The sequence below is a fragment of the Rhinopithecus roxellana genome, chromosome 22 (genome assembly GCF_007565055.1).
Source record: "Rhinopithecus roxellana isolate Shanxi Qingling chromosome 22, ASM756505v1, whole genome shotgun sequence".
Taxonomy (NCBI): domain Eukaryota; kingdom Metazoa; phylum Chordata; class Mammalia; order Primates; family Cercopithecidae; genus Rhinopithecus; species Rhinopithecus roxellana.
In genome coordinates, this window is record NC_044570.1 from 11,578,310 (window position 1) to 11,866,667 (window position 288,358).

Genomic DNA, 288,358 nt, shown 5'->3' on the forward strand with positions numbered 1-288,358 from the left:
CAGTAAACTCTTTCATACTTACTTTTAGTGAATAGCTATTGATGCTATTTGAAGAAATAGTGACATTTTATACTTTGTAGGTTGTCATAGATTCTGTGCCTCATAGAAATACTTATTAGCTTATTGTTCATCATCCCACCACCACCTCTGGGGAGACTATTTACACATATTTTTAAAATTTGCCCCCACTATGTGATTTTCACACTGCAGATAGATCTGTTTTTGCTTGTATACACTACGTAAACCTTTATACATAAAAGACTAGCTTTTTGGCTCCTCAAGGACCATTTATTACTCCATAAAGGGTGACATCACCCTGTCAAGAAGGAAAGTCTAATAGTTTAACAACACTATTTGCTGTTGTTATTACTCATTCCTTGTTAGCTAAGCCATAACCCGTGAAACTCTTCTTCAGTATTTTGCTCATGTCTTTTGCTGTATCTGCTTCTGGATAGAAAAAACAAAATCCTTGGCCAGGCACAGTGGTTCACACCTGTAAACTAAGCACTTTGGAAGGCCGAGGCAGGAGGATCACCTGAGGCCAGGAGTTTGAGACCAGCCTGGCCAACATGGTGAAAACCAAAAAATACAAAAAGTTAGCCAGGCATGGTGGTGCTCACCTGTAGTCCCAGCTGCTTGGGAGGCTGAAGCAGGGGAATGACTTGAACTTGGGAGGGAGAGATTGCAGTGAGCTGAGATCACACCATTGCACTCCAACCTGGGTGACAGGGTGAGACTTCCTCTCAAAAAAAATTCTTTACAGTCCTACCCACAGCATTGTGTCCAGAATTTATTCCTTCTGGTGGGTTCTTGGTCTCACTGACTTCAGGAATGAAACTGCGGACCATCTTGGTGAGTGTTACAGTTCTTAAAGACAGTGTGTCAGGAGTTTTTTCCTTCAGATGTTCAGATGTGTCCGGAGTTTCTTCGTGTCCTGTGAGTTCGTGATCTCGTTGACCTTATGAATGAAGCCAGAGACTCTCACAGAGAGTGTTACAGCTCATAAAGCTAGTGTGGACCATAGAGTAAGCAGCACCAAGACTTATTGTGAAGAAGGATATAAATCTACCACACAGTGGGAGCTGACCCCAGTGGGTTGCTGCCATGCTGCAGGTGGCCAGCTTTTATTCCTTTATTTGGCCCCACCCAAATCCTGCTGATTGGCCCATTTACAGAGTGCTGATAGGTGTGTTTTTACAGAGTGCTGATTGGTGTGTTTACAATTCTTTAGCTAGACACAGAGCGCTGATTAGTGCATTTACAATCCTTTAGTCCCCGTGGAACCCAGAAGGTCAGAGGGCTTCACCTCTCAGCATTGTTATCTACATAATTCAAGACATGCTAAACAGACTCTCTGAGCCTCACTTTTCTTAAATGTGTTATGGAGAGATCAAAGACCATCTTCCCCCACTTATTGAAAATATGCCCAATGGCTCAAGCCAGTAATCCCAGCACTTTGGGAGGCCGAGAAGGGCTGATTACGAGGTCAGGAGATCAAGACCATCCTGGCCAACACGGTGAAACCCCATCCCTACTAAAAAATACAAAAAACTAGCCGGGCGAGGTAGCGGGCGCCTATAGTCCCAGTTACTCAGGAGGCTGAGGCAGGAGCATGGCGGGAACCTGGGAGGCGGAGCTTGCAGTGAGCTGAGATCCAGCCACTGCACCCCAGCCTGGGCGACAGAGCAGGACTCTGTCTCAATAAATAAATAAATAAATAAATAAATAAATAAATAAATAAATATAAATAAATAAATAAAAAATCAGGAAGAGGTTGCATGTGTAATACTCAACCCCATTCTCTGATTATAAACATTAAATATTTTCCACATTCTGGTTTAATCAGTTTCATTTTAGTAGATGAGAGAATCTTAAATACTGTTTATAAACTCAATCCTGTGTAGACCAGATAAAAATATCTATCTTTGTATCAATAGTTTGCTCTCTCTGAGTGTGTGTGTGTGTGTATGTCTGTGTGTGCATATGTCTCTCCATGAATCTGCCTGTCTCTTTTTACTTTGTCTTTTTTCTGCTTCCTTTCTCACCTCATTTCCTTCCCTTTAGTAAAATAGTAAGTGGGCTTAAAATACCTGGACTACTGGATCAGTAGGTGGTTCACACCTATTATCACAGCACATTCAAAGGCCAAGTGGATAGATTGCTTGAGCCTAGGAGTTTGAGACCACCCTGGCCAACATGGTGAAACCCTGTCTCTACAAAGAATACCAAAAGAATTAGCTGGGCTTTGTGGCATAAGACTGGATTCTCAGCTACTGGGGAGGTTAAGGCAGGAGAATCACTTGAGCCTGGTGGGGGTGGCAGTTGCAGTGAGTCCAGACCATGCCACTGCACCCAGCCTGTCTGAGAGAGGGATACTCTGTCTCAAACAAAACAAAACAATATAACAACAATAAAAATACCTAGAGTACCAGAAAAAAAAAAAAAAAAAGCCAAAAATTGGAAACAGTGAAAGAAAAGCCCTGTGGATAACAGGCTGCTTCAAGACAGGCTGAAGGAAACATTTGTTGCTCTAGGAGTCCTCTACCAGGGTAATTTAGCTTCCAAACCAATGCAGTGTGTTTGACCTCCACAGTAAATGAAAAGTGCATGTATTTAATTAAGAAAATGGTGGCTTGAAGGAAGCTAGATCATGGAGGAATGAGGCATTGGACAGAAGATATCTTTGCTTCTCTGACAAGGCAGGTGTGGTGCAAAGCAATTGATCTCCAGAAAGGCCCAGCGTCTACAGCCCAGGGAACTTTGCAATGAAGTATTTCCCCATCTTATTTGGTGATTTAAAGGGCCAGCAAAGGGAAGATCAGAAGTATTGTGAGTTGCCAGTCATTGCCTAGATTTTGCGTTGGTTTTCTGTTCGTATAGAACAGACAAATTAAAGTGGAAAATTCCTCCAGGGGCAAGCTCTCTAAAGTGTCAGAATCACTCTCCCTAAGCTGTGGAGAACTAGCCAGATGGGGACGATTAGGGGAAATTCAAACTCAGGACGTGTGTGTGTGTGTGTGTGTGTGTGTGTGTGTGTGTGTGTGTGTATTTCAGAGGTTTCACCTATATATAAAAATAAATGTGCCAGGTGTGGTGGCTCATGATTATAGTCTCAGCACTTTGGGAGTCTAAGGTGGGAGGATCACTTGAGGTCAGGTGTTTGAGACCAGCCTGGCCAACAAAGTGAAACCCTAGAAATACAAGTGTAGTGGTGGTGCACGCTCGCAATACCAACTAATTGGGAGGCTGAGGCAGAAGAATCGCCTCAGTGGTGCAAACCTGGGAGGTGGGGGTTGCAGTGAGCTGAGATTGTGCCACTATCACAAACAAATGAAGATAGTTTAAAAGAGAGTTATAAAAATCATGAAATCTTTTTTTGTTTCTTTGTTTGTTAGAGAAGGAGTTTCACTCTTGTCATCCAGGCTGGAGTGCAATGAATGGCACAATCTCAGCTCATTGCAACCTCCTCTTTCTGGGTTCAAGTGATTCCTCTGCCACAGCCTCCTGAGTAGCCAGAATTACAGTGCCTGCCACACCAGGCTACTTTTTTTTTTTTTTTTTTTTTTGGTGGAAACGGGGTTTTACTGTGTTGGCCAGGCGGGTCTTGAATTCCTAACCTCGTCATCCCAAAGTGCTCGGCCTCCCAAAGTGCTGAGATTATAGGAATGAGTGATTGTTCCCAGCCAAAATCATGATCTCTTTTAAATACACATAATGCAATACTTGATACTTTCAGCATATAAAAGAAAATACAGTGATTGCGTATATCCAAAAGAATCTCATGTTGGGGCCCTGCTATTTTTGATGGTGAAGCCATTGATGCATGAATTTCTCATCCCTGGATCTCCTTCCTCATACTACCTCCTCTTCTTGAGTCTGGAAGCATGGCCATCCGGTGATGCCAGGAAGCTGATCAGGAGGGTGCTGTCCTGGGAGAGGCAGCCTCTTGTGCAACCCTGAATACAACAATGGTTCTCACAGAGGCTGAGAGGTCTCAGGTCAATGAAGGGCTTCTCAAAAGAAAAATGAGAGAAAGCCTGAAGTATATGAAGCGCAGCCTACAGGTCCCTCACGGGAAGCAGAAGAATTCCCTACTTTTTACAATACTTGCTTGTCATTGCCCAGTCCTGACCCAGGCGAGAAAATGTGGTTGGAGGGGTGAGGGTTGTGGGATGGAGGGTTGTGTGTGTGTGTGTGTGTGTGTGTGTGTGAGAGAGAGAGAGAGAGAGAGAAAGAGAGAGAAAGAGAGGAAAGGATACAGAAATTACTTTTTTCTGAGTGTTATGAAACACATTTCCAATTTGAATAAAAATATAATCTATAAATGATTTTATTTTCCTTAAGTTGGTCAACTTGAAACAAAGATTTCTTGATAGTCTTGTATATCCTATGTGCTAGAGACTGCTATATAGATATTTATCCCCATTCACTGTTAAAGGCTGCTTTACCATCAGGGGTCTAAGAACAGAATGGCTTAATTTTGCTAGTTGTTGGTGCCAGTAATTTAAAAATGATAATGATATGTGTAGAAACTATGTTTACCTGGGACTTCCATCCATTCCCTTTGTTAATAAAAAGCATGTTACTTCATTTAATACCAGAAGGCCAATGACATTAAGATTTTCATTAGATCTCATGTGCTAAATGACTTCACTGTGGTATACATAAGACAAGAATCTCAACACTCAAGAAAAGAAAGGCATAACGTAAACGGAAAGATGTGGTTACATTCACTGCGCCCAGTACGTTTCCATTGATTTTTCTGAGTAACCAGAGCAGTGTACAAAATGAAAGTGAAACGAAGAAAGTGAAGGCAAATTCTACTGTTATGCAAAATACGTGAAGGGAAAACAAGATTATAGATGTGTTGATTACCACTGAACTGCACACTTAACAATGGCAAAGACAGTAAGTCATATATCTGTATTTTACCTCAATTTAAAAAATAAATTAGCTGAGCATAGTGACTCATACCTGTAATTATGGCAATTTGGGAGGCCAAGGCAGTTGGATCACTTGAGGTCAGGAGTTTGAGACCAGCTGAGCCAACATGGTAAAACCTAGCCTCTACTGAAAATACAAAAATAGCTGGGCATGGTGGCATGTGCTTGTATTCTCACCTACTCAGAAGCCTGAGGAAGAAGAATCACTTGTACTTGGGAGGTGGCAGAGGTTGCAGCGAGTAGAAACTGCACCACTGACTGCACTGCAGCCTAGGCAACAGAGAAAGGCCCTGTCTCAAAAAACAAACAAACAAATATTTTTAAAGCAAGACATTAGAGATAGACATGGAAAAGAAACCCACAGTGTGATGGACGGACACCCCCAGCAGTGCCCCCACACATACACTCTGTGCATGTCATTACAAGTAGGGCAATTAGGTGCTGTTAGAAATTTAAGGTGCTTTAGAGTAGGAAGATAGGATGACGAATTTTTCTGAGTAAGGGATTTTTGGAGAAATGGAAGAGTCAAAGGAAATTGCACTGATCCTGCCTTGAAGAAGATTTGGGGGACTATACATCAGTCCACAAAGAGGAAGGCACCTCCTGTGGAAGGAACATGAAACACCATAGTCAGCAACTAGCAGTATGTTATCAGCCAACACCTACTCGTTTAGCAGTGGTTCTCAGCCAGGAAACTCAGCACTCCCTCTTTCCTCCACCAGGAGTATTTGCAAATATACAAAAGGTGTTTGCTTGTCAAAATGACTGGGGAGCCTACTGCAATTATGACTTAGGTGCCAACAATGGTAAACATTCTAAAAGGCACTGGAGTCAGACATATCACAGAGATTCAAAATGACAGGGGAAGGTAGTGAGAAGAATCACCTAGGGTGGCTTTCAAGTTTGTACAAATTGAAGAAGTGATTCCTTGTCTTTTTTTTTTTTTTTTTTTTTTTTTTGATGGTTTGTTTCTTTGTTGTTTTAGGACAATGATTCTCAGTGACGGTGACTTTGTACCCCAAGACACACAAGCAATGTCTGCAGACAGTTTTTATTTAAACAACTGGGTGGGCCTGGGGAAATGATACTAACATCTAGTGGGTGGATACCAGGGATGCTGTTCAGCACCCTGAAATGCACAGGATATCCCTCTATGAAAAGAATTTTGGAGCCACAAATATCAATTGTGCTGAGTTTGAGAAACTCTGCTATACACTTTCCATATGTATGTAGTTTAAGAAATTTGAAGTTCCTGGAATGGCATAGTATTTCTAGACTCTCACAACCTGCTCGGCACAGTGCCTCTCAGATATTAGGAGGATGTGCTAGTCACGTGTTGATGTGGTGAATTGTAGAAAATCAAGACAATTGAAAGCAAACAATTTTCAGACACAGTGAAGAAAATCTATTGTGCTTGATGCAGAAACTACAGATTTTGTTGTCAAGTTTTTCCTCTTCCTAATTTGAACATTTTTACTCTGGTTCAATTGTCTATGCTGTGTCTGAAAGAGCTGTTGCAGCAATCCTGTGAACTGTAAAATAGCTAGCGTATTTGTTCAACTTGATCAATTTTTTTTTTTACTCTTTCCTGCTACTAAAGTTGTTTATTGTCATCTATGTCCATATCTATCCCTACATAGGTATTTGCATGCATACATAAATAATAATTTGTTACAACATAGTGGCTCCAAAAATACACATTTCATATGTCTTGGCTTCTGTGGTCAGAATTTGGAAAATAGTTGAATCCTCTGCATCAGGTTTTTGTTTGTTTGTTTGTTTGTTTGTTTGTTTGTTTTTCTGCCATCAAGGTGCCAGCCAGGGCTCAGGTCTCATCTGAAGACTCCAGTGGGTAAGAACTCACTTTGAAGCTCACATCATTGTGGAGATAATTTGGCTTCTCATAGCCTGCTGACCTGAAGGCTTTAGTTTCTCAATGAGTGCTGGCCAAGGGCCAACATTAGTCCCATAATATGTGGACTTTCTCAACATGAAAGTTTATCAGTACTTATTATTATCATTGGGGCACCCCAGCATGTGTGGGGCAGGCCTTAGCCATCCCATGCAGTATTTGACATTCTCATTTAAAGCCATATACATTCCACATTGATCCTTTTGATGACAAAGATATTAAAATGAACAAAGACATTCTACAGTCATAATCACAAAATGAGTGTTTTTTTTTTTCAAACATCAATTGGCAAGGAAGAAGGCTGGCTGGCAAGATGAAAGTCACAATCTATATAAAGTAACCATAAAAAGTGACATTACTTAAATATTGAAGTATTGTATTGGTTAAATGCAAGTTAATCCAGTAGAGGATACATAAATACACAAAAGTATGTAACTTTTGTCTGGTGTGATGGCTTAAGCCTGTAATTGCAGCACTTTGGGAGGTTGAGATGGACAGATCACTTGAGGTAGTGAGTTCAAGACTAGCCTGGACAACATGGTGAAACCCTCTCTCTATTAAAAATACAAAAATTAGCTGAGTGTGGTGGGATGCACCTGTAATCCCAGCTACTTGGGAGTCTGAGACATGAGAATCATTTGAACTCAGGAGGTAGAGGTTGCAGTAAGCTGATACCATGCCACTGCACTCCAGCGTGAGGGACAGAGGGAGACCACATTTAAAACAAAAAATAGTATGTAATGTGTGATACATAGTCTCTCTCTCTCTCTCTCTCTCTCTCTCTCTCTCTCTTTTTCTCTACATGTGTGTGACAGTGTGTGTATGCATATGTGTGTATTTTTAGAGTAAGTCTTGCTGTTGCCCAACCTGGAGTGCAGTGGTAGCACAATCATAGCTTGCTGCAGCCTTGAACTCCTGGACTCAGGCAATCCTCCTGCCTCAGTCTCCTGAGTGTCTGGTTCTACTGGTTTGCACCATTGCACCCATCTAACGTTTTAATCTTTTTAGAGATGGGGTCTCTCAGTATTGTCCAGGCTCTTCTCAAACTCTTGGCTTCAAGTGATCTTCCTGCCTCAACTTGCCAAAAGTGTTGGGATTACAGGCATGAGTCACCATGCCAGGACTGTACTCCTGGGTTCCAGTGATTCTGTCCACTCAGCCTCCCAAGTAACTGGGATTACAGACACTTGCCACCAAGCTCAGCTAATTTTTTTTTTTTTTTTTTTTTTTTTTTTTGTATTTTTGAATCTTCCAGGGTGCTTAGATGAGACCCTGTACCTGGGAATGAATATTTTCAAATTGGGTTCCTGCAGCCACCTCAAAGACAGAAACCAGAGAATGGGCCAACACCCCCCTCTATCAGCACACACACTTCATTTGCATCATCCATGCATGGCCTATTTCATAATTCCTAGATTCATGTTGTTGTGGAAAAATAAAGGTGACTTTCATTAAAAAATAGCTGTATGCCCTTGCCATCTCCAATGTTATGTCTGCAAAGTTCATTTCATCTATTATTCGACTTTTATATTTTAAAAATTTAATATTTTATTATCTTAAGAACAACACTGGATTAACAGAAGAATTTTGAAGATGGTAAGACAGTCACTATATATAGCATCTAGGGTACACACCATCAACATAACATCACTATTGATGATGACCTCGCCCACTTGTCTGAGGTAGTGTTTTCCAGGTGGCTCCATTGTGAAGTTATTCTATTGTCACTCTTTTCCAAACTGTAGGTGGAAAGTCACTATGTCAGCCCGCACTTAAGGAATGCAGATTAATGTACCCCTCCATGAGGGTGGACATTGGTATTAGTGCATTCTTGCATTGGTATAAAGAAATGCTTGAGATTGAGTAATTTATAAAGGAAAAAGGTTTAATTGGCTCTTTGTCCTGCAGGCTGTATGAGAAGCATGGCAGCATCTGCTTAGCTTCTCAGGAGTCCTCAGAAAACCTACAATCATGGTGGAAGGTGATGGGGAGGCTAGGTGTCTCACATGGCCAGCATGCGAGGAAGAGAGAGAGAGGGAGAAGGTGCCACACACTTTTAAAAAAACAGATCTTGTGAGAACTCACTCACTGTACAGTACCAAGAGAGGAAGGTGCTAAACCCTTCATAAGAAGTCTGTATCCATAATCCAATCACTTCAGGCCTCACTTCCAACACTGAGGATTATAATTCAACTTGATATTTGGGCAGGCACACAGATCCATGCCATATCACAATATCTGAATAAATTATTACCCCTCACAAATTATTTATATTATGAATCATTTGTGTATATCAATATTGAACTCATAAAATTTTTTTTTCTTTGGTTATAATACAATACTGCTTTATTTACTCAGCTCTCAAAGGAATGAAACAGTGGCCATTGGGAGCTCTTTTGGTTGGCTTTTCTGTCCCTTTGATATGATCCTATCATTGTATTTTGTTTGTCTTTGCTTTGTTAGTACATTTTTACTTTCTGTAACTACATGATGCTCTAGGCTCATCTTAGATATTTCCTGCCCGAGTCCTAGAATCATTTATTTCTGTATTAAATCCCTGGATTATTTTATTGGAGAATAGTATTAGCAACCAAAATCAGAGCATTAGGTGTATTTATGGGTACTTAGAAGACGTTGTGGCTTTTAGATTTCACCGAATGTTTTTAATTATCATTATCATTTCATTATCAACATGTGCCAGGAAAAACACAGCATAATAGTAGCATGACTCTGGTTTTATGCATTTCATGTAGATTTTATTCCTATAATATTGGCAAGTATCAACTAATAGCTAAATTTGAATAACTGATTAGCCAGTCTTTAATAATCTATGACAGGGTGTTAGATTAACTGCTTGATATGTTTTGGCTGTGTTCCCAACCAAATGTCACCTTGAATTGTATCTCCCATAATTCCCACACATCATGGGAGGGACACCATGGGAGCTAATTGAATGGTGGTAGGTCATTCCCATGCTGTTCTTGTGATAGTGAATACGTTTCATAAGATCTAATGATTTTATAAAGTGGCATTCACCTAAACAAGCCCTCTTGCCCATCCCATGTAAGAAGTGCCCTTGTTTTTCCTTCATCTTTTGTCATGATTGTGAGACCTCCCTAGCCATGAGGAACTGTTAGTCCATCAAACCTCTGTCCTTTACACATTACCCAGTCTTGAGTATGTCTTTATTAGCAGCATGAGAACAGACAAATAGACTGGTTTTATAGGTACTAGATTCCCCCCAAATTATTGCAAATGATTTTTTTTTTTCCAACAAAATGAACTAGATCTGGTTGAAGTGGCTACTTGGCATCAGAGTGATTATTTTTAAAATCCACTGTAATTAGTTTGGTTAAGGATAAAATTCTAGCACTGTACTGCCAAGGTGTATTTATGCAGTTTTACTAAAGCCCAACAAGTGCAAGCAACAGAGAGAGTGATGAGTGGGCATTCTAATTGGTTTTCATGGCAATGAGAGAAAACCCATGTTAGGAGATGAAAAGTATATGGCTAACCCTAAGGACAAGCTCAGAAATTTGAAGTTAATTCTCAGTGAGTCACTGGAATGAGCCCAGAGACAAAATGTCTCAAAGGATGAAAAAGCATTGCAGTGCAGAAGGTGAGAAAAGCTGCTTTGGGGAAAGTTACAGTTATCCAAGAAGCTAGGCATAACTGCTGTGCTCAGAATCCCTCTCCCTACAAAACTTGTACACTGAAATTGAATTCCCCATATAATATTAAGAGGTAGGCCCTTTAAAAGGTGATAAGTTATCTTATGAATGGAATTGGTGTCCTCACCAAAGAGGCTTTCAGGATCCCTTTGTCTCTTCTGGTATATGAGGACACACAGCAGCAACCATCATCTTTGAAGGAGAGAAACCTTCCCATGTGCTCAATCTGCTTGTGCCTTGATCTTGGACATCTAGGCTTAATAAATTGCCATGGTTTATAAATTACTCAGCCTAAGGCAGTCTGTAATTGGAGCCCAAATGGAATAAGAAAGTGGCTTATTGGACATATGGAAATATGTTCTCATTAACCAAGAATGGAAAGTCCACAGCAAGATTAAATACATCAGGAAGCAGGACATCATTGACTTCAGCCAGATATATTTTGTATATTTTTACTTTTTTTCTACAGTCAATGAGTCAATAAATGTAGGTGACCACAGATCTAGCTGCTTAAATTTGATCCTGAAGGTGGATGTATGGAGTTACAGTAGGTGTGGGGAAAGAAGGGTCATACTGAAAACCAGCTCCCGATACAAGGTCAACTGGAAGCAGAGTTGGTGTGAAAGATTCTGGGGTATGTGGCATAAATGGGTTTGCCAGATAGAAGTCTAAAATGCTGAGTTTCATTTTTTTTTTTTTCTTTTAGACAGAGTCTCACTCTTCACCAGGTTGTTGTGCAGTTGTGTAATCTCAGCTCACTGAAACTTCCACCTCCCAAGTTCAAGTGATCCTCCCACCCCCGCCTCAGCACAAGTAGTTGAGACCACAGGTGCACATCACAACACCCAGCTAATTTTTGTATTTGTGATAGAGACAGGGTTTCACCGTGTTGGCTTCTCTGGTCTCAAACTCCCGACTTCAAGTGATCTGCCTGCCTTGGCCTCCCAAAGTGTTAGGATTACAGGGGTGAGCCATTATGTCCGACCCCTAGTTGCATTTGAATTTGAGATAAACAAAGAAAAAAACAGGGAATAATTATATGTCAAATATTGCACGAAATATACTTTCACTAAAGTTTTGTTTTTATGAGTCCTGTATTTTTAGCTGTTAAATCTGGCAACCCTAGGCCAAGATATCTGTGCTAACATCTGGTCCATCTACCTCTTAGATACTTGTGTGGTTATAAGCTATCTATTCATGTGGTTATAAGCTGACCACTCCACTTCTCTCAGACAACTTCCTTACATAGGTTTCCTATGACAGAGCTCCTGTCTTAATACTGTTCATCTTCTCGAAGATGCATTTAAAAAATACAATAAATGTGGATTAATATGTAATCCACAAGACATATTAATTAGGGCACTTCCTGTGCAAGTAACATAAACCCAGTTAAATAAGCTTAATCAAAAGAAAACAGAAAAGGAAATTTGTTCAAGGACACAGAATGTCTCAGAGGTTCCAAGGGCAGTTTATCAAAATGAATACTGTCCACTAAAAATGCATGTCTACCTAGAACCTTGGGAATGTGACCTTATTTGGAAACCACGACTTTGCAGATGTAATTAAGGTAAGGATGAAGATGAGATCATACCAGATTAAGGTGGGTCCTCAGCCTAATGACAGTATCCTTACAAAAGACAGAAAAAGACACATGAAGACACACACAGAGGAGAAGGCCATGTGGAGATGGAGGAAGAGACTGGAGTAATGCAGCCACAAGTCCAGAGATGCCTGGGGCCACCAGGAGCTGGGACAGAGAGGAAAGATCCTCCCCTAGAGCCTCCAGAAGGGGAAGAGCCAGGCAGACACCTTGATTTCAGACATCAGGTCTTGAGAACTAGGGGAGGGTAAATGTCTTTGGTTTAAGCTGCCCAGCTTAAGGTGATCTATTACAGCAGGTCTAGGAAATGCATACAGGTAAGAATGTGATGAGGCTGCGTGTGGTGGTGCACTTTAGTTATTTTAGCACTTTGGTGGTGCTGAAAAGCCAGAGGTTCCTATGAAGTCAGGAGTTTGGGAGCAGCCTGGGCAATCTAGTGGGACCCTGTCTTTATATTACATTAGTACAAAAGTAATTGTGGTTTTGACATTAAAATTACTTTTGTACCAACTTAACAAAAATTATGAAATAACTGGGCTTGGTGGCACATGCCTGTAGTCCCCAGCTACTGAGGAGGCTGAGGCAGCTGGATCACTTGAACCCAGGAATTTGAGGTTGCAGTGAGCTATAACACTGCCTCTGCACTCCAGCCTGTGGAACAGAGCAGAATCTGTCTCTGAAAAACAAAACAAAACAAAACAACAACAAAAAAACAGCCATAAAAAACAAAACAAAATATGATGAAGATCTAGAAGGATGTGCAACCCATCTCTTTGTCATTCATTACATTTCTGTCTTCATACCTACTTCCTCCATTTTCTGCTGGACAAGGTGAAAAAGTATGACTAGGAAGTCCCCTAAATTTACCTGTTGCCCATCTACTCTTCTAGAGCCACAGTTAACTATGTACGTGACTGTGTCTCACAGTTGTGAGACAGATTTCCAGGGAATGCATACCCATAGGCCAGATTAGCTTAGATGCTAAATCTTGTACCAAGTAACGTGACCAGAAGATGAAAATCTTTTTGGGTGGAGCTAGAAACTCCTATTTTAATTCTGAGCCTGTATAACCAGATGCTTTGGAGGCCAGGCAAATCTGTCCTGCAGGCAAGAGCTTCTTCAACTTCAGTATTTATTGCAAATCACCACAGAGCATGTTAAAAGGCAAATTTGACACAGCTGACCTGGCATAGGGGTCCAAAGTTATGCATTTTAAACAGATTTCCAGGTATTAATAACACCCATGATATTAGACCCAGGACTATAATCTATTTAGCAAACTACCAAGACTTTAGATCTTTTTGTATATTTGGAGGAAAAGAACAAGTATATTGCATGGGTCCAAGTGTTCTTTACATAATTTTAGTCATGACTATTCCAGGAAAATATTACCAGGCTCCTAATATGCCAGTGCTTTATAATAGACCAATCCTCACTCAAAATAATCCTATTTGTATTTATACCTATGTTCCATCTGGTCTGTTTCCACATGTATATATACACACACGTGTGTACTTGTCACTTGCAATACAGTATTTGCAACACATTCTCTCTCTTCTCAAAGAATCATAACTGAAAAAAAAACAAAAGGGGTGTTTTGAGATGATTCCAATACAGACCTTGAGTTTGAAAGAATAAAAGAGAGCCATTGTCTTAGAAATTTTTTGTCAACCTAATTTTATTTCAACTAAAATTTGTAAACTGTACTGCATTCACCAGAGATGGTGTATATGCTTATATGGCTATATCTGACACTGGTAATTAACAAGAGAGAAGGCTATCTGCTTGAGCGTTGATAAATAAAACATGTTGATGGTACCTCCTATCATGTCTTCCCCCATGTTAAATATCTTTTAAAAATATAGATTATTTGAAGTATAAAGGAAGAAAGCAGGAAGAGAGTCCATGTGCACATACAGAACAGAGATATGAACAAGCACAAATCAACCATTCTGGGAATATAAACCCCACTGTATCATATATATATGTAGAGAGAGATATAAAAATATAGATATAGATACAGATAAATCTCTACATATCAATATATAGATATAACTATACATATAGATAGATACATCCATATTTCTACAGATGTCTATAGAAGCTATAGATATACATATATTTTTCTACAGATATCTATAGAAGATAGAGATAACTATAGAGATAGAGGTACAGATATATATTGAAATACACATAGCAATCTTTATAAACACCTATTGTAGAGAAAGAGATGTATGAATCTATATAGATCTTTCTATATATCTATTTCTAAATATCTCTCTCTCCATATATATGTGTATATATATGTGTATCAATAATTCCAAGGTCCCAATTAATTTGGAGAAAGATTTGTGTACATTTGCATACTTTTAAAGTATAGTGCATGTGTCATTCATCAAAGAGACACACATATTGTAAAAGATTTTCACTGAAAAGTCTTAGGCGAGAACATTGATATAGTCTCTGTATAATGTCATTTAAAAATGAACTCTATTTAGGATCTCTTATTTGAAATTCAATATCCTTCATTTTCTTACAAAAGCAATAGTTAATGGATTTCTCACCATCAATGAATGTTACATAATTAATGGTGTATTATGGGTTTGAAATAATAGATGTCAGAAGGATAAAGCCTTCAAGGAAACCAAAATAGACTCTTGCCCACAAAGATATCTTTATTCCCATTCATCAGATGCAAAATTTGAATTAAGGATCTGTACAACCTTCTTACTGGAAAACATCAAGTTAAAGTATTTCCTTCAAGACTTATTAATCTTATAAAATACTTTTCCTGCAAAACCAATGGGAATAAACAAGATCATCTCTGTATCTTGTCCAACTGTATTTCTGTAAATATGTTTATATGTAAAAAAAGTACTTACATCAACTATTTCAAGAACATCTCATTTAATTGACAGATATTAATTTTAAATTTATGATAATTCAAATTAAATTGGTCTGGAGTTTACTTGACATTATTGAAAGTAACACGTTTATTTAGCAACAGAATGGAATTTGCTAAACTTTAAGGGTGCAAACATTTCTAAGGTCTACAGCATATTACTCTTATTCACTATATTTTTAATTGTCTTACACTTTAGACTTTAAATCCTATTTGGGACTAACACTGCTTAAATGTTTTCTAAAAAACTGAGTATGTTGTTACCTTAGTTTATGATTATATACATTTCTCAAAAGAAGACATTCATACAGCCAACAGACACATGAAAAAATGCTCATCATCACTCGCCATCAGAGAAATGCAAATCAAAACCACAATGAGATACCATCTCACACCAGTTAGAATGGCAATCATTAAGAAGTCAGGGAACAACAGGTGTTGGAGAGCATGTGGAGAAATAGGAACACTTTTACACTGTTGGTGGGATTGTAAACTAGTTCAACCATTATGGAAAACAGTATGGCAAGTCCTCAAGGATCTAGAACTAGATGTACCATATGACCCAGGCATCCCACTACCGGGTACATACCCAAAGGATTATAAATTATTCTACTACAAAAACACATGCACACGTATGTTTATTGCGGCACTATTCACAATAGCAAAGACTTGGAATCAACCCAAATGTCCACCTGTGACAGACTGGATTAAGAAAATGTGGCACATATACACCATGAAATACTATGCAGCCATAACAAAGGATGAGTTTGTGTCCTTTTTAGGGACATGGATGCAGCTGGAAACCATCATTCTTAGGAAACTATCACAAGAACAGTAAACCAAACACCGCATATTTTCACTCATAGGTGGGAACTGAACGATGAGATCACCTGGACTCGGGAAGGGGAACATCACACACTGGGGCCTATCATGGGGAGCGGGGAGGAGGGAGGGATTGCATTGGGGAGTTATACATGATATAAATGATGAATTGATGGGTGCTGACGAGTTGATGGGTGCAGCACACCAACATGACATAAGTATACATATGTAACAAACCTGCACGTTATGCACATGTACCCTAGAACTTAAAGTATAATAAAATAAAAAATAAAAAAAAAATAAAGTTAACAAGATGTCAAAAAAAAAAAAAAATTCCACCACAACCCCGCTATTTCAGAATTTATCTATTTTTTTCCTTTCACAGTAAGACTACAATTATGATTTCAACTTCCTCTTCAGATCCCCAGTCATGGATCTTTCTAACACATTCAGCTGAAGGCTGTCAATATTCTACTGATTCGAAAATGCAATGGTACTCTCTGGTTGTCCTTCACTCCTAAAATCTCTGAAGACTTTGACATAATTGACTCCTGCCTACTCCTTGTGGAGGTTAAAGTCCTTCCTTGAATTCCATGCCATGTTTTCTCTTACCAGAGATCTTTGGCAGATGGGACAATGACCCTATTTCATGTTGCTATTGAGATCCTACCCATTGTCACTTCCTCCAAAGATTTGCCTTTCCTTTTAAGTGAACACTTTCTGTATTTTACAGCAAAATGTTAAGCATCATATCCATAGGGTTTGTGCTCAGATCTACAGATCCTACCTTAAAATCCCTATTCAGGTCAAATCTCCTGTCCCAAAGATCTCAGGTCTGTAGGTCATTGGTATTTCTATGATCCAGTAGCATCTCATTTTTCTTTCCATACAAGTGACTTTGGGTGAATGTAGTCTCATTCATCTTAGCCTTCCCATCTCACCATGTTAAGGTTATCTTTAGTCTCTTCTCATTTTAGGGTTCCATCTCATTTTTACTCAACTGTTGCAATTATGTATATAGTCAAATGCCATCCATAGTGAAAAAAATATTTACTACTACTGTGAAATTTCACTACTACTGTGTATTTCACAACTAATACCCAAATTTATGAATGCTACAGTCTCACCGTCCTCTTTTGTTCTAGCATGTCTCAGCCCTTAAATTCCCTCAGAGTAAATTATGTGAAAGGTAATCTCTGCCACCATCCCCTACTAACACCCTTAAGGATTGCAGTCAATGAATATTCATTAACCTCTGTAATCCAGCCTTCTTAATCTCCTCCTTGAATGATAAGAGCCTACAAGCAGCTTACCACCATTCCTGTTCTCAGTATTTAACTTGAGGATTATCTAAAAAGACAACCTCATGTAGCAGGGTGGCTCTACAAATGCAGGTTCTCAGAACTCACTGAAGACCTGCTAAATTTGAATCCTGATGCTTAGCTTTAGAGGCATGGATTTTGTAACCATCTTTCTGGGTCATCCTTGTGCACTTTGAAGTTCCAAAGCCTCTACTCACTCCTTATCTATTTCTCTTCTCCAGATTTCATTAACTTGGAATAATTTCCCATATCTACTCTCCAATTCCCCAGAAAAACCTTGTTCATCTGTGAACCTTTTCCTCACCATCACAATAGGATGCCTGTTATGACTTCTGTATGCTTTGGAGATGGCATATATCACACATTGAGTTGCATTTTAATAACAAGAGTTTAATTTATTCCCTTATTAGATTTTAAGCACCTTTTATACTATACATATTTATCTCTCCTATAAAGATTAATAATTAATAACATAGTATATATTATTATTGCACTAACAATTATCATACTGAAAATATTTCTGTTTCAATTTGATTGTATTAGGAGAGTCAATAGAAATCAGTGTCCTGTAGTGTATCTGACTTCACCATTATTGTATTTCAGGTTCTACATATTGATCCCATAGAAACATTAACATAACAGTATGTATGAATGTATGTATGTTCATAATAGTATGAACATAAAAGTATGTCGAATGCAGTTGATGAAGACACTGAAATGGAAAATCAGAGAGAACAAGTAATATGGTATACATAATGTCTCATGTTTTTTCCAGTTTTTTATATCAAACCAAGCTTATATATCCTTCTAGGAACCCTACTGTTTTATCTCATTTTATGACTCCTCTTAGCTCCCACATCTCACCATACTCCATAAATAGATTTCAAGTAGAAACATGAATAATGATATCCTTATGTCTTTCAGGAATCCTGTTTGTTAACCTCTGAAACTCTTCTGTCTGTATTGTAATCCCGTGACTCAGCTGTTAAGAATTGGTGTTTTAGGTCCTATTCTGGTCACTTATGAGGGATTTTGGATTAGGGAAGATTATAAAGTCATAACATCTTATATTTACTTTTTCTTACAAGCATAATTCTGTTTGTCTAAGATGCTTTCTAATTTTTTAAAATTTTTTTAAAGGAGGGTTTCATTCTGCAACCCAGTCTGGGGTACAGTGACGTGATCATGGCTCACTGCAGCCTCAATCTCTCTGGCTCAAGTGACCCAACCTTCAGCCTCCTGAATAGCTGGTACCACAAATGTGCACTATCACTCTTTTTAAAATTTTGTGGTAGAAATAGGGTCTCACTACATTGCCCAGGCTGATATCGAACTCCTGGGTTCTAGTGTTCCTCCTGCCTCAGCCTTCCAAATTGCAGAGATTCCAGGCATGATCCACTCCTCCTGGCCTTTTTTTTTTTTTTTTTTTTTTTTTAAAGAAATTAATCAATTATTTTTAAAAAGTCTTAGTGAGGTAATTCAGATAAAAGTGACTTGTCTGTTCTCTCCCAAGTCACATGTCTCAGGGAAGAGATATGCTACCCAAACAATGCACCCACAAACTAAGCCAAGCATTCAGATTTTGCCCAAAAGCTGCCTCCCAATCTCACTTTATCATGCTTCCTTAAGGTATTTAGGAGTGATGTCTCTCCACACCAACCTCCCCTCTCCTCCCCCTCCCCCTCGCCTCCTCTCCTCTCCCTGTTCCTTTCCACTCCCCTTCTTTTCTGTCCCTTCCTTTTCTCCTTTTCTCTTTCTCTGTCTCTCTCATTCAGGGCTACATTTGTTGCATCCATTCTTGCAATAACCTTACAAACATTTTATTTGCTTTCCACATAGGCCCTCTTCAACTAGTTCTCCATGTTGCCATCACAGTGATTGTCCTAAAATATAAATCTGATTATTTCTTCTCCCCTCACTGCAGAAAATATATTATCGGCTTTCCAACTGCCTACTGAATAAATTCCACCTTTTCAGCATGAAATCAAAACTCTTCACAACTAGATCTCTAATCCTTTTCTCACTACGTTATTTTCAAACTCAATGTCCTGCCATGCCAAACCTTCCTTATTTCTAGATCTCCACACATACAGTATTGTTCTGATGTCTTTATCCACAGATCTTTTCTCAACTTCTTCACCCAGTCAGTGTCGATGAACCATTCCTTCCCTACTCAGAATGTTCTTCCTTTGCAAACTCTTCCTTGATCATTTTCACCTCTGTGGGTCCCTATTAATTTATATGTATTCCTTGTACACACTTTCTTGTAATCACATTTTTTTTCTCATGCTTTTGGTTATTTTGTCTGCTAGACTGTATGCTTTCTCAAAAATAAATGGATGAGTCCGGAGTCGTCCCATAGCTACTGAAATCATGTCCGCAGCTACAACCTAATGCAAAGGGCAGCTAATCCCAGTGCAAACCAGCTGTAACAGAGAGATTCCGGCTACTCTGGAGATAGAACAGGTGGGCATGGCACACGGTGCCACCGCACCAGACTCACACAGCAAATGGGATGACTCACTCACAGATATATGTCTGTGCTTAGGACTGTGTCAATGTTTAAAAAAAACCATGAACTTATGAATAAGTCAATGAATTAATACATCCTTGGCAAAGCCCATGACTTTGTGGCCCGTTATAAATCACTGTGTTTAAGTTGGGGTTCTGGTTTAGTTTAAAACATAGATATCTATATATAGTCCATATATCTACATATATATGTCTACATCCATGTATATGACTGATTTGGGGGATAAGCTATATTTATAAAAATACTATTATGTTAATGGGTCTTCAATAGGTACACAATAATGGAAAAAAGTATATGTATATTTCTAAATATCCAGTAATGGGAACACATACACATATATGTATGTATGGGTATACATCTTTCTATTATTGGGTATAGATATCTATTAATAGATAAGTGTATATCTACGTACCAATCTTGTTGGCAAAGGGTGCTTTCATATATACTATCTCAGGTAGTCCCCGCAAGAGAAAGCAACCCACAGGAAAGATAATAATAATGTCAGCTCAACAGAGTCACAGAACACAACTGACTTTGACTTTACAACTAGGCAAAGTTTGTAAGGATAGAGTCTTAACATCAAACCAGGTCCCTGAATTCATGTCCATCATCTTCCCCATTATTGCTCATGCTGCCCAAAATTCTTCGCATCATCATGGAAGGCTTCATGCTTAGCTTTACTGTCTAAAGCAGAAGCAATTAGGAAAATGTCCTATGTGTTGGGGACATTATCTTTTTCCTTCCATAAATGGATTAATGGACCACGAAATAATTTTAAGAAAAGCTAACTTTTATTACCAGGCAGAGTAAAAGTAATCACTATGAAATATTGTGAAGGTAAGCAGGCCCCATACATTGACTCAGCTAATCAATACAACAATATTACATGGAGATTATCTGTTCCATTTTACAGAAGCAGAAATTGAGGCAAACATTAAAATTCACACCTAAGGTCACAGGCAACTTAAACCCAAGCAATCTCATTTTAGAATCCGTGTTGATTGTCACAACATTCTATGATATCCTCTGATCTTTGCATTGACAATTTAAACCTAACTTTCTTCAATCCAACTTTAAATACCGGGAACTTTAAGTATTGTCAATTTCAAGCCAACGTTGTCCAACCCAACTTTAAATACAGGGCTTGTACCCTCCTCCTCCTCCCCTGCAACTTGAAGCTCCCCGGTAAAGATAACCTACTGGACCTGAGAAACGAAGAGTATTTAGAAACAAATGCCTCGTGCTGGGCACAGCTCCTATATTTTATCAAAATCATGAAAGTATAAGAAGAGAAATAAACAAAAGCCTTCATTCATCCCCTTTCAACCATGTCCAGGGCATAAAAACTCCTGTACTTTACAGAGCTGCATTACAATTTTTGCTGTTCTTAAAACATTTTTTTACATCATTACTTCCCAATTGACTCACAGTAACGCAGACAAAGGGACTGCTGGAGATCGTGACCTTAAACAGTTAAAGATGTTTGCATATACTGCAGCATATTTGGTGCGAAGGGTACCTAGGGAGTCCTAAAAAAGCAAAGAGAAAGAAGATTTGCTGTGTGAGTCTGGTGCGGTGGCACCGTGTGCCATGCCCACCTGTTCTATCTCCAGGGTAGCCGGAATCTCTCTGTTACAGCTGGTTTGCACTGGGATTAGCTGCCCTTTGCATTAGGTTGTAGCTGCGGACATGATTTCAGTAGCTATGGGACGACTCCGGAGATCTATTGCCTGCTGGCTTTGTAAATTTCATTCAGTTTGGTCCAATGGCAGAAGGAAAGCGCCAGAGGCTGCCCGACCTCTCTCCCCTAGCTCTTTCTTTCTTGCAGAGATATTTTTCTCTCATCTCTATCTCTTAGCACAGAGCTCTTATTCAGCCACTAGCTCGGCCCTTCCTGCTTCAACTGTAATCCTTGTTCTGCCCCGGGACACACAACTGACAGCAGAAACAATGAATTTCCTCCAACCAGGCAATGTTGGTGGCTCTTGCATTCCTCTGGATGGGCGAATCTAGTTGGGGGGTTCCAGAAGGGGAAGGCGCCTGGGCTTTCAATGCATCGTCCTGAATCATACCTCGTTTCGGGTTCCCTAGAAAAATCTGGATGTGTAAAAAGAACTCTTAACGACAATGCAGGTCTTCCACTGCTAAGGTAGGTAAAGTATTAAGACGTGTCTCTCGCATATTATTATTCTTATTTTTAAAAGTCGTTTAAACAATTTGACTTGCAGTGGCTCTCCAGCAAAGGAAGGAAAGCTTCACTGGGGATATTTGAGCTTCACTTCATCTCATATTTGTTTTTTTTCCTTTTATGATGATGAGTATTATTGGAAAATTTGGACAAGACTCTCTCCCATCTGTCTAGCTCCATTTCTTAGGTGTGGATGGGAATGTGGACATCCATGTGCGGCTTCTACATGAAATCTCTCCACAGGAACATTTGGATTTATTTTCTCTTAAAAATAAAAATCCAGACCACCATTGTTTGGAAGCATTTTGCTGCAATTACCAATTTGAACGGCTCTGGGGCCGTGTGAGATGTGTATAAAAAGTAGTGCGGCCTTCATACAAATTAACAGAAGATTGTGGCGGGGAAAGGAGGGGAAAAATACACACACACACACACACACACACACACACGCACATTGAGAAAAGGAGTAAAGCGCCAGGACTGGAGATGGTGAAAGCAGGAGGATTTCTGCAAACTGTGAGCGTGTAAGGCTTTTATTCTCTTTTCTCTCCACCCCAAAGCCCAGTCTTTAAGGAAACTATAACCGCCTGGGGTGCTTAATATGGGAGGCTGGGGTTGCGGGATGGGGTTTGGTGCCATTAGCCAGAGAGAAAAAGGGAAAAAAACCTTGGTTGGGATTGCATTAAGATTTTTTCCCCCCTCCTTCATCTCCTGGCCTAGAATAACATAAGGCTTGGGGGATGCAAGAAATAATCCAAGTGATTAGACTGGGCTTGGCTTTGTTGGGCTGGGGAACGACTGGGGCGCGCTGGAAACCCGGCGTGAAGATGAAATGACTGCAGCTCCGCGCTGCTCCTCCAAACCCGGAAGCGGGCTCCAAGCATCCCTTTCCCGTGTGTGTGTTAGGAAGGGGGTGGGAGGGGGGAGGTAAGCCGCAGAAATGGGGTAGAGCTAGTGGTTTTTCTTCTTCAGAAGACTTTGACTGTGGCCTGGACCTTTTGATAGGGGTGCAGGGCGGTTTGCAGTTGCCACCCTGTGCACCATCTCTGAATTTCCCGCTGTTTCGGAGGAGCAGAAAAGTCGGAAGCCGAGAGGAGAGGCTCTCAGAGCCCTGATCTGGTTATCAGGGAATCCGGAGCCCTGGTCGGTGCTCATCTAGAACACCCTTTCTCCGGGTGGGGGTTGGGAGGAGTGTTAAGCCTGCCGGGCGCTGGGTCTGCCATCCCTAAGGCAGGGATGGGGGAGGGGTCTGAGGAATCTGTTCCAATAGGCGCACCACCCCCATAGCCCTAGAAATGGCAGCCACCACCCGCTCCTTCCACCCATCACATCCTATCTCAAGATTCTCTGCTGTCCCAGGCAGATTTCATCTGGTCTCTTCTCCAGCCCCTACCCACCTCCCAATTCCCGCGCAGCTCGGCTGCGTTCTCTCCTTCTCCCCTGGGCGGAACTGATGGCGAAGATCCGCCAACCACGCAGTCGGAGGCACGAGAGACTGCGGCGGGTGAGCTAAGGGCGGCTAGACAAAGCAGGGAGAGAGTGAAGTTCAGCCCAGTCCCCTTCCCACTGCCGCGGCTGGGGCAAGCCAACCCGCGCCTGTAACGTCTTGGCTTGACTTGCTGATGTGCGGGCCGGGATGGCGTGGGGAGAGGGAGGTAGGTGCCACTGGGCTGCAGATGATTCGTGGGTTGGGGGCTTGCTGTGGGAGGAGAGGCTCAGGTCCAGGCCGGCGCCCTCCTCTCTTCGGTGACTCTCTCCGCCTATGGTTTTCCAGGAGGCGGGTCTACCCTGGGACACTCATCCTTCAGTCGGTCTCCTGGACGCTCCCTTCCTCCTCCTGCCCCCCAGCCTGACCTGGCTCTTTCGCCCTTCGGATAACCGGTAGGCTGGGGTCCCTCGGCTGGGGTCTTCTGGGCGGAGCCGGGAGCTTTGAGCCCCGGGTATCTGGGCCCTGTGACCCGCGCAAATCTGGGTCCGGGCGTCCATTCTGGAGCCCAGTCGCCGCCAGACACAGCGCCCTTTCTCCCCGGAGCAGCGGGGGCGGCAGCGGGGGGTGGGGGATCATGCCAACCCTTGCTCGCCTTGAGGCCTGACCAGGCCACCCTGGGAACTGATGTCTCACTCAGAAAACGAGGTGCGCCCGGAGAATGTCCTCCGCATCATACTCCTCCCCTTCCTCAGAAGGCTTTCTCTTTTCTTTCCTTTTCTTTCTTTCCCTCCCTACTGCCTTCTTCCTCCCTCCCTCCCCCCTCCCCTTTCCCCCTCCTCTCTCTCTCCCTTTCTCTCTCTCTCGTTTTCCTTTTTTTTGCACCCAGGATTTCCTTTAATCTGGCTTCTTCCACACCTCTACCGCAGGTGTGGGCCTCTTTTCATGTATGCGCGGCTACTGTCTTGGGATGGAGGGGAAGCCGGTGTAGGAGGCAGCGTGAAAGTGTGCTAGGAGGTGGCGGCGGGGTTTTGGCCCGGGCGATGCGCCGGGGCTTGCAGCCCGCTTGGGCGCTGGGACCCCGAGTCACGAATTCAGCCCAGGGCTTGGGCGAGTCTACCTGGAGCCAGGACGGAGGACCCCGATCCACCATTTGGACCCAACTTAAGAAATTTGGGGTGGGGATTGGGTAGGGGTTTTGAAACTAAACGGGCGATGTCCTTGAGAGCTGAATCCACAGGGTGGTAGTATGGCTTATTTTTTATTTTTATTTTTTAATTATTTTTTATTTTATTTATTTTATTTTCTATTGTTCATTTTCTTTTTGTGGGGAGTGGGAGAGTTCTTTTTCTTTTCTTTTCTTTTCTTTTCTTTTTTTTTTTTTTTTTTTTGTCTGTGTACTCCAATCTTGTGCTTTTTGAAGGCATCCGTTGCCCGTAGGGTTTACATACGCTTTACATTATGTTTTCTTAAAAGGGGGGTGGTGTGAGTGAGCTTCCATTTCAGAATCAGTCGTTCCTGTGATGTGAGGGAGGCAAAAGCAAAAAAAAAAAAAAAAAAAAAAAAGAAGAAGAAACAAAATAAGAAGTTTAGGGAGACTTCGTTATTCCGACGAAGCGGAATTGCCAGTTTGTGTGGTCGTTCTGCGAGGACAACATAGAAGTACTTGTTTCAGATATCCTGGGTAGCTTTTTCCTTCTCCAACTAGAAATTAAATGGTCAGGGTGCAAACACCTACCTGACTTTCATGAAAACAAGGAGGCAGAAACTCCAAGAGACCTGCTTGGTTTCAATGAACGCACTGAGCCTTTTTCTAGAGGATGACAGAGCTGGGAGAAATCAGATCGCAAAGAAGTCTGCAGTTTTGTGAGGGAAGATTTGGAGAGTGGACAATTATTTCATACCTTTAGTTGGCAGTGGAGAAGATGTTAGCAGTAATCCATTAAATCCTCAGCATAAATTTTCCTGTGGAAATAAGCAAAATGTTAGGGGTTGGGGGGATGGCTGCGGATGGCTACATAGGAATTTCTTGGAGTCCACTGTAAGGATGTGTTTTCTCAGATTATAAATTCAGTGTTTTATTACTTAATGCAATGAATGCATTCTACAGATACATGCATTCCATATTTCTGTGTGTGCGTGTGTGTGTATACATATAATATATATATATACACACATATATGTAGCCTTTTTAAAGACTATCTTTGACATGTAAAAACATAATCAAGGCTATTGTAGGAAGTGGAAAATTACCTAATCAGTTTTAAATCAGTGGATTAAAATGGAAGGCTTGATTTTGTGTGTGTGTGTGACACTAGAATGATAATTGCATTTTCATAATAATGCCTGTGCTTGGATACCATTTTAAAGGTGCTTTGATGTTTTCTTCTCCGGTGAAAGAATTTTTCTTTTCTTTGTGTTCTATTTAAATAAACTAATGCCTCATATACAGTAGGCCCTAAAACCAGCTGATTTTTACCCAAACTTAAGAATATAACAGATACCTGATAAGGGACTGGTAGCTGCATAAGGTAGATAATGAAGTTATCTTGATGCTGTAAATTTGCAAGGCGACTTGAAGGAATTTGAAAATAATTCTTCTCAAATTACTGGAATGTAGACTAATGGTAAGCATATAGATTTTTTTTTTAATCTGTGAATTTGGCTTTTTCATTTTGGTGTGTGTAGTAATTTGTAGAAAGCTTATAGTCTCTCCATAAAGATGGGAGTTTTGACACAGTCACACCAAAGAATCGTTTTCACAAGTGCAGGGGTCTCTTTAAAATCTCGATGGAATATTGTGCTTTTATTTCTGCACAACAAAAAAGGTTCTCACAAAAGTAAACCTTCAAGTGCATGACAGAATGGCCTTTGTTTTACATTCTTTCGTTTTAATTGGTACTCCACATTTCAAACTTTTCATAAAACTTTGAATATTGCCAATAATTCAACTTGTTGAGCGAATATTGCATTCAAATGAAGTAGCAATATAAAAATATTTTAAGTCCTTTAGTGTCCTCCTTCTGAAGAAAGGCTTATGTGGTGAAAATATACATAAATTCCAAATATGGTGAGAGCCAGTCTTAGGATGTGAATGCCAAGTTTAAGAGACACAATTTTAGTTTATAAACCAGAATGTATTCTTTCTGTACTGCTTTCTGACTTTTAATAATAAGCATTGTATTCTCAAAGGGGAAAAATATGTTCAGTTTTGCTCAAATCCATTGCTTTTTTTTTTTTTTTTTTTTTCTGAGTACTGTACTTTTTAAGAGGAGACTTCACCTCCTACTTAATTATGTGAATGGATATTCAGACAGACTGTGCCTCTATTTTTTAAACCCCTGAGTTACCACTTTTAAATCAAAGTTACAACTTTGGCCCAGTCATTTAGAGAAAGTGAGAATGGAAATTGAAGCCCAGGCCATTGAGGCAATTAGGTCGTCCGCTGTTGCCCTCTACTACCATTCAGTTAACAAATATTTTCCAGTTTCCTCATTTTTCTCTAAACAACCTACGTCTGGACTTTGAAAGTCTCCACTGTTCTTTGTTAAGTGAATGGCAGTGTAGGAAGACCTTCCTCATTTTTCTTGGGGCAGAGTAGTACACATGAATGAGCAAAAAAGAAGGTGATACCTCCTAGCAGTTTGTCATTGTGACATTTATAGGCTTTGAAAAAGTGTATAGATGAAAAGGCTTTCTCTCTGCAGGTGGTTACATTAAACAAAAAATAAGTAAATAAAGAGCTCATAAAATCCTAACAGGAATGGAAGGTTTGTGGTGAAAAACAGTCCATCTACCTTGGGCTGAGATTTCAAACTTTAGACATTTCATGTTGAGTTCACATGTCCCAGATGTATGCAGAACCCCTCCATATACCACGTCTTCCTAAGGGCAGTACTTTCCAAGTACCCAGAAATGGTACCCAAAGGAGAGCAGGCCTAACCCCAACAACATTTTTAAAATGCTCTCTATATAGAGAGAGTTATATATATATATAATATATATTGTGTATATATATATAACTATGGAGTAAGATCTGTATCTTACTATATGTAATATACATAGTAATATATACTATAGTAAGGTCTGTATTTGTAAAGGAAAGAAGCTTAAATGACTTGCAGTTCAGCATGGCTGGAGAAGCCTCAATAAACAATTATGAAGGAAGAGGGAGCAAACACATCCTTCACAGGATGGCAGAAAGGAGATGAATGAGAACCCAGTGAAGGGGAGAGCCCCCTATAAAACCATCAGATCTTGTGAGAACTTACTATCATGAGAATAGCATGGTGGGAACTGGCCCTATGATTCAATTATCTCCCACTGGGTCCCTCCCATGACAAGTGGGGATTATGGGAGCTGCAATTCAAGATGAGGTTTGGGTGGGGGACACAGTCAAATCATATCATGAGGTTTTATTTATTTAAGACAGGAAAAGAGTAATCCTCCATAATGTAGAAACAAGATTTAATACAATGAACATTTATAGTCTCATTAGTTGAAGAATACATTTCAAAGAGAGAAATGTTCACTTCATTATAGTGCTAATGAAGTGATCTAGGCTTTCACTGCTCTCTGGAAATATGGAGAAGTGACCCAGGATTTTGTTTGGGTTGTTTTATTTAAAATGTGTATTATATAAAGAAATCATGGTTTGTCAAAGTATCAGAGTGCTATTTTTGGCTTGCAGTGGGACTTTCTTAGTTCCACCTGTTAATATCGCTGATCATTTTGGTTTTAAGAGTCCAATACTTGATTGGATGACTGAGGTTACTAAAAGTGTTATTTGCATTGATAAAAGGGCTATGGTGAATTGCGGTTTGTTTCTGCAAAGTGTGGAAAAGGCCTCCTTGGTTCTGTGATGATGGCTGTGGTGAAGTTGCATGTGGTGCCACTTTCCATGTTTAGTATTTCAACACCACCAGTATGTGGCTCTGCAGTATGATACGGGCAAGTCCAAGAACTCAGTGAGGCATGTCATATGACTCCAATGGTCAGTTAGAGCTGTTCAACATGGAGCTGTGGTCTCAAAAGCATGGGAGATGGGGGTAGAAGAACTCATTGCAGCTGAGTGCCTTTAACTTGTTCCAACCCTCACTACTCTCTGTGACTATAACTCTGTGAATGGGTTAGGTGAGGAAACTCAAAAAAGTAAATGCATGTTTTCACAACCAAATTATGTCATTGTTAACTGTTCTCCTAAGTGAGACAACATTCCCTCATGCCCTGAAGCTACATGGTAAGAATGGCAGTGTGTATGAGTGGGTGTATACACATACATGTGTGCAAATATATATATATACACACATATATATGTACTTACATATCTATCTGTCTGTCTGTCTATCTATCTATCTATCTATCTATCTATCTATCTATCTATCTATCTATCTATCTGAAGGGAAAATATGATTTTCCATTAGTTATTTCTTTTCCTTTTCTTATCCCCATCATTCACCAAACCTATGTTATATTAAACAATCCATAACACCTGGCCTGGACTTAGAGTGAGACCCCAACTCCACAAAGAAACAAAAGTTAAAAACAAATTAGCTGGCATGATGGCAAGTAAGTACCTGTGGTTTCAACTGAGGTGGGAGGATCACTTGAGCATATGAGTTCATGGCTGCAGTAAGCCATGATTACACCACTGTACTCCAGCCTGAGAGACACAGCAAGACCCTATCTCTGAAAAAATATATATAAATAAAACATAAAAAAACAAAAATAGAAAATGTACAATGAAAGATGTAAAATTACCTATGACGGGTCTGGGTGTAGTCTTCATTTAGGAGTGAATACATTCATTAAAGTGAGACATAAGTAGTAGAAAGTATGTGTTTAGGGATAGGTGCTCATTTTTTCTAAGTCTCCTGGGAGCTTTTATTCCCTAATTTCAGTGCTGATTCCAAAAAAGGTACTATTCCCTATGCTTATGGTGAAACTGTCTATTATGTGTGACAAAATGCTACTCTGTCTTGTCCATCAATATTGTGCGATATTGTATTCTTTTATGGAGAAACTGACAACTTTTACAGGGATCAAACTGGGCACCCTTTACTAAGCCTTAACTGATAATCCTTTCATCTGACTTTGTAAAAGATTCTCACCTTTATTGCTCTTGGTGCCCAAAGGCTTGGCTGAGACTGTTCCCATTGAAACCTTATGGAAAGGTCGGTAGAGCATTGCCCCACATTGACTTTCAATAAATATGAGGGATTTTAAAGTCACAAATGTTGAGAACCTTATTATAGTCTCTTTATGATCTTGGGTCCCTCTCTTCCTGCAGACTTCCTTTGAACTCAAATTTAATGTGCACCACTTATTCACACTGTACCTACTGAAAAACATTGACAATCCCAGGTAACAACTGGCACAGAAGTGAGTGAATGCTAGAAGGTTTCTCATTTACGTTGTTCACTCACCACTGTGCACCGGTTCTTTAGAAATCTACTTACACATGATAAGACTGTAAGCAGACTAACGTTTCTGAAGCATCAGTATACAGGTGTGCAGAAAGAAATAGGCTAGGTCTTTTACAGCTACCAGTATAACTAAGATGGACAAAATAGTTTTATTTGCAAATTATATCTACAGAGACTTCATCATCTGTATCTATCTATCTCCCTCTCTCTCTCTCCCCCAATACGTATATATATATAAAATAGGATGCATATAAACATACACAGATCATACATTATTCATTTCAATTTCTACTTATAATATGTAATTTATATACAATTACATTTATGTACATTTATACAATAGTATTTGTATACAACTTACATACTTGAATAAAACCATCATCTTCAATAGCTGTTTAATACGTTTATTTCTAGATAGTTGTATTTATGTACATTTATATAATTGTATTTATATACAGTTTATATTACTGATGAAACCTTTATCACTTGCAAACTTATTTATAAAAAATAGAATGTATCTAGATGTATTATATAAATATAAATTATATATTAATATATAGCATATTCAATAAGTTGTAAAGTATAATACAAATATGTTTTGTACACTTATAATTTATTATATATTGAGCATAATTCATGTAAATATAACTTTTGTTATACAATTTATTATATATTGTACAATAAATACAGTTTATATATTATTATGTATATATACCTATTATATATAAAATATAATAAAATCATCTAAATCTATAATAAATATGTGTATATTTATGTTCTGTATATATATTGTTCTTGCCCATTTATGTATTAAAATACATGCAAACTTTATATATATATGCAAACTATATACATAGTTTGCAAACTATATATGTAGTATATTGCAAGCTATATATATAGACATACATTTTCCAAAAGAAACTCTGTTATATGTGGTTAGTGAACTTCCAGGCTGATTCACAAGAGCTATGGTTACTATGGTTAGTGGTCCATGGAAACTATGACTTTACTTTCAAGTGGAGCAAAAGAGCTATAAATGACTGCAATATGATGGCCAGCACATCATGACACTCTGAAAACAGAGGAATCGACCTTTTGTGTGTGTTGTGAACCAGTCAGGAAAGTTCATTTGAGTAGGAGTATGTGTCAAGCCATCTGTTTCTCCCACTGAGATGGATGAGCAACATCCACTTATAGATCATAGGACCGAGAAACTAAGGTTGTATGGAAGTCATCGCAAATTGGCAACATCCTCAGTGTGCTCGGGGTGGGAGGTGGTGATGGCACTGGATCTATGCTTAGCTTTTGTGCCTCTGTGGGACAGATTTTGTTGGCAAAATCACTTCTGTGGTCTTGCTCAAGATGAAAAATCAATATGGAAGGCTTAGGGGTTTAGTGCTCTAGTAATGGCAAGAAAGCCATTTAGTGACTAAGATCGATCTATCCTTTTGTGCAAAACAGCTTTTTAACCAGCAGGAGCTAGCTCTTAATGTAGAGCTACCTAGTATGTTCTTTCATTTGTCACTTTTATTGAGCATCTACTATATGCCAGATATAGGCCAGAAAGCAAATACAGTACTGCTAATAGAGAGGTAAAATAGGCCTTTCCTTGTACTCTCAAAAAATTCTGCCTATGTGTGGACGTTTGTAAGAACATTGTTAAGATTTTTAGTTCATGTATAGATTACTTTCTCTCATTTTTCTGGTATACATTATGCTTCTTCTTTCATGCTCGTCCTTCTCTCTTTCCCTTTCTTCTTCACTTCCCTTCTTTCCTCACTTCCCTCCTTCCCTTCTTCTTTTTCTCTATTTTCCTTCCTTGTTTCCCTCCCTCCCTCCCTCTCTTCCACTCTTCTTTCCTTGTTTCCGTCCTTTCTTTCTTCTTCCCTCTTTCCTTTATGCTATTTGGATGAGTGATAAAATCTCAGGGGTCTTTAAAATATTAAAGGGAAAATGAAGATAATTCTATTAAAAACAGATCAAATAGGAAAAAGTAATGAAAAAAAGTATCCTGGAATGACAAATAAACATGTCCTCTACAATTTAATAGAATTTTTCATATATCATATTTTTATAGCTGATTATATTTTAAAACTTTGTCAAACCCTATGTTTATAAAACCTACCTTAGTTTTCATTTTACTAAATTATATTCGAATGCACACATAAAGAAGATTACCTTGATTCAAAAACATTCAAACATCAGTGATCCCCCCCTTTTTTTAACATATGGTAATAGAAACAGCTTCATTAATTTATGTCTATTTCCTACATACTTTCTAAAATCCATAAGCAACAGTCAGATATTTCAACATTTTTAAGGCATGAACAGTACCTTGAATTCTAATATATTTTAGTCTATAATATCTGGTAACATAACAGGTAATTGCTTCAAACTCTACCACCCCTCATATAATTTACTTTTTGAACAATTTAAGGTCTTTGAGAATCATGAAAGAAGCTTTAAAATAGATAACATCAGTCATACTATTGAGCTAGGATTGCTTAAAGATGGAGCAAAGATTACATTGTCTCAGAGGAAAACGTTTTATGAAGATTCTTTTTTTTTTTTTTTTTTTTGACTCTATATTCCTGGATACATGTGCAGAATGTGCAGGTCTGTGACAGAGGTATACATGTGCCATGGTGGTTTCTGGTTTCTGCACCTATTAACCTGTCATCTAGGTTTTAAGCCACACACGCATTGTGTATTTGTCCTAGAGTTTTCCCTTCCACTTTCTCCCACACAGCAACAGGGCTGGCGTGTGATATTCCCCTCCCTGTGTCCATGTGTTCCCACTGTTCAAATTGGACTTATGAGTGAGAACACATGGTTTTGATTTTCTGTTTCTGTGTTAGTTTGCTGAGAATGATGGTTTCCAGCTTCATCCACACCCCTGGAAAAGACATGAACTCATTCTTTTTCATGGCTGTATAGTATTCCATGTTGTATATGTGCCACATTTCCTCTATCTGTCTATTATTGATGGTCATTTGGTTTGGTTCCAGGTCTTTGCTATTGTAAATAGTGCTGCAGTAACCATACATGTGTATGTGTCTTTATAGTAGAATGACTTATAATACTTTGGGTATATACACAGTAATCGGATGGCTGAGTCAAATGGTATTTCTGGTTCTAGATCCCTGAGGAAACTCCACTCTGTCTTCTGCAATGGCTGAACTGATTCGTAGCCAATAAACAAATGAAAAAAAAGCTCATCAACACTGGTCATTAGAGAAATGCGAATGATTCTTTAAAAAGTGTAAGAACTTCCGAATCAAGTATTCTATCTTGAAGAGGCTCCCCGGTCCGATATTTCTGGAAAATCTCATGTATCTTTTGCCTCTCTTGAATTTTACCCTGAAGATAGACACATTATGGCCTTAAAGTCTCCTGCACTAATGGACTTAGCAGATGTGACAAATGATATAAGTTTGGTTCTTTGTAATGAGTTTTAATCAAATAATCACCTAAGAGTATTGAGAATACTGCTGTTGACACAGAGCAGAAAGAAGTGCTAACAAGGTATGAACTATCTTCAAATTACCAAAATAATTTGGAGAAATGAACTTGTTGATTTTCTTCTTTATTTTACTTACTTATTCAAAACTTGTTGAGTGCCAAGAGGTGGGATACAAAGACAATGAAATTATTTATCTTTCCTATATTAACCATAGGCTAATATTATTTTGCACCTCTGGTCTTATGTTTGAGAACAGATAAGTTTTATCTTAATATTTTATCTCGTGTGTGTGTGTGTGTGTGTGTGTGTGTGTGTGTTTAATCTCTCATGTCCTGTGTCAAAAGTTAAGAAAATCAACAGCTTGATTCAGTCTTCATACATTACTCTTAAATAGTTAAGGGCAAATTCATCAAAGCTACATAGCCCAAATATTAGGAGTTAGGTTCATGTTCAAATTCTCAGAGGGTGATTACATAGTTCGATTTTAACTTCTTCCACAGACAGACTACTATAGTTGATGAGCAAGGAGATGAAAATATTTGATAAACATCATGGAGTTAATATGATTCTTGAGGGAGGGGAGAAGGCTGCCTGTCTTAGGTAACGCTTTTGAGGGTGGGTTTGTCCTAGCCTTGAGGTAGCAGGCTTGCTCTGTTGACTGAAGAAGCCTTAACATGCATGTCCATATTGCAAATTTACCCACATGCCAAGTGTATGCTGTGGGAAGAAATGAATAATGTAGATCACATTACAGAGAATTATGTAGAACAGATAGACTTAGTGCATCAGAACCAATGAGAAGTAGACAAGTGATTTAGAAAATAATAACAGCAACAAAAACAAATATAAATAAACCACAATCAAAACCCTTACATTCGGGTTTCTAGTTGCCTGTTACCACAGAGGGTTCTGGTAACAAGCTAAAATGTAACCCAGTAGGAAAGTCAAGACAGGCTCTTCGTGCTGTGTAAAGGCTCTTCGTGCTGTATAAAGCAGTAGCAAACAGTAACAATGACCCAGGGAGAAAGGGTAGCAAGTTACATGGAAGTTAAATATCAGGGAGAAAGTGTGACAGTTAAATGGAAGTTAAATACCAGTTACATTTGCAGAGACTGAAAATATAAAGCAGACACAGGATTAGTAGTAGTAGAAAGAGGGGAAAACCTGAATTTGTTGCAGCTTGAAACTAACCGGCCCACCCTAGTGAGGGCATTGATATGGGAAAAACACTACCTCAGAAAAAAATCTGACAACCTAGGTAGAGATCAAATGGTACCATATTCTGAGAACGAAATAATAATTCACACATGGCTTCACATAAAATTTGTGTGACAATGGTTATTTACTCTGATTCAGTCTGCCATGAAAATTTTACCAGTAAAATAACTTTCTAGGATTTATTTGATATCCCAGTTGATAAGCCTACCTTAAATTAATAACCAGAATATGACAATTAAAAATTAAGGTAAAATTACACAAATAGTTATGTGTCTAGATATTTCACAATCAAATGTATTTGGTCATTTGATCTAGTCAGATCACAATAATAAAAAATTCTTTCTAGACCAACATTTATCTTGATATTATATATACATATGTAAATTATAACCATATATTTGCATATGTAAATTACACAGCAATTTACACATAGATACATACATAGATCACTTTTTGTTGGGGAACACATTTTCCTGAAGGCTTTTAAAAGAATAATTACTCTACCCGTATGCCATAACAATATTGGTAAAAAGTTCAAATGTGGCTGGATGGAGTGCCTCATTCCTGTAATTCCAGCGTTTTGAAAGGCCACCACAGGAGGGTTACTTGAGTCCAGGACTTTGAGAATAGCCTGAAAAATCCTATATGTAAAAAAATAAAAATAAAAATAAAAATAAATTAAAAATAAGCCAGGTGTGGGTAGATCATGTCTGTGGTCCCTGCTACTCACGAGGCTGAGGTATAAGGAGCACCTGAGGAGTTTGTTGGGAGTTTGAGGCTGCAGTGAGCTATGACCTCCCTACTGCATTGCAGCCTGGGCAACAGACTGACACCTTGTCTCTTAAAAAGGATTCAAATGCATCATTTATGTGGACAGAATTTGGTGTCATTCTGTTGCTGAATCATTCCAAGGTATGCATTTACCTTTTCTCTCTTGACTTTAAACATATCTTATGCAAAAATAAACAAACAAACAAAAAAACTAAACAGAGAAGGAGTTTGCAAAACTACATTTAAAGGCAAACCATACTCCCTCACCCCTGACTCCACAAAGATACTGTTTAATGTAGAGAAACCACAGATGATGCAGCCCCCAAATCTGGAGCATTGTCAGGTACCTTGGGGTATTTTGGAGTGAAAGGCTGAGTCTCAAAGGCATTTGGTCACACTTGGTTAGGCATCCTGATTGGCTAGAGAATAAACAGCTGTCCATGCAGTGGTCAGTTTCAGTCTTTAATTAAAAGGAATTTATCCAGCAGTGTGTGTTCCTGAAAATGCTTATACCAAGTTATGTTCAATGAAGCCAGCTGCATCATGATTTATCTGTTATTCAGTCTCTGCTGCATAATAAAAAAGTCTGTTTTGAAAATGAAATCATGCACTTCTCTTTATTTTGCCCATTTGATGTTTCTTCTAATTTGGTAAGCTTGTCATGAATTGGCATAAGCAGATATGTTACAAATTGATCCATCCAGGAATCCTTGCTAGTCCTGGCTTACCACAGCAGGTCAGAATGTAAGAGAGGTGCTTCTCTTTCCTCCGACCTTCCTTCCCCATCCCAGCTCACATCTGAAATCCTTCCAACAACTATCTGAGGAAAAAAAAAATCCTCTGTTCAAATTAAAAAGAATGGCTCAGTATGATCACTCGTGTCCATAATCTCAGCACTTTGAGAAGCCAAGGCGGGTAGATCACTTGAGGTCAGGTATTCAGGCAGTGATGCTCTCTCTCTACTAAAAATACACAAATTAACCAGGTGTGATGGCATGTGCCTGTAGTCCCATCTACTTGGGAGGTTGAAGCAAGGGAATTGCTTGAACCTGGGAGGTAGAGGATACAGTGGACTGATGTCATGCCACTGGACTGCAGCCTAGGTGACAGAGCAAGTCTCTGTCTCAAAAAAGAAAAAAAAAAAAGAAAAGAAAAGTGTTCAAGTGTATTTCTTTCCACATCTTTCGGCTATTTCACACTTCACTGGGATTGTGAAGTAAAATGGAGTGCTATTGTTACCTTGTTATCCGTTTTCAATTTGGAAAGATAAAAATGTCCTTCAGTGGCTATTAAACTTCCTGCTTTGAATTTAAAGTACAGTTTGTTGGAATATTCCTGATGATATTGGAAAATAGAATCACAGATTGTTAGGACTTGAATGTACTTGAGCAATCATTTGTATTCCCTCATGTACACAAGGAAATTGAGTCACAGAAAGTTTCAGTGATTTATCCCCATACTTTTAAACACTGAAATGTTCCTGAAATGAAATGAAATACCCCCAATTTTTAACGTATTCACTTATGCCAATTCATGACAAGATTACCAAATTAGAAGAAACATCAAATGGGCAGAATAAAGCGAAGTGTATGATTTCATTTTCAAAGCAGACTTTTTTTTTTATTATGCAGCACAGACTGAATAATAAATCATTTTGATGAAAGGAACCAGGAGAGAAAGTAGGAAAAGATATGTCCCAGGTTAAAAGCTGCACTTGGTGGTAACTCATTTTGTTTTATGAGTTATGATGAATGCATCTTAGCTGTTTCTAACCCCACTCCCATTTTCTATTTTTATTTGGAAGTTAAAACACAGAGTTTCTCCCCCCCCCCTTTTTTTTGAAGTGTTAATTAATTGCATTTGTTTAATGCATCTTTCTGTGTCTCAGGTATTGTTAAGAAGGGATAAGACTTTTTTTTTCAGGTATGATTCCTTCATTTCCTTACAGGGCTTTGTCAGTGATGTGATGGGAACTATACTTTTTTTATTTTTTCTTTCTAAGAGACCCTCTCACCAGGTTGCACAGGTTGGTATCAAACTCCTGGGCTCAAGGGATCCTTCTGACTGACCTCTCAAAACATTGAGATTACAGGTGTGAGCCACTGCACTTGGTTCTATTTTTCTGCAAAAAACTAGCAATTCAAATTCTCTCTCCATCTATGTCTAGACCAGGGAGATATAATCAAGAGAAAAGAAACATCTGCCTTCATTAGATTAAGAGTCAAAAGGGCCTACAGGCAAAAAGGCTCCAGGATGCTCTTGGGTGAGCCTGTGCATTGAGATCTTCAGCTTCATAGAGACACAGAAGGCAAAATAGGAAGTTGAATTTGCCCTATTTTCTTAGCTTCCTCTAGTCTGTGACAGTTTCTTAGTCTTTCATTGTTTTTCATGGCTTTAATAGTTTTGTGGTATTAATATTATGGAGAATGTCCACCAACTAGGGTCTGTCTGATGTTTTAGACAGGGATATGTGTTTTGGGGAGGAAGTCTGCAGAGATGAATCAATTATTTATATCACTATGGGCACATGGATATTTTGGACACGCTTTAGACTTTAATTCAATACTACATTACTGTGACTTACTCTACTTTATATTCTTTGTGGCCATGATGAGACACTAAAAAGTCTATTCACTTGAATATCAAGTAAATGAGAGGATTCAATGGTAAATGACTCTTAGACAAAATCTCAACCCTGCTGTTCATGGATGCTCAGCTTGCAAAAACACCCTCTTCCATCAGGAAACCTCAGTGGACAGGCAAACATTACAGTGTCCTTGAATATGTCTCATTGCTTTAATCTACGATCTCCTATGCAGTAAGTAAAAACACCCATACCACAACTTAAGAGCAAGGCAGAGGTCATTACTCCCACTACTCATCCTAATGTCTTTCGATAAAGAGGTATCAAGTTGAAGGAACATGTTACTAACCAGAAGGCTTCCAGGGGACCCCATTGATCAGGCTAGACATTGCAGTCCCTGTATAAATGGCTATGTGCATCATTTCACAACCATCAATATTTCAAAAGGTGATATCATCCTCCTAATGTTATGATATGTTTTAACATAAAATTTTAATATGCATACAGGCAGTTATTGTTTAAGGATTTCTTAAGAAGCACTATTTTTAAAAAAATTTCATGTAAAAAGAATATAAGCAAATCGTAACCATTCAAGGAGACTTTTTAAGGCAGGATGGTTTTTTCTTATGGTTAAGGAATGAGGAGTAGTATAGGAAAGAAATATAGAAACTTTGAAAAAAAATATAAAATTGGATCATCATGCCATAGACAAGTACTTAATAGTAAATAACTTGTGTAATTTATTCCCGGGATTTTCTGAATATTTTAAACATAGACAATAGTTCTCTATCTACATCTACATGTTAATCTGCATTCACATCTATGAATGCACATACATATATATTTGCATGTATATAACATCTTTGCCTATATGGTATCTGTACCAGTATTAGAGTCTATAGCTAGAGTATGTCAGTGACTGTATCTATATCCTATTGTACCTTTTCTTATCTATATCTTAGTCATACATATTTTTATATCTGTATGTGTACAAATTACTGATATTCATATTACATATCTATGTCTAGATCAATCTATATTTCTATACCATTTTAAACTTACATTTCATACAATATTATAGTATAAGCCATTTTAGGATTATTAAAAATCTTTATAGCATTTTTTTCATGATTACGTTTCTCAAAAGATAATGCTTTAACATATGCCGTTCCTTGTACATTTTTTGACTTTTAGGTTATTTTAATGCTTTTGCTCCTCTAATCCTCTAAGGTATTTTCATTTTTTTTTTCTCCACACTCCTCTCTTCTGTAACTTATTTTCAAATTCTTCCTTGTGAATTGTGCATTCCTCACTCTAGGGGCATTATTTACTTTCTTTTGTTTGCTTGAAAAAACACTCTGCATTGGTCAGAACACATTTTCCCTCTTGTATCCTTTCTGTAAACATTTGTATTGACTTGAAATCTTATGGAATACTTTACCACAGAAAATTTTTGGTGTATGCCAAAAAAGGAAAATAAAATAGAATAATGGATCCCATGTGCCCGTCTGTTTCTTCAGCATTTATGAATGCATAGCCTAATCTTTAGTATTAAACCTCATTTATATTTCCATTCTTATTATGGCATGATGCAATTTATTTAAAGATAGTTCAGTGAGAACCATTCACTCCCCTGGAAAGGGGGCTGAAGCCAGGGAGTCAAAGTGGTCTGGGTTGACGAGTTCCATCCCCACTAAGCCCCGCAAGCAAAGATCCACTGGCTTGAAATCTCGCTGCCAGCACAGCAGTCTGAGGTCAACCTGGGACACACCAGTTTGGTGGGGGAAGGGGCGTCCGCCATTGCCAAGGCTTGAGTAGGCAGTTTTACCCTCACAGTATAAAGAAAGCCGCCCGGAAGTTCAAACTGGTCAGAGCTCTCCACAGCTCAGCAAGGCCACTGTGGCAAGACTGCCCCTCTAGATTCCTCTTCTCTGGTTAGGGCACCTCAGAAAAAAAGGCAGCAGTCCTAGTCAGGGGCATATAGTTAAAACCCCCGTTTCCCTGGGACAGAGCACCTGGGGGAAAGGGCAGCTGTGGGCGCAGCTTCAGCAAACTTAAACGTCTCTACCTGATAGCTCTGAAGAGAGCAAAGGATCTCCCAGCACAGTATACAAGCTCTGCTATGGGTCAGACTGCCTCCTCAAGTATGTCCTTGAACCCCGTGTATCCTGACTGGGACACACATCCCAGGAACGGCCGACAGACACTTCATACAGGAGAGCTCTTGCTGGCATCTGGCAGGTGTTCTTCTGGGACAAAACTTCTAGAGGAAGGAGCAGGCAGCAATTTTGGCCGTTCTGCAGCCTCAGCTGGTGATATCCAGGCAAACAGGGTTTGGGATGGACCTGCAGCAATCTCCAGCAGAACTGGTGCAGAGGGGCCTGTTAGAAGGAGAACTAACAAACAGAAAGGAATAGCACATCCACTTGGAGGCCCCATCTGAAGGTCACCAACATCAAAAAAAAAAAAAAAAAAAAAGGTAGATAAATCCACGAAGATGGAGAGAAACCAGTGTAAAAAGGCTGAAAATTCCAAAAACCAGATTGCCTCTTCTCCTCCAAAGGATCACAACTCCTCATGATCAAGGGAACAAAACGATGGAGAATGAGTTTGACGAGTTGACAGAAGTAGGCTTCAGAAGTATTAACAAATTCCTCTGAGCTAAAGAAGCATGTTCTAACCCAAAACCAGAAAGTTAAGAACCTTGAAAAAAGGTTAGATCAATTTCTAACTAGAATAACCAGATTAGAGAAGAACATAAATGACTTGATGGAGCTGAAAACCGCAGCATGAGAACTTCATGAATCATACACAAATAACAATAGTTGAATCAATCAAGAAAGTATATTAGAGATTGAAGATCAACTCAATGAAATAAAGTGAGAAGACAAGATTAGAGAAAAAAGAATGAAAAGGAATGAACAAAGCCTCCAACAAATATGGGACTTTGTGAAAAGACCAAATTTAAGTTTGGTGTACCTGAAAGTGATGGGAAGAATGGAACCAAGTTAAAAAACACTCTTCAGGACGTTATCAAGGAGAACTTCCCCAACCTAGCAAGGCAGGCCAACATTCAAATTCAGGATATACACAGAACATCACAAACATACTTCTCAGGGAGGGCAACTCCAAGACACATAATGAGCAGATTCACCAAGGTTGAAATGAAGGAAAAACACGTTAAGGGCCGCTAGAAAGAAAGGTCATGTTACCCCCAAAGGGAAGCCTATGAGGCTAATAGCAGATCTCTCTGCAGAAATCCTACAAACCAGAAGAGAGTGGGAGCCAATATTCAACATTCTTAAAGAAAAGAATTTTCAACCCAGAATTTCATATCCGGCCAAACTAAGTTTCATCAGTGAAGGAGAAACAAAATCCTTTACAGACAAATAAATGCTGAGCGGTTTTGTAACCTCCAGGCCTGCCTTACAGGAGCTCCTGAAGAAAGCACTAAACATGGAAAGGAACAAGTGGTACTAGTGGCTGCAAAAATGTACCAAATTGTAAAGAATATCAACACTATGAAGAAACTGCATCAACTAATGTGCAAAATAACCAGCTAGCATCATAATAAGGGGATCAAATTCATACATAATAATATTAACTTTAAATGTAAATGGACTAAAAGCTCCAGTCAAAAGGCACAGACTGGCAAATAGGATAAAGTGTCAACACCCATTGCTGTGCTCTATCCAAGGGACCCATCTCATGTGCAAAGACACACATAGGCTCAAAAGAAAGGGATGTAGGAATATTTATCAAGCAAATGCAAAACAAAAAAAAAGCAGGGCTTGCAATCCTAGTCTCTGATAAAACTGACTTTAAATCAACAAAGACCTAGAGACAAGGGCATTACATAATGGTAAAAGGAACAACGCAAGAAGAAGAGCTATAGTTAGGATAGTATCCTGAGTATATATGTACCCAGTACAGGAACACCCAGATTCATAAAGCAAGTTCATAGAGACCTACAATGAGACTTAGAATCCCACACAGTAATAGTGGGTGACTTTAACCTCCCATTGTCAATATTAGACAGAACAATGAGACAGAAAATTGGCAAGGATATTCAGGTCTTGAACTCCACTCTGGATCAAGTGGACCTAATAGACATGTACAGAACTCTACACCCCAAATCAACAGAATATACATTCCTGTCAGCACTTCATCTCAATTATTCTAAAACTGACCACATAATTGGAACTAAAACACTCCAAATTAAGATGAATGGAAGTCATAACAGTCTCTCAGAAGAACAGTGCAATCAAATTAGAACTCAGGATCATAAATCATTCTACTATAAAGACATATGCACACATATATTTATTACGGCACTATTCACAATAGCAAAGACTTGGAACGAACCCAAATGCCCATCAATGATAGACTGGATAAAGAAAATGTGGCACATATATACCATGGAATACTATGCAGCCATAAAAAGGATGAGGTCATGTCATTTGCAGGCACATAGATGAAGCTGGAAGCCATTAAGTTCTTAGCAAACTAACAAAGGAACAGAAAACCAAACACCACATGGTCCCACTCATCAGTGGGAGTTAAACAATGAGAAAACATGGTCACAGGGAGGGGAACATCACAGACCAGGGCCTGTGATGGGGGTCGAGGGCAAAGGGTGGGTTACTACTAAGAGAAATATATAATCTAGATGATGGACTAATGGGTGCAGCAAACCACAATATCATGTCTATACCTATGTAACAAGCCTGCGCATTCTGCCCATGTACCCCAGAATGTAGAGTATATATAAACAAAAAGATCTTTCAGTACATTGCTCTAAAATACAGGAACCATTTTATTTTATTTAACTGCAGAATATTTTCCATGCCTAAAATTATCAACAATAATTCCTCTATATCATCCACTATCCAATTATAAATGTCAAAATGATATTTTCACAATTTACTAACTCACACAAGGTCTATGCACTGCAATCAATTAATTTGTCTTTTACATTTCTTCTAACTGATAGAGATTTCTTACCCTTTTATGCACATTCTTGTTGAAAAAACTATTCTTTTTACTCTACATGAGAGTGGGTTTTAGAATTGGAAAGTGTAGTTGTCAAGTTATTTTAGAAGGAAAGTGAGTATTTTCCATAATGCTCAGTCTTAGGTTACCAACTCCTTAGGAGCAAATGCTGTGTGACTTGGTAGTGATCTACCAGGAAGCAAGGCTGCTGGGTAAATTTGGCCAGCTTGTGTGACAGCTCTCTGGACTCAGTATATCTCAGTTTTATCTGCTTTTAACAGTGTTTTATTTTGAAGACAGGTTCTGACTCTGTCGCCTATGCTGGAATGCTGTGATGCAATCATAGTTCGAAGTAGCCTTGAACTTCTGGGCTCTAGCAATCTTCCCACATCAGCCTTATATTATCTATTACCTGGCAGAGATATAGATCTGATGAGAAACAAAGATAAAGGGGTGTCAGAAGGTAGCTTTTGTTGCATCACCACTCACATATATGTGTACACACACACGTGTACGCATACACACATGCGTACACACACACAAATAACCAGCTGCCATTTTTTCCTATTTACCAATCCACAGTTAGCTAAAATTATCAGTTCTATTGAACTCCATGTTGCATATGATATTTTGAATGCTAGAGACTAAAGAGAGGCCGGAGAGGGAGGATCAGTTGAAACCGGGAGTTAAAGACGAGCTTGGGCATCATAGTGAGACCTCATTTTACCAAAAAAAAAAAAAAAAAAAAAAAAAAAAAAAGAAAGAAAGAAAGAAAGAAAGAAAAAATAATCAGTCATGTGTGGTGCCTCACTCCTGTAATGCCAGCTATTTGGGAGGCTGAGACAGGAAGATGGCTTGAGCCCAGGAGTTGGATGCTGCAGTGAGCTCTGATAGTGTCACTGCACTCCAGCCTGGGTGACAGATCCTATCTCTAAAAAACAAGAAGATGTCTAAAGAAAAACTAATCTAATCCATACAGATATAAATAACTGGCTATTGTACTTATGTTTGTGTAAATATGCTAATTTTAAGAAGAGGTGTGTGAGTGTATCTGTGAGTGTGTGTGTATGCATGATATAAATTCGGACTTCTAAACAAGTGTCAGGGATGGTGAACTATTATTAGTAGAAGATCATTAGAATCTGTTACACAGGGTGCACTAGAGAATTTTGCAAATGATTAAATTCTGTATAATTTAAAATGTTTCTTGCTTTACTCAGATATTTTGCAAGGGTGCATGTCTCTTACAAAACAAGATTTACTAATATTGATGCTGTTGACACTGAGACTGGATAATGCTTTGTTGTAGTTGACTATCCTGTGCTTTGTATGATGCTGAATGGTATTGCTGGAATTTAGTTTCTAGGTGCTTGTAGAACACACATCCCTGTTTTTTTTTTAAATATATAAATTTAATGGGCACAAATGTCATTTTGTTACATGGATATATTGCATAGTGAAGAAATCTGAGTTTTTAGTGTAACCACCGCCCAGATAACATACACTGTATCCGTTAGGTAATTTCTCAATTCTCACCATCCTACTACCATTCCACCCTGCCATCTTTTTGATTCTTCAGTGTCTGTTATTCTACTCTCTGTGTCCATGTGTACACACTATTTAGCTCTCACTTTTGAATGAGGATGTGTGTTTTTTTACTTTCTGTTTACAAGTTGTTTCACTGAAGATAATGGCCTCCAGTTCCATACATTTCCTGCAAAAGACATGGTTTTGTTCTTTTTATGACTGAATGATATTTCAATATGCATATATACTACATTTTCTTTATTCATTTATCTATTGATAGATGCCTAGTTGGATTCCATACGTTTGCTTTTGTGAATAGTGGTGTCTTCAACAGGTATCTTTTGACACAGCAATTTTTTTTTTTTTTTTTTTTTTTGGTACATATCCAGCAGTGGAAATGCTGTGTAAGATGGCAATTCTATTTTTAGTTCTTTGAAGAATTTCCACACTTTTTTTTCATAAAACTTATACTAATTTACTTTCCCATCAGCAGTGTATAATGATTTTCTTTTCTCTGCATCCCCCCAGTCTTTTTTTTTTTTTTTTTTTTTTTTTTTTGAGTTTGACATCCACAAATGTCTCCTGACATTTTCAGATATCCCCGGGAGAGTAAAATCCAGTTAAAAAGCTCTGTTATGAAAGGAGTTGTACTCATTCCAAGTTTTGCATGGGGAATTTCACTAGTTTTGGGACTCTAGTAGCTGTGACACATATGCTGGGCAGGAATAGATAAGATAAACTGTGCAAAGTGTGCAGTGAGAGATAGTAAGCACATTATTTTGGAAGATGTTTTTCATAACCATAGTGGACTTTATGAATTCTATCAATTATAATGATAATTGGGTTGATGTTTGCGGACAGTCAATGTAATGCAGTTTATCTGAAAGGAAGTGGCATTGATTTCTGTAAGTGAGAACCTATGAGAAAACAAAGACAGGAAATAAAGAAAAAGAAAATCTTCAATATGCATCTTACAGAAAAAAGTGCAGAAGGAAATTCAGCTATCTTATCTAAGATTGGGCAAAATCACATTCCAAATGAAAGCTCAGTAGATAGGACAGTATTTGAAGCTCAGTAGATAGGACAGTATTTGAACTTTTGATATGAAGAATGAGATTTACTGTTCCACAGATATGAACACATTGATGAGAACTTGCGGTTTTTAGAACTTATTAATATCAGTGGGAACACCATAAATGTGCTGCACAGAAAATTAAATTTAAGACTCATTGAAAATGGTGTTATATTTTCTGAACAATTACATTGATTAAAATTAGATTCTCCAACAAAATAAAAAAAGTTAATATTCTGTGAGTAAATGAGATGAATTTATGTGGAAAGTGTATTTCTTAAAAATCTATTATTGGCCGGGCGCGGTGGCTCAAGCCTGTAATCCCAGCACTTTGGGAGGCCGAGACGGGCGGATCACGAGGTCAGGAGATCAAGACCATCCTGGCTAACACGGTGAAACCCCGTCTCTACTAAAAATACAAAAAAACTAGCCGGGCGAGGTGGTGGGCGCCTGTAGTCCCAGCTACGCGGGAGGCTGAGGCAGGAGAATGGCGTGAACCCGGGAGGCGGAGCTTGCAGTGAGCTGAGATCCGGCCACTGCACTCCAGCCTGGGCGACAGAGCGAGACTCCGTCTCAAAAAAAAAAAAAAAAAAAAAAAATCTATTATTAACCTCAGATACTCAGAATTAATGCCACCGACTGTGAAGAATGCAGTATAACCTTTTCCATCAATAACCCCATAATAGGTTGTTTTGTATTACTGTTTTTAATTTTGATAATACATGGGTACTTTTTACACCTTTTAGAATAAAACAATATATGCAGAACAATTATTTTTATTCCAATGTTAATAAAATAGCAATAAGCCTAATTTCATTTGAAGTGCCAACTTCCGCTCCATATGAAATTTCTAAAAGTCTGGGAGATACACACTAACTAGTTAAAAATATTTTAATTCTATAAAATTGTATAATGCAGTGAATCCTGTTCTTTTCCCATGTACATTTGTTTAATATTTATATTTGATACAAGGGATCTGCATTATTATCACTAAACCACTTGTAAACATAAGTGTTTTACTTCTCCTTGGGTATACTTTTAAAAATTTGGTTACATTTTGGAAATGTTGATGCCGTGGTTACGATATTCCAATTAAGTAATGGGATGGGTTTACAATGAATTTTTGCTCAACAAGGAAATAGGTCAATAAATTAGGCTCCAGCCAATTACAGGAGAAAATGAAAAGTTATGTATTATTGCACACAGTGTTTGAGGTATGTATGCAGACTGCCTCCAAACAGAGTTTGGTTGTAGTTGTGCTCCACATTTTTGGTGGATGCAGTTTTGAACATGTGCAGAGAGAATACATTCTGACCTCATTCATCAATGTGATAAAATGTGTAGAAATGGCAGGATCATTTTCTTTTGTATAATGATAAAATGACTGTTTGAAGTAAATGCATACACCTATCCATCCAAAGGTTGCATTTTCTTAATTCTCAATTCTAAATGTGTGTGTGTGTAAATGTGTGTGTGTGTGTGTGTGTGTGTGTGTGTTTGAGAGAGAGAGAGAGAGAGAGGGAGAGAGAAAGGATCTAGTATATTTTTTGTTCTCCTTTGCCCCAGGCTTCACATTTTAGGGATTGAAACTGAAATACCTTGATTCTCACTCTCCACTTTTACAAATAAAATCTGGTTTACTGTTAAGAATTAAACTGTGTTACTGATTGAATTGCGTTCCCCAGGAAGATATATTGAAATTCTAATGCCCAGCATCTCAGAATGTGATGTTATTTTGAAATAAGTTATTTGCAGATGTAATTATAATGAGGTGATTAAGGGGGCCCTCATTCCATGTAACTGGTGTCTTAACCACTGTGTGAAGACACAGACACTCATTAGGTGAAGATGGCCATCTGATGATGGAAGCAGAGGTTGGGATGATGCAACTACAAAAAGGGGATGCTAAGGATTGCTGGCAACCCCCTGAATTTAGAAGAGGGAGGAAAGCATCCTCACCAAGAACCCTCAGAAGGAGCATGGCCAACAGCTTGATTTTGGACTTCTAGACTCCAGAACTTTGAGAGAATGTATTCCCATTTCCTGGGACATAAACCTTGTGACGCTTTTTGATAGCAACTCTAGGAAACTCATACAGCAAGACACAGAGTTCTTCATTAAAATTCATTTTTTCATTTAAAAATGTTTGATTGACAAAACTGTATATAAGGAAAATGTCTAATGTGATGACTGGATATACAGATACCTTGTATAACCGTGACTGCAATCAAATTAATGAACACCTTGCTCATTGACTATGTAATGAATAATGGATAGACCCAAAGTTATGCAGCCAACTTGGGACAGAGCTGGGTTTGAATGGCGCATTGCTCACCCAGCCACACGTACTTCCATAATCACTTTTACATCGTCCTGAGGATTTTAGAGATTCCACTGCTCCAAGTCACTACATCAACATATTTTGGAGTGAGGGTCCCATATTTCACTGCAGACATCTGAAGATTAACAGTGGAGTTTCGCTTCCCTCATTTTTAAAATGAGTGAGTTGGAGCGATCTCTAGGACCTTTCTCAGGTGCGTGATTTGAGATCAATGATCATTGTAATTAAGACTCTTGAATACTGCTCATTTTAAATTATGATTAGGGATACAAAATGATCTGTGAGTTTTCTAAATAAGACTTATTATGACCTCGTGAAGTGTTGGATATGAATTCTCAAGAGGGGCCTTGCTAGTAGAAATGGTGTAATTTAAAACCCATCCACAAGCATTTACACAATCAAAGACATATAGATCCTCTGAAGTCGGTTGGTTTCCTATAAGCACAGTGTGTTATTTATGGTAAACAGTTGAAATTGCACTGAAGTTAAACTTGGTCGTGGAAAGTACAGTTCACTGTATTCAATTTTTGCCTTTCAGTTTCTTCTGTGTCTGACTCTAAGGAAATAGGAACTGCAACACTGGGTATCTCCAGTATGTTTTCTTTCTTTTTTTTTAATTATATTTTAAGATCTGGTGTACATGTGCACAACGTGCAGCTTTATTACAACAGTTACACACATGTCATGGTGGTTTGTTGCACCCATCAACCCATCATCTACATAAGATATTTCTCCTAATGCTATCCCTCCATTTCCCCTCAACTCTAGGACAGGCCCTGGTGTGTGATGTTCCCCTGCCTATGTCCATGTGTTCTCATTGTTCAACTCCCACTTATAAGTGAGAACACACGGTGTTTGGTTTTCTGTTCCTGTGTTAGTTTGCAGAGAATGACGCTTTCCAACTTCATCCATGTCCCTGCAAAGGACATGAACTCCTCCTTTTTATGGCTGTGTAGTATTCAGTGGTGGGTATGTACCACATTTTATTTATCCAGTCTATCACTGATCAGCATTTGGGTTGCTTCCAACTCTTTGCTATTGTGAACCATGCCTCAGTAAGCATACGTGTGCATGTGTCTTTATAATAGAATGATTTATAATCCTTTGGGTATATACCCAGTAATGGGATTGGTGGGTTAAATGCTATTTCTGATTCTAGATCATTGAGAATGGACACACTGTCTTCCACAATGTTTGAACTAATTTACAGTCCCCCCAAGAGTGTAAAAGCGTTCCTATTTCTCCGCATCTTCTCTAGCATCTTTTATTTCCGGACTTTTTTGAGATGTAATCTCACTCTACTGCCCAGGCTGCAGTGCACTGGCTTGATCTCAGATCACTGCAAGCTCCACCTCCCGGGTTCACGCCATTCTCCTGCCTCAGCCTCTCGAGTAGCTGGGACTACAGACACCCGCCACCATGCCCGGCTAATTTTTTTTGTATTTTTAGAAGACATGAGTTTTCACCGTTATTAGCCAGGATCGTCTTGATCTCCTGATCTTGTGATCCACCTGCCTTGGCCCCGCAAAGTGCTGGATTACAAGTGTGAGCCAATGCACCCAGCCCAGTTTCCTGACTTTTTAACGATCACCATTCTAGTGGGTGTGAGACAATATCTCATTGTGGTTTTGATTTGCATTTCTCTAATGACCAGTGATGATGAGCTTTTCTTCATGTGTTTGTTGGCTGCATAAATATCTTCTTTTGAGAAGTGTCTGTTCATATCTTTTGTCCACTTTTTGAAGGGGTTGTATTTTTCTTGTAAACATGTTTAAGTTCCTTGCAGATTCTCGATATTAGCCCTTCGCCAGATGGAGAGATTGCAAAAATTTTCTCCCATTCTGTAGGTTGACTTATCACTCTAATGATAGTTTCTTTTGCTATGCAGAAGCTCTTTAATTTAATTACATCCCATTTGTCAATTTTGGCTTTTGTTGCCATTGCTTTTGATGTTTTATTTATGAAGTTTTTGCCCATGCCTGTGTCCTGAATGGTATTGCCTAGGTTTTCTTCTAGGGATTTTTACTGTTTTAGATCTTATGTTTAAATCTTTAATCCGTCTTGAATTAATTTTTGTATAAGGTGTAAGGAAGGGGTCCAGTTTCAGTTTTCTGCATATGGCTAGCCAGTTTTCTCAACACCAATTATTAGATAGGAAATCCTTTCCCCATTGCTTGTTTTTGTCAGGCCTGTCAAAGATCAGATGGTTTTAGATGTCTGGTATTAATTCTGAGGCCTCTGTTCTTTTCCATTGGTTTTTATATCTGTTTTGGTACCAGTACCATGCTGTTTTGGAGGCATCACACTACCTGACTTCAAACTATAGTACAAGGCTACAGTAATCCAGTGTATTTTCAGCTTCAAACTTGTGAATTGTAAACCATTAAGCAAATGAACAAACATTACATCTTTTCCCACTCTTGTATGGACATAGAGTTTTGTTATGCATGCCTTTTGCTTTTCTTATCTTGGAGGAGATCTTTCTTAACCCTAGAAAATTGGATTAATGCATGTTGTGTAAGCTCATATTTGATGTGAATGTCAGAACTTTTTGAAACTTAGCTGTGCTTTTAGTACACTGGTCACTGAGCACCTGTTGCGTAGCACGAACTGGGCTGCCCAGTGAAGATAGGTGAGGAAGAGACATGAACTCCCTTCTGGAATGTGTGCTCTACTGGAGGATAAAGACACTGCTCAAGCAATAGCATACATGCATCTAACACTGTGACTCTAATCATAGTGGCACAACCAATGGGCATATGGCTAAGAGAACATTAGAACTCATGGGAACAGGAATGCTATCAGGGTTCTTGAAAGGTCTTCTCAATGATGGGAGATGGCAATATGAGAGGAGGTGGAAATAATGGAAGGAAATGGTGGTAAAGATGCCTGAGGGATGATCGCGTTGCAGGGTGACATCTTTGAGGGTTAAAAGAAGTAGAGTTTGAGCTGCAGTTGCAAACCCTCAGTCATGTAATAGTAAAAGTTGGTTCATGGTTTCCAGTTTGTCTGATAACTGCGTCCACAAATCCATGGGTTGTGGGGTTAATTCCCATCCATTCTACTGTTGAATTTCTCAGAATGATAATCTTCAGTACATTGTTACTGGAAGGAGGGGCTAAACCTAATGTCTTCATTGCTTTTGAAGCAGATTTTGTAGTGTTTCTCAAACCTGAGCATCAGAGTCTCCTTGTGGGCTTATTAAAGGCAAATTGTTGGGATCCATCCCAGGAGTTTCTGAGTCAACACATCTGAGATGGGACCCGTAATTCCCCAGTTCAAGTTGCTGCTACGCTGCTACTGGTCTTTGGATCATCCTTTTAGAACTACTGCATTAGGGTATTTCTGGGTTATATGTGCACATGTCATCTACATAAATTCTGAGCTCAATATTCTGTTTTATTCCTTCCTGTTTGGAAACCAGCGTCCGTAGCTCTGCATCTCATTATTTGCTTTTTGTCATCTACTGTTGTGTCTACTGATTGATAAATTATCTTTATATTTTCAGTTTCTCATTCAATTCAAGCCAAAGCATATTTGTTGGGCATCAACCATCTGCTATGAACTCTGAGAGACTTTAATAACAACAACCATAAAAACTCATTGACATGCTGGGCATTATTTATTTCCCCATGGCCTGCAAATGCTCAGCTCATAATTCAAAACAATACGGCGACTTGAAGGCAGCAGATTGTTTCTCATTTCAGAGATCCACAGGCATATGGCTTCTCAAAGGAAGCTGTGGTAATTCCAGGCTGCCTGCAGTTATTCTTTCTTTAAAGACAGAGAGCATGCATACAACATATTTTATGTGTTCTTCGTTTATACATTTGATAACTATGTACTGACATCTTGAACTTTGAGAAAGTCATCATACCAGACACCGTCAGTCATAGAAACAGAGATATGAATCAACTCTGATCCCAGGGAAAGCAGACTCTTAGTAAGGAAGATATAACAATAATTGAAAATACCCATGCTACAAGGCATGCACATCATACATTCCATAAGTGGGTGAAAACACACCTTGGCAGCACAGAATCTTGTTTTCTGTTTGTGTCACTTAGGACAGAGCATTAGTTATTTATTGCTGCATAAAAAATTATTCTAAAACGTAGGTGAAAATTGCAAACATTTATTCTCTCATACATTTCTGTACTTCAGGGATTCAAGAGCAATGTAGCTGGCCGGTTCTAGCTCAGGGTCTCTCATCATGTAGCAATCAAGTTGTAGACCAGGCTTGCAGTTTTATGATAGTGTTGGAGAATCTCCTTCATGTGTCACTGGGCAGGAGGCTTCAGTTCTTGGCCACACTGGCTTCTCTCTAGAGTTATACATGTGATCTTAACAGCTGGGTTTTCGGAAAGTGAGGAGAGAAAGAAAGAGGTTAAAAGAGAGTCTAATAGGAAAGCCACATACTCTTAGAACTTGATCTTGGAGGTGACACCTTGTCACTTTTGCACTAGATTTGGAAATGAAACCTTGTCACCTTGGAAGGTGTTAATAGTAGGTGGCAATTGGCCATCTTGGAAGCTAGACTATCACAGAAGCTCTTCCAAAGGAGGTGACTTATGAGCTGCATAGAATTTTGTCATAAAGACAAAGGAGAAAGGGTGAACAAACATGTAGGTACAGCAAGTGTTGAGGAATGGAGTGTGTTCTGTTGAGTGTTATCTCAAGGGCATGTTGAGCTTCTGTGATGAAACTGAAATCAGATCATTTCAGGTGGTGCAACTTGCAGTAAGCCTTGGATGTTATTCTGTTGGCAATGGTGGAATCATAGCTGGAGATTACAGAATTATTTAAGGAACATCAGTTTCATGATAGTAGAGGTAGGGATAGAAGACACAAGATAAGTAGTGCAAGTTCAGATCTAGTGATAGATTCAACTGTGTTAGAGATTGAGGAAATAGGGAAGGCATGATGCTCTGTAGAGGCATTAGAAGGATGGTACTGATAGAAATTTGCCAACTATTGGAGGCTAAGACAAGAAATAACCATCCTAAGTTGCAGTTATAGGTAAAACTGTCCAGTTAAGAAAAGGGAGAGAGTTCAGAGGTGGGTGAAGGCCAAAATTATTAGATGCTTTGGAGATCCATGGGACTGACAGATATGTTATTTATTATTTTCTTGATAATTATAAGGTAATTAGTAGGCTTTTAGAGATTGTTGTTTTTCCATATTTTCTTGTTTGGATGTATTTTTTTTTAACCTGAAATTGGCATTTCTTTTTTTACCTGAAACATATCCATTATCAAGACATTTTCAGCAAGACATGGTGGCTGAAGTAGGATAGTTCAGGAGTTGGAGGTCAGCCTGAGCAACATGGCAAAACACGTCTCTACAAAATGTATAAAAATTAGCCAGGCATGGTGGTATAGTAGTCCCAGCTACATGCTGGGCTGAGATTGGAGGATCACTTGAGCCTGGAAGGCAGAGGCTACAGTGAGCCCAGATCACACTACTGCACTCCAGTTTAGGTGACAGAGCAAGTCTCTGTCTCAAAACAAAACAAAACACAAAAACAAAAACAAAAAACATCTTTTCAGTCATTGTAACTCAATTATAGTTCTAAGACCTATCTCTCTGTCCTGACCTCAAGAGCAGGTACACTTATTGAGAAACATTTATTTTATTATTCCCACTTGTCTTACACCTTTTTTTTTTTTTTTTTTTTTTTCCACAATAGGCAGAATCCCCTCAGTTGTCCAGCTGACCACCAGATTGGCTGATCCCTCAAGAAACCCATACTCTCCTAGGAGATTCTCCATAGGCCCTGACTTGTTTATTTCCTTGCTTTAGGTAAATTTTTCCTTCCTCACATTCTATTCTCCTATTTTTCTTCCACTGCCTAATAATTGAACTGACTTTTCTGACTGTCTGTTTCTCCTGCCTTTGCAATTATTGTCACTCCCTAAATGCCATCCTTGAGTCATTTCTCTTCCTTCTGTACTGTCCTATGTAACTTTGCATCTACTCATTGTTTGATGATAATTTCCTTTGGAGAGACCCCAGGGGCCTATGCCTTCTGCTGTAACTTCCCCCCCAAGTTTCTTTCTGCCCTTATAGCTCTGCTTTGAACAACATTGCTTATATGCTCTGCCCAAAACTCAATTCAGTTTTTCTAAAATTGTCTCATCATCTTCCCAAGCTTACCCTGCTCCCTGCTCAGAGCATCTCCTCTCAGTCCCTAATCTTGAGTTTGAATCCCTTCTCTTTCCTGTCCCCAGTGTAAATCATGTTCAGAAATAACAGGTCCTGCCATTTCTTCTTCTGTGATACATCTCTACTTTCCTTGGTCATCTGCTCACTTTAAGTATTATTATTTTAATCATATCCTGGGTATGATTTGTACACTCTCCAATCTATTTTTAAAGCTATTCTTTCTTCATCTTCCTATATAATTGATTGTGTAAGACTATCTCATTCAAAATTCATCAACAAGTGTCCACTGTGCTCCACGACCTACCCCATCTCCATCGTCACAACAACAGTCATCATTTCTTTCCTCCAGTTGGTATACTTCATCTTCCGTCCAATCTGAGTGTACCTAGGAATCACTGCATTTAACCTTTGGTTTCTCATTCTTTTCAAGTTCTCCTTCAATTTGGAGTACTGTTATTATTCCATCTCGACACACCTTATTCATTACTGAGGGGTAAAATGCTGTTTCTTGCACTTCTCCCAGTTTCCTCATTCTACAAAACTAACTTATTGATTCCTTTCTCATTAGGGACCATTCCTTTTCAAAATACTGCAAGGTGGGTCCATGACATCTGCTAGAGAAAGGGACAGAATGGAGCAATAAAATTCTCGTGGGCACTAACATACTGGCCTCTGAGAGTAGGAAGACTAATACTTCTTAGGAAAGAAGGAAAAGAGTCTTGGTGAGGACTGTGTTATCTCAGTATTTTCTAGAAACTCGAACAGTGGAGACTTCCCTGGGATCTTCATCCCATCTGCTCCTAATGAGCTTCCTGCCTGTGGAGCTCCACGCGGCACATCACATCTGGTGATGCATAGGGCACCATTTGCGGAAATGTGTGAATGCGTCCTGGCGTGTGCGTGCTTCCTGGCTTGTGCGTGCCTCCCTAGTATGTGACTGCATGTGCACATGTGGCATTTACCCAGCATGCATATTTTGCTGTAAGAATGTATTTTCTTCCTTTCAACAATGAACTGCCTCAGAATGGTTAAAGTTTTTGAAGCCTGAAAAGGATGTTTTAGCCTGAATATGCACAAATACGTTTTTATTGCAGCAACCATTTGAAATAGCTCTGAAAACCATTCTTTTCCCAATTCCTACTTCCCCCCGAAATTTGACTCTTTATCCAGTTTTCCAGTTTGTGTCATTTAATTGGGGCATTTAGCCTGTTTACATTTAAGGTTAATAATGTTATGTGTGAATTTGATCCTGTTGTTATGATGTTAGCTGGTTATTTTGCACATTACTTGACGCAGTTTCTTCATAGCGTCGATGGTCTTTACAATTTGGTATGTTTTTACAGTGGCTGGTACTCATTGTTCCTTTCAATATTTAGTGCTTCCTTCAGGAGCCCCTGTAAGGCAGGCCTGGAGTTGAGAAAATCACTCAGCATATGCTTGTCTGTAAAGGATTTTATTTCTCCTTCACATATGAAGTTTAGTTTAGCTGGATATGAAATTCTGGGTTGAAAATTCTTTTCTCTAAAACTGTTCAATATTGGCCCCCACTCTTTTCTGGCTTATAGGGTTTCTGAAGAGAGATCCACTGTTAGTCTGATGGGCTTCCCTTTGTGGGTAACCTGAGCTTTCTCTCTGGCTGCCCGTAACATTTTTCCTTCATTTCAACCTTTGTGAATCTAACGATTATGTATCTTGGGGTGTCTTTTGTGGTGATCTATATATTTCCTGAATTTGAATATTTGCCTGTCTTGCTAGGTTAAGGAAGTTCTCCTGGATCATATCCTGAAGAGTGTTTTCCCACTTGATTCCATTCTCCCTGTCACTTTCAGTTATACCAGTCAAACATAGGTTTGCTCTTTTCACATAGTCCTATCTCATGTGCAGAAATATACAAAGGCTCAAAATAAAAGGATGGAAGATGATTTACCAAGCGAAGGGAAAGCCGGAAAAAAAAAAAAAAAAAAAAAAAAAAAAAAAAAAAAAAAAAAAAAAAAGAAGGAGAAAGAGAAAAAAAAAAGACGGAGGGCTTGCAATCCTTGTCTCTGATAAAACAGACTTTAACCAACAAAGATCAAAGAAGACAAAGAAGCACATTACATAACGGTAAAGGGATCAACCCAACAAAAATAGCTAACTATCCTAAATATATATATGCACTCAACACAGGAGCACCCAGATTCATAAAGCAAGTACTTAGACACGTACAAAGAGACTCAGACTCCCACACAATAATAGTAGAAGACTTTAACATCTCACTGTAAATACTAGACAGATCAATGAGAGATAAAACAAGGATATTAGGACTTTAACTCAACTCTGAATGAAGTGGACCTAATAGACATCTACAGAACTTTCCACCCTAAATCGACAGCATATACGTTCTTCTCAGCACCACATCACACTTATTAGAAAATGGACCACATAATTGGAAGTAAAAAACTCCTCAGCAAATGCAAAAGAATGGAAATCATAACAACCAGTCTCTCAGACTAGAGTGCGATCAAATTAGATTCAAGATTAAGAAACTTACTCAAAACTGCACAACTACATGGAAACTGAACAACCTGCTCCTGAATAACTACTGGGTACATACTGAAAAGAAGGCAGAAATAAAGATGTTCTTTTGAAACCATTGAGAGCAAACACACAACATATTAGAATCTCTGGGACCCAGCAAAAGCAGTGTTTAGATGGAAATTTAGAGCACTAAATGTCCATAGGAGAAAGTGGGAAAGATCTAAACTCGACACAGTAGCATCACAATTGAAAGAACTCAAGAAACAAGAGGGAACAAATTCTAAAGCTAGCAGTAAACAAGAAACAACTAAGATTGGAGCAGAACTGATGGAGATAGAAATAGAAAAACCCTCAAAAAAACAGTGAATCCAGGAGCTGGTTTTCTGAAAATATTAACAAAATGGGTGGACCACTAGCGAGACTAACAAAGAAGAAAAGTCAGAAGAATTAAATAGACACGATAAAAAATTATACATGACATATCACCACTGATCCCACAGAAACACAACTACCATCAGAGAATATTATAAACACCTCTATGCAAATAAGCTAGGAAATCTAGAAGAAATGGATAAATTCCTGGATGCTTACAACTTCCCAGGACTAAACCAGGAAGAAGTCAAATCCCTGAATAGACCAATAATTAGTTCTGAAATTGAGGCTGTAATTAATAGCCTACCAAATAAAAAAAGCACAGGACTGGAAATATTCACAGCTGAATTCTGTCAGAGGTAAAAACAATAGCTGGTACCATTCCTTCTGAAACTATTTCAAACAGTGGAAAAAGAAGGAACTCTTCCTAACTAATTTTATGAGGCTAGCATCATCCTGATAACAAAACCTGGCAGAAACACAACAGAAAAATAAAATTTCAGGCAAATATCCCTGAAGAACATTGATGTGAAAGTCTTCAATAAAATACTGGCAAACCGAATCCAGCAGCACATAGAAAAGTTTATACACCATGATCAAGTCAACTTCATCAATGGGATGGAAGACTGAATCAACATATGAAAATCAATAAATGTTATCCATCACATAAACAGAATGAAAAAGATCCACATGATTATCTAAATAGATGCAGAAAAGACTTTCGAAAACATTCAACACCACTTCATGCTAAAAATTCTAAATAAAGTAGGTATTGATGGAATATATCTCTAATAAGAACTATTTATGAAAAAGCCATAGTAAATATCATACTGACTGGGCACAAGCTGGAAGCATTCCCTTTGAAAACTGGCACAAGACAAGGATGACCTTTGTCACCACTCCTATTCAACAAGTATTGGAAGTTCTGGCCAGGGCAATCAGGCAAGAGAAAGAAATAGAGTGTATTCAAATAGGAAGAAAGGAGTCAAATGGTCTCTGTTTGCAGATGACATGAGTGTATATTTAGAAAACCCCATTGTCTCAGTCCCAAAACCTCCTTAAGCTGTTAAGCAACTTTAGCAAAGTCTCAGGATACAAAATCAAGGCAGAAAAATCACAAGCATTCCTATAACCCAATAATAGACAAACAGAGAGCCATATCATGAGTTAACTTCCATTCACAATTGCTACAAAGAGAATAAAATACTTAGGAATACAACTTAAAAGGAATGTAAAGGACCTTTTCAAGGAGAGCTACAAACCACTGTTAAAGGAAATAAGAGAGGACACAAACAAATGGGAAAAACATTGCATGCTCATGGATTGGAAGAATCAATATTGTGAAAATGTCCATACTGCCCAAAGTAATTTATAGAATCAATGCCGTCCCCATCAAGCTACCCTGACTTTCTTCACAGAATTAGACAAAACTACCTTACATTTTATATGGAACCAAAAAAGAACTTGTATAGCTAAGACCATCCTAAGCAAAATGAACAAAGCTGGAGGCATCATGCTACCCGACTTCAAACTATACTAGAAGGCCCCAGGAACCAAAACAGCATGGTACTGCCACCAAAACAGATATAAATAGATAGATAGATAGATAGATAGATAGATAGATAGATAGATAGATAGATAGATAGATAGATAGATAGATAGATCTCGTGGGGACCATTGAAAAGTCAGGAAACCATAAATACTGGAGAGGATTTGTAGAAATAGGAATGCTTTTACACTGCTGTTGTGAGTATAAATTAGCATAACCATTGTGGAAGAGAGTGTAGCAATTTCTCGGGGATCTAGAACCAGAAATACTGTTTGACCCAGCCATCACATTACTGTGTACATACCCAAGGGATTATAAATCATTCTACTATAAAGACACATGCACACATATATTTATTATGGCAGTATTCACAACAGTAAAGGGAACCAACCCAAATGCCCATCAATGGTAAACTGAATAAAGAAAAAGTGGCACATATACACCATGGAATACTATGCAGCCATAAAAAGGAATGAGTTCATGTCCTTTGCATGGACATGGATGAAGCTGGAAACCATCATTCTCAGCAAACAAACACTGGAGCAGAAAACCAAACACCAAATGTTCCCACTCATAAGTGGGAGTTGAGCAATGAGAAGACATGGAGACAGGGACGGTAACATCACACACCAGGATTTGTCACGGGTGGGGAACTTGGGAATTGAAAATATTAGGAGAAATACCTTATGAGCTACCCTCATCCACCTAATAAATCCACCTAATGTGGATGCCTACCCTCAGCTGAGAAGAATAGGCAGTGACCCTGGGCGATGCTGGCTTTCTGAGAAGGCCTATGCTCTCCTGCACATTGGTTCAAAGCTGACCAACTTTCTGGGTAGAATTCCTTTACATTCTGAAGAAAATCCTTCTGTGGTGCATTAACATTAGATGGGAATACCTAAGTTATTTCGGGTTCTGGGCTTTGTTAGTCATGTTTTGGTAAACCAACCATTCTGTTTTCTCTGGGGAATGAGTAGGCATCGTTTTTGTTCTTGAGTTTTGCAAACCTAGGGGGAGGGGAAAATCAATGCAATGTCTTATGGAATTTTTTTTAATAAGAGATAGTAGCTTGGAAGCAACTGAGTACTGAGTCTAAGAAATTTTTTTTTACCCCCTGCATTTGTTCTGATATCATATATATGCACAGAAGAATGTAATTATTTAGCATTGAGTTAGCTGTAATTAAGTCCTCTAAATAGACTATTATTTTAGTTGGTATATTTTCTTCTCAATTGCTTGGAAAATTTAAACCTTCCTTGGGGAATGCTTAGTCTCTCACTTATCCTTTTAATTGTCATTGATTGGTTTCTTCAAATTATGCTATTCTGGGAAGAAGATTAACAAATAGAATCTGGCAAAGTAATAGGCAAACGCTGTCTGGTAAATGAATAGAAGAGCACACTATGTCCAGGGATATGTGTCTTCACTAATTTCTTACATTTCAAAAGTTGAAGATTCATAATCAAAGTAAATTTTAAAATGGAAAACTTGCCAAGTAGAGATTTTAAAGTTCATAAAAGATTTTTGATCACTTTTATTGTTAGTATTTGCATTTAGCCTTTTATAATCATTAGTTAAAAATGTCAACTAATTTAATTATTTTGTTAAGATATCATAGGTTGCAACTTTCAATGTTTAAGCCAGATACTTACTTAAAAATCAGTGAATGAACTTAGAGGGGCAAATTGTCACTTATTATTTTATATTTGAAATATTAGGTTATAGTTTAAACATGTTTAAAGTGCAACTAGAATACTGAGCACATTTTGCTGACACTCTGTTTTCAGGTGTTTTTAAAAAATCATCACTATTTCTATGGTTAAGTCTTAGAATAACTCTCTGAAATGATGTGGGATTAACCATTTAAAAAAATAATTAAAAGGGATAAAATAGTACCCCTTTTAATCCCATGAGTTGGAATTCCTTGAATATCCAGCCAGAAAATTACTAATTTTAGGAAACATTCTATTTAATCTCATTATCTTTCAAAGGCAGTGGACTTTTGCAGTCATTTTCAACAGCAATGACATCTTGTTTTTGTGTTCATTGATCTTATGTCTCAAGAAGAAATTGCAATACTACTTGTTTGGTATTTAAAAGGTTAAATTATTTTGGAAAGAAATGTCAAAATGATTTGACTTTTCAGAGCTTAGAAAGCAAACTCTAGCATTAATAGTATTTGCTTTTTTTTTCTACAAATGTTTTCATCTAGATGCTTATAGATAATCTTTTCAATTGATTTATTTCTGATGTCCTCTTTATTTGGAAATGCAGTCATGCACATATAATGGACACTTTCTAGCAGCCTGATTTCATTCCTCATGTACACTTATTTGTTTGTTTGTTTGTTTGTTTGAAATGGAACCTCATTCTGTTGTCAAACTGGAATGTAGTGTTGCGATCTTGGCTCTCTGCAACCTCTGCCTCCTGGGTTCAAGTGATTCTCCTGGTTCAGCCTTCTGAGTAGCTGGGACTACAAATGCCTGCACCATGCACAGCTAATTTTTGTATTTCTAGTAGAGACGGGGTTTCACCACGTTGGCTAGGATGGTCTTGATCTCATGACCTTGTGATCTGCCTGCCTTGACTTCCCAAAGAGTTAGATTACAGGTATGGGCCACCTTGCCCGGCTGCTGTTTAATTCTTAACTAGCATTCCAGAGGGAGCAGTCACATTTGTTTTTCCCTACTTTCTACTCCTTCATCACCATGTGCATGTCATCAGCTGTAACACCTAATCATAAACTTAATGGTGTGAAGAACACTCATTAATAAACATGGTTCTGGAGGCCACTTTCTGAAAATAAGCTGATGGAGCTAAGTGTCAGCAGAGCTCCTTCCCTTGGAAGACTCCAAGGGAGAATCTATCTCCTTTTCTTTCCACCTTGGAGGCTACCTGCATTCTTTAGCTGTTGCAGCAGATCCCATCCCCCTGTCTGATTCTGACCCTATGCCTCCCTCTTATAAGTGCCCTTGTAATGCCATGGGGCTTGCCTAGCTAATCCAGGGTCATCTATTCATCTCAACATCCCTAACTTAATCAGACCTGCAAAGTCCCTTTGCCATGAATGGTTACATATTCACAGACTCTGGGGATTAAGATGTGGACAGCTTTGGGGACAGTGCATTATTCCACCTCAGGATGGTACGATTGTGTGATTGATGCATCTCAAGGGTCATCTTAACTGGCCTCTGCAACATCTTGCTGCCTCTTGACACTTTTCCTGGGATGCTTTCCTCAACATCTTTGACAACACTCTTATTTACTCTTTTTCTCCCTGATGGCTGCTTTTCACTTTACTTTCCTTCTTCCCTTGTCCCTTTCCCTTATCCTTGCTGCATCCCCCTTGAGAATTCCATCCTGTGTTGCATACTTGATACAAGATATGTTTGGAATTTTATCATGTGTGACTAAAGACTGATGTCCAGTGAAATGGTCTTAGGTGATTTGTCCTTGAATTCCCTTTTTCTATCCCATTTCATGACATCTGTGTACATACCCTATGTCCCAGACATACTGAAGGACACAGAACCTTTAGGAACCAGCAGTGTTCAGTCACAGACCTCCATATCACTGTTATTGCTACCTTGCTCCCTTGCCTGACTTTTCTCCATGCAGTGGAGGCCTTAATGATTCCACATTTACCTGAAAGTCATTTCTAAAGGAAGCCTTCCATGACCTGCTCACACTCTATAATCATGTATCCAAGAGGGCACCACCATTATAACTTTCTCTCCTCTTTTGTTAACTTAAATGTCTTAGTTCTGTACCAGACTAAAAAAAAGCCTGGATACAGTAAATACCTTATGTTACTGTAATCACTATGTCATCTAATGGTATGCTGCTATGGTTTGAATATCCCCTCCAAAACTTATGTTGAAACCTACTTCCCAGTGTGGCAGTATTAAGAAGTGGGCCTTTAAGAGGTGATTGTATCAAAGATTAATGGATTAATGTGTAAAAGGATTCATTGCTTAAGAAGAAGAGAGACCTGAAGTAACACTGAGCCCTTTGGCTATGTGTTAACATGGGCCACCTCAGGAATCAGCAGAGAATCTCACCAGAAGCATCCCCTTGACCTTGGACTTCTCAGCCCCCAGAACTTTAAGAAATGAATTCATTTTTCTTCATAAATTACTCAATTTCAGATGTTCTCTTATAAGCAGCAGGAAATAGGACTACTAAGATACACCATCGAAAATTAATTATTGAATTATTAATATTACCATAAAATCATAGTAGTTAAATCTATGTTTAGAGATATTTTCACTCCTTTTTAGTCTATCACTTTTAAATCTATGTATTCATGTTAGTTCCATAGTGTGAACGTCTGTGTACACAGGTACAATTATAGTGTAATAGATTACTAAAGTGGTCATGAACCACTTGAGGGTTCTTTGTACCACCACTAAAATTTATTTACATCCACACACACTTGTCAAAAGAGATAGAGAGTTTCAGATGTCCTGAACTATACTCATTCCCCACACGCCTACCCTTATATTTCTGATAACAGTTGATATACCAGGGAAATTGACAATTAAGTTCCATCCTAAGCAGAAAGACTTAGAGTTGCTGTCACTTAGAGGGAAAGAAGCAAAATATTGATGCCTCTGAATGCAATATTGTTTTTCCCCAAAGAATATTTTATCTTCACTTTACTTAAAGAAAAAAGCAGGGCAGGGCGGTGGAAATGAGCGGATAAGCTTGTGTCTGTGGATATAACTCTGCTCCAGGGAAGATACTAAAGGGTAATGATTTGAAAATTGCATCAATAAATGAAAGTTAACATAAAAAAAAAAAAAGCTGTCAGTAGTTTAGGCCTTCCAAAAGTCACAGTGAGAGTGGCTTAACTGGTGTTTATAGCAACTCTGAGACAGTTTTTTTTTTTTTTTTTTTTTTTTTTTTTGTACAGTTCTGCTTCTACTTTCTATATTTATAAACAAGGAATAAATGCATTCAGTGCTAGTTTCCTAGAATCAACTTTCATATCCAACATTACATTTGAACTACATTTGAATGTTGAATGTTGTATTCATCCATTCTTGCATTGCTAAAAGAAATGCTTGAGGCTGGGTAATTTATAAAGTAAAGAGGTTTAATTGGTTCATGGTTCTGCAGGATGTACAGGAAGTATGGTGGCTTTTGTTTCTGGAGAGTCCTCAGCAAAATTACAATCTTGGTGGAAGGTAAAGGGAGAGCAAGCTGTCTCACATGCTCGGAGCAGGAGGAAGAGAGAGAGAGGGTCAAGGTGCTGCACACTTTTAAACAACCAGATCTCATGAGAACTCACTCACTATACATTGGCCCCAAGGGAGGCCGATGCTAAACTATTCATGGGAACTCCACCTCCATCATCCAATCTCCTCCCACCAGGCCCCACCTCCATCAGTGGGGATTACAATTTAACATAAGATTTGGATTGGGACACATTTTCACCTTAATTTGTATTTTGGTACAGTTTCATAGGAAAGATTTAGGTTGACGTTCTCTCACATGAAAATTCACTTAGAGCTTTTACTTGCTTGTTAACCTGTTTTAAAGCCTTTCTAACTGAACCAATTTACTAAGGGCATATATTTAATTTTTATTGGCAAAATATGGTAAATGTACTAAAATGTAGAAAAGATCTTACTGCTTTGATAATAATTCATTAGTTGTTTAACTTTAGCACCCACTGCTTGCTAACCATCTTTGTCTTCAGCATCATTAGAAGGCAGGAAGGAGTAAGGAAATGTGCCTATGAAAAAACAGATGCTATGGCATCCCACATCACAGTCACATAAGTCATGAATAGGCCGCCTGCTTCTCTGTCTTCTTTTTGAAAGTGAATTGCACTCTAGTTTTGTGGTGTCCTTGTAACTTTGGAATGGCCATCTGATCTTCTCTCCCTCCAACTGCTAGACCTGAGAGATTGGGCTGCAGGTGGCAAATTATCAATATTGATAAAACTGAAAGCAATGACATCCATATAATATGGTGTGAAATGCATATAGATCAGATTGTGAAATCATGGTCAGCACATACTCATCCAATTCTCCGACCAAGGCACACCATGAAATTCTGACATTTAGGTTTCCCTCCTCTTAGGAATTGAATCAAAATTACCTATGTAGAACTATTCTAAATTTTAACCTACTATCATTTTTAAAAATGACTTGCTCAAAGTTCTGATACTCATTGGAGTAGGTTGATAAGCTAGAAAATTCTAGCCCTATGCAACCGGAGTGATCTTGATGCTAAGACAATAATACCCAAAGCCTTGTCCTTTCCGTTTGGCTATATGAACATTTTCTAACTTTTGTCAACAAAATATGCCTCAGTTTCCTCATGATGGTGCTTCAAAATGAGTTGATGGGTATTTTTCAGTTATTAGTGGATAGGAGCTCTCTTAGTTCAGCCCTTCAAAAGCTTGTGTTTGATGTTGTAATTTTGTAAATTACAACAATGTATGCATATATACATATACATATACATAAAATCCCCATCCAAAAGGTCAACATATGCTTAGAATTTATTTTATTTAATTAATTAATTAATTTATATTGTCACGGTCTTATTCTGTTGCCCAGGTTGGAGTGTAGGAGTATGATCATAGTACAATCATAGCTCACTGCAGCTTTTGAGCTCCTGGGCTCAACCGATCTTCCCACCTCACACTTCACCCTCCCCTGAGACCACAGGCGTGTACCACCACAGCCAACTGATTTAAAATGTGTTTTTCGTATGGACACAGTTCCCATGTTATTCAGTCTGGTCTCAAACTTCTGGCATCTAGTGGTCCTCCTGCTCCAACTTCCTCAGAGTACAGTCTTGAGCCATCATGCCTGGCCACTTACTATTTCTATATTTTACCTTTAGCATAAGTCCATGAAAGAATTATACTTCTCATAGTTTGTTGAACTGTGTACATGGTGATGTTGAAGGATTTGCACGATAGTTGTGATGATTGCTGTCATTGCACTACAGTACTTTAAAAAAATAATTTAAATGTTCATTGCTCACTAGAATAGTCATATAGGCATTTTTTGCTTTAGAATTTGGAAACTTCTTTTTATATTCATGATTGTATTTCATTCTGCCAGCAGGTTAGGCCAATTCATCCTTTCTCACTTTCCAGTGGTAGTAACAGGCGTGAGGAAGTGAAGTAGTTCTTGGAAAATCACTGTGGTTTGCTTTCCAGGGTTTTCTTGTCCTCTGAGTATAAAATTCTCATAATACATGCCATCTTCCCACAAGAAGTTTAGAGTGTGAAAAGTCAATGTATTAACATATATATGGGATCCACATCTACTCAAACCAAAACACACTGAGTCAGGTATCAGAGCTCAGTAGGTGAGCATGATGGTTTTTAATTATCCTAAATTACTTCATATAATCAATATACACTAACTGTCTTTGTTATGATGATAGCCATAATTTTTGGAGTCACAAGCTTTCAACTTTTGTCTAACTAAAAGATGGATATCTGTGTTTTATATTAGGTAGTCTGGAAGCCATAGTAGTGTTAGAGAGCACATAAGGAATGTTTTAGTCCATTTGGATTGCTGTGAGGAAATACAATAGACTGTGTGACTTATAAACAACAGACATTTATTGTTGAGTTCTGGAGGCTGGGAGTCCAAGATCAAGGTGTGACAGATTCGGTGTCTAGTGAGGATATACATCCTGGTTTGTAGACAGTGCCTATTTGTTGTATCCTCATGTGGTGCAAGGGATAAGGGAGCTCTCTGAGTTCCCTTTGATGAGGGCACCAATTTCATTCATGAGGCTCCAACCTCATTACCTCATCACCTCCCAAGGGCCTCACCTCCTGATACCATTATCTTGGGGGTCATGATTTCAACATCGGAATTTGGAGCTACACAACCATTCAGATCGTATCAGGGAGAGAGAGATAAGACTTGCCCAACTCCATAAAGCCGTTTAAATATTTTCAGTTCCAGTCCTTTCCGTTTTTGATGTTGAGTTATGAACTTTATTGATTCCCCCTCATATTTTTGAAAATGTTCTAAAGCTCTCATGATTAATATTAAACCTTTCCCATTCAAAGGACATGATTATTTTGTGTGAGTAATGTGTTGCTGTTTGACAAATGAGTACAACTATAAATAAATCTTGATCATATTGATGTATGAAATAAATAAATACACCTGTCAAGATATACTACAATGCGTTTGTAGTCAAAACAATGATGGGGCTGGCACGGTGACTCATGCTTGTAATCCCAGCACTTTGGGAGGCTGAGACAGGTAGATCAGGGGTTTCAGACTAGCCTGTCCAACATGGTTAAACCGTGTCTCTACTAAAAATACAAAAATCAGCCAGGCATGGTTGTGCATGCCTGTAATCTGAAGTACTCTGGAGGCTGAGGCAGGAGAATCTCTTGAGCCCAGAATGCAGAGGTTACAGTGAGCCAAGATGGTGTCACTGCACTCTAGCTGGGTACCAGAGCGAGACTCCATCTCAAACACAAAATAAACAAACAAAAAATGATGCACAGAATAGGATATTATTTAAATGAAAACTGTAAAGGGAGTGGTGTGCTCTCAAATGTCATTATGCACAGTCTAATATTTTCCCTTTCACTCTGCCACTCTACCTGCTAATTTGCTTCCTTCATTCAGACTTACCTATTTGGTTATTAGTTATAATATAGGTTGACAATTATGCAGCTTTTCTTCTTTACTAGGACCTGCTCCAAGTACTTTTTATGTTAACTCATTGGTTTCAACCACTGTTCCCCATAATTGTTATTAGTATTAGTTTCCTATCTGTGCTGAGGTAACAAGTTACTACAGACCTAGTGGTTGCATACAGTTCTAGCATTCAGAAATCCAAAATGAGACTTAGGAGGCTAAAATCATCAGGACTACATTATTTTTGGAGACTCTATGAGAGGATACATTTCCCTGCCTTCTCCAGATTCTAGAGACTTCCTATTTTCCTTGAGTCACGGGTTCCTTTCTCCACCTTCAATGCCAGTAGACTGAGTCCTTCTTGTTCTATCATCTTTCTGGTTCTCCCTCTTTTTCCCTTTTCTACTTATAAGGACACTTGTGTCTCTGTAGGTCCACTGGATAACCTGGAATCATCTCCCGATTTCAAGGTCTGTGGACTGGGAACCTTAATTCCACCTGCCCCCTTCATTCAAATCCCTTTTCCATGTAAGACCACACAATGTCACAAGTTTGGGTATTAACACATGGGCATCTCAGGGGACCATTATTATGCAGACCACCCAGTTGTTAGCTTCGTTTTACAGCCAAGAAAGACAAACAGAGTTAAATCACTTACTCAGATTGTTGGACTGCCAAGTGGTAGAGCTAGTTAAAATTAGGAGCTTACACAGGGAAGGTAGGCAGTGTTGTGATCAACAGCCTTGACCCCCCAACGGTTCAATGAAAAATCATGGAGACAATCAGTGACTATTACTGTCCATTCACAGAGGGAGAGAGAGACCAAGAGCCTGCCTGACTAATGAGAATGTCTTACCCTATTGCCAGCAGTGTTGATTCTTGGGTTCTCTTCACTGTGGCTTTCAAAAGAGCAAGCAGCTTTGGTGACCCTGCACACTGTCTCATAACTGTAGAGGCCAAGACTTTTTACCTCCTAAAGTTTTACTGAAAAGTTACTCACTAGGCAGACCAATTAACAGGAGAAATGACATACAAATTGTGCTTAATGCAGATACAAAGGAGCCTTCAGTGAAGACGCAAACTCCCAGTGAGATCCCGAAACTAATATACCATCCTCAGGTTGCAGAAAGATTGGAGCTTGGATCCCAGTAATACAGATGTTTGTAGGAGTGGGGAGAAGAGGAATTCTGTTGAGGAGATTACTAGAACAGATATTAACTTATAAATATTTCTCTTTGAAAATTAAATAATCCTTGGAGACATCCTTGGAAAACTATCTGCTCAGGTGTGGTCTCATCTTGTTTTGTTTTGTTTTTTTTTTTTTTTCTGCAGTTAATAAGGATATAACAAGAAGGGGTTGAAAAAGGATTATTCTCCTTGCGGGAGTCTGTGTCTTAGGAAAATAAAGGAACTTCAGCTTCTTTGGGAGAGGCAGTGAGAGGAGGGGAGGTCAGAGAGACCTTGGACTTCTTCAGCTCAGCCTGTCAAAAAGCCATATTTTGGGGTATTGGTTTCTGAGCCTCAGCAGGACTCATGCAGTGTTGTGGGATTTGGGGCTGGGCCATGGTGGGGCAGATTTTCCCCTCAGATCCTTGTGCATCCAAATCAGTAGGTGCCTGTTCAACTTCAATAGGAAGGAAGAACTGACACAAAGTCATAAGTAGGAAATTGGGGGTAAAATAATGAAACTAATATGTATATTTAACAAAAGTTTCTCCATAATATTAAACTAATACGAAGAATTTAGAGTCAGGATATTTTCTGGAAAGAGTAGGCTCCAACTTCCTCATAGTGTAAATTTCTGGGATGCTCTTTCCAATTCCACACTCCACCCAATATTTCTTACAGTTGTCAGAAGAAAGAGACCTGGGATAGTTAATCAAACTTGAGATATTTAGGGCATTGTTTGCTCAAGATTCATTAGGAGATCTTCTAACCATGCTGCAAGCACTTTAACTTATCAAGGCTTCACAAATTAATTTACTGATCCATAAACTTGTAAATTGTATTTTCAGAGCCAATGTGAACTCTCTCAGTTATGGCTTTTGTCTTGACTACTGTGACTTTTATTTAAAATATAGTTTTGATGATGCATTTTCTGAACTCAATGAAATTATTAAGGGACAGATTTTAAAGTCAGAAATGATTTTGTTTTATTAAAGCTGCCAAATACTTTTAAAATTGTGTTAAGATGCACAAGAAAATGTAAACCTTAGTTAACACTGACAGATTCCATTGTTTAGTCATTTCAGTACTACTGCACAGACTTCCGTAATACGAGAAAAAGATCTTAGTCATGAGGATCACAGGGTTTAAGCAAAAATACATACACAGATATATCTATATATTTATACACACACACATATACATGCACACACACACATACACAATCAGTGACTTATTATGGTGGTTCAACTAATGATTTTCAACTTTATGATGGTGTGAAGGCAATACACATTGTAGATGAAAAGAGTCAAACTCCTTGAAATATTTAAAGAGCTTTATTCTGAGCCAAATACAAGTGACCTAGGCCTGTGGCACAGCCCCAACAAGTCCAAAGAACATGTGCCCAAGGGGGTTGAGCATGATTTTATACGTTTTGAAGGGGAGCGAAGTTACAGGCAGACATTCATCAATTCAACATATACATTTTGTTTCTTCCAGGAAGGTGGTACAACTTGAAGCAGAGGGTTCCAGGTTGCAGGTGGATTCAAAGGTTTTCAAATTAGCAATTGATTGAAGGAACTATGTTATCTAAAGACTTGGAATCAACAGAAAGGAGTGTCTGGGTTAAGAAAAGGAGTTGTGGAGACCAAGGTCTTATGCAGATAAACTCCCATAGTGGACTCTCCTTAGAAGCAATAGATGGCAAAAGTTTCCCATTCAGACCCTTGAAAGATGCTAGATGCTCATCTAATCACATCACGATGAGCAAAATATCAGTCAAGGGAAGTAAACCTGAAAAACTTGTTCAGGCCACTTTATCCATCATTGGATTAGATAAAGTGTTTACATCATAGTTAGAAGACCTCCTGAAGAATCTTGAGCAAACAATGCCCTAAATGTCTTGGGTTTGATTAATTATCCCAGGTCTGTTTCTTCTGACAATCCAGGTAAAGAGTAGAATGTAGATCTTCCTTATAAGAGACAGCTTTGTGGGGCCATTTCAAAATATAGGAAAAAAGTATATTTAGGGGTAAAATGCTTTGATTTCTTTTAGGGCCTGGTATCTATCATGTGATGCTACTCCAGTGAGGTTGAAATTTGGTATCTTTTTGTTATCAGTAGTATATTTGGTTGGTCTTATGATCTCTGTTTTAATGTTAATTCTGGTCAGTTGTGCCTGAGTTCTGAAGAGAGAAGGGTATAGCGAGACATGTCCCCACAACCCCTCATGGCCTCAAGAAGTTTTTCAGATTTTCTTTGGAATGCCCTTGGCAGAGAGGGTTTCTATTCAGTTAACTGGAGGCTTAGAATTTTAATTTTGGTTTACATAATTCACTAGAGACTCTACTCCCAGTATCCATATAATCATTCAAATTCTCACTTTCAGTACAGGATTAAATAAATTACATAAGATGCTCAACACTATTATAAAATAGACTTTGCTTTTACCCAACTGTAGGCTAAAGTAAGTGTCCTGCACATATCTGAAACAGACTAGGCAATTTTGCATGGCATATTTGGTCTGTGCTGTAAATTTTTCTCTTATGATATTTTGAACATATCTTGGGTGTTTCAGATGTAACTGACATTGCAATTCCAGGAACATCTGTATGTATTTATATATGTGTGTGTGTGGGTGGGTGGGTGGGTGGGTGTGTATGTGTGTGTGTATTCTGCAACTCCTTGGACAGATCTCATCTTTTCAGAGGCTTTATTTTCTTTTTTGTAAAATGGAAACAGTTGTATTTCTCTCATGGAGTGTCATTGTGGAGTAATTTAGAAAAATGTAGTATTCAACTGGAAACGCTCTTAGCATTATTGCCAGGAAAATGATGTTGATTTAGAGGAGACATAACTACTTTGTTATTTATCACATTTCATAAAAGGAAGGAACCTAGTTTCCTTGAATTCTAAAACACATATGTGCACTGGCAATGAGAATACACTTAGCAAAATGATCCCTCAAAAGACAATGGCAATGTGTTTGCCAAAGGGATTAATTAGACGTATTTTGCAATACTGTTTTTAGAATGAAAAACAAGAGATTGAGAGCAGGTAGCTCAAAGCGTGCACTTCTCTGCAGATCATCCAACTGGCCTCAGTACTTTAGGTAAGGAATTTGAATTTGCCCTTTGGTTTATAGGGCAACACAGACTTATTGCTGTTTACATTCATCAAACACACATCCTGAGTAGCAGATCTCTACTCTTCCTTTAAATAAGATAATGCACTGGAACATTTTTGAAAGCTTAGACAAATGTAATACAGAGGTAATGTGAAAGAAAAGTACATATATTGACCTGTTTTCTCTTATCTTTTCTCTAGATGTAAATGTTTTCCACATTTTTGCAAACTTTCTCTGTCTAAACTTTCCTTCTGGGGAAAACATAATGGAATTTGATTTTCTATATGTTTAATTCTAAAATCACAAAGTTAATCCCACCATTGTGGAGAAAAACTTTTGAGTTTCTGTTTGAAAATTTGGGGATAAGAAAATTGTCAAATACTGCTGATATATTTGTTTAAGAGACCCAAGGACATGAAGATGTCTGGAATTTTGAATATAGTGTCTGGCATTTTCACAAAATTGTGTAATGCATTGTTCTAAATTGAGAGGTAACTGTTTATTAATCATAGTTTTTCTGCTATACTTCTTTATTTTACTTTAAGATCTGGTTTATATGTGCAGAATGTGCAGTTTTGTAACAGACATACAAGTGCCCTGGTGGTTTGCTGCACCCATCAACCCATTACCTATGTTAAATATTTCTCCTAATGTTATTCCTCCCCAAGGCCCTGCACATTGACAGGCCCAAGTACGTGATGTTCCCCTCCCTGTCTCTCAGTGTTCAGCTCTCACTCATGAGTGAGAACATTCAGTGTTTGGTTTCCTGATATTGTGATAGTTTGCTGAGAATGATGTCCCTGCAAAGGAAATGAACTCATCCTTTTTTATGGGTGCATAGTGTTCCATGGTGTATATGTGCCACATTTTCTTAATCTAATCTACCACTGATGGACACTTGGGTTGCTTCCAAGTCTTTGCTACTGTGAATAGTGCTCCAGTAAATATACATGCACATGTGTCTTTATTGTAGAATGATTTGCAATCCTTTGGATACATGCTCAGTAATGGGATTGCTGGGTCAAATGGTATTTCTAGTTCTAGATACTTGAGGAACTGCCACACTCTCTTCCACAATGGTTGAACTAATTTGTGCTTCCACTAACAGTGTAAGAGTGTTCTTATTTTTCCATAATCTCTCCAGCATTTGTTGATTCCTGACTTTTTAATGACTGCCATTCTAACTGGTGTGAGTTGGTATCTCATTTTGGTTTTGATTTGCATTTCTCTAATGACCAGTGATGATGACTATTTTTTCATACGTCTGTTGGCTGCATAAATGTCTTCCTTTGATAACTGTCTGTTCATACGCTTTGCCCAATTTTTGATGGAGTTGTTTGTTTTATTCTTGTCAATTTGTTTAAGTGTTTTGTAGATTCTGGATATTAGCCCTTTGTCAGATGGATAGATTGCAAATATTTTCTCCTATTCTGTAGGTTGGCTGTTCACACTGATGACAGTTTATTTTTCTGTGCAGAAGATCTTTAGTTTATTTACATCCCATTTGTCAATTTTGACTTTTGTTGCCATTGCTTGTGGGGTTTTGGACATGAAATCTTTGCCCATGCTTATGTCCTGAATGGTATCGGCCAGGTTTCCTTTCAGGATTTTTATAGTCCTAGGTCTTAAATTTAAATCTTTGATTCATTTTGATGTGATTTTTATAAAAGGTATAAGAAAGTGGTCCAGTTTCACTTTTCTGCATAGCTAGCCAGTTTTCCCAACACCATTTATTAAATAGGGAATCTTTTCCCCACTGCTTATGTGTGTCAGGTTTGTCAAAGATCAGATGGTTGTAGCTGAGGCCTCTGTTCTGTTCCATTGGTCTGTGTATCTGTTTGGCACCCATACCATTCTGATTTGGTTACTGTAGCCTTGTAGGATAGTTTGAAGTCAGGTAGTATGATGCCTCCAGCTTTGTTCTTCTTGCCCAGGATTGTCTGGACAATGCAAGCTCTTTTTTTATTCCATTTGAAGTTTAAAGTGGTGTTTTTTTGTTGTTGTTGTTGTTGTTGTTTGTTTGTTTTTTCCCAATTCTGTGAAGAAAGACGGTGGTAGCTTGATGGGGATAGCATTTAATTTAGAAATTACTTTGGGCAGTTTGGCCATTTTCATGATATTAATTCTTTCTGTCCTTTAGTATGGAATGTTTTTCCATTTCCTCTCTTATTTCCTTGAACAGTGGTTTGCAGTTATTTTTGAAGAGGTCCTTCAGATCCCTTGGAACTTGTATTCCTAGATACTTTATTCTCTTTTTTGCAATTGTGAATGGGAGTTCACTCATGATTAGGCTCTCTGTTATTGGTGTATAGGAATGCTTGTGATTTTTGCACATAGATTTGTATCCTGACACTTTGCTGAAGTTGCTTATTAGCTTAAGGCAGTTTTGGGCTGAGACAAAGGGGTTTTCTAAACATGGAATTATGTCATGTGCAAACAGAGACAATCTGACTCCTTCTTTTTGTAGTTGAATACTCTTTCTTTCTCTTGCCTGATTGCCTTGGCCAGAATTTCCAACACTAGGTTGAATAGGAGTGGTGAGAGAGGGCATCCTTGTCTTGTGATGATTTTCAAAGGGAATGCTTCCAGCTTTTGCTCATTCAGTATGATATTGGCTGTGGGTTTTTCACATGTAGCTTTTATTATTTAGAGATATGTTCCATCAATACCTAGTTTATTGAGAGTTTTTAGGATGAATGGTGTTGAATTTTTTCAAGGCTTTTTCTGCATCTGTTGAGATAATCATATAGTTTGTCATTGGTTCTGTTTATGTGATGGATTATGTTGACTGATTTGCGATGTTGAATTAGCCTTGCATTCCAGGGATGAAGCCAATTGGATTGTGTTGGATAAGCTTTTTGATGTGCTGCTGGATTCTGTTTTCCAGTATTTTATTGACTATTTTTGCACTGATGTTCATCAGGGATATTGGCCTGAAAGTTTATTTTTCTGTTGTGTCTCTTCCAGGTTTTGGTATCAGGATGATGCTGGCCTCATAAAATGAGTTAGAGAGGATTCCCTAGATGGTAGTTTGTATTTCTGTGGGATCACTGGTGATATACATTATATCATTTTTTATTGAGTCTATTTGATTCTTCTTTCTTTTGTTCTTTATTAATCTGGCTATTAGTTTATCTATTTTGTTGATCTTTTCAGAAAACCAGCTCCTGGATTCATTATTTTTTTCAAGGATTTTTTGTATCTATATCTCCTTCAGTTCTCCTCTCATGGCCATTGTTTTGTCTTCTGCTAGCTTTTGAATTTGTTTGCTGTTGCTAGTTATTTTACCTTTGTTGATAGGGTGTCCATTTTAGATCTTTTCCGCTTTCTCTTCTGGACATTTAGTGGTATAAATTTCCCTCCAAACACTGCCTTAAATGTATCCCAGAAATTCTAGTACATTGTGTCTTCCTTCTCATTGGTTTCAAAGAACATCTTTATTTCTGCCTGTATTTGCCTACAGCGGGGCTGAAGCCTGGGAGCCAAGTGGTCTGACTCCATAGGTCCCAACCCAACAGGGCCCAGGAAACTAATACCCACTAGCTGGAAATTCTTGCTGCCAGAACAGCAGCAATCTGAGATCCACCTGGGACAGTGGAACTTAGTTGGGGAGGGGAGTCTGCCATTGCTGAGGCTTGAATAAGTGGTTTTATGGCCAAAGTATAGACAAAGCTGCTGGAAAATTCAAACAGGGTGGAGCCCACTGAAGCTCAGGAGGTGGGCTGTGCCCAAACTTCCAGATTGCCCCTCTGTGGACAGGGCCTCTCTGTAAAAGGGAGCAGCCCCATTTGGGGCTTATAGCCAACTTAAATATTCCTGCCTGAAGGCTCTGAGGAGAACAGCCAATCTCCCAGCATGGTGTTCGACCTCTACTAAAGGTCAGTCTGCTTCCTCAAGTGGTTATAATGACTGAAAGACACCTCCCAGTTGAGGCTGACAGACACCTCATACAGGAGAGCTCTGGGTGGCATCTGGCAGGTGCCCTGCTGAGTCGAAGCTTCCAGAGGAAAGAAAAGGCAGCAATTTTGCTGCTCTGCAGCCTCCGCGGGTACCCAGGCAAACAGGGTTTGGGATGGACCTGGACCAATCTCCAACAGACTGCAGCAGAGGGGCCTGACTGTTAGAAAGAAAAGAAACAAACAGAAAGGATTAGCACGTCCATTCAAAGACACCATCCAAAGACCAATGGTAGATACATCCACAAATATGGGGAAAACTAGCACAAAAATGCTGAAAATTCCAAAAACCAGGATGCCTCTCCTCCTCAAAAGGATCACAACTCCTTGCCAGCAAGGGAACAAAACTGGACAGAGAATGAGTTTGACGAACTGACAGAAGTTGGGTTCAGAAGGTGGGTAATAACAAACAACTCCGAGCTTAAGGAGCATATTCTAGTCCAATACTGGGAAGCTGAGAACCTTGAAGAAAGGTTAGTTTAATGCTAACTAGAATAATCATATGATTTAGAGATTTACATAATCTCAAAAGAAGAGATTTAGAGAAGAACATAAATGACCTGATGGAGCTGAAAAACACAGCACAAGAACTTTGTGAAGCACACACAAATATCAATTGCCAAATCAATTAAGTGGAAGAAAGAATATCAGTGATTGAAGATCATCTTAATGACATAAAGAGAGAAGACAAGATTAGAGAAAAAAGAATAAAAAGGAATGAGCAAAGCCTCTAAGAAATATGGGACTTTGCGAAAAGACCAAATCTATGTTTGATTGGTGTACCTGATAGTGATGGGGAGAATGGAACCAAGATGGAAAACACTTTTCAAGATATTATCCAGGAGAATTTCCCCAACCTAGCAAGATAGGCCAGCATTCACATTCAGGAAGTACAGAGAACACCACAAAGATACTGCTCAAAAAGAGCAACCCCAAGACACATAATCATCAGATTCACCAAGATTGAAATGAAAGAAAAAATGTTAAAGGGACCCAGAGAGAAAGGATGGGTTACTCATAAAGGGATGCTCATCAGACTAACAGCAGATCTCTCTGCAGAAACCCTACAAGCCAGAAGAGAGTGGTGCCAATATTCCACATTCTTAAAGAAAGGAATTTTCAACCGAGAATTTCAAAGCCAGCCAAACTAAGCTTCATAAGAGAAGGAGAAATAAAATCCTTTACAGAGAAGCAAAGGCAGAGGGATTTTGTCATCACCAGACCTGCCTCACAAGAGCTGAAGGAAGGACTAAATATGGAAAGAAACAACTGGTACCAACCACTGTAAAAACATGCCAAATTGTAAAGATCATCAACACTATGAAGAAATTGAATCAATTTATGGTCAAAATAACCAACTAACATCAAATTCATACATAACAATATTAACCTTAACAATTAATGGTCAAAATAACCAACTAACATCAAATTCATACATAACAATATTAACCTTAAGTGTAAATGGGCTAAATACCCTAATTAAAAGACAGAGTGGCAAACTGAATAAAAAGTAAGAGCCGAGAGGGCGCACCCAAGATGGCTGAATAGAAACAGCTCTAGCTTCCAGCTCCCAGTGTGAGAGACAGAGAAGACGGGTGATTTCTGCATTTTTAACTGAGGTACCAGGTACATCTTATTGGGGCATGTTGGACAGTTGATGGTGGTCCATGGTTGCAGCCTGACCAGCCAGAGCTGAAGCAGGGTGAGGCATCGCCTCACCTGGGAATTGCAAGGGGGAAGGGAATTCCTTTTCCTAGCCAAAGGAAATTGAGATACAAAACACCTGGAAAATTGGGTAACTCCTACCCTAATACTGTGCTTTACCAAGAGTCTTAGCAAATGACACACCCTGAGATTATATCCCACACCTGGCCCGGAGGTTCCCATGCCCACAGAGCCTCCTTCATTGCTCACACAGCCCTCTGAGATCTAACTGCAAGGTGACAGTGAGGCTGGGGGAGGGGCGCCCACCATTGCTGAGGCTTAAGTAGGTAAACGAAGTCACTGGAAAGCTCAAATTGGGTGGAACCCACCACAGCTCAAGGAGGCCTGCCTTCCTCTGTAGACTCCACCTCTGGGGACAGGGCATAGGTAATTAAAAAGCAGCAGAAACCTCAGTAGAGGTAAATGTCCCTGTCTGACAACTTTGAAAAGAGCAGCGGATCTCCCAGCATGGAGGTTGAGATATGAGAATAAACAGACTGCCTGCTCAAGTGGGTCTCTGATCCCTGAGTAGCCTAACTGGGAGACATCCCCCACTAGGTGCAGACTGACACCTCACACCTCACACGACTGGATACACCCCTGAGATGGAGCTTCCAGAGCACGAATCACACAGCAACACTTGCTCTTCAGCAGTATTCTATCTTCTGCAGCCTCCGCTGCTGATGCCCACCCAAACAGGGTCTGGAGTGGACCTCAAACAAAAACTCCAGCAGACCTGCAGCTGAGGGTCCTGACTGTAAGAAGGAAAACTAACATACAGAAAAGACACCCACACCAAAACCCCATCAATACGTCACCATCATCAAAGACCAAAGGCAGATAAAACCACAAAGATGGGGAGAAACAGTGCAGAAAAGATGGAAATCCAAAAAATCAGAGTGCGTCTCCCCCTCCAAAGGAACACAGCTCATCACCAGCAATGGAACAAAGCTGGATGGAGAATGATTTTGTTGAGTTAATAGAAGAAGGTTTCAGTCAATCAAACTTCTCAGAGCTATAGGAGGAACTATGTAACCAGCACAAAGAAACTAAAAACCTTGAAAAAAGATTTGATGAATGGGTAACTAGAATATCCTTAAAAGAACTGATAGAGATGAAAACCGTAACATGAGAACTATGTGACAAATGCACAAGCTTCAGTAACTGGCTAGAACAACTGGAAGAAAGAGTATCAGCAATTGAAGATCAAATGAATGAAATGAAGCGAGAAGAGAAGTGTAGAGAAAAAGAGTAAAAATAAATGAATAAACCCTCCAAGAAATATGGGATTATGTGAAACGTCCAAGTCTACATCTAATTCATATGACTGAAAGCGACGGAGAAAAGGGAACCAAGTTACAAAACGTTCTGCAGTCCCTCATGCAGGAGAACTTCCCCAACCTAGTAACACAGGCCAACATTCAAATTCAGGAAATTCAGAGAAAGCCACAAAGATACTCCTCGAGATGAGCAACTCCAGGACACATAATTATTAGATTCCCCAAAGTTGAAATGAAGGAAAAAATGTTAAGGGTAGCCACAGAGAAAGGTTGGGTTACCAAGAAAAGGAAGTCCATCAGACTAACAGCAGATCTCTCGGCAGAAACTCTACAAGCCAGAAGAGAGTTGAGACCAGTATTCAACATTCTTAAAGAAAAGAATTTTCAACCAAGAATTTCATATCCAGCCAAACTAAGTTGCATAAGTGAAGGAGAAATAAAATCCTTTACACACAAGAAAATGCTTAGAGATTTTGTCACCACCAGGCCTACCCTACAAGAGATCCTGAAGGAAACACTAAACATGGAAAGGAACAAAGTCACCAGCCATTGAAAAAACATGCCAAAATGTAAAATCCATCGATGCTTGTGGGAACTGGATCAACTAAGGAGCAAAATAACCAACTAATATAATAATGACAGGATCAATTACACACATAACAATATTAACCTTAAATGTAAATGGACTAAATGGTCCAATTAAAAGACAACGACTGCCAAATTGGATAAAGAGTCAAGACCCATCACTTTGCTGTATTCTGGAGACCCAACTCATGTGCAGAGACATACGTAGGCTTAAAATAAAGGGATGGAGGAAGATCTACCAAGCAAATGGAAAACAAAAAAGGCAGGGGTTGCAATCCTAATCTCTGATAAAATAGACTTTAAACCATCAAAGATCAAAAGAGACAAAGAAGGCCATTACATAATGGTAAAAGGATCAATTCATCAGGAAGAGCTAACTCTCCTAAATATATATGCACCCAATACAGGAGCACCCAGATTCATCAAGCATGTTCTTAGAGACTTACAAAGAGACTTAGACTCCCATACAATAATAATGGAAGACTTTAACACTCCACTGTCAACATTAGACAGACCAACGAGACAGAAAGTTAACAAGAACATCCAGGAATTGACCTCAACTCTGCACTAAGTGGACCTAATAGACATCTACAGAACTCTCCACCCCAAATCAACAGAATATACATTCTTCTCAGCACCACATCACACTTATTCCAAAATTTACCACATAGTTGGAAGTAAAGCACTCCACAGCAAATGTAAAAGAACAGAAATTATAACAAACTGTCTCTCAGACCACAGGGCAATCAAAATAGAACTCAGGACTAAGAAATTCAATCAAAACCGCTCAACTACACGGAAACTGAACAACCTGCTCCTGAATGACTACTGGGTACATAACGAAATGAAGGCAGAAATAAAGATGTTCTTTGAACCCAGTGAGAACAAAGATATAACATACCAGAATCTCTGGGACATATTTAAAGCAGTATGTAGAGGGAAATTTATAGCACTAAATGTCCACAAGAAAAAACTGGAAAGATCTAAAATTGACAACCTAACATCAGAATTAAAAGAACTAGAGAAGCAAAAGCAAACACATTCAAAAGCCAGCAGAAGGCAATAATTAACTAAGATCAGAGCAGAACTGAAGGAGATAGAGACAAAAAAAATCTCTCCAAAAAATCAATGAATCCAGGAGTTGGTTTTTTGAAAAAGATCAACAAAATAGATAGACCTCTAGCAAGACTAATAAAGAAGAAAAGAGAGAAGAATCAAATAGACGCAATAAAAAAATGATAAAGGTGATATCATCACCGATCCCACAGAAATACAAACTACCATCGGAGAATATTATAAACACCTCTATGCAAATAAACTAGAAAAATCTAGAAGAAATGGATAATTTCCTGGACACTTACACTCTACCAAGACTAAACCAGGAAGAAGTTGAATCCCTGAATAGAAAAATAGCAGGCTCTGAAATTGAGGCAATAATAGCCTACCAACCAGAAAAAGTCCAGGAGTAGATGGATTCACAGCCGAATTCTCCCAGAGGTATAAGGAGGAGTTGGTATCATTCCTTCTGAAACTATTCCATTCAATAGAAAAAGAAGGAATCCTCCCTAATGCATTTTATGAGGCCAACATCATCCTGATATCAAAGCCTACCAGATATATAACAAAAAAAGAGAACTTTAGACCAATATCCCTGATGAATATCAATGCAAAAATCGTCAATAAAATACAGCAGTAACAGACAGAGAGCCAAATCATGAATGAACTTCCATTCAAAATAGCTTCAAAGAAAATAAAATACCTGGGAATCTAACTCACAAGGGATGTAAAGGACATCTTTAAGGAGAACTACAAACTACTGCTCAGTGATACAAAAGAGGACACAAACAAATGGAAGAACATACCATGCTCATGGATAGGAAGACTCAATATTGTGAAAATGGCCATACTGCGCAAGGTAATTGATAGATTCAATGCCATCCTCATTAAGCTACCAATGACTTTCTTCACTGAATTAGAAAAAACTGCTTTAACGTTCATATGGAACCAAAAAAGAGCCTGCATTGCCAAGACAATCCTAAGCCAAAAGAACAGAGCTGGAGGCATCACGATACTTGACTTCCAACTATACTACAAAGCTGCAGTAACCAAAACATCATGGTACTGGTACCAAAACAGAGATATAGACCGATGGAACAGAACAGAGCCCTCAGAAATAATACCACACATCTACAGCCATCTGGTCTTTGACAAACCTGACAAAAACAAGAAATGAGGAAAGGATTCCCTATTTAATAAATGGTGCTGGGAAAATTGGCTAGCCATAAGTAGAAAGTTGAAAATGGATCCTTTCTTTACTCCTTATAGGAATATTAATTCAAGATGGATTAGAGACTTAAATGTTAGACCCACAACCACAAAAACCCTAGAAGAAAACCTGGGTAATACCATTCAGGACATAGGCATGGGCAAGGACTTCATGTCTAAAACACCAAAAGCAATGACAACCAAACCCAAAATTGACAAATGGGATCTCATTAAACTAAAGAGCTTCTGCACAGCAAAAGAAACTGCCATCAGAGTGAACAGGCAACCTAAAGAATGGGAGAAAATTTTTGCAATCTACTCATCTGAGAAAGGGGCAATATCCAGAACCTGCAAAGAACTCAATCAAATTTACATGAAAAAAAAAAAAAAAACAAAAACAAATAAACAACAACAACAAAAAACAATCCCATGAAAAAGTGGGCAAAGGTTATGAACAGACACTTCTCAAAATAAAAGATTCATACAGCCAATAGATACATGAACAATGCTCATCATCACTTGCCATCACAGAAATGCAAATCAAAACCACAATGAGTTAACTTCTCACACCAGTTAGAATGGCAATCATTAAAAAAAATCAGGAAACAACAGGTGCTGCAGAGGTAGTGGAGAAATAGGAACACTTTTACACTGTTGGTGGGACTGTAAACTAGTTCAACCATTGTGGAAAACAGTAGGGTGATTCCTCAAGGATCTAGAACTAGAAATACCATTTGACCTAGCCATCCCATTTCTGGGGATACACCCAAAGGATTATAAGTCATGCTGCTATAAAGACACATGCACACATATGTTTATTGTGGCACTATTTACAATAGCAAAGACTTGGAATCAATCCAAATGCCCATCAATGACATACTGGATTAAGAAAATGTGGCACATATACACCATGGAATACTATGCAGCCATAAAAAAGAATGAGTTTTTGTCCTTTGTAGGGACATGGATGCAGCTGGTAACCATCACTCTCAGCAAACTATCACAAAATAGAAAACCAAATACTGCATGTTCTCACTAATAGGTGGGAATTGAACAATGAGATCACTTGGACACAGGAAGGGGAACATCACACGCTGGGTCCTATTGTAGGGACGGGGCTGGGGGGAGGGATAGCATTAGGAGACATACCTAACGTAAATGATGAGTTAATGGGTCCAGCACACCAACATGACAGATGCATATATATGTAACAAACCTGCATGTTGTGCACATGTACCCTAAAACTTAAAGTATAATTAAAAAAAAAAAAAAAAAAGTCAAGACCCATCTGTGTGCTGTATTCAGGAGACCCATCTCATGTGCAAAGTCACACATAGGCTCAAAACAAACAGATGGAGGAATATTTACCAAGGAAAAAAAAAAAAAAAAAAAAAAAAAAAAAAAAAAAAAAAAAAAAAAAGCAAGGGTAGTAATCCTAATTGCTGATAAAACAGACTTTAAGCCAATAAAGTTCAAAAGAGACAAAGAAGGCCATTACATAATGATAAAGGGAACAATGCAGCAAGAAGAGTTAACTATCCTAAATACATATGCATTCAATACAGGAGAACCCAGATTCATAAAGCAAGTCCTTAGAGACTTGCAAAGTGACTTAGACTCCCACACAATAACAGTGGGAGACTTTAACACCCCACTCTCAATATTAGACAGATCGAGACAGAAAAGTAACAAGGATATTCAAGACTTAACTCAGCTCTGGACCAATTGGACCTAATAGACATCTAGAGTATAGATGTCTCCACCCCAAATCAACAGAATATACATTCTTCTCAACAGCACATCACACTTATTCTATAATGCACCACAAAACTGCAAGTAAAACACTCCTCAGCAAATGCAAAAAAAAAAAAAACAGAAATCATATCAAACTGTGTACCAGACCACAGTGCAATCAAATTAGAACTCAAGATTAAGAAACTCACTCAAAACCGCACAATCACCTGGAAACTGAACAATGTGCTCCTGAATGTCTTCTATACTTTTGCAAGCCAGGTTTGTATTTCCTGCCCTGTTTAGATGAAGTAAAGTAAGCAGTGGATCTAGTTAGATATACATGTTATTTTGTTAACCAAGAGTTAATCTGAATTTTGCCATTTCACAACAACTGATTGTGGCTGGGAACATGCTAATGGTTATGGTGACTGTATTCACTCTTTCTTTGCTTTGAATTTTTTTTTTAATGGCAGCAGGGTCTCACTATTCCACCCCGACTGAAGTGCAGTTGTGCCATCTTGGCGCACTGCAGCTTTGACCTCCTCTACTCAAGCAATCCTCCCATCTCAGCCTCCTGAGTAGCTGGGACTACAGGTATACAAGTGTGTGCCACCATGCCTGGCTAATTTTTTTTATTTTTTGTAGAGATGGGATTTCACCATGTAGATCAGCCTAGTCTGGTACTCCTGGGCTTCAGCAATCTGCCCACCTTAGCTTCCCAAGTGCCAGGAATACAGGTGTAAGCCACTGTGCTCAGCCTTGATTTGAATTTGCGGGATAGTATAGTTCAGTGTTACTACACCTAGCAGAATATTAGCATATTCATTAACTTTAATTGTACCTTAGTGTAAACCCCAATAGCAATCAGTTGCCTTGGATGTTCTGTTTTCTAAAGGTATATATGAGATTCTTGTTTTCTTTTCAGATTACAGACCCCTGGCCAGAGTAGAAGCCCTAGAGGACACATTGAGGCCTTCAGGAGAATGTTGAACAGGAGACTCACTGCTTATGGTCTTGAGATGACTAGTTGACAAAGAGGAAATGAGAATGTTAATTGAGGAAAGTATAGAACTGTAGCTTATCATATGTATCCCTTATTCTAACCATCACTTGTGTGGTTCCATCGTATTTTTCTATGTAAGTTTTCACTTGTAGTCCTATTTCTTACTTATTTGAAAATCATGTTAATTATTGGTATTAGTAGCATCTTTGTCAGATAAAAAGGAGAAACAAAAATGAATGCTTTATGATGACATGTGGGAGGAAATAATGTAATAGTACTTGAGGAATATTAGAACTGGTTATATATTACATGGCAGTGGGTAGTGTTTAATAAAATGATTATATTTCATGGAGAGCATTATCTCTACTTTGAGTGAGAAACATAGAGATAATGTCATGCTACACTCACCGTTTCTCTTAAACATATTTTTTTTTTTAAATTCACATTAGAAATTAAGTAATTGCATTACATGTGGTACTATTGTTCTCAGAGGAAAAATCAACAAACTATTTCAAAGATATGCAGAATATGGTGTTTGTCTATATCCAGGTTGGATTGAACAATGTATTAGCCAAGGAGAACATTCCCTTTCACCCTCTGGCGGGTCACTGAAAATCATGTCACAAAAGGCAGATTAATAGGAGAAAAGCAATACAGATTTATTAAGTCATAGATATTCGTAAAATAGGAGCCTTCAGAATGAAGATATAAAGATACGATGGAGAGCCTTTTTTTTTTTTTAATTGCAACTTTTATTTTAAATTCAGAGGGTACAGACTTGCTGCATGAGAATATTTCATGATGGTGACATATAGGGTATTGTTGATCCCAGTCAATGGTGGTTAGCATAGTGACCACTCGCTAGTTTTTCAACCCGTACCCTACTCTCTTCCCATTCTAGTAGTCCCTGTGCCTATTGCTCCCATCTTTATTTCCAGATTTATTCAAGTTTCCACTTATAAGAGAGAATGTGTAGTATTTCATTTCCTGTATCCTGAATTAATTCACTTAGGATCATGGCCTCCAGCAGAATTCACGTTTCTGCAAAGGACCTGATTTTCTTATTTTTCACAGTTGCATAGTGTTCCACAGTGCATGCGTACCACATATTTTTATTCCACTACTGATGAGGATCTAGGTTTATTCCATTCTTGTCTTTGCTCTTGTGAATATTACTGCAGTGAACATACAAATGCATGTGTCTTTTTTGTAGAACAGTTTATTTTCCTCTCGGTATATACCCAGTAATGGGATTGTTGGGCCAAATGGTAGTTTTGTTTTAAATCCTTTGAGAAATCTCCAAACTAATTTCCACAGTAACTGAATTATTTTACATTCTCACTAAGAGTGTATAAGCATTCCTTTTTCTCTGCAACTTCATTAGCATCTTTTTTGTTGTTTTTATGTTTTGTTTTGTTTGGTTTTGTTATTATTTTTTAATAGTAGCCATTCTGACTGGTGTGAGATAGTATCTCACTGAGGTTTTGATTTACATTTCCCTAATGATCAGTGATGTGGAGCATTTTTCATATGTTTATTGATTGCTTATATATCCACTTTTGAGAAGTGTATGTCCATGTTCTTGGCACCACTTTTAGTTTGGTTATTTGGAAACTCAATTTTTATGCTAAGATTCAAGAAACTTTGCACAGCCCAGTAGAAATAAGATTGGGCAAAAAGGGCCTGATCTAAAGCTAATGGACTGAGTGGGGAAACCCAGTCAGACCTGTCTGTCTAGATTCTTCTTGGCTTCTCTGAATAGCACTTCTTCCTTCTGAATGTGGGAAAAGACCCCCTCCGGAATGGGGGTCTAGGACGTACTGTCAAACAATTAGGGCAGAGGATTTCCTTATGGCCGGTGTTTAAGAAAGTCGGGGAAAGTTGAAGTCATCTTTTGTGGCTGCTTTGATGCGGAAGGAGTCTGGTTTGTATGACCTGCCTTTGGGAGGAGAGGTTCCAGTTTCTATGGCCACTCTATAGGGAGAATGGAGTTGAGAAACTGCAGGTCAGGGGAGGGTCAGAAAAAACCTTTTGCCTATGAGGCTGCTGAAGTCTTCATTTTGTGGTATCATTCTCTGAACCCCAACAACACACATTTTTTTTTTTAACTTTGTACAAAACACTTAGCTCAGTTCAGCCCAAATACAGGTTTCTACACTGTGACCAAAGTACAGTCCTTCCTTCTACTCCACAGGGAACTAATGAAATTTATTTTGGAGAAAGTTAACTCACAACATAAGGACCTAGATATCAGAGAGTGGAGTTGGGGCAAGGACCCAGGCTCCATGTCTGTCCTGAGAAAGTTGGAACAGAAGGACCCAGAGACATCAGAGAGGAGTATGGGTGAGGGCCCAGGCTCCCTGTTTGTAAGGGAATTGTCTACAATGTGCGTACTCATGATCATCAACTTTCTTGTCCTTCCTTCCAAGTTGAAAGTAGTTAGACTCCTTCCAGTGCATCCTGGAGGATCCCTTTTTTAGTAAACTGAACTGGCAGAGAAAAGTATTCCATAACTGGTGTTTGGAGGCCATTTGGGCCTATTACGTATGAACTGTGCAATATGTTCACCTTCTTAGGAGGGAACCCTAGCTATCCACACAGACCTGATTCTTAAGTGAGAAAAGACAGTTTTACATCCTAGAAATTCTTGAGAAGGCTTCAATAAGAAACCCATTTTAAAAATTTAAAAAAGAATCATCTGGAGGTAGCACACAGGCCAACCAAGGAAATAGGGACAAAATTAATCTGTAACCTGTAGGAAATACAATGAAGTAGTGACTCATAAAAAAAAAAAAAAAAAAAAAAAAAGGAATTCTATTAAAATGTAACATATTAGATAAATTGAAGAATCATATTGGAGAATAAATATGAGGATATATCCAATGGAGAATACGTCAATTAGAGAGAGTGATAGCAAAAGGAAAGGAACAAATATGGAGACTCTAGGAATCTGACATTCAAAGAATATTTTCAGGAAGGATAGCATAATATACAAATAAGCAAAAGTGACTTACATTTGAATAATATTTAAAATAATACCAGCGTTATTGTGAACAGTGCCACAATAAGCATATCTGTGCATGTATCTTTATAGTAGAATTATTTATAGTCCTTTGTGTATGTACCCAGTAATGAGATCACTGGATCAAATGATATTTCTAGTTCTATGTCCTTGAGAAATCACCACACTGTCTTCCACAATGGTTGAACTAATTTACACTCCTGCCAACAGTGTAAAAGTGTTCCTATTTCTCCACATCCTCTCCAGAACCTGTTGTTTCCTGACTTTTTAATGATTGTCATTCTAACTGGCATGAGATGGTATCTCATTGTGGTTTTGATTTGCATTGATCTGACACACCATGGAATATTTGCAGCCATAAAAAAGGATGAGTTTGTGTCCTTTGCAGGGACATAGATGAAGCTGGAAACCATCATTCTCAGCAAACTAACACAAGATAGAAAACCAAACACTACATTTTCTTACTAGTAAGTAGGAGTTGAACAATGAGAACACATGGACACAAGGAGGTGAATATCACACACTGGGGCCTGCCAGGGGGTGGGAAGTAGGGGTAGGGATAGCATTAGGAGAAATTCCTAATGTAGATGACTGGTTGATGGATACAGCAAACCACCATAGCATATGTATACCTATGTAACAAACCTGTATGTTCTGTACATGTACCCCAGAACTTATAATCATCATCATCATCATCATCATCATCATCATCATCATCATCATCATCAACATCATCATCCCAGTTTTGAGGAATCTACACTTCCAGGCTTATGAAACAACATCATAGCACATCACAGTGATTGAATTGAAACTCCAAACTCCAAAAGCACATTGTGAAATTTAAGAAGAGCAAATATTTAGGAAAGACCATAAGAGCTTGAAGGCTATGTTAGTCTGTTCTTGTACTGATACAAATACCCAAGATTTGGATGATTTATAAAGAAAAGAAGTTTAGTTGGCTCATGGTTCTTTAGGCTGTACAGGAAGCATAGTAGCTTCTGTGGTGGCCTCAGGAATATTTCAGTCATGGCAGAAGGTGGAAGTGAAGAAGGTTCATGTTACCTAGCTAGAGCAAGAAGAGGAGACAGACAGGACATGCTACACAATTTTATACTACCAAATCTCCTGAGAACTCACTCACTATACCAAAGGGTATATACAGTGTCATTCAAGAGAACTCTGCCCATGCCCCCCACCCCATGATACTATCACCTCCCTCCAGGCTCCATCTTTAATATTGGGGATTAGAATTCAGTATGAAATTTAGGTGAGGACGCAGATGCAAACTGTCTCAAGAATTTGTAACTTCATAGAATGCTGCATGTTTTCACCGAATGTTAAAATATAGAAACTTTTATAATTCTAAGAAAAAAATAATTTACTACATAGAACTCTATCTTGGAGCAGCTATTTGTGGGCAGGCAGAGTAAAGGCATTTACACTGATGTAGCATTTCAAAAAATTTACCTCTCATTCTCCCCTTCTTGGAAAGATGTTTGATCATGTGTTCCTTCAAACAGCAGAATAAGTGATGAATTCAAAGATGGGGAATCCAAGTAACAGTGGCCTTCACAGAAGACAGCTGAAAAAATTCAGATCTCAGATTAATGCCTGGAGCAGGCTGGGATAGCCAGAATCCTAGAGTTAGACTTCAAGGAGAATGTACATAAAAGAAAAGGAAGTGAGCCATTTGACCAGGTATAAATAGTACTCGAGATGGGCTCAGAAAAAATGAACAATACACACACAGACAAACACAAAATGAAAATGTGAAGCAGTTGTTCTCTCCAGATAAAACAAGAGGCAGGCCGGGCGCGGTGTCTCAAGCCTGTAATCCCAGCACTTTGGGAGGCCGAGACGGGCGGATCATGAGGTCAGGAGATCGAGACCATCCTGGCTAATACGGTGAAACCCCGTCTCTACTAAAAAAAATACAAAAAACTAGCCGGGCGACGAGGCGGGCGCCTGTAGTCCCAGCTACTCGGGAGGCTGAGACAGGAGAATGGCGTGAACCCGGGAGGCGGAGCTTGCAGTGAGCTGAGAGCCGGCCACTGCACTCCAGCCTGGGCGGCAGAGCAAGACTCCGTTTCAAAAAAAAAAAAAAAAAAAAAAAAAAAAAAAAAAAAAAAAAAAAAAAAAAAAAAAAACAGGAGGCAATTCAATGAAGGAGATTTAATTGAGGTAGAATGCTTAGTTCAGGAGTGATTACTTCAGGAGTAATTGCACAGTTACAATAAAGTTAAAGAGAGAAGCCTGGGTGCAGTGGTTCACACCTGTAATCCCAGCACTTTGGGTGGCCAAAACAGGCAGATCTCAACTTACCTATGAATAACCACATTTCATCTCTTGTGAAATCCTTTTTAGTTTGTGAAACTCACATGGGAGATCCTTTAATTTTTTGTCAGCAAGGATGTAGGCTGGTTAAATTTACAGTGATTCTTTAATGATGATAATGTACATTTGATTGATATCAGTAAGAAGTATCGATAATACCAATATGAATATTTTTTGTAGTGCTAAAAATTTACAAGTTGCCGAACTATTTAATTATTTATTTTTACTATACATTAAGTTCTGGGATATATGTGCAGAATATGCACGTTTGTTACATAGGTATACACGTACCATGGTGGTTTGCTACATCTTTCAACCCATCATCTAGATTTTAAGACCTACATGCATTCAGTACTTGTCCTAATACTATCTTTCCCTTTGCACCCCTTCCCCCAAGAAGTGCCAGTGTGTGATGTTCCACTCCTCCATGCCCATGTGTTTTCACTGTTCACCTCTCACTTACAAGTGAGAACATGCAATTTTTGCTTTTCTGATCCTCTGTTAGTTTGCTGAGAATAATCATTTCCAGCTTCATCTATGTATCTAAAAAGGACATAAACTCATTCTTATTTATGGCTGCAGAGTATTCCATGGTGCATGCATGCCACATTTTCTGAATACAGTCTATCATTGATGGGCATTTGGGTTGGTTCCATGACTTCATAATTGTAAATAGGAATGCAATAAACATATATATATACATGAATCTTTATAGTAGAATGATTAATAATCCTTTGGGCATATATTCAGTAATGGAATTTCTCAGTCAAACGGTATTTCCAGTTCTAGATCCTTGAGGAATCACCACACTGTCTTCTACAATGGTTAAATTAATTGACACTACCACCAACAGCGTAAAATCATTCCTATTTCTCCACATCTCCAATATCTGTTGTTTCCTGACTTTCAATGACTGCCATTCTAACTGGCATGAGAATGGCACACTTCTCACTGTGGTTTTGATTTACATTTCTCTAATGACCAGTGCTGATGAGCTTTTTTTCATGTTTATTGGCTGCACAAATGTCTTCTTTTGAGAAGTATCTGTTCATATGTTTTGCCCACTTTTTCGTGGGGTTGTTTTCTTGTAAATTTGTTTAAGTTTCTTGTAGATTCTGGACGTTATCCCTTTGTCAGATGAACAGATTGCAAAAATTTTCTCGCATTCTGTAGGTTACTTATTAACTCTGATGATAATTCCTTCTGCTGTGCAAAAGCTCTTTAATTTAATCTCATTTTTCAATTTTGTCCTTGTTTCCATTGTTTTTGGTGTTTTAGTCATGAAGTCTTTGCCCATGCCTATGTCCTGAATGGTATTGCCCATGTTTTCTTCTAGAGTTTTTATGGTTTGTTGTCTTATGTTTAAGTCTTTAATCCATCTTGATCATTTTAATTCAAAATTCATTCACAATTAAAACTTCTCAGTAAATTATGAAATAAAAGGAAATTTATTCAATCTGAAAAAAAAATCCATCTTGAGTTAACTTTTTTATAAGGTGTAAGGCAGGGGTTCAGTTTTTGTTTTCTGCATGTGGCTAGCCTGTTTTCCTATTAAATAGGACATCCTTTCTTCATTTTTTTTTTTTTTTCAGATTTGTTGAAGTTCAGATGGTTGTAGACATGTGTGTGTTATTTCTGAGGCATCTGTTCCATTCCATTGGTCTATATATCTGTTTTCTTATCAGTACCACGCTGTACTGGTTACTGTACCCTTCTAGTGTAGTTTGAAGTCAGGTAGCATGATGCCTCTACATTTGTTATTTTTGCTTAGGATTGTGTTGGCTATGTAAACTCTTTTTTTGCTTCCATATGAAATTCATGGTAGTTTTTTTTTTTTTTTTTATCCTGTGAAGAAAGTCACTGTTAGCATTGAATTTAGAAATTACTTTGGCCAGTATGGCCATTTTCACAATATTAATTCCTCCTATCCATGAGCACGTAATGTTTTTCCATTTGTTTGTGTCCTTTCTTATTTTCTTGAGCAGTGATTTATAGTTCTCTGTGAAGAGGACCTTCATGTGCCTTGTAAGTTGTTTTCCTGGGTATTTTATTCTCTTGGTAGCAATTGTGAATGGTAGTTCACTCATGACTTCTCTCTGATTATCTATTATTGGTGTATAGGAATGCTTGTGATTTTTGCACATTGATTTTGTATCCTGAGACTTTACTGAAGTTAGTTATCAGCTTAAGAAGATTTGGCTGAGACAATGTGATTTTCTATATATTCAATTATGTTATCTGGAAACAGAGACAATTTGACTTCCTCTCTTACTATTTTAATATCCCTTGTTTCTTCTCTGCCTCATTGCCCTGACCAGAACTTCCAACACTATGGTGAATAGGAATGGTGAGAGAGGACATCCTTGTTTGTGCCAGTTTTCCAAGGGAACGTTTGCAGCTTTTACCCATTCCTCACGATGTTGGCTATGGGTTGTCATAAATAGCACTCATTATTTTGAGATATGTTCCATCAATATCTACTTTATTATTTTAGCCTGAAGTTGTGTCAAATTTTATCGAAGGCCTTTTCTGCATCTATTGGGATAATCACATGATTTTTGTCATTGTTTCTGTTTATGTGATGAATCATGTTGATTGATGTGTGTATGTTGAACCAGCATTATATCTCGTGGGATGAAGCCGACTTGATTGTGGTGGATAAGCATTTTGATGTTTTGCTGGATTTGGTTTGCCAGCATTTTATTGAGGATTTTTGCACTAATGTTCATCAGGGATATTTGCCTGATATTTTATTTTTCTGTTGTGTCTTTGCCAGTTTGTGGTATCAGGATGATGCTGGCCTCATAAAATGAGCTAGGGAAGAGTCCCTGTTTTTCTATTGTTTGAAATCATTTCAGAAGAAATGGTATCAGCTCCTCTGTATCGCTGGTAGAATTCACCTGTGAATCTGTCTGCTCATGGGCTTTTTTAACTTGGTAGTCTATTAATTACTGCCTCAATTTCAGAACTTATTATTGCTCTGTTCAGGGATTCAGCTTCTTCCTGGTTTATTCTTGGGGAGTGTATTGTGTCCAGGAATGTATCTATTTCTTCTAGATTTTCTAGTTTTTTTTTTTTTTTTTTTTTTTTTTCTGTAGAGGTGTTTATAGTATTCTCTGTTGGTAGTTTGCATTTCTGTAGGATCAGTGGTGATACCCTCTTTAACATTTTTTTATTGCATCTATTTGATACTTTTCTCTTTTATTAGTTTGGCTAGCAATACATTTTGTTAATCTTTTCCAAAAATCAGCTTTTGGATTCATTGATTTTTTTTTTTTTTTGAATGGTTTTTATGTCCTTATCTTCTTCAGTTCTGCTCTAATCTTAGTTCTTTCTTGTCTTCTGCTAGGTTTTAAATTTGTTTGCACTTGCTTCGATAGTTCTTGTAATTGCGATGTTAGGGTGTTCATTTTACATCTTTCCTGCTTTCTCCTGTGGGCATTTAGTGCTCTAAATTTCCATCTAAACCGTGCTTTAAATGTGTCTCAGAGATTCTGGTACTTTGTGTCTTTGTTCTTAATAGTTTCAAATAACTTACTTATTTCAGCCTCAATTTCCTTATTTACTCAGTAGTCATTCAGAAGCAGGTTGTCCAGTTGTACCTGTGTGGGTTTGAGTGCATTTCTTAATCCTGGGTTCAAATTTGATTGCACTGTGGTCTGAGAGACTGTTTGTTATGATTTTCATTCTTTGCATTTGCTGAGGAGTGTTACTCCCAATTTCGTGGTCCATTTTAGAGTGTGATGTGATGCTGAGAGGAATGTATATTCTGTTGATTTGGGGTGGAGAGTTCCGTAGATGTCTCTTAGGTCTGCTTGGTCCGGAGCTGAGTTCAAGTCCTAAATATATTTGTTCATTTTTTGTCTCATTGATCTAATATTGAGTGTGCTGTGGTAAAATCTCCCATTATTATTGTGTTGGAGTATACTTAAGTCTCTTTGTAGGTCTCTAAGAACTTGCTTTATGAAAATGGGTGCTCTTGTATTAGATGCATACATATTTACGATAGTTAGCTCTTCTTATTGATTTATCCATTTACCATTATTTAATGCCCTTCTTTCTCTCTTTTGATCTCTGTTGGCTTAAAGTCTGTTTTATCAGAGGCTAGAATTACAACCCCTTCTTTGCTTTCTGTTTGCTTGGTAAATATTCCTTCATTTTGAGGCTATGTTTTACTTTGCCCATCAGATGGCTCTTCTAAATACAACACACCAAAGGATCTTGACCCTTTATTCAATTTGCCAGTCCGTGTCTTTTAATTGGGGCATTTAGCCCATTTACATGTAATTTTAGTATTGTTATGTATGAATTTGATCCTGTCATTATTATGCTAGCTGATTATTTTGCACATTGGTTGATGCTGTTTCTTTGTAGTGTCATTGGTCTTTACATTTTGGTAGTTTTTACAATGGCTAGTATCATTCCCCGCCCCCCCCCCCACCATATTTAGTACATCCCTCAGGAGCTCTTAAAGGCAGAAAAATCCCTCAACATTTGCTCCTCAGTAAAGGATTTTGTTTCTCCCTCAATTATGAAGCTTAGTTTGACTGGATACGAAATTCTGGATTGATACATTTTTTCTTTAAGAATGTTGAATGTTGGCCCCCACTCTTCTGGCTTGTAGAGTTTCTGGAGAGATATCCACTGTTAGTCTGATGGGCTTCCCTTTGTAGGTAACCTGATCTTACTCTCTGGCCACTTTACCTTTTTTCCTTCATTACAACCTTGGTGAATCTAACTATTACATGTCTAGTGGTGTTCTTCTCAAGGGTATCTTTGTGGTGTTCTCTGCATTTTCTGAATTTGAATGTTGGCAGGCCTTGCTAGGTTGGGGAAGTTCTCCTGGATAATATCCTAAAGAGTATTTTCCAACTTGGTTCCGTCCTCCCCGTCACTTTCAGGTACACCAATCAAAGGCAGGTTTGGTCTTTTCACATAATCTCATATTTCTTGGAGTCTTTTTTCATTCATTTTCATTATTTTTCCTCTAGTCTTGTCTTCACACTTTATTTCATTAAGTTGATCTTCAATCTCTGATGTCCTTTCTTCCTCTAGATTGATTTGGCCATTGATACATATATACACTTCATGAAGTTTTCATACTGTGTTTTTCAGCTCCATCATGTCATCTATGTTCTTCTCTTAAAGTAGTTATTCTACTTAGCAATTCCTGAAAACATTTATCAAGGTTCTTGCCTTCTTTGAATGTATTAGAACATGTTCCCTTAGCTCAGAGGAGTTTTTATTATCCACCTTCTGAAGCCTACTTCTGTCAATTCATCAAACTTTCTCCATCCAGTTTTGGGCCAGTGCTGGTGAGAAGTTGTGATCCTTTGGAGGAGAAGAAGCATTCTGTTTTTTTATTTTATTTTATTTTTAGCATTTTGACATTGGTTTTTCCTCATCATGAATTTATCTACCTTTGATTGTTGATACTGATAACGTTTGACTGGAGACTTTGTGTGGGCATCCTTTCAGTTGATATTGATATTATTCCTTTCTGTTTGTTAGTTTTCCTTTTAACAGTCAGGCTCATCTTCTGTTGGTCTGCTGCAGATCCTCTCCAGATACTGTTTGCCTGAGTATCACTAGCAGAGGCTACAGAGCAGCAAAGATTTCTGCCTGCTTCTTCCTCTGGAAGCTTCATTTCATAGGGCCACATTCCAGATGCCAGCTGGAGCTCTCCTGTATAAAATGTCGACCCCTCCTGGAAGGTGTCTCCCAGTCAGTAGGCAAGGGGGTCAGGGACTCAATTGAGGAGGCAGTCTCTTCCTTAGCATAGCTCACGCGCTGTGCCTTTAGATCCACTGCTCTCCTTAGAGCAGTTTAATTCTGCTGAAGCTGTATCTGAAGCTGTGCTTTTCCCTAGGTGCTCTGTTTCAGGGAGCTGGGTGTTTTATCTATAAGTCCCTGAATGGTGCTGCTGCCTTTCTTTCAGAGATGCCCTGCCCAGTGAGGAGGAATCTAGAGAGGCAGTGTGGCCACAGATGCTTTGCTGCACTGTGGTGGGTTCTACCACAATTTCAGGCAGCCTTTTTTAATCTGTGAGGGGAAAACCTCCTACTGGAGCCTCAGTAATGGCAAACGACCCTCCCTCAACCAAGCTTGAGTGTCTCAGATGAAGTTCAGAGTAGTGTGCTGCCAGCAATAATTTCAGGTCATTAGATCTTAGCTTGCTGTGCTCCATGAGGGTGGAATCTGCTGAACTTGGCTCTCTAGCTTCAGCCCTCATTCCAGGGAAGTGAATGGTTCTGTCTCACTGGGTTGTGAAGAAAATCTGCTGCAGCTAGCTTAGTATTGGCCCAAATGGCTGCCCAGTTTTGTGCTTGAAACCAAGGGCCTTGGTGGTATAGGCACTGAGGGAATCTCCTGGTCTGTGGGTTGCAAAAACTGTGGGAAAAGTGTGGTATCTGGGCTGCATATCACAGTAGCTCATGGTTTCCCTTTTCTAGGGGAGGGAGGTACCTGACCTCTTGCACTTCCTGGGTGAGTCAGTGCCCCATTCTGCTTCTGCTCACCCTCTGTGGGGTGCATCCACTGTCTAACCAGTTCCAATGAGATGAACTGAATACCTCAGTTGGAAATGCAGAAATCACTTGCTTTCTGATTTGTCTCACTGGAAACTGCAGAACAGAGCTGTTCATATTTGGTCATACCACCAGATCCTCCCTAATCTTCCATATTAGTATATTTTCACACACACTCATACACATACACACACATGCACACCCGGCAGCACTAATTATATTCTCTAAATGTACCTACAGATACTTAATCACTTGCACGGCCACTATCATTTTATGCTTGATGGCTTAGACCAGTAATGCTCACCTGTGGGTGGTTTTGGCCACCAGAGTTCATTTATCCCTGTCTGGAGATATTTTCCATAGTTAAAACTGGGTAGGAGGTGCCACCATCATCTATGAGTAGATACTGGGGATGCTGCAAAATACCATACAATGCAGAGGCAGCATCTCCACAACAAAGAATCATGTGGTTCATATTGTCATTTGTGCTGAGATGCTGCAATGCTGGGCTTCAGATTATAGCATTTTTTTGCAAATTTGCTAAATTTCAAAAAATGAGGGAATAAAAAAAGATAGCTCTCAACCTAGGAATATTGTGAATGCCTAACTTAGATTTAGGAAGTGTACAGGTGCCCTTGGGTCTATCTTCTTAGTGTGCTGCTAGTTTATAATCATTCACTGCCCATCAGAACTTTGTGGGTTATAGATTTAGACAGGGGAGGGATTTGACCATACAACTGGGTCAGGCACAACAAATACGCGACTCATAGTCTCACTCACATTGATTTTGAGAATTTAAGACATGGGTTGGAATTCCTTATGAAACTGACTTTATAAACCTGGGAAGACAACTTCCCACTGAATTCCACTTGAGCTATCTGTTTCAGTGACTGTGCAATACTTTGAGGTTACATACTATCTCGTTTAATCCCAACCTGGGATAGTGTGTAATACCAAATTATTTACAACTAGATAGTATCTAATTTACAATTAGATAGTATGTAAAATGCCAAAGAGTAGATTGGTAAGGTGAGGCCTAAAGAATTACAATGACCTGCGGCCATCCTTTTTGGTACTAACAGGGAGCTAATAGGAACTTGTGTCCCTGCACCCAGAAGTCTTTCTGGCAGGTCTGTTTTGAACATGGCAGCATGTTGTCTACATTGAGGGCATCTTCTGTGGTCTTCAGCCTTTGCCTATATGTTCTCCCTTCCTGCTCTGCACAATTTCATGAAGCAGGTGGGACACACTATTTTACCTTTCTAAGCAGTCTGCAGTGGTTGATTTGCTTCCCTCAGTTCACACAGATAGCATCCCAGGATACAGGTTTATCTGAATTACAAGTTAATGGCCTCACTATTCACAATAGCAAAGACATGGAATCAACCTAAATGCCCATCAATGGCAGACTGGATAAAGTCCTTTGCAGGAACATGGATGGAACTGGAAGGTATTATCCCTAGCAAACTAATGCAGAAACAGTAAACCAAATACTGCATGTTATCACTTTTAAGTGAGAGCTTAAAATATGGGAACTTATGAACATAAAGAAGGAAACAATAGAAAAAGGAGCATATTGGAGAGTGGGCAGTGGAAGGAGGTAGAGGATTAGGAAAAATATTTATTGGGTATGAGGCCTAGTACCTGGGTGATGAAATAATCAGTACAACTAACCCCTGTGACATAAGTTTACCTGTATGGCAAACCTGTACAGCTATCCCTGAAGCCAAAATAAAAGATTTTTAAAAATTGATGATCTCACCTATTCTCATGGGGAAGGTTCTGAAAGTAACAGCTACCTCTAGTTAAAAATCTTTCAGGAAAGAAGCAAACAAACACGACATCATCTCTTTGTTTTTCTTGTCTGTCTCTTAATTATTCAGAAATGGGATTGCTGTATGGCAGACATCCAAATGTTGTCTACAGTAGAATTCAGAGATAGAAGCAAACACTTGAATCAGTCATGTGGTGAGATGCTACTTGTCACTTTCAAAGTTACAATCCAGATTTTCAGTGAATTTTCATCCAACTCTGTTGAACTTTTCCCAGGATGTCATGTACTGTGGAATTTCCCCCCAAGGTATTATTATTCTGTGATAGATCCAGTTCCAATATGTTTCATTAAAAAACAAGCCATGTGATGTATTCTGTTCAACTGATTACTTAAATGAAATGGATAACTATTTTCTGATGTAAATGCTCTGAATAACTCACAAATTCCTTGGAAACACATTTGCATACTTTGAGATGATGAATACTCTAAATGCACCCTCCTTGTGACACCTAGTGAAATGGTTTCTGTCCCTAGAAGCTCATTTAACACACTGTCCATTGCTGCACAGCATTCTTTTATTGTCACAGGAGCAGCAATTTCTCTAGGGATAGTCGTATTATTCATATAGAGACAAATTGAGGTAGTGAACCTTTAATAGTTGACTCCAGGCTCAATGGGAAAATATCTTAAATGTAGCCTCAGCTTTTTTAAATGGGCTATAGGGTGAAGAGGATACCCTCTCAGGCATGCAGTGGCTTACTGGAAAGTGAGGATAATTGTATCAACACTTTCAATTGTGAAAGAAGTCATCAAGAAACCAGCATTGCAGCATGTACTTGAAATGCACCATCTTGTACAGTTCTGTTTTCCAAGAAACTGAGATTCAGAACAGCCAAATATGTAGCATATATATATATATATATATATATATATATATATATATATATATATGTATGTATGTATGTATGTATATATGAACTTGACTAGAACAGGAAAATTTGTGTCCAAAGACTATATTCGTTTCGTTTGATGATTTTCCCCTTGCGGCATGATAAATGTCCACATCATAATGACAGATTGGCCTGGATGCATGCTTCTGTTTTCCTCCTACTTGAAAACTTTTAGATCTGCAGGCATATCCCCTTAGGAAAAAGTGAAAATTGTCTTAAACATTTGATAAAAAGTTATTTTGGGAGTACCCAAGTATTGATAAACCATCTGGTAAACAATAGTGAAATTGGTAGGTGTCCTTATTATCACCTGCATAACCTGTATAATTCTTGAATATCTGTTTGTTCATTCAACACAGATGTGTTGAGTGTTTTCTAAATATCAGGCATTGTTCCAGGTGATAGGATGTACAGCCGGAATTTTAAAAAGTGATAGACACTAGGCATGGTGACTCCCGCCTATAATCCCAACACTTTGAAAGTTTGATTGAGGAGGATCCCTTTAGGCCAGCCTGGATAACACAGGGACACCTATGTCTACAAAAAATCCAATGCATCTCCTGGACATACTGGTGCGTGCTTGTAGTCCTAGCTACTCAGGAGGCTGAGGTGGGAGGATGACTTTAGCCCAGGAGTTGGAGGCTGCAGTGAGCTGTGATAGCATCACTGCCCTGAAACTTTGGCAATATAACAAGACACCATCTCCAAAAAAATTAATAAATAAAGACAAGTGATGTTTTTGATATTGCTGACTATCTGGACATGGCACTATACACATTCCTGTACAAATGAATAGGAATTTCATAGAGAGATGTTGAGGGTTTCATGGAAGAGCCAGCCAGTGTTCTAGGCGGTCATTGTGTGGCTTCATTATTTTTGTCTGCTTTCTTCCTCCATTAGGTTGCATTGGAGTTTTTGAAAGCCTTGTCTCTTTGCAGGCTCACCTCTGAACTTTGTCTCCTTGGAGCCACCTCACTGATACAGCTTCGGATGTGGATGTGGATTTGAACCATGTCGCGGCCCCAGGGACTGCTATGGCTCCCTTTGTTTTTCACCTCGGTCTGTGTCATGTTAAACTCCAATGTCCTCTTTTGGATAACTGCTCTTGCCATCAAGTTCACCCTCATTGACAGCCAATCGCAGTATCCAGTTATTAACACAAATTATGGCAAAATCAGGGGCCTAAGAACACCATTACCCAGTGAGATCTTGGGTCCAGTGGAGCAGTACTTAGGGGTCCCCTATGCCTCACCCCCCACTGGAGAGAGGCGGTTTCAGCCCCCAGAATCCCCGTCCTCCTGGACTGGCATCCGAAATGCTACTCAGTTTGCTGCTGTGTGTCCTCAGCACCTGGATGAGAGATTCTTATTGCATGACATGCTGCCCATCTGGTTTACCCTCAATTTGGATACTTTGATGACTTATGTTCAAGATCAAAATGAAGATTGCCTTTACTTAAACATTTACGTGCCCACGGAAGATGGTGAGTACCTCATTGGAACAGAAAACAATACCTCTTGGGCAGGGTGTAGAGACATTTGCCAGGAGGATTGTATAAGGTCTCGTGCATGATCTTTTCTATAACCTGTTTATTTTATTTTAATTTATTTTTCATATTCCAAATGCAGTTCTTGCAGCAGCTTACCCCGTGTTCCACTTGTATATATTGGACCATCTACTGGATGGACAAAACTATCAATAGTGACTTTAATTATTTTCTTATATTGCCTAATTAATGTTTTATAGTTTTATTTGCAGATGAAAATTAATATGAGCATATATTGTTGCATGTTATACCTGAATCATCTGTAAAGGAATGAATCTATAGAAAAACAATAGAATTAAGTACACTCTCACGTTCCAGTTTACAAACTGAAAGATAGAGAAAATGTTTCTTATGCCATAATGACTTGAGATATTGGCATCTTGAGTCTTCAAAGAAAAACTTTATTTTTTTAATATATAAGTAAGAGATAGTTCATACAATGGCTGTATTTCATAGTTTAGAATCCATTTTCTTAATGTAAATTTGGACTTTGTTTTCTTCCAATATCCACTACAATCATATGATAAAATGTAGTCGGATGATTCTAGCTACATTAGAGACTTATGTGTTTCTGTTTTTAAAAATTTCCTCTTTTTTCTATAAAACACCAATGAAAGTCTGTAAACACAATAACATTTAATATATTAACCCAATTCTAATAAAACATGAATAGCTTTATGTGTATATAGTTTTCAAATTCAGATTTCCTGGGAAGATTAGCCAGACTAAAGTTTAATTATCGGTCATTCACTAAGTGAATGAACTCTGCATTCACAACAAGATATTGAAATGTTGGCATCACGCTGATTCTCTCCAAAGACCTTCACTTAGTCAGTATCTCAATTCATTTCGGTGCTTTTTTTTAGCAGAATAGATAGTAATATTATTATTTGGAATTCAGAATTCTACTCTTACCACTCACAATCTCTACTTTTTTTGCTTAGCTTTGTCTTTCTGCCTTGATCAGATCTGCTAAAATTTCTACATTTCTGCTTTCATAAAATGTGTAGATATATTTAAAAATGCAAAAATAGACTTTATTTCAGGTAAATATTTATCCTTAAATTTAAGAAATAACTTGGATGAGAAAATGTTTTCGCAATTTCTTTGTAGTACAGTAGTTTTATGAAGCATAATTATTTTTCTGTAGAAAGCAGTATTTTTTATAATTCCCTTTAAAATAAATCAGGTCTTGCTGAAGGTGAGTCTTTTCATTGAAATTGTCATCATGATCTACTAAGCTTAGTCTTGAGTCTTTATACCTAATTACAGATTTCTATATTCTTTATTTAAATTTTATAGATTATAAATTTCTCTTTGCTGTCTAGATGAAAGTTAATTAATTAACTTAAATTACATATTTAACCTTTTGATAGGTGCTCAAATAAGGTCAAAATCAGTGCAGCCAGTCAGAAGCTCTAGTAGGACACATGGGATATTGTTGATAAGAAACAGTTGGAGACTGAATCTGCATGCTGTGTGTGTGTGTGTGTGTGTGTGTGTGTGTGTGTGTGTGTGTGTGTGTGTGTGTGTGTTTGAGAGAGAGAGAGAGAGAAAGTGTGTGTTTGTGTCTACATGTGTCAGAAAGGCAGAGAGAAAGAACCAGAGAAAAAGAGGGGGGTAACTGAGTGACTATTTTGAGGAAGCAATGCAGAATATGGCTTGGTACCTTGATTAAACATAAGTTAAGAAAGTCAAGCTGAGAAGTTCCAGTCTCACCTAGTAAGTTTATGTCAGTTCATACATGAGGGGATGGCACTACAATTTGAGATTTCTCTTGATCACCAAGGAGACTGAACACAGAAAGGCAATCTATGGAAACACTTCAGGATTTTAATGAGAACCTTTAGTATTGTTAGAATTGAGGTTAAAAAGTAAGAGAAAAATAAAAAGACACATTTTGAAGTACTTGCTCAGACAGGATGTTGTATTAAATATAAAGCTTGGAAGAGAAAAACCCATATAATCAAGTCTAGGTTGCCTTGAAGAATAGACAGAGCTGAGGAACCACTTCCTGAGTGACCTACACCTGTACTTTTTCTCTGTATCCTTGGACATACATCTTAAGGTCTTATTCTTGAAAGATTTCAGGGGCAAGGAGCCCTTCCATTCTTCATCATGGGATGAAAAAGAAATATAAAGAAAAATATAAATGAAAGTCATTATTGCCCAGGCGTGGTGGCTAATACCTCTAATGTTTAGGAGGCCGAGGTGGGTGGATCACTTGAAGTCAGGAGTTTCTGACCAGCCTGGCCAATATGCTGAAACCCCTTCTTTACTAAAAGTACACAAAATTAGCTGGGTGTGGTGGTTCATGCCTTTAATCCACGCTACTCAGGAGGCTGAGGCAGGAGAATTGCTTGAACCTGAGAGGCAGAGGGAGGTTTCAGTGACTCAAGATTATACCACTGCACTCTAGTCTTCGTTGCATAGTGAGACACTGTCTCAAAAAAAGAAAAACAGAAAAGAAAGTCACTATCATTGTTTCTTCCATTGTAGGATAACAGCAAATGCCATTATGATTTCTAGAGACATTAAATTCCGGTTTTTTTTTTTCCTAGCAATACAATTGAAAAAGGAAGATATTAAAAAACAGAGCAGATGATTGAATGCAAGGTGTCTGTATCGTCTTTTTGAAACCTGAGACTTTGAATTCTATTTCTTAAGTAAACATGCCACAATTATTGATTTAGGACCTATTTGGTGAAACTTGGAGCTTTGTGATGAAATGTAAACAGACATGACATGGACATTGACCTGCAGAAATTTGGAAAATTAGTAAACAAAGAGGTAGATAATAAGTCATAGCATCCAGGTGAAGGAACAAAGAAAGTTCTGTGACAGCTCCGGGACAAATTACATTTTGAGGAAATCTGGATGCAAGCTGTAAATTGTTGAACTGTGTCCTGAAGAATATTTTGGCTATAGAAGGGATTCATCTATTAGCATCTGATGAATGGAACATTAGAACACACAAATCTATGTTAAGCAGCTACATGCCAATTGTTGCTGTTATTACTACTTAGGTGTTAAGTGTGGCATGGTAACAGAAGCTCTGCTTTACCATGTGCTGTTTGTGTCAGTGCCATATCATAAAAACTCTTTTCTTTTCTTTTCTTTTTTTTGTTTTTTTTTTAGAGACAGGGTCTCATTCTGTCACCCAGGCTGAAATGCAGTGGTGCAATCATAGCTCACTGCAGTGTTGACTTCCTGGGCTCAGAGAATTCTTTCATCTCAGCTTTCTGAGTAGCTGGGACTACAGATGCACTCCACCACACCTCGCTAATATATTTTATTTTATTAATTTGTAGAAATAGGGTGTCACTATGTTGCTCTGGCTGGTCTTGGTCTCAAGTGCTCTCTCACCTCAGCCTGCCAAAATGCTGGGATTACTGGCATAAGCCTTTGGACTGGAACCATAAATGTTTTTATGTTATCCAGAGCTGCTGACCATGGCAATTTGTGGGGTGGACAAGCTACTTAAGATGAAAGGGTGGCAGATGAACAACAGGGAAAGAAACTAGAAAGTCAAATGGTTTTGCTAGTGTTTTCACACACAAAAAATGAATTCAATTCTTGTATGGACAGCACTGGATCTAATTCAAGATATAATTTGTAGCATGGTTTTCATCCTTGAATATCTCCCATCTTTTCAGGAAGTCTTACAAACTTTTCTGGTATTTCTGCATTAGTCAAGGCATGTTGGACTGTGTCTAGCTGATAAAAAATAACCTAGCCTCAGTCTGGCATTGAAGGAAAAATTGAAATTTATTAGAATGGTTGTGAGATATCCAAACTTACTGTGAAAGTCAAGAAATCAGATTGGGAGAATGGCAGATATGTAGCTAGACTTTAGAGTCACCTGGAAGCAATGAATCTAAGGACATCATCAATCTTACTTCTGTTTCTTTGCTTCTTTCTGGAAATAGACTTTCTTTACATGGTGTGTAAAGGGGATCTCTGCAGTTTTCATTAGATGTATTTTATTTTTCTCAATACCACCAGTGAGGGACAAAGTTCCACAATTCCGTAGTAAAAATCCCTGGCTCTAGTTTTGATTGGCTCATTTGGCTCAAGAGTAAGAAGAGATAAAACTGGGCTGCTCTTGGGTATACCAGTTGGCAGGGGGAGAAGGACAGTTCTCACCACAAGGTGTCTGGAATGAGCAGGCACTACTTCGCTTCACTGTCCAAAATATTTTTGAGAAACAATTATATGCCAGGCAAGCCTTAGAGACTGAGATTACAAGAGATACAAACATTTCTAATTTTGAGAGATAGGTACTTGTAGGCAGAAGAATCATGGTCCTTGAGAGATGTGCATGGCCTCCCTCCTGCCTTCACCCCTCATTCCTGGAACCTGGGAATAGGTTACTAGGCATGGCACCTGACTTCTTCAATACTCTGCTTTAAATACTTATTTCAAATGGCAAAGGGGATTAAGATTGTAAATGGAATTCTGTTTCTTGATCAGCAGACCTTCCAATAGAGAGAAATATCCTTGGCTATCTGATTGAGCAGAGTGTATTAACAGAGACCCTCCAATGTGGATGCAGAACACTCAAAAGGAGATCAGAGCTGGAGTAACGCAGTGTATGAAAGAGATACCTGGCTTTGAGTATGAGAGAGCCAGGATCAAGAATGTAGGCAACAGTCTTTAGAAGCTAGAAGAGACAAGGAAACTGATTCTTCCTTAGAGCTTCCAGAAAGGAGCCCAACAGCCCTCTGACACCTTGATTCTATCCCCATGGAAGAAACTGTGACCCATGGAAGAAACTCTACCTTTGGAAGAAATATTTACCCATAGAAGAAACTCTGAAGAAACTGTAAAAGAGTAAATGTGTGTTGTTCCAAGCTTATTAAGTTTGCAGAGATTTGTGATACTATTTGAAATTCAAAAAGAAGTATTACTCTGAAAACAAAGTTCAGAGTCACTGAAGTTGTTAGGTTTCGAGCCTTCTGATCCCATCTCCATTGTGGGATTCTACTTCCAATAATTTCTAGTTGAAAACACTCTTGAGCACTTATTAGAGTTTTTGCCTTCCTCAAGAATGCCAAGGAGACTATATAGATTATTCTTTTAGGGCAGATATTTGCCAGATATTTAAAAAATTTCCCTTCTAAAATTTGAGTGATAGTTACCTTGTCTCTGAACGGGATCTTGCACTGTTGTCCAGGCTATAGTTCAGTGGCACAGTCATAGCTCACTCATTGCAGCCTCAAACTCCTGGGCACAGTGATTCTACCACTTCAGGCTCCTGAGTGTCTGGGACTATAGACTAGTACTATATCAAGCTTTAGAGAAGAAGCATGTCATGTCCAGGTTCTTGCAAATTAGAAAATAGTGGACTATTTTATTTATTTATTTATTTATTTTTTGAGAAAGAGTTTTGCTCTTGTTGTCCAGGCAGGAGTGCGATGGTGTGATCTCTACTCATAGCAACCTCTGCCTCCCATGATGAAGTGATTCTCCTGCCTCAGCCTCCTGAGTAGCTGGGATTACAGGCATACACCACCATGCCCAGCTAGTTTTTGTAGAGATGGGGTTTCACCATGTTAGTCAGACTTGTCTCAAACTCCTGACCTCAAGTGACCCACAAAGAAACAATGAAAAAAAATCCCCTATTAGATTTATGTTACAATTTTCAGCCATCATGACTGGCAAGTTTTTACATTTTTAAAGAGTTCAGCCTTCCCATGTTGCCCAGGCTGGTCTGGAGATCCTAGCCTCAAGTGATCCTACCATCTCAGACTCTAGAATTCTGGGATTACAGACATGAGCCACCACACTCAGGGACATTCTGCAAATTTGACATTATGCATCAGGTTAATATAGTCCCATGGTAAATTGTCTTAAATAGCATATTCAAAAGATACACTGTTTTGACACAAGAAAGTAATAAAGAGGCCGAGACGGGCGGATCACGAGGTCAGGAGATCGAGACCATCCTGGCTAACACGGTGAAACCCCGTCTCTACTAAAAATACAAAAAACTAGCCGGGCGAGGTGGCGGGCGCCTGTAGTCCCAGCTACTCGGGAGGCTGAGGCAGGAGAATGGCGTAAACCCGGGAGGCGGAGCTTGCAGTGAGCTGAGATCCGGCCACTGCACTCCAGCCCGGGCGAAAGAGCGAGACTCCGTCTCAAAAAAAAAAAAAAAAAAAAAAAAAAAAAAAAAAAAAAAAAAAAAAAAAAAAAAGAAAGTAATAAAGGGTTATTTATTTATTTATTTATTTATTTATTTATTTATTTATTTCAGACAGCTATAACAGATTTCCAGAGAAGATGGCTTTGAATGACTTGTAACAAAATACCCAAATTGTTATTTCTTCATCTGTCTCCATAGAGTTTCACTTGTGATGGTGGCTGCAGCTTTACATTTTCTATTTTCCTACTTACAAACATTGCTGACAAAATCTTCTGAGCTCTCCACTCCTTCCAGCTACAACTTAAGTTGTGGTTTCTTCTGGGCAAAATGGTTCTCTGACGTTTTGAATGTACACCTTGTTTACTCCTCCAGCCAAAACTTGCTTGCTGGAATTGGAATGCCAGTTTATTCCCTAGGCAGATCAATCATTATGGGCAAGTGACTCAGTTTGCATGGGCCACAGTGGCTTCATATCTAAAATAGAGGCAGCTGAGAGGTTTAAGGTTTTAATCCATATAAAATGCTTAGTATCCAGCACATATAAGCACCTGTAATCTGATGTTAGTGCAACATCATTAATAATAGAAAACAGAACTTGAAAATTTCAGTGAAATTACATGTGCGTAATGGGTCTGGAATGTATGGTAATCCAGGCATAATAAATGTTGATCATCTGTGACATAACAGTTTATTGTAATGGAGTGGTAAGCTTAAGAAATGAGACCAACAGCCCGTCATTTCTGGTGGTTTCTACTATGGTTTTAACAAAAGGGAATTTCAGGAAGAGTAACATTTTTGTTAAAAGAGCCGACTATTATCATTCTGTTTATTTCTAACTTTACTCTTTTTGAGCTCCTGTTGTCAAATGGATTTTGAGCATATGTGAATTAGATAAATTAATCACCATAAAAGGATTAGAATAACTTTTTGGAAATTCTCTGAAACCGTCAAATGGCAATAAAACTACTCTTCATGTGTGAGATTAAAGAGAAATTAATTTTCTTTCTCTTGTTGTCTAGACACACAAAGTCCAAATGTATGCATATAGTCACAAAATCTAAGTGAAAAATGAAAACTATGTTAACAGAGTGAAATCGATGTTTTAACCCATCAACATCAACATACAATTGGTGACAATTACTAAATTACTCCAGTTTTCATCTGTTAGTTGGATGTTTGATATTGTGTAGACATAGCTTGTCAGTAAAGATAATTATGAAAGATTATTAAATAAGGGTCTCCCTGACACAGAATAACTGAAAAGTATTTAGTATTTTTTGAAAGCACAGGTAATCTGTGCTTGGAAATTATGTATGTTTTGAATAATGCTATTTGGTAGTATGAATTTTGCCTGTTTGAATAATTAAAAAATAGCTTTTCCTAATGAAGAACGTTTTCCATCACATACATAATCTTCCAGTACATGAATTTTAATTCAATTCAAATTGCAATTTGATTCTTGTCATAATTTGAACAGATTACCTAGAATATATAATCACATTTTCACATACTGCATATCATAAGAATTTTTTTCTTAGAAATTGTCAGAGATAGAAACTTTAGGTGTGCCTAGTCCATTGGAATATTTGGCCATTTAAAACAATTAGCTCATTATTTATTTGTGGAGTCTTGCTTCCTAAGATGTTGTAGTCTAATTATTGTCATTTAATATTGCTGATTTGAATACTGTTATTTATTTTCCATACTATTTTAGCCAAGCTATTTATTGTTTATTTATTTTTCACTTTGGAGACATAGTTTTGCTCTGTTGCCCAAGTTGGGGTGTAGTCTGGTGCAATGTCCACAACCTCCATATCCCAGGTTCAAGAGATTCTCCTGCCTCCTGTGTAGCTGGGACTACAGGCATCTGCCACCACGCCCAGCAAATTTTTGTATGTTTAGTAGAGATGGGGTTTCACCATGTTGGCCAGACTTGTCTCGAAATTCTGACCTCAGGTGATCTGCTTACCTCGGCTTCCCAGAGTGCTAGGATTACAGGTGTGAGCCACCATGCCTGGCCTAACCAAGCCATTTAACCTTTTAAATATTTAGTGTTATCAACTATTAAAAATAAGAGTAATATGATTATCGATTCTCTGATTTTTTTATTTAGAAGCATAGTGATTTGGGAGCAAACAACTATATAGGAAATAATTATAAAAGAGAAAAGATTAGTGCATTCTTAGAACTTTAATGCCATGTTAATTGAATGTTAATCCAATGACTTTATCTTTCATTGCAAGATTCCTTGCCTGAATGAAGTACTGGAAGCCCTCGTTGAGAGTAGGTCCTACCTTCCTAGTTTGTTTTTTGGCTTTCCTAAACCTGGCTGTTTACATAATGACTCAGTTTAACATTTTCTCTTTATATTTAAGCATCTCTTTCCTTGATGCAATCACAGCCAAACTGTAGTGAAAACAAAGAGAAATTGAGAGGTTGTGGGCTCCGGATTTCAGAGTCACAGAGAGTTTGTGAGATCAAAATGTCTGCTGTCAATAAGTAAATTAGACCTACCTAAATCACATAGCCAGTTTAAGGCAAGGGAACGAGAGAGAAAGACTCTGAAAGAGTGACCTATCTATGGAATAGCTACTGGTAAAATACAACAAAGATGAGACAGTGTAGTCTCCACCTCATTATTTCAATCTAACATTCTGTATTGAGGTTCAGAGAAGTAGGTCCAGGTTTCCACAAGTTAGAAAGTGATGGCTTGGTCGTATAATCCCAGTACTTTGGGAGCCTCGGTGGGGGGATTGCTTGATCCTGGGAGTTTAGGCCAGCCTGGGCAACATGACAAAAACCCTGTCCCTACCAAAAAAAAATAGCTGCACGTGGTGGCACTGGCCTGTAGTCCTAGCTGCTTGGGGGCTGAGGTGGTAGGATCACTTGAGGCTAGGAGATCAAGGCTGCAGTGAGCCAAGACCATAACAGGGCACTCCAACCTGGGTAATACATGAGACCCTGTATCTAAAAAAGAAAGAAAGGAAAAGCATTTCCCTGTTAGATTTTACATATCTGATGATGACTTTTAATGGTGAAGGTAAGCACTGGTATGTGGTCTGTGGTGTGTGTGTGCTTGTTTGTATTTGAGTGTGTGTGTCTGTGTGTGAATAGTGTTGAAGGAAACCCATAGGAAAAGTATCTGTAATTCATTGAAGATCAAATTTGTTACAGTTTTCTTGGAAATGCCAACTAATAAAACATGTAAACCACTCTACAGCCTCTTCCTTCCTAAAACCCCAAACATCTTGAAATCTCTTTCAAGCCTGATATCCTCCTGATCCTCTCTTCAAGTTGTCTGCACATTCCTCAGGTTTGTCTTTGGGAAAGTCCCTGTTGCCATCAGAAAGAAAGAACAGAGCAGGCATTGTCTCAGGCAAAGGAGCTCTTCCGGTGGGTTTCAACAAGATATGAAAATTCCAGGTTCATGAATACTCCTTTTTTTTTTTTTTTTTTTCTTAAAAAGGATATCTTTAGCTATGTTCTACTCCCCTCTTTGTCTTTTATGATATAATCATTAACTCAGCAAGGGAACATCTACCATTCGCCTAACATCTTATCTGCCTGTCACATATGGACTTTAGCCTCCAGTCAGGCCAATGTTACTATTGACCTCCTAATCCCAATGTATATTCTTTGGATGTTTTCGTCTCTTTTCTATTAGTTATTATCTTTAGAGACATTTTAGGTAGCTTACTTAAAAATTATTAATACATGTCATTATTAGCAATTAGCATAGACAAGGCCTTAGGTGAGTGTAAGTGGGTATACAGAGAGATCTAACCCCTAACCCCGCTGCTGGAAAAGTGAGTGTGAAAGTCTCATTTATATGTGACCCAATTAAACCAACATTCCATAAAAGGCACAAAGTCTTCAGCAACTGCTTTAGCATTTCAAGGAAAAGACAACGATGGCAAATGTGAAAGTTGATGCTTTCTTTTCTTTTTTTGAGACAGAGTCTCACTCTTGATGCCTGGAGTGCAATGTCATGATCTCAGCTCACTGCAACCTCCATCTCCTGGGTTCAGGTGATTCTCCTGCCTCAGCCTCCTGAGTAACTGTGACTACAGGCACCTGCCACTACACCCTGCTAATTTTTGTATTTTTAGTAGAGATGGGATTTCACCATGTTGGCCTGGCTGGTCTCAAACTCCTGACCTTAGGCAATCCACCCACTTCAGTCTCCCCAAGTGCTGGGATTACAGGTGTGAATTACCACACCTGGCCAAAAGTGGATGTGTTCTATGGAGGATCCTTGACAGAAAGATTTTCATCCAGTCTTGCGATGAATATACAGAGTGTAAACACATGGTTGTGCAGTGGGGAAATACCATGTTTCCTAAAACTGAGGTTCTTGTTTATTGCTTCTTTATCTGCACAGAGACGTAAAAGATGCAAAACTGGGGAGAAAGGAGAGATAAAAGTATGACAAAACTGGAGGAGGGCAACATGCAATGATGTTGTAATTTAACAGGCAAAGTACTCACTTTAGTATTTTTTTACATTGTTACATTGTGACATTACAGGATTATAAGTGCAATTCCATCCAAATTTATTGTAATGCATATTTTTTTCTTCTTAGTAGACTACACAATAAGGTTAAATCAAAGAACGTGAGGTTTTGTTCTTACCAAATTCAAAAATACTTTTTATGACCTAGTATTTAAATCATTAACACAAAAGCTTTCAGGCTCCCCCAAATTTCTAATGTAGCAAAATCCTTTCATAATTTTATATTTGACATATATTAATTCAGATAGCTAGTATGAAATCAGTGAAATCAAGTTATACTTTGCATGTTTCTAAAATGTTTAAATTTAAAAATAGAGAATTAAGCCTAAAAAACTTTAGCTTTCTCAAGAATATTAAAATGTTAACAAATTATTTAATTTTCAGTTAAATCAGATAATAATGAGAACAAATTTCACCACTGCACATTCTACAGGGATCTTTGCACTTTACACTTTTGTCTGTTTTGTTTTATCAGAGGAGATTTTGATATATTAAATATAATACTAGAAATTTACCTGGACATAAATGATAGAATCAACTTAGACTGTAATCACAGAATGAAAACATCTTCCAAGGAATAGGAGCTTTTGGGGTAATTTAATCAAAACTCTTTTACCTTATACTATTTCCGTGTTCATGTTAAACTTTTGACACTCTAAGAAGAGATGAACTATCCTTTCCTAAGTTCTAGAAGCTGAATTGAATTATGATTTTACAAATCTGTCATCCACAGTAGATGGTAAATGCGTTGAAGACCCAGAGCATTTTTGAGATAAAAGAATGAATTATATACTTTATTATATGAAAAAAATGAACTAGTAGTGCCGGACCACCAACTATTTTTTTTTTTTTTTTGAACCTGAACAATAAAGATGTTTGAAGCTTTTTCTCTTCATTATGGATTGGGGGGCTAAAGGAGGGATAGTATTAGGAGAAAATACCTAATGTAGGTGATGGGTTGATGGATGCTGCAAATCACCAGGGCACATGTATACCTGTGAAACAAAACTGCATGTTCTGCACATGTAATGCAGAACTAAAAGTATAATAAAAAAAAGAAAGGGAAAGATTAGTGATGTTTACCTGAGTACTCTCACAGAGATGAAGCAATTTTGAATGTTACCCTCCTCTTCTAATATATAGTTTTAAAAGTCTTAGAAAACATGTTTTTTTTATTCCTTCCAGTTAGTCTTTTGCAAGCATCCTCCTCAGTGTTAAGCATTTTTTCTTATGCATCACATTATATGTTGTGAATACACCCAGAGTTTATGTGATTTTTTTTTATTTTTATTTTTATTGGCAAATGCATTAAACTCTTGGCTTGTATATTTTGAGCTGGAAGCCACATGTTTTTGTAACATTTTAAAAGCAATATATTTTATAATATGCTTTAGAAATTAAAAGAAAATAGGATACCTCCATTTCCTATGACAAACTGTCAGCATACAGCAAGGCAAAGCCATGTGCTGCTGAAGCTCAGTTTTTCCCTGCAGATGGTGAATGCACAGCAACTACCAGCCAAGCCAAGATCCTCTATACTGCATGTTTCCCTGAAATGCCAAGTCCCTGAGGTTTTACAAGGAGAGAAGTCAGCATACAAGTGTGATAGAATGACCAATAAGCTAATTGGTTTTTAGTTTTGAGAAAGCAGCTGCTTGCCAATTTTGTGTGTGTGTGTGTGTGTGGTTAAGAAATATTTGTATTTCATTTGAGTGCAAATAATTTTTATTTAAATTTAAACTACTATATGTATCTACTGGTATAGTATTAGACTGCTCAGCATTAGCAACCTGCTTATCCCTGTGTATGGTTTCTTTTTTTTTCCTAACTTTTTTTTTTTTTTCTTAATACCTTAAGTTCTGGGATCCATGTACAGAGTATGCAGGTTTGTTACATGGGTATACATGTGCCATGGTGGTTTGCTGCACCCATCCACCCGTCATCTACATTAGGTATTTGCTCTAATGCTCTCCTTCCCGTAGTCCCCCACACACGGAAAGACCTCAGTGTGGCATGTTCCTCTCCCTGTGTCCATGTGTTCTCATTGTTCAGCTCCCACTTGTGAGTGAGAACATGCAGTGTTTGCTTTTCTGTTCCTGTGTTAGTTTGCTGAGAATGATGGTTTCCAGCTTCATCCATGTCCCTGCAAAGTACATGAAATTATCCTTCTTTATGGCTGCACAGTATTCCATGGTGTATATGTGCCACATTCTCTTTATCATCTAATCTATCATTGATGGGCATTTGGATTGCTTATTTTTAGATGCAGTGGGCTGTAATTTAATTGGATGCAGAATGAATCATTTCCAAGAAATTAAAGTTCATAGGTTGGAAAATAATTGAGTTCATCATTAGGGAAAGCTTATTCTAAGACTTAGGATAAAGTGAGCTTCCTTTTGCATTTTATTCAACTTAAGGTCTCATAGTTACTTTTCATCATCATTATTATCATCATCCAAAACATCATCAGAATCATCACCATCATCATTATCTAAATTTGAGTAGCCATGAAAAAGTATTGTGAGTTCCTAACTTGAGAGGGATCAATTTCTTTGAGATTTTACACTATTATTTTAAGACTGTGGAGCATAGGTTAGAATCTGTGTTTTAAAAACTTTGACAGACCACATCATCGGTAATAAAGTTTTCTCTTGGATGGGTTTTGAGTTGACTTGTGTTACAGTTGAATTGTGTGTCTCAAAAAAAAGTTATATTGATATCTTAACACCTGGTTCCTAGGAAGTTCACCTTATTTGGAAATAAGGTTTCTGCAAATACAATCAAAGTAAGATGAGTTCATACTGTGTTAGGGAAGATCCTAAATTCAATATGACTAATGTCCTTGTAAGAAGAGACACACATAAGAAAGGCAGAGCCACGCGTGGGACCAGTCCGGCAAATCTCTAGAAGATGATGGTATTCCTCAAAACACTTTGAAATCATTGGAAGAAAACCACAGCTGGGGTCTTCCTCCTGATCTGGGGATGTCATTGGCTATATAGAAAACACTGTGATAACCTACTAAGGATATAAGCCTATCAAGAAACTCAGGTGTTTGGCAATTAACTCATTTCTCCAAATGCACAAGTGAAGAAGTCAACTGTTTTTCTCAATCCTGCAGCTTGCAAAGGCAAAGCCATTACTAGATTTGAAAAAAATGCTGCCCTGATTTTACATCTATCCAGGATGGATGTGTATATTGTTAAGAGAAGCCAAGGAACTCCTGAAATTGATGTTAAAAACAGATATGATCACTGTTTTAGGAGACGGGATGCTGAAGGAGGTTGTTACTGGAGTTCTTCAAAGAACACATGAGGCACCCTTCAGTAAGTTTCCTATTGGGTTTATCCCACTGGGAGGGACCAGTAGTTTGAGTCATACCGTCTTTGCTGAACATGGAAACAAAGTCCAACATATTACTGTTGCCACATTTGCCATTGTGAAAGGAGAGAGAGTTCCACTTCATGTCTTGCAGATCCAGGGTGATAAGGAACAATCTGTGTTTGCAGCAACTGGCCTTTGATGGGGACCCTTCAAAGATGCTGGCATCAAAGTTAGCAAGTACTGATATCTTGGGCCTCTAAAAATTAAAGCAGCTCACTTTTTCAGCACTCTCAAAGAGTGGCCTCCAACTCACTAAGCCTGTATTTCACACATGGGACCTACAGAGAGACCTCCCAGTGAACCAGAATAGAGCCCTGAACAAAGTCCTTCTTTTTATGAGAGGATATTACAAAGTCTTGCATCCTACTGGGCACAACTGGAGGATGCTGTTTCCCAAGATGTGAGCCCAGAGGTCTGGAAAGATGTGCAGTTGTCCACCATTGAACTGTCTGTCACAACGCAGAACACTCAGCTTGACCTGTCAAACAAGGAAGATTTTATGAACATCTGCATTGAACCAGACACCATCAGCAAAGGAGATTTTATAACTATAGGAACTCGAAAGGTTTGAAACCCCAAGCTGCACATTGAGGGCACAGAGCATCTCCAAGCCAACCAATGCACTTTGCTTGTTGCCAAAGGAGCAGGGTGGTGTTTTGGCATTGACAGTGAGGAGTGTGAAGTAAAGCCTGTGGAGGTGAAACTGCTCGCCAGGAAGCTTCAGCTTTTCTGTGATCCTAGAAAGAGAGAATAGATGCTGGCAAGCCCCACTCAGAGAGCAGGCAGAAGACAAGTGCTCTGAGACCACACTTTAGGCCAACGGTAGGACCAAAAGGGAATAGATGCCTCAACCATCCCAACAGTGTTGTCAGAATGTCCCAAGGGTTTTTTCATGGCAAGTACCCTCTGGCCTCCTCCAGCAGTGCTTCCTACAGTGTACTCTGTCACCTACTTTGCAATCAGGTTATGTTAGGGCATGTTTTATTTTGGTATGATGGTCAACCTTCCTAAACATGGACTTTCCTCAGACTGGTTCAAGATGGAAAAGGACTTTCTTCTGTTTCCTCCCAAAGTGCAACCACAGTAGAAAGCCCACAGTGGGCTTAGGCTGCCTGGGTCCTTTCATTCTGGTCCTATCCTTTGATCATGTTAGGAATTTGGGGAAAGTGCCTTCCTTCCCTAGTGACCTTTTCCTGTTTCTAGGCTCCTCTTTGAGTGCTGCTATGTGAGCTCTGGCTCCTGTTTAGCTTTTATATCAGTTGTATCGTCAGTTCAGAAATGTATATGAGGTTGTTTCCCTCTTCAGCCATGGCTACAATACTGTAAAATGCTAGTTTTTATTTTTATTTTTTTTTAAGTAGTGCTTTCTAAATGGTTTCCATGAGAGCCACATGGGGTACATGTTGAAAATTGATTTATTTGGAGTCCACCCCAAACCTAATAACCCATTTTGGGGATGGAGCCCAGGAATCTGCATTTTTAAAAAGGTGGCCACCCTTTCCAGGTGATTCTGTAAGTTGTCCCTCAATGCAGTTGGATAAATAGTGTTTTTAAAGCAGTGGTCCACAAAGTATTTTGTGCATGTGCCCCCCAGAAGTATTTTGAAAAATTATGTGTCCCCTCCCCTCACCCATCTAAGTTGACACCTAAATTTTTTCATGGGAAGTTAAATAGTTGACAAAGTTTGTATTTGCTATTGTCACCTAAATATTGGTATTTTAAAATAAAAACTGTTATAGCAAAAAGAAAAAAAATTAAGATGAAGAGACACAAAAACAAAGACAGAAATGAGGAAAACACCATGTGAGCATGGAAGTAAAGATTGAAGTGATTCATCCCTAAGCTAGGGAGCACTGTTGGAAACTACCAGGAACTCAGAGCAGAAGCATGAAGCATGAAGCACAATGCAAGTTGGAAGCATGAAGCACAATCCAAGTCAAAAACATGAAATAGAATTTTCTTCAGAGCCTCTAGAAGGAATCATCTTAATTTTGGACTCTGCCCCAGAACAGTGAGAGACTATAAGTTTTTGTTTTTTCCAGTCACCAAGTTTGTGGTAATTAGTTACAAAACCCCAGAAATGCATGCAGTCTGGATTAGGTATATTCTGCGTACATATGCTGCCTAAGAATGCCAGAAGTCAGAAGAGGTGGTGTCTGCATTTCTGGTTCCTAAAATCATCTCTCAGTACCCATTGCTCTGTCTGTGGAAAGCTCTCCTGATACATTTTTAACCTTTAGGCTATATCCTATTTCCCCTGTCCACTAGGGAAGTAGGTCTTGAATTCCAGTCTCCCAAGGCTGGCATTTTACCAAGTAAAAGACACTGCCTTTGTGTAACTCCCTTCTCTTTAAGTGTAGGGAGGAAATAAGATTTGCTTCTATCTCATGGAATAAAATATAATAGAGGTAACAGAACACCACTTCCATAATTATGTTATATAAGCATATAAATTGTCTTGCTAGCATACCTTTTCTGTTGCGTTCTTCATTTCCATGCTTTGATGAAACGAGCAACCATGTTGAACAGGTGCACATGTCAAGAAACTGACAACTTCCTCTATGCAACAGCTGGCAAGGAACAGAGGCATTCAGTCCAGCATTCCCCAGGGCATGGAACCCTGCAAACAAGCCTGTAAGTGAATCTTCCTCTTTCAGCTTTAAAATGAGACTCCAGCTTAGGCCAATATTTTCATCAGTAAGAGACTTCGAAGCAGTGGATCCAACTTAGCTAGTGCCTGGATTCCTGATAAGCAAAAACTTTGATAAAGTAAATTCATTGTTTGAAGCTGTTAAATTTGTGGTTACTTGTTAGAAAGTAGACAATAACTGGCGTAATATGCAAAAAGTGGATTTCAGCTGAGTACAGTAATTTGCAACTGTAATCACAGCTACTTGGGAGGCTCAGGTGGTAAAATTGTTTGAGGCCAGGAGGTTGAGGCTGCAGTGAGCTATGATAGCACCACTGCAATCATAGTTCACTGCAGCTATGTGTCTGGAAAACAAAGCAAAATCTTCTGTCTAAAAAAAGACATGGATTTCAAAAGTTAGACAGATTGTAACCCAGCATCTACATAGATATCGTGTCTCTATTGGAGGGATATATATTTTGAGATTTTGCAATCTTAGGAACAGTTAGTTGGCAAGTGAAAGAAATTCTGCTTAAATTGGCTTAAGGGAAAGGAAGAGATTTTTCAGACTCCCTTTACTAGCAGTACATTTAGTTTAGAAAATAGTGTCCTGCGGTCTAATCGTTGCCATTAGGAACCTGATACTTTGGTGCCATGTTTCTTCTTTTGGCTTTCTCAGAGACGCTATCTTTGTATGATGGTAGGCAGTCAACTGCATTTCCTAGTATGTCACTGTTTTCTCAGAGAAGCCTGGGAACTATGCATATTGGCCTAATTTTAGTTACATACCAAACAATGTCTATATCCAGTGGAAAGAGACACTTAGATTGAAATGGCTTCTCCAGAGTTGGGAAGAGATTGGGTGGGTACAGTAGGCTCTAGGTAGATGCAAGTAAGATTTCTCCCCAGTAAGATTGCTCCCCAGAGGAAAATTGAATGCTAGGTAAGCAAAACTCATTGGTGCCCACTGTCATTGCTCATAATACAAATAGTCCCAAAGAAGAAAGAACGGCATGGGTGCTTCATGGAAGAGACTAGCTTGGGGGGAAAATCTTACCTAGGATATTTCTTTTTTTTTTTTTTCAGCTAAAAATAACTTGGATATTCAGAAATGAGAAAACTTGTGTATTAGTTGCTGTTGTTGGTTTGTAAAAAGCTGTATCTTTTAGTGACATATAGAAATAAAATGACAGGGACAGATAAGGATATTTCTATTATAATATTATACAGGCAGTTCTATGTTGGGAGTCATCCTCCTGGGACACTCCTGGGTTTGGAAGCTGTCAGCTGGTGGCAAATTAGAGATAGCCTGAGATTTAATGAGAGATGGGAAACATGACTTCAAATGAATTAGGCTCTTTTGGACTGGGTGTAATATGCTGTGCCTGGCATCTCTTTTAAGAGTTCTAACTGGAAGGTTGGGTTTACTGAAGGATAAGCCAGTTTGGGGAGTTCGTCTGGTGAATATGAAAATGAATTTGGACAAATTTCAGCCTAAGCCTTTAGCACAGTGGAAACTTGGAAAGAGTTTCATTGTAGAACATTAGGCAAATGACTGATAAAAGGGCTTCCAGCTTTTTCTCAAGAAATTCTGCAAAAAGCAAAGGAAGTCCTACTCAGTCAGCCTCCTTTTCCTGCTCAGTGGACTTCTTTGTGAGATTATGCTGTGAATGGGTTCTCAAGCTGGTGATAAAACCTCATCTTCAATTCTTGTGCAACCTTGTAAGTCCAAGGAGGCACCACTATATCCTTAATTTATTAAGTGTCACTGGGTTGTTTGTTAATGTTTGCTTCCATATGGGCCCCAGGCATTAACAAACATACAGTTTATCCATTTATTCACTCAGTGAATATTTATTGAGCCTATTCGAATTTTCAGGCCACTTTGCTAAATGTCATCCTATCACTTTCCTTGCAAGCCATATAGGAGAAACTCCACAACTAACTGGAATCATTTAGTATAATCATTGCAATTATGCAGAAAGTTGGAGATATATGAGAACACCTGGGAGGAGTATGTATCCCAGACTGAGAGAGTAAAAATGCAGTAAGGAGAAATTTGACAAATGAGTAACTGACCAACTTGTTGGGAGGAAGATCATTTCAGACAGAGGGAGGAGTGTGTTCAAGGCTGAAGTCTAGAGCCTGACAATATCAATTTTCTTAGCTAAGTGTTGTTTACAAAACTGAATGACAGTGAATTTGAAGCCTGAAATGTCTAAAGTGTAGTCTCTGTATGGTCAGTGAATTTTATAGCACATCCTTCAGTCACCAGTGGAGCTAGAGAGAATATATTGATATATGTGCTCTAACGAAAACTGAGAAGCTCAACCATGACAGTTATTTATCGAAAAGAGTGTTTGATCTCCTTTTAGAAATGGGAAGCAAGGGTGGACAGCATAGCCCATAGACTAAATCTGTCACATTTTCTGTCTGTTTTTGCTAAAGAGTTTAATGGAACACAAATACACCCATTTATTTACATAATGTCTGTTACTGTTTTCACACTACAAAGGCAAAGTTGAATAGTTGCAAAAGAGACTATGTGACCTGCAAAGCCTACAATACGTACAATCTTATAAAAGATTTTTAAAATCTTTATTTTAAAAAGATTTTTAAAATCTTTATTTTAAAAAGTGTTCTGACCCCTTATGTAAAGGACTAGCTTCATGAAGTCATGTGGAGATCTTCTAAGTTACCATGTAGACATGAATGGAAGAGTACAGAAGTTCCATGATATACAGCAATGGTTCTCAAACTGGCTATGAATTTTTTCCAAATGCAGATTCCTGGGCTCTATCTAGGCTTCCAGTTACTCACAAAGTCTGAGGATAGGTCCTAACAATTTGAATTGTAGTGGCCTTGTAGGTGGTATTGATGGCAAAAACTTATACATGTATATAACTACAAAACAGAAAATTTGACCCGAAAACTTGAGATTTGAAAATCTGAGAAAATAAGAGATTCCATCTCAAAAATAAAATAAAATAAAATAAAAAATGCTCTGTTGCCCTGGCTGGAGGACACTGGCGTGATCTCGGCTCACTGCAAGCTCCGCCTCCCGGGTTCACGCCATTCTCCTGCCTTAGCCTCCCAAGTAGCTGGGACTACAAATGATTAACATGCCATGCTAATTTATCAAGACGTGGGACATTTAAAGAAGGGGAGAGTAACATATACATATGTAACATATGCAGGGAAGATAGGACACCTTTGTCTCAATTTCTTTTTTCTTAACGCATGAATAAGTCTATTGGTAGATAAAGTTTGGGTTTGGTTCTGCTCTCTACGTTAGGCTGCAAAATATTTTTTATCAATATTCTGAAATTGACTGTCATGTCAAGACTCTAAAAAAGGCCGGGCGCGGTGGCTCAAGCCTGTAATCCCAGCACTTTGGGAGGCCGAGACGGGCGGATCACGAGGTCAGGAGATGGAGACCATCCTGGCTAACACGGTGAAACCCGGTGTCTACTAAAAAAATACAAAAAACTAGCCAGGCGAGGTGGCGGGCGCCTGTAGTCCCAGCTACTCAGGAGGCTGAGGCAGGAGAATGGTGTGAACCCGGGAGGCGGAGCTTGCAGTGAGCTGAGATTAGGCCACTGCAGTCCAGCCTGGGCTACAGAGCGAGACTCCGTCTCAAAATAAAAAAAAAAAAAAAAAAAAAAAAAAAAAAAAAAAAAGACTCTAAAAAAGCATCCATAGGTATATTTAAAAATAAAATATCATCTTTACATCTTATGAAGAACAACATCTGTTTACTATTTATTGGAATACAAAGTGGAATTTAGCTGTAACCATTAGAAAGTGACGAACAGTGTTTCTTCCACTATGCCATAATTATAGTGAGAGGAAAACATCAAAAAGAAATGTTTCCGTTCTTTTATATACAGTTGGCACAAAAATGTCCACATATATGAATAATATAAATAATGAGTCATGAAAAGAAAATCTTCCATTACTGTTAAGAAAATTAATCAGTTATCATTACCATGGGATTTGGGATACATCTTACATGTTCTTGGTTAGATTCAGGAGCCAAAGAACAATGCCTAATTGATGAAAGTGGGCTGTAATTTTGTGCTTTTAAAACAATGGCCTCTGGCCAAATATGGGCAAAATAAACAATATTCGATTTATTACTTTACATTGGTTTCTTGCATCCTGCTCGAAAAGAGAGAGGATTTACAGTTATATTTTTCCTGCACAATTAACATCATTGTTGTCGGTTTTATAGAAGAGGCAGGAAAGTGGGCTTGCAATGATTTATTGTGAATGCATGAAACAATGAATGCTACTAGCAACAGAGTTTTAATAAGAAAAAATTACAACAACATAGTATTAAAAATAAAAGTGTCTGGGCGCGGTGGCTCATGCCAGTAATCCCAGCACTTTTGGAGGCTGAGGCAGGCAGATCGAGACCAGCCTGACCAAAATGATGAAACCCCGTGTCTACTGAATATACAAAAATTAGCTGGGTGTGGTGGTGCGTGCCTGTAATCCCAGCTACTCGGGAGACTTGAGGCAGGAAAATTGCTTGAACTTGAGAGGTGGAAGTTGCAGTAAGCCAAGATGACACCACTGCAGTCTAGCCTGGGCAACAGAGGGAGACTTCATCTCAAAAAATTAAATAATAATTAATTAATTAATTAAATAAAAGGAATAGGTATTAAAATTGTGTTTGATTTAGGCAAGGTTTATACCTCCATAACAATAATTGTATTGACGTTGGGAGCTTTTAAGTGTTTCACAGGGTTTTGTGTGGAGTTCCAATATGGTAAAATATATAATATTGCTATATGAGGGAGTGAGGGAAAATCCAATCAAGCTTGGCATTTTTTAGAAAGAAAAGAAACATAGAGAATATTTTAAAGATCTGGGACCAGTCCTGGGGGTTCATGCTTGTAATTCCAGTGTTTTGAGAGGTTGAGGAGGGAGAATGATTTGAGCTCTGGGTGTTTGAGATACTGTGGACAACATAGCAAGACCTCATCTCTACAAAAAATAAAAAGTGAGCTGAGTGTGATGACATGCATGTGCTGGCAATCTCATTTCCTAGGGAGGCTGAGGTGAGAGAATTACTTGAACCCAGGAATGCAGGCTTCATTAGCTGTAATCACATCATTGCACTCTGGGTGGGGCAACAGAGCAAGATCCTGTCTCAAAACAAAATTGATATTTTCTTTCCCCTACAGTTGGCATATACAATGAAAATTGTGTATACAAGCCAAAACAATTTTTTTAAACATTTCACTATTAAAAAAGAGTCAGACTTGCACAAAGATACATGATGTTGCTTTGATTTCTTCAGTCTCACACCTGCTCTGGTGTGAGACCCATGAAGTAAGCATTCTTCTGGGCACAGAAATGAACTTCTAAACATATTGTTTATTAATATATAATGGAAAGAGAGAAACATTTCAAAAATAAGGAGAAATTAAGCTTTAATGAAAAGCCATCATACAGTGGTGAATTTAATAGTTTGGAGCAAGCACTATTGTGTTTGATATCTATTAGTCTATTTATCTAGTGAAATACGTGTGAAGCAAAATCGAGCATCAGTAGAAAGTTCCAACTAATCTTGTTTCTCATATGATTTCTCTGCCAGCTCAGACCTCAAGAGTACCTTCTGCCTACAAAGTAGACTCTCTGCCCCACACACTGATTTCCAGCCTTTTCTGTTTCATGGGGTGACTTGCTGACCTTCTCTATGCATGAATAATAGTAATCTATTGAGAGGCAAGAGTTGTGTCTTCCACTTTGGTCTTCTAATCCCAGCACTTTGGGAGCCCGAGGCAGGTGGATCACCAGGTCAGGAGATGGAGACCATCCTGGCTAACATAGTGAAACCCCGTCTCTACTAAAAACACTAGAAATAAAACATTAGCCAGGCTTAGTGGCGGGCACCTGTAGTCTCAGCTACTCAGGAAGCTGAGGCAGAAGAATAGTGTGAACCCATGAGGTGGAGCTTGCCATGAGCCTAGATCGTGCCAGGTACTCAAGCCTGGGCCACAAAGCAAGACTCGATCTCAAAAATCTGTCAAATTTATGTCAATCACAATGTGAATGGTAGACCTGTGGTTTCTCTTTTGTCTTGAAAGGAAGACTTCAATTTTTTCTGCAGCTGTGGTACTTTATAAATTATTTTCTCTTCCATTTCTTAAAAGTCTACCACCCCATTAGCCATTGATTCAGTGAAATGCCCACTTACTCAGTGTTGGGGTCACACATTATTTCAGAAGACCACACAGCAGTAGGTAGTATTAAATAGATGTCTGAAATGTGAGCCAGGAATATGTTTTCACTGGACTGTCATTTTCTTGCAGACTCATTGGTATAATCCACTCCAGTGCATCTCAGTTTTACTTCCTATTATGCAAAATAGATGATAATGATAGGTTGGCACATTCTTTGCTGATACTATTTACAATCATGTAAATAGATGTTTCTAGAAGTGTGTGCCTCAGATTATCCCATCCTTCATAGGTCCCCATGTTTCAACTTTCTAATAACCCATCCAAGACACATAGGCATACAGGGGAGAATACTCTGATTTAAACAGTCCACCATAAGCCAGACACAGTGGTGCATCCTGGGATCCCAGCTTCTCAAGAGGCTGAGGCTGAGGATCACATGAGCTCAGGAGTTCAAGACCAGCCTGGGAAATATAGCAAAAGCCCATCTCTAAAAAATCAAAATAAACTGAACCATTTTGAGTTTTACATGCTGTAAAAATCTTCTCCCACTGGCTCCCATCTATTATGCCTGGTTTTGGTTGAAACAAAACCGTTAGTTTTAATGTAGCAAAATTCCATCAACATATTTTTCTTTATAATAGCTTCTCCTAAGTAGCACCTGTTGGAGAAATCCTGTTCTACCCCAACGTCCAAAAAAAAAAAAAAAAAAAAAAAAAAAAAAAAAAGAAAGAAAAATCCTGCACATTTTTCTATCAGCCTCAGAATTTCATTGTTCATACAGACATTTTTAATCTATGCTGGTTGTATTTTTATATATGGAGTGAGGTAGGGATCTCTTTTTTTTTTTTTTTTTTTTTTCCTGCAATAGGGAAGCATTGCTTTTGACACATGAAAGAAACAATGTATTTTTCCCAGTATTTGTTGTGTCAACCACGGCCCTGATAGGAAAAGATAGAATGCAACTTGAGAAATATAGTAAAGATGGGGACAGGATATTGGACACCAACACAGGGTAGTGGAGCCCTTATGTGAAGTTGCTGATACCCACTGAGGTTCAACTGGACCTACCTACTAGGGAGGGAACTGGAGGTCATATACACAGGGCTTCCTCACCTTCTGTCCTCCAGATTACCTACTAGTGTCTTCCTTGCCTGAAACCCAGGGACAACCAGAAGGCAAGAATGAACTCATTTATTTACCTTTCACACACAGAAGACTGGAGAGGAGAAAGAGTAAATCTTGAATGGACAATACTCCACCCCCAACCCCCAACAAAAATACCAGTTTTTGACATTAATCATAAATACATCAGCCAATCCTAGTGCTTTATGTTTGGCCCTGTTCATTTGCTGATCTGCTTCTGCAAGATGAAGTATGACTCAAATATTACAAATACCATAAGTTTTCCATTTCCAACACTCTTCTTGGTTTTTGTAGAATTTATTCTTTCATATACATTATGGAATCAATGTGTTAAAATATTCAACATTCTTCTGTCTTGCCGGGAATTATATTTATTTAAAAGTTGGTTTGAGGTAAAATAAATATCTTGTAAACTTATGTTATCTCACTTGTAAACTGGCACAATGTATTACTTGCTGAGATCTGATCATAGTTTTATTAAAGACTTTAAGCATTATGGTTTAATTAATTATTATTGTTATTATTTTGCAATTGATACTTTCAATTGCATTTTGTACTCCTGGTAGAGAAGAATATTGATCTTTTTACGTTGATTATATGATTATATTTAATTATATTTGTAATATAATATAATACAAATTTATGTTTATAATATAAATATAGATACATAAGACTATATTTATCTATATAAATACGATTATATATTGATTATATGTTCAGTCATCTTTTTGGATTTTCTATTATTCCTAACAGTTTTTCTGTTAAATTACAGGATTTCCATAAAAATGGTGACATTATCTGCAAATAGTGAGCATTTTCTCTCTTTCCTTTTAATATGTGTAAATTTTAAATGCTATATAACTTCTAACATTGTATGGCCCACTGACATCCAGTGTGAGGATGAATACTATTGGTACAAACTTTTGTTCCCATTCATGATTTTACAAGAAATAGGTCTAACATCTTTTTTGTAAATACAATGTTGAGGAGAGATTTTTGACATACAGTCATTATCAAATAATATGAATTACCTGTAGTTATCTTTTTTTCCAAGTTTTTAAAATGTTTACTTTTGATCGCAAATAAATATTGATTATTGCCAAATAATCAGTTGGCATTTCTACAACTCTTTATATGATTCTTCTTTATAATTAATGTGCTCTTATAATTAATAGATTTTTAATTATCTATTCAATCTAGAAAATAACACGTTTCATAATAATAGGAACATTTACAAAATGACCTCTTCTGTTATAGCGGAATATACTGTATATTCTAAAAATAGTCATTATTTATTAAGTTTGGTTTGCAAATATTTCACCCAGGATGTCTACATCTACATTCATAAGTGAATATCATTTTATAATTTCATGATGTTATACACTTTATACATTAGATATGAATGTTAAACTGTCAATACAAAAGGATTTTGATAGCTTTATTTAATTTTATATTTTCTGGAGAAAACTTCAATGCAAAAGATTATTGAAAATTTTGTGAAAATTATCTGTGGTGGCGAGTTTTTGTGTGGGAGATTTTTACTTACTCTTTCAATACTACTAATAGTTTTTAGTTTGTTTATTTCCTTTTTCATTAACTATTTCAATTTAGTTTTTTAATATCAGCGTTTATACTTTTAAAATATTATTTTGTATTTCTTATATTTTGATTTATTTGTTGTTTTAAAAGTGATTTTTCTTTTTTTCCTTAAAGACTGTTAGTTTTCACAATTTGTCTCCCTTCCTTGGTCAGTCTTGTTAGAAGTTTGTTTATATTATAATGCTTTTCAATAAACTAGTTTTCATTTCGGTAATTAGATCAACTATTTTTCTCTATCTCACTAATTTCTGATCCCATCTTGATTATATCGTATTTTCAGATTTATTTGGATTTATTCTGTTTTCTCTTCTTCTCTTCTTTACTTGTCTCCATGGCTTCTTTATTTCCAATTATTCTTGTTCCCTTGTAAAGGTATATGACAGAACACTAAAGATATATGTGTGTGTGTGTGTATTGTGTGTGTGTGTGTGTGTTTTGAGGTGCATATATTTCCATAGATAGCCACCAGATCACATATATCAGTTATTTCAGTCTTTTATATTTTATTTATTTTTTTGGGTGCCAGGTGGGACCATATCTCACTCTGTTGCTCTAGCTGGAATTCAGTCTCTCAATCTCAACTCATTGCAACCTTTGTCTCCCATGTTCAAGTTATTCTCATGCCTCAGTCACCCAAGCAACTGGAATTACAAGTGCACATCACCAGGCCTGGATTTCTTTTTTTTTTTTTTTTCTTTTTTTTTTTTCTTTTTTCTTTTTTTTTTTTTTATGTTTGAAATGGAGTCTTGGTCTGTTAGCCAGGCTGGAGTGCAATGGCATGATCTCAGCTCACTACAGCCTCTGCATTCTGGATTCCAGTGATTATCTTGCCTCAGGCTCCCAAGTAGCTAGGAGTACAAGTGCCTGCCAACATGTCTGACTAATTTTTGTATTTTTTTTTTTTTTTTCCCCTGAGACATAGTCTTGCTCTGCCGCCCAGGCTGGAGTGCAGTGGCCGGTTCTCAGCTCACTGCAAGCTCCACCTCCCGGGTTTACGCCATTCTCCTGCCTCAGCCTCCCGAGTAGCTGGGACTACAGGCGCCCGCCTCGTCACCCGGCTAGTTTTTTGTATTTTTTAGGGAGACGGGGTTTCACCGTGTTAGCCAGGATGGTCTCGATCTCCTGACCTTGTGATCTCCCCATCTCGGCCTCCCAAAGTGCTGGGATTACAGGCTTGAGCCACCGCGCCCGGCCAATTTTTGTATTTTTAATAAAGGTGGGGTTTCATTATATTGGCCAGGCTGGTCTCGAACTCCTTACCTCAGGTGATCCACCCACCTCAGCCTCCCAAAGTGCTGGGATTACAGGCAAGAGCCACTGTGCCCAGCCAACTTTTTTTTTTTTTTTTTTTTTTTTTTTTATACTTTAAGTTCTAGGGTACATGTGCATAACGTGCAGGTTTGTTATATATGTATACTTGTGCAATGTTGGTGTGCTGCACCCATCAACTCATCAGCACCCATCAACTTATCATCTACATCAGGTATAACTCTCAATGCAATCCCTCTCCCCTCCCACCTCCCCAGGATAGGCCCCGGCGTGTGATGTTCCCCTTCCGAAGTCCAAGTGATCTCATTGTTCAGTTCCCACCTGTGAGTAAGTGTTGGGTTTTCTGTTCTTGCAATAGTTTGCTGAGAATAATGTTTTCCACCTGCATCCATGTCCCTACAAAGGACACAAACTCATCCTTTTTTATGGCTGCATAGTATTCCATGGTGTATATGTGCCACATTTTCTTAATCCAGTCTGTCACAGATGGATATTTGGGTTGATTCCAAGTCTTTGCTATTGTGAATAGTGCCGCAATAAACATATGTGTGCATGTGTCTTTATAGCAGCATGATTTATAATCCTTTGAGTATGTACCCAGTAATGGGATGGCTGGGTCACGTGGTACTTCTAGTTCTAGATCCTTGAGGAATCGCCATACTGTTTTCCATAATGGTTGAACTAGTTTACAGTCTCACCAGAATTGTAAAAGTGATCGCATTTCTCCACATCCTCTCCAGCACATGTTGTTTCCCGACTTTTTAATGATCGCCAATTTAACTAGTATGAGATGGTATCTCATTATGGTTTTGATTTGCATTTCTCTGATGGCCAGTGATGATGAGCATTTTTTCATGTGTCTGTTGGCTGTATGAATGTCTTCTTTTGAGAAATGTCTGTTCGTTTAATTTGCCCACTTTTTGATGGGGTTGTTTGGTTTTTTTCTTGTAAATTTGTTTGACTTCCTTGTAGGTTGTGGATATTAGCCCTTTGTCAGATGAGTAGATTGCAAAAACTTTCTCCCATTCTGTAGGTTGCCTGTTCACTCTGATGGTAGTTTCTTTTGCTGTGCAAAAGCTCTTTAGTTTAATTAGATCTCATTTGTCAATTTTTGCTTTTGCTGCCGTTGCTTTTGGTGTTTTAGACATGAAGTCCTTGCCCATGCCTATGTCCTGAATGATATTACCTAGGTTTTCTTCTAGAGTTTTTATGGTATTAGGTCTAACATTTAAGTCTCTATTCCATCTTGAATTAATTTTTGTATAAGGAGTAAGGAAGGGATCCAGTTTCAGCTTTCTACTTATGACTAGCCAATTTTCCCAGCACCATTTATTAAATAGGGAATCCTTTCCCCATTTCTTGTTTTTGTTATGTTTGTCAAAGATCAAATGGCTGTAGATGTGTGGCATTATGTCTGAGGAATATATTCTGTTCCATTGTCTATATATCTGTTTTGATACCAGTACCATGCTGTTTTGGTTACTGTAGTCTTGTAGTACAGTTTGAAGTCAGGTAGCATGATGCCTCCAGCTTTGTGCTTTTGATTTAGGATTGTCTTGGCAATGCGGGGTCTTTTTTGGTTCCATATTAATTTTAAAGCAGTTTTTTTCGAATTCTATGAAGAAACTCATTGGTATCTTGATGGGGATGACATTGAATCTATAAATTACTTTGGACAGAATGGCAATATTCATGATATTGATTCTCCCTATCCATGAGCATGGTATGTCCTTCCATACCATATAGTATTTTCTGATGGTAGTTTGTATTTCTGTGGGGTCAGTGGTGATATCCTCTAATCCTTTTTTATTGCATCTTTGGATTCTAATCTTTTTTCTTCTTTATTAGTCTTGCTAGTGATCTATCAATTTTGTTGATCTTTTTCAAAAAATCCTCTCCTGGATTCGTTGATTTTTTGGAGGTTTTTTTTTTGTGTCTCTATCACCTTCAGTTGTGCTCTGAACTTAGTTATTTCTTACTTTCTGCTAGCTTTTGAATGTGTTTGCTCTTGCTTCTCTAGTTCTTTTAATTGTGATGTTATGGTATCAATTTTAGATCTTTCGAGCTTTCTCTTGTGGGCATTTAGTACTACAAATTTCTCTCTACACACTGCTTTAAATGTGTCCCAGAGATTCTGGTATATTGTATCTTTGTTCTCATTAGTTTCAAAGAACATATTTATTTCTGCTTTGATTTCATTATGTACTCAGTAGTCATTCCACAGCAGGTTATTCAGTTTCCATGTATGTGAGCAGTTTTGATTGAGTTTCTTACTCCTAAGTTCTATTTTGATTGCACTGTGGTCTGAAAGACAGTTTGTTACAATTTCTCTTCTTTTACATTTGCTGTAAATCCTCAGAGATTTTAAATGGCTTTAGGCAAAAAAGGTTGTGTGAGGGAAAAGACTTAGTGTAAATAGTATAATATAAAAGACTTATATTTATGAAATGTATTGGGACAAACTCCAAAGTTTGCCTGTTGTTTGTAACATGAAAGTCATACTTCTTGTGAGTCTGCCTGGAAAGCTGGAAATTCAAAAAATCAGAGCACATCTCCCCCTCCAAAGGAATGCAACTCATCGCCAGCAACAGAACTAAGCTGGATGGAGAATGACTTTGACGAGTAGAGAGAAGAAAAGAAGTCTTCAGTCAATCATCACTAAAGGAGGAACTACGTACCCAGAGCAAAGAAACTAAAAATTGAAAAAAGAAAGGAAGAAGGGATAACTAGAATAATCAATGCAGAGAGGACCATAAAAGAACTGACAGAGATGAAAACCATGACACGAGAACTACATGACAAATGCACAAGCTTCAGTAACCGACTTGATCAACTGGAAGAAAGAGTATCAGCTATTGAAGATTGAATGAATTAAATGAAGTGAGAACAGAAGGGTAGAGAAAAAGGAGTAAAAAGAAATGAACAATGCCTCCAAGAAATATGGAATTATGTGAAAAGACCAAATCTATGTCTGATTGGGGTGCCTGAAAGTGACAGGGAAAATGGAACCAAGTTGCAAAATACTCTGCAGGATATCATCCAGGAGAACTTCCCCAACGTAGTAAGGCAGGCCAACATTCAAATTCAGGAAATACAGAGAACACCACAAAGATATTCCTAGAGAAGAGCAACTCCAAGACACATAATTATCAGATTCTCCGAAGTTGAAATGAAGGAAAAAATGTCCAAGGGCAGCCAGAGGGAAAGGTCGGGTTACCCACAAAGGGAAGCCCATCAGACTAACAGCAGACCTCTCGGCAGAAACTCTACAAGTGAGAAGAGAGTGGGGGCCAATATTCAACATTCTTAAAGAAAAGAATTTTCAACCCAGAATTTCATATCCAGCCCAACTAAGTTTCATAAGTGAAGGAGAAATAAAATCCTTTACAGATAAGCAAATGCTTAGAGATTTTGTCACCACCAGGCTTTCCTAACAAGAGACCCTGAAGGAAGTATTAAACATGGAAAGGAACAACAGATACCAGCCATTGCAAAAACATGTCAAAATGTAAAGACCATTGAGGCTAGGAAGAAACTGCATCAACTAATGAGCATAATAACCAGTTAATATCATAGTGGTAGGATCAAGTTCACACATAACAATATTAACCTTAAATATAAATGGAGTAAATGCTCCAATTAAAACACACAGACTGGCAAATTGGGTAAAGAGTCAAGACGCATCAGTTTGCTGTATTCAGGAGACCCATCTCACATGCAGAGGCATACATAGGCTCAAAATAAAAGGATGGAGAAAGATCTACCAAGCAAATGGAGAACAAAAAAAAGTAGGGGCTGCCATCTTAGTCTCTGATAAAACAGACTTTAAACCATCAAAGATCAAAAGAGACAAAGAAGGCCATTACATAATGGTAAAGGGATCAATTCAACAAGAAGAGCTAACTATCCTAAATATATATGCACCCAATACAGGAGCACCCAGATTCATAAAGCAAGTACTTAGAGACTTACAAAGAGACTTAGACTCCCATACAATAATAATGGGAGATTTCAACACCTCACTGTCAACATTAGACAGATCAATGAGACAGAAAATTAGTAAGGATATCCAGGAATTGAACTCATCTCTGCAGCAAGCAGAATTAATTGACATCTACAGAAATCTCCACCCCAAATCAACAGAATATACATTCTTCTCAGCACCACATCACACTTATTCCAAAATTGACCACATAATTGGAAGTAAAGCACTCCTCAGCAAATGAACAAGAACACAAATTATAACAAATTGTCTCTCAAACCACAGTGCAATCAAACTAGGACTCAGTGTTAAGAAACAGAATCAAAATGCTTAACTACATGGAAACTGAATAACTGGCTCCTGAATGACTAATGAGTACATAACGAAATGAAAGCAGAAATAAAGATTTTCTTTGAAACCAACAAAAACAAAGATACAACATACCACAATCTCTGGGACACATTTAGAGCAGTATGTAGAGAGAAATTTATAGCACTAAATGCCCATAAGAGAAAGTTGGAAAGATCTAAAATTGATACCCTAACATCACAATTAAAACAACTAGAGAAGAAGAGCAAACACATTCAAAAGCTAGCAGAAGGCAAGAAATAACTAAGATCAGAGCAGAAATGAAGGAGACAGAGACACAAAAAACCCTCCAAAAATGCAATGAATCCAGGAGTTGGTTTTTTGAAAAGATCAACAAAATTGATAGAACATTAGCAAGAGTAATAAAGAAGAAAAGAGAGAAGAATCAAATAGACACAATAAAAAATGATAAAGGGGATATCACCACTGGCCCCACAGAAATACAAACTACCAACAGAGAATACTGTAAACACCTCTACGCAAATCAACTAGAAAATCTAGAAGAAATGGATAATTTCCTGGACACTTACACTCTCCCAAGACTAAACCAGGAAGAAATTGAATCCCTGAATAGACCAATAGCAGGCTCTGAAATTGAGGCGATAACAATAGCCTATCAACCAAAAAAAGTCCAGGACCAGATGGATTCACAGCCGAATTTTAACAGCGGTACAAGGAGGATATGGTACCATTGCTTCTGAAACTATTCCAATCAATAGAAAAAGAGGGGTCCTCTCTAACTCATTTTATGAGGTCAATATCATCCTGTTACCAAAGCCTGACAGAGATACAGAAAAAAAAAAAAAAAAAAAGATAATTTTAGACCAATATCGCTGATGAACATGGATGCCAAAATCCTCAATAAAATACTGGCAAACTGAATCCAGCAGCACATCAAAAAGCTTATCCACCAGGATCAAGTAGGCTTCATCCCTGGGATGCAAGACTGATTCAACATACACAAAACAATAAACGTAATCCAGCATATAAACAGGACCGAAGACAAAAACCACATGATTATCTCAATAGACACAGAAAAGGCCTTTGACAACATTCAACAGCCCTTCATGCTAAAAACGCTCAATAAATTCGATATTGATGGAACATATCTCAAAATAATTAAAACTATTTATGACAAACCCACAGCCAATATCATACTGAATGGGCAAAAACTGGAAACATCCCCTTTGAAAACTGACACAAGACCGTGATACCCTCTCTCACCACTCCTATTAAAAATAGCGTTGGACGTTCTGGCTAGGGCAATCAGGCAAGAGAAAGGAATAAAGCGTATTCAGTTAGGAAAAGAACAAGTCAAATTGTCCTTGTTTACAGATGACATGATTGTATATTTAGAAAACCCCATCATCTCAGCCCAAAGTCTCCGTAAGCTGATAAGCAACTTCAGCAAAGTCTCAGGATACAAAATTCATGTGCAAAAATCACAAGCATTCTTGTACACCAGTAACAGACAAACAGAAAGCCAAATCATGAATGAACTCCCATTCGCAATAGCTTCAAACAGAATGAAATACCTAGGAATCCAACTTACAAGGGATGTGAGGGACCTCTTCAAAGAGAACTAAAAACCACTGCTCAGTGAAATCAAAGAGGACACAAACAATGGAAGAACATACCATGCTCATGGATAGGAAGAATCAATATCGTGAAAATGGCCATACTGCCCAAGGTAACTAGTACAAGACAGGGATGCCCTCTCTCACCACTCTTATTCAACATAGTGTTGGAAGTTCTGGCCAGGGCAATCAGGCAAGAGAAAGAAATAAAGGGTATTCAATTAGGAAAAGAAGAAGTCAAATTGTCCCTGTTTGCAGATGACACAATTGTCTGTTTAGAAAACTCCGTCATCTCAGCCCAAAATCTCTTTAAGCTGATAAGCAACTTCAGCAAAGTTTCAGGATACCAAATCAATGTGCAAAAATCATAAGCATTATTTTACACAAGCATATTAGATAAATACAATAGCATATTAGCAAAATCCAATTTGCTGGATTATTGGGTTTGAGACCAGTCAAGTGGAGATGCATAGAATCCCACCATTCTGACATCCCAACCCCATTGCAATTGGAAGGGTCTGCAAATTCCTTCCTTGCAGCTAGGGTTACTACTATGAGTGGCAGCCTCTTGTACATAGGGAGTGAGGTCTGAGAGGGACCAGCAGAGCCCTGGAAAGTTCTTTCCACTGGACCTTGAGCATCTAGACAACTCAGCTTTGGAATAGCTACACCTCGCTAATTTTTTATTTTGATTTTTGTAGCAATAGGATCTCAGTATTTTGCCCAGATTGGTCTCAAAATTCTAGCCTTAAGCAGTCTTCCTGCCTTAGACTTCCAAAGCACTAGGCTTACAAGCATGAACCACTGTGCTTGGCCATAACCTACAGTTTTTGTTAGAGATAATTAAATAACGATGAGACTAAAATGAGGTTAGTCTCATGATGCTTAAAACAGTGATATGCTTAGGAGAAGCTGCAGGAATATGTGATCTAATATTGGAGGCAGCCTGAAAGGCTTCTAAAGGAAAGCACAATTTAAGCCAAAACCTGAGAGATGAGCAGGGATTGACCAACTAATGAGCACACTCACACACCAAATTGTGCAGTCAGTTCCTTGCATAGCATGGAAAATTGATTTCTACAACTAAGCGTTTATTTTTCTCCCACGACCCACCAACCCTGCTTTATTTTTTATCTTTATTTATTTGTCTATTTTGAGACAAGATCTCACTCTTTCACTCAGGTTGGATTGCAGTAGAGTGATCTTGGTTCACTGCAGCCTCAACCTCCTTGGTTCAAGTAAACCTTCCACCTACACCTTCCTAGTTAGAATAATTGAGACTACATATGCACAACACCATGCCTGGTCAATTTCTTTATCATTATTTATTTATTTATTTATTTATTTATTTATTTATTTATTTATTTATTTTTTATTTTGTAGAGATGAGATTTTGCCATGTTGGCCAAGCTGGTCTCGATATCCTTGGCTCAAGTGATCAGCCCACCTAAGAGTTACAGGCATGAGACACCATTTTTATTTTCCATTTGTGCACTCATAGTCATTCTACAACTAATAATATTTAATAATAATTGACAATATCCTGTACATTCCAAGAAAAGTAAGCTTAAGTTCTGTTGAATAATGAATTTCTGTGAGAAGACTTTCGTGGTTTGACTTGAAGCTAATCAACATTAGTGGTGGGCATTTGGCTACAAACCTGTCACATTCAAAATCCAATTTATTTTCAATCTTTATTTTGGTTTCAGTAAGTGCTGAAGATTTTGATTGTGCATTTTCCTAGTCCATATTCTACTTAAAGCAGAGGTTTAGATAAATTGTTTGTTTATTGCAAATAGCATGCCAAGAATAGGGATGAGGAATCAGCATGATGATGAGGGAAGGAATGAGAAATAATCACTTTTTAGACTAGCCCAGTTTTGGAATCAACCTATGTATCCATCAACTGTGCATTGGATAAAGATAATGTGGTACACACACATGACTGAATATTAGGCAGCCATAAAAAAGAATGAAATCATATCTTTTGCAGCAACATGGATGTGGCTGGAGGCCATTATCCTAAGTGAAATAACTCAGAAACATAAAATCAAATACCACACATTCTTACTTATAACTAGGAGTTAAACAGTGGGTACATGTGGATCTATAGATGGAAACAATACTGGAGATTCAAAAAGGGGAAAGGATGGGAGGGGGTGAGGTTTGAAATATTACCCATGGGTACAGTGTTTACTCTGTGTGTGATTGGTACCCTAGAAACCCATGTGTAACCAGTGTACAATATACTCATGTAAGAAACCTGCACATGTACCCCTGAACCTAAATTAAAATTAAAAACAAACAGAAACACACAGAAAAAAAAATTGTATTGGCCACAGAGGAGAGACGGCTGCTTGACCCAGTGAGTTTGTCTGAAAACCCTTATGATATATGTCTCCAGAGCATCTTTCCTAGGTAAAAATGGAGGACCCATATTCTCATCATCTTTCACCTTTAATAACCTCACAGAAATATAAACTACCATCAGAGAATACTATAAATACCTCTATGCAAATAAATTAGAAAACCTAGTAGAAATGGATAAATTCCTAGACACATACACTCTCCCAAGACTAAACCAGGAAGAAGTGGAATCACTGAATAGACTAATAACAGGCTCTGAAATTGAGGCAATAATTAATAGCCTACCAACCAAAAAAAGGCCAGGACCAGACAGATTCACAGTGGAATTCTACCACAGGTACAAGGAGGAGCTGGTACCATTCCTTCTGAAATTATTCCAATCAATGGAAAAAGAGGGAATCCTTCCTAACTCATTTTAGGAGGCCGACATCATCCTGATACCAATACCTGGCAGAGACAAAAAAAAAAAAAAAAAAAAAGAAAAAAGAAAAAAAGACAATTTTAGACCCATATCTCTGATGAACATTGATGCCAAAACATCGATAAAATACTGGCAAACCAAATCCAGCAGCACATCAAAAAGTTATCCACCATGATCAAGTGGGCTTCATCCCTGGGATGCAAGGCTGGTGCAATACATGCAAGTCAATAAATGTAATCCAGCATATAAACAAAACCAAAGATAAAACCACATGATTATCTCCATAGATGCAGAAAAGGCCTTTGACAAAATTCAACAGCCCTTCATGATAAAAACTCTCAGTAAATTCTGTATTGATGGAACATATCTCAAAATAATAAGTGCGATTTATGACAAATGCACAGCCAATATCATACTGAAACTAGAAGCATTCTGGCAACTGACACAAGAGAGGGATGCCCTCTCTCACCACTCTTATTCAACATAGTGTTGGAAGTTCTATCCAGGGCAATCAGGTAAGAGAAAGAAATAAAGGGTATTCAATTAGGAAAAGAAAAAGTCAAACTGTCCCTGTTTGCAGATGACATGATTGTCTCTTTAGAAAACCCTGTCATCTCAGCCCAAAATCTCTTTAAGCTGATAAGCAAATTTAGCACAGTCTCAGGATACAAACTCAATGTGCAAAAATCATAAGCATTATTACACCAATAACAGAGCACCAAATAGTGAGTGAACTCTCTTTCACAGTTGCTACACACAGAATAAAATACCTAGGAATCCAACTTAGAAGAGATGTGAAAGACCTCTTCAAGGAACTACAAACTAATGCTCAATGAAATAAAAGAGGACACAAACAAACGGAAGAACATTCCATGCTCATCGATAGGAAGAATCAATATCATGAAAATGGCCATACTGCCCAAAGTAATTTATAGATTCAATGCCATCCCCATTAAGCTACCAATGATTTTCTTCACAGAATTGGAAAACACTACTCTAAAGTTCATATGGAACCAAAAAAGAGCCCGAATTGCCAAGAAAATCCTAAGCAAAAAGAACAAAACTGGAGACATCACACCATCTGAATTCAAACTATACTACAAGGCTACAGTAACCAAAACAGCACGGTACTGGTACAAAAACAGAGATATAGACCAATGGAAGAGAACAGAGCCCTCAGAAATAATACCACACATCTACAGCCATCTGATCTTTGACAAACCTGAGAAAAACAATCAACTGGGAAAGGATTCCCTATTTAATAAATGATTCTGGGAAAACTGGCTAGCCATAAGTGGAAAGCTGAAACTGTATCCCTTCCTTACTCCTTATATGAAAATTAATTCAAGATGGATTAGAGACTTAAATGTTAGGCCTAAAACCTTAAAAACCCTAGAAGAAAACCTAGGCAATACCATTCAGGACATAAGCCTGGTCAAGGACTTCATGTCTAAAACACCAAAAGCAATAGCAACAAAAGTCAAAATTGACAAATGGGATCTAATTAAACTAAAGAGTTTCTGCACAGCAAAATAAAGTACCATCAGAGTGAACAGGCAACCTCCAGAACAGGATAAAATGTTTGCAATTTACTCATCTGACAAAGGGCTAATATCCAGAACCTACAAATAACTCAAACAAATTTACAAAAAAAAAAAAAAAAAAAAAAAGACCCCATGAAAAAGTGTGCAAAGGATATGAACAGACACTTCTTAAAAGAAGACAGTTATGCAGCCAACAGGCACATGAAAAAATACTCATCACCACTGGCCATCAGAGAAATGCAAATCAAAACCACAGTGAGATACCATCTCACACCAGTTGGAATGGTGACCATTAAAAAGTTAGGAAACAACAGGTAGGTGCTGGAGAGGATGTGGAGAAATAGGGACACTTTTACACTGTTGGTGGGACTGTAATCTAGTTCAACCATTGTGGAAAACAGTGTGGCGATTCCTCAAGGATCTAGAACTAGAAATAGCACTTGACCCAACCATTCCATTACTAGGTATATACCCGAAGTATTATAAATTTTGTGCTACAAAGACACATACACGTGAATGTTTATTGCGGCACTATTCACAATAGCAAAGTCTTGGAACCAACCCAAATGTCCATCAATGAGAGATTGGATTAAGAAAATATGGCACATATACACCATGGAATACTATGCAGCCTTAAAAAGTATGAGTTCATGTCCTTTGAAGGGGCATGGATGCAGCTGGAAATCATCATTCTCAGCAAACTGTCGCAAGAGCAGAAAACCAAACACCGCATGTTCTTAGTCATAGGTGAGAATTGAACAGTGAGAACACTTGGACACAATAAGGGGAACATCACACACTGGGGCCTGTTATGGAGCCAGGGGAAGTGGGAGGGATAGCGTTAGGAGATATACCTAATGTAAATGACGAGTTAATGGGTGCAGGTTCTCACACCAACATGGTACATGTCAAAACCTGCACATTGTGCATATGTACCCTAGAACATAAAGTGTAATAATAATTTAATAAATGTACTGGTGTTAACATCTCCAGTGTGCTTAGCTGCTTGGGGAGTGCTAAGTAGGTTTTAGTGTTCATCCCCTGTGAGGCACTGAAGAAACTTCAGGAAATCAAGAAAAAGTCAAGTTTGCAGGTATGAAGGGAGGCTGCACCTGCATGAAGCTATTGGAAGTCTGAGCAGAGCAGATCACCACAGGAGTGGCTGGAATACATCACTGTGGCCAAGATATTATTATACTTATGTCCTAGGGTACATGTGCACAACGTGCAGGTTTGGACATGTGCCATGTTGGTGCCATCCCCACCATCAAGTGAAACATAGCTCTTCCCGCTGTGGTAGAACTAGGGTCAAAGTGTGTGAAATGTCTTACTATGCCTTCTGGATAAGTAGTGTCTCTACATGTGAAGCATCTATCTATTTAATCTATCTAGCTGTCTATATATCTCTGTCTCTCTATCTGGTCTATCATTCTATCTTATCTATCTAATCTCCATCTGTCTTTCTATCTTTCTATCTATCTATCTATCTATCTATCTATCTATCTATCTATCTATCTATCTATCTATCATCTATCTATCCTTCCTCTCTATTTGTCTCTCTTTGTCTCAGTTGAGCAAATTACTTACAAGGTTTTGTCATGTAAGTGACATGTAGTCTTGCAGACTACACACATACACACATATAAGAAGACTGGAACTTCAACATCAAAGTGGCTGCAGATTCAGTGTCTGGTGGGGATCCACTTCCTGGATCATAGACAGGGCCTTCTCACTGTGTCCTCACCATGGTAGAAGGGGCAAAGAAGGGCGCTCTCTGGGCTACGTTTTATAAGGACACTGATCTCATTCATGAAGCTCCACAGTTATGATCTTATCACCTCCAGAAGGTGCTTCCCTCCTAACAATGTCCCCTTGGGGATTAAGATTTACATTTTTTTGTTTTAAATTTTCAATTTATATGTGAGTACATAGTAGGTGTATATATTTATGGGGTACCTGAGATATTTTGTTGCAGATATGCAATGCATAATGATCATATCATAGCAAATGGGGTGTCTGTCTCCTCAAGGATTTGCCTTTTTTGTTACAAACAATCCAATTATATTATTTCAGTTATTTAAAAATGTACAATCAATTTACTATGGAATATAGTCACCATGTCATGCCAGCGAATACTAGGCCTTATTTATTCTTTCTGAGTGTAATTTTTATACCCTTTAACCATCCCCACTTCCCCCATCCCACCCTCACTATCCTTTCCAGTGTCTGATAATCCTTTTTGATTCTTTGTATTTATGAGTTCAATCGTTTCAATTTTTAGCTCCCACAAAATAAGTGAGAACATTGGATAATAGTTTTTCTGTGCCTGGTTTATTTCACTTAACATAATGACCTCCAGTTTTATCCATGTTGTTGTAAATGACAGGATCTAATTATTTACTATGACTTAATAGTACTCTATTGTGTATGTGTAGCGTATGTTTTTTTTTCATTAAGCTGTTGATGGACAGTTAGGTTACATCCAAATCTTGGCTAGTGTGAACAGAACTGCAATAAACATGGGGGTGAAGATATCTCTTTGATATACTGATTTCCTTTTTTTGAGGGTTTGGATGTAAACATGAATTTTGAGGGGAAAAACATTCAGACCATAGCTTACTGTACTATCTATCTATCCATCCATCTGTTTATCTGTCCCATTCATGAATATAGCATGGCATATTTTCTTAATTATTTCCAATGTCTTATTGAGTTTTAAAATAAGATTACATTTCTGACAGGCCATGTATGGGAGCATCCTGAAAAGTACACCTGAGGCAGGTCTGAAATTTGAGACCAGCTTGACTAACATGGTGAAACCTCATCTCTACTAAAAATATGAAAATTAGCCAGGTGTAGTGGGGGTAACGTGTAATCCCAGCTACTCAAGAAGTTGAAACAGAAGAATAGCTTGAACCCAGGAGGCAGAGGTTGCAATGAGCTGTGATTGGGCCACTGGACTCCTGCATGGGGTACAGAGTGAGACTATGTTTTGGGGTTTTTTCTTTTTTTTTTTTTTCTCTTTCTTTTTTTTATTTTTTTTTATTTTTTAATTTTTTTTTTTTTTTTTTTTTTTTTTAAATTATACTTTAAGTTCTAGGGTACATGTGCATAACGTGCAGGTTTGTTACATATGTATACTTGTGCCATGTTGGTGTGCTGCACCCATCAACTCGTCAGCACCCATCAATTCGTCATTTATATCAGGTATAACTCCCAATGCAATCCCTCCTCCCTCCCCCCTCCCCATGATAGTCCCTGATGTGTGATGTTCCCCTTCCCGAGTCCAAGTGATCTCATTGTTCAGTTCCCACCTATGAGTGAGAACAGGCGGTGTTTGGTTTTCTCTTCTTGTGATAGTTTGCTAAGAATGATGGTTTCCAGCTACATCCACGTCCCTACAAAGGATGCAAACTCATCCTTTTTTATGGCTGCATAATATTCCATGGTGTATATGTGCCACATTTTCTTAATCCAGTCTGTCACAGATGGACATTTGGGTTGATTCCAAGTCTTTGCTATTGTGAATAGTGCCGCAATAAACAAATGTGTGCATGTGTCTTTATAGCAGCATGATTTATAATCCTTTGGGTATATACCCAGTAGTGGGATGGCTGGGTCATATGGTACATCTAGTTCTAGATCCTTGAGGAATCGCCATACTGTTTTCCATAATGGTTGAACTAGCTTACAATCCCACCAACAGTGTAAAAGTGTTCCTATTTCTCCACATTCTCTCCAGCACCTGTTGTTTCCTGACTTTTTAATGATTGCCATTCTAACTGGTGTGAGATGGTATCTCATTGTGGTTTTGGTTTGCATTTCTCTGATGGCGAGTGATGACGAGCATTTTTTCATGTGTCTGTTGGCTGTATGAATGTCTTCTTTTGAGAAATGTCTGTTCATATCCTTTGCCCACTTTTTGATGGGGTTGTTTGTTTTTTTCTTGTATATTTGTTTGAGTTCTTTGTAGATTCTGGATATTAGCCCTTTGTCAGATGAGTAGATTGCAAAAATTTTCTCCCATTCTGTAGGTTGCCTGCTCACTCTGATGGTAGTTTCTTTTGCTGTGCAGAAGCTCTTTAGTTTAATCATATCCCATTTGTCAATTTTGGCTTTTGCTGCATTGCTTTTCGTGTTTTAGACATGAATTCCTGGCCCATGCCTATGCCCTGAATGGTACTACCTAGGTTTTCTTCTAGGGTTTTCATGGTATTAGGTCTAACATTTAAGTCTCTAATCCATCTTGAATTAATTTTCATATAAGGAGTAAGGAAAGGATCCAGTTTCAGCATTCTACTTATGGCTAGCCAATTTTCCCAGCACCGTTTATTAAATAGGGAGTCTTTTCCCCATTTCTTGTTTCTCTCAGGTTTGTCAAAGATCAGATGGCTGTAGATGTGTTATTCCAAAATTGACCACATAATTGGAAGTACAGCACTCCTTAGCAAATGTAAAAGAACAGAAATTATAACAAACTCTCTCTCAGACCACAGTGCAATCAAACTAGAACTCAGGACTAAGAAACTCAATCAAAACTGCTCAACTACATGGAAACTGAACAACCTGCTCCTGAATGACTACTGGGTACATAACGAAATGAAGGCAGAAATAAAGATGTTCTTTGAAACCAATGAGAACAAAGATACAACTTACCAGAATCTCTGGGACACATTTAAAGCTGTGTGTAGAGGGAAATTTATAGCACTAAATGCCCACAAGAGAAAGCAGGAAAGATCTAAAATGGACACTGTAACATCACAATTAAAAGAACTGGAGAAGCAAGAGCAAACACATTCAAAAGCTAGCAGAACGCAAGAAATAACTAAGATCAGAGCAGAACTGAAGGAGATTGAGACACAAAAAACCCTCCAAAAAGTCAATGATTCCAGGGGTTTTTTCTTTATTGTTTTCATATTTAATTATATTTCTTTCAAATGACTCCTTTGGGAGACATGATTTTCCTACCTCCTGGGACTGCCACAATTCCTTAGCCTCCTGGAATGCAATCAATCTGTAGTCTGCCTCAAGTATAAAGATGATATTCATGTTGATGGCATTGAGAAGGATGATGAGAAAGTAGTTGATTGGTGATCTATATTAATGGTATATATGTTTACCATTAATGGTATATATGTTTACCATGTCTGCTTATCCTCTTCAGAATGTAAACTCCAAGACTGGAGGTTTTTGTTTTCTTCGGAACTACCTTGCAGAGTCTAGGCCCTGTTCAAAGCCTAGTATTTGTGAAGTACATGAATGAATAAATGAATTGTAATATTTTCATGGCTGTGGTATGGCTTCTGTTTCTCTACCTGTACTGTTCTCTCTACTTTTCCTTAATTGTTTAATTCCCACACAGATTACAGAAGATTTCTTTGCCAACTGCCCCTAGGTAGAGATAAATTTCCCTCCATGGAGATCTCACTGGACTCTACCTGCAGCTATATATTATCTTTTATTTTCTAACACCCAGTCCTACCACAAAATAAGACTTGCTTGAGTGAAGACCCCGAGTTAGTTTTGCATAAAAACAAGATGCTTTCCACACAGTCATTCACAGACAGTTTCACATTGCATAGAGCAACTGATGAACTAGGCAGAAAAGACGCTTTCTACTGGCTTAACAGAGAAGAAAAGTAAAGCTTAAGGAGACTGATTATGCAGGATTTAATTTGTAAGAAGCAAAGAGAAGGCTAATGACTTCAAATGGACATCAACACATTATCATCTGATACTTTTTCTAGCATCCTTTGCCTCCTCTTTTAAATTATAAATTAATGCTGATGCATACAATTCAGTTCAGCTTCACAAATATTTAATGAACACTTACTCTGTAACAGGTATTATATAAATAGTTCTTTATGATGTAAGAATATTTCATGGATACATTTTATCCATTCAACTTTGAAATGTTAATGTCTAGTCATAGATACCATAGTCTAGTCATTCTTGACTGAATGAAGACATGTTTTCTTCTGTCAAAGAGAGATCAGACACCAACTAGTGTCCAAGAAAGAACAAAGTAATTTTGATCAACAAAACTTATAGAAGAAAATAAGCATTCTTTGTTGTTACACATACTTCAGAGCCATTTTAGTGCTCAAAGTTTGACAGAAATTGATACACAGGACTTGCTCCTCTGAATTGGCTATCCCAGAATATTCTATGAGCTACAAGCTGATCTGACATTAACTTGTAGTTATTTGTGGTTTATTCATCTCTCCCCCCAAACACTATGAGCATCTTTTATGTGCTCTTTATAGTACTAGACTTTGGGTATCGAATATGGAGAAAAATAGACATATTTTCTTGTTTATTGTGGCGTATACTCTGATGCAGCATTTCTTCACCAGTGGTAATTTTGATCCAGAGGATATTTGGCAATGTCTGAAGACAGTGTAGGTTCTCACGATTGGCACTTGCTTCTGGTGTCTAATGGGTAGGGGCCAGACCTCCTTCACAATAAAGAATTATCTGACCAAAAAATGTCAGCAATGACAAACTTGAGAAACTTTTCTAGCAGTTGAAGAAAAATAATCAATGGATCACTCGCAATTATAATTACAAATTGAACTATCTTCTATTTTCTAACACCCAGTCCTACCACAAAATAAGACTTGCTTGAGTGAAGACCCCGAGTTAGTTTTGCATAAAAACAAGATGCTTTCCACACAGACATTCACAGACAGTTTCACATTGCATACAGCAACTGATGAACTAGGCAGAATTAGATGTTAGATTCTAATTCTGAATGTTAGAACTAGGCAGTGTTAGATTCTGGTAGAGCTGATTTTCAACATTAATGATCTAGTCATGATGATACATATTGATATTGAGAATATGTGGTTGAAAGGGCAGGAGTGATTTATTAAGGTAGGGAGGTCTTGGTGAGCAGAGGTATTGTCATGCAAAGACTCAAGGGCTCAAAGGAGCCTGGTACAATCAGGATCTGAAGTGACAGATGTGGCTTGAGAACCAAGGCTACAGGGAGTTAGTCAGGAGGGGAAGCTGGAAATGCAGGCAGGGGTCAGAACTTTGAGGGCTTTGTAGACCATAAATTATGCCAGCCATTTATATGTGCAATACAAATACAATACTGTAGCATTCTTTACTCTTTCATTCTTGATACTTTTCTATAATAACATTCAAGCATTGGATCAGCAGCCCCTTTGTTGTCTTCTGTCATGTAGCCCAAAGATTGATCTTGGAGACACAAAGACAACTAAGACAATGTTTTCTGCACTAAGGAGATCATATTCTCACTCAGAAGACATTTACAGAGGGTGATTAGTGATTCTCACATACACATCAATTTCTTCCTAAGACCTTGTGCTTTTTTAGTTTTTATTTTATCATTATTATTGTTATTTATGTATTTTATGTGAGAGAATTTTGCTCTGTCACCCAGACTGGAGAGCAGTGTTGTGATCATAGCTCATTGCAGCCTCCAACTCCTTATGCCAAATTATCCTCTTGCCTCAGCCTCCCAAATAGCTGAGACTACAAGCATCCACCACCACACCAAGCTTAGTATTTTATTTTTTGTAGACAAGGCTGCCTCTACAAATTATGTTGCCCAGGCTGGTCTCAAACGCCTGGGCTCAAGCATTCCTTCAGCCTGATTGGTCTACCAAAGTGTTGGGATTCCAGAAGTGAACCATCAAACCCTACTTTGTAGTTTTCATTTGGCTTATTTTCTTCACACATTTCAGTGGAGCATTATCCATTTATCGTTATTGAGGTCATACTTTTTTTTTTTTCCTTCCCAGAGGTAGATTTCAGACAACTCACATTTGTTACCAATTTGAAATGCTAGGTGTCAATTCTTAATGTAGTTGTAAAGGGCCATGATTTCAGCGTATGTTATTTTTTCAAGCTTGAATTTGAATTGGTTTGAGTTGAATGTAATTGCTAAGACATTGAATGAGGGAATATCTCTGAACTAATGAGTGACATAGATTCTTTCTTGTAGATGAGAGTCCATTTGTGATAAGGCATTATTTTAGGATATGTAAGCATCATAGTGTATATTCTTGGCTAGTGTTATGAATTCATTTGTGCTATTTATTTTGAATCTTAGTATTTCTCTACTCTCCATCTTATCAAGCCAGGTGCTTCAGGTTTGAGGTTCTGCACATTTGTCTCTGGGGTAACACAAAGGGACTAACTAGGTAAAGTTTAGGGCAAGAGGGTATTCAGAACCCTATCCTCCTGCAACCACAGCAATACCCCCAGTCTATCTCATTGGATTGTATTTGTTCTCCTACTTACATTCTTTGGCTGCTATCATAAAGGTTTTCAATAGACTATCCAGTGAAAACAATGTTGTCAATAACTGTCTTTAGTAAGTCTGTAGTCAGATTCATATCTGTAAAATATGTACACTGTGTGAATATTTCAAAGTATGTATCATGAAAACAAATAAGAAAAAAAACAAGAAAGCTGAGATGTCTCTATTAATATCAGGCAAAGATAGCTTCAAGAAAAGGTGTATTTCCATAATAAAAGAGAGACAGTCATAAGATACAAGGAAGAATCCACCTAAGACAACTAATAATTTTGATTTGTGTACACTTAACAAGAGAGATGTAAATTACACAATTAGACAGCAACAAATGCAAAGAAAGATCCATCAATAATGATAATTGGAGATGTTAAGCCATTACCAAAATATATGAAAGAGGAAGATAGAAAACACACATAAACACACACATGCATACAGGGAGGATACACACACATATGCATGCAGGGAGGATATGACAATTTTCAACAACACTTTCAATGCTCCTGGAAAGTTTGTACTTTGAGTCTGACCTTCCTTCACAATTCAATAAAGAGACAAACAACGCATGATTTTACTGCATTTCCTGTTTAGGTTTCCTGTGTCTCAAGCCCTCTGGCCAGCCATGTGTGTACAGGGACATACACTCATCAAATAAACAGGAAAATGAATGTGTAATTGCAGACTGTGATTAATACTGTAGAGAAAAATCAGAGGGTTTGCAGTCATTAATAGGCAAGCTGACCTCCCCTTTAAAACAAGGAAACCATGGTGTTCAGGCAAGAAGAAATGAGTAGGTGTAACCCAGTTGGGGAGACAAGAATGGTGTTTTAAGAGAAAGGTAAATTTGTGCACAGGATTCCAGGTGGCACAGTTTTTTAGCACAGAAACAGGAAGTGGAAGAGGGACAGGGATGAGGATGTATAATTCAACAGATCATTCAGATCCCTGTTGGAGAACTTTAAGCAAGGCTCTGTCAAAGTCAATTTGGTGATTTTGATAGATGACTCTGGGTGGGGAGTGATGGCAGAATGAGATGGACACATGTTAGGAGGTCACTTTCATCTACGAGAGACACTGGCAACCTGGACAAGAATGACCAAGATGGAGACAAGTAGTATGAACCTATTTGAGAGATATTTCAGAAGGAAACCAAAGAGGTGGTACTGAGTTACTTTGAAGGTGGGAAAGGAATGAAAAGTTGGTTGGCCTTTCACCTAGTTTCTCTGTAGATTCTGTGCATGGTTTCTCTGCTTAAGACATAAGCACTGTGAGATTACATATAATCTATGTAGAGGTTCAATGTAAAGAGTTTTCCCTTTTCTTAGATTTCCATCTAAATTGAAATTATTGTGTTTCACTGCATGTAACCTCATTATTACCTGATTTGCAATGCTATTTCTTTATGCAAGCATGTTGTGAGAAAAATGTTTGGTGCAAAATGTTACACAGATAGTATTGATTTAAATATGGTAATATAGATAACTGTTAATGTATGTAAAATAAATAATATGAGTATATAATATATAAATATTATATAATAAACGCTAATATAAATGAAGTGTACTCGGGAGGAAAATCTGAAAGTGTTCATGACTTAGGGACCTTAACAATGTATATCAATCGTTCACGCACTGTTGTAAAGAACTACCTGAGTCTGGGTACTTTACGAAGAAAAGAGGTTTAATTGGCACACAATTCTTCATGCTGTATAGGAAGCATGGCTGAGAGGCCTCAGGAACCTTGCAATCATGATGAAAGGTGAAGGGGTTGTAAGCATATCTCACCATGGCAGAGCAGGAGACAGAGAGAGCCAAGGGAGAAGTGATACACACTTTAAAACAACCAGATTTTGTAAGAACTCACAACTACCAGAATAGCTAGGAGGAAATCCACCCCTATTATCCAGACACTTCCCTCCAGATCCCTCCCCCAACACTGGGAGTTACAATTTGATACAAGATTTGTGTAGTGATTTAGAGCCGAAAGATAACATAACCTCTCATAATGCTATTTCCTGTGTGATAAGTATCTTCTGAGTACAAAATGTCACTCAAAATGTGATAATAATGTCAATAATAATTAAGGCAAGCCTAATAAACATCTATAATGTTTATTATATATAGTGTATTATATATAGTCTCTCTTTTTTTTGAGACTCCGCCTCAAAAAAAAAAAAAGAATAATTTAAAATACAACAGGCAAATAATTATAGGTAATAGTTTAAAACATGACACTAAAACTTGCATGGTTTTAGTATTTCAAATTTTATGTGGGTGCTACTGTATTTTCAAGGACACAACTAACATAACTGAAGGCAAGCCTTGAAATTATAAAATTAAAAATTGAAGGATTGGAATTAACCACAATTTTTATGGAGATTAGTGTGATCAGTTGAACCAGCAGGATGATAAAACCAAATCCCTGCACCATAAATGCCCTGTGATTCATGCATGGCATTGCCATAGGATATGTCCTGTCTTAGCGGGGTGGACCCCAATGCTTTGTGATGGAAGCATGGAAACACAGTGACCATTTCAGGAAATAATAATTCCCTCAATTTTATACTTGAAGGAAACAGTCTGTTTACTTTCCTACCCACATAGGCAAAACACTTTAATCTCCGCAACAAGATGATTTAGTAAATTTATTTTCATAGAGTTCTATGTCTAATCTTTTTGAGGAAACAAAGCCAAAATAAGGGACATTATGCCATAATTTCTAGGTATCAGTAATTTAGAAGGTGGGGAAAGGAGTTTGGTGATAAATCAGATGAAGGCAATCCTGAAGCCAAGAGCAGGTGATGTAATCTAAGTATTGCATTGTGAATTATATGACGGGTCTGTGTAATAACATCTGTGGGACAGATAGGAGAGGATGTGAGATGTCGTCGCAGATTTGACCACTGAATCGTATTTTGATGGGTGTGTAGAGAAATAGTTGAATACGGAAATTAGCCACAAGGAAAAACTGTGGTGAATAGTGGGGCAGTCACCAAACTAGAGATGAGCAAAAGAGCCATAGTGTGAAGAGGATGATGTGATCTGTTCCAGGGTGGGCTACTGAGCAGTTAAACTAAATTTGAGCAAGAGACTCCAAGGTCTTTAATGCAATGTGAGAGTGAGAATCCACCCCTGGAAAATGAGAAATCTAAACTTTTGAAACATTTTAGATTTAAAGTTAGGATGTCATGGACTTACAGATGATCTTGAGATAGTATTGTAAGTAATGCTCTGTTTATGTCAAGGAGCTGTGACATTAGGTTGCACAGGCTCTAGTTCTATAACATCATATCTCTTCAGGATATTTCTTATGGAAGAAATAATTTGAATCTTTAACTTGTTTTGTTATGAGGAAGCACCTAAAGAGATCTTAGGGCACTACTGTGTGAATCACCAAGACAACATCTTATTTCTTTACTTCTAATAATTATTAACCTTGAGAGTTTCCATCTCTGGGATTCTTACTGTTGAAATAATTGTTGCAATGATTAAGGTGGTCAAAGTTTATAGCCAGTTTGTCACAAATGAAAATCTAGATGCCTTCATTGAAGGTATGGCATAATGAACTAAAAGATTAAAATGATAAAAGAATAAATGAAAACCAGAAAAATACATTTTTAAAAATTTACTACTAAAATGTGCTTTGTGGCCAGGCATGATGAATCACACCTGTAATCCCAGCACATTGGGAAGCTGAGGAAGGAGGATCACATGAGCTCAGAAGTTGAAGGCCACCATTGGCAATGTAGCAAGACCTTGCCTTTACTAAAAATTAAAAAATACAATAAAATGAAAATAGCCAGATGTGCTGGCATGTTCCTGCAGTTCCAGCTACCCACTAAGTTGAAGCAAGAAGATCACTTGAGCCCGTGAGATGGAGATTGCAGTGAACTGTGATAATGCCACTGCACTCCAGCCTGGGCAACAGAGTGAGACCTTATTTTTGAACAAATGCTTTTCAACAAAACTTTTAAAAAAGAGATATTTTTCCTATTTTACAGGAAAATCCACATTTTAGATCTTATGTACTTATCATATTTTTCAAAATTTTGAAAAATAAGTAAATTATTTTAATATAAAATACATATAATCAAAACCTATTGTTCTAAAAAATGTAGTTCAGATAATTGAAGGGTACACCTTATTACTTCAAATATTAGTGATTACATCTATTTAAGTTTATTAATTCTTCAGTTTCAGTTCTTCAAATTGAAATTATTTTTCCTTAATAATGAAGGGACCCCAAATTTAAATGAGTGTATATTCATTTTTCTTAAATCTATGATTAATTGTATTAATTTATTTGGAATAATTAAACTAGGCATTATATATCTTTTTTTATGTTATCATTAATAATGTTTAAATGTCAGTAACATATCTATTGTTACTTTGGTTAAAAGCTACATAGACAGTAGTAGCCATTGTACTTGGATGAAGAAAGCTGAAGTTTATTACTTTTTCTCTCAATTTTAATCCCTAAGGGTCTTTGAAAAAAGACTTACACAAACTCTGCTTTAGTAATCTAATAGTGTAAAATAATCCTGTTTTTAAAATGGTGATAGAGCTTTGCTTGGTTTATACTATGTAACACCATGATACCATATTAAATCTTGATTCTCTTTATATCAGGGAACAATTCAGGTAGTGTTACCAAGTGATTTTACTGAATAAATGTGGAGAAGGACAAGCTCTCCAGATCAGTGCCATGCCTGTGTCTAATGTTTCCCAGGGTGGAAAACTGCTCAGATACGATGTTATTTTTCAGGTATATTGACAGCCTGATCATGACAGTTCTAGACATGGACCATGAAAAATGGCTTCAGCAGGGGCATAAGAAAGACAATGAAGAGTTTTGCATTTTTCTTCTGGCATTTCCTACTATTGTTAAAAAGGTCACACATGCAATTTAAAAATGTTCCATGCATAGAATATGACAAATGTCATGTAGAAAATGAAACTACTTTCGTTAATATTTTTGGCCAGTTTCCAAAGGGTACCATTTTCCACCTTTTCCCTTTTGTAGATTTGCAAAATTTGGCTTTTGCAAGATACCTGACCCACAATATAGTCTAGGCTGAGAAGTAGTATATGTTAAAAAACAAATAATGTGTAGATGAGAGTGGCACATTCAGAATAAAAGTAAGAAATTAAATGACACCAAAAGAATAGGGAAAATCTTGTAAATGAGTCTATCAAAACTATTAAGGAAGCTCAAAAAGAAAGCAAGGTTTAGAACTGATCAATAACAATGTCCAGTCACATTCATATGTAAAGAAAGTAAAGTCAACTTTATGTTATTTTAGTTCACTTCATTTTATTTTTATTATCCTTTTCCTTAGCTGAATGGAAAAACTAAATTTAGTTATCTTTGGGCATTGAAAAATGAGTACTCTCACAGCTTGCTAGATGGAGGAAGAATTGAGGTAGGAGTTTTAGAAGAAGTTGGATATTATAAAATACAATTTAAAAAGAGACCCACTTTACTCCTCTGGAAGCACTTTTGCTTCCAGGAACCTATCCCACAGATATATGCAGAAAGATGTATGTAATAGATGATCATTGCAACAGAAATTTATCTCATCAGAAAATATGTAAATGAATTATTTAAAGCACTTGGAATACTAAAACTATTTTTCATTTGAAATTATAGAGGCAGAGCAAAATGGGAAGATGGAGAATATAAACTTACATATGCGTGTATAGATACTTGTTTATATACATAAATATGAATGCACAATTGTATGCATAGACATGTGTATACATATGTGTGTGTAGGTGTATGCCTTTGTGTAGATTTGTATACAAATATTTGTATTTTACTTCATAGAAAAATGTAAGAAATAAATTACTGACAATGTTTAGAAGGGGATTATGTTGCTGTCCCCTTAGAGAAAGGCCTTGATTGGCAGAGAAAATGAAAACTATCACTGCTTCTATACTTAAGAATTTCTAAAATCCTTTGTAATGAGTTTAAATAATTTATTTACATTACAATTATGCATATCTTCTAGGTGTGTATAAGAAGCCATGAGAAAAGGAGGGTTTCATGTAATAGAGAAAAGTAACACAAGTTAGAATTTGGACTCAGCTGGTGAGACAGTATCTGCCCAAATCAATTTAATTAAAGCTTTGTTGTATGAGCCAGGCGTGGTGGGTCACACCTGTGACTGCAGTGCTTTTGGAGACCGTGGAGTGAGGATCACAAGAGGCCAGGAGTTCAAGACCAGGCTGGTCAACACAGTGAGATCCCTTCTCTACAAAAAGTTTAAAAAAGTAGGTGGTCATGGTAGCTCATACTTTTGGTCTCAGCCACTCAGATGTTTGACATGGGAGTATTGCCTGAGTCCAAGAGTTTGAGGGTGCAGCGAGCTATGATCAAACCACTGCACTCCTGCCCGGGTAACAAAACAAGACTCCATCCTTTAAAAAAAAAAAAAAAGCTGGGCACAGTGGCTCACGCCTATAATCCCAGCATTTTCAGAGGCCGAGGCAGGTGGATAGCTTGAGTTTGGGAGTTCAAGACCAACCTGACCAACATGGAGAAACCCTATCTCTACTAAAAATACAAAATTAGCCAGGTGTGGGGGCGGGAGCCTATAATCCCAGCTACTCCAGAGGCTGAGGCAGGAGAATCTCTTGAACTCAGAAGGTGGAAGTTGCAGTGAGCTAAGATTGTGCCATTTCACTCCAGCCTGGGTAACAACAGCAAAACTCTGTCTCATAAATAAAATAAAATAAAAAATTAAAAAATAAAAAGTAAACTTTGTTGTGTGGAAGAAAGACATATATTTAAACAAATATAACCAACCCCATATTTCTGAGGAGAAAGACTGATACATTGTAGAAAGGATTATATGAGTTAGGCCAATTTTGAAATTTAGGTAAGTACTCTCAGAAATTCCAGGAAGCTCTGCTGTGGTTCACTGTTACAGGGAAATCTACTGAAGGGAATATATGGCTTGCAATCATTTTGCTTTTTTCTTACATTTCCTATTATTCATTGCTTCTTTGGACTTGAGAGAAGCTCCTCAGAGAAATAAACAATACGGTACATCCTTCATATCTTCTTGGCTTTTGAAAATTACGTTTTATATACTTAACAGCAGCCACAACAAATGAAAACAAAATTCTTCCAACATTCTTTACCTAGCCTCACCCTAATCAATCCTTAATTTTTCTATTAATTTTTTTTTCCCAAAGCTATGCAGCTGACATGCATCTGCTCACTTGGCATAATTCAGTTGGCATCCAGTAAGTTTAAGAAATTCTATCTAGAATTCATGGAATCATAACTCACATGCAAAAAAGAATAGCAACACTTACAATAAAAAGAGTTTTTGTTGTTGTTGTTGTTGTTGTTGTTGTTGTTTTTAATGTTCACATGGGTTTTCTCCCTGGATTTTCATGACATTGCAACAAAATAGACAAAATAAATTGGCTTCTCTTTACCCCTGAGTTATGCCTACTGTTAACCCTTTGGAGAAAAACTGACACTGAGCTGTCAGTCAGTCATCCTGTGGGAGAAGGCAGTGTAGATGGCTTTCTGAAGACATTAACTTGATTTGTATCACCAACAATGTCACATTCACTCTGTGCTCCACACCAGGTGCCATGTGGGCATAGAGTCTACCACACTAGAGGTATTCTCAGAAGCAGCATTGGAAACACACAGACAAGCCCCCAACACTGTCTTATTAGGGCTTAATAATATTAATAACAATGCATGAATTCTAGGGACACATTCAAACGATAGCACAACCCATTTATGATCTCTCCTCATCAGGGTTTATTTATTTTCCAAAGGGCATCAGTTCAATTTTTTTTGACCTTTCCTCCTTCATTTTCATTAGATCTCATTTTAATACTAACAGATTCATTTGTTCCTATAACTGTCATGTCTTTCAGAATCTGGGCCAGTTTTCCACCTCCCAAATTGAATCTAGGAGTTAACCCCCACATAACCCAAATAATCCTCCTGTGTCCAGTGGCTAGTCAGCCTCAGTACTGTCTTCTATTGAGTTACCATGTATTTTTCTCCTTTCATTAATAGTGACATCTGTTGAAACAGGAATTTATACTTCTTTGTCCTCCAGCTCCCCAAAATTGGTTCTCAGCCCTTTCAATTTTATGCTAATAAGTCTCTTTAAGGTATGACCAGTGATTTCTACATTGCCAAAACCCAGTGGTATATTTTTAGTGATGATCCTATATTAGTTTGATGGGCACTTATCACTGGCAGAATTCTAATTCCTTTTCACTCTGTCACTGTGTTCCGGTTTTATTCTATAACTATGAGAAGTTCTTCTGTATTTTCTTCTCTTACTATTCTTAAATGTCGACTTTTCCCAAGGTTTGTTCTTCACTTCGTTCTGTATATTGTATGTCTGGGTAATTCATTGCATCTTCTTATCTTCCAACTATCTGTTTCTATGTGGATGATTCTTGAGTCTTTATTTCCCGCTCAGGCCACTAGCGTCATTCAGTTACAGTGTTTGTAACTGTTAGAAATCTCTAGCTGAGTGTCACATAGACACTCCAAATACAACACATAAAAATACTGAGAGATATTCTTCTTCTAAAATCTATTTCTTTTTTTTTCTTTTTTTTTTTTAGATATGGATAGACTGATTTATTATAAAGAATTGGATAACATGATTGTGGGGGCTAAAAAAAAAAAAAAAATTCCCACAATCTTCCATCTGCGAACAGCAGATCCTAGAAATCCACTATAGTTCCAGTCCAAGTTCAAAGGCCTGAGAACCAGAAGAACTGACAGTACAGGTGCTATCAGAGTCCACAGGCCTGAGACCTAGAGCACTGATTATTTAAATTCTATTCCAAGTCCAAAGGCTTGAGAACTAGGAGCCAATGCTGTTCTAGTTCAAAGACAGTAGAAGACTGATGTCCCAGCTTAAGCAGTCAGACGGAGAGAAAAGTTTCCTTTCCTTTGCCTTTTTGTTTTATTCAGATCCTCAACAGATTGGACAATGCCTGCCCACATTGGGGAAGGCAATCTGCTTTAGTCAGTTTACCTATTTAAATGCTAATCTCACCTAGAAACAACACACACTCAGGAATAGTGTTTAACCAAATATCTGAGCACTCCATGACCCAGTGACCTCAACACATAAAATTAATCCTGACAGCCCTCCCTATTGTCAAGTTGACCCCCAAATGCATCTCTTTAAACCATATTTAACTTTCAAATAAAGACAATAACAAGATCATAATTCGGCCTAACATGGTATTGTTATCCCGCATGTAACCAAACACTCACTAACCTCTTTTCTGAAAGAGGATGTAAAGTCCTTGAGTGACGTTTACTCTTCTCCTTTATAACCTGTAACTTAAATACTGTGATGTAAAATTAACCATACCTAGATACTATGTTATAAGGTCAATACATCTTATGTTATGTGATAAAGAAATGAGAGGCCAGGAACGGTGGCTTACACCTGTAATTCCAATACTTTGGGAGGCTGAGGTGGGCAGATCACTTGAGGTCAAGAGTTCAAGACCAGCCTGTCCAAAATGGTGAAAGCTTATATCTACTGAAAATACAAAATCTATTTCTTACTTTGCACCCTCCTATTGGCTAAAGGTGCCACACATACCAGAGTATCCAAGATAGAAACTCTGATTTTACTTTTCTTTTGTCATTGCTTATGTAAATAGATGTCTACCTTTCATCATTTCTGCTCTGCAAAGCATCCCTAGCTGTGAGCTCTCTGCTGTGGCCCATTGTGACAGCTGCATTGTATTTCATGGTGTGTATGTGCCACATTTTCTTAATCCAGTCTCTCATTGATGGACATTTGAGTTGGTTCTAAGTCTTTGCTATTGTGAATAGTGCTGCAATAAACATTCTTGTGCATGTGTTTTTATAGCAGCATGATTTATAATACTTTGGGTATATACCTAGTAATGGGATGGTTGAGTCAAATGCTATTTCTAGTTCTAGATCCTTGAGGAATCACCACATTGTCTTCCACAGTAGTTGAACTAGTTTAGAGTCCCACCAACAATGTAAAAGTCCTATTTCTCCACATCCTCTCCAGCACCTGCTGTTTCCTGACTTTTTAATTATTGCCATTCTAAGTGGTGTGAGATGGTATCTCATTGTGGTTTTGATTTCCATTTCTCTGATGGCAAGCGATGATGAGCATTTTTTTCATGTGTCTGTTGGCTGCATAAATGTCTTCTTTTGAGAAGTGTCTGTTCATATCCTTTGCCCACTTTTTGGTGGGGTTGTTTTTTTCTTGTAAACTTTTTTGAGTTCTTTGTAGGTTCTGAATATCAGCCCTTTGTCAGGTGAGTAGACTGCAAACATGTTCTCCCATTCTGGAGGTTGCCTGTTCACTCTGATGGTAGTTTATTTTGCTGTGCAGAAGTTCTTTAGTTTAATTAGATCCCATTTGTCAATTTTGGCTTTTGTTGTCATTACTTTTGGAGTTTTAGATATGAAGTCCCTGCCCATGCTTATGTCCTGAATGGTATTGCCTAGGTTTTCTTCTAGGGTTTTTATGGTTTTAGGTCTTACATTTAAGTATCTAATCCATCTTGAATTAATTTTTGTATAAGGAGTAAGGAAGGGATCCAGTTTCAGCTTTCTACTTATGGCTAGCCAGTTTTCTCAGAACCATTTATTTAATAGGGAATCCTTTCCCAGTTGATTGTTTTTCTCAGGTTTGTCAAAGATGAGATGGCTGTAGATGTGTGGTATTATTTCTGAGGGCTCTGTTCTGTTCCATTTGTCTATATCTCTATTTTGCTACCAGTATCATGCTGTTTTTGGATACTGTAGCCTTGTAGTATAGTCTGAAGTCAGGTATCATGATGCCTCCAGCTTCGTTCTTTTGACTTAGGATTGTCTTGGCCATGCGGGCTCTTTTTTGGTTCCATATGAATTTTAAATTAGTTTTTTCCAATTCTGTGAGGAAAGTTATTGGTAGCTTAATGGGTATGGCATTGAATTTATAAATAACCTTGGGAAGTATGGCCGTTTTCATGATATTGATTCTTCCTATCCATGAGCATGGAATGTTCTTCCATTTGTTTGTGTCCTCTTTTATTTCACTGAGCAGTGGTTTGTAATTCTCCTTGAAGAGGTCCTTGACATCCCTTCTAAGTTGAATTCCTAGGTATTTTATTCTGTTTGTAGCAACTGTGAAAGTGAGTTCACTCACGATTTGGCCCTCTGTTTGTCTGTTATTGGTGTAAAATAATGCTTATGATTTTTGCACGTTGATTTTGTATCCTGACAGTTTGCTGAAATTGCTTATCAGTTTCAGGAGACTTTGGGCTGAGACGATGGGGTTTTCTAAACAGACAATCATGTCATCTGCAAACAGGGACAATTTGACTTCTTCTTTTACTAATTGAATACCCTTTATTTCTTTCTTTTGCCTCATTGTCCTGCCTAGAACTTCCAACACTATGTAGAATAGGAGTGGTCAGAGACGGCATCCCTGTCTTGTACCAGTTTTTAAAAGGAATGCTTCCAGTGTTTGCCCATTCAGTATGATATTGGCTGTGGGTTTGTAATAAATTGCTTTTATTATTTTGAGATATGTTCCATCAATATTGAATTTATTGAGAGTTTTTATCATGAAGGGCTGTTGAATTTTGTCAAAGGCCTTTTCTGAATCTATTGAGATAATCATTTGGCTTTTGCCTTTGCTTCTGTTTATATGCTGGATTACGTTGATTAATTTGCATATAATGAACCAGACTTGCATCCCAGGGTTGAAGCCCACTTGAGCACATTGGATAAGCTTTTTGAGGTGCTGCTAGCTTTGGTTTGCCAGTATTTTAATTCAGATTTTTGCATTGATGTTCATCAGGGGTATTGACCTAAAATTCTCTTTTTTTGTTGTGTCTCTGCCAGACTTTGGTATCAGGATGATGTTGGCTTCCTAAAATGAGTTAGGGAGGATTCTTTCTTTTTCTATTGATTGGAATAGTTTCAGAAAGAATGGTACCAGCTCCTCCTTGTACGTCTGGTAGAATTCGGCTGTGAATCCGTCTGGTCCTGGACTTTTTTTGGATGTTGGGCTATCAATTATTGTGTCAATTTCGGAGCCTGGTATTAGTCTGTTCAGGGATTCAACATCTTCCTGGTTTAGGCTTGGGAGACGTTATGTGTCCAGGAATTTATTCATTTCTTCTAAGTTTTCTAAATTATTTGCAAAGAGGTATTTATAGTATTTTACGATGGTAGTTTGTATTTCTGTGGGGTCGGTGGTGATATCCTCTTTATCAATTTTTATTGTATCTATTTAATTCTTCTCTCTTTTCTTCTGTATTAATCTTGCTGGCAGTCTATCTATTTTGTTGATCTTTTCAAAAAACCACTTCCTGGATTCATTGATTTTTTTGAGAGTTTGTGTGTGTGTGTGTGTGTGTGTGACTCTATCTCCTTCAATTCTGCTCCGATCTTAGCTATTTCTTGCCTTCTTCTAGCTTTTGAATGTGTTTGCTCTTGTTTCTCTAGTTCTTTTAATTATGATGTTGGTGTGTCAATTTTAGCTCTTTCCTACTTTTTCTCTTGTGGGCATTTAGTGCTATATATTTCCCTCTACACACTGCTTTAAATGTGCCCCAGAGATTCTGGTATATTGTATTGTTGTTCTCATTGGTTTCAAAGAACATCTTTATTTCTGCCTTCATTTTGTTATGTACCCAGTAGTTTTTCAGGAGCAGGTTGTTCTGTTTCCATGTAGTTGAGCAGTTTTGATTAAGTTTTCTAGTCCTGGGTTCTAGTTTGATTGCACTGTGGTCTGAGAGACAGGTTGTTATAATTTCTGTTATTTTACATTTCCTGAGGAGTGCTTTACTTCTAATGAGGTGGTCATTTTGGAGTAAGTGAGAAGTGGTGCTGAGAAGAATATATATTCTGTTGATTTTGGGTGGAGAGTTCTGTAGATGTCTATTAGGTCTGCTTGGTGCAGAGTTGATTTCAATTTCTGGATATCCTTGTTAACTTTCTCTCTCATTGATCTGTCAGATGTTGACAGTGTGGTGTTAAAGTCTCCCATTTTTATTGTGTGGGAGTCTAAGTCCCTTTTTAGTTCTCTAAGGACTTGCTTTATGAATCTGGGTGCTCCTGTATTGGGTGCATATATGTTTAGGATAGTGAGTTCTTCTTGTTGAATCGATCCCTTTACCATTATGTAACAACCTTCTTTATCTCTCTTGATCTTTGTTGGTTTAAAGTCTGTTTGAATGAACAGAGAACAGGATTGCAACCCCTGCCTTTTTTTTTCCATTTGTTTGGTAAATCTTCCTCTATCCCTTTATTTTGAGCCTGTGTTTGTCTCTGCACATGAGATGAGTCTCCTGAAACACAGCATACTGATGGGTCTTGATTCTTTATCCAATTTGCCAGTCTGTGTCTTTTAATTGAGCCATTTAGTTCATTTACATTTAAGGTTAATATTGTTATTTGCAAACTTGATCCTGTCATTACAAAGTTAGCTGCTTATTTTGCTCCTTAGTTACTACTCAGTTGATGTAGTTTCTTCCTAGCATCGATAGTCTTTACATTTTGGCATGTTTTTGCAGTGGTTGGTACTGGTTGTTCCTTTCCATGTTTAGTGCTTCCTTCAGGATCTCTTGTAGGACCAGCCTGGTGGTGACAAAATCTCTAAGCATCTGCTTGTCTGTAAAGGATTTTATTTCTCCTTCACTGATGAAACTTAGTTTGGCTGGATATGAAATTCTGGGTTGCAAATTCTCTTCTTTAAGAATGTTGAATGTTGGCCCCCACTCTCTTCTGGCTTGTAAAGTTTCTGCCCAGAGATCTACTGTTAGTCTAATTGGGCTTCCCTTTGTGGGTAACACAACCTTTCTGTCTGACTGCCCTTAACATTTTTTCCTTCATTTCAACTTTGATAAATCTCACAATTATATGTCTTGGAGTTGCTCTTCTCAAGGAGTATCTTTGTGCCATTCTCCATATTTCCTGAATTTGAATGTTGGCCTGCCTTGCTAGGTTGGGGAAGTTCTCTTGGATAATATCCTGCAGAGTGTATTCCAACTTGGTTCCATTCTCCCTATCACTTTCAGGTACATCAATCAGACGTAGATTTGGTCTCTTCACATAATTCCTTATTTCTTGAAGGCTCTGTTCATTTCTTTTTACTCTTTTTTCTCTAAACTTCTCTTCTCTCTTCATTTCATTCACTTGATCTTCAATCTCTGATACTTTTTCTTCCAGTTGATCAAGTCAGTTACTGAAGCTTGTGCATTTGTCACATAGTTCTCATGTCAAGGTTTTCATCTCTATCAGTTCGTTTATAGACTTCTCTGCATTGGTTATTCTAGTTATTCATTCTTCCATTCTTTTTTCAAGGTTTTTCGTTTCTTTGTACTGGGTTCATAGTTCTTCCTTTAGCTCTGAGAAGTTTGATCGACTGAAGCCTTCTTCTCCCAACTCATCAAAGTCATTCTCCATCCAGCTTTGTTCCATTGCTGGTGAGGAGCTGCATTCCTTTGAAGGAGGAAAGGATCTCTGATTTTTTGAATTTTGAGCCCTTCTACACTGCTTTTCCCCATCTTTGTGGTTTTATCTACCTTTGGTGTTTGATGATGGTGATGTACAGATGGGGTTTTGGTGTGGATGTCCTTTCTGTTTGTTAGCTTTCCTTCTAACAGTCAGGACCCTGAGCTGCAGATCTGTTGGAGTTTGTTTGAGGTCCACTCCAGTTAGGCTACTCCCAGGTAGGCTCTCCCAGTGAGGCTACTCTGGGTTCAGGGACCCACTTGAGCAGGCAGTCTGTCTGTTCTCAAATCTCAACCTCCGTGCTGGGAGAATCACTACTCTCTTCAAAGCTGTGAGACAGGGACATTTACATCTGCAGAGGTTTTTGCTCCTTTTTGTTTAGCTATACCCTGTCCCCAGAGGTAGAGTCTACAGAGGCAGGCAGGCCTACTTGAGCTGTGGTGGGCTCCACTCAGTTTGAGCTTCCCACTGCTTTGTTTACCTCCTGAAGCCTCAGCAATGGTGGGTGCCCCTCCCCGAGCCGTGCCGCAGCCTTGCAGTTAGATCTCAGACTGCTCTGCTAGCAGTGAGGGAGGCTCTGTGGGTGTGGGACCCTCTGATCCAGGCATGGGATATAGTCTCCTAGTGTGCCATTTGCTAAGACCCTTGCTAAAACACAGTGTTAGTGTGGGAGTGACCTGATTTTCCAGGTGCTGTGTGTCAGGGTTTCCCTTGGCTAGGAAAAGGAATTACCTTCCCCCTTGAGCTTCCTGGGTGAGGCAATGCCTCGCCCTGCTTTGGCTCTTGCTTGTTGGGCTGCACCCAGTGTCTTGTACTGACTGTCCAACACACCCCAGTGAGATGAACCCAGTACCTCAGTTGGAAATGCAGAAATCACCCGTCTTTTGTGTCGCTCATGTTGGGGACTGGAGACTGGAGTTGTTCCTATTCAGCCATCTTGGTGCTCTCCCATAAAATATATTTTAATCACATTGTATAAATTTATCTCTGTTCATTAGTTACAAAATTTTAACATAAACTCTTTCAAACACACCTGTGCAAATGTCATAAATAGCAGGCGGTGTATCACTTTTTATATTTCAATTGCATGTGTGAATAAAAGGATAAAGGTTCAAAATGTTAAGTTTATAATTCTATTAGAACATACTAGAACTACATTATTGAGACCTAGAAGCAACTGCGTGAAAAGTAAACAGCATTATCCAAGTGAACTTCATATTTCATCATTTGCCTGTGTTTTTATGTTAATAAAGACCCAAGGAATTGGTTTAATTGATCAGTATTTTATTTTAGTGATGAAATAATGAGTGGTTGAGCATGCCAAATGTATTCATCTGATACATTCTTCCAGTCACATGGTAGGCTGCTTTAGGTGGAATGCTTTACCCTGAATTCACCTGCAAGTTATGAAGGGAAGTCCACAATTCTGATCTGAGATCATTTATTCCATTTCTGATCAGTCAAGCTGTTTCTCTCACTTAGTTGCTAAGGAACATGGCTGATTGGACCTTGCTGTGTAAAGTATGTAACATGTGTCCTTTCACGAATCTTTGAAACAAACAATGAGAACAACAATAAAAATTGCCAGAGTCATATAAAAGATGTCTCTGTTTTTTTTTTTTATTGATTATTCCTCAAGTTCTTGTCAGCTACTGGGTGACCATAGATGGATTTGTAGTTGTTGCCACTGTGACTGATTTTGATAGGATTAACATAAGACCAGTGTAGGGAGCTGTTTATTAAGATGTTTTGTTATTCAGTGTTTATATTTTGGGTGTTCTCTGATAACATACATTAATTCCTATTGAAGTATTTAATAAAGTATAACTAGTGCCTATTCAACCTGTCTAAACACATTCAAATCTGGACCCTTTGTTTCCATCTCTATTGCAGATACTAAATATCATATTGTAATTAGAGCTATACAGAGATTTAGCATGTAAGACTGGCAAGTCTTACAGGCTAGTTTCTGTGATACAGGAAGAGGGTGGTGATTAGGAGTGGACAAATCTGCAGCCTTGTCTGTGTTGTTTCGAGTTGGCTGGCACCATGTTGACTTTGGGGAGTCTTGTTATTTTGAATGTTTCGTGTAACCTATGAAGATCCTTACTGTACATTAAAGAGCAAAGACAAGTGTTCCTCTGACAGCATAGTGGCTCAGCATGTGGTATTCTCTGTGATACTTCTTCCCTGCTTGAAAGCCCTCTTCTTTCATCCTTCATAATCACTTGTTACATCTGGCACAACTTTCAGCTCTGCATTATTCCTTCATTATCTTTGCTCACCCCACAGTTTTTAAAAACGTAGTTTTTAAATTGTGGCCAAATGTACATGACATAAAATATTCCACTTTTATGTGTACATTTGAGGACTATTAAGTGCATTCACATTGTTTTGCAAATGTGCTTTTTTTTTTTTTTGTCATCTTGTGTCCTTATTTTACTGTTTTCTGGTTTATGATGCAGTGTCTTTTATATGATACAATAAATGTCCCCTGGGCATCCCAGCCTCGTGTACTTTGGTCCTCTTTATATCATGCACAGCTTGCGGGTAGAGATTATGCCCTACTAACCTTACTCGTTCATCACATGAAAAATTGTCACTGCACAGTAAATATTCCTCTGTCCTCTTTCTGATATTTTTTCTGTATACCATGACACTTATTTGCCAAGGATAGCTTTGGCCCTCTAGGCAAAATTTCACCATTGGTAACAATGCTAAAGTTCATGTAAATCTTAAATTGAATCCAAATTTTAAATACGTGAATATGTTTTGAGTTCCAAATTTGTCCAAAACATGGCACTGTGCCCAGCCATTTATTTTCTGAAATTTTTCTTTTTTCTTTCTTTCTTTTTTTTTTTTTTTTTTTTTTTTTGAGACGGAGTCTGGCTCTGTTGCCCAGGCTGGAGTGCAGTGGCTGGATCTCAGCTCACTGTGAGCTCCACCTCCCGGGTTTACACCATTCTCCTGCCTCAGCCTCCTGAGTAGTTGGGACTACAGGCGCCCGCCACCTCTCCCGGCTAGTTTTTTGTATTTTTTTAGTAGAGACGGGGTTTCACCGTGTTAGCCAGGATGGTCTCGATCTCCTGACCTCATGATCTGCCCATCTCGGCCTCCCAAAGTGCTGGGATTACAGGCGTGAGCCACCGCACCCGGCTTTTTTTTTTTTTTTTTTTTTTTTTTTTTTGGTAGGAATTGGGTCTTGCTATTTGCCAAGGCTTGTCTGGAACTCCTAGGTTCAAGCAACGGTCCCTCCTTGAACTCTCAAAGTATTAGGATTACAGATATGAGCCACCATACATGGCCAAAGTTTCATATATAAGGTAATGAGTGTTATGAAGTGAATTAGAGAAGGATAAGTGGTATCAGAGTTGCTGAGGAAGTTGCAGTATTTTAAGTAGGGTGGTCAGTGACAACATCAATGAAAATGGAATGTGGTAGTCGAGAATTGAAAGAGTTAAGGGAAGAAGCCAAGATGGTACATAAGAAGGATGTTCCAGGTAGAGGGAACAGCCAGTGCCAAGGCCCTGAAGTGGGAACATCCCTGTTCTCTTTAGCCGAGAGCAGTGTATTAGTCCATTCTCATGCTGCCAATAAAGGTATACCTAAGACTGTGTAACTTATAAAGAAGAGGTTTAATGGTCTCACTGCTCTACATGGCTAGGGAAGCCTCAAAATCATAGTGGAAGGCAAGGAGAAGCAAAGTCATATCTTACATGGATGGTAGTAGGCAAGACAGAGTGTGTTCAGGGGAAGTTGCCTCTATAAAACTGTCAGTTCTCATGAGACTTACTCACTATCACGAGAACAGTATGGGAAATATTCATCCCCATAATTCAGTTACCTCTCATTACTTCTCACCCACAATTTTGGGAGCTACAATTCAAAATGAGATTTGGGTGGGGACATAGCCAAACAATATCAAGTTGTGAGATATATGTTGCCATATAAGAATGAATAGCAGGTATCAGAGTAGAGTGATACTATTGAAAACTTTGTAAGGCTGAGAACCAAGAAGAACACATCGATGGATTTCAACAGATAAGTCATGTGACAGAGCGTGTTTTGAAGAAGCACATTGCTTAGCTGAGGTTTACCTGTCAGGGTAAGGATGGAACGTGGGAAACCAGTTAGAAGGTTGAGGGAAGAGTCACCTGGGAACTGAGAAGTGGCTGAGGTGTTTTTTTTGTTTGTTTGTTTGTTTGTTTTTTAATTATACTTTAAGTTCTAGGGTACATGTTCATAACATGCAGGTTTGTTACATATGTATACTTGTGCCATGTTGGTGTGCTGCACCCATCAACTCATCAGCACCCATCAATTCGTCATTTATATCAGGTATAACTCCCAATGCAATCCCTCCCCCCTACCCCCTCCCCATGATAGGCTCCGATGTGTGATGTTCCCCTTCCTGAGTCCAAGTGATGTCATTGTTCAGTTCCCACCTATGAGTGAGAACATGTGGTGTTTGGTTTTCTGTTCTTGTGATAGTTTGCTAAGAATGATGGTTTCCAGCTACATCCATGTTCCTACAAAGGACGCAAACTCATCCTTTTTTATGGCTGCATAATATTCCATGGTGTATATGTGCCACATTTTCTTAATCTAGTCTGTCACAGATGGACATTTGGGTTGATTCCAAGACTTTGCTATTGTGAATAGTGCCGCAATAAACATATGTGTGCAGACGTCTTTATAGCAGCATGATTTATAATCCTTTGGGTATATACCCAGTAGTGGGATGGCTGGGTCATATGGTACTTCTAGTTCTAGATCCTTAAGGAATCGCCATACTGTTTTCCATAATGGTTGACGAGTTTACAATCCCACCAACAGTGTAAAAGTGTTCCTATTTCTCCATATCCTCTCCAGCACCTGTTGTTTCCTGACTTTTTAATGATTGCCATTCTACCTGGTGTGAGATGGTATCTCATCGTGGTTTTGATTTGCATTTCTCTGATGGCGAGTGAAGATGAGCATTTTTTCATGTGTCTGTTGGCTGTATGAATGTCTTCTTTTGAGAAATGTCTGTTCATATCCTTTGCCCACTTTTTGATGGGGTTGTTTTTTTCTTGTATATTTGTTTGAGTTCTTTGTAGATTCTGGATATGAGCCCTTTGTCAGATGAGTAGATTGCAAAAATTTTCTCCCATTCTGTAGGTTGCCTGCTCACTCTGATGGTAGTTTCTTTTGCTGTGCAGAAGCTCTTTAGTTTAATTAGATCCCATTTGTCAATTTTGGCTTTTGCTGCCGTCGCTTTTGGTGTTTTAGACATGAATTCCTTGGCCATGCCTATGTCCTGAATGGTACTACCTAGGTTTTCTTCTAGAGTTTTTATGGTATTAGGTCTAACATTTAAGTCTCTAATCCATCTTGAATTAATTTTCATATAAGGAGTAAGGAAAGGATCCAGTTTCAGCTTTCTACTTATGGCTAGCCAATTTTCCCAGCACCATTTATTAAACTAGGTATCCTTTCCCCATTTCTTGTTTCTCTCAGGTTTGTCAAAGAGCAGATGGCTGTAGATGTGTGATATTATTTCTGAGGACTCTGTTCTGTTCCATTGGTCTATATCTCTGTTTTGGTACCAGTACCATGCTGTTTTGGTGACTGTAGCCTTGTAGTATAGTTTGAAGTCAGGTAGCGTGACGCCTCCAGCTTTGTCCTTTTGACTTAGGATTGTCTTGGCAATGCGGGCTCTTTTTTGGTTCCATATGAACTTTAAAGCAGTTTTTTACAATTCTGTGAAGAAACTCATTGGTAGCTTGATGGGGATGGCATTGAATCTGTAAATCACCCTGGGCAGTATGGACATTTTCACGATATTGATTCTTCCTATCCCTGAGCATGGTATGTTCTTCCATTTGTTTGTGTCCTCTTTGATTTCACTGAGCACTGGTTTGTAGTTCTCCTTGAAGAGGTCTTTTACATCCCTTGTAAGTTGGATTCCTAGGTATTTTATTCTCTTTGAAGCAATTGTGAATGGAAGTTCATTCCTGATTTGGCTCTCTGCTTGTCTGTTACTGGTGTATAAGAATGCTTGTGATTTTTGCACATTAATTTTGTATCCTGAGACTTTGCTGAAGTTGCTTATCAGCTTAAGGAGATTTTGGGCTGAGACAATGGGGTTTTCTAAACATACAATCATGTCATTTGCAAACAGGGACAATTTGACTTCTTCTTTTGCTAACTGGATGCCCTTGATTTCTTTCTCTTGCCTGATTTCCCTAGCCAGAACTTCCAACACTATGTTGAATAGGAGTGGTGAGAGAGGACATCCCTGTCTTGTGCCAGTTTTCAAAGGGAATTTTTCCAGTTTTTGCCCATTGAGCATGATATTGGCTGTGGGTTTGTCATAAATAGCTCTATTTTGAGGCATATTCCATCAATACCGAATTTATTGAGTGTTTTTAGCATGAGGGGCTGTTGAATTTTTTCAAAAGCCTTTTCTGCATCTATTGAGATAATCGTGTGGTTCTTGTCTTTGGTTCTGTTTATATGCTGAATTACGTTTATTGATTTGTGAATGTTGAATCAGCCTTGCATCCCAGGGATGAAGCCCACTTGATCATGGTGGATAAGCTTTTTGATGTGCTGCTGAATCTGGTTTGCCAGTATTTTATTGAGGATTTTTGCATCAATGTTCATCAGGGATATTGGTGTAAAATTTTCCTTTTTTGTTGTGTCTCTGCCAGACTTTAGTATCAGGATGATGTTGGCCTCATAAAATGTGTTAGGGAGGATTCCCTCTTTTTCAATTGATTGGAATACTTTCAGAAGGAATGGTACCAGCTCCTCCTTGCACCTCTGGTAGAATTCAGCTGTGAATCCATCTGGTCCTGGACTTTTTTTGGTAGGTAGGCTATTAATTATTGCCTCAATTTCAGAGCCTGCTATTGGTCTATTCAGGGATTCCACATCTTCCTGGTTTAGTCTTGGAAGAATGTAAGTATCCAGGAAATTATCCATTTCTTCTAGATTTTCTAGTTGATTTGCGTAGAGGTGTTTATAGCATTCTCTAATGATAGTTTGTATTTCTGTGGGGTCCGTGGGGATATCCCCTTTATCATTTTTTATTGGATCTATTTGATTCTTCTCCCTTTTCTTCTTTATTAGTCTTGCTAGCGGTTTGTCAATTTTGTTGATTTTTTCAAAAAACCAACTCTTGGATTCATTGATTTTTTGGATTTTTTTTGTTTCTCTATCTCCTTCAGTTCTGCTCTGATCTTAGTTATTTCTTCCGTTCTGCTAGCTTTTGAATGTGTTTGCTCTTGCTTCTTCAGTTCTTTTAATTGTGATGTTAGAGTGTCAATTTTAGATCTTTCCAGCTTTCTCTTGTGGGCATTTAGTGCTATAAGTTTCCCTCTACACACTGCTTTAAATGTGTCTCAGAGATTCTGGTATGTTGTGTCTTTGTTCTCATTGGTTTCAAAGAACATCTTTATTTCTGCCTTCATTTCGTTATGTACCCAGTAATCATTCAGGAGCAGGTTGTTCAGTTTCCATGTAGTTGAGCGGTTTTGATTGGGTTTCTTAGTCCTGAGTTCTAGTTTGATTGCACTGTGGTCTGAGAGACAGTTTGTTATAATTTCTGTTCTTTTACATTTGCTGAGGAGTGCTTTACTTCCAATTATGTGGTCAATTTTGGAATAAGTGCGATGTGGTGCTGAGAAGAATGTATATTCTGTTGGTTTAGGGTGGAGAGTTCTATACATGTCTATTAGGTCCGCATGGTGCAGAGATGAGTACAATTCCTGGATATCCTTGTTAATTTTCTGTCTCGTTGATCTGTCTAATGTTGACAGTGGAGTGTTGAAGTCTCCCATTATTATTGTATGGGATTCTAAGTCTCTTTGTAAGTCTCTAAGTATGTGTTGTTTGAATTTGCGTGCTCCTGTATTAGGTGCATATATATTTAGGATAGTTAGCTCTTCCTGTTGAATTGATCCCTTTACCATTATGTAATGGCCTTCTTTGTTTCTTTTGATCTTTGATGATTTAAAGTCTATTTTATCAGGGACTAGTATTGCAACCCCTGCTTTTTTTTGTTCTCCATTTGCTTGGTAGATCTTCCTCCATCCCTTTATTTTTTTATTTTATTTTTTTTTATTTTATTTATTTATTGTTTGAGACGGAGTCTCGCTCTGTCGCCCAGGCTGGAGTGCAGTGGCCGGATCTCAGCTCACTGCAAGTTCCACCTCCCGGGTTTACGCCATTCTCCTGCCTCAGACTCCTGAGTAGCTAGGACTACAGGCGCCCGCCACCTTGCCCGGCTAGTTTTTTGTATCTTTTAGTAGAGACGGGGTTTCACCGTGTTAGCCAGGATGGTCTCGATCTCCTGACCTTGTGAACCGCCCGTCTAGGCCTCCCAAAGTGCTGGGATTACAGGCTTGAGCCACCGCGCCCGGCCTTCATCCCTTTATTTTGAACCTATGTATGTCTCTGCATGTGAGATGGGTCTCCTGAATACAGCAGACTGATGGGTCTTGACTCTTTATCCAGTTTGCCAGTCTGTGTCTTTTAATTGGAGCATTTAGTCCATTAACATTTAAGGTTAATATTGATATGTGTGAACTTGATCCTGCCATTATGATATTAACTGGTTATTTTGCTCGTTAGTTGATGCAGTTTCTTCCTAGCCTCAATGGTCTTTACATTTTGGCATGTTTTTGCAATGGCTGGTACCAGTTGTTCCTTTCCATGTTGAGGGCTTCCTTCAGTGTCTCTTGTAAGGCAGGCCTGGTGGTGACAAAATCTCTAAGCATTTGCTTATCTGTAAAGGATTTTATTTCTCCTTCACTTATGAAACTTAGTTTGGCTGGATACGAAATTCTGGGTTCAAAATTCTTTTCTTTAAGAATGTTGAATATTGGCCCCCACTCTCTTCTGGCTTGTAGAGTTTCCACTGAGAAGTCTTCTGTTATTCTGATGGGCTTCCCTTTGTGGGTAACCCGACCTTTCTCTCTGGCTGCCCTTAAGATTTTTTCCTTCATTTCAACTTTGGTGAATCTGGCAATTCTCCAGATATGGTGAATCTGGAGTATCTTTGTGGTGTTCTCTGTATTTCTTGAATTTGAATGTTGGCCTGCCCTACTAGTTTGGGAAAGTTCTCCTGGATGATATCCTGAAGAGTGTTTTCCAACTTGATTCCATTTTCTCCCTCACTTTCAGGCACCCCAATCAGATGTAGGTTTGGTCTTTTTACATAATCCCATACTTCTTGCAGGCTTTGTTCATTTCTTTTTCTTCTTTTTTCTTTTGGTTTCTCTTCTCGCTTCATTTCATTCATTTGATCTTCAATCACTGATACTCTTTCTTCCAGTTGATCGAGTCGGTTACTGAAGCTTGTGTATTTGTCATGTGTTTCTCGTGTCATGGTTTTCATCTCTGTCATTTCATTTATGACCTTCTCTGCATTAATTATTCTAGCTATCAATTCTTCCACTCTTTTTTCAAGATTTTTAGTTTCTTTGCACTGGTTACGTAATTCCTCCTTTAGCTCTGAGAAGTTTGATGGACTGAAGCCTTCTTCTCTCATCTCGTCAAAGTCATTCTCTGACCAGCTTTGATCCATTGCTGGTGATGAGCCGTGCTCCTTTGCAGGAGGAGATGCACTCTTATTTTTTGAATTTCCAGCTTTTCTGCCCTGCTTCTTCCCCATCTTTGTGGTTTTATCTGCCTCTGGTCTTTGATGATGGTGACGTACTGATGGGGTTTTGGTATAGGTGTTTTTCCTGTTTGATAGTTTTCCTTCTAATAGTCAGGAGCCTCAGCTGTAGGTCTGTTGGAGATTGCTTGAGGTCCACTGCAGACCCTGTTTGCCTGGGTATCAGCAGCAGAGGTTGCAGAAGATAGAGTATTGCTGAACAGTGAGTATACCTGTCTGATTCTTACTTTGGGAGCTTCCTCTCAGGGGTGTACTCCACCCTGTGAGGTGTGGGGTGTCAGACTGCCCCTAGTGGGGGATGTCTCCCAGTTAGGCTACTCGGGGTCAGGGACCCACTTGAGCAGGCAGTCTGTCCCTTCTCATATCTCAACCTCCGTGTGAGGAGATCCACTGCTCTCTTCAAAGCTGTCAGACAGAGTCATTTGCGTCTGCAGAGGTTGCTGCTGCTCTTTTTGTTGTTGTTGTTTAGCTGTGCCCTGTCCCCAGAGGTGGAGTCTACAGAGACAGGCAGGTTTCCTTGAGCTGCTGTGAGCTCCACCCTGTTGGAGCTTCCCAGTGCCTTTGTTTACCTACTTAAGCCTCAGCAATGGCGGGCGCCCCTCCCCTAGCCTCGCTGCTGCCTTGCTGTTAGATCGCAGACTGCTGTGCTAGCAATGAGGGAGGCTCCGAGACTGTGGGACCCTCCCGGCCAGGTGTGTGATACAATCTCCTGGTGTGCCCGTTTGCTCAAAGTGCAGTATTGGGGTGGGAGTCACCCGATTTTCCAGGTGTTGTGTGTCTCAGTTCCCCTAGCTTGGAAAAGGGACTCCCTTCCCCCTTGCGCTTCCCAGGTGAGGTCATGCCTCACCCTGCTTCAGCTCTCGCTGGTCAGGCTGCAGCAGGTGACCAGCACTGATTGTCCATCACTCCCCAGTGGGATGACCCCAGTACCTCAGTTGAAAATGCAGAAATCACCGGTCTTCTGTGTTGCTCACGCTGGAAGTTGGAGACTGGAGTTGTTCCTGTTTGGCCATCGTGCTCCACCCCCGGCTGAGGTTTTTAAGACATTTGAAATAAAATTTGCTTATGATTTGTATGTGGATTGTGGGATATGGAAGGAAGTCCAGAGCTTTTGACCTAAACACTGGAAAAAGTAGAGGTGGTCATAGGTGGCATTGGAGGATGAGCTGGCAGAGACATTCTTCAGACATTGTTAAGATTTGAATGTTCGAGTTTGAAATGGCTATTGGATATCAAACATAATATATCCCATTAGGAGATGTATGCCAAAGTCTGAAATTCAAGGGAGAAATCTGTGCTGAAGAGAAAAAATATGAGCCTAGATAGTGTCAATGATTTCTAAAGTTGTGAGGCTTTCCTATGCTGTTCTCATGATAGTAACTCTCATGAGACATTGTATTACATACTGTATAATATTAATATCAATTTGTTAATATTTACATTAATATTATATTACATATAATTATACATAATGTTTGTGTGTTTTAGATGAGAAAATTGTTTTACTGCTTTTAAGATGGGAAATCTAGCCATATGTCTCTGTGCTGTAGGGTTTATCTAGGGACATCATGTTATAAATTATTGCAGTTTAAAGTATACTGCATTAACAAGTATCCCTAAAATGTCTGTGACAGGCACAGTCACTAAAATTTATTTCTCATTCATGTTCAAGATTCACTAAGGGTTGTCTGTGGCTCTTTCTGTGTCTTCTTGATTTTGGGATGTAGGCTGATGTCGAAGATTCATTTCTTATTATCATTTTGGCAAAGGGCAAAAATGTGCAAAACCACAGTTATGGCTCTTAAGATCTTTGCTTGGAAGTAGCCCTTTTAATTTCTGTTCATTTTCCTTAGCCAAAGCAAGTCAAATAGCTATAACTGAAGTTCTAAAGTGAGTTAGTATAATTCTTTTGAGTTAGAGGCAGTACAATATTGAAAACATGCATTTGTCCCCATGAGAGGGGAGGAAAGTTCATTATACAATAATACAACACACAAGAGGAAAACAATTCTGAGGATGTAGCAAGAAAGGTGTATTTTGTTGTTAGATCGTGGAGAGTTGATGGGATTTGGAGAGCGAGAGTCAGCTTTAGATGTGATTTAGCCAGGTCATATGCTAATAGTGAAGATGGAGCAGAAAGTATTGGGGATTACAAGAGGGAAAAGAAGGTGCCAACTATTTAGAAGAACCTTTAAGGGAATTTATCAGAGGAGTTTATTATGCTCTCTGGGCATCTCCATGAGCCTACAGGTTTGTGGTCATGAGTTTCACATGAGACAAGTCAGCATGATTGAATATCTTTTTTCACCTGGCTAATCAGCAAAGGTGTAGTCAGTGCATGCTGGGTGGAGAGGTGGATTTTACCAAGTTTGGTGTTTTGTCAAGGAAGAATCAAGAATCAAGACTGGATTAGAACTGAAGGTGTTTGAAGGTTGGTGGATCTGATATGACTATAGAACTCTAAGAAACGAAGATCCAGAGTGCCACCATCCCCATCAAAGAAATGATAAATGAATAAAATGAAATCATTTATCACTTCGTACAAGATTCAGAGGACTTGTGTGTCTATGATCTCAGGTGTCAGAAAGAGTAAATTGGTTATTTTTTCTCACGTAACTCTGTGTGTATGCGTTAGTATGATTTTTTTATGTTTGTCCTAGAATGTAAACATAAATTTGTCAAATTAAAGCAATGGATTGGAAAAAAATACAGTTTTCTATTATCTGTAGAAAAAAATATTACCACAGCTATGTAATCCACAAAAATGGAAGAAATTTACTTTGTGTTTAATTTTTACCCAAGAATAGTAACAATGAAGACAGCTATATAATTAGGCAGGTGACTGTCAAATTTAAAATTTATTAGATTTTTTGTTGAAATTCCTTAGCTCAGAAAACAGGTTTCATGCCATGCTGAAAGATTACTTAGTTTGATGAAAAAGTAAACGAGACATGACATGAAATCATATAGTGTTTAGACAGGAAGTAGCAAAAATGTATTTTTTTCGGTAAGTGACTGGTATAATTTATCCTCATTTTGGGGTCAAGATTTTATTTTGCTGTCTCAGCTAAAGATATCCTCTTCACAACCCATTAGGTATTGTGACATTGATTAATTATTATCTAGCAGAAAGTGTTTTTTGAAAATATTTTGCAACGGACAGATAAGACAGTCGCTACCACAGGGTCACAGGTTTTGAAGCAGTTTAGGAGGAGCCAAAGTCTTGCTGAGAAACCCAAGGCAGACAACAATTAGAGGATAAGATAATGTGTAATTAACTGCCACCATGTGTAGGGTAGACAATTAGAGAACAAGGCAACACAGGTGTTGTAAGGTGCTGATCATGGGTTTGAACAATGATGAAAAATAGAAGAAAACATCATTGGCATAGGCTGATACTGTTGGGGTAGTGTCTTTTCTCATGCCCTGTTACCCTCTAATCAGTGTTGAACTGGATAGTATTCCCAGGAATGGCTGTTTGGTTTCACTTCTCTTATCAGAGAATTGCTCTACCCCATAAATCTGTAGACGCACCTGGATCATGAATTTCCATTCTACTGATGTACAGCTGCAAACAAAATAAAATCACATTCAGTGCCTTTCTGGACTTTTCCCAAGTACTCAGTAGTCATTCTATATCACATCTTAAGTTCACTAGTGTTCAATAAGCATACTAAATGCATATTTGAACCTTTTCCAAAATCTAATTCATTTTGATCAATAGTCGTCTCCTATGAATTCATTGTGTTTTCTTCATTATAAAATGTGTTTTGTGTTTAATCTTTCAGTAGACCAAAGGTGAGGTACTTTGAGATTACATTTATTCCAAATCATGAATGATTTATTATTTTACTGAAAATAAACACATCTATCATATTGACTCCATATCATATTCTGTTGTATATTCTCACTTAAATGTTTTTATTATTTTTTAGACAGGTTATATAATTGTATAGAGCTTCAGGCTGTTTGTATAGACAAAATATCTGAATAAAAGTACAATGATCATATTTTCTCTTGTCACTTTAAAATTATGTGTAATGATTTTAATTCCAGAGAAAACATGTGTGTGTGCATGCATGTATACACATATTTTAAAGTAATGTTTTACTGAGAGGATTTTTTTCTGTTTTTATGACTAGGATATCTGAAATTCTGCCAAAATTGTTGAAATATGCCCTTCTTTAAAATGTCAATATGACTATAACATATTTTTGTGATATTTAAGTATTGGGTATGTTCATTACCCCATGTACTAAGTCTTACCTTGTGATGATGAGTTGATCAGACCCATTATATTGAAAATATTTTTAGGTATAAATTTGTATAGTCTCTGACTAAAATCTTATGATGAGTATGTGGATGAGGTGCCTTGGACTCACCTGATTGTATTTTTATTGTTGCTGACTTTCATCATTCTATTAATTGGGGAGTAAAGGCTTACTTTTAATGATATATTTCTGTATCACCTTCCTTTAGATTACATCATATAATGAAGAGGCAGAAGAAATGAAAAAGATCTTATTAAAACTAGAACTTTGAACCTAAATGAGAATTTATCAAGCTAAATTAGTCTAATTGTCTACAATGAAGAACACAGCATATTAATCAAATATGTGACCATTACATGTATACATGTGCATTTTAATGATCTTTAATATGAAAAGCATTTTGTAATTTAATCTGCTTGATCAATAATTGATATGATAGTTACTAATTTTTACTCATCTGATTCTTATTTCATCCAATTTATCTAATTCTTAATAATGTATATGATTCAGGCCTCTTACAGATTTTTATCTCTACCCAGTTTTTCATTCAGCTCTTTTTCTGGTCCTCTCTGCCTTGGTGTGCTTCAGGATTATTTCTGATTCTGTGACTCCAATGCACTCTGCAGTCTCTGAACTTGAGGTGGCAGAATCAAAGTACTTCTATAAAGGCCACTGAATTCCTTTTCTCATGATGAGGTGCAGGAACCCGTTTCTCAAGCTGCAGAAACACTGTTGCTTATTGTATGCAAATCAGCAAGTAGAAATGTATGTGACTCAATCAACATAAGTTTTTGGAATGCCTGATATTCACAAAATGTGATCTTGTGACAGTATGATATATTTATTTAAGCCACCTTGTGTTTTCAAATTGGCACATTTGACAATATACTTCTTAGATGCTAAGTGTAATAATTTATTGCCTGTCATTTTCCTATACAGGTCATTTCTGTCTTTATTTAATGACAAAGCTGGCTGTGTTATAGAGTAATAATAAAAGAAAGGACCTACCATAATTTCAAGTGAAATGTGCAACATGCATTATGATGCATGGTGACTGCAATGATTATTTGCTAACGTTGTTATTTAATAGCCATGAAAGCATCCAACTGAAATAGGATCCAATGGCTTAATTAGCTCAATGCTTTTGAAAGTTTTCTCAGTAAAGCATGGTGCCAGGCACCAAGAGATTCCTTATAGAGAAGCCAGAGTTAATTTGGATGATGTTTTAAAAATGCTGCTAGAAAATTGGGTGGTGTTTTCTGAATGAAATTCCTAGTAATTATTTATGCTATGAATCAGAATGATTGCCGTCTCTCTGGATGGAAATGGATAGTCATATGCCCAAAAATTCAGGGATTTGGCCCCCTATGACAAAGCCCTGTATTCCCCCTCATTTATATGATGATTGTGAACTCTCTGAATGCTGAGAAACACATTGGTCAGCTTTCACTTGTGCATGGTTGGAAGTGCTTACTGCAGCTCTGTGATGCCCTGAGCCAGCATGCTTGTGGAGTTCCAGTCTGCTGCATGAACAGTTGAAGAAATGTGATCTTCCTAAATTTCACACAAGCTGCTAAATGAGTGATTTTTGTTTCTTTTGAATTCATGCTGCAAGTGCAAATGCTTGCTTCTTCCCGCGTTATTGCTCTATGTACATGCCATTTCAGGATGCAGGTAATTACTAAATCTTTACGAGGCATATCACCTTAGTCCAGATTTCCCTTTTCATAGGAACAAAAGGGCAAAGTCAGACTTGGCACACAATGTAGCTTCAGTCTTACGGGTGGATTCCTTTTTCTTAACAGCTTCAGTCATGGGCTTTCTAGCTGTTATAATTTCACATTTGATATGGAGGGTATTGTTCCAAGCAAGTGTGGTGCCTCAGTAGAGTTGGAGGAGTCACTTGCAGCTGATATAGAGAAAGAAGAGTGAATAAAAAGTGAAAGGAGTAAAATTAAAATCACTGAGGAAAGGTTTTTTTACATACCACAGAAAGGTTTACAAAACATTGAGGAAACTTCAACCCCAATCCACGTACTGTTTTTACTTCTGAACTATCTTATAATTTGTGATATCAGAAGATTCTATGGAATCTATGGATACCTGCAGAAATAATTTGCTGCTGTGCCCGTTCTGCATTATACATTTAGAAGCAGTGGCCTTATCATGGGATACATAATATTCTTTAATCCTAATAGGAACATCAGTTCTAAATATAACCAAAACAACAATTGTGAAAGGCACACATACACAGGTTGGCACATCGAGAGGGAGATGGCCCATATAGTGTGTTTTGTACTGATAGGGAGGCTTTCCATGTTCTACCCCAACACTGCAGGACAGCACACATGTAGTCCAAATGCCCTTGTAGACTGCTGGATTCCAGATGGCTAGCTGGTACTGGCTGGCATGCCTTCAAGTCCTGCCTTTCTTGGGTCCCTAATGGAATTTACATCACCTGAAATTTCAGGGAGTTTGTGGGGCTGGCTAAACAGATTCCCTACATAACTGGAGATGTGCAGTCAGAGACAGAATAGATAAAGAAGAATGCAGTGGCTGTCAGTATATTTGTTTTCTATTGCTGCATATTTGATTACTGCAAATTCAGTGACTTAAAATGACACAGTTTTATTATCTTACAATTCTTGTGGGTCAGGTGTTTGGGCACATCTTAACTGGGTTTCCTGTTCAGTGCCATATAGAGATGAAATATAGGTGTCGGCTGGGCAACATGACTCTCAAGAGGTTCATAGTCCTCTTCCAAGTTCACTCAGGAGTTGGGAGATTTAGTTTATTTCTGTGGCAGAATCAAGGTCCCCTTTCCTTTCTGGCCAGCAGCAGGAGCTGATGTCAGCTCCTAGAGGTCCCCTAGGCAGCTTGTTGCCATGCAGGCTTCTCAGCGACCATCTCCCAATATGTTCTTGCATCTTTAAGTACAGCACGAGAATCTCTTGCTCCAGTCTGCTAAGAAAACAATATCTTAGATAACATAACCAAGGCAATAGCATCCCATCCTATTACCTAGGTAACATAACATACTCACAGGATGACTTCTATCAACCTCATAAATCCAGCTCATATTCACCTTCCTGGGATTACAGGAGGGCATGGGTTATTGGATTCTTCCGATTTATAAATGCTCTAATGTATAAAATTCCCAGGACTTCTATAACATATTACCACAAACTGGATAGCTTACAACAACAGAAATTTATTTGAAGGTCAGAAAACCAAAATCCAGGTGTTGTCAGGGTTGGTTTCTTCTGGACCCTCTGAGGGAGAATCTGTTCCTACCTCTTTCCTACCTTCTAGGGGCTGCCACTATTTTTTGGCTTTTCTCGGCAGTCACTTCAATACTGTCTTCATCTTTCCAAGGCCTTCTTCTCTGCATATGTTTCTGGATGCTGTCTTCCTCTAAGGACACCAGTCGTTGGATCGAGGGACTATTGCAAATATGTGACCATTTCATCTCCAAGGAGATTACATATCACATCTGCAAAGACCCTGCAGTAGTACCTCCTTATCCATGGTTTTGCTCTCTACAGTTTCAGTTCCCTGTGATCATTTCATCTCCTGGTGTAATCAGTTAACTCTTGAGAGATTAAGAGTTAATCTCTTACTGGGCATAATTTATAATTAAACTTTATTATGGCTTGTATATGTAGGAGAAAACATAGTATCTATAGAATATGGTACAAGCTGCAGCTTCAGGTCTTGGAACATATCCTCATGGACAACAATCTGGGGTGTTATTTGTTTCCAAATAGTGTCATACTCTGAGATTCTGCTGGATATGAGTTTCTGGTACATTATTCAACATAATACACCCTGTTATGCTTTGCCTGTGACCTGACACTGCCCATTTCTCTGGTCTCATCTTGCAGTAGACTCTCCTTCACCTTTTCTGGGATATTTTCTTACAACTCTCTTTCTGACTCCTTGACTCCCAATTCAGATCATCTAAAGGTGAGTAATATTTAGGGATTATCTTGTTGACCATTAGAGAAGATGGGGTCACTGACAGATAGATATGTAGCTCGATAGGTAGATAGAGATAGATAGATAGATAGATAGATAGATAGATAGATAGATAGACAGATAGATAGATAGATGATAGATAGATGTGAATCCATAGATGAAAATGAATAGATAGTAAGATGATAGTTAGCTCGATGATATATGTATATACAGATAGATGGATAGATAAATAGATAAATGATAGATATAGATAGATATAGATACAGAGATAAATGAAACTCATAATGAATTGATATAAGTAGATAGAGATGGATAGATAGATAAATGACAGAAAGTAAGACAGATAGATACGGATAGGCAGATAGATGATAGATGGATAGATAGAAGAGAGAGAGAGATAGGAGAGAGAGAGATATGGGTAGACAGGTAAATGATAGATAGTTAGATAGATAGATAGATAGATAGATAGATAGATAGATAGATAGATAGATAGATAGATAGATACACAAGACAGACAGGCAGACAGACAGATACATAGGTATGTAGGTAGGTAGGTAGAGGACAGAGGGATAGATAGGTAGACAGATAAATAGATTGTAGATTGGAGAGATGGATAGATAGACCTCTTAATCCCTGTGTCAATCCATCTCTCTATAGCTATGTATAATCACACGTGTATATGGTTACATGTCCATTAGTAACATTTTCACAGTGGGAATTCAGTGGACCTTTTAATCTCTGTGTCAATCCATCTCTCTATAGTTATGTATAATCACACATGTATATGGTTACATGTGCATTAGTAACATTTTCACAGTGGGAATTCAGTGATTTAGTGATTACTGAATTAATTGTTGCATGAGGCTCCCTGATGGCCAACACTGGGTCTTTTTGTTCACTATCCTTAGTGCAATCATTTTACAGTAAATACTGGAGGAAACGTAACTTCCTACTAAAAGCATTCTGTGGCTCTGAAACAGAAGAAAGTGAGATTCTCTACCCCCTTTCTGAAATCATGGATCCTGGCTCCAACATCAGAATTTACGTGGTGCCTAAGGAATTCATCCTGTTGCATTAACTGCATTCATGCACATGAGTATTTTCTGAGTATCTCTGAGAAAGGCAATAGTTTTTATGCCGAATGGCGTGGAGGCACAATCACTCCTTATTACAGCACTGGAAGTAGTTACACTAATGATAACACATCCTGATTTCTATTCAGAACTATTTTTAAAATTTAGAAAATTCATTTGCTTTCTTCAGTTGTGTAGATCTTTAAAATATTTTGTGACCTCTGTTTTATTTTTCCTTTTGTAGAGAAAGCACAATTTTACTTTCACCCTCTTAGGCCTTTTCTGTTGATCCTAAGGATTAAATGGACAAAGGACAGATCAGCAGAAGAAAAACATACAAACCCATGTAACTTAAGGTTTCGGTGACATGAGAAAACACGCAGATAGAAACAGAGACTCACAGAAGTTTCAGCACGTAAATGCTTTTAGGGAAGACTGAACACAGAGAGGCGATGGTGGAAAAGTAACTAACCTATGTGGAGGCTAAATAAAGATGTGGATGATTTTAACATGGTTTTATTAGTGCACAATTCTCTTGATCTCAGCTTTTCCTTCTCACTGACAAGAATGTTCTATAACTTCTTTCTGGTATAGATTGAAGACTCAATCCATATGGGACTTTTATCTGTTGCTTTCAGAAGGAAAATAGGATCAGAGCAACTTTCTTTTACCTGCTGTTTTCCTTTCCTTTCATTTTCTTCAAGTGCCTGGAATAACCTTACAGTACTTAAATAAATATAAACCAACACAGCATTTCTGGGATGGTAGATTCCGACACCCTTTCATTTTATATTCTCCTGTTACCACCTGAATTTTTATTTATTTTTATTTTTATTTTTTTGAGATAGATTCTTGCTCTATTGCCCAGGCTGAGTGTAGTGGCACGGACTTAGCTCACTGCAACCTCCTCCTCCTCGGTTCAAGCAATTCTATTGTCTCAGCCTCTCAAGTAGCTGGGACTACAGGTGCTTGCCACCATGCTTGCCTAACTTTTGTATTTTTAGTAGAGATGGGGTTTCACCACATTGGTCAGGGTGTTCTCAAACTCCTGACCTCAAGTGATACACCAGCCTTGGCCTCCCAAAGTGCTGCGATTGCAGTCATAAACCACCCCACCGGGCCTACCACCAGAATTTTTGTAACTATTACTCAAAATTTTTGTACATACTTTCTTAATAGCTTACGAATTGCTATATGCAAAAATAATGTTCACTTGGTATACTCACATTCTTTTAAAAGTACTTTATTTTATTTAAGTTCCAGGGTATGTGTGCATGATGTGCAAGTTTATTACATAGGTAAACATGTGCCATCATTTTTGCTGTACCTATCAACCCTTCACCTAGGTATTAAGTGCCACATGCATTAGCTATTCACCCTGAGTGTCTCCTTCCTCACTGCCACAGACTATAGTGTGTGTTGTTCCCTTTTCTGTGTCCATGTGTTCTCATTGTTCAGCTCCCATTTAAAAGTGGCAACATGAGGTATTTCGTTTTCTGTTGCTGCATTAGTTTGCTGAGGATAATGGCTTCCAGCTTCATCTATATCCCTGCAAAGGACAAGATCCTGTTCTTTTTTATGGCTGCACCGCATTCCATGGTATGTATATACCACATTTTCTTTATCCATTCTATCATTGATGGGTATTTGTGTTGATTACGTGTCTTTGCATTGTGAATAGTGCTGCATTGAACATACGTGTGCATGTATCTTTATATCCACATTGAGATGCGATCTCACACCAGTCAGAATAGCTATTATTAAAAATTTTATATTCCTTAATAAGATTTTTGAAATGATGACTCTTCAGTCCAGAATTAACAGTGTTTCCAGGCCATAACTTCCCCATTCTTAACTTGAATCCTGACTTCATTCTTGAGCTTATTGGTGTTGCCCTGAGCTTGATTTATTAGAGTGAATTATCCTGTGATTTTTACTATATACGTAAAGCGGCAACACTTTCTTTGCATGCTAATTTCTAAAAACACCTTTTCAAAGGACAAACTAGCAAAGGTTTTCTACCAAAATATAGCAGGCCTTGTTTTCTTATCATCTTCATCTCATGTCAGGCAGTTGTAAGGTGAGTGAAATTTTTGCATGTTTGTAGGGTGATTATAAGGACATTTTGCAGGTGGATCACAAATAAATCAACAGAGCACAGAGGCTTGAGAGCATAGACAGCTAGTGGAAACACAGCACAGGCCACAGTGTGAATTTCATGGGATGGAGAACGAGCAATAGAACCCACCAGCTAGAAGGCTGCTTTCCTTGCCAAGGGTCCAGGTTTTCTCAGGTCAGTTTGAGAAAACTGACCTCCTTCTCCTGTGTGCTGCTTATGTTTGACTTTTTTGAGAAAATGAGCCACCTAAGAGGGCTACACCCCTGAATCCCCTGCACTCAGACCCCAGTCAGGAGTATGGTGGGACCACTTGGGGTAGGTCATGAACATCCTGATGACCTTAGATACAGGGACCACCTCATTTTGGGGCACATAATCTGCATAAGTATCTCCAAAAATGTCCTGTATTGTAGAGAGATCTTTTTATCTACCTCGATTTTGGGACAAATTGTTTGTTTTATTTTACTTCACTGACTTGAAATTAAACTGCTAGGATATGTGACCATGTCTAGCTATTTTGCGTGTGAATTTTTGTGGCAATAGCCTCTTCAAGGCTGTTAAAATGAGAAAGATATTTTTCAATTGCATCTGATTCTTTCAGATATTTCCATCTTCTTACTCCATTATCCATCTCTTTTTAAAAAATCTCATTTTGTTTTTGAGATGAGACCTCACTCTAACACCGAGGTAAGAGTGCACTGGAGTGACCATAGCTAACTATAGCCTTGACCCTGGCCTCAGGTGATCATCCTGCTTCAGCACCCCTAAGTAGCTGGGACTACAGGCGCACATCTCATGCCCAGCTAATTTTTGTGTTGTTAGTAGAAATGGGGTTTTTCCATGTTTTCCAGGCTGGTCTTGAACTCCTGGGTTCAAGTGATTCACCCACCTCGGCCTTCATGTTATCTTTAGCAGTTGCTTCCATTTCTTTCCCTCACTTGTTGTGAACCAGTAGTGAACGTATGTGTACACAACATATGCGTATACATATGCGTACAAAACATATGTGTACACATATGCATACAAAACATGTGTACACATATGTGTACAATGTGTGTACAAAGTATTTGTGTATCTGTGTACATATCCTAAATAATTCTATTATTTATTGAATATAAATAATTTGTATATAAAATCATACATTTGCTTATAGTGTAAGCAATAGTGTATAATGTATATTATGTACACATTATATATACATTTTATACAAAATTTATTGTTATACCTATATACTATATAGATATGCATACACATATATGTGTATATACATGTGTTTACAATTTATAAATGGATTGTAACAGTGTGTGTATATATATATTATATACATAAATGTTACAAAAGTGTGTGTGTATATATGTGTTTTTGTGTGTTTGTATATACTCATGACCACATACAAAGAACATCATTGTAAAAGCTGACCATATAATCATCTATGCACATTTATGTATATATATATATAGTCGAAATGCCATCATCTTCCTTAATAAATGCATTCTTTATTAATAAATATACATTGATAATATCAACATCTGTATTTTATACATTTCAACAAACACGCCCAATGGTGTTTTAATAATAAATTATTAATCCACCATTTATGTTGTTTCAAGGTGTGATTGTTATAACTCCCTTTTTTCACATTTTTAGCTAATGGTACTATTTAAAAAGAAAGACTTTATCATACTCAAATTGTTACTAGTGGAATAAATAACATAATGATGGCAAAAATCTTTCTTCCATCTATAATTATCTGTTCTTGTTTTATTCAACTTAACATTTATATTTTATTTAGACCATCATTGATTTTGTTTCATTACCAAAATCTTACTGGTAATTCTGAAGTAATACATTATTTTGAAGAGGTATTGATTTTGTTACACACTTTATTTATACCAGGATAAATGAATGCTTTTAAACATGCATGTGTTCTTTTATGTTTCTCATTGTTTTACATATTTTATGTAACATGTGCTGTATACTTCTTAAGAGTTGTTACTAGAACATTTATCATGAATGTGTAAAGAATTTATTTTGAAATATATTTATATGCATGTATATGAAAAATTGTTTTGTGTTAATTTCATACAATTTTAACTAATAAGTCATTCATTCTAAATTATTCAGTTGATTCTCTAAATTCTCTTTCTCTGGTTGGATAATCATATGCAGTAATGACTTTATTTTGTCTCCTTTCTAGTATTTTCAGTTCTCAGTCCTTAAAAGAAAACATATTAGCTGTGGGTCTGCAGAAGTGTCCTTGAAATGTGATAATGAGAACATCATTGCCCTGCTTATGCTTTTAGTAAAAGTTCACTTAATGCAACATTTCCCAAAGCCTGTACTTTTTAATTATAAATCTCCTTTTCATTGATAGGATTAAAAAGGATTTTGATCAAAATAAATATTCCATGTACTCTATTCTTTTAATTAAATGCATTAATACTACCGGATGCTATTGGCCATCTTTCAAATGACTATTTTCTCCTTTGATCTTTTCTTCAGCTATCACTTGAGTTTTTTCCTTCAACTGTGAATAACACAAAACAAAACGCTCTACTTATTTCCGTTTGCTATATTTATAGAGTCAATCTGCTTCCTTACTGGATCACTGCATAGTTGCTTTTTTTTTTTTTTAAATTTAATGTTTTATACTGTTTATTAAAGTGGACAACTGGAGGAACAATCAGAATGTGTTAAGATTCTTTACAATCAACTTTTGCATTTTAATGCTCCCAGCTTTGAACTACATTGTGGGTGAAGAACTGTTAGAATTTTCTGTGTTTGGGGATACTAAAGGTGTTTACACCTGAATGAATGCCCAGAATTTGATTAATAGTTTTTTCTATTGACAGTCCTACCTCCTTATGGTTATTCTCTTGTAAATTAACTTTACCTCAAGGTTAAGATTTGCAAATGTATGGTTTTCAGTAGGTACAGTGTTCACATAGCATCTCCTTAAATAATTACTTTATGCAGTGTTTTTTGTATATCATCGGTTGCTTCTCTTTACTCAGATCTAAGGTACATACCTGTTTCTGCATTTGTCCTTATGAGTGGTCTGGACTTTAATTCTCTCAACACACTTTATATATATATATATATATATATATATATATATATATTTTACTGTGATTTGTCATCATCCTTTTTATCTCAGGCTATTCTCTTCTTATGTCTCTGTAATAAAGAAACTACATCTTATTTTACTCCGTGAAAAATCACAAATGGTTATCTAAATGTTCCCCTACAGCATTCCAGAGAGGGATATGGTTATCTTTTATTCTATGTTGTGTGTCTTTTTAAAGACTTTATGTACTAGAGCAGTTTTAAGTTCACAATAAAATTGAGGAGATGACACAGAGAGTTCTCAAATATCCCCTGCCCTGACGCATGCATGCTCTTCCCTATTATTAATATCCCCACCAGTGGGGTGTGTTTGTTACAATCCCTGAACTTACACTGACATCCTCATCACCCAAAGTCTATCATTTACAGTAGGGTACAGTCTTGATGATGGTGTACCTTCTATTGGTTTGGACAAATGTATAATGACATAATACACCATTACAGTATCACGCAGAATAGTTCTGCAACCCTACAAATCTCCATGCTCTGTGTTTTAATCCATCCCCCACAGCCCCTGACAACCTATGATCTTTTACTGATTCCATAATTTTGCCCTTTCCACAATGACATGTAGTAGAAATTGTGTAGTGTGCACCTTTTCATGTTGGCTTTTTTCATTAATAATATGCATTTTAGTTTCCTTCTTCTGTTTTCATAACTAGATAACTCATTTCTTTTATACTTCAGGGAAAACATGCTGTTGTTTTTTTGTTGTTTGTTTATTTGATTTGTCTCTTCATCCTTCAACAAGTCCAGTTTGACTCAGACAAGGCATCTGCTAACAGGTGGGATTTGCAATTTGTGAGCTGTCCCTTTCTTTGCTAAATGTCCCTCAATTCCTTGGCACAGAGGCTGTGGTTCCAGATGACCAGGACAGATAGCTGGAGACCTCTTTAGGAGTGCAGACATTCAGCATCTCCCCTTCACTGGCCCTTGGACTTAGCAACGCAGAATTTGCATTTTCAACCCACCTTAGGATGGCCAGGCATGGTGGCTCATGCCTGTAATCCTAGCATTTTGGGAGGCCAAGGTAGGAGGATCCCTTGAGTTAAAAAGTTTAAGATGAGCCTGGGCAACATATTAAGATCCTCATCTCTACAAAAAATATAGAAACAGTTTTCAGGTGATTTCTATATGAGGTAAAATTGAGACTAAGCTCTTCACTCCTTCACACTCACATGCAGTCTCCTGACGATGGAATTCCTATATCTGCTTTACAGTTGTTGACCTATTTAATTTCTGCCCAATTTTGGTTTCCAATGAGATACTCATCTCCAGACAGCAGTGGACCTTACTAAGATGACTCACCTAATTATTAGTTGACATGTGAATACTATGTTCTACATGAATGTGTGAAAAATGTCATTGAAGGGCTTTTCTCAAATTGTCCAACTTTGCAGCTATGGGATACTAACCATTTTTCATGAACCAACTCTGTCTCTTGCATGTTTGTTTTCGTTGGGTTAAAGTTTATTTCAGTTGAATGTGTACACAGAGATGTTGTACTTAGCAGATATTCTGAACTAATTCTCAGGCAATCAACCCCTTGAGGTAGAAACACATTTTGTTGCTTTTTTCTCTTCATGGAGACCACCTGTATTCCTCAGCTTATGGCTTTAGAGATTGACACTTATTGTCTACCAGTGGCTAAATGCAGGACAGTACCCCTTTGAACTTAATGTTTTCACCATTGGATCTATGCAACCATTCCCCCTGTGTTAAGGTCACAAAATAATCCCTGAGGAGATGGATTACTTTTCAGCCTTATTGAGAGAGTTAGCATAAATCTACCCATATCTCACCTTGGATTTTTGGCTGTTCTGGGTTGGCAATCATGTTCACATCTTTTTCTTTGTTTTCTTTTCATTATTTTTAAATTGACACATATTTATGAGGTACCTAGCAATGTTTTGATACATACAAAGCATGCTGATCAGATCAAGGTGTTCAGCATATCCATCGTCTCAAACATTGTTCATTTATTTGTATAATAACTTTCAATATCCTCTTTCTAGCAGTTGGATACTGTCCATCCTTGTTAACTGCAGGGTTACAGAACACCAGATCTTATACTAGATATCTCGCGGGAATTTTGCATCCTTCTACTAATCTTTCTCTATCACTTTCCTTTCTTTCTTTCTTTCCCAGTCCCTAGTATCCTATGTTCTATTCTATCCTCCTACGAGATTAACGTTTTACGTGAGAAATTCACAACAGGGGATACAACCTAAATACTACTTTGGGGAGTTACCTCTTAGAGGACTGGGTCCTCTCTTAGGAAGTGACTTCCCGACCAGGCGCAGTGGCTCAAGCCTGTAATCCCAGCACTTTGGGAGGCCGAGACGGGCGGATCACGAGGTCAGGAGATCGAGACCATCCTGGCGAACATGGTGAAGCCCCGTCTCTACTAAAAATACAAAAAATTAGCGGGGCGAGGTGGCGGGCGCCTGTAGTCCCAGCTACTCAGGAGGCTGAGGCAGGAGAATGACGTAAACCCGGGAGGCGGAGCTCGCAGTGAGCTGAGATCCGGCCAGTGCACTCCAGCCTGGGCGACAGAGCGAGACTCCGCCTCAAAAAAAAAAAAAAAAAAAAAAAAAAAGGAAGTGACTTCCCAGTATAGTATCTAGGTAGCATCCATCAGTCCACAGGCTGCATGAGGCCAAGAATGGCTTTCAGTGTGGCCCAACACAAATTTGTAAACTTTCTTAAAACATTATGAGATTTTTGTGTGATTTTAAAAAATTAGCTCACCAGCAATTGCTAGTGTATTCTGTGTGTGGCCCAAGACAATTTTTCTTCTTCCAGTATGACACAAAGAAACCAAAAGATTGGACACCCCTGCAGAGGGAAAAAGTTTTAACTAATTCATGAAAACTGGTTGGAATATTGACCAGTAGATGTGGCCATGGGAGGGAACTGGGATTTCTTGTTAGAAGTGTTACCATTTGAACATATTGTAAGATTATGTATTACTTTCTTATTTACTCCTTTTTATGCCGTTAAGTATTTTGGACTGAATTCAGTAATTTCCCATCTCTTCAATTGAATGCAGTACTAATAGTAATAACAATAACAATTCTAAACATGGAGCGATTTTATAAATACTTAAAATTGTATGTAATTATGAAAGAAATGAAATCATTAAGCTAGGAATTATTCTTTTTGTGAATCTCAAAATGACGTGCTTTTTTAATGAAAAAATAAAAGGCAAATTATTTAGGGTAAATCTGTAAACACCTAGAGATATATTAAGCTTACATGTTGGCCCAAAGTGGATGGTTTATGAATTTGTGAAAGAGTGAAATGATTGGCTTAGAGTCATCAAGTGTATGGGTTTAAATACTTGTGTTAAACAAAATCTGATCATATAGTCACCACACAGTATTACTTTCTGAAGAAACATAATGCTAATGCAAACATGCACCGATATTAAAATGGAGACAAATTAGAAATCATCAGGATATGTTTGCAAAAGCTAGGTACTATTTTTGATTATAGAATTATGCAAAGGCTCTGAATCCTTGAGAGCAATAACTTGGAATATTTAAAAAAATCTGTATTATTAACAGTGGAGGACTGTGTTCAAAACATGAGATATCTTAAGAAGCATTTGCATCAGATTTGATATCAGAATCTTCCCCAGTGAATTGGCTGTATTTTTTAAGTGATACTGCGCTGTTTATGGTACTCACCTGCAGTGAAACAGGTCTCTGTCATTTCACATCTGGGTACAGCAATCTCTTTGCATTACTCTTTTTCTTATCTTCTGAAATGCCATCTCTCTCTGTGAACTAGAAATTCTAACACTGAGTGCATGCCTTCTGAACAAACATGTCCTTTCTCTGAATGCCATTTATTCTTCATCTAGTTACATGTTAATTATAATTCTTATTTTCTTTACTGTATCAAATATTTTAAGACATAATCAATAATGTATTCCTTTCTCTGTTTTATATTTCATTTTTGGGTGAGTAACACAAAACCTCTTTGCCAGAGATTAACTTAAGACCTTATTCTGACTATTGCTTAAAAGATGATATTATGCCATGAAGTGTTTGGCTTCTAGGTTTGAATCCCAAAACACTGATGGCTTGATCTCATTGACTAAGTTATTTAAGGACTCTGTGCTGCAGTTGCCTCATCGGTAAAGTTAGGACAAAAATACTTCCTTACCACTTTTAAGAAGGCTACAAAGTATTTGGAATAGTGCCTTGCATGCATTAAGCATATACTGCAGTTCAGTTCTTAATAGTGCAATTATTAAATAACTGTTGCCATAGGAAGACCACTGAAATGGGATTAAAAAGGGAAGGTGCTAATTTCCATACCAGCACCAGCTAGCATGTATTATAGACACAGTGATCCTCCATAGCGCTTATTATATGAAAACCAGCTGGGTCAATAACTAGTGCTAGAATGTTCTAGGGAAGTCATTCTTGTTTTCTCCTCTTCATGCTCTTAACTTATAAAATGCAGATATCAAGTAAAAGGAACTAGGGCTTCTTGGAGAAATGGTTGATTCAAGTACTGGGGCAGGAAATATAAAAGATAAACTTGGAGTGTATGTTATATTACCAGAAAGGAGGACAATGTTAAGTGTACGCATACAGGCGCGCACACACACACACACACACACACACACACACATACACAAAATGACAGGGTCATGTCACTGCATATAAGTGTCAACTTCAAGAGCATTCCATGGCCCACCTTGGGACAACTGGAGCAACAAAATAAATAACATAGTTTTGGGTTATAACTCAAAATTAGAATATATATCCACAACCAATATTTGGCATAGATGACTGAATAAATAAGCATGATATATTAATTTCATAATGTTACTGTAGAAAATTACATTATATTTGGCATAAAACAGCACAAAGGCATCTCAAATTTTGTTTTGTTAGACATCTGCATTTTAAAGGTTAGAAGTCTTACGTGGGTCTCCCCAGGCTGAAATCAAACTGTCCATAATGTTGCTTACCTTTGAGACCTGCTGGGAGAAATCCATTTCCTAGTTTTCCTTTCATAGAGGGCACCAGCATTCCTTGACTCATTCCTTTTTGCTTGATGTGCAAAGCCAGCAATGTGATGTCTTCAATTCTTTCTCTGACTGCTCTCCTGCTTCCTTTTTGTTCTTTAAGGAACTATTATGATTATATTGGGGCCACCTGGATAATTCACAGCAATCTTATTTTAAAGTCAGGTAATGCATAACTTTAATTCCATCTGCCAACTCATAACACATTGGCAGATAGAGGAAATTAGGATGTCGATATCCTGGGGTAAGTACCATTATTTTCCTTACCACTGGAAAGATGAGAAGAATTTCTCATGTAGAAGCATTTAAAATAATTTTTATAGGTATTCTTCCCTTAAGAAATTGGAGTTTAAATTTTATTTATTCATTTATTTATTTATTTTTTACACTTTGAATTTACTTTGATATTTTGGAAATGAAGTCACTCAATGTTGCCCAGACTGGTCTCAAACTCCTGGCCTCTGGCAGTCCTCCTACCTCAGCCTCCCAATGTTTTGTAATTATAGGTATAAGCTATTGCACCAGGCCATAAATCTCCTTTTCGTAGGTTTAACTGTGCATGGTGACTTCCTTCCAAAGAGTGTACAGTATCGAAAGGGTAGACAAAGGATAACTGTAGAGTGGAGAAACCTGACAAACACTAACTCAGACAGATCAACCTCAACATCCACAGTGATAAACTATTTTTACTGTATGTATTCTTGATAGGATGTGATGAGAAGGGCACTTTCTTTCTCTCTCCCCAAAAATTCATAATTAGACCTCAGCCTAATCACAGTGACATCAAACACATCCCAGCTGTGTACTACTCAATAAAATGCTAGACAAAAACTCCTCTAAACCATCAAGGTTAGATGAGTTTAGCAACAAGGAAAACATGAGAAACAGTTATAGCCAAGAGGACAGGATAACCTAAGAAGACAGGATAACTAAAATGTCACATGGTATTCTAGATTGAATCCTGGTACAGAACAAGGTCATGAGGTAAAAACCTAAAGAATCTGAATAAAATGTAGACTTTAGTTAATTATAGTGTTTCCAATTTGGCTCATTAATGACAAGAAATATGCCACACTGATGTCGATGTTGTTAATAGGGGAAACTGAGTGTTAGGCACATGGTGGTTTTCTGTACTATCTTCACAATTTTTCTGCAAATCTAAAACTTTTCAAAATTACAGGTTAATTTAAAGCAAACAAACAGAAATGAAGACATTATGCCTTTTTTCTCTAATTCTTAGAGAGGCTTTGCAGATGCTACTGTATAGTATCCATAAAGATGCCTTGAAATTTTCTTAAATTTTAAGTTTAAATGAAATTTTGCTTAAAAATAAAGCACACACAATATCTACTCATCATTGTTTAATAATAATGCAACTGATTACATTGGTGCCTTTCTGGGCAAGGTCTTTTTGTGATAAGTAGTTTGAGTCACAGAGTAAATAGTCAATACCCTCTTATTTTCTTGAGTAGCATGATTATATGGCCAAATAATTGACATGCAAATCACAGTGTCATCAGGGATTCACACAAAATGTTCATGCAACAGACTTCCTTCCAATGAGTACAGTATTAAATGGTACAGCATAATATTTAACCAAGGAACATGCCATAAAGATTCTGGCACTTGTACTCAGTGCTCAAAGATTTTACAAAGTTAGAGAGGAAATTTCTGGAGGGGAAGCTAAGAGACATCAGATTCTCAGAATCTAGGAAGAGAATGCTTCATGAGAAAAATCTGAATGGCAGAAAAGTGTAGTAAATGAGAAATCATGGAAAACGCCACTACCAGCTATGATATGAGCTAACATTTATGGATCACCAGCTGTATACAAGAAAACATTCACATGGTACCAGGAAATCAGAAGGATTGAAAGAGAGTAATAAGCAATATTTATTTATATGTGATTTTTGTTTGTTTGCTTGCTTGTTTGTTTTGAGATGGAATCTTGTTCTGTCACCCAGACTAGAATGCAGTGGTACATTCTTGGCTCACTGTAATCTCCACCTCCCTAGTTCAAGCAGTTCTTCTGCCTCAGCTTCCTATGTGCTGGGATTATAGGCATGTGGCATCACACCAACTAATTTTTGTACTTTATAGAGACAAAGTTTTCACCAATATGATTATTTCAAAGTGCTCATTACATCAGAAAGTTCCTCGTGGAAAGAGTTCCTCATAGAAAGGAAAGAGTCGTGTTTCTTGCCCTTAATTATTTTAGGATGTAATGAGGATGTTATTTTGCTTACCCTAACTACATAGGTATTTCATAATCTAGGTTGATGTTCTCATTTTTAAAAATATATACACATAGACATTATTGTGTGTAATATTATATATACACACATATATGATTGTGTGTGATGTGCATAAATATATGTGTGTAAATATACACAATCATATATATGTGTATATATGTATATGAATGTATATATACACACACATATATGTTTAGGGTTGTGTGTGTGTGTGTATATATATATACCTGTTCAAAGTTATTTGGTTTTGAATACAACAATTCGAAGGGTATCTTAGGGCAATTAAAAGTCAATTTCATATATAAAAAACATACACACACACACACACACACACACATATATATATATATATATATATACACAAACATATATATATATATATATCTGTAGTGGTCTATGTACGCCTGTCTGTGTAAAAGTTATTAGGTTTTTGTTTGTTTTCTTTTTTTTTCTTTTTTCTTTTTTTTATTATACTTTAAGTTCTAGGGTACATGTGCATAACGTGCAGGTTTGTTACATATGTATACTTATGCCATGTTGGTGTGCTGCACCCATCAACTCGTCAGCACCCATCAATTCATCATTTATATCATGTATAACTCCCCAATGCAATCCCTCCCTCCTCCCCTCTCCCCCCTCCCCATGATAGGCCCCAGTGCGTGATGTTCCCCTTCCCGAGTCCAAGTGATCTCATTGTTCAGTTCCCACCTATGAGTGAGAACATGCGGTGTTTGGTTTTCTCTTCTTGTGATAGTTTGCTAAGAATGATGGTTTCCAGCTGCATCCATGTCCCTACAAAGGACGCAAACTCGTCCTTTTTTATGGCTGCATAGTATTCCATGGTGTATATGTGCCACATTTTCTTAATCCAGTCTGTCACAGATGGACATTTGGGTTGATTCCAAGTCTTTGCTATTGTGAATAGTGCCGCAATAAACATACGTGTACATGTGTCTTTGTAGTAGACTAATTTATAATCCTTTGGGTATATACCCAGTAGTGGGATGGCTGGGTCATATGGTACATCTAGTTCTAGATCCTTGAGGAATTGCCATACTGTTTTCCATAATGGTTGAACTAGTTTACAATCCCACCAACAGTGTAAAAGTGTTCCTATTTCTCCACATCCTCTCCAACACCTGTTGTTTCCTGACTTCTTAATGATTGCCATTCTAACTGGTGTGAGATGGTATCTCATTGTGGTTTTGATTTGCATTTCTCTGATGGCGAGTGATGATGAGCATTTTTTCATGTGTCTGTTGGCTGTATGAATATCTTCTTTTGAGAAATGTCTGTTCATATCCTTTCCCCACTTTTTGATGGGGTTGTTTGTTTTTTTCTTGTATATTTGTTTGAGTTCTTTGTAGATTCTGGATATTAGCCCTTTGTCAGATGAGTAGGTTGCAAAAATTTTCTCCCATTCTGTAGGTTGCCTGTTCACTCTGATGGTAGTTTCTTTTGCTGTGCAGAAGCTCTTTAGTTTAATTAGATCCCATTTGTCAATTTTTGCTTTTGCTGCCGTTGCTTTTGGTGTTTTAGACATGAAGTCCTTGCCCATGCCTATGTCCTGAATGGTATTACCTAGATTTTCTTCTAGGGTTTTTGTGGTATTAGGTCTAACATTTAAGTCTCTAATCCATCTTGAATTAATCTTTGTATAAGGGGTAAGGAAAGGATCCAGTTTCAGCTTTCTACTTATGGCTAGCCAATTTTCCCAGCACCATTTATTAAATAGGGAATCCTTTCCCCATTTCTTGTTTCTCTCAGGTTTGTCAAAGATCAGATGGCTGTAGATGTGCGGTATTATTTCTGAGGACTCTGTTCTGTTCCATTGGTCTATAGCTCTGTTTTGGTACCAGTACCATGCTGTTTTGGTTACTGTAGCCTTGTAGTATAGTTTGAAGTCAGGTAGCGTGATGCCTCCAGCTTTGTCCTTTTGACTTATTATTGTCTTGGCAATGCGGGCTCTTTTTTGGTTCCATATGAACTTTAAAGCAGTTTTTTACAATTCTGTGAAGAAACTCATTGGTAGCTTGATGGGGATGACATTGAATCTATAAATAACCTTGCGCAGTATGGCCATTTTCACGATATTGATTCTTCCTATCCATGAGCATGGTATGTTCTTCCATTTGTTTGTGTCCTCTTTGATTTCACTGAGCAGTGGTTTGTAGTTCTCCTTGAAGAGGTCCTTTACATCCCTTGTAAGCTGGATTCCTATGTGTTTTATTCTCTTTGAAGCAATTGTGAATGGAAGTTCATTCCTGATTTGGCTCTCTGCTTGTCTGTTGCTGGTGTATAAGAATGCTTGTGATTTTTGCACATTAATTTTGTATCCTGAGACTTTGCTGAAGTTGCTTATCAGCTTAAGGAGATTTTGGGCTGAGACGATGGGGTTTTCTAAATATACAATCATGTCATCTGCAAACAGGGACAATTTGACTTCTTCTTTTCCTAACTGGATACCCTTGATTTCTTTTTCTTGCCTGATTGCCCTAGCCAGAACTTCCAACACTATGTTGAATAGGAGTGGTGAGAGAGGGCATCCCTGTCTTGTGCCAGTTTTCAAAGGGAATTTTTCCAGTTTTTGCCCATTCAGAATGATATTAGCTGTGGGTTTGTCATAAATAGCTCTTATTATTTTGAGGTACATTCCATCAATACCGAATTTATTGAGCGTTTTTATCATGAAGGGCTGTTGAATTTTGTCAAAAGCCTTTTCTGCATCTATTGAGATAATCATGTGGTTCTTCTCTTTGGTTCTGTTTATATACTGGATTATGTTTATTGATTTGCGAATGTTGAACCAGCCTTGCATCCCAGGGATGAAGCCCACTTGATCATGGTGGATAAGCTTTTTGATGTGCTGCTGAATCCGGTTTGCCAGTATTTTATTGAGAATTTTTGCATCAATGTTCATCAGGGATATTGGTCTAAAATTCTCTTTTTTTGTTGTGTCTCTGCCAGGCTTTGGTATCAGAATGATGTTGGCCTCCTAAAATGAGTTAGGGAGGATTTCCTCTTTTTCTATTGATTGTAATAGTTTCAGAAGGAATGGTACCAGCTCCTCCTTGTACTTCTGGTAGAATTCAGCTGTGAATCCATCTGGTCCTGGACTTTTTTTGGTGGTTAGGCTATTAATTGTTGCCTCAATTTCAGAGCCTGCTATTGGTCTTTTCAGGGATTCAACTTCTTCCTGGTTTAGTCTTGGAACAGTGTAAGTGTCCAGGAAATTATCCATTTCTTCTAGAATTTCTAGTTGATTTGCATAGAGGCATTTATAGTATTCTCTGATGGTTGTTTGTACTTCTGTGGGGTCAGTGGTGATATCCCCTTTATCATTTTTTATTGTGCTTATTTGATTCCTCTCTCTTTTCTTCTTTATTAGTCTTGCTAGCGATCTGTCAATTTTGTTGATCTTTTCAAAAAACCAACTCCTGGATTCATTGATTTTTTGGAGGGTTTTTTATGTGTCTATCTCCTTCAGTTCTGCTCTGGTCTTAGTTATTCTTGCCTTTTGCTAGCTTTTCAATGTGTTTGCTCTTGCCTCTCTAGTTCTTTTAATTGTGATGTTAGAGTGTCAATTTTAGATCTTTCCTGCTTTCTCTTGTGGGCATTTAGTGCTATTAATTTCCCTCTACACACTGCTTTAAATGTGTCCCAGAGATTCTGGTATGTTGTATCTTTGTTCTCATTGGTTTCAAAGAACATCTTTATTTCTGCTTTCATTTCGTTATGTACCCAGTAGTCATTCAGGAGCAGGTTGTTCAGTTTCCATGTAGTTGAGCGGTTTTGATTGAGTTTCTTAGTCCTGAGTTCTAGTTTGATTGCACTGTGGTCTGAGAGACAGTTTGTTATAATTTCTGTTCTTTTGCATTTGCTGAGGAGTGCTTTACTTCCAATTATGTGGTCAATTTTGGAATAAGTGAGATGTGGTGCTGAGAAGAATGTATATTCTGTTGATTTGGTGTGGATAGTTCTATAGATGTCTATTAGGTCCGCTTGGTGCAGAGACGAGTTCAATTCCTGGATATCCTTGTTAACTTTCTGTCTCGTTGATCTGTCTAATGTTGACAGTGGAGTGTTGAAGTCTCCCATTAGTATTGTATGGGAGTCTAAGTCTCTTTGTAAGTCTCTAAGCATTTAATTTATGAATCTGGGTGCTCCTGTATTGGGTGCATATATATTTAGGAGAGTTAGCTCTTCCTGTTGAATTGATCCCTTTACCATTATGTAATGGCCTTCTTTGTCTCTTTTGATCTTTGATGGTTTAAAGTCTGTTTTATCAGAGACTAGGATTGCAACCCCTGCTTTTTTTTGTTCTCCATTTGCTTAGTAGATCTTCCTCCATCCCTTTATTTTGAGCCTATGTATGTCTCTGCATGTGAGATGGGTCTCCTGAATACAGCAGACTGATGGGTCTTGACTCTTTATCCAGTTTGCCAGTCTGTGTCTTTTAATTGGAGCATTTAGTCCATTTACATTTAAGGTTAATATTGTTATGTGTGAGCTTGATCCTGTCATTATGATATTAACTGGTTATTTTGCTCGTTAGTTGATCCAGTTTCTTCCTAGCCTCGATGGTCTTTACATTTTGGCATGTTTTTGCAATGGCTGGTACCAGTTTTTCCTTTCCATGTTGAGGGCTTCCTTCAGGGTCTCTTGTAAGGCAGGCCTGGTGGTGACAAAATCTCTAAGCATTTGCTTATCTGTAAAGTATTGTATTTCTCCTTCACTTATGAAACTTAGTTTGGCTGGATATGAAATTCTGGGTTGAAAATTCTTTTCTTTAAGAACGTTGAATATTGTCCCCCACTCTCTTCTGGCTTGTAGAGTTTCTGCTGAGAGATCTGCTGTTAGTCTGATGGGCTTCCCTTTGTGGGTAACCCGACCTTTCTCTCTGTCTGCCCTTAAGTTTTTTTCCTTCATTTCAACTTTGATGAATCTGGCAATTATGTGTCTTGGAGTTGCTCTTCTGCAGGAGTATCTTTGTGGCATTCTCTGAATTTGAATGCTGGCCTGCCCTACTAGGTTGGGGAAGTTCTCCTGGATGATATCCTGAAGAGTATTTTCCAACTTGGTTCCATTTTCCCCCTCACTTTCAGGCACCCCAATCAGACGTAGATTTGGTCTTTTTACATAATCCCATACTTCTTGCAGGCTTTGTTCATTTCTTTTTCTTCTTTTTTCTTTTGGTTTCTCTTCTCGCTTCATTTTATTCATTTGATCCTCAATCGCTGATACTCTTTCTTCCAGTTGATCGAGTCGGTTACTGAAGCTTGTGCATTTGTCACGTATTTCTCGTGTCATGGTTTTCATCTCTGTCATTTCATTTATGATCTTCTCTGCATTAATTAGTCTAGCTGTCTGTTCTTCCACTCTTTTTTCAAGATTTTTAGTTTCTTTGCGCTGGGTACGTAATTCCTCCTTTAGCTCTGAGAAGTTTGATGGACTGAAGCCTTCTTCTCTCATCTCGTCAAAGTCATTCTCTGACCAGCTTTGATGCGTTGCTGGCGATGGGCTGCGCTCCTTTGCAGGGGGAGATGCGCTCTTATTTTTTGAATTTCCAGCTTTTCTGCCCTGCTTCTTCCCCATCTTTGAGGTTTTATCTGTCTCTGGTCTTTGATGATGGTGACGTACTGATGGGGTTTTGGTATAGGTGTCCTTCCTGTTTGATAGCTTTCCTTCTGACAGTAAGAAGGACTGTCTGTTGGTCTGTTGGAGATAGCTTGAGGTCCACTCCAGACCCTGTTTGCCTGGGTATGAGCAGCAGAGGTTGCCGAAGATAGAATATTGCTGAACAGTGAGTGTACCTGTCTGATTCTTCCTTTGGAAGTTTCCTCTCAGGGGTGTACTCCACCCTGTGAGGTGTGTGGTATCAGAATGCCCCTAGTGATGGATGTCTCCCAGCTAGGCTACTCAGGGGTCAGGGACCCACCTGAGCAGGCAGTCTGTCCGTTCTTAGATCTCAACCTCCGTGCTGGGAGATCCATGGCTCTCCCCAAAGCTGTCAGACAGAGTCGTTCACATCTGCAACGGCCCCCGCTGCTTCCCCTGTTGGTCTTCAGCTGTGCGCTGTCCCCAGAGGTGGAGACTACAGAGACAGGCAGGCTTCCTTGAGCTGCTCTGAGCTCCACCCAGTTCGAGCTTCCCAGAGGCTTTGTTTACCTACTTAAGCCTCAGCAATGGCGGGCACCCCTCCCCCAGCCTCGCCGCTGCCCTGCGGATAGATCACCGCAGACTGCTGTGTTAGCACTGAGGGAGGCTCTGTGGGCTTGGTACCCTCCCAGCCACGTGTGGGATACACTCTCCTGGTGTGCCTGTTTGCTTAAAGTGCAGTATTGGGGTGGGAGTTACCCGATTTTCCAGGTGTTGTGTGTCTCAGTTCCCCTGGCTAGGTAAACTGATTCCCTTCCCCCTTGCACTTCCAGGTGAGGGGATGCCTCGCCCTGCTTCAGCTCTCGGTGGTCAGGCTGCAGCAGCTGACCAGCACCGATTGTCCGGCACTCCCTAGTGAGATGACCCCAGTACCTCAGTTGAAAATGCAGAAATCACCGGTCTTCTGTGTCGTTCGCGCGGGGAGTTGGAGACTGGAGCTGTTCCTATTCGGCCATCTTGCTCTGCCCTTTGTTTGTTTTCTTTTTGTTTTTTGAGATGGAGTTTCACTCTGTCATCCAGGCTATAGTACAATTTCGTGATCTTGCCTCATTTCAACATCTGCCTCCTAGGTCCTAGGGATTCTTGAATCTAGTCTCCCTATTATCTGTGATTACAGGCATATGCCACCAGTCCTGTATAATTTTTGTATTTTTAGTAGAGATAGGGTTTCACCATGTTGGCCAGGCTGGTCTTGAACTCGTGGCCTCAGGTAATCTGCATTCCTCAGCTTCCCAAAGTGCTGGGATTACAGGCATGAGCCACTGCACCAAGCAACTATTACATTTTCAGTACAATGGTTCAAGAGTTAGGTATGTGTGTGTGCATGTGTGTGTGTAATATATGTAAACATCTATGGGTGTATTAGGTTTTTAATACAACATTTCAAGAAGCATATTAGGAGAAATAAAAGTCAATTTTCTTTTCAAAATGACTTGTCTTAATAAAATGTATTTAAAAATACCTAGCAAAATACAATATTAAGTTAGTTCCCATTTTTAAATAAACTGTGATTTAATCTCAAGCTCATAGATCCTTTGAGATAATATTGTCTATTATCTGAAAATTCAAAAAAAAAATGGGAGATGCTTATGTAAATATAGTAAAATTTGTATTTCATTCCTGAGAGCAGAAACATTTCAGTAGTAAAATTTGCGATAAAAAATGCTTATGGAAGGATAGACAATGCTCTAGGACTCTAATAGTAAGCACAGGAATGTGTCAAGAAGCCATACAATCTTTATATCATTTTGATTCCTACCTGAAAAAGTGTCATTTCTTGCTAAATCCAGCAAAGCAACAAAGAAAAATTATTATTCACCTTTTTCTCTCAGTGTTTTTCCTAACCCTATTTCCTATTTCCTATTTCCTAACCCTATTTTATTTCCTAACCGTATCCTATTTCCATTATTTAAAAAAAGCATTTTTGATCTGGTAGAAAATTAGAATTAGACCTTGCTTTTACTGTCATCACAAGAGCATTTTATCAAGTTTAAAAAAATAATGACGTAATTGTTATATATTGTATGCTAATCCAAATTATTTTATTACCACGTTATGAATTATAATTTATATCTATTCTCAAAATTAACAAGGAAGAACATTGCATTTCCCTACTTGAGAGGAGAATTAGTTACACATGCTATGTAGAGGGCTGTATTTATCATTGTTTTTCACAGCTGGTATGACTGTTTCTCCTATAATAGAGGTGGGCTTGCAGCCAAAAACGCATGATTCATCCAACATTTATTTACCATGTAACTTATATGTCCTGAATGTTTAAGTAGTTATTGCAAATTAGGGAATATGGTGTTGAAATATGGTTAACTAAAAATTACAGGAAACACCTGTGTTTTCTTTTTGCTAACAATCTTGCAAAGATAACTAATTCAAAAAGATATCATGTTAAATATTATAATTCATTTGGTGAAGAAAAATGTCAAATACAGAGAATAATTGAGAAACAAGGTTTTTTAGGAATAGAATGTTGGGATGAACAGGGAATGCCTTTCTGAGGAAATGGAATTTAAGCTGACCAATAAAAATGCATCTTACAGGAGAAAATGTGCTTTGCAAATGAGAGGAACAGCAGAATTCCCAAAAGACCTAAAGGAAACCTGATGGTGAAATGAGTTATGCCATGTTCATGATGGTGTATTAGTTGACTTTTGCTACATAAGGGATCATCTCAAATCTAAGCATCTCAAACAACTTTTACTTAGCTAAGCATCTCAAACAATCTCTCTGTAGATTATGATTCTTGGTTGGAAATCTGGGCTGTGCTTAGCTGGGAGGCTTTTCAGCCTAGAGTCAGCCTCGAGTCAACTTCCAGGTCATTTGGGTGCTTATTGGCCAAGCACTATCTCAACAGGATGCCTGTCTCTGCTCGTAAGTAATATCATCCTCTAACAAGCTAGTGAGGACTCTTCATGGAAACTTGTAAGGGTAGCATGTAGATGTGTTCAAGTTCTCTGGCAGTGAAAGCTACCTAGTGTCAGTGTTACCTCGCCGATCCAGAATGTCCAAATAAGTAAATCCAGAAAGATACAAATGAATGGGCAGTTTCCAGTGGCTGGGGGAAAGACAAAATGGAAAGTGACCACCAATTGGTACAGTATATTGGGGGAATAGGGGATCATGAAAACGTTCTGCCATTAGACATTGTTGATTATTACACAGATTCATGAATATATTAAAAACCATTGGATTGCATACTTTGACATAGTGATGTGTATGATACACTAATCATATCTCAATTAAGCTATTTATATACCTATCTGTATCTAATTTATCTATCAACCAAATAAATTAAGACAGTCTATGTATATAGACAAATAGAACAGAAACCAGGTACGGTGGCTCACACTTGTTATCCCAACATTTTGGGAGGCCGAGGTGGGTGGATCACCTGAGGTCCAGAATTTGAGACCAGCCTGGCCAACGTGACGAAACCTCATCTCTAGTAAAAATACAAAAATTAGCCAGGAACGGTGGTGTGGGCCTGTAATCCCAGCTACTTGGGGTAGCTGAGGCAGGAGAATCACTTGAACTGGAAGTCAGAGGTTTCAGTGAGCCGAGACTGCACCATTTCACTCCAGCCTGGGTGACAGGGCAAGACTACATCTCAAAAAAAGAAAAAAAATAGAGCAGAACAAGGTAGGCAGAAACAGACTCTGGTAGATGTAAAACTTGGCATGTAAGTAAAGAGCTATAATACCTATGTAGCTGAAAATGGAACTGTTATCTAAGGGAATAATTCAAATAACCGGTATACTATACCATCAGATAAATAAATTCCAGTTGACTTATGACCCATATGACAAATAAAACTTTAAAACTGTTAGGAGAACATGTAATCAAATAAAATGTCTTTATGTTTTTGGATTAAATAAATAATACTTTTTTTTTAAAAAAGAGACATTATGGAGAAAACAGTGATAAATTATAATACATATGCATTTTAAAGAATTGTTTTATATAATTAAAAAGCAATAAAATAGTTAAAGGCAACAGACTAGATATCTCCAGTGCTCAACTGTGTAAACTTGGGCAAATTACTTAATCTCTGCATACCTAATTTTCCTCACTACAAAATGATACTAGTTACACATCTCATAAGGTAGTTACAAAACATATATATTCAGAGCTGGGCACAGTGGCTTTCACCTGTAAAACAGCACCTCGGGAGGCCAAGGTAGGAGAATCACTTGAGGCCAAAAGTTCAAGACCAGCCAGAGACAAATAGTGAGATCCTCTCTCTACTAGAAATTAAAAAAAAAAAAAAAAAAAAAAAAAAAAAAAAAAAAAAAACTAGATGTAGTGGTGCACAACTGTAGTCCCAGCTACTCAGGAGCCTGAGATGGAAGGATCACTGGAGCCCAGGAGTTGGACGCTGCAGTGAGCTACAAATGCTCTCCAGCCTGTGTGACAGAGCAAGACTTTGTGTCTAAGAAACAAACAAATGAAATGCAAATTAATTATGCATAAAGCCCTTAGAACAGTATGCAGCACTGATATGCACTGTTAAATGTTTGCCTTTACATCCTCAAAAAGAGGCCAGCATTCATGAATGTAAAGATTTCCTGCAAACCAATAACAGATGTTCAGCCACTCAAAAATTGTCTTGCTATTCAAGAAAAGAATTTAGAATGATCAAGACAGCAAATACAGAAATGCACATGTGCACTAGTTTTAAGGAACTTGCAAATTGAAATATAAACTGTCAATATTTTAAATATTTTATACACATCAAAGTGGCAAATATATTGTCTGATAATAACAAATATTGGCAAGAGGATGGGGGTGCAGAGTTTTCTTACCTGCTAGTGACTGTGTAACATTGTACAACTTGTTTGGAAAGAAATATACCAGGATTTACTGAAGATAAAATTAGTACTATCCTATTTATCAGTTAGCTACTACTACCTAACAAAGCATTTTAATATTCATTCCCTTAAAACAAGAAGCACTTACTACTGCTTATCAGCCTATTCATGTTGTTAACTAAATTTATTTTGGTCTTGGCTGTGCTCATTGGTATGTATTTATTGTTGATTTGGGGTGAGCTCTCTCAGATAACTGGGGGTTTGCTGGAGGTAATTTTGCCTAGGTTGGGGCCAATGGGTTTTTCTTTATGGCATGTCTTGTTTTCCAATCCACTAGTCTGCATTTTTCAGAAGGCAGTGGTAGAGTTTCAAGAGATTAAGAATATGTACGTGGGATTTGAGTTCCAGTCTTGGAAATAGCACATCATTATATGTTTTTATTTTGAAAAAACATGATTATAAAGCCACTCAAGATTCAAGGGGTGAAAATACAGACTGTATCTCTATGTATGAAGAATAGCAAATTCATGGGATGGATTATAGAACTAGGGACCCCTTTGACCTATCAATCGACTACACCCTGTAATTCAACATTGTCTATCTAGTAGTTATGTGCCCTGGAGCTGGTGTCTTCAAACTGACAGAGGCCTTTTTAAAAAATGTTCAAAGTATGACTCAGCTGATGATTTTAAAGAAACCAACTTTCACGTACTCAATCTCCAGCTGTTATCTTTCCTAAGCCTTCCTGGTCACCAAAATCTCTTCCCGTGTCACAAAAGGGTGACCTTTAGTATGCAAGACACATTTGTACTAACCTGCCAGAGCTTGTAATAAAAGAAGTATCCTTCCGAATGCTGCTTTCTGGGAAGCCACTTTACTGAAAGCTCCGTGAAGTAAAACCTCCCAGGCAGGCGTGGTGGCTCACACCTGTAATCCCAGCACTCTGGGAGGCTGACAGAGGTGGATTACCTGAGGTTAGGAGTTTGAGGCCAGCCTGGCCAACATGGCAAAACCCCTTCTCTACTATAAATGCAAAAATTAATTAGGCATTCTGGTGCATGCCTGTAATCCCAGCTACTTGGGAGGCTAAGACAGGGAGAATGGCTTGGACCCAGGAAGTGGAACTTTCAGTAAGCCAAAATCACTCCATTACACTCCAGCTTGGGTGATAAGAGCAGAACTCCATCTTACAAGGGGAAAAAAAAAAAAAAAAAAGCCTCGCATCTTATACATATTTCTATTAAGAGTGAAGCTTGATCCTGTTCTGATATTCCTATTTCAGAACAAGAAAAAATAAGCCATAAGTTATCTAAGGCAATTCTTCCAAATGCAGAAATTGAACTTTACTGTCAAAAACCAGGTTTTCAAAGTGCACTTACATTGGGTGAAGCCCATCGGTAAATGATCCAATCTGAAAATCTTCTGAAAGCCATCTTTCAATTTCATTGTGGTAGTAGTATTCAAGTGGAGGTTCAGATAGATTTCAGAATATATGCATGCAAGGTTTTCCCCAGCCAGAGTCTGTTCTCTGTGCTCATTGGAGGAGAACAGAGGGAGTATGTATGGAGGAAAGAGGGAGTGTTCAGGTTGTGTATCTCTTCTTCTCATCTTTCTGGGGCTACTCTTGTTCCTTCTGTTCCCTCCCCCTCCAATCCACGCTTTCACTCAGAGCAGCCTGTTTTCTTTGCTCCATTAAATATATTACTGGCCCTAGCTCTTCTATGCATATTTAGCAGCCTTAACACTCTTCCTCACCATCCACCCTTCCATCCCGACTCTCCTATCAGGAAGAGCAGAGGATCCTAAATTCATGCGTGCATTTTCTTGCCACATTGGAATTATCTGTGTGCATGTCTGTCTCTGATGTTCATTTCCTTCTTCAGTGTGAGTATGTATTTACCTCTTTTAGCCAGGACTGTATGCCATTACCTCTCTTAGCCAGTTAAAAGATTCAATACATATTTGTAGAAGGAATGGGCTTATCATCGAATAAACCCATGTGTCATAGTCAGTCTGTGAAGACAGACCAGTCACCTCCTTGCTGGAGAGAACTGGGGATTATAAACTCTTCCCCAGTTGCCTTTCTGCACTGGATTACAAGATTAACCCTGTATTCCTCTGTGACCAAGTGATAAAATAATCAATCACATCCACATCTATCATGGCCAAGAAAACATTTATTTCTTCACCTTCTCCCACAGGAAAATTGCCCTGTATGGAAAATAATGTAGTTAGCTAAAAAAGTCTCTTTCTCTATGTAAGATAACAATAGCAAGTTGAAAATTAACCTTGTCCTCTTAAAAGAAAGGAATATATAGTAAAATACGAACTACTAAATATATTTTAATATAATATCTCATGAAGATCAATAATGCTAAGGTTCTTTTTCACTATTTCCTTATATTCTTGCTTAGATAACAAGATCACATTTGTATTTGATGACTTTTGATGATGATTTAGATATATAAGTGGCAATAACATTAATATATATTATAAACAGATTTAAATTATTTCCTGACACATAATGTTAACAGCAGTACGTGTGACTCTGAGGTTTTCCTTTGATGTTAATATTCACTTTCACAATAGTCCTCATTTTCCAAATTCTTTTCTATTTTCTTTTTGCTATAAGGTCTAGCTGTGTCACCCTGGCTGGAGTGTAATCACACAATCTCAGCTCACTGCAACAGGGTTCAAGTGATCATCCCATCTCAGTCACTTGAATAACTGGGACAACAGGCATGTACCACCATGTCTGGCTAATTTTTTGTGATTTTTGTAGAGATGACGCTTCACCGCGTTGGCCAGTCTGGTCTGGAATTACTGAGCTCCACCTACTTCAGCTTCCCAAAGTGCTGGGATTAAGGCATAAGCCACCATGCCCATGTCATTTTCCAAATTATTTATGAAGTGTTTCTCTTACATCTATAACATAAAACACTATTTTTAAAAGACTGACTTTGAAAATAACATAGATAAAGCACTAAATGTGAACATCAGAAGAACAGGTTAAAAAATGCTGGAATATTCTTCAGGATTAGGGAGATTTAGATTTAAAAAAAATTAAATCTTAATAACAGAATGATTGTACTTTTGTTTAGAGTATTTAAATCTCATTTAGAGCTAGTTCTATACAGAGGTTTTACAGAGATGCTAAGTGTTGTATGAAAAGGAATATTATTCTGGCATTTTGAGGAAGGGTAAACAGAGAAGAGAAAGGAAACTCACAGCCTACCTAGGTTTCGTTTGGGCTTTTTTGCATGTGTGTGTGTCCAAGCCACAAGCTGGGTTTATTCTTGAATAAACACTAGCCAAATTGTTTTTCCCGAACCTTCTATTACCTGCATTTACATAGACCATAGTTGTATCCGAACTAGATAATCAAGATGACTTTTTTTGTTTTAAAGACATTTAGTTAGTTGTAATTACATGGACAGAGCAGCAGTTTGTCGAAAAAGAAAGAAAGGATTAAAATATTAACCATACATAGGAAAGGCAGTATCTAATTATATTTGTGGGGTCAGGCTCTGCTAAATAAGACTAATTTAAAATTGAGATTTGGCAAGTACTTTCTACCAAACTGTCAGCAGAAGTTATTTTTGCAACTAACAAGCTGATTTGGAAATTTCCATGGAAAGTCAGAGGATCTAGAACAAGCAAAAAGACCTTGGAAAAAGGGAAGAAAGTTGGAGAGCTTCCATTTCCCATATGCAGAAAGCTGAAACTGGACCCCTTCCTTACACCTTATACAAAGATTAACTCAAGATGGATTAAAGACTTAAACTTAAGACCTAAAATCATAAAAACCCAAGAAGAAAACCTAAGCAGTACCATTCAGGACATAGGCATGGGCAATTCTTCATGACTAAAACACCAAAAGCATTGGCAATGAAAGCCAAAACAGACAAATGGGATCCTTTTAAACTAAAAATCTTCTGCATAGCAAAAGAAACTATCATCAGAGTGAACAGGCAACCTACAGAATGTAAGAAAAATTTTGCAACCTATCCAACTGAAAAACGGCTAATATCCAGAATCTACAAAGAACTTAAACAGATTTACAAGAAAAAAAACAAACAACCCCATTTAAAAGTGGTTGAAGAATATGAATAGACACTTCTCAAAAGAAGTGTCTGCAGCCAACAAACGTACGAAATAAAGCTCATCATCAGTGGTCATTAGAGAAATGAAAATCAAAACCACAATGAGATACCATCTTATGCCCTGTTAGAACAGCGGTCATTAAAAAGTCAGAAAACAACAGATGCTGAAGAGGATGTGGAGAAATAGGAATGCTTTTACACTTTAGGTGGGAGTGTAAATTAGTTCTACCATTGTGGAAGACAGTGTGGCAATTCCTCAAGGATCTGGAACTAGAAATACCATTTGACCTAGCAATCCCATTGGATGTTTACCCAATTCCTTTGGGTATATACCCAAAGGATTTTAAATCATTGTACTATAAAGACACATGCACACGTATGTTTATTGCAGCATTATTCACAATGGCAATGACTTGTAACCAACCAAAATGCCTACCAATGATAAACTGGATAAAGAAAATATGGCACATATATACCACGGAATACCATGCAGCCATAAAAAAGGATGAGTTTATGTCCTTTGCAGGGACATGGATGAAGTTGGAAACCATCATTCTTAGCAAACTAACACAAGAACAGAAAACCAAACACCACATGTTCTCACTCGTAAGTGGGAGTTGAACAAGGAGAACACATGGACACAGGAATGGGAAAGTCACACACTGGGGCCTCTCAAGGGCTGGAAGGGTAGGAGAGGGAGAGCATTAGGAGAAATACCTAGTGTACATGCTGGGCTGATGTGTGCAGCAAACCACAATGGCACATGTATATCTATGTAACATACCTGTACATTCTGTACATGCACCTCAGAACTGATATATACTCACTTGGGTATAAATTTGTACCAATGAAATATAATTAATTACAGTTGGCCCTTGAACAACACAAGGTTTAGAACCCCTGCACAGTCGAATATTAACTTGTAACTTTTTACTCCCCCAGTGCTTAACAACTAATAGCCTACTGTTGATTGGAATACTTACCAATAACATAAACAGCTAATTAACACATCTTTTGTATGCTATATATACAATACACTGTATTCTCCAAATAAACTAAGTTAGAGAAAAGAAAATGTTATGAAGAAAATCATAAGGAAGACGAAATACATTTACTTCTCATTAAACAGAAATCGACCTTCTTGAAGGTCCTCATCCTCATCTACATATTTAGTAGGCTGAGGAGGAGAAAGGAGAGGAGAAGTTGGTCTTTCTGTTTCAGGGATGGATTGTAGAGGTGGAAGAAAAAAGTAGATCTGCACAGTTCAGACCTGCATATGTCAATGAGCAGTTATAAAGAGTTTAGAAATAAATCCTTCAATTTATAGTCAATAGATTTTTTTAATGGTGCCAAAACAAAGGAGGCAAAGATAGTCTTCTCAATAAATGGCATTGAGACAATTAGTTATTCATATGTAAAAAGACGAATTTCAACCCTTACCTCTTATTATAACCAAAAATGTATTCAAAATGAATGACAGATGAAAATGTAATAATTAAAACTCTTAAACTTTTAGGAAACATCAACAACATAGGACAATGTCTTCAGGGCCATGGACTGGGAAAGATTTCAGAAATACGAGTTCCAAAGTACAATCATTAAAAGAATTGATCAGTTGAACTTCAAAAGTACAATCCTTTAAGGAAAAGCACTGATCAGTTGAAAGTCATCAAAATGAAAACCTTTTCCATTTTGAGACACCATTGAGAAAACCAAAACACAAGCCGTAAACTGCGAGGGGAGGTTGGCTAACTATGTTCCTGGTAAAAGACTTTTTATCTAGAAAATGTGTAAAGCAAAACAAAACACTATTCAGTAATAAGACACAAATTATTTTTTCATGGGCAAAAATAAATTATTCAGCATTTCACTAAACAGAGTATACATGAGAAGATACTTAATATCTTAGACATTAGCTAAAAGCAAATTAAAACTACAGTGAGGTCAGATGTGGTGGCTTATGCCTGCAATCCCAGCACATTGGGAGGTCAAAGTGAGTGGATTATTTGAGGCGACAAGTTCAACACCATCCTGGCCAATAGAAAAAGACCCCATGTCTACCAAAAATAATATAAAAATTAGGCACGGGTAGTGGTGCAGGCCTGTAGTCGCAGCTACTTGAGAGGGTGAGGCATGAGAATTGCTTAAACCCATGAGGTGGATGGAGGTTGTAGTGAGCCGAGATCACACCACTGCTCACCAGCCTGACTAACAAAGCAAGACTCTATTTTGAAAAATAAAAACAAACAAAAAAACCCTACCATGAGACAAAATTTTACACCCATAAGTATGGCTATAACAAAACAAAACAAAAAAGATATTAACAAGTGTTGGCTAGGTAATGGAAAAAATAGAGACCCTTTATATCACCATTAGTGAGAAGGCCAACTATATTACAGCTCGTCTGAAAAATCATCTGTCAGTTTCTTAAAACATTAAACATAAATTTGCCATGTGAGATAACAATTTCAACCCTAGATATCTATGCAAAGATATGAAAACATATATTCATGCAAAAAATGGTATGCAAATAATTGTTCATAGAAGTGTTATTAATAATAATAAACAAGTGGAAATAGACCACATGCCACTAAAAAAAAAAAAATGGATTCAAAAGATGTGGTATACCCATACAATGGAAAATAAGTTAACCATAAAAAATTATTGATGCATGCTACAATATGGATGGACATTGAAAATGTTATGTGAAGTAAAAGAAGCCAGTGTAAAAGACTACATATTATATGAGTTCATTTATATGAAATGCATAGAAAAAGGCAAATCTTATAAAGACAGAAAGTGGATCAGCAAGACTGTCACTCCAACACACCCACCCAAGTCTGATTTTAAAGGGTATGAAGCCCCATTAAATGGATGTTATTTAAGTTTTGTTTGATATATGGAAACAGCAATATCAAGTCTTGGTTTCAAAATATGTTTAACCTCTTCTGAGTTATGTAGAACTGGAAAATATTTTTTACTCACAAATGTTGGACATGACAGTATTTCCCCTCTGCCTTAATCCACTTATCCTGCAACCCTATAGGAAGCCAAAAACTGTTTTAATTGATTGACACAGTAAAAGTTATTGATAGTTGGATATGCACACATGGGCTGCATCTGTCTATAAAAAGGAAACAATGGAGCCAATTTTTTAAGTAATTCAAGCAAAATTAAATGTTCACACCTTTTAAACCTGGAAACTATACAAAGCAAAATGGTGCTCTGTACACGAAGAGCATAAGGTAGTTTTTGCTATCTTTAAGCGTCTTCCTGCATTTTGCCTATATTTCCTATGCAGATATTATTCAGGTGATCAGGTAGGTGACTTCAATTTTTATGTTTTTCAACAAATCCAAGTACCAATAGCTTTCAAATGATATTTAATAACTATTTTAAACACAGAAGACCTAGTCTATAATATTTTGTCCTGATATAAATACTTATTGCAAGTAGTAGATGGTAATAGAAGAAAACAATACTGAATAATGGGTAGTGGTTCTTTAAACATGGAATAGAGATAAATCTTAGAAATTTATGACATTTCTAACTTTTGGAGATTGTGCAGTTTTAAGTTTTTAATGCATGCAATTAATGTCAATTTTATATTTTGATTAAAGTATTCTCATGTTTGCTGTATGTATTTTTGCTTGCCTTATGACAATTTCTAACCATACTGTATCAGTAACATTTCAAAAATGTATTTAAATTATAACATGTTAAAATCAAAGGACTGTCAAATATGCCATATGGATTTCTTTTAAGAATGTGGGAAATAACTTTAATAATTTTTCTCTTTTTTAAAAACTCACATTAGCATTTCTTTGCAATAGCATCATTTTAACCCCCAACTGCATATTCACAGGATAACTAGCATTTTTTACCAGTAACATTTTGAATTTCTTCTTCTTGACATCTTTATGTTTATATGCATTTTGCATTTCTCTATCTCATTTTTTTGAAATCCAGATGTGGCCAATTTCAATATTTTGTGTTACATTCATTTTTTTTTTTTCTTTTACTAGCTAGCATCTCTCTTTTATGGATTTTTCGCAAATGAGTTGTTTTTGAATTCTCTTTCATCCCTTTATTTTCCTTTTCAATATCACCCCAGGAACCATCATAAAGAGAAACGCAGATGATATAACCAGTAATGACCGTGGTGAAGATAAAGGTATTTTTTGATTTTTCAAAGCTCAACCCCGATGCATGATTTTATATCTGTCTATCTCTCTCTGTGTGTTTTATTTTTTCATTTTTTCATTTCAAACTTTTTTTTCTTCCCTTATTTGACTCTAGTACACTTTGATGTGCTTCTTTATTTTCTTCTTATACAGAAATCACTGTCATTTTTAACCCCAGTTACCATGCACAAGAGACAAATCACTGTGTGGAAGTATAAATATTGTTTCTATACATGAAAAGAGTAATGAATTATTGTTCACAGAGAAGCTCACCTTTTTTTTTTTTTTTTTCTTTTTTTGGCTTGGTCACAAGAAGAAAAAGTAGAATTTTAAAATATGCATGTATAGTCTGTTTTCTCCCTTCCAAATGTTATTTTGTAAGTTAATATACTACTTTGGAGCTTTGGTCTTCCTAATTAGTTTTGCAAACTGCAAAACTCTTCAGCACCTTAAAATAATTATTTCAATGGGACTGAAATTTCAGTTTTGTTTGTTTGGTTTGCTGTTCTTTGCAAACATATTGATTCGAACACAGCCATCCAATAATCTGCTCACAGTGAAGTACATCAAAAAACGTTTTAACAAGATGCTGTTGTTAATGAATCCTGATGCTTTCAGTACTGCCTTTTACAGCATTTAAAGAAAAGAAATAGCTCAGAAATGAAAAATGACAAAAGGCTAGCTATGTCCATCTTTGTTTTCACACCACACCACTGTTCTTTGAAAATATATGTTTCTCCTTAAAATGTTTTGTTGCTGTGAAGTTTCTTTTTAAGGTGACAAAATTGCTCAATAAATTATCTACCAATAGTGGAAATATTTTTCATAAAGATGGAATATCTGTGCACTCATGCAGAAAGCACACACACACAGTTTTTCTCCTCTTTGTGGAGAAGAAATTTTTTTTTAAAGGAGAAGCTACAAGAAAGTACTCAAGCAAGGCCTTCCACATTGGTAAGGCTCTATACGATTAGCTAACTGCACAATTTTTTCCCATCTGGGTAGAAAATGCATGGAATTCCATTTATTTTTCCTAAACAATAAGGCCCTGGCTGGACCTTTGGGTCTCTGTCTGAAAGGCCAAGCCCAAAAGTGAGTGCTGTATCATCCTTGCTGGTCAAGCCCCATTTCGTTGAAAGCGTCTTTTTTACCGGTTCTTGTAGTTGCTCCCTTCCTTGCTTATCTTCATAAATCAACTATTCTCCAAGAAAAGAAGTCTTGCCAACACTCTTTTCATGCCTGGTCTTCCATTAACATTTTGATTATTATTATTTTTACTGAGCCCATAGGGTTGTCATTGCCTTAAGTAGCTCTCTAAGAGGTCTTGATTCTGAAGGTGGTAGAAGTTCAAAATATACATCTTCTTCTGGTAGCCCCTTCTTTGATAAGGGCTTCCAAATGCCTGACATTTTATCAGTATTGAGCAAATATATAAAAATGAAATAAACTTTTGTTCTCTCATACCTTATACTGCTCTGATTTGTATCCTGTTTGGTCTCCTCTAACATACTTCCTTTTGATAATTAAGATCTATTATCACATTGTTCCCAGTGAATGTTTATTACGATTAAAATGCCATCGAATTTTCTCTTAATATTGATGAGTTGTGATTTTTTGACTTTGCTTCAATATAACAACTGGTTATTACTTCCACAAGTTCAAGAGAATCTTGTCATATGTTTTATGAAAGATAAGAGATATGAATTTCACATATTTTCCAAGGGAGCACTTTAAAGCAGTCCTTCAAAATCTCTACTTATTATTTTTCCCACAATTTACTAGCCAACTGCTGGTAGTAATAAAAGAAATGAGGCCAAAACATAGGAAATTAGGAACCAGAAAGAAGCAGTGAATCATGAGAAAAGCCATTTTTTATTCATATAGCAGAAGACATTTTCCATAGGGTATGATGAATAAATGATTAATAGAAGATTTTTACTTTATATTTGAATTTAATATGAGAAATAAAAGCTACTTTCCTGCCATGGATTAAATATCTACAAAGAAATATTTGGGTAATGTGACACTGTTTTGTGTCAAGTTACTGTGACCAGTGCCTATGTCATGTCTTCTGTGTGCACTCAGTAAAATTGTGATCATAATTCATTCAAATTGGAGCCACTGTCCAAACAATGGTAATTCATATCCTCAGAATTCCTTTCTGGTATCTCAAAAGTGTCCCTGTGAATTATGAGGGGAAAAAATTATTGAAGAAAAAATTGAAAATAAATGTGCATACATACTTGGAGTTTTCTTTTAGTAACAAAGATATTTAAATTATTTGTACACACACACACATCTGTATCTAGAAATGTTTATAGGGGAGGTCAGTTTTCTGAAGACTAAATGCAGCCCTAATGGCAGATTAATGTTATAAACAGGTTGTTTAATCACAACTTTTCTTTCTTTCTTTTTTTTTTTTTTTTTTTTTTTTTTTGAGACGGAGTCTCGTTCTGTCGCTCAGACTGGAGTGCAGTGGCCGGATCTCAGCTCACTGCAAGCTCCGCCCCCCGGGTAGCTGGGACTACAGGCGCCCGCCTCAGCCTCCCGAGTAGCTGGGACTACAGGCGCCCGCCACCTCGCCCGGCTAGTTTTTTGAATTTTTCAGTAGAGACGGGGTTTCACCCTCTTAGCCAGGATGGTCTCGATCTCCTGACCTCGTGATCCGCCCGTCTCGGCCTTCTAAAGTGCTGGGATTATAGGCTTGAGACACCGCGCCCGGCCAATCACAACTTGTCAGAGAGCAGGCACTGTAGTCTCCAACTTTCTATCATTACAGATCACTGTTTTTACATCATTACTAATTTAAATAATAAAGTAAATTATGAAGAGGAATCATTGGCTGTAAGTCATAATGGGAGTTTATAGTCCCTGTGAAAATAGAAAGCATCTAAATAAGTTGGATTCTTTTAAATAGAAAATGTAATAGTAGTCATATTCCTTAGAAACCCTTATAAAGGGTCATATCATCCATAAAATTAATGTGCTTACTGCAAGTCAAAATAGGGAAATCAGTGAATCTCTTTTGTTCTTAATTTACCATCAGTGAGTCAGTAAGATCTTTATTGTGTTTCCTTACATTGCTTTTCTTCCAGATATTCATGAACAGAGTAGTAAGAAGCCAGTTATGGTCTATATCCATGGGGGATCTTACATGGAGGGCACTGGTAACATGATTGATGGCAGCATTTTGGCCAGCTATGGGAACGTCATCGTTATCACCATTAACTACCGTCTGGGAATATTAGGTAAGCGATTTCATCATGTGAATGACTGAGCAAGAAGAAACACGAAAGGTCCACTTCTTGGTTTGATGGGACTCATGGATTTGAATCCTGTTATTCCAGTTCCTGATTAATTCCACTTTATGGTATTTACTTTATGTGATCAGATATTTTTTTTTTCCTTTTTCTAACTTCATGCAACATAGACATTTCATTGTTTTATTATTTTTTTCATTCACTTCTGATCCAATAATTTTATTTTATGTAAGTTGAATCCCTTCTCAAACCAATGGCCACTTCAAGATCATCAAGATAAAATGAAATTTTATTTAAAGCATGTTTCTTCTTTGGAATTAAATGAATGTGTATTTATCTACATAGGCGTGTATAATGAACACATATTTGGTGATATAATTAGTAATGGCCATAGATCTTAGCTATCTGGTGTGATTGTGTTAGTGCATGAATTAGTATATTATATGGAGAAAAAGATTTTATCCAGTTCTCTGATTATGTTGAGGCTTTGGAAGATCTCCTGTTTGGGTTCCACTGCATTTGCATGCAAGGAACCTTAAGTATTAGTTGACTTTTATTGCATTTGATGATCTACGATTCAAGGCCAAGTACATGGAAATTCAAGTTTAGCTCCTCCTTGTTTAGGTGTTTCATTCGTTTTCTTCTAATTGTCGGATGGAAGATTATACAACTTCAGGGTAAGATTTCAATAACTTCTTAGATGACCTTTCCTGCTGTTGGCTAGTTTGTGAATAATATTCCTAGACCTCTGTAAAAAGTTTATTTTCTGTGCAAAAATCCTTTAAAATGATGTTCAAAACAAATTTTTTAACAAATTATCCATGAGAGAGGTGTGTATATTGGTTGCATTGTGATTATGATACAATATGAAATATAAAATACAATGGAGGCTGCTCATAGTAGCTCTCTCCTGTAATTGCAGTACTTTGGGAGGTCCAGGTGGGCAGATCACTTCAGGTCAGGAGTTTGAGTCCATCCTGGCAAACGTTGTGACACCCTGTCTCTACTAAAAATACAAAAATTAGCCAGATGTGGCAGCAGGCACCTGTAATACTACCTACTAAAGAGGCTGAGCCAGGTGAATCTCTGCAACTCAGGAGGCTGAGGTGTCAGTGAGCTGACATTGTGCTACTGCACTCAGCCTGGACAACAAAGTGAGACTCATCTCAAAAATAAATAAAATAAATAAATAAATAAATAGGACTAAAGGAGGTCAAACAAGAAATATGTCTGAAAATGTTTTCTTCAAATAGGTAAATATTTTCAAGAATATTTTATTTTCAATCAGATTATTTTATTGTGAGTGTGTCACTGTATCTTTTTTTTTTTTTTTTTTTTTTTTTTTTTTTTTTTTTTTTTTTTTTTTTTTTTTTTTTTATTCCTGTGTGAACACATTAACCTGTAAGAAACCATAAAAGGTGGTGAATTGCTGAGGCACCTTAGAGGTGACTTGAAACCAACACAAATTCCATCAATAATAGACTGGATAAAGAAAATGTGGTGCATATACCCCATGGAATATTATGCAGCCATATAAAGGATGAGTTCGTATTCTTTTCAGAGACATGGATGAAGCCAGAAAGAAATCATTGTCAGCAAACTATCACAAGGACAGAAATCCAAACACTTCATGTTCTCACCCATAAGTAGGAGTTGAATAATGAGAATACATGGGCACAGGGAGGGGAATATCACACACTGAGGTCTGTCCAGTAGTTGGGGGATGGGGAAGGGATAGCATTAGGAGAAATACCTAACGTAAATGATGAATTGAGGGATGCAGCAAATCAAAGTGGCACATGTATACCTATGGATCAAACCTGCATATTGTGAACATGTACCCTAGCACTTAAAGTATAATAAAAAAAGAAAAAAAGAAATAGAAACCCTAAGAGCAATGCATTTCTTACGTTGAAATACAAGTCACTGACAGGTTTTGTTAAAGTTATCTTTTGAACCATTGATAAAAAATTCAAAATTCCAGGTTGGCTTTTGCATTAAACAAAATAAACCCCAACAAAAAAAAAAACCTTTTAGTGTCAAACATTTTGTTATATTGTTTTTTTTTTTTTTTTTTTTTTTTTTTTTTCTAATTTTTTTGTAGTTTTCTGTGAGCCACATCTTGGTGGAATAATGTCTCTGAACTTTTGCGTAGCAACGATTGACCACTTCACGGAATATTTTTTGTAGGCTCTGGCCAGCTGCTTTGGCTACTAGTTTTGGAAACAGGAAATTGTGCTTTTGGTGTTTTAAAAAGGTCTACTCTGACAAAGGGCGGAAGGAGGAAAGCATGTATGAGGGCACTGCACAGGCCCTCTTCAAAGGGAGCAGTGTGTGCAATGCCTGTAGCCAGGCCACAAGGAAGAAAACTTGGGCATCCTTTGCTGAAGGAAGCAGTGGGCATTGAGAAAATTCTGTTTGCTGGAATTACAAAATATTATGTTGCATGCATGATGGATTGACGTGACTCATAAGATTGGTAAGATTGAGTTTCAAAAGAAATTGATCTCTTTTTCTCCCAAAACCCCAGTTGTATCAAACAACTCTACACTATATTTTTTAATCCGTTTTTTTTTTTCCTTCCTAAGTCAATTTCATATCTTGCAAAGTTGCCTGGGAACTATACACACTTATTTTAGAGGAAGAAAAAAACTCATTGAAAAATCCTCAGTCTACTTTGTGCTATGTAGATTTTTTTTTAAGTCATAAGATAACAGAAAGCTATAAAATTCATGGAGAAGAAACAAAAGAAGTGATTTAGCATGCTATATTGTCTATTTACATTCTTCCAATGAGCTAGTGTGGAAAAGCAAAATGCACTTTCATGTGATGCAATGAAATGTGCCAAGTTCGCCAATTATAAAGGGTGATAGAGACTTTAAAATGTGACTGTATTAATCTTTACTATGCATCTTGCATTCACTATCGTCCTCTTGAAAATGGCTAAGCAGCATTTACATTTATGATCATAATGGAAGTGGAATCTAACATTAGAAAGAACATAGATTGCAGCTTTGACATACAGGAGCTAACATCTTTCCTCTACCTCTACTGTGAGACAGCTAACTTTTTCTGAGACTCGTTCCTTAGGAGTAGAAGGCAGTGATACTCTCTCTTTTGCAAGGTTGTTGTACAGTATAAAATTTCCATGGTTCAAAATATCACACTTTACCTCATAAATATATAATCTGTATAATTATTTGTCAACAAAAAATAACCTTTTATAAGAGGTTTTATGGACTTATGTAGGTGAAGTTTCATAGGCTGTCAACAGAAATCATTATACCCAGTCACATTACAATTAGTGCTGTTAATACCATTATACATTGTATTAATGCTACTGTTCATCCACAGTAAGAATTGCAGCTGATCCAATATGTATTGGGTAATATCTATCAAATATTGGCATCCAAACTAAACCACATTAATTTAAAACATCATTACGGCTGGGTGCAGTGACTCATTCCTGTAATCTTAGCATTTTGAGAGGACGAGGCTGGCAGATTGCTAGGTCAGGAGATCGAGACCATCCTGACCAACGTGGCGAAACCCCATCTCTAAATATACAAAAATTAGATTAGTGTCATGGAGCCTGCCTGTAATCCCAAGCTGAGGAACAAGAATCCCTTGAACTCAGGAGGGGAGGTTGCAGTGAGCCAAGATTGAACCCCTGCACCACAGCCTGGAAACAGAGCAAGACTCCATCTTAAAAATATATGTATATACATTTAATAAATATATCTATAAATATTTATATATGTATCATTATTATTTATTTATATTTATATATTCATATGCATTATAAACATAATATAAAATAATATATATTATGAATATATAAATAAATAAAATATAAATATTTAAATAAATAAATATAAAATGTATACATATGTAAATAGATATATACAGTTCTAGATATTAAATAAATCAGAAGACCATCATGTTTGCTTTTTGAAGTATTAAGTTTCATTTTTGTTTTGTGGGTTTTTTTTAATAATCAAAACTGTGCTACACAATCTTCCTTGCCTTTGACCATATAATTTATAATCCAACCCAGGACATGTTTGAGAGTTGCTCAAGTGCAATGAATGAATTGAGATATATCTTCATACTATAAGGTAATTATTTGTATTTACATGAAGTGTCTTCTGATTGAATTTGTGTTCAGTTTTTTTTTTTTAAAGAAATGGCACGTCTATAGACAGAATTCCTGTTTATTCTGCTGTATACCCTTGTCACTAGGAAGGTATATATGTTACCAGAAAGGGATCTGATCCTAATCCAGACTCGAGAGGGTTCTTGGATCTAGTACATGAAAGAATTGGATAAGAATCCATACAGTGAAATAGAATTTATTAGGAAAATAAAGGAATAAAGAATGACTGCTCCATAGGCAGAGCAACTCAGAGAACTGCTATTGGCTATTTTTATGTTATTTTTTGATAATATGCTAAACAAGGGGTGAGTTATTTATTAGTTTTCCAGGAAAGAGGTGGCAATTCCTGTAGCTGAGGGATCCTCCCCATCTCAGATGATATATGGTAAATTCCTGTCATTGCCATGGCATTTGTAAACTGTCGTGGTACTGGTGGGAGTATCTTTAGCATGCTAATACGTTATAATTGGCTTAGTATAATGAGCAGTGAGGTGGACTAGAGGTCATTCTCATTGCCATCTTGGTTTTGGTGGTTTCTGGCTAGCTTCTCTACCACATTCTTTTATCAATAAGGCCTTTATGACCTATATCTTGTGCTGACCTCCTATCTCATCCTGTGACTAAGAATGCCTAATCTCCTGGGAATGCAGTGTAGTAAGTCCCAGCCTTATTTTACCCAGCCCTTATTCAAGATGGAGATGGGAGATGCTGTGATTCAAAACCCTCTCACATATATATTCAAGACTTTGGAAAACTTAGAGTTTTCTCAGAAATTCATGATAGTCCAAAGACTTTCAGTGTAAAAGAGAAAGTGCCTTATTCATGTTTTTTGATGGAAACAACTGGAATTTACTTATATACAGTTTTTATCTGCCCGCTTCCAATAGTCTCCAAGAGCAAGGCTTTGTACCTGCAGTGGATTTTATCTACCTTCATTAAAATGTGTATTTCTATTTCTGTTTATCTTTTATGGTATTATCACATTTTTGGTCATCCTATGATTTCATGCCTCATGTATGCTGAAATTAATTATTGCTTTGAAACAGTCTCAACTATACTCTGTAATGTCAACTTATTGTGTGTCTCAGTGCAGCCAGCAAAGCATTGTTGCAGATATTACTTCACTTAATCTTTATTAACTCCCTTGGAAGAGTTAACCTTGTGTCCTACCTATGAGGAGATGAAGGCTTGGAGGTAATGGCATTGACTCGTGGCATCACGTCTTCTAGCAGTCAGAGCAGGGACTGAAACGCAGGTGTAACTGAAGCCAGAGCTCTGACTTACCACTCAGAATGCATCCACAGCCTTATTAATCATTGCCAAGTATGAATTAGTAAACCATGGAATGGGTGAAGAAAGTGAGTATTACTTCAGCATCACATGTATCTGCCATCATTGTGCAAAAAAAGTTCTTACTGCTGATCAAGATACACAACTGTGATAAGATTCTTACAGTGTATTTTTAAGTTCCTCAGGGTGAGTCCTTGAAGGCTAATTCGTTTCCATTCAATCATTACTGGTTTATTATGGTGCACAGTGTGGTTGTCATCAACCCTAACAATGGCATTTGTCACATCAAAACTCATCAGTGCCATAAAACTAGTGTTTCATTGGGAAGTTTTGTGTTTAACCCCAGTTCCCATGTCATTTCCTGCTTGCTGTCTTTTGCATATAAATTGAGTCATATGATCATTTCAGTGTCTTTCTTGCCTGACAGCTAGTTTCTGATTTCAAGAAAAGTTGCCTGCAGTTTTATATAACTGATTTTTTTCAAGGATTAGATAGATAGATACAGAGATAGATATCTATGTTTATAGATGATAGATATCAAGAACCCCTGCTAATGTTTCAGATACTATAGCTGTCGTGAAAATTTTTACCTTAGAATAGGCTGTGTCATGGTTTTCTGAAATTGTCTTTCTCTTTAAGATCATTCATTGCATAAACCTATTAGGTATTTTAGAGTCTTGTGTGAATATAAGACAGAAATGGTTTGATATAAAAGCACCCAATGTGCATAGCAGAAACAGCATTTTTAGTAATAATTTGGGTGATTTAACATGCATCGCTATTGTAGCTGCAGATTCTGAAGATTGATAGGTGTGGACAGATCTCTTGGGAGTGAACAAAACTCCTCAAGATCATGTTTCTGCTCTCAGAATGATCATTTGCTTGAACTTTCCTCTTCTGCCTCCTACTGGTTCAAAATGCCCACTACATTCATTGAATTTGTTCAGGATGTGAAAGTCAGGGGAAATGAAGGATGACTGCTTTGTCCTTAGGCCCTTACAGACAAATGGAGCAGAGATGAGGACAAATGCACTGGGATAAGGAGTCTCTCACTGGGAGGGTGCTATAACAGCTGATGGGAACAACAGAACAAAGAGGCTGCCTGGTCCTCAGTTGACTCAATAGCAAGTGAAGACATTAGATGAAAAAGTATTTATTGGGGGAAGAAAATTCAGGGAAGCCTGGGTCTAGTGGCTCTCCCTGTCATCCCAGTACTTTGGGAGGAATAGGTGTGACAATCCTTTGAGACTAGGAGTTTAATGCGAGCCTGAGCAACATAGTAAGACCCTGTGTCTTAAACAAAAAAAAAAAAAAAAAAAAAAAAGGAATGAAAGAAACAATCAGATGTGGTGTTTTGTTCCTGGGGATCTAGTTACTCAAAAGGATGAGGCAGGAGGATTGCTTTACCCCAGGAGTTCGAGACTGCAGTGCCCTGTGATTGCACCACTGCACACCAGCCTGGGCAGTAGAGTGAAACTGTCTCAAATTTTTTAAAAAAGGCTAAAAAGAAAATCAAAAGGAAGAGTGAAGACAAGGTAGAAAATAAATTGTGTTTTTTTTTTTTTCCTTATTTATTTATTTATTTATTTATTTATTTATTTATTTATTTATTATTTATTTATTTTATTTTATTTTTTTGAGACGGAGTCTCACTCTGTCGCCCAGGCTGGAGTGCAGTGGCCGGATCTCAGCTCACTGCAAGCTCCGCCTCCCGGGTTTGCGCCATTCTCCTGCCTCAGCCTCCCGCGTAGCTGGGACTACAGGTGCCCACCACCTCGCCCGGCTAGTTTTTTTGTATTTTTTAGTAGAGACGGGGTTTCACCATGTTAGCCAGGATGGTATCGATCTCTTGACCTAATTTATTTATTTAATCAACAAATAAAAATTGAATATATTGGTCACATACAAAGTGATGTTTTGAAATATGTATCCATCATGAAATGACTAAATCAAGCTAATTCACATCATGTGCATTGCCTTAAATGCTTATCATTTTTATGTGGTGCCAACATTTAAAATCTACTTTCTTTGACATCTTCAAGTGTTCAATTTCTTATGATTCACAGTTCGTCATATTGTACATAGATACATATGTGTGTGTAATTTTGCGTGTATACACATGAATATATGTGTGTCTAAGTGTGTGTGTATATATACAAATGTATGTAATGGTTGTTTGCTTTTGTGTTACATACAGAGATATATGGATGTATATCTATGTGTATACATATGTATATATAAAATATGTTCCTTGACTCCTTGTAGGATTATATCCCAATAAACACATCGTAAATTTAAAATGTCGTTAGTCAAAAATATTTTAATATACCTAACCTACTAAACATCATAGCTTAGCCTAGCTGATGTTGAGCATACTTTTAACACTTATATTAGCCTGCATTTGGGCAATATCGTCTAATACAAGTCCTATTTTATAATGTCTCGTATACACTGTAGAGTATCAATTGTTGGCCTTTGTGATTGTGTGGCTGATTAAATCATTGCCTGGCATCCAAAGACAGTATGGCACTGTGTATTGCTAGCTTGAGAAAATATGAACATTCAAAAATGATTTCTGCTGAGTATTTTTGTATTATTTTAAGATAAAAACTAACAATCCATTGAAAGTTCAAGACCATCTGTATACTATTTTGGCTATTGTGTTAAACCATTGGGTAATATAAACACAGTATTATAATTCATCCTGTGTTTTTAACACATACAGGCAACCCTACCAAATGCCTCTGTTTGATATATTGCTGCACCTCCAAGTATCTTTTTCCTTCATTACTATTTGTTTCCTTTCTAAGCATGAATTTTTATAAAATTACTTAGAAATTGCATTCATCCTTCTGCATTCTTCTTTGTTTAAACTGTGCCTAGCATTTCCTATCTTTAAATAAATGAATCTGAAGTAAATGACTTCAAATCACTTTTGCATCTCTTTTTTACCATGATATTATTTACTTATTTGTGTACTTATTTATTCATTTCAGTTACACTGTTTCTATTTCTTATCCATTACTGCCTGGTCAAGCTTAAGTTAAGCTTCCTTATTTTCAATTATATTTCATCAGAAATGTTCTCTTGAGTGGCACTGATATGTCATGAGAATTTTTTTCTGGACTTCTGATGCATTTAATGGCCTTTGATGCATCTTCATGTTTCTTGATCTTGTGATGCTTACTATACAAGTGACTTATTGGGCTTATCTCCAACTTCTGTTTTTTATTGTCTCTTCCTTTATTTAAAACAATTTATATCCAGTGTACATGTTTAAAGTGTGCAAAGCAATGGCCTTTATTATATGCACAATATTGTGACACCAGCAGCACTATCTAATTTTTGAACATTTACGTCATTCCAAAGAGAAATCACATACTCTTCATCTCCCAGGACCCCAAGAGGTAGACATCCACTTTCTAATTTCTATCTGTATTGATCACACAATATGTGTGTTTGTGTGTGTGTGTATGTGTGTGTGTGTTTATGTCTGACTTCATTCACTTAATGTTTTTGAGGTTCACCCATGTTACAGCATGCATCAGTACTCTTATTTTTTATGGTTCAAAATATTTCATTTGATGGATATAACACACTTTGTTTATCCATTCCTCTGTTGCAGGACATTTGAACGGTTTCCACTTTTTGGATATTCTTAGTAATTGTGCCATGATCATTCATGTGCAAGTTTTTGTATGGACATATATTTATCCTGATTAGGGATATGAGGAGCAGAATTGATGGGTCATATTGTAAGTCTGTGTTTAAATATTTGAGAATCCTTCAAATTATTTTCCAACCTACCATTTTACATTCCCACCATCAATGCACCATTTGTACATTCTACCATTGTACCATTTCACATTTGTACATCTGTACCAGTGTACTGCTTTACATTACCACCATCAATGCAAAAAATTTCTAACTTCTCAGTCAGGCACGGTGAACTATAACCCAGCACTTTGGGAGGTCAGAGTGGGCAGATCACCTTACAGTTTGAGTTGGAGACCAGCCTGACCAACATGGAGAAACTCTGTCTCTACTAAAAATACAAAATTACCCGGGTGTGGTGGTGCATGCCTATAATCCTAGCTACTTGGGAGTCATCACCCACATTTATTCTCATCTGTCGTTCAATTATAGTAATCATAATAGATGTAAAGTGCTATCATATTTTGGGTTTTGTTTTTAATGTTTACATCATTCTAAAAAGAAATCTCCTACCTCTTCTTTCTGAGGTACCCAAGAAGTAGGCACAAAATAATCCACCCAAGAAATAATACCAGCTTAAACCAGGGCAGTGCCAGTGAGAATGCAAAGATAATAAAAAAAGAAAGAAAAAAAAAAAGATTGTTCTGCATGTCTTAAATATCCAACACGATTTGATGATGGATTGAATGCGGAGTAGTAGAGGATGAGAATGCATTTTTACCTGATGGCTAATAATGTTGAATGTCTGTTTTATTGCACATTTGAATAAATCCTTTGGAAAAATATCTATTCAGAACCTTTGACCATTTTAATTGGGTTATCCTTTCATTGCTGAGGATTAGGAGGTTTTCTTTGATATGTTTTAATACTGTAATCTGGATACATATTCCTTACCATATGTGGGATTCATAACAGTCGTATTCTGTTTCCCCCATCCTCCTATACTTTCTTGATGTACATTATTATTATTCATGTATTAGAAAATTTAATCTTTAGCTTCATTGACCAATGGCTCTGAATATTGACTCTCCTTTTGGTTGTTTTTGTTTTTGTTGTTGTTGTTGTTGTTGAGACAGAGTCTCTCTCTGTCACCTAGTCTGGAGTGCAGTGGTGTGATCTCTGCTCACTGCAGCCTCCACCTCCTGGGTTCTTGTGATTCTCCAGCCTCAGACTCTTGAATAGCTGAGATTACAGTTGCATACCACCACACCCAATTATGTTTTCTATTTTTGGTAGAGACAGGGTTTCACCATGCTGACCAGACTGGTCTCAAACTCCTAACCTCAGGTGATCCACCCACCTTAGCCTACCAAAGTTCTAAGATTACAAGCGTAAGCCACTGCACTCAGCTGAATATTGATGCATTTGTGTCCAAGCAGACTGGTCCAATTACTGTATCTCACAAGTCCCATGTTTAGTGTGACAGTATTCTGTTATTTCCATCTCTTGGGGCTGTCTCACCATTGTACGGACACAATGTTAGGATGCAGGAACATGCTACTCAGGTAAAGTGCCATCAAATTGTCTGCAAAGAAGAGTGATTTCAATCAGTTCATCATGATTGGGGATTTGATTTTGTCATTGCTACCTGAGTTTAAATGCTGACCAAGGCAATACTTGATCAGCCTATTGGGAGAAGGCATCATTTACCAAAATACAGTGCAAATTAATTCATTGACCATGAGGCATATAGTTATTTATAGCCATCAACAGAAAATGAACAAGGTATCCCTCAGCACCTTACAATGTTTTATAAGGAGCACTAAATTTAAAAAATAAATAAATATGACAGAGGAAGGGAGAGAGAGAGAGAGAGAGATTCTGATTTAAGTGAAGTTATTTTGTGTATATATAAAACCAGCTTTGCCAAGGAAAACATAAAAGTGGTTTTCATTTATTCATCCTTCTTTCATTCAAGAAACATATATTGGCTGGGCACAGTGGTTCATGCCTGTAATCCCAGGACTTTGGGAGGCTGAGGTGGGAAGATTTCAGGTCAGGAGATCTAGACTATCCTGGTCAACGTGGTGTAACCCTGTCTCTACTAAAAATACAAAAATTCGCCAGGTATGGTGGCATACACCTGTAATCCCAGCTACTTGGGAGGCTGAGGCAGAAGAATCGCTTGAACCTAGGAGGCAGAGGTTGCAGTGAACCAAGATTGTGCCATTGCACTAAGACCTGGTGACCTAGCAAGATGCCGTCTCAAAAAGAAGAAAAAATAAATAAACTTGTATTGACAGCCTGCTGTTTGACAAATGCATAACACCTTACATTGAGAATAGAGCAATGAACAAAACAGAGAAAAAATCCCCAACCTTAGAGCATTTCTATCCAGTAGGGGAAAGAAAACAACAACAGACAAGTATTGTAAAATATACAGTAGAATATGATATCACAAGTGCTATGGAGAAATATTTAGCAAAGAATGGTGCTAAATTAAAAATTGTGTGCCAAAATATTGACTAGAGTAGTCATGAAAACTTTCACAGATAAGGCAATACTGATGTGAGGGAGTCAACCATACAGTTAGCGGGAGGAACAGCATTGTAAGCTAAGGGAAGATCCAGTGCAAAGGCCCTGTGGTCACAAAGTCCCTGAGAACATCAGTGAGGCTGGAAAGTAGTGTCAAAGGGTCCAGCAGGGCTTGATTTCAGAGATGACAGCATACACCACATTTTATATGCCCTCTAAGGCTTTATGTCTCATTCTTAATGATACAGGAAGTGGTTGAAATGTTCAGAGCCTGGAGAAATGGCATTATCTGTCCCTCTGTCTATGTAAAAAGATATCAGGTTAGAAGGTTGTTACAATAATCCCCCCAAGAAATAATACCAGCTTAAACCAGGGCAGTTCCAGTGAGAATAGAAAGAAAAATAAAAAAGAAAGAAAAGAAAAAGTTTGTTCTGGATGTCTTCTGGATCCAACAGGATTTACTGATAGATTGATGCAGGGTGGCAGAGAATGAGAAGACTCTAAGAAATTAGTACTGGCCAATTAGAAGTACACTTTGAGAAGAGCAAGAAATAGACCATAGGAGGAATAAATTTAGGGGATGAGGAGATCAAGGTTAGATTTATTAAATTTAAATCCTGTATTAGTCATCAAACAGACAAATAGAGTAGGCAGATAGATGTGGGTCTGGAATTTAGAGGAGAGGACCAAGACACATGTCATCACATTCTGTATCTAAAGTCCAAGAAACTGAATTAGATTTCTATGTTGATGAGAGGATATGCAGAAAAGTTGTAAGACCCAGAGCCTTCAACCCTCCAAGTTTTAGAGTTTGCAAAGACAAGAAGCAATAAGCAAAGTGCATCTACTGTCATGGCAAGAAAATTGAGAGGTTGAAGTATTCTTAACACTTTAGCAGGGAAAATATGCCCATCCCCCCATGCCCTCAAAAACAAGTTAAAATCCTGGCTGAGTGTGGTTCCTCACACCTATAATCTTAGCTTTTGTGGAGGATGGGCAGTGGATCACTTGAGCACAGGTGTTAATGACCAGCCTGGGCAATACAGCAAAACACTATCTCTACAAAAATTGCCCAGGCATCGTGTTGCATGTGTATAGTTCCAGCTACTTAGGAGACTGAGATGAGAGGATCGATTGAGCCCAGGAGGTTGAAACTGCAGCAAGCTGTGATCACATCATTATACTCCAGCCTAGCTGAGAGAGTAAAACCCCATCTCTGAAATAAAATGAAAATAAATCAGTTTTAAAAAGTGAACAACCTAATTCCTGGAATCAATGAATATGGTACTTACATAGCAGTATGGTCTTCATAGTATTATTAAGTTAAGGATCTTGAGATAAGTACTTGTCCTGGTTCATCAGAGTAAATCTAGGTAATCACAATTTTTTTTTTGTTACTTTAATTTAGTTTAGTTTTTTTTTTTTTTTTTTTTTTTTTTTTTAATTATACTTTAAGTTCTAGGGTACATGTGCATAGCGTGCAGGTTTGTTACATATGTATACTTGTGCCATGTTGGTGTGCTGCGCCCATCAACTTGTCAGCACCCATCAATTCATCATTCATATCAGGTATAACTCCCAATGCAATCCGTCCCCCCTCCCCCCTCCTCATGATAGGTCCGGGTGTGTGATGTTCCCCTTCCCAAGTCCGAGTGATCTCATCGTTCATTTCCCACCTATGAGTGAGAACATGAGGTGTTTGGTTTTCTATTCTTGTGATAGTTTGCTAAGAATGATAGTTTCCAGCTGCATCCATGTCCCTAAAAGGATGCAAACTCATCCTTTTTTATGGCTCCATAATATTCCATGGTGTATATATGCCACATTTTCTTAATACAATCTGTCACTGATGGACATTTGGGTTGATTCCAAGTCTTTGTTATTGTGAATAGTGCCGCAATAAACATATGTGTGCATGTGTCTTTATAGCAGCATGATTTATAATCCTTTGGGTATATACCCAGTAGTGGGATGGCTGGGTCATATGCTATTTCTAGTTCTAGATCCTTGAGGAATCACCACATTGTCTTCCACAGTAGTTGAACTAGTTTAGAGTCCCACCAACAATGTAAAAGTGTTCCTATTTCTCCACATCCTCTCCAGCACCTGTTGTTTCCTGACTTTTTAATGATTGCAATTCTAACTGGTGTGAGACGGTATCTCATTGTGGTTTTGATTTGTATTTCTCTGATGGCGAGTGATGACGAGCATTTTTTCATGTGTCTGTTGGCTGTATGAATGTCCTCTTTTGAGAAATGTCTGTTCATATCCTTTGCCCACTTTTTGATATGGTTGTTTTTTTCTTATAAATTTGTTTGAGTTCTTTGTAGGTTCTGGATATCAGCCCTTTGTCAGATGGGCAGATTGCAAAATTTTTCTCCCATTCTGTAGGTTGCCTGTTCACTCTGATGGTAGTTTCTTTTGCTGGGCAGAAGCTCTTTAGTTTAATGAGATCCCATTTGTCAATTTTGGCTTTTGTTGCCATTGCTTTTGGTGTTTTAGACGTGAAGTCCTTAACCATGCCTATGTCCTGAATGGTACTACCTAGGTTTTCTTATAGAGTTTTTATGGTATTAGGTCTAACATTTAAGTCTCTAATCCATCTTGAATTCATTTTCGTATAAGAAGTAAGGAAAGGATCCAGTTTCAGCTTTCTACTTATGGCTAGCCAATTTTCCCAGCACCATTTATTAAGTAGGGAATCCTTTCCCCATTTCTTGTTTCTCTCAAGTTTGTCAAAGATCAGATGGCTGTAGGTGTGTGGTATTATTTCTGAGGACTCTGTTCTGTTCCATTGGTCTATATCTCTGTTTTGGTAACAGTACTATGCTGTTTTGGTTACTTTAGCCTTGTAGTATAGTTTGAAGTCAGATAGCGTGACGCCTCCAGCTTTGTTCTTTTGACTTAGGATTGTGTTGCCAATGTGGGGTCTTTTTTGGTTCCATATGAACTTTAAAGCAGTTTTTTACAATTCTGTGAAGAAACTCATTGGTAGCTTGGTGGGGATGGCATTGAATCTATAAATAACCTTGGGCAATATGGCCATTTTCACGATATTGATTCTTCCTATCCATGAGCATGGTATGTTCTTCCATTTGTTTGTGTCCTCTTTTACTTCACTGAGCAGTGGTTTGTAGTTCTCCTTGAAGAGGTCCTTTACATCCCTTGTAAGTTGGATTCCTAGGTATTTGATTCTCTTTGAAGCAATTGTGAATGGAAGTTCATTCATGATTTGGCTCTCTGTTTGTCTGTTACTTGTGTATAAGAATGCTTGTGATTTTTGCACATTAATTTTGTATCCTGAGACTTTGCTGAAGTTGCTTATCAGCTTAAGGAAATTTTGGGCTGAGACAATGGGGTATTCTAAATATACAATTCATGTCATCTGCAAACAGGGACCATTTGACTTCTTCTTTTCCTAACTGAATACGCTTTATTTCTTTCTCTTGTCTGATTACCCTAGCCAGAACTTCCAACACTATGTTGAATACGAGCGGTGAGAGAGGGCATCCCTGTCTTGTGCCAGTTTTCAAAGGGAATTTTTCCAGTTTTTGCCCATTCAGTATGATATTGGCTGTGGGTCTGTCATAAATAGCTCTTATTAATTTGAGGTATGTTCCATCAATACCGAAATTATTCAGCGTTTTTAGCATGAAGGGCTGTTGAATTGTGTCAAAAGCCTTTTTTGCATCTATTGAGATAATCATGTGGTTCTTGTCTTTGGTTCTGTTTATATACTGGATTATGTTTATTGATTTGCGAATGTTGAACCAGCCTTGCATCCCAGGGATGAAGCCCACTTGATTATGATGGATAAGCTTTCTGATGTGCTGCTGAATCTGGTTTGCCAGTATTTTATTGAGGATTTTTGCATCGATGTTCATCAGGGATATTGGTCTAAAGTTCTCTTTTTTTGTTGTGTCTCTGCCAGGCTTTGGTATCAGGATGATGTTGGCCTCATAAAATGAGTTAGGGAGGATTCCCTCTTTTTCTATTGATTGGAATAGTTTCAGAAGGAATGGTACCAGCTCCTCCTTGTACCTCTGGTAGAATTCAGCTGTGAATCCATCTGGTCCTGGACTTTTTTTGGTTGGTAGACTATTAATTATTGCCTCTGGTTGGTAGACTATTAATTATTGCCTCAATTTCAGAGCCTGCTATTGGTCTATTCAGGGATTCAACTTCTTCCTGGTTTATTCTTGGAACAGTGTAAGTGTCCAGCAAATTTTCCGTTTCTTCTAGATTTTCTAGTTGATTTGCATAGAGGTGATGATAGTATTCTCTGATGGTAGTTTGTATTTCTGTGGGGTCAGTGGTGATATCCCCTTTATCATTTTTATTGCGTATATTTGATTCTTCTCTCTTTTCTTCTTTATTAGTCTTGCTAGCGGTCTGTCAATTTTGTTGATCTTTTCAAAAAACCAACTCCTGGATTCATTGATTTTTTGGAGGGTTTTTTGTGTCTCTATCTCCTTCAGTTCTGCTCTGATCTTAGTTATTTCTTGCCTTCTGCTAGCTTTTGAATGTGTTTGCTCTTGCCTCTCTAGTTCTTTTAATTGTGATGTTAGAGTGTCAATTTTAGATCTTTCCAGCTTTTTCTTGTGCACATTTGGTGCTATAAATTTCCCTCTACACACTGCTTTAAATGTGTCCCAGAGATTCTGGTATGTTGTAGCTTCGTTCTCATTGGTTTCAAAGAACATCTTTATTTCTGCTTTCATTTCATTATGTACCCAGTAGTCATTTAGGAGCAGGTTGCTCAGTTTCCAAGTTGTTGAGCAGTTTTGATTGAGTTTCTTAGTCCTGAGTTCTAGTTTGATTGCACTGTGGTGTGAGAGACAGTTTGTTATAATTTCTGTTCTTGTACATTTGCTGAGGAGTGCTTTACTTCCAATTATGTGGTCAATTTTGGAATAAGTGTGATGTGGTGCTGAGAAGAATGTATATTCTGTTGATTTGGGGTGGAGAGTTCTATAGATGTCTATTAGGTCCGCTTGGTGCAGAGATGAGTTCAATTCCTGGATATCCTTGTTAACTTTCTGTCTCTTTGATTTGTTTAATGTTGACAGTGGAGTATTGAAGTCTCCCATTATTATTGTATGGAAGTCTAAGTCTCTTTGTAAGTCTCTAAGGACTTGCTTTATGAATCTGGGTGCTCCTGTATTGGGTGCATATATATTTAGGAGAGTTAGCTCTTCCTGTTGAATTGATCCCTTTACCATTATGTAATGGCCTTCTTTGTCTCTTTTGATCTTTGATGGTTTAAAGTTTATTTTATCAGAGACTAGGATTGCAACCCCTGCTTTTTTTTGTTCTCCATTTGCTTGGTAGATCTTCCTCCATTCCTTTATTTTGAGCCTATGTATGTCTCTGCATGTGAGATGGGTCTCCTGAATACAGCAGACTGATGGGTCTTGACTCTTTGTCCAGTTTGCCAGGCTGTGTCTTTTAATTGGAGCGTTTAGTCCATTTACATTTAATTTAATATTATTATGTGTGAACTTGATCCTGCCATTATGATATTAACTGGTTATTTTGCTCATTAGTTGATGCAGTTTCTTTCTAGCCTCAGTCATCTTTACATTTTTGCATTTTTTTGCAATGGCTGGTACCGGTTGTTTCTTTCCATGTTGAAGGCTTCCTTCAGGGTCTCTTGTAAGGCAGGCCTGGTGGTGACAAAATCTCTAAGCATATGCTTATCTGTAAAGGATTTTATTTCTCCTTCACTTAGAAACTTAGTTTGGCTGGATATGAAATTCTGGGTTGAAAATTCTTTTCTTTAAGAATGTTGAATATTGGCCCCCACTCTCTTCTGTCTTGTAGAGTTTCTGCCGAGAGATCTGCTGTTAGTCTGATGGGCTTCCCTTTGTGGGTAACCCGACCTTTCTCTCTGGCTGCCCTTAAGATTTTTTCCTTCATTTCAACTTTGGTGAATCTGGCAATTATGTGTTGGAGTTGTTCTTCTCGAGGAGTATCTTAGTGGCTTTCTTTGTATTTCCTGAATTTGAATGTTGGCCTGCCCTACTAGGTTGGGGAAGTTCTCCTGGATGATATCCTGAAGTGTTTTCCAACTTGATTCCATTTTCCCCCTCACTTTCAGGCACTCCAATCAGATGTATATTTGGTCTTTTTACATAATCACATACTTCTTGCAGGCTTTGTTCATTTCTTTTTCTTCTTTTTTCTTTTGGTTTCTCTTCTCGCTTCATTTCATTCATTTGATCTTCAATCGCTGATACTCTTTCTTCCAGTTGATCAAGTCGGTTACTGAAGCTTGTGCATTTGTCTGGTATTTCTCATGTGATGGTTTTTATCTGTGTCATTTTGTTTATGACCTTCTCAGCATTAATTATTCTAACCGTCAATTCCTCCACTCTTTTTTCAAGATTTTTAGTTTCTTTGCACCGGTTACGTAATTCCTCCTTTAGCTCTGAGAAGTTTGATGGACTGAAGCCTTCTTCTCTCATCTCGTCAAAGTCATTCTCTGACAAGCTTCAATCCATTGCTGCTGATGAACTGCGCTCCTTTGCAGGAGGACATGCCCTCTTATTTTTTGAATTTCCAGCCTTTCTGCCGTGCCTTTTCCGCATCTTTGTGGTTTTGTCTGCCTCTGGTTTTTGATGATGGTGACGTACTGTTGGGGTTTTGGTATAAGTGTCCTTCCTGTTTGATAGTTTTCCTTCTAGCAGTCAGGACCCTCACCTGCAGGTTTGTTGGAGATTGTTTGAGGTCCACTGCAGACCCTGTTTGCCTGGGTATCAGCAGCAGAGGTTGCAGAAGATAGAATATTGCTGAACAGCGAGTGTACCTGTCTGATTCTTACTTTGGAAGCTTCCTCTCGGGGGTGTACTCCACCCTGTGATGTTGGGGTGTCAGACTGCCCCTAGTGGGGGATGTCTTCCAGTTAGGCTACTCAGGGTTCAGGGACCCACTTGAGCAGGCAGTCTGTCCCTTCTCAGATCTCAACCTCCGTGTGAGGAGATCCACTGCTCTCTTCAAAGCTGTCAGACAGAGTCGTTTTTGCCTCAGAGGTTGTTGCTGCTCTTTTTGTTGTTGTTGTTTAGCTGTGCCCTGTCCCCAGAGGTGGAGTCTACAGAGACAGGGAGGTTTCCTTTAGCTGCTGTGAGCTCCACCCAGTTCGAGCTTCCCAGCAGCTTTGTTTACCTACTTAAGCCTCAGCAATGGCGGGCGCCCCTCCCCTAGCCTTGCTGCTGCCTTGTGGTTAGATCACAGACTGCTGTGCTAGCAATGAGGGAGGCTCCGTGGCCGTGGGACTCTCCCGGCCAGGTGTGGGATACAATCTCCTGGTGTGCCCGTTTGCTCAAAGCACAGTATTGGGGTGGGAGTCACCAGATTTTCCAGGTGTTGTGTGTCTCAGTTCCCCTGGCTAGGAAAAGGGACTCCCTTCCCCCTTGCACTTCCCAGGTGAGGCGCTGCCTCGCCCTGTTTTAGCTCTCGCTGGTCAAGTTTCAGCAGCTGACCAGCACCGATTATCCGACACTCCCCAGTGAGATGACCCCAGTACCTCAGTTGAAAATGCAGAAATCACCAGTCTTCTGTGTTGCTCGCGCTGGGAGTTGGAGACTGGAGCTGTTCCTATTCAGCCATCTTGCTCCGTCCCCCTACTTTAGTTTTTTTAAGAGAGAAGGTTAGAAATAGAGAATGAGATTTAAGATATGCAGGCAGCCATCAAAAGATGAAAATAACAAGAAAATGTATTCTCTCTTAGACCTTCCAGCATGAATGCCAACACGTTTTGGGCTTCTAACCCCAAGAACAGTGACGTAATCTTTCTCATTGCTTTTAATTCACTGGTGTTGAAAATAGAGTTATAACAAGTTGTGGTAATTTTGTTATAACAACAATAGGAAAAAACAACAACTAATACAGATACCAAGTAAGGAATGGTTTTTATGAAGGTGTAATCATCAAGATATCCAAATGCTGCTGGAAGATCAAAATTAAAGCCAGAAAATTGACCTCTGAGTGTATTTATGGAACGAATAAGTAGTTTCAGGGAGTAGAGGAGTCTAAATTCTGATTGAAATGGGTTCAAGAGAGAGAAACAAGAAAAACAATGTAGAAAATTTTTTCAACATATTTTGTTGTAAAGAGAGCAATGAAATGGACCAGTGTCTGGATAGATGAAGTGTGGAATAAAGACTTTTCATTTGTCCTGTGGGAGAAATACAGCAAATTCGTTTGTGATTGGGTATGATCTAGCAAAGAAAACCTACCTTGCAAAGGCGGAATGGCATTCTGATCCCGGTCTGAGGCTGAGAGTGACAATGTTGACGTTATCCATGAACATTGGATGCACTTACAGACTTAATTGAAAAGTAAATGTATGGATGGAGGGGACAGTGTGGATGGCATGGTTGGAGTACATGGAAATTCCATTATGATGACTGTTATTGTCTCTGTGAAGTAGGAAGCAAAACCTGCAGCTCAAAGACATGATGGAAGAGAAAGGGCATGAAGTTTGAAGAGAGAAGAGAAGGTAGGAAACGATCCTTGGATAAATGATTGGAAAAGATAATGCTTTCTGATTGGTGGGCAACCCTCTGAATCCCCCTTGAAATAATAGTCTTATATTTCAGGGTTACTTCAATTCATTCCTAATCATCTCTCCTTCTTTTGGATGTACCATTTCTGTGTATGTCTGTTATTTGAGGCTACCCTGATTAATCCATGAGAGCAATACAGTACCTCCTTACCTCAGCTCAAGTCCATTATTAACTTTGCTTATATTTATGTCAAATAACAGCTGTATTACTATTAATTTCAGGTTCTGAGGAAGTAATTACTCCTCTATATTAAGTGTATGATCTGTTTATCTTATGGTTTCTCAACCTCAGCATTTTTAATATTTTGCATTTTGATTTTTTTTTTTTTTTTTTTTTTTTTTTGGTGTGGGGGAGTCTCTCCTATACTTGATGTTTAGCATCTCTGTCTGGCCTTTGCCCACTAGATGCTGGTAACACTCCATACCCTGAGACATGACACCCAAAAATGTCACCAGACTTTGCTGAGTGTCCTCTGGTGGCTCTAGGGAATAAACTCTGGTTAACAGTCACCTAACTTTTGTGTACTTCCTTTTTCTGAGAATGATGGATCATCCTGACACGACATTTCCTGTCCTTGAACTCATTTTGAACTACAAAAATTACACTGTTTTTGTATGACTTTGTTTGTGTGTGTGTGTGTGTGTGTGTGGATGTTTTCATCCTGACACCAGTTTCTAAAATCCTTGAGGGCTGTGATTGTAGCTCATACTGACATTCTCTTCCTAGTGTCTACCAAATAATAATCACTTTCTGAATGATGAACTGTTGCAGGGTTTTTTACTCCAAACTGAAAAATGCAAGCTACTTAAAAAAGGAGTAGGCCAGGCATGGTGACTCACACCTGTAATCCTGTAAAAGCACTTTGGGAGGCCGAAGCAGGTGGATCACCTGAGGTCGAGAGTCTGAGACCATCCTGACCAATATAGTGAAACCCCTCTTCTACTAAAAATACAAAAATTAGACAGGCATAGTGGCTTGTGCCTGTAATCCCGGCCACTCAGGAAACTGAGACTACAGAATTACTTGAACCCAAGTGGTGCAGGCTGCAGTGAGCTGAGATCATACCACTGCACACCAACTTGGGTGACAGGGCGAGACTCCTTCTCAAAAAAAAGAAGTAGATCTATTTACTGAAACTTTTTTTTTTTTTTTTTTTTTTAAGTTTGGGTGAACTCCTAATTCTCAAAATCAGTGAATGCCCAATGTCATATAAGCCATGTTTATTACAATTCCTTACACTCAGCAACTATTTCTTTTTTGAAAATACTGAAATTCCACATTTCTTGAAGTATCCATGTATACTTATATCATAATTCACTACATGTATGTTAGCTTGAATGGAGATATTTTACGTGCATTTGGTCTTGAACTGAAACCTACAGTTTGAGAAAATCTGCTTATCTTTGTATTTTTAACAGATTGTCAGACTTACAAAAACAAAACAGTAGAGTGCTATAGTATAATTTTTTTCTTTAGATCTTTCATGGGCATTTAAAATCACTGATTATGAAGAGACCATAAACCATGATTTTCTGAGGTGTGCTAAATTTTGCAATTGATTGGCATGCGTCTAAATGATCCTGTAATCTTCCTGTATTAGTTTTCTGGGGTGGCCATAAAAAATGATGACCAATGTTCTTTTTAAACAAGAGGAACTTACTTTCTCACAATTTGGGAGACCAGATGTTCAAAATAAAGGTGTTGGCAGGGCTCTCTTTCCCTGGGTAACTCCAGAACAAGATTCTTCCTTTCCTTTTCAGCTTCTGGTGGGCCTAGTGTTGGTTGCTGTCTTCCCTGTGTTGTATGTGTGATCTCCTTTGCTTTTCTTTTCTTTTTTTGGGGGGTTGTGTGGGCGAGGGGACAGAGTCTCTGTCACCCAGGCTGTAGTGCAGTGGCATGATCTTGGCTCACTGCAACCTCTGCCTCCGTGGTTCAAACAATTCTCCTGCCTTAACCTCCTCAGTAGCTGGGATTACAGGCACCTACCACCATGACCAACTAACTTTTTATTTTTTTTAGTAGACATGGAGTTTCACCATGGCAGCCAGGCTGGTCTTGAATTCCTGACCTCAGGTGATCCACCACCGTCCCAAAGTACTAGGATTAGAGGTGTTGGTGAGCTTGCCACGGCTCCTTTCCTTGTAAGGACACCAGTCACTGGATTTAGGGTCTGCCCTAAATTCAGGATAATTTTATCTGCAGATCCTTAACTAATTACATCTGCAAAGACCTTATTTTCAACCACTGTGTTCAGGATTCCACCTGACTTTCTATTTACTAGGCCACACTCTGGTAAGATGATCTGAGGACAGTCTGGGATTCTTCTTCTCTTTGCATTCAAATAATACAGTCATGCAGTATCTAAAAGTTTATTCCCTGAACCTTTAAAACTTCTCCATCAGTTTGACAAGGATTAAAAGTGTTTTTCCCCATTTGGTACAAAACTTGTGCTTTTACTTCAGCAATACACACAGGTATATTTCACATTTTATTCTTAAATTAAAGGGTTATAAAAATAAAACATAATCTTTACACTGCTGTATTCTTTCCACTTTTTCTCTCTATTATTAATTCTGATTACAAATGCTCATTAATGTTCTACCTTAGAATTGCAATTTGGCCACGTGCATCTGAGAATGGAGATTCCTAAACATTAATATCAAAGATTAATGCAGGATTTTAAAAACGGACTTATTCAAATATATCTCCCATCTTAATGTGACTTGTGGACTTTTAATGAAATAAATGGCCTTGTAATGCCCCATTTTTGTTTTTTCAAACTCAACTGTGTCATAGCATTCTCTTTAGAACATATCTGATTTACCAGAACCCAAGATTTGTGAGATGGTATTATTTTTTATTTTTACTCTTTCCCCACCCCACAGTACCATGAAGAGATTATGTAACAACATCCTTTCCTGGTTTTAAAGACAGGTGAATAATGATTATATAGCATGCAAACAAGTTGGGTGTTTTAGAGAATATGGTGTTAATGGTGTCTGATTCAGAGATGCTGGCTGGACCCCTACTGGTGTTAGGACCTATTTTCTGGTGAGATCTAATTTTAGGCCATGGATTACAAGACCTAGGTGTATAAAAACAATACCTAAATCCCATAGATCTTAGTTCACTGATCAGCAGGAGAGATACTTTTCTTTCAGATGATACCATCATATGCATCTCCAGCAGATTATTAGGTTGGTGAAAAGAAAAATGGCAGTTATAGAGAAGTTCTTCAGACTTTTAAAAATTTCCTAGGATTATGCCAGAAATTCCTACTATACAGTAAGAGATATATGTATTTCTGAATTTGAAATGTTGGGTATTGGTAGAGATTTAGATTGGCAGAGATTCTTTTGAATGGAAGTAAAGTTGATTTACTTTTTGCCAGCATGAATGCTCTCATTTGCCATAGGTTGGCCAGCTTAAATATAAAGGGTGTTATGAGTAAGATTAACAGAAGGTTTTTATAGTACCAAAATTTATTTCTTTTATTATCCTCTTTCAGAAAGTTTCTTAACTCTAAGATACTTTATATTGGGGAATAATAGTTCTGGTGCAAGTATAGATTAATGAATCATTAAACACTTTGAGATATAGATGGAAGAGTACAAATAGGATATTATTACTGATTCCCATTTACTATTTCTGTAATTTACAGTGGAATTTTTGTTTATGCTAACTTTTGAAGATACCCATGGTAGGAAGTTAACAGTGCTTGTCTTTTATAATTTATCTGGAGCTTATTCATTTGAAGTTCAAATTGGGAAACCTTCCTTTTGTTCTTTGAGAAACAGAGATTATTGCTATTTAAAATGAATAATCCCTAAAGTGATGTAGAAAAAGATACTTGAAGCTGGACGCAGTGGCTCATGTCTGTTATCTCAGCACATTGGGATGCTGAGGCACGTGGACCACTTAAGGCCAGGAATTTGAGACCAGCCTGGACAATATGAAAAAACTCCATCTCTACTAAGAATACAAAAATTAGCTTGGCATGGTGTCACAACCTGTAATCCCAGCTACCTGGGAGCCTGAGACCCAAGAATCACTGGAGCCTGGGAGGTGGAGGTTGCAGTGAGCTGAGATTCAACACTGCACTCCACCCTGGGCAATAGAGTAAGACTGTGTTTCAAAAAAAAAAAAAAAAAAAAAAAAAAAAGAAAGGTAAAATTTGAGACATTCGTGTTGTCCAAAAAGTATACTTCTGCCTCAAATACTTAATGCAGAAGGCAAGAGGATCACTAACTTACTGACTCATTCATCAATTATAACAGAGGGAAGATTCTATATTAGTGTCCTGGAGGCTGACTGACCTAGGGTCATATCATTTTAAGTAGCACGTTCATACAGGAGATTTTGTAGTTTCTGCAATTTTGTAATTTCAGTGTGTATGTGTATGTGTGTGTGTGTGTGTGTATATATATATATATAGTTGTTTGTTATATATTTATCATATATATAATATGTAAAATATATATATTTATATTTTATTTTTCATTAAAATATACATATATATAATTTGGTTCAGCAATCCCAGCAGTAGATTTCTGCCCAAAGGAAAAGGAATTGTTCTATTAAAAAGATATCTGTACTCATATGTTTATCACTGCACTACTCACAATAGCAAAGTCATGAAATCAGCCTAAATTTCCATAACAAATGACTGAATAACTGGATATATAAATGTTTACACATATACCATAGTGTATATATCCATGGAATACAACTCAGTAGTCAGTCACAAAAAAGAATGAAATTATGTGTTCTGCAGGGACATGGATGAAACTGGGTCAAACCCATTATTGTGAGTGAAATAATTCAGAAAGTTCCATACTGGTTTGCAAAAAAGTTTAGTCAGTAGCTAATTTATCTTCCCAAGAGCTCTGGCTAAAATTAATAGGTGTACTTTCATAAGCACACTTCATTTTGCAGGTGAAAAATTTTCTCCCAAAGATTGTCTATGATAGTGATTTACAAGTCAGTAATTTTATGGTAAAGAATGTGCCTCTTGCTAAGGATCATGAGAAGTAATTTAAATTATGCCATTTCTTAGTAAACATGTTAACTGAATCTCATGTATTTCCATTGATTCCACACTAAATGTAAACTATGTTTTATTTCTACTCCATTTGAGTTGGTTTATATAGTTTACATAGTCACTTTTGTAGTCTAAGTGTGCCTGAGCATTATACTAGATAGCATGGTGATGTGATTTGGCTGTGTGCCCACCCAAATCTCATCTTGAATTACAGAGCCCATAATCTGCACATGTCATGGGACAGATACAATGGGAGGTAATTGAGTCTTGTGGGTGGTTACCTTCATGCTGTCCTCATGATGGTGAGTTCTCATAAGATCTGACAGTTGTATAAGGGGCTTTCCCCCCTATTGCCCAGTGCTTCTTGTTGCTTCCACCATGTGAAAAAGGACACGTTTGCTTCCCCTTCTACCATGATAGCAAGTTTTGTGAGGACTCCCCAGCCATGCTGAACTGTGAGTCAATTAAACTTTTTACTTCACAAATTATCCAGTCTTGAGTATGTCTTTATTAGCAGTGTGAGAATGGACTAATACAGTAAATTGGTTCTGAGAGTGGGATGCTGCTGTAACAATACCCAAAAGTGTAGAAGTGACTTTGGAACTGGGTAACAGGCAGAGGCTGTTACAGTTTGGAAGGCTCAAAAAGGAAGATACAGGAACATATGGAACTTCCTAGAGACTTGCTGAATGGCTTTGACCAAAATGCTAATAGTGATATGGACCATGAAGTCCAAGTTAAGATGGTTACTGATGGAGAAGAGGAGCTTGTTGGTAACCGGAATAAAAGTGACTCTTGCTATGTTTTAGCAAAGAGACTGGCAGTATTTTGCCCCTGCCCTAGAAATCTGTGGAACTTTGAACTTGAGAGAGATGATTTGGGGTATCTGGTGGAAGAGGAATTTGGGGTTGGAACCCCCTACAGAGTCTCCACTGGGACACTGCCTAGTGGAGCTATGAAAAGAAGGGCACTGTACTCCAGACACCAGAATGGTACATCCACCTACAGCTTGCACCAGGCACCTGGAAAAGCCACAGATGGTCAACACCAGCCCTTGAAAGCAGCTGGTGTTGAAGGGTGTACTCAGCAAAGCCACAGGCGTGGAGTTTCCTAAAGCTGTGGGAGCGCGACTTTTGCATTAGTGTGACTTGGATATGAGACATGGAGTCAAAGAAGATTATTTTAGAGCTTTACAATTTGGGTGCCCTACAGGATTTTAGACTTGCATGGGACCTGTATCCCCTTCATTTTTGTGAATTTCTCACATTTGGGTCAGGTGCTTTCTACCCAATGCCTCCATCCCCATTGTGTTTGGAAGTAACTAACTTGCTTTTGATTTTACAAGTCATAGGCAGAAAACACTTGTCTTGCTAGAGGTGAAACTTTGGATGTGAACTTTTGAGTTAATGATGAATGAGTTAAGACTTTGGGTGACTGTTGAAATGATATGATTTGTGTTTTGAAGTGTGAAGACATGATATTTGGGAGAGGTAGGGGCTGAAATATATGGTTTGGCTGTGTTCATACCCAAATCTTATCTTGAATTATAGTTTCCATAATCTCCACATGTTGTGGGAGGGACCCAGTGGTAGCTAATTGGATCTTGGGGGCAGATACCCTCATCCTGTTCTCATGATAGTGAATTATAGTATCTGATGTTTTCGGATGGGGCTTTTCTCCCCTTTGCTCTGCCCTTCTCCGTGCTGCTGCCATGTGAAGAAGGACATTTTTGCTTCCTCTTATGCTGTAGTTGTAAGTTTCCTGAGACCTCTGCAGTCCTTTGGAACTATGGTTTAATTAAATGTCTGTTTTCTATAAATTACCCAGTCTTGGTTATGTCTTTGTTAGCAATATGAGAATGGATTAATATCCATGGCACACGTAAATCTTTTTGGGAAGAGAAAATACATTCTACAATGTTTTCTTACTCAGAAATAAGGGGATACTTTGGGAAATCATCATCTAGATAAAATCATAGCAAGCCGTGGCAGGAGTTTTCTGAAGATCAAACATCCTTGCATGTGTCTGTAAATACTATCTGAGTCAACACTCACCATCTAATAAATGCCCCATGTGTTCCAGTTGTCAAACGGTAGATCTTGAGACAGAATTCATGTCAGATGCATCACATAAATTTGCAGAGTGTCTGTGAAGGGGCATGGATATGTTTGGTTAGTAACTACCCAACCATTTTCCAAAGTGGACTTCATCTTTGGTATTAGAATTGAGAAGTCCACCTGACCTAAAGATAATAAGGTATCATCAGGAAGAAACAATATAAACAAATATCTATACTGTTCTGATACCCAAAGTCAGATGATGTTTTAGAGATGTTTGGTTACATACAGGAGAATGAAATTAAAACGCACAAAACACAGCTATCCTCCTATTAATATAATTGACTATATAAAACATACTAATTGACATAGTAAGAAAAGGCAATGGGCCGGGCGCGGTGGCTCAAGCCTGTAATCCCAGCACTTTGGGAGGCTGAGACGGGCGGATCACGAGGTCAGGAGATCGAGACCATCCTGGCTAACACGGTGAAACCCCGTCTCTACTATAAAAAATACAAAAAACTAGCCGGGCGTGGTGGCGGGCGCCTGTAGTCCCAGCTACTCGGGAGGCTGAGGCAGGAGAATGGCGGGAACCCGGGAGGTGGAGCTTGCAGTGAGCCGAGATTGTGCCACTGTACTCCAGCCTGGGCAACAGAGCGAGACTCCTTCTCAAAAAAAAAAAAAAAAAAAAAAAGAAAAGGCAATGGTTTAGGGGTACAAAATGCAGTAGATAAAAGGAATAAATTCTAGGATTGGATAATGTGGTAGGGAAATGTATATTTCAAAATAGCTGGAAGAGAAGAATTGGAATGTTCCTAACCTAAATAAAAAATAAATATTTGAGATGATTAATATCCCAGTTACTCTGATTGGATCATTACACTTTGTTTACAGGGGTGAACATGTCACATGTGCCTCTAAAATATGTTCAGATGTATTATATTGATAATAAATAAGTAAATAAATGAGAAAAGACAGCATTTCCAAAAGAGTATATTTCTATTAATAACTTTCTAAAGAGAAAGAGTCCAGTGAATTGTTATGTGGTTAAAAGACAGCAAGATCCTGTCTCTAAAAAAAAATAAATAAAAATAAAAATGCATAAAAGAAATACATTGTAAAAAGGTTAAGGAAGGAAAAACCTTTTACACATCCATAAATATAGCTATATAGTGTTTTTTTCTAGGTTTAAATATTTTAATTATATTTCATATTGATACTTGCTAATTATATACTATGTATTGTATAGCTGCCAGACTAATTAATTGGCTTTTTTGTGATGGCTTTTGCTTGGTTGGTGTATAGTAAAGTTATTTATGAAACTGTAGGTAAAAGGTTTTTATATTTTCCTTTTTCATTAGTGTTATGGAGTACAACTCAAACTAACTAGGAAAATTAAAGACCTAAGATATTTTGTAATTATACTAATACTATGAGTAATTACAAAAATAGTAATAATGGCTTTCACTCTGTTCTCCAGTCCTGTTCAAGGTATTTACGTGCCATGTCCAATTCAATTCACAAAAGCAATAAAAAGAGAAGATTATATTTTATTTTTCCATTTGTCAAAGAGTAAAGCAAAGGTTATGTTCTCTCTTATTGATAACCTGGCAGTGATCTTTTGGGATATCATTGGAATACCACTAATTTTTCTCCAGAGGTACCTGCCATTAAGACTAGTTGCCTCAGTGGTTGATATTGGCCAAGACTCCTTAAGTAAAAAATTATTTAATGTTAGGGCTTCTGCCTTACTTTTGTAATTAGTGGAGCCTTTTGCCTCTATATGGAAGAGAATCACAGAAAATGCAAGAGCTGTCTGGTGTTGCTTATTGTTCCTGAGAATATAGTATTTTCAGTATTTTTAACTCATATCCCTAAGGCTACGGAGGGAGTCACATATTTTTATTCAATTAAATGTCAACACTTGAGAAAAACTTTGATTGTCAGAAAAAACTGAGTGAGATACTCAGCAAATTGTGTTAATGGTTGGGGAGTTTGCAATAGCCTATGAAAACTTTTTTACTTTATAGAGCCAGAGAAAGTTTTCATTGACCCTAGCACACTATTAGTTTCACTCAGGGATGCTAACTTTTCTAATACATTTATCCAGATACTGATATAATAATTATAATACCATGCTTGCCACTCACTTTGTAACGACCAACTATGTTGTCAGAAATGACATTTGTTATCCCATCTCCCTCTTACAAAAATCCTATGAGATCATAATATTATCTTGATTTTTTTTGAACAGATATCACCAGAGGCCCCCTCTACTTGAATAAAGTTGGGCTTATCGACTCTTTTATGTATTTCTGTTATTATTAGTTTTCATATGAGACGGGATCTTGCTGTGTTGCCCACTCTGGTGTGCAGTCATGTGATCATAATTCATTACAGCCTCCAACTCCTGGGCTCAAGCCATCCTCACACCTCAGCTTCTTGAATAGCTGGAACTACAGTTGCCTGTCACCACATTTGGCTAATTTTTATTTATTTTTTTTTTACAGGTGTGATCTCATTATGTTGTCCAGGCTGGTCTTGAATTCATGACCCCAGATGTTCTTCCCACCTCTGTTGACTCTTTACAACAAGAAAGAATATGTAACATAGGGGATATCTCAGTACAAGGGTAGGAAAGTTAGAGAATTGGGGCTTATTTTAAATGATTTACAGAGGGTTCTGGGAAACCGTGCTTGACTTTGGAATTGATACTATCAGGAAGTGTTGGCAATTCTATGACTGATTATCTTAATCTTGTGTAAGAGAAGGAAAAATGAAGCATAGTTTAAAGCAATGGTTGACAAAGAAACTACAGTCACTGATGATACCAAGGACAGGTGGATGCTTGGCCATGTTTGAGTGTTTGGATAACCACCTTTTTTGTGATTACAGTGTGGTCTTCATTTTGTCTTGTTCTATCATGATCACACAGTAGTTTTTCCTGCTGTCGCTATTCCATTATTATTATTATTATTATTATTATTATTATTATTATTATTACTACTACTACTACTTATGTTCCACAGAAAATGGCACAACCTAGCTGCAAGGGACAGGCCAACACCCAGGATTGCCAGGGCTTAGGTGACATTACCAGGTCAGTTGCTGATCACCAGGGACTACTTTTCTCTTTTGTGAGTAACTGAAAATTAAATAAACTGAATAACATACCCCAAATGCTACAGAGAGTTGTAGGTAATACTGGAGTCTGAACAAAGACTATACAGGAGAGTCTAGCCTGTTAATCTCCAGGCTTTTCTCTAGGAAACCAAATACCAATATTATATTTGTTGCGGAAAAGTGACACCCTATAGTCCACACAGTTTCCAGGGAGAGTTAATTTTAATGAAGTTCTTTCTCAGAATTCAAGAAAGCTGGAAAAAAGAGGCATTGTGTAACTCACATACCAGGAGGCATCTTCTGTAGCTAGTCAGCAGATGCCGTCTCCACTGGAGGGATGTGAGCATCTTAAGGATGGGAGAATTCCATCTATAGCCCAAGACCCCTTTGTTCATGGGCCTGGCTTGGATAGGGATGGCACATACCAAGATCTTCAATTCTCACTTTTATTGTTACATTCTGCGTGACTGATTCAGATTTGTCCACACTGATATATTTTCTCTGATTCTGATCATTGTGGCCATGTCTTCCTAGAACAAAGGTCTTGGGTTAATTTTTGTAGAGTAATGACCTTCTCCGCAGCAGCTGAACTCTGTAGAGCAATATTGCTGCTGCTGCTTGTTTTCTTGCAATAGTAACTGAACATACAAGACACATCAGGAGTAGGGTCTGAAATTCCCCCATAGCTAACCAGCAATAATAATGCAACATGTAAAGCTAATGCATGCCCTTGAAATGCCAAGGGATAAATTCTTATGCATTTTTTCATTTGGGGTTTGAAGAGCCAGATGACATGCAAAAGAAAAATATTGACAAAAGATATCTTATTTATTTTCAGTTATTAAGCTTGATATTTGTATGTTCAACCTTAGTTTTTTAACAGGTATGTGACTCTAGTTTTTGAAAGCCAGAAGAAAGCACATATAAGACTTTTTTATCTAACAAATTAATTCCATGTTTCTTGGTTTTGATGCTTGCATACTGCTTATTTTAAAAGAGTTGCAAGCAAGTCAAAATTATTATACTTTTTTAAAAAATTTTTTGAGATAGAGTCTCACTCTGTCACCCAGGCTGGAGTGCAGTGGCGCGATCTCGGCTCACTGCAAGCTCTGCCTCCTGGGCTCATACCATTCTCCTGCCTCAACCTCACTAGTAGCTGTATTATACTTGTTTTTAAAGTGACAGTATGGCTGAGGTATTCACAATATGTTTAAAGGTTCTAAGAGAAACATGTTAAAAAATATGTTTGACAACTTTTAAGGTTATTAGATACAGAAATTTATACTAGGATTTATTTAGGATGAAAATTAATCCTAAGGCATTTAACCAGGGAGAGCTTATGTGTGCACAGGAGGGTTCAAGCTGCAACTAAGGCGGTTGGGCAACAGTAGAAACAAAAATTTGATACTTCTTTTCTTTCAGAACCAATTGTGACTGATTAACCGCAAAAGATCAGGGGGTGGGGGTGGGGGCTAGGTCATGTTGATGGTTATTTGGGTTTTAGTTTTCTTCTAGACTCCTTGCTGCAAAAGACTGTTCAGAAGCCTCCTCTATTAAGGAGATGAGATGGCATGAGTACAAAGCAGAGAGATGCAGTGCTTTCTACAGCACCGAGTGGGCAGATTGTGCAGATTTTTCAGCAGAATGTACTGAACAGCAATCTATGCATTTGCATTTTATTAAAATGAAACTATGATAATTTAAACTGCACATTGCAGATATGACCCATAAAATGTTTGATATCCTATTTTTGGCAAAAGTTTTGAAAACATGCACTCCGTATCAATTTCTCTACTTATGTTTTAGTTATTTTTTGTAAAGAATGCCAGATTTTCAAAGCAAGTAGGCCAAGAGAATGATCTTTTTTTCCTCCTTTTTTTCCAATGTTTAAAATGCTACTGCCGTGGGGCTGTACCATTTCAGCTATTGGAAAAAATAATATACTATGTCTTGGTTGTATGTATGAGTCACCAGACCTTCTGGGAATGATTCTTTTGCATATTCTACCAACAATTTAATGTAATATAAAATCATTTTCATATCTTGTGATAGTGTCAGTCAAGTGTTTCATATGCATGGAGCTAAGTGAAGAAAAAGGTGTTTGAATAAAATTGTTTCCTTAAAGGAACTATAGGGGACATGATAAAAATATGCATAATTACATTTGATAAATTGAGGAGTTTCCTAAACAAGAGAGCATTCCTGGAAATATCAAAGAAAAATAAAAAGAACTTAAAGATGTTGTATTAAGATAAGTTAGACTAAAGCAGCTTGGATGTGCGTCTCTTCCACTTCATGTTTAAAGATAAGTAAACACTAAAAGTAGAGGAATTTCAGTTTCCACATGACTTATATACAAGCAACAAATGGGACTTTCAACTACTGACCACATTGGCGTATCATACAATGTTTTCTTTCAGACTTCTCTACTTCTGACAAAACTATTGCTGTATTATAGATTCATGAGCTGTGTATTTTTGATTAGTTGGTTTAACCTGTGTGGCCCTCATTTTTCTCATCTGTAAAATAATTGAGCCTTATGGTGATTTGAAGATCAAAAAAGTTGCTACACAAACAGTGCTAGTAAGAGTCCCTGCCACATGGAAAGGCTAGCACACACATACACATACATATATACACACACACACACCCTATAATTGTATATATTAAAGGTGTATGATTTATAAATTGTTGTATTAGAAATGTAAATCTGTTATATATATCATATATACTATAACTAAAATACAGATTATGTAATTTACACTACCTATTTTATTTTTTAACTTTGCAAGCATATTTTGAACATTTTCTTTTGTGTATATGTCTTCCAAATCATTCCCCAAACTTACTTAAAATCCCTTTGATTTATGGGAAATTATCAATATATATGAGGTATTCATATATATAGCATGTATAATTCTTCTGAGTTTATAAACACACACATATAAACATAGAAAATTACTAATTATTATATATGTGTCTATATATAATTTTATATATAACATTGTATATTGCATATAAATATTTACATTACATATGAATAATCATTGCCTTCTGACTAAATTTGTTAATCTAACCTCCTACAACCCCTCCCCACAAAAGTAGAAACTAAATATAGAGGAATCCATATGATTTATATGCAAGCAACAAATGGGACTACTGACTTCAGATCACATTAGCTAATCATACGGTTTTCTCTTTTGTGCTTTTGTTGTAAATATGATTTTTATTTAAGAGGATATTTATATTCTTTTATATTTACATAATTAATTATATAAGAAATAGCTATGTTCTCCATACTTTTACTTCAGTTTCATATTTTTAAAAGGGGTGAGGATAGGCTGAGCACAGCATTTCACACCTGTAATCTGAGCTCTTCAGGAGGCCAAGGCAGGCCGATCACTTGGGGGAAGGAGTTTGAGTGGCCTCGCCAGTGTAGCAAAATCCCATCTCTGCTAAAAATACAAAAATTAGCCAGGCATTGTGGTGCATGCCTATAGTCCCAGCTACTTGTGAGGCTCACACAGGAGAATCACTTGAACCTATGAGTTTGGAGGTTGTAGTGAGTGAGTGAGCATCTCACTGCACTCCAGCCTGGGCAACAGAGAAAGACACTGTCTTAAAAAGCAAAAAGTGAAAAGGGTGAAGGTTGTTATTTCTATGGGCAGGTCCACACAGCATTGGATTCTTCAGAAACTGATAAATGGGAGTCTCTGAGTACGTCTGATAGAGCTTCAAGGGGCTGGCTGTTCATTATCCCATAGCCTGCTTTGCTCTTTGTAAGTGGAGACTTCATGTCTTTGTTATCTTGTCATCCCTAGATGATGGGACACAGAGAAAAATTACAGAAATCAAATGTGGTAGCACAGCAAAATACCCCAAAGGCAAGGATGAGAGGAAAGTTGTGATTGTACACATCAAAGTCGGACTCTTATCTAGATGGGCACACCTAAGCCACAGACTGGTGGGCTGAAATTCTGCAAAGGCTCTAGACCCCAGATGAGCTTGACTGATTGCATTGTGATCTCTTCTTTTCATCAGGGGAGGTGCTGCTTTTAATGATTAAGCTGGATCTCACTTTCCAGGGAATCCATTCAGGGACTGTGACTGTCCAGCTGTCTTTGGATGGCTTTGATGTCATAAATACTTTTCACTTGGTTGAGGGTACTTTTAGCTTTATATTCATGTATCACGTTGTGCACAAATGTGTGCTCTATGCTTATAAAAAATTTAATCATAAGACAAAGGCCTCTAGGTTTCATATTTATTCACAGTCTGATGAATGGCACTTCTGGATACATGCGTGTATACACTAAGTGCTCACTGAATTCCTCTTGAGTGACAAGCTAGGATACAAAATGTCAGAAAAGAAATAGTGAGGATGGGCACTGGATCCAGATGTCAGTGAACCCTGAGGATCTCTTGCTGATTGAAAGAACAAGGTAATTTTATTTCTGTTCTAAACCCTCCATGACCCTTACTCTTATACCAATGAGTCACCTCCTCAATGACGCCTCAAACATGGCATCTTTGAAGTAGAGCCTCATTGACAACCATTCATTAGAAGTCTGTCATGGATACTAAAAAGGATATCTGTCCTTTGTGCCTGGACAACAGTTCATGTGTCAGCTGTTTCTTAAGCCTACATCCAACCATTAAGTAAAGCCCTGTGTGCTCTTAGTTCCTAAAATCTGTTCAAGTCTTAATGTTTGTTCAACATCTTGCCTGACTCCAGTCATATGTCTCTAGTTATCTGTAATGGGACTCAATGTCCTGCTTATAAAATGCTTTAGTCATGTGGGTTCATTCTTGGTTTTTCTGTATAGGTTAGGAATAAATTAGAAATAACCAAAATGCTCCAAATTAAGTTCTAGCTGTTTTGATACCACCATTTTCCATCAACCTTACTTCTCCCTGACTCATCCATCTATCTGTTTCTGTGCCCTCTCCCGTGGGGTATAATATTTTATAGTATCCGGATGCTTTCTGCACACAGAAGCAATTTTGTGCATAAGACTCCCCAGGGGAAGAAGGGGACAATGCCTTCATGGGAATCTCCTTTCTGTTAAATAGGATTTGCATACATAACCATAGCATTTGTTTCAGTTAACCAAGTGAAGGTGGAGAAAGTCTTGCAAAACTATAGCTACATTTAGAGGGATTATTAAAATCATTCATTCATTAAAGGAGCTTTGACAAAGATTTCAGAAACTGAAATAAAATAGAAAATATTACCAAAAACATTTTCAAAAGCATTTTAAAATATCCAAAACAATTGGCATGACTACCATCAAAGAAGGGACATGTTTTGACACTGTTTTACATGTTTTGTTTTACAATTTTTGTTTTACATGTTTACTGTTTACTGTTTTACAAACAGTGTTTTACAAAACGGTGTTTTGACATGTTTTGACACTGATTTACTCACTCCTTATCATTGATAGTAAATACTCCCTTGAATACTTATTTAGGATTAAGGTAGTCAAGTTGTATAAGTTTGTCCAAACAACAAAGCTTGCAAAACATAGTGAGTTCAATATCCCTCAGACATATGGCCATCCCAGACTTCTGCATAATGGTCAGGGCTCTGCAAATAGATCACAATTTTTGGTGAGTCCCTTGGCTGTCATTGCATTCTATTGGGTTTGACCAGAAAGTAAGATGATCTTTCCACTAAGTGATATATGTATGGTCCTTGTAGATCTGCTAAGAATCTCAGAGATGGAATAAAAGATACATGAAATTGCTTACTACATACATGCTGCTAGCTCTAGTGCATAGATTGATGGCATAGTTTTTCATGGCAAAAGACAGAATATATCCAAAAGTTCACCATATTTCTCCTGGTTGGGGGATGGTGTGTTTTAGACAATTATTTTCAAAAGAAAGTTTAAAATAGCATGAGAAGAGATCCCCTAAATTGCCTTATTTAAGCCTTCTCCTCTAACTGACTTGTATAAAATGTCTTATTCAGTAGTTACCCAACTCCCATCTACCCCTAAGAGGTTCTAGTAATGTACAGACTAGCTGGATTTAATAAAACACAAACAGGTAGCAAATGCATTCTTACATCTCAATCTAATCAGTAACCTTCTTTATCCTCACCCTTGGCTGACTAATATGCCTAAGAATAGGAATTCTGGCCAGTCAAGAATCTTAACCATTCAGTTCAGTCTATTGCAGTTTCTCCTCCATTACAATTTTTTTTTTTTTTTTTTCCATTTTTCTATCCTGGGACAGCCACAGACAGAACACAATTCAATAAGAAATGAGTGTGAAGGTAACAACTTTCCTCACTAAGAGAAAAGGGGCCATAAGAGGAAAAGGGTACTTCTTGTATGCCTGGTAATGGAGTTAAAATCTGATGCTAGAGTATTCTGGGAGCAGTAGCTGTACATGCTTGAACTTTACTTTGGAAGCATACAATAATTCAGGGGTTCTGTGGCCAGTACCATCCACTGCAGTTCTCTTAACTTGGGCTGAGTCTGTTTCTTCCCTCCATCACTTCAGCTGGACCTATTCTCTGACCCTCGTGTGGTCTCCAATGGTGAAATCAGGGAAGAGTCTCTTTCTAGATGACTGAGGAGCACTTCTTTCTATGTGGTTCACATTTGGCTCTATCACCATCATAGCTGACATGGCCAACCCTCCAGCATCTTCAACTTTCACCACTGTGTTTGTGCTGCCCCATAAGACCTGACTAAGGCTGATGGGTCATGTATGGTAGGGCCACCCCCATAGTCTAGTACTAAGTCTTGCAGTGGGGGACACACTTGTTGATTTAGAACCATGGCTCTCAGTCATGGGCAGGTGTGCCCCAGTTGGCAATGTAAGGAGACATTTCCAGTTGTTACAGCAAGTTTGAAGCGTGTTAATGCATTTAGTTGGTGGAGATCAGGGTTGCCATTCAATATCCTACAATGCACAGGACACTTGCCCATAGCAATGATCTGATTCCAAATGTCAATGGTGCTGATTTACAAACCCTGCTCTAAGTCAATGCTTTTGTGTGTGTGTGTGCACATATTTAAAATGCCTCCTCCAGCTAAACCATTAACTTTTAATGGGGTATATGTTTTTCTTGCCACGGGAAGTTTGGCTCTGCCTGGAAACACTTTCGGTTGTTGCAGCTGGACTTTGTTGATGTTTCTGGTATCTAATTGATACAAATCCTAGATGCTGCTCAACATACTGCTATGCAGAGTATGGCCCACCAGAACAAATAATTATCTCATTCATAATGCCACTAGAATCAAGATTGAGAAATCTTGGTTTAGGATATGGGGAGAGCTACTGTTGTCCCCTAAGATGCAGTCTGGAAGCAGCTTTGAAGACAAACAGAGACCAGAGTTTGAAGCCATATTCACAGGGATTGATATAGTTTGCATATTTTTCTTCTCCAAATCTCATGTTGAAATTTGATCCGCACCGTTAGAGGTGGGACTTGGTGGGAAGTGTTTGGGTCTTGGGTCAGATCTCATGAATGACTTGGGGCAGTCCTGCAGATGATACATGAGTTCATGCTCTATTATTTCTCAGGAGATCTGGTTGTTAAAAAAGAGTTTGGCAGTGTTCTCTCCTCTCTCTCTTGTTCCCTCTCTCACCATGTGATCTGTGCACACAGCAGCTCCCCATCCTATTCTACCATCAGTGGAAGCTCCCTGAGTCCCTCGTTAGAAGCAGATGCTAGTATCATGCTTCTTGTACACCTTGCAGAACTGTGAGTCAAATAAACTTCTTTCTTTTTTTTTCTTTTCTTTTCTTTTCTTTTTTCTTTTCTTTTCTTTTCTTTTTATTCTTCTAATTAGAGACAGTATCTTGCTTTGTTAGATAGGAGTACATTGCTGCAATCATTGCCCACTGCAGCCTCAAACTCCTAGGCTCAAACTTTTCTCTGACTTCAACTTCATGAGCATCTAGAAATACAGATGCATGCTTCCATGTCCAGTTACTGTTTATTAAAAGTATTTTTAGGGACAAAGTCTTGCTGTGTTGCTTAGGTTGGTCTCAAACTCCTTATCTCAAGGAATCCTCCTGCTTCAGTCTCCTAAAGTGCTAAGATTACAGATGTAGGTTGTCATTTCTGGATCCTTTTTTCTTTCTAAATTACTCAGCCTCAGGTATTCTTTGATAGTAATGCAAATGGAGTAAGATATTGTACAAGTCCCACGTTGGGCACTTATAGATCTGTCTGTGATGCTGGACAAGTTATGTAACCACTCTTTTTGTGTCTAAATCTGTTATTTGTTTCTTTCTTTCTTCCTTATCAGGTCCAGCTCTAATGATGATAAAAATATAGGTGTAAATGGAGCTAAGAGGGGTACCTGATCAAGAGTAAACACTCTAGAAGTGTTATTCTGTCAATATGATTTGGATTTCTGCTTCAAAACTTCAGCTGAAACTGACAGGACAGGAAAAGGCCCAAATTAGAATTCTTCACATGCAAAATTCCTGCTGTCAGGAGGTAGCCCATCTCTTGTCAAATAATCTGAGTTGTAGAAATTTATTAAATTTATCGTTCTTGCCCCTTGCCCCCTTCATTAAATGAAATCAGATGGTGAGACTATAAGGTAATTAAAATGAAGGTAAAATAAAACAAACAGGAAGAAGTCTGTCTTCAGATTGGACATGCAATTATTTCTGTCTTTGCTGTTGATTTCAATTGTAACTCATTGGCATTATCAGTCCACAACAGATGTCTCCTGCCTATGTGGTGTTTTTAATCAAATGCTAGCATCATTCTCACTTGTTTACTGTTATTAGCACAGATGGATGTAATGTTCATGATTTCCTGTGAACACTGCATGCCGAGAAAGGGCCTTATTTCCTTGTGGATTTTCTAGGCAAGAGAGTATCAGGCCCTTACCTGTCATATTTCCATCTCACTCAGCAGAAAACACACTGGCTCATGGAAAGTGCAAGCATCGTTGTCATATGAGCCTTCAGGCACCATGGGATTGCAAGTCAGCATACCCTTTCAGAAATGAGAATGAAATTAGAGGTAGAGATAAAATTCTCCACTGTCCTCTCACTTATCTCTATTATGGTTTCTGCTGTGTTTTTGTTGATTATGCTGTGGGGTGAAAGGAGAGAAGGAATCCCCTAAGAAGGACAGTGTCTCATTGGACATTGTTCCTTTGCAAGAAAGAAAAGAAAAGAAACACTTTTGGTATTTTTCTTACTTTTTCTACCCTAGAGTCTAGATACCACCTTTAAACAGATTTGAATCCCACAGGGAGAATGTGGTCACATATTTCATCACAAATGCTAGACCATATCTTCTGGCGTCAGAATTGCTGTACTGTGCATGCGTTCTTGATAAAGCCATCTTCAACTTGGTGTTTCAGGGTTAGGCAAACCATTCAGCAATCTGAATAAAATTGCATTTCTTGCAGCTGAAATTTTTGCATGCACAAGCATAAGTGTGCTGGTATTATGTGTAGCTTACATGGTGCAATGTTGAAAGCTAAGGGACTAAAAGAGGCTGAAATTTAACATGGACACACTGTACAGCCTGGGTAGTTGTGGGGCTGCATTTCCTGGCTAGAGGTGTGTGTATTTCTCATGTACCCAGTAGAAGGCACCCTTTTGAACAGAGGGTCCCTCAGCCCTCTCCTCTTTCCCCTCTACTTATCATACTTAGCATACTGTGTATTTGTCCTTAGTCTGTTTAATCCAACTTGATCACTTTGTAGCCTGTCTTTATTCCCAGTGTGCAAATCAGTATTTTGAATGCATTGAGCTAAATTTCAGACATATGCCTTTCCAAATAGACTATCACGAAGGATGCCATTCTGGTGCAGCTATGCGTTCTCTTCTGTATAAGAATGCTCGTTGTGTAGTCTCTACATCCTACCACTGAGGGACACTGATGAAGGCTTAAGCAAATGGGGAAAAGACTGTGCTCACAAACAAAACACCCTCCTGAGAAGATACAATATTGTTAAGATATTTATTTTGTACAAATTAATCTACAGACTCATTGCAATCCCAAATGACATAATAGTAGACTTTTAGAAAATACATCAATTGGCCGGGCGCGGTGGCTCAAGCCTGTAATCCCAGCACTTTGGGAGGCCGAGACGGGCGGATCACGAGGTCAGGAGATCGAGACCATCCTGGCTAACATGGTGAAACCCCGTCTCTACTAAAAATACAAAAAACTAGCCGGGCGACCTGGCGGGCGCCTGTAGTCCCAGCTACTCGGGAGGCTGAGGCAGGAGAATGGCGTGAACCCGGGAGGCGGAGCTTGCAGTGAGCTGAGATCCGGCCACTGCACTCCAGCCTGGGCGACAGAGCGAGACTCCGTCTCAAAAAAAAAAAAAAAAAAAAAAAAAAAAAAAAAAAAAAAAAAAAAAAGAAAATACATCAATTAACAAGATGAATTTAAAATGTAAATCAAAATACAAAGGATCTGCAATAGCCAAACATCTTTGTAGCAGTAGAACATGTTGGGAGGATTTCTGCTAAAAGATTGACTGATTGTTTTTCAGTTGGGCATGTAGTTATTGAAGACACATTTCTGAGCTATGCATACATCCCGTCCAGTCACATCCATAGACATATTGAAAGCAGGTGCTTACTGCAAGAGCAATGCACCAGCCATTTTCCTAGAGATGAGTCTTCAAAGAGAGGACCCTTTCTTGGAGTACCTACCCAGGGCACAAGACTGACTTAAAACCAGTGTTAACAATATGCGTGGCACTCTGAACCATCTACTAGAGGACCTCCCTGTGTCAGACACAGTCCATCTATTGAACGTCATGGAAAAGACTGATGTGATGATTGAAGCAAATCATTTTATGCAGTGAGAAAAAGACCATGCTGACCTTTCCATTTTTGAGTCACATCTACCTAATCCACAGTCAGATTTGTTAGCCCCAGCACTACTGATGTTTGGGACTTCATAACTCTTTGCTTTGTTAGGCTTGTCCTCTGCATTGTAAATATTGAATAGCATCCCTGGTTCACAGTTACCAGATACCAGTACATAAATAGATACAGTTTTTATCAATTAAAATAAATAATAAGAAAATCATCTTTATAGGTAAAAATAATAAGCAGCCAGACACAGTGGCTTATGCCTGTATTCCAAACATTTTGAGAGGCCAAGTCTGGAGAATCTTATTAGCCTGAGATTTTGAGACCATCCTGTGTTGCATAGACTTGCCTCTAAAAAAAACATAAAAAAAAAAAATAGCTGCTAGGCATGGTGGTACACGACTATAGTCCCAGTTACTCAGAGAGACTGAGGTGATCCTATCACTTGAGCTCAGAGTTCAAACCTATAGTGAGCTATTGATGATTCCACCGTACTCCACTGTAGGTGACAGAGCAAGACCCTGTCTCTAAAAATAAAAAATAAATAAGCTAAATACTTTTGAACTGTAAGAGATACCTGATATTCACCTACTTTGACCATCTTTTTAATCCTTCAAGGATTTCAAACTGTTACAACAAACTTCTAAACCCATAACTCTTTAGTTTAGATTCCTTATATGAATTTAATGCTCCAGTACATGAGACCAATTATTGATTAAAAAATGAGTAGATCTGTTTTAATATTCCTTTCCCAATATTCCTCATGTTTGTGAGAAAATATGAGGCAGTGCAGTTGGCTGCATTTGTATTTATTTAATATCATGAGCAAGTGGGAATCATTGAGAAGTGGCACTGAGTTGATCATCTCTGTTATCATCATGAGAAGTATGCACAATGTGAACATTCTGCCATAGAGCTTGTCTCTGTAAACTGTGGGTCAAGGGACATGAACAGCTTCTACTATTTCTAAAAACGTTTTTCTGAACAGATAACAGAGGCTTAACCATAGTGTAAACATACTAATGCACAAATCTTGGAAAATGTAAAACAAACTGTGTTGGGATTAGAGGTGATCTATTCAAATTTGAAGGATAGAAAATATGCCTACCACGCATAAAAGGGGTGCATTTACTTTTATTTTTGAGAACAACACGAGAGCAGAAAGACACATTAACCAAAGGATAACAGTTTTGAGAGCAGATGACTCCCACTTGATAAAATGAATTAAGTGATTTTACAACAGGAGGAGAAAGATACTTGCAGCAAGAAGTTTCATTAGTCACCAAACGAGGTTTCTCTGACATATATTTTCACAGAATGTGAAGTGTGAGAAACCATACGATTTCTATATTTTTCTTGTGTTTATTCATTTGGCTGGAAGATTCCCTTCCCTAGTTTTCTGGAAGTTTCAGTCTTCTAATCTGATATAGTGGCCTTTGTTCACTAGGAAGAACATAGTCTATTTCCTTTTGCCAGAGTGTAGTTGCATGTATTTCCAGTTTAAAAAGGAAACATTCTAAAAAATAGAGTATATGTTTGTTGAAAACATTATGACTATTTAAGTCAGAGAAGTTACCTAAAACAGAAGATGCTTAGAGTTTGAAATTGGATGGTTATTAATATATGCTTTTTTGTTTTGACTGGAGTTTAACTGCCCGTCCTTTCTTTCACCAAGAGATTTTCCCAAAAGAAACACTGCTATTGTAGGCCCAGTAAAGACAACTGGAATCTGCTTTATAAATGGCAGTAAAAAAGAGGTGGGGAGGATAGGTTCAGAAGAAAAGAGAGAGGGAGTCTTCAGATAGGAAACACCCCTCACTTCCTTTGGAGTCTCATCTCAAGATTTAAGAAATTAAATTGAATACTCAATTAAGCAATAGAAAATACCAGGATTTTTCTTTGTGACACATAATCAGTTTTATCTCTCAAACAGTTTACATGATGACTTACTGAACAACTGCATAAATGTTGATTCTACAAAAGATGACTGAATTCATTAGTACTACTTATTTGTCCTCAGTTATTCTTTCTGCAGTTTCAATTATCTATATAAAATTCCAGAAATAAACAGTAGATCAGTTTTATATTGCCCTTGCTTCTGAATAGCATGATGAAATCCTCAGCAGTCCTGCTCCCTCCCAATCTGTCCAGTCCAGAAAATGAATCCTCCCTTTGTTTGGCATCTCCATGCTGGTGAGGCTGCCTGATCTGTAGTCATTTAGTAGTCTTCTCAGTGACCACATCTGTTATGTTAATTCAGTGTTTGTGTTCAAATAACCCTTATTTCACTTAACAATGGCCCCAAAGTGCAAGAGTAGTGATGCTGGCATGTTGTTACAATTATCCTACTGTATTATTAGCTATTATTGCTAATCTCCTCCTATGCCTAATTGATAAATTAAGCCTTATCATAGGCATATATGTATAAGACAATGCATAGTACATATAGGGTTCAGTAGTATCTGTGTTTTCAGGTATCCACTGTGGGTCTTGGTATGTGTCCCCCGTAGATAACAGAAGATTACTGCTGTCTGTGTTTTATTTGAAAGAATTTCGATTAATTTGTTGTCTGTTTCATGGCCTCTCCCATTTCTCCTCTGGTATGCCCTCAGCTTAATCTTTTAAACACTTCATCCATTCTATCCTGCAGAAGAATGTTAAATTTTTCATTATGTTAGTCAATGTGATTTTGAGAAAGGAAATACTCCAGTTTGTATTTTGTGTTTAAATTCATGGTTTAGAGTTTTCTCCTCTTCCCTTCCCTAGAGCCTTACCAACTGCAACATCTCCCCAGTTCTCTAACTTCATGACTGTGGATTAAACTCCATCTTGTTTTCTTTCTGTGTTGTTTCTCAAGTTTACATATACGTATGTGCTGCAGATATTCAGTACTGAATGATGTTTCATTTTAATGCCTGACGAGTTTTTATGTGTTTGTTTTGAAAAGCTAATTGTTCATGTTGCTTAAAAAATCCGGTGTAACAAAGGGCATAAAGAGACACCATTTGGCTATGCCATTCCCCACCCCTTCATTCAGTTGTTTCAGTGACCACCTTTTTTTCTTGTGGCTTAAGAGTCCTTCCAGAGACATTGTGGCTAAACAGCCATGGAAATGCCAGTGCGACCTCTTGGTTTTTCTGCTTAATAACATAACTTTGAGGTTGTTTTGACACATAGACATCCACCTCATTCTTCAGGAAGCCTCTGTCACAGACCCATATATGGATGTACCATATTCATTGATTGGACTGCCATGGTTGGATATGTAGATTGTTTCCAAATACTTGCTACCATAAACCCTAGTGCAGTGAAACACCCTTCACACACCTTTGAGTGGGGTAGGATTCCATGTCTATTTTAAATATATATATAGATGTTATTGAGTTTTAGAGGACTAAACAATTTAGCTTCCAACCACAACCTATAAATGTACCTTGGCCACATTCTTGCCAGTACAGAGTGTTATAAAACATGTCATTTTTGTTTGTCTCAAGTCAGTAAAACTCCTGTAAAAGAACAGATAGTAAATGTGAGTCACATGGTTTCTCTCCTGACTACTCAAATCTGCCATTGCAATATAAAAGCAGCAATACATGATCTGTTAATGAATGGTGTGGCTATCTTCCAATAAATCTATATTAACAAAAAGAGGGTCAGGACCAGCTGGATCATAGTTTGCTGGCCTCTGGTCTGTCTAATATATCAATAGAAAATTTTAGTTTGTTTATTTTGTATGAGATAGGCTGGGAACTTGTCCATATGTTTAAAATCGACTTTGGTATTTTGTTCTTTTGATTACATCTTTTGCTCATTTTGCATAATGCAATTGAACATTTATTGATTTATTTTAAAAAGTGCTGTATTTGTTTGAAACCTAATCACTTTTATATATGCTGAAAAGTTAATGGTCTCAGTTGTTGCAACAATTGACTTTCTGTTAAATTTATATTTGACAGAGAACCAAGTAAAAATTATGTTTTCTTTGGTTTTAACATTTACTCTTAAAAACAGATCTTACACACACAGTCTCACTCCTGTAATCTCACACTTTGAGAGGCCTAGGAAAGAATATCGCTTGAGGCCAAGAGTTCAAGACCAGCCTGGGCAACACAGGGAGACCTTGTCTCTACAAATAATTTTGTAAAAAATTAACTGGACCTAGTGGCTCACACCTGCAGTCCTGGAAACTAGGGAAGCTGAGGAGTGTCTGAGCCTGGGAGGTTACAAGGATTCAGCTGCAAGGTTACAAGGATGCACTGAGCCATGATTGTTCCCCTGCACTCCAGCCTGTACAAGAGAGCAAGACCCTTTCTCAAAACAAGTAAACAAACAATTGGGCCTCACATTGATATTCTATTTTACAGCTTCCGTATCATTTTCAACCAACAGTGTTTTTACCTTCCTGTCTATGCTGTTTTGGGGGAAATTGCAGGCCAACTTCATAAGATCATCATCAGTCCCATACTCTGGGCTGTGATGTCTTCTGCTTCTCTTAGAAGGGAAGCACATGCACTTGCTCTGCTGCTCTATGGAGTTTCAAATATTATCCATTTGTTCTTTGTTCCCTGGATTTTTTTACTTTATATTTTTATATTTTATATTTTATGTGCTTCCGTTTATATATTGTATATTGTCCATTCATATATGTGTAACCTTTATATTCTTTGCAGGCAGAGTATTGCTCTGTCGCTCAGGCTGGAGTGCGGTGGTACAATTATAGCTCACTGCAGTCTCAAACTCCTAGGGTCAAGCAATCCTCCCACCTCAGCCTCCTGAGCAGCTGGAACTACAGGTGCACGCCACTACACCTGTTTTTGTTTGTTTGTTTGTTTGTTTGTGGAGATGAGGACTTGGTATGTCAGCCAGGGTGGTCTTGAACTCCTGTCTTCAAGAGATACCCCCACCTTGTCTTCCTAAAGTGCTAGGATTACAGTCATAAACCACCAGGCCCAGACTTGTGAAGATGTGGTAATTGACAAGAATCCTGTAGTCACATTTTCAGACTATGCAGTAGATGCAGTAGACTTAACTTCTGTAAGGATGTTCTTCATTTTTTATTATTTATAATTGTTTTCCAAGTTTGCATCCTTTATTAGCATAGTAAAAGAGCATTTGTAAGGAATTTGGTAGGCAATGTTTAGTCTAATGACAATTTTGTTTTTGATTGTTTCTTAGTAAAAGAAGGATAACAGTAAGAACTTAAAAAATGCAAGTTTCCATGAGTCAATGCAAAATAACAGCGGTAGTTTGGAATAGCAAGGAGTGAGCAGAAGTTTTGGGGCATAGCTTTCCTTAGTTAAATCAGTGTAATAAATGGGGCACACATTGCAAGTTATTTATTCATAGTTTGGTAATTTGCATTGGCATATTTTAAACTTAAATGCTTTGGAGTGAATGAAGTAAACAGGATGAGTTGAGTTGATGAGGATTGCACACATACCCACGTGCATACACACACAAGCACACGTGCATGCATACATACATACATGCACACATATGTACGGACATATATGTGCCTATGTGTGTGCCTGTGTGTCTGTGTGTGTGCACATTTGTGTATCAGTGTTACTTTTAATTATATCTGAATATTAAAGACTCCCCTTTCATTAGATGTTGTGTATTGAGAAAATGCAGTACACTAGTTACCATTACCAGAAAGATGCTTCAAGTTGTTCTCACAGCACAAATCAGTTCATGACATTTAATAATGAGCCTGTGTCTGGAGATGGGGAAATCATTTTTAAAAATTAAAGTTTCTGTCTTGAAATATTGTCATCTTTCACATTTTCTGTGCACTAGGATGATCTTTGCTTTTTGGAAAACACATTATGATTCTGTTAACATCATTGTCCCTCTGACCCTGAACAGAATGTACTGTGGTTGCCTAACAGTAAGGCTGCATTTAAAACCCAGTTTTGTCTAATATCATTAGTCTATTAAGTGTGTTATTGTGCAATGCATATCCAAATGCAGATTTGAGCAGTAGAGGAGAAATTGATTAAGGAAATGTGTCATTTTCTTGCAAAAGAAAAGTGTTGTTGAGGAAATTGTTACTGATAGGACAAATGTGCTGAATTAACACCTACCTCTTTTTTTTTTTTTTTTTTTTTTTTTTTTTGAGATGGAGTCTCGCTCTGTCACCAGTGGAGTGCAGTGATGCAATCTTGGCTCACTGCAACTTTTGCCTCTCAGTTTCAAGCAATTCTCCTGACTCAGCCTCCCGAGTACCTGGGATTATAGGCATGTGCTACCACACCCGGCTAATTTTGTATTTTCAGTAGAGATGTGTTTTCTCCATGTTGGTCAGGCTGGTCTCAAACTCTTGACCTGAGGTGATCTGCCCCCCTCAGCCTCCCAAAGTGCTGGGATTACAGGCATGAGCCACCACGCCTGGCCTCCTTCTGAGATTTTTAAAGTCTAGCCCTTTAATACTCCAACTTCCCTGTCAACATTAGTCTAATTATTGACAACTACATTTTATTATATAAGACAGTATCAGTTAAGCAATATAGCATCAGTTAATTGGTACAACACTGTATCAGATTGCATTTAACTGATTTATCTTATGACCCTGCCTTCTAAGAGCTTAACCAGTTGACAATAGAAGCACATGACTGGTAAGAGACATGCACATTATTATATTATAACTATGTCATTCATATTACCTAAACTTGGAGAGTAAGAAGACTGAATTTCTTAAGACAGGGATGAAAGTACCTCCCCATTCCAACAGTTTAGATCCAGAGAACAAAAAATGTTCATAAAGGAGATAGGATTTTATAAATTGCTTCAAAGGAAAATTTCAGATTGGTAGTGGTAGCCTAGAAAGATGTTAATTGAGGAATTCTAGGTAAAAGACATTACAGAAAGCTAGGAATGAACATGTCACTAGGTCTCATGGAAAATGTTTTGAGTCCTGCAGAGAATAAACACTTATTGAGACTAGTAGAAGACTAACTTTCTTCCAGACTTTAATCATTGTTATCTGGAAAGGAATTGAAAATAGTTACTTTTTTTCTGAATCATTCTAATTATCTGAAATCACTAAATGTCAGTGTTGAAGTGACCACAAGGACCAAGCTAATTATGGAAGAAAGAGGTGAGGAAGACATTGAATACAGCAACCCATAGATGCATAAGCAAATCTGGAGTGTGAACTGATGAAAGTCCTCCCTGCACCAGCTCCATGGGGGCAATTCTGTTAATGAAGGCTCAGAGACTCCACTGTGAATGAACCACAAAAACTGTGTTATTGAAAATGTAGATTTATTTAAAATAACAAACTGCTCCTCATGGATAATTTGTGGTAAGATTTTATAACTCTTTACAGACTACTATGACTCCTTACACACATTAATTCATTCATATGAATTTTCCTTTTACATTCATTGATAAATTAATAAATATCCACTTTTATCACTCACAATATCTTCCTTCCAAAAAATACTAAAACATGAACACAGTTGAGACAAGTTATTTGCCACTTTGTAGCAATTACCACCTTTCTTTCATTGGGCAATGGTATATTTCTCATTTGCTTCTGACAACTCATAAAAAAAATGGAGGTTCCTGTCCATATTTCTAGTGTCATTCTGTTCAAATTGCATGTCTTCCTTAAGATAATTAAGGCTTTCTCTGCAGCTCTTATATTTTTCCTGAGCCCTCACTAGAATCACTTTTGACGTTCCATTCATGGCAACATTGGGTCTGTCTACCATACACTTCCAAACTCTTTTGGATTCTACTTATTACCCAGTTCCAGAGCAACTTCTGAATTTGTAGGTGTTTGTTATCTCAATACCACACTATCAGTACCAACTTCTGTCTTACTTCATTCAGGCTGCTATAATGAAATAACATAATCTGGGGCAGCAGGGTGGGTTGTGGAAAACTGACATTTATTTCTCACAGTTCTGGAGGTTAGAAGTCCAACATGTCGGTACTGGAAGTTTCAGTCTCTTCACAGCCCACTTCCTGGTCCATAGACAGCAACTTCTCCCTGTGTCCTCACATGGAAAAAGGGTGATGGAGCTTTTTGAGATCTCTTCTTTAAGGGTGCTAATCTCATTCATGAGGACTCCATACTCAGGATCTAATGACCTCTTAAAGACGCTGCCCCCTAATTCCATCTCCTGGGGAGGGGAGTTTCGGATTTCAAGGTTGAATTTGGGGAAAATACTAATATTCAGTCTGTAAAAGAAGACAGTATAGGAAAATTACAGAAATCAATAAACTTGGTTATTGTTTTGATTAAAATCGAGCCAAGTGCATTTTTGTTTTACGTGTTTTAGTTTATATTTATTATTCTTATAAAAAACAAATACACATAGTGATAGTTAATTCTTCTATGATATTTTTGCAAAAGTGTTGTTCCGCATTGGCAATAAGTCTCCTCTCCGACTTTTAAGACCTTGGAAAACTGCCAAATATCTCAAAACTTGTTATCTTGAGTCTTAAAGTGAATAAAATCACCTCAGTACTACAGGCCTTATAAAATGCTCTCCCCAATGATGCATACAGTATGATATACTTTGAACCAAGTATGTTTGGAGACTGCAGGTTTAGGAATTATTGTAATACACTTGACTATCTCTTTTTGTGGAAACATATATACATACTTAATGTCAAATAGTTTGGATATTTTTATTAGCTAATATGATTGGCTAATGGGATTAGTAGAATAAGCACTGTCTCTTCTCATCGTAGTGTGTCTAGCTGCCTTCTCCTAGAACACAACACAAAATGAGCTTCACGATTCACATTTATGCTAACATGGAGATAGAACCACCTTGTGCAAACCAGGTGAAAGCAGGTATAAGATGCCACGAAGGGAAATGAGACTGAATGTGTTCAATTCTCTTCACTTGGCTTCTCACACATCATAGAGAGATGTGCTCCTACATGCAGTAGAAACAAAACCATCCCTGAACACTCTGTTTGAGCAGTTAAAAATCATATTTTTTATGTTGTGTAAGTTTCAGATGATAAATCCTCTTCAAGATACCTCAGGGGTTCACAAAAATGTAAAAAATATATTTAAATTTTGAAATGACTCATATTTTTAGTATTCATGGTAAAGAACTTCTCTTCCAGCCTTAATAGGATTTCAAATTGACATTGATATTTTAGTAAACCAGAATTAGCTTTTTCTTTTTAAGCTCCTATGTCTTATGTAAATGGCTGTGCTGACCTTTATGGAATTGAGTATTCCAGAAAATGTCTTGGAATCTAAACCAACTTAACCTTCTCATTTTTAGATCTTAAACAGATATGGTGTTAAATATAACTTTTGATTATATAACTATCCAACCTGGGCAAGCTTTTCTCTGTACTATGTTAATTTCAAATTTGAGAACTTAGTATGTCAGTGAAGGGAAATCTATATACCTGTTGAAAACAAAATAGAAATTCTGAAGGAATTATTGTAATTTACTTAAATAAGAAGGATAAAGAATCAAAGACTGTTAGTGGAGTGACAACAGATTTCTTTTGTGACCTTCAAAACCTTTTCACTGAGTTTATTGCAAGTGTACCAAAACAGCTGTTAGATTCTGAAAGGCAGTCTCTCTTTACAAAAAGCATTATTCAGAATTTTAACTTATTTTCACAAATAACATTCTACAAAATTTGTGTACCTTTGTTTAAAAATAAGATTCTGCCACCTGAGGTCTGAACTTTATTATTCATGTGAATATTTTAAGCATTTTTAGAAGAAAATAATTTTGTAAAAGATATAAGTTATGAAAAATACCATAGTAAAGTACAAGATACCACAAACTTACTAGAACCTTGTCCTAAAACTGAAATAATTATTGGATCGTATGGCAAACTGGTTAAGAAGGATAAGAAACTACTTTATATGAGTGAAAAACATATGACTATCTACCTGCCCTCCTAAAACATTTTCCTCTTACATTCTGCTATTTTACTTAGAGTTTTTCTCCATTACACTATTATTTTAGTTTAAGGAACAATGTGTTTAGACAGCTACTCACTAAAGTACTAAATAGAAAAGGTAGTAAATGAAGCTTTTCACACACAGTTTATATATTATCTTATGATGTGTAAGAGACAACAGCATAAAAAAGATAAATTATTGATCAGTCTTAGTCAAAAAAGGCACTTTTTGCTTTTATGCCTCTCATTTTATGTAAATTCCTTTGTGAAATTATGTAACTTCTTTGAAATATTGCTTTAAAATATATTTAGTTTTTAACATATTTTAAAAATATGGAAATGTATAACATGTGAAATTTCCCTATCAGTGTTTTCTGTACTTTTTCTCCCACTCTTGAATTACAGACAGCTATTGTACAAGTATACCACCAACCCACACACATTTATTCATTTATACATATTTATTTTTAGTGCTCTTTTGCAAATTGGGATATTAATTATACTGCTTTGTAACTTTCTTTACTTACATTTTTATTTTTTTCTATCTTTTTGCAGCTCTGTGATAATAATCCCAAGCTCTAAGACACATTATAATGTCAGTGGAATAAATTATACATAACATGCCAATTAACTCAGGTTTCCAGGGGCAACTCTTTTTGTTACTGATATAATGCAAATACAAGTTTTTCACGCAGGGCTGCCAGGGCCCTGGAGTAGAAATCTGAATCATAACCAAAACAAACATTATCACCACATAGAAAGTAACAAAAAACATTGCATGTGGGTTTTGAGTATTTAAATAACATTTTAATAATTCGGTTTTAAAGCAGGAACTGCCAGCTTTGTCTACCTCACCCATCCTATGGTGTCAGATGCAGGGTATGGATCTGGCTGACAGGGAAGCTGAGGGAGGAAAACAGAAAACATCAAATGATGCTATATACGTGTGCTTTGGTTTAAGGATGATAAAACTGTGTAACTTTTTGTCCACATTCCTGGAGTGGTTCTCTACCCCTACATAAGAAAATCCACTTCTTAATCTTCAACTGTTCAAATCCCAATCAACACAGCTTTTTGTCCTTAGCATGCCAGAAATGCACTGTTTTCATTAAATGAAGTACTAATTACATCATGATGAATATTAGCATGAACTCTCATTGGCCCATAACATTAAAATATTCAAAATATATGAATTGGCTAAAATAGTTTACAGAAAATCCCACAGTGGCATGATCAAGGTATAAAAATCCAGAGGTGTCTTTGCCTTTGACCTGGTCCAAAGCCCATGGCTTGATGTCTCTTTAACCCTATGCCCAGCTGTTGACACAGGAGAATTTCTCATTACCTGATGCAGACTGAAAAAGATAAAAGAACATCAGTTATTTTGTCCTTAAAGGATTGAATGGCAGAGAAGCTATAAGACAGAAGTTGTAATACATATGAACTGTTTTGTATCTGCTATGGGGATCTGATGAAAGATAACATATGTAACATATTTGGCCCTGAGACACACAGGATGAAATATAAGTGGAGAGAAGGAATTACTAACTATCACTCTTCTCCTTTTTCTGAGGTTAGTTTACCTACGGAAATGAACCTAAAAATTGTACCTGAACTAATTGTCTCAGATAGATTGTAACATTGACTTTACAGTTTGACCTAGGGCTGCCCCTGGGGTGACTTCAATGAAACTCAGGCGAGTTATATTAAAACTGCAATAGCTTGTATCTCTACACTTTCTGCAACCTGGTTTCTGCCTAGGGAAATGCTGTGTGTGTTTGCTGTAGGCAAATCTTAAGCCATAACCCAGCAGGAAGAAGAAAGTGATGTGCAGAGATACTTTAAAGACGGGATAAGATGGCAATTTTGAATGGAAGCCTACATGGTACAAGTACTCATTGTTACATTATCAACTTCAGAAGCTTAATTACTTTGGAAAACGATTTTTTCAGGTTATTTTCATAATTGTCAAATATTTCAGGTGGTCGGCAAAAGCCATATATCCCATGGGCTTAACCTACCTCATCAAACATCAGGCAGGAACACTTTCTAAAGCCATTAAAAAGAGTCAAGCAGGAAATTGGAATATATAGTATAAAGGAGATGGACTTGCTATTCTTTTTTTTTTTTTTTTTTTTTTTTTTTTTTTTTTTTTTTTTCCCCGAGACGGAGTCTCGCTCTGCCGCCCAGGCTGCAGTGCAGGAGCCGGATTTCGGTTCACTGCAAGCTCCGCCGCCTCCAGGGTTCACACCATTCTCCTGCCTCAGTCTCCCGAGTAGCTGGGACTACAGGCGCCTGCCACCTCGCCCGGCTAATTTTTTTTGTATTTTTAGTAGAGACGGGGTTTCACCGTGTTAGCCAGGATGGTCTCTCTCCTGAGCTCCTGATCCGCCTGCCTCGGCATCCCAAAGTTCTGGGATTACACGCTTGAGCCACCGCGCCCGGCCGAACTTGCTATTCTTAACTTTATTTATAGAGAAAAACATTCTGGATTTTCTTCATCAATCTCCACTTAATGACAGATTTTTTGTTTTTTACAAAAAGATACATGACAGATAGTACCTATTTAAAGTTACAGTAGTAAACGTGATGAAATACTTTCTTAAAATCCAGACATCTGTAAGAGTTTCAGAAGTATTACCCTTGTCAAATTTATGTATGCTTTTTTTGGTGGAAATGTTCAACTGTTATTCTCACTGCTCCCTGTCTTCTCCCACCAACAAATTCTGAATATGTAGGAATGTCTCACAAGCTATTTAACTTCATTCCACATGTCCATCAGATGACCTACACAAGATGAGTTAAATTGAAGCTTTTTCTTACGGGGAGAATTGTTTAATATTAAATACATAAAAATTTTTCTCAATACTGCAGCGTGACAAAGACCACAAAAAGGCCAATTTAAAAAGGAGCCTTTTGAAAAAATAAGGCAGAAATGCTTCACTTTCCTACACAATAGGGAAATAATTTAATGTTTTTGCAAATATTAAACTGTAAAGATGGAATCAAGCTTATTTTATATTGAGTAAAAGTTACATTACGCATGAAACAACATAAAAAATTTTGGATAACAAAGAGTGATTCAGGACAACTTAGTCACTACTGCTCTTGGTGTTGTTTTTAGGGGGTTGCGTAATTGGTGAGTTCCTTACCATCACCTCATCCAGGAAGAGCAAGGGGTCAAGGAACTCCATCCCTTAGCCAAGGGAAGCCCTGTAGAATGTGCCCTGAGGAATGCTGCACTCCAGCCCGGATACTACGCTTTTCCCATGGTCTTTGCAACACCCAGATGAGGAGATTCCCTAGGTTACCACCAGGTCCCTAGGTTTCAAGCACAAAACTGGGCAGCCATTTGGGCAGACACCAAGCTAGCAGCAGGATTTTTTTTTTTTTTTTTTTTTTTTCATACCCGGGTGGCATGTAGCACTCCAGTGGGACAGAACCATTTACTCCCCTGGAAAGGGGGCTGAAGCCAGAAAGCCAGTTAGTCTAGCTCAGCAGATCACACCCCCACAGAGCCCAGCAAGCTAAGATCCACTGACTTGAAATTCTTACTGCCAGCACAGCAGTCTAAAATCAACCTGGGATGCTGTGGCTTGGAGTAGGGAAAGGCGCCTGACATTACTGAGGCTTGAGTAGGCAGTTTTCTGCTCACAGTGTAAGCAAAGCCTCTGGACACTTCGAACTCATTGAAGACTACCTGCAGCTGGGCAAAGCCACTGTAACCAGACTACCTCGCCAGATTCCTCCTCTCTGGGCAGGGCACCTCTGAAAGCAAGGCAGCAGCCCCAGTCAGGGTACTATAGATAAAACTGTCGTCTTCCTAGGACAGAGCACCTGGGGAAAGGGATAGCTGTGGGTACAACTTTAGCAGATTTAAACATTCCTGCCTGCTGGCTCTGAAGAGAGCAGTGCATCTGCCAGCACAGCGCTCAAGCTCTGCTAAGAGACAGACTGCCTCCTTAAGTGGGTCTCTGACCTCCCTGCCTCCTGACTGGGAGATACCTCCCAGTATATAGGTTGACAAACACCTCATACAGGAGAGATCTAGCTAGCATCTGGTGGTTGCCCCTCTGGGACGAAGTTTCCAGAGGAAGGAAGAGGCAACAATCTTTGCTGTGTTGCAGCCTCCACTGATGATACCCAGGCCAACAGGGTCTGGAGTGGGCCTCCATCATACTCCAGCAGACCTGCAGCAGACGGACATGATTCGTAGAAGAAAAACTAACAAACAGGAATACCATCACCACCAACAAGAAGGACATCCACAAAAAACTCCATCCAAAAGTCACCAACGTCAAAAACCAAAGGTAGATAAATTCATGAAGATGAGGAAAAACCAGTGCAAAAAGTCCGAAAATTCCAAAATCAGAATGCCTCTTGTCCTCCAAAGAATCACAACTTCTCACCACAAGAGAACAAAACTGGATGGAGAATGAGTTTGATGAATTGACAGAAGTAGGCTTCAGAAGCTGGGTAACAACAAACTCCTCCGAGCTACAGGAGCATATTCTAATCCAATGCAAAGAAGGTAAGAACATTTACAAAATGTTAGATGAATTGCTAACTACAATAACCAGTGTAGAGAAGATCATAAATGACCTGATGGAGCTGAAAAACACAGCACGAGAACTTCGTGAAGCATACACAAATGTCAATAGCCAAATTGATAATCTGAAGGAAAGGATACCAGAGATTGAAGATGAACTTTATGAAATAAAGCATAATGACAATATTAGAGAAAAAAGAAGGAAAAAGAATGAACAAAGCCCTCAAGAAACATAAGACCATGTGAAAAGGCCAAACCTACATTTGCTTGATGGACCTGGAAGTGACAGGGAGAATGGAACGAAGTTGGAAAACACTCTTCAGGATATTATCTAGGAGAACTTCAGCAACCTAGCAAGACAGGCCAACATTCAAATTCAGGAAATATAGAGAACATCACAGAGAATCTCCTTGAGAAGAGCAACCCCAAGACACATAATCACCAGATTCACCAAGGTAGAAATGAACAAAAAAATGTTAATGGCAGCCAGAGAGAAAGTTTGGGTTACTAACAAAGGAACACTATCAGACGAACAGTGGATCTCTCTGCAGAAACCCTACAAGTCAAATAAACTGACTTTTAGGGTTTACTCAGCATTCTTAAAGAAAGGAATTTTCAACCCAGAATTTCTTATCTAACCAAAATAATCTACATAAGCAAATGAAAAATAAAATTCTTTACAGATAAGAAAATGCTAATTTTGTCACCACCAGGCCTGCCTTACAATAGCTCCTGAAGGAAGCACTAAATAAGGAAAGAAACAACCAGTACCAGCCACTGCAGAAACATACCAAAGTAGTGTAAAGAATGAGCATCAATAGGCAAAAAAACAGCTAGCATCATAATGACAGGATCAGATTTACACATAACAATATTAACCTTAAATGTAAACACGTTAAATTCCCCAACTAAGATACACAGACTGGCAAATTGGATAAATAATCAAGACCCATCTGATGTGCTGTATTCAGGAGATACATCTCATGGGCAAAGCCACACATAGGTTCACAATAAAGGGATGGAGGAAACCAGTGAGAACACTGACACAACATACCAGAATCTTTGGTACACAACTAAAGCATTGTTTAGAGGGAAATTTATACCACAAAATACACCCACAGTAGAAAGCAGGAAAGGTCTCAAATCGACACCCTAACATCGCAATTAAAAGAACTAGAGAAACAAGAGCAAACAAATTCAAAATCTAGCAGAAGACAAGAAATAGCTAAGATCAGAGCAGAACTGAAAGAGATAGACACATGAAATACCCTTCAGAATGTCAATTAATCCAGGAGCTGGTATTTGACAAGATTGTCAAAATAGACTGCTAGCTAGACTAATGAAGATGAAAATAGAGAAGAATTAAATAGACACAATAAAAAATAATAAAAGGGACATCACCACTGATCCCACAGAAGTACCAACTACCATCAGAGAATACTATAAACACCTCTACCCAAATGAACTAGAAAATCTACAAGAAATGGATATATTGCTAGCCACATACAAGAATAAACCAGGAAGAAGTTGAATCCCTGAACAGACCAATAAAACATTCTGAAATGGAGGCAGTAATTACTAGCCCACCAACCAAAAACAGCACAGGATCAGACGGATTCACAGTGAAATTGTACCAGAGGTACAAAGGGTAGTTGGTACCATTACTTCTAAAAACTATTACAAACAATAGAAAAATATGGATTCCTCCCTAACTCATTATGAGGCCAACATCATCTTGATATTAAATCCTAGCAGAGACACACCAAAAAAAAAAAAAAAAAAGAAAATGAATTTGAGGTCAATATCCCTGATGAACATTGATGCAAAAATCCTCAATAAAATACAGCAAAACGAATCCAGAAGCACGTTACAAAGCTTATCCACGATGATCAAGTCGGGTTCATCCCTGGAACGCAAAGCTGATTTAACCTAGACAAATCAGTAAACATAATCCATTGCATAAACAGAACCAAAGACAAAAAACACACAATATCTCAATAGATGTAGAAAAGGTCTTCCATGAAACTCAACATCCTTTTATGCTAAAAACTCTCAACAAATTATGTATTGATAGAAAGTATCTCAATATAACAAGAGATATTTAGGACAAACCCACACCCAATATCATACTGAAGGGGCAAAAGATGGAAACATTCCATTTGATAACTGGCACAAGACAAGGATGCTCTCTCTCACCACTCCTATTCAACATAGTATTGGAAGTTCAGGCCATGTCAATCAGGCAAGAGAAAGAAATAAAGGGTATTCAAATAGGAAGAGAGGATGTTAAAATGTCTCTGTTTGCAGATAACATGATTGTATGTTTAGAAAACCCGAGGATCTCAGCCCCAAATCTCCTTAAGCCAATAAGTAACTTCAGCAAAGTCTTCAGATAGAAAATCAATGTGCAAAATGTCACAAACATTCCCATACACCAATGATGGATAAACAGAGAGTCAAATCATGAGTAAACTCCCATTCACAATCGCTACAAAGGGAATAAAATACATAGAAATAAAACTTACAGGGGATGTGAAGGACCTGTTAAAGGAGAACTGCAAACCACTGCTCAAGGAAATAAGAGAGGTCACAAACAAATGGAAAAACATCCCATGCTCATGAATAGAAAAAATCAATATCGTGGAAATGGTCATACTGCACAAAGTAATTTACAGATTCAATCCTCTCCCCATCAAGCTACCATTCTCTTTCTTCACAGAATTAGAAAAAAAAAAAAAAAAAACTATCATAAATGTTATAAGGAAACAAAAAAGGGCCCATATACACAATCCTAAATAAAAAGAACAAAGCTGCAGGCCTCATGCTACCTGACTTCAAACTATAGTACAAGGCCATAGTAACCAAAACAGCATGGGACTGGTACCAAAACAGATATATCAATCAAAGGAACAGAACAGAGGCCTCAGAAATAACACCAGACATCCACAATCATCTGATCTTTGACAATCCTGAAAAAAAACAAGCAATGAGGAAAGGATTTCCTAAATTAATAAATGGTGTTGGGAAAACTGACTAGCCATATACAGTAAATGGAAATTGGACCCCTTCTTGATACCTTTTACAAAAATTAACTCAAGATGGATTAAAGACTTAAACATGAAACCTAAAACCTCTTGTAAGGACCCACAGCCTCTCTGAGAATCAACACATGCATCACCGACCTGAAGCCATGGAGGCAGAAGGTGGGAAAGCATTTGAAAAACAAGAAGAAAACCTAGGCAATGGCATTTAGGACATAGGCATGGGCAAAGAAAAGACCTTATGACTAACACACCAAAAAAAAAAAAAAAAAAAAAAAAAAAAAAAAAAAAAAAGGCAACAAAAGCCAAAATTGACAAATGGGATCTGATTAAACTAAAGAGCTTCTCCACAGCAAAATGAACTATTATCAGAGTGAACAGGCAACCTACAGAATGGGAGAGAAATTTTGCAATCTATTCATTTCACAAAGGACTAATATCCAGAATCTAAAAGGAACTTAAACAAATGTATACAAAACAATCAAACAACCCATCAAAAAGTGGGAGAAGGACATGAACAGACATTTCTCAAAAGAAGACATAAATGCATCCAACAAGCATACGAAAAAAGCCCATCATCACTTGTCATTAGACAAATGCAAACCAAAACCACAATGAGATACCATCTTATGCCACTTAGAATGACCATCATTAAAAAGTCAGGAAACAACAGGTTCTGGAGAGGAGCTGGAGAAATGGGAAAGGTTTTACACTGCAAGTGGGAGTGTAAATTAGTTCATCCATTGTGGAAGACAATGTGATGATTCCTCAAGGATCTAGAACCAAATATACCATTTGACCCAGCATTTCCATTACTGGGTATATACCCAAAGGATTATACATCATTCTACTATAAAGAACATGCACATGTATGTTTATTGTGGCACTGCTAACAATAGCAAAGAGTTGGAACAAACCCAAATGACCATCAAGGTTAGACTGCTTAAAGAAAATGGGGCACATATATACCATGGAATACTATGCAGCCATAAAAAGGATGAGATCATGTCTTTTGCAGGGACATGGATGAAACTGGAAACCATATTCTCAGCAAACTAACACAGGAAGAGAAGCCAAACACCCTATGTTCTCAGTCATAAGTGGGAGTTGAACAAGGAGAACACATGGACACAGGGAGGGGAACATCACACACCCAGGCCTGTCAGGGCTCAGGGGTTAGGGAGGGATAGCATTAGGACAATACTAATGTACTAATACATCTACTAACGTAGATGACGGCTTGATGGGTGCAAGGAACCACCATGACATCATATACCCATGTAACAAACCTGCATATTCTTTTTTTTTTTTTTTTTTTTGACACGGAGTCTCTCTCTGTTGCCCAGGCTGGAGTGCAGTGCCCGGATCTCGGCTCACTGCAAGCTCTGCCTCCCGGGTTTACGCCATTCTCCTGCCTCAGCCTCCAGAGTAGCTGGGACTACAGGCCCCCGCCACCTCGCCGCCTCGCCGGCTAGTTTTTTGTATTTTTTTAGTAGAGACGGGGTTGCACAGTGTTAGCCAGGATGGTCTCGATCTCCTGACCTCGCGATTCTCACGCCTTGGCCTCCCAAAGTGCTGGGATTACAGGCGTGAGCCACCGCGCCTGGACACAAACCTGCATATTCTGCACATGTATCCCAGAACTTAAACTATAAGAAAAAAAAACAACGTAAAACAAATATTAAATATAGGAAAATGTCATTCATATTATGATTAGTTACTTCAAATTAGCTGTTGAATACAATTAATGAAATCACTTAAGGCCGGGTACGGTGGCTCAAGCCTGTAATCCCAGCATTTTGGGAGGCCGAGACGGGTGGATCATGAGGTCAGGAGATCGAGACCATCCTGGCTAACAAGGTGAAACCCCGTCTCTACTGAAAAAAACAAAAACAAAAACAAAACTAGCCAGGCGAGGTGGCGGGCGCCTGTAGTCCCAGCTACTCGGGAGGCTGAGGCGGGAGAATGGCGTGAACCCGGGAGGCGGAGCTTGCAGTGAGCTGAGATCCGGCCACTGCACTCCAGCCTGGGAGACAGAGCCAGACTCCATCTGGAAAAAAAAAAAAAAAAAAAAAAAGAAAAAAGAAAGAAAGAAAGAAAGAAATCACTTAAAAAATAAAATAAGAGAATAAAATACCTAGGAATCCAAATTACAATGGATGTAAAGGACCTCTTCAAGGAGAACTACAAACCACTGCTCAGTGAAATCAAAGAGGACACAAACAAATGGAAGAACATACCATGCTCATGGATAGGAAGAATCAATATCGTGAAAATGGCCATACTGCCCAAGGTTATTTATAGATTCAATGCCATCCCCATCAAGCTACCAATGAGTTTCTTCACAGAATTGGAAAAAACTGCTTTAAAGTTCATATGGAACCAAAAAAGAGCCCGCATTGCCAAGACAATCCTAAGTCAAAAGGACAAAGCTGGAGGCGTCACGCTACCTGACTTCAAACTATACTACAAGGCTACAGTCACCAAAACAGCATGGTACTGGTACCAAAACAGAGCTATCGACCAATGGAACAGAACAGAGTCCTCAGAAATAATATCACACATCTACAGCCATCTGCTCTTTGACAAACCTGAGAGAAACATGAAATGGGGAAAGGATTCCCTATTTAATAAATGGTGCTGGGAAAATTGGCTAGCCATAAGTAGAAAGCTGAAACTGGATCCTTTCCTTACTCCTTATACGGAGACTAATTCAAGATGGATTAGAGACTTAAATGTTAGACCTAATACCATAAAAACCCTAGAAGAAAATCTAGGTAGTACCATTCAGGACATAGGCATGGACAAGGACTTCATGTCTGAAACACCAAAAGCAACGGCAGCAAAAGCCAAAATTGACAAATGGGATCTAATTAAACTAAAGAGCTTCTGCACAGCAAAAGAAACTACCATCAGAGTGAACAGGCAACCTACAGAATGGGAGAAAATTTTTGCAATCTACTCATCTGACAAAGGGCTAATATCCAGAATCTACAAAGAACTCAAACAAATTTACAAGAAAAAAACAAACAACCCCATCAAAAAGTGGGGAAAGGATATGAACAGACATTTCTCAGAAGACATTCATGCAGCCAACAGACACATGAAAAAATGCTCATCATCACTCGCCATCAGAGAAATGCAAATCCAAACCACAATGAGATACCATCTCACACCAGTTAGAATGGCAATCATTAAAAAATCAGGAAACAACAGTTGTTGGAGAGGATGTGGAGAAATAGGAACACTTTTACACTGTTGGTGGGATTGTAAACTAGTTCAACCATTATGGAAAACAGTATGGCAATTCCTCAAGGATCTAGAACTAGAAGTACCATATGACCCAGCCATCCCACTACTGGGTATATACCCAAAGGATTATAAATTATTTTACTACAAAGACACATGCACACGTATGTTTATTGCAGCACTATTCACAATAGCAAAGACTTGGAATCAACCCAAATGTCCATCTGTGACAGACTGGATTAAGAAAATGTGGCACATATACACCATGGAATACTATGCAGCCATAAAAAAGGATGAGTTTGCATCCTTTGTAGGGACATGGATGCAGCTGGAAACCATCATTCTTAGCAAACTATCACAAGAAGAGAAAACCAAACACCGCATGTTCTCACTCATAGGTGGGAACTGAACAATGAGATCACTTGGACTCGGGAAGGGGAACATCACACACCAGGGCCTATCATGGGGAGGGGGGAGGGGGGAGGGATGGCATTGGGGAGTTATACATGATATAAATGATGAATTGATGGGCTCTGACGAGTTGATGGGTGCAGCACACCAACATGGCACAAATAAACATATGTAACAAACCTGCACGTTATGCACATGTACCCTAGAACTTAAGGTATAATAAAAAATAAAAAATAAAAAAATAAAAATAAAAAAATAAAATAAAATAAAATAAAACAAAATTCAGGTTATTCTGGAGGGTATTAAATGTTTATCAGTAACTATCATATGTTAAAAACTGGGGATCCCCAATATATTAGTGGATGTATGAGAAAGAGTTTCTGGAGATGTACTTTGGGGTGTCCACCACAACTTACGAATTTCATTTCTTCTTTGTCTCTCTGTCTCTGACTCTGACACTCTGTCTTTCTCTGATTGCTTCTCTTTCCCTTCACACACACACACACACACACACACACACACACACACACATCCCATACACAGAATACTTCCAAAATTCTCAACAGACAACACCCATAAGAAATGCCAATGATTAGATTATAAAACTGGTAGTTCTTTTCTTTCAATGTGGCTTTCTATTTCACTGTGCCTCAAATACCAAAGAAACAAGTGAACAACAGATCAGGATACATTTTGTCGTGTTTACATTATGTAGTAACTAACCTAAAGCAAATGCCCAGTGGAGGGTTTCTTAGCTTTCTGTCAGTATTTCATATGTTTTCCCTCCTCCTGCCTCCCTGACTTTGGATTGGTGATGCATGTGCTGGTGCTCAGAAATAGTTTGGTCCTTACAATAGGTTTGGAGCTGAGGCATAGAAGATTGTTTACAAAGCAGCCGGGCAGATCCTCAGTTCCTGTAATTCCGTGCATTTCAGACAATGGAAACACAATAAGAAAGATAGTTTGGGTGGTTCTTGAATTGCAAACTTAAGCAGTCACAGTTTCAACCAGCAATACTTATTTTTCTCATGCTTTCCATTTCTACCCAGTGTATAATTTATATAAATGTCCTCCTCAAACCAAAAAATAAACTATTCCTTATTTTATGATGTTATCAATGTGTCTATTTCTTAGACTGTAACTGTTGGCATAGAAACCAACTTATGCCTCTATCACTTTTGTTATATGATGTTTAACGTTTTGACTTGCTGGCAAACATAGATGTAAATATAGAAATAAATATAAATATAAATATATTTACCTGAGAGTCAAAATTTCATATATATGTGTATGATTTTGTGTATATATACACAAACATTTATGTAGATTATATCTATATAATTTAATATATAACATTATAAATAACATCATATATTATTATTTATATATTATATTTATATATATGCTTTATATAATACGTATTTAATTTCATTAGTTATAGCATTTTTTCCAGTTTGATTTCCAGTTGCCCAGGACATTTTATTCATATTCCTCATATCAGGAAAGCCTATATATTGACAGTGCAACTCAGGTAAAACATTTAGAAGACACATGGCTATAATTAGTTACTTTTATTTTTCCTGAAAGCTTTTCATGGTGTTACCTGTTTAAGAATATCTTGCTTTGCTTTCCACACAAAAAAACTACACAAGCAGCATTTCTTGAATCTCTTTGATCTGTGTGGTGTATCAGTGTGATCTTACACAGGATTCTGCCTTTTTTTTTTTTTTTTTAGTGTGGTTATTCCTCCTTTTATCCTTTAATCTAACAACTATGGAAATGTTTAAAAATTTTTAATACTGGTCTAATTAGGAATGAGAGTTTCCTATCATTTTCCTGGGGTAATGTTATACACTGCATTTCCGAAAAAAAAAAAAAAAAAACTTCTTAAATTTTACTAATGTTCTGATTATTTTTCTGTCATTATTTTGCCACTTGTTATTGTTACATTATGATTTCATAAACTCTTTTGATTCCAGAACTGAGAATTGGTTTTCATTTCCATAGATTCATTACTGAGGTCCTTGTTTCTTTTGAAATATTAAACTTGACACTGACTTTTATTTTTTCTTCCCTGTGAGAGTGGACATTATCATTCTTTTCTACTGGTTCAGCAAAAAAGAAACATTACTTCCTAAAGAATATATTTTTTTCTATGATTAAGTACATTGTAGATAAAACAAAACCTTTCTATATGTGTCCATAAAGTATAGGGGTTGAAATTCTCATTGGTGTTGGCTATGTTTATTTTATCTGACACATCAGCTACCACAGCTAAATTTGGTGAACTATTTCTATATCACTTACTGATGAAGAAATAAAAGGCTATTTCATGTTGCTAAGTGGACCCCTGTTCCACAATCTGAACGTATTTTGCTTAAACCTTGAGATGTTACCACATGGTAAGGAGTTTTAAAACACTCTCAGATGATAATAGTAGGATCTACTTTCAATGTTGTGGAGTCAGATATACTATTACAAGTTTAAAAACACAGAGTACTTTAAGTATCTGATTTACCTTGGTAAACACATTCATCAATTTTGAGAGCACCTACAAGCTATATTCTGCTCTTGAATTTCTAAGGTTGAGAGAGAGATGGGGTACGGGAGAGAGTGGGAAACGGGGAAGGAATATGGGGGGAGGATGGGGAAGAGGAAGGGAGGGAGAGAGGGAGAGAGAGAGAGAAAAAGAGAGAGGGAGAGAGAGAAAGGCTAGGGTTCATGGAGCCATCTTGCTACACATGTCAATGTATGAGGCCAGACACAATGCCTCATGCCTATAATCCCAGCACTTTGGGAGGTTGAGGCAGGAGGATTACTTAAACCCAGGAGTTTAAGACTAGCTTGGGCAAAATAGTGAGACCCCATCTCTTCAAAAAATAAAAAATTACTCAGGTGTGGTGGTGCCTGCGGTGGTCTCAACTACTTGAGAGACTGAGGCTGGAGGATCATTGAGCCCTGGAGTTGGAGGCTACAGTGAGCTATGATTGCACCACTGCACTCCAGCCTGAGTGACACCACAAAACCCTGTCTCTATATACGTACATACATACATACATACATAATATGTATGTACCCTCCAGCTTTTGCTAGTTCCCCAAAGCCTTGCAGCCTTCCAAAACTCGATTGCTTTTCTCCTAAATTTCTTAGAAAATTAAGGGGAAAATAGCACTCAGAATTCCACAACAGCTGTCTACATCACCTGGAATCCCTGGCAGAACACCAATGCGATCTCTTCTCAGAGGTTCACAGGGCAGGCATATATTAAAATTTTGTTAGGTTGAGCACATATGGACTTTAGGCTCAGTAGTTCCTCCATAGGGCTAATCTGTAGGAAGAGGCATTTCTGCACTTTTATTCAAATTCACAGCCCATGAAAGAAAAGAGATCTTAAATGTTGCAGCCTCCCTGGGGCTTCCCAGGATATCTCCTTTTATTGTCTATAATGCTGTGGTGAAATACAGGTCAAATATTCCAACATCCATTTGCTCCTTGTATGAACATTATGCATAGTGCAGTTTCAAACTAGGAAGAAAGAAGAGCAATATTACGGACAAATGTGAATGGATCAGAATGTGATACCTTTAAATTAGAAGAGAATACTCTCAATTTTGAATTCTCAGTGTTTCTCTTCTAATACACACAATTATGTCTTTCACATGATTTTAATTTTGATTATGGATAAATAATAGATGTACATATGTATGCAGTGTTTTCTCACAGTCATGAAATGTGTAATAATCCAGTCACAGTAGTTGCAGCATTTATTACAGCAAGTATTTATTCCTTCTCTGTGTTAACAGCATTCCAACTCTGCTTTTTAGTTATTTTAAAATATTCAACAAATTATTTTGTATTTTTATCACTCAGCTGTGCTATCAAATAGTATGTGTATATATATATATATATATATATATATATATATATATATATGTGTGTGTGTGTGTGTGTGTGTGTGTGTGTGTGTGTGTGTGTGTGTGTGTGTGTGTATAGACAGAGTCTTGCTTTGTTGCCCAAGCTGGAGTGCAGTTTTGTGATCTTAACTCACTGCCACCTCAATCTCCTGGGCTCAAGCAATGCTTCCACCTCAGTCTCCTAAGTAGCTGCGGTGACAGGCACATGATACCATGGACAGCTAATTATTACTTTTTAAATTTTGTACAGACGAGGTCTCACTGTGTTACCGAGGCTAATCTCAAATTCCTGAGCTCAAATGATCCTCTTCCCTTGGTCTCCCAATGTGTTAGGATTTCAGATGTGAACCTCTGCCCAGCTGATATGAATTTTTGATAGAGTTTCCCAATAACTGAGCTTTCAAAGATTTTGGATAGTGAATGAGATACTGCAAAGATCTCTCTAAATATCATGAGTCTGACCAGGGACTTTGTGTTACTATATGAATACACTGAGGTTGCTGTCTGTCTCTTCATTAATGTATAAGCAGAGAATGCTACATTGATGCTCATCAGATTTTCAGTTTAATATTGAAGCATTGCAACTTAAAATATAAGGCATTGGACACAGGGTATTTTACTTTAGGGGTATGCAAAACCTGAGGGCCCCCAAAGCAGAAGAAGGCTTTCGGTCTCTAGTCTGCATTTCCTCCCTCCTGAGTTGCCAGCCAGCCAGCCAGCCTGTCCTACAGATTCCAGACTTGCCAGCTCCCACACTGCATGAGTCAATTCCTTAAAATACATCAATGTAATAAATTTAACCTACATTGGTGAACAAATTTAGCAGAGAACTTTGATATATATTAGTACCACTTATTATTTTCAGAAAAATTGGAATTTGAATAGCTTACACTAAAGTCTAATTTGTCATTTGTTGTGTACATTATAAATGCACACCCACTCACAGAGATCTATTCACAGCCTCATATAAAAATAGGCAATTGATACAGGAAAAGAGAAGCACTCATAGAGCATCTTACATAAGAAACCCCATCCTTCTCACACCCACTCAAGAACATTGTTTCCAACATCTACATCTTTTGTGGTTTATATTCACTGGGCACACCTAACATCATATCCACATTCTTTCGTTTACCTCATTTGGAAATACGTGTCTGACCTTCATTCTCTGCCTGACTGCATGTCTTTGTTTCTTTGTCAACCATCTCCCCATCTTCCAAGAGTGCTCACCGATCACATCTCAACTCCTCTCCACCTATCCTTTCTTAAATCCACTCCAATCAGTATATAGCGCTCACCACTTCACCAAACTCCTCTTGCCTATTATACCATTGGATCCTTGGCTCCACAAAAGTGAAGTTGCTATTCCTAATGTTTCTAAAGAATTACCATTCTGCATTTTCCTTTGAATTTCCTCTGCCTCTATTTTTGGAAAAAAAGTTTTATCTTTGAAAAAGCATTTAAGACCAAATTTTTTCCCACTCTGGAGGGAAATGAAATATTGCTGAATGTGGAGGGTATCTCCATGGCTTCGTGCTACTTGCTCTGGCAATATTTCCAGATCCTTATCCTGGAGCATTTGTGGTAGTTGGGAGGAGGGATCTTCTGGCAAAATATAGACTGAATGTATATGTCCCCTCAAAATTCATATATTGAAACCTAGTCCTCAACTGTGTAGGCATTTGGAAGTGAGGTTTTGGATGGTAATGAGGCAATGAGAGTGGAGTCTCATGAGTGGAATTCCTACCATTACAAAAGGGACCCCATAGTTCCTACCACTACAAAAGGGACCATTACAAAAGGCACCCTTGTCCCGTTTACCAAGTGAGGACACACCAAGAAGGTGCTTTCTATCACCCAGAAAGTGGATCCTCACCAGCCACTGAATCTGCCATGCCTTGATCTTGGACTTCCAGTCTCCAGAACTGTGATCAATTTTTGTTTTTAACAAGACACAGAGTCTACAGTCTTTTGTTTTAGCAGCCAAAACAAATAAGATGGGGGATGTTGGGAAGGAATGGAGATGTCTGAATCATGTACTGCTTCCCAACCCCCGTCCTCCCAACAGAGAGAATAGGAAAGAGAAGGCTTACTTCCTCCAGGTTCAATGCTCTTCTACCCACAGTTATGACAGACAGGTTGCCTTATATTTTTATTCTTTTTGGTTCATCTGATCAATTCCCAAATTGCTCAAATGTCAGAAAAATGGGTCAAAGGGCCACTTTGGATTTCTGGTAGAAAACGAAAAGGCAAAAGACAAGATCTTGGTGTGTTCCTAGACTGTAAGGAAGTTCTTATTTTACAAAGCCATAAATAAATATGACATTTCTGGTGCCTGAGAATTTGAGGCAGGTAGTACTCATGTGAAGTAAGAAAACGACCTATGTAAAAGAATACATTCATTCAAAACCATGGGAATCATTGTAACTTTCATTGTCCAGAAAGAAATCGACATGATTTTGGGTGTAGGTGAACACTAATTATTGAAGATGATTATTGTTCTCAGAACAAGTTTATTCTGATTTATAGCTACAAAAGTCTAAGAGAAAAGCAATACAGGAAACACACCCAGTATGAGGCTACTTACAATCATGTTGGGGTGGGGATGGTTCTTCTCTGTCCTACCTCCTGAGAATGACTAAAGGGTTTCCTCCTGTCATGTGATCTTCCCTTCATTTGCTATATTCTATGTTTTCTAGTCTAGTGCAGTCACTCCAGGTACTCTGTACTTGTACTCAGCATTTACTGGGTGGTGTATATCTCTTGTTGGCTGTTGGTTATAAATTTCACGAAAAGCATGCACCTTGTCTCCCTTTTTCTTCATGCACCCATTCAGCAAGCCCAATTAAGGGCATAAAACACCACATATAAAACCCTCCATTAATTGAGTTAAATTAATTTATGAACAGTTGCTAGTGTAACTGAGGGCCCATGTGATTGTCATGTATCATTTAAAAAAATTAATAATGTGATTTGACGTTTTATCTATATTCTTTTTCTATAGAAATTAATCTATAATATTTCAATAATAACATGGTTGACATTGAGGTTTAATTAATATGTTGGAACACACATGATAATTTGATTCTGAATCAACATTGTATGTGCAATTTGATGTCTGATGTATGATTTGGGGCAGTTTGAGGGCTAGGCATTTCTTGTACCGAGCCTCACAGGTACCTGTGTGTGAAGGGAACAGTTGGGAATAAATCAGTCTGCAATGGATAGGACAGTTGCCTTTGTCCCTGGAAGGCTTCACCAACTGATCACAGCAGTCTGTTTTTCTGAATCAAGATGCAACTTCCCCTTGATGTAGGACACTACATGTAGTGTAGTGTGCTATTCCATATCTATTGGAATTATCACATGTGATCAGTCAGATTTAATGTAAAGGGTATGATAGATAGAAATGGATGCACATATTCTTGCAAATTTAGTTGAACCCTCTCTCTGTATCTTGTGCTGGCCTCAGTGACTATCTTCTTGAAAAAATATTCTGGGAGTAATGATTTGGGTCTTCCAAGAGATTAAGGAATTATTAAGCTTCCACTTAGGGTATTTGGAGTACTGATTCTTGTGACATGTCCTTTTGAAACCATACCTCATGTTGCAAGGGTTCAAGCCCCATGGAAAAGGTATGTATGGTGCTCCAATCAGTAGATTTAGCTTCACTCCCAGTTGACAACCAGCAGTGCCACCATGTGAGTGACCCATTAAGGACATCACATCTGACTGAGCACTCTTATCCCTTCCTATCCCTTAGCTAACTCAGGAACTCTCAAGGGAGAACTTCTCAGCTAATCCCAGTTAACTCACAGAACTGTGAGAGATCCTCATAAACAAGTGTTCAAAGCCACACATTATGGGCATGTTTGTTACACAGCACTAGCTAACCAGAGTAGGCATTGAAACCAGAAGTGATGATCTGTTTCAACAGAAACCTAAAGTACATGGTGTTGGTTTTGAGGTCAAGTGGTATATGGAAGCTAGAACCTCCATGGACTGAGACTAAGGGCTTGAAGAACAGGGCAAGAAAATTGGAGGCTGGAGAAATGTAATGGATAAAGAGAACTCTTTTAATGACTGACTCACAATAGTAGCACTTTTCTCACTATTGGTGGGAGAAGTAACGTTTTGCATTGCACAACTGGATATAAACTGGATATTGTCCTTTAAAATAGAAAGAGGGCATCTCAAAGAACACATTTGTCATGTGTATTTCCTAATAAACTTAATACTTAACATAAGTTCACAGGCCTGTGTTATTTATAATGTTAGTATAGTATAATTTACACTGGATGGCAGAAGGTCACAAATATAATGACAATAGGATTCTTTAAAAATTTCTTTTGGTTACACTTAAATGTAAATTGTAAACATCATTTTTATTTTCTATCATACCCCATGGCTTTTCTATTGTTTGAATCATACTAAGTAATTTTTATAGCATAAATTTTGCAACATATATTCCCACAGGAAAGATAAACTTATAAAATATATAGTTTATGTACATCTTTCCTTTAAAGATGAAATTTTAACTAGGTTTTCTTCTCTTCTGTTACTATACATATGTCTTTTTATTCTTTGAATCAATTTATTCCCACATCTTCTTGAATGTTTTTTGGAAAGTTGGCAATGATCTTTTAAATTCTTTTTAGTCTCTATCTGCCTGACATATATTTAGCTTCCATGTATATTTATCATTTTTCACTTAAATATACATATTTTCATTTTATAATCACGCTATTCTGCAAATGTCTGATTTTTAAGGATGAGATACGCATTTAAAAAGGACATCTGTGTCTTCTTTCAGAATATTTTTCCTTAATATGTGTTACTTTCATATTTGAAATTTCATACCCACAAACATACACATACAAACGTGTGCATAGTACACATCTCACAAAAATGCCAATCACTTTGGGAAAATGACAGCTCTGTTGAAAATGTCTTTACATCCACATAATATATCCTATTTCTTTGCATAAGGCACAGATCCTCTGTCACCACTATCAATTCATTCCCAGGGTCTAAATCAGTTGAAATTAACATTGTTTCTCTGAAGAATTTCAGAATTATTTTTTTTCCTTAAAATTTCATGAACTTGTATACACTTTTTTAACTCAGATCTTGAACACTCTGGACAAATTCCTTTATCCCCGTAAAATTTTGACTAATTCTAAACAAAATACTTATGCTCAATTTTCCCCCAAATTTCCTAAATTTTCATGCATCTTGTTTTGTAACTTGAAAATAATCTGGAAACTCTTCTTTATCCCCATGATTATTTAATCCTAAACAAGCTACTTTTATCAATGCTGACAAGGTTGTGGAGAATAGAAAATCCTTATTTGTTTCAACCATTGTGGAATGCAGTGTGACAATTCCTTAAAGAGCTAAAAGCAGAAATACCATTTAACCCAGAAATCCCATAACTGGGTATACACCAAAAGGATCAGAAAATGTTGTATCAGAAAGACACATGCTTGCATATGTTCACTGTAGCACTATTCACAACAGCTAAGTCATGGAATCAACATAAATGTCCCTCAGTATAGACTAAAGAAAATATAGTACATATACATCATGGAATAATACACAGCCATGAAAGAGAACAAGATCATGTCCTCTGCAGGAACATGAATGGAGCTGGAGGCCATTATCCTTAGCCAGCTAATGCAGGAATAGAGAACCAAATACTGCATGTTCTCACTTACAAATGGGAGCTGAAGATGAAAACACATGGGCACATAGCAGAGAACAACAGACATTGTGACCTATAAGAGGGCAGAGAGTGGGAGGAGGGAGAGCACAAGGAAAAATAAGTATCAGTGTACTAGTCTTAGTACCTGTGTCATGAAATAATCTGTTTAACAAACCCCCATGACAGTAGTTTGCCTATATAACAAACCTGTACACATATCCCTGCAGCTAAAATAAAAGTTTAAAAAAAGTACCAGCATTCCCTAGATGTATGGACAGGCTTTTTGGGTTTCACCTCATAAAACACTCCTAAAATTCAAGTTATAATTACTTTTATTACATTGGTTAATATTAGCTCTCTGTGTGTTTCTTAGTCCCCCTCTGTTTCCTATGTGTATTACTTGATATTAAAATAAACTGTAGAAGCTCTAAATACTTATTTTTCTACATACAGTGGTGCCATGTTATCTATTTTTTTCCCTTAGGATGTGTACAAAGACTGTACAAAATATTTGAATTGTGTAATGGTATCCAGTATGGATAATAAAGGATGAGTACATTTTTGATAAATCAATTAAAATACAATAGATACATAGATGTCTAATTTTTCAGTTCTCAATGATGGACATTTTTTCAAAGACACATGCTTTTCACTTCAGGAGGTATTTGTCTGGAAAAAAATTGGGTTGCCACAGCTAGATCATGGGAGTGGGCACCACTTGCATCTAGAGGCCAGAGGCCAGGGATACTCTTAAGCCACCCACAAGGCATAGGATAGACCACCACATTAAAGAATCCTCCATCTACATGTGTCAGTATTGTTGAGGTTGAGCAACCCAGATCTAGAGTAACATTGATAAGCAGTAAGCATAGGTCAAAGCCTCTTTTTCCATATGGCTGTGATAGATTTTTTTAAATGATCGTTGGAAGAAATAAAACCCTGGTGCTATGGAAGTCATAAGGAATATTCTGCCTGTGTGCTTGTGCAACCTTGGCTTGGAGGAGAGAGGTGGATATAATGTAAGTAGCTTTCTAGAATCAAGACATTTTGTACAGTTCATTTCATCACCCAGGTATTAAGCTGAGTACTTGTTAGTTATTTTTCCTGATACTCTTCCTGCTCCCACCTTCCATCCTCAAGGAGATCTCAGTGTGTGTTATTCTCCTCTATGTGTCCATGTGTTTTCGTCCTTTAGCTCCCACTTATAAGTAAGGACATTCAGTATTTGTTTTAGATAGTTGCTGGAGGCTATTATCCTTATATTCTTCTATGTTAATTACAGTGGGACATCTCCTGAATTTTGGAGGAATACTTGTTTCCTGATTCCAGGAAAGTGCCACTGCTGTGAAATCATGTACTTATGTATATGCTGTTGGATTTTGTTGTGAAAAACCTTTTCACCCTGAAAAGTTTGCTACCACATGTAGTCACTCCAGACTGACCAACAAGCCTCCAGTCAGCCTACTTTTTTCTGCCGAGACCATTTACAAATGATTTCTATGTCACTTCTCTTTTCTGAAATTTATGCCATTTTATTTTATTCTAGGAGTGTGAATCACACCATACATCTGTTTTAGTGTTGCTTTCAGTAAGTTCACTATCAGTGCTTCCTGAATGTGGATTCTCATATGGTTAATCACTGACCTGTCCTATCCATATTTTCTTCCTATAAAGCCTTTACTTCCATACTTGCCTTCCTGCAGAATCTCCACATTTCTTATGAGCTTCCATTTCTCTTTCTTCTTGACATTTGTCATTACTTATTGTGACTCTTGCATATTAGATGGTGAAAAGAGATCCCCACTAGACACCTACAGCAGGATAAATACACTTATCCTTTTGTTAATCATTAGTCTTACCTACTGTTTTCTTTGAAACAGATGCTACTTTCAAAGGCTTTATGGGTATGTTTTCAACTTTTTTTTTTCTCATTTTATCCTCCACAACAACCTTATGATGGAATTACTATTATTACCCTCATAGTTTACATGACAAAGCATAGTTTCATAACCTGCCAGGATTTCTCAGCTATTATTTGTAAAACTGAGGATCCAAATTCTGTCTTCTGGCTCCAAATAAATGGTTCTTTCTGTGCTATTTGCTATTATCTTATGAAAAATAATGACAAAATGAGCTCAAATTATATTTTTATTTGGGCTGATTTTGTCTTTCAGACCAGAGAGGTTTCCAAAGTTACAGTAGTACATTAATTACCATTTCTCCTCCTCTCACCCTTCCTTCTCTCGTTCTTTCTTTCTTCTTTCTTTCTTTTCTTTCTTCCTTTCCCCTCCTTCCTTCCTTCCTTCCTTCCTTCCTTCCTTCCTTCCTCCTTCCTTCCTTCCTTCCTTCCTTCTTTTCTTTCTTTCTTTCTTTTCTTTCTTTCTTTCTTTCTTTCTTTCTTCTCTTTCTTTCTTCTTTCTTTCTTTCTTCTTCTTTCTTTCTTTTTTTTTCTTTTCTTTTTCTTTCTTCTTTCTTCTTTCTTTCTTTCTTTCTTCTTCTTTTCTCTGGTCTCGACGCTCCTCTCTTTTCCTCATCGTTCAGTGTCTTTCGTTCTCCTCTCTTTCTTTTCTTTTCTTTCTCTCTTTCTTCTTCTCTTCTCTCGTTTCTCTCTCGTCTCTTTCTTCTTTCTTCCTCTTTTTTTTTCTCTCATCCTTCTGTTGTTTGTTTAGAGCAGACCTACTCTGTCCCCAGACTACAGTGAAGTGACATGATCTTGACCCAGTGCTGCCTCCACCTCCCAGGCTCAAGCAGTTCTGCTGTTTCAGCCTCCTCAGTAGCTGGGACTACACCACATCTAACTAATTTTTGTCTTTTTAGAAGAGATGAGGTTTCCCATGTTGGTCAGGCTGATCTCAAACTCCTAACCTCAGGTGATCCACCTGCCTCAGACTACCAAAGTTTGGTAGTCAAAGTTCTCAGACTATCAAAGTTACAGG

At 37.9% G+C, this 288,358-nt stretch overlaps 1 protein-coding gene and 1 pseudogene across 1 annotated transcript; both read left to right on the top strand.

The window, feature by feature from the left end:
* The first annotated feature begins 99,291 nt into the window (after nucleotides 1–99,291).
* On the top strand, nucleotides 99,292–215,875 carry LOC104662014 (neuroligin-4, Y-linked-like). The gene is made up of 4 exons (XM_030926334.1): nucleotides 99,292–99,862; nucleotides 210,084–210,143; nucleotides 213,249–213,401; nucleotides 215,604–215,875. Exons 1-4 carry the CDS (start codon nucleotides 99,391–99,393, stop codon nucleotides 215,873–215,875), a joined length of 957 nt encoding a protein of 318 aa, XP_030782194.1. The 5' UTR covers nucleotides 99,292–99,390.
* LOC104662013 lies at nucleotides 113,493–114,768 on the top strand (annotated as a pseudogene).
* Nucleotides 215,876–288,358: the final 72,483 nt, after the last annotated feature.

Coding starts and splice junctions, on each gene's coding strand:
- LOC104662014 (XM_030926334.1), top strand. CDS start 99,391: ATGTCGCGGCCCCAGGGACTGCTATGGCTCCCTTTGTTTTTCACCTCG. Junction 99,863..210,083: donor TTACGTGCCCACGGAAGATG/GTGAGTACCTCA, acceptor ATATCACCCCAG/GAACCATCATAAAGAGAAAC. Junction 213,402..215,603: donor CTACCGTCTGGGAATATTAG/GTAAGCGATTTC, acceptor TATTTTTTGTAG/GCTCTGGCCAGCTGCTTTGG.